General features: G+C 44.1%; 1 protein-coding gene across 3 annotated transcripts; it reads right to left on the bottom strand.

Moving 5' to 3' along the window:
* Positions 1 to 752: 752 nt before the first annotated feature.
* Positions 753 to 228,757, bottom strand: LOC143775860 (protein kinase C theta type-like). Of its 3 annotated transcripts, XM_077264488.1 has the most exons (19): positions 228,694 to 228,753; positions 228,529 to 228,575; positions 130,524 to 130,652; positions 123,234 to 123,433; positions 95,479 to 95,539; positions 76,909 to 77,071; positions 75,268 to 75,299; positions 75,089 to 75,174; positions 62,791 to 62,920; positions 61,682 to 61,791; positions 57,951 to 58,056; positions 57,604 to 57,764; positions 55,972 to 56,145; positions 44,265 to 44,356; positions 41,876 to 41,938; positions 38,517 to 38,655; positions 33,587 to 33,775; positions 4,645 to 4,773; positions 753 to 1,621 (listed from the first exon to the last, which is right to left on the bottom strand). In XM_077264488.1, the coding sequence occupies exons 3-19, from the start codon at positions 130,642 to 130,644 to the stop codon at positions 1,466 to 1,468; spliced, it is 2,112 nt and encodes a 703-aa protein (XP_077120603.1). In that variant the 5' UTR covers positions 130,645 to 130,652; positions 228,529 to 228,575; positions 228,694 to 228,753; the 3' UTR covers positions 753 to 1,465. The 3 variants fall into 3 exon arrangements, with proteins under 3 accessions (XP_077120603.1, XP_077120604.1, XP_077120605.1); XM_077264489.1 differs by lacking the exon at positions 228,529 to 228,575 and having other exon boundaries at positions 803 to 1,621; positions 228,694 to 228,757; XM_077264490.1 differs by lacking the exons at positions 228,529 to 228,575; positions 228,694 to 228,753 and having other exon boundaries at positions 814 to 1,621; positions 130,524 to 130,685.
* Between the last annotated feature and the right edge of the window lie 59,601 nt (positions 228,758 to 288,358).

A 288,358-nucleotide genomic window follows, 5' to 3' on the forward strand; every position in this document is an offset into this window, starting at 1 on the left:
TAGTGTCTTTGTGTGCCTTTATTACCCACCTATGCTGCCGAAATACCTTTGTAAAGTCGCCGTTTTCTGCTGTCACTCACGCTGGTCTGGTCCTATGGGCGTGGTGACAGCACTGTTTCTCCCCCAGAATCCTGCTCATCATTACGTTGGTGGCGTAGTGATGTGCGCATGTCCAAAAGGCAAATCCACTGCCCAGGTGATGAAAAACAGCGCGATCTGCGCTATTCAGCCGTTTACCGGTGGGTGCGGCCATCTTTCCTGTGGCCGCGCATGCGCAGATGGAGCGCTCTGCTGCCCGGGGCTTCAGGAAAATGGCCGCCGCGATCTCCATCTGCGCACGCGCGGAATCCCGCGGCCATTTTCCTGAAGCCCCGGGCAGCAGAGCGCTCCATCTGCGCACACGCAGCCACAGGAAAGATGGCCGCGCCCATCTCTCATTTTTCTCTGCGGTCCACATCCAGGGTGATTAGATGCCATGCATTCTAAACTTCTTGATTATGTTGTGCACTGTGGACAAAGGAACATCAAGGTATCTGGAGATGGACTTTGTAACCTTGAGATTGTTATATTTTTCAACAATTTTGGTTCTCAAGTCCTCAGACAGTTGTCTTCTCTTTCTGTTCTCCATGCTTAGTGTGACACATTATGCAAAGATTGAGTCTACTTCTCCACTTTTTATCTGGTTTCTGGTGTGATTTTCATAATGCCCACACCTGTTACTTACCACAGCCTTTTTTTTCTTGTTTTTTTTTGTGTTGGTAAGGAAAGGAAAATAAATAAACATGTGTATACCAAATCATTTGGAATTGCAATAAGGGTGCCAACACTTTGTATTGTATGCATCAATATCATCTACGAAAGGAAAATACATTTCAAATATTTCAATGTACATATTTGTCTGCTATTCTAAAATATTACACATTTTAAGACATTTGCTGCTACTTATATTGGCCATTATATGCTCAGGTATTAGAAATCATATATGTCAGCCGTAAACTAACATTATAGATTAAATACATTCCAACGTATTAGTAACTGTGAGGTTACGGTATATCAAGTCTATGTTATATACACACCTTCTTGCACAGACTTTTATAGTAGAATTCCAATAATTTACAAATATATTTACATTAAAAATGACATTTAGAAATAGCATATTGCTAACTATTTACATGCATCCCTTCAATGTTAAAATTCAAACTCTTAAATGTCCCCGGTCATCAGCATACAATAAATACAGCTTCTTTTCTGACTACTTAATAGTTGTCTACTAGCCTTTCACATATGTATTGGGATTTCTTATCAGAGGTTGATAATAACGTTATGTCATACACTGTCTTTCCACCAATGGTAAACTGATGATGAAAATAGAATGTAGGCATTGTCAGTTCATAATTTACAGGCCAGAAATGTTTCATGCAAATTAATATGAAATCTGTTTTTTTTGGCTAATAAAGACATCATCTTAGCAGACAATTGACTCCATTTTTGGATTCACAAATGAAAAGTTATTGAACATGTTCTGGTCCATGCTGTTAATCAGTGTCCTGTCTGTACTTGATATTCTGACTTTCTCGTTTAAAAATTCTTTGTCGAAGTTGCTGCAATCATTCGCTGATTTCTGGAGGGGGCAAGAAAACATTATGAGGAAATGATTTTATCATTTATCCTTTAAAGAGAATATGACATTAGAAAATTACCTGTTTAAATTAGGTTTTTCTAATAAATGCATATTTTTTTTTAAATTTTGGTAAACAATTCCTGAATCTTGCAATTTTCACACTTAGCCACTAGACCTAAATCTGCACTCATTTCTATTTCTTCCAGAAAAGCCACATACAGTGGGGCAAAAAAGTATTTAGTCAGTCAGCAATAGTGCAAGTTCCACCACTTAAAAAGATGAGAGGCGTTTGTAATTTACATCATAGGTAGACCTCAACTATGGGAGACAAACTGAGAAAAAAAAATCCAGAAAATCACATTGTCTGTTTTTTTATCATTTTATTTGTATATTCTGGTGGAAAATAAGTATTTGGTCAGAAACAAAAATTAATCTCAATACTTTGTAATACATCCTTTGTTGGCAATGACAGAGGTCAAACATTTTCTGTAAGTCTTCACAAGGTTGCCACACACTGTTGTTGGTATGTTGGCCCATTCCTCCATGCAGATCTCCTCTAGAGCAGTGATGTTTTTGGCTTTTTGCTTGGCAACACGGACTTTCAACTCCCTCCAAAGGTTTTCTATAGGGTTGAGATCTGGAGACTGGCTAGGCCACTCCAGGACCTTGAAATGCTTCTTACGAAGCCACTCCTTCGTTGCCCTGGCGGTGTGCTTTGGATCATTGTCATGTTGAAAGACCCAGCCACGTTTCATCTTCAATGCCCTTGCTGATGGAAGGAGGTTTGCACTCAAAATCTCACGATACATGGCCCCATTCATTCTTTCATGTACCCGGATCAGTCGTCCTGGCCCCTTTGCAGAGAAACAGCCCCAAAGCATGATGTTTCCACCACCATGCTTTATAGTAGGTATGGTGTTTGATGGATGCAACTCAGTATTCTTTTTCCTCCAAACACGACAAGTTGTGTTTCTACCAAACAGTTCCAGTTTGGTTTCATCAGACCATAGGACATTCTCCCAAAACTCCTCTGGATCATCCAAATGCTCTCTAGCAAACTTCAGACGGGCCCGGACATGTACTGGCTTAAGCAGTGGGACACGTCTGGCACTGCAGGATCTGAGTCCATGGTGGCGTAGTGTGTTACTTATGGTAGGCCTTGTTACATTGGTCCCAGCTCTCTGCAGTTCATTCACTAGGTCCCCCCGCGTGGTTCTGGGATTTTTGCTCACCCTTCTTGTGATCATTCTGACCCCACGGGGTGGGATTTTGCGTGGAGCCCCAGATCGAGGGAGATTATCAGTGGTCTTGAATGTCTTCCATTTTCTAATTATTGCTCCCACTGTTGATTTCTTCACTCCAAGCTGGTTGGTTATTGCAGATTCAGTCTTCCCAGCCTGGTGCAGGGCTACAATTTTGTTTCTGGTGTCCTTTGACAGCTCTTTGGTCTTCACCATAGTGGAGTTTGGAGTCAGACTGTTTGAGGGTGTGCACAGGTGTCTTTTTATACTGATAACAAGTTTAAACAGGTGCCATTACTACAGGTAATGAGTGGAGGAAAGAGGAGACTCTTAAAGAAGAAGTTACAGGTCTGTGAGAGCCAGAAATCTTGATTGTTTGTTTCTGACCAAATACATATTTTCCACCAGAATATGCAAATAAAATGATAAAAAAACAGACAATGTGATTTTCTGTATTTTTTTTTCTCAGTTTGTCTCCCATAGTTGAGGTCTACCTATGATGTAAATTACAGACGCCTCTCATCTTTTTAAGTGGTGGAACTTGCACTATTGCTGACTGACTAAATACTTTTTTGCCCCAGTGTATATATTAGCAGTAACAGACTGACTAATACCCTACCTGGTTTTATTGAAGAATGTAATGTGCCTATTCTGATTAAGGCACAGTTCATTGTTGTCATGACTTGGTTTAGGGAATCGATCCAGTAACCTTGTCCGTGGTCGGTTATTTTGTCTACCGAGCTATTACCCTTTTCTTCCATGTCCTTGTGCTGATGGTTCCTATTGGCTTTATTTTTACTTTTTAAGTTTGCTCCTCTTCATCAAATTTTGGGTCGGGCTATATATATTTTCCCTTCACTACATTTCCTTGCTGGCTATACTTCTAAATGCATTAGTGCTAAGGAGTTCCAGCTCTTCAGCGAAGGGATTTTTCCTGATAGGCAAACACCATTTGTATTTCTGCTGTGCATTTGCTTGTCTGCCTTCCCAACTCCTTTCCTTTCACCTCAGTTAGGTTGGTGGTAGATTATTCTTGTTTCATCTATTTTTCTTCCTAGTCCTCCTTATTTCCCCTTTGTGCATGTGCCATAAGTTTCCTTACCCTGGGTCCTCATATCCCTCTGCACACTTTTCCTCTCCTGATTAGCTGTGCACAGCAGCCTCCTTTCTGGTTCCTTAGAATTCACAAGAAACCCCTCGACGGCCTTTCAGGGACCCAGGTCTGAGGTGGTGATTTCAGTTGTGCAGCTATGGATTTTCTAATCTGTACAGGGACCAGTAGGGTGTGAGTGCAGCTTCCCTGTGTTGTAAGCTTTATTATTCTCATTTCCAGTGTATGAGTGAGTTACATGTTTATCAATTATACTGGGAGGAGGGGGATGGCATTGTAAATGTTGGATTTTTGTGTTATCTGCTGTCTTAAGAAGTGTTTCATTCCATTGTCTGTGATGATAATAAGACTTCTGAAAAGCCTTCTGTAAAGGACACGAAGTGTGTGTCTAAAATTAGGCTTATTGACCAGTCTGAAAATCGCAAAAGCTCATTTTATTATATGGATTGTTATGCAGAAAATTAATGAAAAAAAAAATGATTTAAAAAATAGGTAATTTTCTGATGCCACATTCCATCTAATTATTCATTCTAAATAAAAATTACTAAAGATGAAGAAGAAAATAGTGACCGATCACTATACATTTTAGTGATCATTAGCGCTACGATTATTGACCTCATCTAGTGAGGTACAGGATCAATACACTATGGTAAAAGTAGTCTCTTCATTACCACTTTAGGTTTAAATGGAGGCTCAATTTCCCTCTTTTCCAGTCTTTCCCAGTCTATCAGTTGGAAGAAGCAGTGCTGACGAATGTTGCCTTTGATTCCAAGTCTTCTTTCTGGTTCTCTGACAAAGAGCTGAAGATTGGAAATAAGATCAATATATGTATGGCAAGAGTATTCACAGGTAATACTGGAAAACTTTACTCCATATGCTGCTAGTTCTAAAAAAACCCAAATAGCACTACTTACCCTCACTGGGTCCAACACCAGCTTTCTGCCACTGCTCCAGTCTGTATTGTTTGGCTGCAGTGGTGACATCATCTTGACAACACTGCAGCCAATCACTAAGTTTAGTGACAGCATATGACAAAGTTTTCTAAAAAACTACAACCTCTTTAAGATAGTGGCTTTTAAATGAACAAATCTACCTTATTTATGATATTATTTTCCCTAGTGAAACAATTTAAGGACACACATGCGCACACATACATTACACACATGCGTGCACAGGCACACACATAAACACACATACACTGCAGTTGCGTCCTCCTCCTCCCTGTGAATTGACTGTTTTAACTCAGACAACTGTTTTGGTGACTGAAGATGTTTATGATCATTGGCAAAACTACTGGAAATAGGAAAAAGTGGGTTGCATGCTGCGGAATGTGAAGAAGCACTTTTTCCTAATGTAATAATGTCCAAAGTTTCATGTATTTATATCTAATACTCACAGAACTTTAATTTAAGTCTTAAAAGAGGCTTCGCTAATATGCATGAGCTAATAAATATTTTAGTAAGTGCCAGGTAGCAGATCACCGTAGTATTATATTCTGTTTTATAGTTTGTCAGGAGGAAACATTTATGTCTCACCTCAAAAGTGTATTTTGCATTTCTGAACAGCAAGCTGGAGGAAAAGGCTTCTAAGATGTCACAGACATACTTGAGTCAAACATTCGTTGCCTAAACCCTATTATTTTCTATCCCTCTTAGTATAGTAAATGAATAGTGGCTTTTAATTAGCTGCCTGGGGCTGCTTGGAATATATTCACTGTCAATTAATTATAAACCTGTCAGGACTAATATGCATTTCAGTGGTTTCAAAGGCAATATGTTCTGCTAAATTAATGCATTTTCCAATTCTCATCTTTCTTTTAACTAAATGAACTGTCCCATGTAGCAGAAAGAGGGTCTGTTTCATATCTTGAAGGCACTTTTGTAGTAATCTTGGTAGCACATAAGCAGATATTATCCCTCTGTAGGATTGTAAAGCAATAGTCACTGTAAAATCTGGTCACAACTGTATTTTCCAGAGAGTCAAATGCACCTCACATAGTATGGTTGAAAAAGACATACTGTATGTCCATTAAGTTCAAACAAGGGTGGCAAATGATAAAATAATCGTATTATGGTTCATCCCTAATGCATGATCCAGTCTGCCCTAAAGATAAAGTTTTTCCCTCCTGGTCTTGATTGTTGATCAACTGGTTCAACATTCATAAAAATGATTTTTATCATTTACAAAAGTATTAATTTTATTTTCTTCCAAGAAAGCATATGAGCCTTTCCATACGTAGATCCTGGTGTGACCAGCTCCTGAAGTAGGTTATCCCACAGATTAACCCGTTACTTGCCAAATTTAAATTTTTACAAGTACGGATTTTTCAGAAAAGGGCGTCCCAATATTCAATTAAAAATGACAATGACATGATTTCCTATTTTGAAAACATTCATTTTACAAACACAACACAAAAAATTGGACCTAATTATAAAAATTATAAAATCTTAGTTGCTAGAAGCTAAAGATTAGGCGTCCCAAAAAAAGGACATTGGTAGATAATGGGTTAATAGTTTTCATGGTAAAGAAGCTTTGTCATCTATGGATGAACCCATGTCTTTTGAGTGGACCCCAGGAAAAGTTGAGTAGACCCCAGGAAAAGTTGTATCAGTTGACCCAGAGTGCAAATAGTATAATTTCCCAGCACGGATGCATGGGATAGGGCCTGTGACCTGGTTTTGACCTGCATTTCTAGCTGAAACATTGATCAGTAACAGGTGGATGAGTGACAGGCATAGGCCTTGTGTTCTGAGAGGTCTACCAAATTCAAGCAACACACATGAACGAGACCCAACTTGGAGTTCAAACATTTCCAAAAATTAGGGGCAGACCTGAGGAAAAGTGTCATTAATTGACCCACAGTAGAAATTTTAGAATGGCACAGAAGCAGTCAGCCATGGTCCATGCAAGGGGTATCGGGGTCTGGGCCAGCATTTAGAGCTTTAAATTGAAGTTTCAATTAAGTTGAGTTGGGTGAGGGAGTGGTGTAAGCCTGCAACAGCTTAATCTGCTTTTTTGCTCAGTCACACTGAGGTGCCACAAATATCAGCTTGGTAGACCACAAATGTTATAAAAATTAAAGGATAGTAACACAAGTAGTTGACTGATTAATTCACCCACAGTAGAAATTTTAGAATGGCACAGCAGCAGTCAGCCATAGGGCATGCATGCATTCATTTAATTAATGCATGCATTAATTTAAGTTTAAATTAGATGAGGTGGGTGAGGGACTAGTGTCAGCCTGCTTTGCTGGAAGTCCTGATTCCTCATGCAAAAGCTCAATCTGGATTTCTGCTCAGTCACAGTCAGGTGCCACAAACATCAGTTTTGTAGACTACTATTGTTAGAAAAATTTAAGGATAGTAACACAGGTAGTTGACTGATGATAATTCACCCACAGTAGATATTTTAGAATGGCACAGCAGCAGTTAGTCACGGACCATGCATGAGCTTTGAATTCAAGTTTCAATTAAGACGAGGTGGGTGAGGGAGCGATGTAAGCCTATTATGCTGGTAGCCCTGATACCTCATGCAACAGCTCAAATGGATTTTTGCTCAGCCACACTCAGGTGACACAAATATGACCTTGGTAGGCCACTACCTTAGTAGACCACAGATAGTTGACTGATCAATTCCCCCACAGTAGAAATTTTAGAATGGTACAGCAGCAGTCAGCCATGGACCATGCAAGAGGTATCAGGGTCTGGGCCAGCATTAATCATTTTAATTTAAATTTAAATTAAGACGAGGTGGGTGAGGGAGCGGTGTAAGACTGCTTTGCTGGGAGCCCTGATACCTCATGCAACAGCTCAAACTGCTTTTTTGCTCAGCCACACACAGGTGGAACAAATATTAGCTTCATAGATAACAAATGTTATACAAATTTAAGGTTACTAATACTGGTAGTTGACTAAAAGTAAGTGTAGGCCTGCTGCTCTGGGGGCCCTACTCCTATAGGCAAAACACATGAAGGAGACCCAACTTGGATTGCAAACATTTAAAAATAAGTATTGCCACACACCACTAAAGTGGCATCACTTTCCCCATAGTAGAAATAGTATAATGGGCCTCTGACACCCCTTCCACTACAGTCAACCCACCAGATGGAGATCCAACTTGAAGTCTCTGCATTTCAAAAAATTATTGCCACACACCACTAAAGTGGTATAATGGGCCTCTGACACCCCTTCCACTAAGGCAGCTCACCAGATGGAGATCCAAATTGTTTGTAATATCAGCAGCAGTGACAACAGCAGGCACAGAAGCCACAACAAAGGTGTCACAGACTGCGATAACGCAAGAGCAATGCAGCACACTAAAAACTACACCATCACCTAGTCTGCCCAGTCTGGTATTAGCATGTAAAAGTCATTGGAGATCCATAACTTGTTCATCTTGACGAAAGTTAAGCTGTCTAAACTTTCAAGGGACTGCTGGATGTGCTTATCCGTCATGACACCACTAGCAGCGCTGAAGACACGTTTTGAGAGAACGCTGGCTGTGGTCATGGCAAAACCTCCAAGATGTGACAGGCAAGCTCCCACCACACTCTTATTTTTGAAGACCAAAATGCTAAATGGTCCACCCCTCTGGTTGCTACTGATATTGAGCTAAGAGATACTCCTGCATAATCCTCTCCAGCCGTTCACAATGTATCAGACTTGAACTCTGTTCTGCTGGTGCATGGGCTAGTCTAAAAAAAGTGTGAAATGACTCATAGGAATTACTTATGCCACTTACACTGCTGCTGCTAATGTTTTTGCATTGCCATCTCAATGTTCCCGGGGTTGGAAGTGTACAACTGCGAAGCACACCGTGTGCCTCACTGTTCTCTTGGTGAAAACCACTCTTAAGATTGTCTACAAGCATGTTTTGATACTCCAGCATGTGCGTTTCCCTTTTCATCTGGCAAAATTTACTCTTGTACCGTGGATCTAACACAGTGGCAACCCAGTAGCTAGCACTATTTCTATTCCTAACAGTATGGGCATCATGTTGCAGCAAGAAGGTGCTTATGTGTCTGGTGCTTCCATGAAGTCCAAGTTCATGGTGTGTTGCTGGCGGGGTAATACTCAAGCCTGCTTCCTCCGTCCCCTCCCGCCAACCACTGACAATGGAGAGGGGATCATAATCCTCTTCATCTACTGACTGTTGCGTGCCTATCACCTCTTCGTCCTCGTCCTCCTCTATTTGCTCCTCGGCTCCTGCACCTTCAGTAACAGTTCGTCTGGTACCATGAGCCCCTCTCGATCACTGTAATCCTTCCTCTCAAAGCAACCCGCCTATGTGACAACAGGCTGGATATTTGAAATATTGCTATCCCTTCCACATGCTTGTCTGCTTCCACCTCTTCCTCTGGGACCACCACCTCCTCCCGGAAACTATTCAAAGTGTGCTACAGTATGTAGATGACCAGAATAGTGAATCTGATGATGGCATCATCAGTGCTAACCATCTTAGTAGCCATTTTGAAACTGTGCAGAAGGATGCAGAGGTCTGTTATCTCTGCCCATTATGCAAGCATGATTTGCACCATGTCTGTACCAGGCTATGAAAAAGGACATACTGCACCAAGACTCAATGCTGCTTACACAGTCACTGCAACATGTGCAGAGTGGAATTCCACCATGTCAGCACATTGCAAATCAAACAGTTAACTGGTAGCCCAAAAGACCTCTGTAGGTCAATGACCCGTGGGGTGTGAAAGGCAGAAGTGAGCTCACAGCGATTGTGCTATCTGCAGCAGCGCATCCAGATCTGGATAGTGGTGAAGAAATTAGTGTACCAGCAGATTGAAGATGTGAGCCATGTAAGGTAAATTTGTGAGGTTGCACCGGCATAGGGCTGCCACCAGGTTCAGTGGAGACAGCCATTGCTCAAACTCAGCCTGGATAGCTGTCCACAACTCTTGAGACTTCGATCTCCAAAGCATATTAATGTAAACGCTGCCTGACTGCGGTAAGCCCTCGCTGCGACGTATGGAGGTGAGATTCTCTCTGCACAGATGGAATGGGTGTCTCATTAAGGCAGGGGTTGAGGGCACAGGTGGAAGCCCTACAGGAAGTAGAGGAGGCATAAGCAGTGGAGGAAGTGTTAGATACAGAGGTTTGCTCCACCAGCTTTGGTGATTCCGAGACTTGTGGAGCAGCACCTTGCCCACCTGCCCCCACAGCCACCAGAGTCACCCAGTGTCCTGTCAGTTAAATTTAATGCCACTGCCCATGTTTGCTCATCCAGGTGCTAGTGGTGAAATGCACCCTGGCAGACATAAAGTTTTTCAGGGAACAGGTGATGTTGCCTGCAACATGCTGGTGCAGTGCAGGTTTGGCTTTCTTAGAGAAGTAATGGCAACTGCGACAGAGAATGCAATAGCCATCAGCTTTTGGAAACCATCTGTACCCACCAGGTGGAAAGGCGGCATTTCTGTGGCCACCAGATTGGAGATGGTGGAGTTCAAGCTCTTAGCTTTGGCATGTGTAGGAGGAAACATTCTTTTACGTTACTGCAACTGCGGGACTGAAGGCTGGCTGCTGTACTGAGAGAGAGTTGAGTAGGGTGAACAAGACAAACTGCTGGACTGTAAATGAGGTGCAGGCTGAGATTTTATAGTGGATTGAGAAAGATGTGGTGTGCTCAGTGAAACAAAAACATCTGGCATCTCCACTTCTGCAACAGCTGACGGGCTTTCACTCACCTTGACTGTAGGGTAAACAAGTGGAAGTTCTGTGGACGGAGATCTATGAGAGAACACTTGCAATTGTGATGGAGGGGGAAGAAGCTGCTGATGTGATTAATAGGACGGCCGATGGTAGGCGAGGCCCGCTAGTCCACATTGTAGCGCAGTGTGATTCCCAAGGCATGTTGATCACGCATGTGCCGATTCATGCATGTAGTAGTCAAACTATTGTAATTTTTGCCTCTACTGAGTCATTCTTTGCAGAGAAGACAGATAACGTGAGTTGGGTCATCCTTTGCGGTCTCAAAAAAGGCCCAGGTTAGGCAACTCTTGCTGCCCCTGCGAACTGCATTTTCGTGACAGGTGCTGGCCACAGCCACAGTTGTGGCCATGGATGCAGTGCTTATCATGGTTGCATAACTCCATTTCTGTGTGGAAAGCTGCAATGTAACCTCCTCCATGACTTTTTCTGGTGACCTACTTAGCATCAGGATCACATCCACCCCCGGGGGTTGGCGTCGGGTGATGAGGGTCTGGATTCTGTTCGGACCCTACTTTATCTTTCCCTGGATCCAACAGGAAAATATTTGGGGCTTTGGTTCAAATGCTTCTCTCCTCTGGATTCTGTGAATCTTTGGAGCAAACCTCTGATGCCAATAGAATGTGTGAACAGCTCTGCAGACTCGCCCATCTGTGGTTCGTTTAGCCCAAACGATATGAATTAGGAAATGGGGTTTGGTGCCTGCACCCCAATATTAGACCAAATGATTTTGATTAGTAAATGTGACCTCTTGCCTGCACTCCAATATTAGCCCAAATGATTTTGATTAGGAAATGGGGCCTCCTGTCTTCACCCCAATATTAGCCCTAACGATTTTGATTAGGAAATGGGGCCTGGTGCCTGCATGACAATTTTAGCTCAAATGATTTTGGTTAGCAAATGTGACCTCCTGAGTCCTCACAGCAGCACAGTATTAGTGTCAGGACTCTGAACATTTTTTATTACCTTTTGTGCATTACTGCCCTTTTCCAAGATGGCATCTTTGGTCTCATGTGCACTGTGTCTTCCTGCTATAAAACTCCACCCCAGCCTTCAGTCTGTGCTAGAGTATTCTGCCTTGCATCCAGCTCCTGACCTCTGGTTACTGCCTGGCTATATACCTGCTCCTGTGAACCTGTGGGGTTATCCTGCTACTCTGCTCTGAGTTCCTGCTGCATACACCAGTTCCAGTAATCCTCCTTCATCTGCTGTTCGCATTTACTTCCATCTGCATTTGCTGGACATGTAAGCTGTTGCTGCTCTGCAAGAACCTGAGACTATTACCCAGGCCTCCCTGGTTAAGCTAAGATATTATTTGAACTGCCTTATAAGCATATCTGTGTTTTGGACTAAGCAAGGACTTATTCGTGTCAAGTATCCTCAAGAATAATTGTGCTTCATAGACTTTCTGCGGGATTGCATTTTCCTCTGAAGTTTCCTATAGACTGCTAAGCTGCATTTAATATTTACTCCAAGTGTTGTGGACTTGAGTTTCTATCTGCACCTGTTTGAATCACCATGTGATAATATAGACGTTACCACTTATAAAACTGTGTCCTGTAGTTGTCTTGTTCCACGCAAAGAGTCTCCTGAGTAATCCCCTATAATTATTACAGGATACTTTAGCCTAAAAATAAAAAGGAGACTGCTGGAACAATGACTGCAGAAAGCAGACTAGAGCAGGTGTTTTCCATAATTAGATCACTGCAGAAAGATGTGGGAGGTCTGCAAAAGAAGTTTGGAAGCTTTGAACACAATCAACAAGTGTTTGGGCAGACTTTGCAGGACTTAAGCACCTGCATGGCAGCCCAGGAAAACAAACTTGCTGGCATAGAGTCCCAGTATGGATGGGCTTTTCAGGACATAAGCACGCAAATAGCTTCACAAGCGACTTTTCCCTCTGGGCAACCGCCACCAGCTAGCCCACCTAAGTTGCCCCCATTCAGATTTAATGGTGATCGTGACAAATTTCATGGCTTTGTGAATCAATGTATGCTATATTTTGATGTGCATGCTGACCGTTTTCCTAATGATAGATCTAAAGTATTGTGTGTAATAATGCTGCTGACCACACGAGCACTCGCCTGGGCGAATCCGATTATTGAGTCTCGTGACCCACGGTTAAATAACTTGGATGATTTCTTGGCCGCTATGGCATTAATGTTTGATGATCCTAATCGCTGTGCAACCGCTGAATCTGCTTTATTATCTTTACGCCAGGCAAAACGTTCTGTTATTGAGTATGCTACTGAATTCAGGAGATTAGCGGTAGATACCAATTGGGACAGTTATGCACAATTGCCTATTTTTAAAAGGGGTCTGTCTAGTATTGTAAAAGATGAAATAGCTCACTCTGACTCACCACAAGAGCTAGAGACATTTATACAGCATTGTGTGCGCATTGACATTCGCCTTACTGAGCGTAGGCAGGAGAAGTTTGCTGCATATAACCGTATTTCTAACTTTTCCCTTCCTTCCAAAGAGCCTGCAGGTAAAACATCTCGGGAGGTGGAGGAGGTGCCCATGCAAATTGATTCCGTTCAGAGGCACGAGATCAATGAGCGCCGGGACCATCGCTTTCATGAAAGTCTATGTTTCTACTGCGGCCAGTCTGACCACTTCTTGATCAATTGTCCTAAGTGTCCTAGACGGCCAAACAAGGTGCTAGCAGCAGTAGGGGAGTATGACAACTGTGATGATGAATCTGACATCTCTGAATGTAGCCTGCCTTTAAATGCTGTATTCCATTCACTTTCTATGACTTCACCCCCCAAGGAGCTTAAGGAAAAGAACTCTCACTGTTTTCTCCCTATTAAGATCCTGTGTTCAGGACAGTGAATTTCCAGTGCAGCTATGATTGACTCTGGTGCAGGTGGCAATTTCATGGATATCGCATCTGCCAAGGAACATGGTATTGAAATTCAGCAAAGAGCCTCTCCAATTACCATGCAAACAGTGGATGGGTCACCTTTAATCTCTGGGCCTGTGGATCAGGAGACCGTACCACTTGAAATTTTGTTGGAGCCTAATCATCAGGAGCAACTTTCTTTCTTGCTAATTTCTTCTCCTCATTTTCCTATGATTTTAGGCATTCCTTGGTTGCATTCTCAGAACCCAATTATCAACTGGGAGACCAAGGAGATTATCTTTCCATCAAGGAGCAACTCAGCGTTAACAGAAGCTGTCCCTGTGTCCACGGCTACGGAACCACATGTACAGGTATTTTCTTTACCTCAAGCATATAAAGAGTTCTCTGACATCTGTGACAAGAAGAATGCAGATCAGCTTCCTCCACACAGGCATTATGACTGTCCCATTGAGTTGCTTCCTGGGGCAGCTATTCCTTTTGGTAACGTATAGCCTTTGGCGGCACCTGAGCTTCAAGCCTTAAAGGAGTATATTGATGAAAATATGGCCAAAGGCTTCATACATCCTTCTTCCTCACCAGCAGGGGCACCTATCTTTTTTGTAAAGAAGAAGGATGGGACCCTGAGACCCTGTGTTGACTATCGGGAACTCAATAAGGTAACCGTACGAAACCGATACCCTTTGCCTCTGATTTCCGAATTACTGGAAAGAGTCCGCCATGCTAAGGTGTTCTCTAAACTGGATCTTCGTGGGGCTTATAATTTGGTGCGTATTCGTCCAGGGGATGAGTGGAAGACAGCATTCAAATGCCGGTATGGACACTTTGAATCTCTTGTGATGCCATTTGGGCTTTGTAACGCCCCTGCAACGTTTCAACACCTTGCTAATGACATTTTCAGAGATTTGTTGGACCAGTTTGTAGTGATCTATTTGGATGTTATAATAATCTTTTCTGACTCTCTACAGGAACATGAAGAACATGTCAAAACTGTTTTAAGACGTCTGCAAGAGAACCATCTGTATATTAAGCCAGAGAAATGCGCGTTCCATCGTTATGAGATACAGTTCTTAGGTTATATCATCTCTCCCCAAGGGCTAAACATGGAATCTGGTAAGATTCAGGCTATCCTTGACTGGCCGGTACCCAAGAACGTTAAGGAGGTCCAACGTTTTATTGGTTTTGCAAATTTCTACAGACGCTTCATTCAAAATTTTTCTGATATTGTCCGTCCCATTACTTCCTTGACAAAGAAGGAAAAGCCCTTTAAGTGGTCATCACAGGCTCAAGAAGCTTTTGATCGGCTGAAGATCTGTTTCACATCAGCACCGCTGTTGATACACTCAGATCCAACACTTTCTTTCATTGTGGAGGTGGACGCTTCTGATAATGCTTTGGGGGCTATTCTCTCCCAAAGAACTGGAGAGAAGGGTCTGCTACATCCTTGTGCTTTCTTTTCCCATAGTCTAACCTCAGCAGAGAAGAATTATGACGTGGGAGACAATGAATTGCTGGCTATTATTGCGGCTTTCAAAGAATGGAGGCATCATCTGCAAGGAGCTGCACAACAGATCATAGTTCTAACTGACCATCGCAATTTAGAGTTCCTTAGATCCGCTAGATGTATTTCTCCTCATCAGGCTCGTTGGAACTTATTTTTAAATCAATTTAACTTTGTTATCTCGTACTGTCCAGGTTCTCGTAATGGGAAGGCTGATGCTTTATCCCGAATCCATGCTGCGGATTCCGTACCTGGAGCCCAGTCCAAGAACATTCTATCTGATGCCAATTTTATCGGAGTTATCCACGATCAGGACTTGTGGAAGGAGTGCAGGGAGGCCTATGACGGTGATGTATTTCTGGCCAACCCACCTGTGGATATTAATCTTGTCTTTAAGGGTGGCATGTCATTCAGAGATCGACGTATCTATGTCCCTGAGGTCATCCGTCTGTAGATCCTCAAGTTGGTACATGACTCCAAGTTGGCTGGTCACAGGGGGGTACAGAAGACACAAGAGTTCCTGAGCCGATTCTTCTGGTGGCCAACTTGCCTGAAGGATACCAAGGACTATGTTCTCTCTTGCGAGGTATGTGCTCATTACAAGACTCCTCATGTGGCACCTACGGGTCTTCTACAACCATTACCTGTTCTGTCCCGCCCTTGGGGGTCTATATCAATGGACTTTATTGTGGAGCTGCCTACACCGGGGGCATGAATACAATCATGGTGGTAGTTGATCGCCTGACTAAAGCTGCTCATTTTGTTCTGTCCACCGGCCTCCCCTCAGCTAAAGATACAGTGAACTTGGTTATACAGAATGTCTTTCGGTTGCATGGGGTTCTGGATGAGATCATCTCTGACCGTGGAGTGCAGTTCACTTCAAGATTCTGGAAGGGGTTTTGCTCTGCACTCAATATTAATGTCTGTCTCTCTTCGGCTTACCATCCCCAGACAAATGGTCAGACTGAGCGTAACAACCAGATGCTGGAACAATATATAGTTACATAGTTACATAGTTACATAGTTATTAAGGTTGAAGGAAGACTGTAAGTCCATCTAGTTCAACCCATAGCCTAACCTAACATGCCCTAACATGTTGATCCAGGGGAAGGCAAAAAAACCCCATGTGGCAAAGAGTAACTCCACCATGAGGAAAAAAATTCCTTCCCGACTCCACATACGGCAATCAGACTAGTTCCCTGGATCAACGCCTTATCAAGGAATCTAGTGTATATACCCTGTAACATTATACTTTTCCAGAAAGGTATCCAGTCCCCTCTTAAATTTAATTAATGAATCACTCATTACAACATCATACGGCAGAGAGTTCCATAGTCTCACTGCTCTTACAGTAAAGAATCCACGTCTGTTATTATGCTTAAACCTTCTTTCCTCCAGACGTAGAGGATGCCCCCTTGTCCTTGTCTCAGGTCTATGATTAAAAAGATCATCAGAAAGGTCTTTGTACTGTCCCCTCATATATTTATACATTAACATAAGATCACCCCTTAGTCTTCGTTTTTCCAAACTAAATAGCCCCAAGTGTAATAACCTATCTTGGTATTGCAGACCCCTCAGTCCTCTAATAACCTTGGTCGCTCTTCTCTGCACCCGCTCCAGTTCAGCTATGTCTTTCTTATACACCGGAGACCAGAACTGTGCACAGTATTCTAAGTGTGGTCGAACTAGTGACTTGTATAGAGGTAAAATTATGTTCTCCTCATGAGCATCTATGCCTCTTTTAATACATCCCATTATTTTATTTGCCTTTGTAGCAGCTGCCTGACACTGGCCACTGAATATGAGTTTGTCATCCACCCATACACCCAGGTCTTTTTCATTGACGGTTTTGCCCAGAGTTTTAGAATTAAGCACATAGTTATACATCTTATTACTTCTACCCAAGTGCATGACCTTACATTTATCCCCATTAAAGCTCATTTGCCATTTATCAGCCCAAGCTTCTAGTTTACATAAATCATCCTGTAATATAAAATTGTCCTCCCCTGTATTGATTACCCTGCAGAGTTTAGTGTCATCTGCAAATATTGAAATTTTACTCTGAATGCCCCCTACAAGGTCATTAATAAATATGTTAAAAAGAAGAGGGCCCAATACTGACCCCTGTGGTACCCCACTGCTAACCGTGACCCAGTCCGAGTGTGCTCCATTAATAACCACCCTTTGTTTCCTATCCCTGAGCCAGCTCTCAACCCACTTACACATATTTTCCCCTATCCCCATTACTCTCATTTTATGTAACAACCTTTTGTGTGGCACCGTATCAAAAGCTTTGGAAAAGTCCATATATACTACGTCCACTGGGTTCCCTTGGTCCAGTCCGGAACTTACCTCTTCATAGAAGCTGATCAAATTAGTCTGACATGAACGGTCCCTAGTAAACCCGTGCTGATACTGGGTCATGAGGTTATTCCTCTTCAGATACTCCAGCATAGCATCCCTTAGAATGCCCTCCAGGATTTTACCCACAGTAGAGGTTAAACTTACTGGCCTATAATTACCGAGTTCAGTTTTTTCTCCTTTTTTGAATATTGGCACCACATTTGCTATACGCCAGTCCTGTGGTACAGACCCATGCTATGTCAGCCATCTCCAGGATGATTGGCTGGAGTTGCTGCCGTTAGCCGAATTTTCATATAACAATTCTCAGAGCGCCTCCACTAAATTTACACCTTTCTTTGCCAATCTGGGTTATCATTTGTGTATCTTACCTAGGTCTCCAATTAATTCTCCGGTTTCGGCAGTGGAGGAAAGGCTGACTGCGATGAGGCAAAATCTGGAGGTTCTGAAGGAATCCCTGATCACAGCTCAAGAACGTTATAAGAGATCGGCTGATAGATTCCGTAAACCTGCACCCATGTTCAAGGTAAGAGATTCCGTGTGGTTAGCAACTAAGAATCTGAAGTTAAACGTTCCTTCACAAAAACTTGGACAGAAATTCATTGGCCCTTTTAAGGTCAACGGTATTGTGAGGTCTGTGGCCTGCCGGCTGCAGCTGCCTAGGACTATGAAGAAGAGAGCTATGGGTCAAAAAGACCCAGAAAAACGACCCAAAGAAATCCAAATTGTAATATAAATATAAAAATATAAACTTTATTATTACACAATTATTATTGTAGAAACATCACAACTGGGAAACAGGTAAGGCAAAGTACCGCAGGGTGTGCACAGACACCACTAAAGAAGCATACAAAGGACGCACGGAGCCGGGATCAAAACATATACCCATAAATATAAATAGTGGGCTAAAAAGCCCATACTGTTGTGCTAAAAAGTACTAACCCAAACATTCACATTATCAGACCAAAGGCCCGAGTACCAATAATATAGTGAATGTATGCACATTACCTCAAATGGGACAGCCGGGTAGAATGGATCTAGGGTCCGTGCACCCTCCCCGACGCACGTTTCGGTGATTAAACCTTCCTCAGGGGGAATATGAAGGGAGATAAAATGTGCCGATTTATATCTACCTAAAACAGGAAGTGACCGGGCCGCAACCGGAAGTGAATAACGGTTGCTAGGGAAACCTATAAGCGTATCTCACTGTCTAACCAGATATACAAAAGAGCGGCAATATCCCAGTGTACAAGACATCCACAAATGCGCCGCACATCACCACACGCCGAGTCGGCACAGGGCCCTGTGACTCCCGGCGGTGAGCGTGTAGCGGCGCAGACTCAGTGTAATCGCACAACAAGGAAAAAAGCCGCGCATGCTGTCATGATCTCCATGGCCAGAGAACTAGCATAAGCCTCAATAGGAACAAGCTCTTGGAAGATGTAACTATACTGACCATGAACTAAACCTACCGCATCATCTAGAAGTAGCCAGGTAGCATGTCCTACTTTTTATCCCTATATGCCCAGCGCCGGCCGGAGAACTAAATAATGCTAGCAGAGGGAAATATAAGACCTGACTCACCTCTAGAGAAATGCCCAAAAAGGAGACAGAGGCCCCCCACATATATTGGCGGTGATATGAGATGAAACAACAAACGCAGCAGGAAAATAGTTTTAGCAAATTTGAGGTCCGCTTTCTAGATAGCAGAAGACAGAAAGCATACTTTCATGGTCAGTAGAAAACCCTAACAAAACACATCCAGAAATTACTTTAGGACTCTGGCATTAACTCATAATACCAGAGTGGCAATTCCTGATCAACAAGAGCTTTCCAGACACAGTAACGAAACTGCAGCTGTGAACTGGAACCAAAATACAAAAACAAAACATGGACGAATGTCCAACTTATCTAGTAGATGTCTGGGAGCAGGAACAAGCACAGAGAGGCTTCTGATAACATTGTTGACCGGCAAGCATCTAACAGAGAAGCCAGGTTATATAGCGACACCCAGATCTAATCAGAACAGGTGAACAGGGAAGATGATGTCACAAGTTCAATTCCACCAGTAGCCACCGGGGGAGCCCAGAATCCAAATTCACAACAGTACCCCCCCCTCAAGGAGGGGGCACCGAACCCTCACCAGAACCACCAGGGCGATCAGGATGGGCCCTATGAAAGGCACGAACCAGATCAGAGGCATGAACATCAGATGCAGTGACCCAAGAATTGTCCTCCTGGCCGTATCCCTTCCACTTGACCAGATACTGGAGTCTCCGTCTGGAAACACGGGAGTCTAGGATTTTTTCCACAACGTACTCCAACTCACCCTCAACCAACACCGGAGCAGGAGGCTCAACGGAAGGCACAATCGGTGCCTCATACCTGCGCAATAACGACCGATGAAAAACGTTATGAATAGAAAAGGATGCAGGGAGGTCCAAACGGAAGGAAACAGGGTTAAGAATCTCCAATATTTTATACGGACCGATGAACCGAGGCTTAAACTTAGGAGATGAGACCCTCATAGGGACAAAACGAGAAGACAACCACACCAAATCTCCAACACAAAGCCGAGGACCAACACGACGGTGACGGTTGGCAAAAAGCTGAGTCTTCTCCTGGGACAACTTTAAATTGTCCATCACCTGCCCCCAGATATGATGCAATCTCTCCACCACCGCATCCACTCCAGGACAATCCGAGGATTCCATCTGACCGGAGGAAAATCGAGGGTGGAACCCCGAATTACAGAAAAACGGGGACACCAAAGTGGCAGAGCTGGCCCGATTATTGAGGGCGAACTCCGCCAATGGCAAAAAAGCAACCCAATCATCCTGGTCAGCAGACACAAAACACCTCAGATATGTCTCCAGGGTCTGACTAGTCCGCTCGGTCTGGCCATTAGTCTGAGGGTGAAAAGCAGACGAAAAAGACAAATCTATGCCCATCCTAGCACAGAATGCCCGCCAAAATCTAGACACAAATTGGGTTCCTCTGTCAGAAACGATATTCTCAGGAATACCATGCAAACAAACAACATTTTGAAAAAACAGGGGCACCAACTCGGAAGAAGAAGGCAATTTGGGCAGGGGAACCAAATGGACCATCTTAGAAAAACGGTCACACACCACCCAGATGACAGACATCTTCTGAGAAACAGGCAGATCTGAAATAAAATCCATCGAGATGTGTGTCCAAGGCCTCTTAGGAATAGGCAAGGGCAACAATAATCCACTAGCCCGAGAACAACAAGGCTTGGCCCGAGCACAAACGTCACAAGACTGCACAAAGCCTCGCACATCTCGTGACAGGGAAGGCCACCAGAAGGATCTTGCCACCAAATCCCTGGTACCAAAAATTCCAGGATGACCTGCCAATGCAGAAGAATGTACCTCAGAGATGACTCTACTGGTCCAATCATCAGGAACAAACAACCTATCAGGCGGACAACGATCCGGTCTATCCGCCTGAAACTCCTGCAAGGCCCGCCGCAGGTCTGGAGAAACGGCTGACAAGATAACTCCCTCCTTAAGAATACCTGTGGGGTCAGAGTTGCCGGGTGAATCAGGCTCAAAACTCCTAGAAAGGGCATCCGCCTTAACATTCTTAGAACCCGGTAGGTACGATACCACAAAATTAAACCGAGAGAAAAATAATGACCAGCGCGCCTGTCTAGGATTCAGGCGCCTGGCGGTCTCAAGATAGATCAAATTTTTGTGGTCAGTCAATACCACCACCTGATGTCTGGCCCCCTCGAGCCAATGGCGCCACTCCTCAAACGCCCACCTCATGGCCAAAAGCTCCCGATTCCCAACATCATAATTCCGCTCAGCGGGCGAAAATTTACGGGAAAAGAAGGCACAAGGCCTCATCACGGCGCAGTCAGAACTTTTCTGCGACAACACTGCCCCAGCCCCGATCTCAGAAGCGTCGACCTCAACCTGAAAAGGAAGAGTCACATCAGGCTGACGCAACACAGGGGCAGAAGAAAAACGGCGCTTAAGCTCCTGAAAGGCCTCCACAGCATCAGGGGACCAATTAGCAACATCAGCACCCTGTCTAGTCAAATCGGTCAATGGCTTAACGACATCCGAAAAACCAGAAATAAATCGACGATAAAAGTTGGCAAAGCCCAAAAATTTCTGAAGACTTTTAAGAGAAGAGGGCTGCGTCCAATCACAAATAGCTTGAACCTTGACAGGATCCATCTCAATGGAAGAGGGAGAAAAAATATATCCCAAAAAGGAAATTCTCTGAACCCCAAAAACGCACTTAGAACCCTTGACACACAGAGAATTAGACCGCAAAACCTGAAAAACCCTCTTAACTTGCCGGACATGAGAGTCCCAATCATCCGAAAAAATCAGAATATCATCCAGATACACTATCATAAATTTATCCAAAAAATCGCGGAAAATATCATGCATAAAGGACTGGAAGACTGAAGGGGCATTAGAAAGACCAAAAGGCATCACCAAATACTCAAAGTGGCCCTCGGGCGTATTAAATGCGGTTTTCCACTCATCCCCCTGCCTGATCCGCACCAAATTATACGCCCCACGGAGATCAATCTTAGAGAACCACTTGGCCCCCTTTATGCGAGCAAACAAATCAGTAGCAACGGCAATGGGTATTGATATTTAACCGTGATTTTATTCAAAAGCCGATAATCAATACATGGTCTCAAAGAGCCGTCTTTTTTTGACACAAAGAAAAAACCGGCTCCTAAGGGAGATGACGATGGACGAATATGTCCCTTTTCCAAGGACTCCTTTATATATTCTCGCATAGCAGTATGTTCAGGCACAGACAGATTAAATAAACGACCCTTTGGGTATTTACTACCCGGAATTAAATCTATAGCACAATCGCACTCACGGTGCGGAGGTAGTGAACCCAGCTTGGGTTCTTCAAAGACGTCACGATAATCAGACAGGAACTCAGGGATTTCAGAGGGAATAGATGATGAAATGGACACCAAAGGTACGTCCCCATGAGTCCCCTTACATCCCCAGCTCAACACAGACATAGCTCTCCAGTCAAGGACTGGGTTGTGAGACTGCAGCCATGGCAATCCCAGCACCAAATCATCATGTAGATTATACAGCACCAGAAAACGAATAGTCTCCTGGTGATCCGGATTAATACACATAGTCACTTGTGTCCAGTATTGTGGTTTATTATTAGCCAATGGGGTGGAGTCAATCCCCTTCAGAGGAATAAGAGTCTCCAAAGGCTCTAAATCATACCCACAACGATTGGCAAAGGACCAATCCATAAGACTCAAAGCGGCGCCAGAGTCGATATAGGCGTCCGTAGTAATAGATGACAAAGAGCAAATCAGGGTCACAGACAAAATAAATTTAGACTGTAAAGTGCCAATGGGAACGGATTTATCAAGCTTTTTAGTACGCTTAAAGCATGCTGATATAACATGAGTAGAATCCCCACAATAGAAACACAACCCATTTTTCCGTCTAAAATTCTGCCGCTCGCTTCTGGACAGAATTCTATCACACTGCATGTTTTCTGGCGTCTTCTCAGTGGACACCGCCAGATGGTGCACTGGTTTGCGCTCCCGCAGACGCCTATCGATCTGAATGGCCATTGTCATGGACTCATTCAGACTTGCAGGCACAGGGAACCCCACCATAACATCCTTAATGGCATCAGAAAGACCCTCTCTGAAAGTAGCCGCCAAGGCACACTCATTCCACTGAGTAAGCACAGACCATTTACGGAATTTTTGGCAGTAAATTTCAGCTTCATCTTGCCCCTGCGATAGGGACATCAAAGTTTTTTCTGCCTGAAGTTCCAAATGAGGTTCCTCATACAGCAAGCCCAAGGCCAGAAAAAACGCATCCACATTGCGCAACGCAGGATCCCCTGGTGCCAATGCAAAAGCCCAATCTTGAGGGTCGCCGCGGAGCAAGGAAATCACAATCCCAACCTGCTGTGCAGGGTCTCCAGCAGAACGAGATTTCAGGGACAAAAATAACTTACAATTATTTCTAAAATTCTGAAAGCTAGATCTATTCCCTGAGAAGAATTCCGGCAAAGGAATTCTCGGCTCTGATACCGGAGCATGAACAACAAAATCTTGCAAACTTTGTACTTTCGTGGCGAGATTATTCAAACCTGCAGTTACACTCTGTAGATCCATTATAGACAGGTGAACATAGAGCCATTCAAAGATTAGAAGGAGAGAGAAAAAAAAAGAAAGACTGCAGCATAGACAGACTGGCAAGTGATCCAATTAAGAGCACACTAACTACTAGAGAAAAAAAAAAAAAAAAAAAAAAAAAATTTTCAGCAGACTTCTTATTTCTCTCCTTTCTCAGCCAAGGATTTTAACCCTTTAGTGGGCCGGTCAAACTGTCATGATCTCCATGGCCAGAGAACTAGCATAAGCCTCAATAGGAACAAGCTCTTGGAAGATGTAACTATACTGACCATGAACTAAACCTACCGCATCATCTAGAAGTAGCCAGGTAGCATGTCCTACTTTTTATCCCTATATGCCCAGCGCCGGCCGGAGAACTAAATAATGCTAGCAGAGGGAAATATAAGACCTGACTCACCTCTAGAGAAATGCCCAAAAAGGAGACAGAGGCCCCCCACATATATTGGCGGTGATATGAGATGAAACAACAAACGCAGCAGGAAAATAGTTTTAGCAAATTTGAGGTCCGCTTTCTAGATAGCAGAAGACAGAAAGCATACTTTCATGGTCAGTAGAAAACCCTAACAAAACACATCCAGAAATTACTTTAGGACTCTGGCATTAACTCATAATACCAGAGTGGCAATTCCTGATCAACAAGAGCTTTCCAGACACAGTAACGAAACTGCAGCTGTGAACTGGAACCAAAATACAAAAACAAAACATGGACGAATGTCCAACTTATCTAGTAGATGTCTGGGAGCAGGAACAAGCACAGAGAGGCTTCTGATAACATTGTTGACCGGCAAGCATCTAACAGAGAAGCCAGGTTATATAGCGACACCCAGATCTAATCAGAACAGGTGAACAGGGAAGATGATGTCACAAGTTCAATTCCACCAGTAGCCACCGGGGGAGCCCAGAATCCAAATTCACAACAGCATGCGCATAAGGCATGCTAAAAAGGGAGACACCATTTTGGAATAGGGAAAACCACAGTCACATTCTGGAACAACAAGGGTATAAGTAGGTGACATGGCAAGTATGACACGAACATAGATATATGCATGGGCAATATATGGCAAACTAGATATCAAAAAGAAACAGGCATCAGATCGAATAACACAAATAAGGCCATATACAGTAAACAATATATAAATACATAGATAGCGCAGAGAGCACAGGGAATCATGGCCACAACCTGATAACAATATTATATATTAGCTAAAAACAGCTTGTTATCCTATAATAGGTCAGGGTATTCAGCCCCTAGTGTCCTCCACTCCAGGTAGAAATTATTAATGTATAACGCCCATGCAGATTCCGTAAAAATGGCCATCAGCACATGGAAGATACGATTTGTCCAAGGCGTAAACTTGTCCATAAGTCCACATCAACGTACCACGACATCAATAGGAGAAGAACAGCACAACTAAAGCAACAATATGAATATACATACACACATTAATAACAGATAAATAAAGACAACAAAAAAATAAAAGAAATATAAAAACAACAAAACTAAACTAAAGCAGTGTCCTGCACCGACGTGCAGCAGAAGGGAATCACAGGAAAGACGAGAAATTAAAGTGCTCGTTAAGACCCCGTGGATGGACTGTACTAAGTGTCCAGATCCATCGAGATTCCAGTTGGGAGAGGCGCTGAGAGATATTACCCCCCCGAATACCCAAGTCGATGGAATCAATGCCCTTTACGCGTAGTCCCTTGCTATTGCACTTATGATGAATCTTGAAGTGTTTAGGTATTGTTTTCAGGAGGGATGTATCCTCCTGTTCGCTGGCCGCCTCAATGCCACGCACGTGCTCCCTGACCCGCACCTTCAGTTGGCGTGTTGTAAGGCCAACATAAATCAGGGAGCACGGACACGTGGCATAGTAGATGACATTCCTCGACTCGCAGGTTATTGATTTTTCAATTTGAAATCTATTATACCCAGACGAGTCGACAAATGAGTCACTACACTCGATGTTTCTACAGGCGACACAGCGTCCACAAGGCCTACAACCCCTCCTGATAGGGACATCATCGAGAAATGTTCGAGGGGGCATACTCTCATAGTGACTACGTACCAGCCGATCCCGCAGGTTTTTTGCACGACGAAAAGTGATAGCGGGCTTTTTAGGAATGATTTTAGCGATGGTGTTATCGGTCATCAAGATGGGCCAAGCTTTTGTAAGGGCAGCACGTACCGACTCGGATTGAGTGCTGAAGTTAGTGACGAACCTCATCACATTACCATCATTTGTGTCACAGCGGGTCCGATACAATAAGGAATCCCTAAGGAATTTTGCTATGCTTTTTCTTGTTATGTGTTTGATTATTTACTATATTTCTGCTGTGTTTTGCACAGGCTTTGTACATAACAAAATGGACTACAGAGCCAGAGAACGCGTTTGGCTCGGACAAAAGGAACAGGTTTTTGGGGAAGGTGCTGCCGGGGTGCAGCAGGCGGGTGATCGCGTGTGGGATGAGAAATGTGGCACTGTCCAGACCCTATTGATTAGGCGCACTAAATTATGGTGGAACCGTGCGTTCCTCGAAAAGTATGTGTCACGCTCCATGATCCCCAGAGGCCTAAGAGTGAGAGTCGCCCCTGCGTACCCAGTTGATGATGTGGCCTTTGTTGGCGAGTGGGAGGAGGCATGTAGCAGCTGTTCCAAAATTTTTATGCAACTACTTATCAAGCTAAATACTAAATCAATAGAGGATTTGGATAAATCCATTGATGCAGCACAGGTGGATCTTCGTTCTATGGGCACCGATGATAAAATCCATAGTTTTGAATTGAACCTGGAGAAAACCCTCGACCAAATATTGAAAAAAATCCATGAAAATCAAACTAATAAATTCAACTGGGATACCAAGGACTATCAACTTAAAACTGTGTATCGTTGGGTTAAAAAGGCACCACAACCCTACGTGAGGAGTCGATTTAGTTCATTTTCATCGGTTTCCTCGGCCGGTGACACCTCGGACACCTCTGCATCCTCTATGGTGACCCGGTCTGGCATGGGTTATAAGAGACCCCGTAAACATAATTTTCATCCTTATAGAAGCCAGGGCGGTCGTTCTCCAGACAAAGAACCGAATGGTAATAAGGTAATTAACCTTAGCGAGTATAAATTGACTCCTTCTGATCTGTCTTTACTTAATAGAGGCCTATCTTTTTCACCTGCAGCAGGCCTTGATACGTTTTCTATTATCAAGGATTTACATCTTTTTGCTCGGTCTCTACTTTTTAAAAGACATTTCTTTGATAATGATTTACACACTCTTTTTCCCACAGACGAAGAGCAAACAGCCCTGAGGATCCTGGAGGAGTTGTCGGATGAGCATAAGTCTGCATAAGTCCACTGAGGGAGGTAGGATACCCCCATCCATTAGACCTCGCTCCAGGAAATTCCCCCCCCTTTCCAGTTGTAACGCGATTGATCTGTTTGTGCAGGTAGTCACTAATGACTTTAAGAAAATTCCCCAGCACATCCGGGGGGATAATTTAACTAGGGAGGAGAGACAACGTCTACGCCATCTGCAGCAGCTTCCAGGAGTTGTGTTCAAACCGGCGGACAAGGGGGGTAACATTGTTATTTGGCCCACTACTATGTACGAACGTGAGGCCTTCCATCAGCTAAAAAATTTAGTTTGTTACAAGAAGCTTACGTTTAACCCCTTGTCCGCCTATTGTGCACAGCTTTCCACCATCCTGTCTGCTGCTGTCGATGGTGAAGTAATTACGAAAGAGCTGGCCGCAGCATTGGTGGTCAAAGAGCCCACTATTTCTACGTTTTATCTCCTCCCTAAAGTGCACAAAAACATCAGTGTTCCCCCTTGGCGCCCAATTGTGTCAGGACGGGGGAATTTCCTGGAGAATATTTATAATTGGATTGATTCCATTTTACAGCCACTGGTGGTGGGTCTGCCTTCCTTCCTCAAGGATACGACACAGCTGCTTCGTATGGTTGATGGGCTTTCTCTTGATCCAGACACCCTTTTAGCCACAGCTGATGTCGAATCCTTATACACGAACATTCGGCATCATGACGGATTACGGGCCGTTAAATTCTTTTTGGATACATCGGACTACTCCTCCAGGTTCAGGGCTCTCGTTTTAGAGTTGTTAGAGATTACTCTTACTCATAACTTCTTCACCTTTAAGGGGTCCCTCTACCTCCAGCTCCAGGGCACTGCTATGGGGCGGCTTTTGCCCCCTCATACGCCAACTTGTTCCTGGGGCTGTGGGAGAGGGACCTCTTCCTGTCAGATGAGCGGCCGTCGTCGGTGGACTGCATCCTGCTCTGGGCGCGGTACATCGACGACGTCTTTCTCATCTGGCAGGGTTCCTCTTCGTCTCTGGATTTATTTTTTGAGGGAGTTAACAATAATGATCTGAACATTCGCCTTACCGTTAATCAACATCGGGAGAAAATTGAATTCCTCGATGTGTCTTTGTGTAGAGAGTCCGATGGTAAAATCGGCACTAATATATATCGCAAGCCCACTTCCACCAACATGCTGCTACATGCCTCCTCCTCGCACCCTGGCCACATGGTCCGCGCTGTACCCGTGGGTCAATTTTTGAGCCTACGGCGTATTTGTTCCACACAAGCATTGTTCGAGGTGGAGGCGCAGAAATTGAGTCAACGGTTTTTGGAAAGAGGATATAGCCGTAGGGCCATAAAGAGGGCCTATCATAGGGCTAAGTGGTCAAATAGGGATTCCTTATTGTATCGGACCCGCTCTGACACAAATGATGGTAATGTGATGAGGTTCGTCACTAACTTCAGCACTCAATCCGAGTCGATACGTGCTGCCCTTACAAAAGCTTGGCCCATCTTGATGACCGATAACACCATCGCTAAAATCATTCCTAAAAAGCCCGCTATCACTTTTTGTCGTGCAAAAAACCTGCGGGATCGGCTGGTACGTAGTCACTATGAGAGTATGCCCCCTCGAACATTTCTCGATGACGTCCCTATCAGGAGGGGTTGTAGGCCTTGTGGACGCTGTGTCGCCTGTAGAAACATCGAGTGTAGTGACTCATTTGTCGACTCGTCTGGGCATAATAGATTTCAAATTGAAAAATCAATAACCTGCGAGTCGAGGAATGTCATCTACTATGCCACGTGTCCGTGCTCCCTGATTTATGTTGGCCTTACAACACGCCAACTGAAGGTGCGGGTCAGGGAGCACGTGCGTGGCATTGAGGCGGCCAGCGAACAGGAGGATACATCCCTCCTGAAAACAATACCTAAACACTTCAAGATTCATCATAAGTGCAATAGCAAGGGACTATGCGTAAAGGGCATTGATTCCATCGACTTGGGTATTCGGGGGGGGTAATATCTCTCAGCGCCTCTCCCAACTGGAATCTCGATGGATCTGGACACTTAGTACAGTCCATCCACGGGGTCTTAACGAGCACTTTAATTTCTCGTCTTTCCTGTGATTCCCTTCTGCTGCACGTCGGTGCAGGACACTGCTTTAGTTTAGTTTTGTTGTTTTTATATTTCTTTTAATTTTTTGTTGTCTTTATTTATCTGTTATTAATGTGTGTATGTATATTCATATTTTTGCTTTAGTTGTGCTGTTCTTCTCCTATTGATGTCGTGGTACGTTGATGTGGACTTATGGGCAAGTTTACGCCTTGGACAAATCGTATCTTCCATGTGCTGATGGCCATTTTTACGGAATCTGCATGGGCGTTATACATTAATAATTTCTACCTGGAGTGGAGGACACTAGGGGCTGAATACCCTGACCTATTATAGGATAACAAGCTGTTTTTAGCTAATATATAATATTGTTATCAGGTTGTGGCCATGATTCCCTGTGCTCTCTGCGCTATCTATGTATTTATTTATTGTTTACTGTATATGGCCTTATTTGTGTTATTCGATCTGATGCCTGTTTCTTTTTGATATCTAGTTTGCCATATATTGCCCATGCATATATCTATGTTCGTGTCATACTTGCCATGTCACCTACTTATACCCTTGTTGTTCCAGCATGTGACTGTGGTTTTCCCTATTCCAAAATGGTGTCTCCCTTTTTAGCATGCCTTATGCTCATGCGCGGCTTTTTTCCTTGTTGTGCGATTACACTGAGTCTGCGCCGCTACACGCTCACCGCCGGGAGTCACAGGGCCATGTGCCGACTCGGCGTGTGGTGATGTGCGGCGCATTTGTGGATGTCTTGTACACTGGGATATTGACGCTCTTTTGTATATCTGGTTAGACAGTGAGATACGCTTATAGGTTTCCCTAGCAACCGTTATTCACTTCCGGTTGCGGCCCGGTCACTTCCTGTTTTAGGTAGATATAAATCGGCACATTTTATCTCCCTTCATATTCCCCCTGAGGAAGGTTTAATCACCGAAACGTGCGTCGGGGAGGGCGCACGGACCCTGGATCCATTCTACCCGGCTGTCCCATTTGAGGTAATGTGCATACATTCACTATATTATTGGTACTCGGGCCTTTGGTCTGATAATGTGAATGTTTGGGTTAGTACTTTTTAGCACAACAGTATGGGCTTTTTAGCCCACTATTTATATTTATGGGTATATGTTTTGATCCCGGCTCCGTGCGTCCTTTGTATGCTTCTTTAGTGGTGTCTGTGCACACCCTGCGGTACTTTGCCTTACCTGTTTCCCAGTTGTGATGTTTCTACAATAATAATTGTGTAATAATAAAGTTTATATTTTTATATTTATATTACAATTTGTATTTCTTTGGGTCGTTTTTCTGGGTCTTTTTGACCCATAGCTCTCTTGTTCTATATGTCATAGCGACTAATCCTGATCTATTAGTCCTCTTTTCTTGCATTGTATCCTCAGCATAGGGCTTTTTTCAGATCACTGTATTTACAAGAATTATTTTTTTGCTATGCTTTTTCTTGTTATGTGTTTGATTATTTACTAGGACTATGAAGGTACACCCAGTTTTTCATGTATCTTTACTAAAGCCTGTATCTCCTAATACCTTCCAGGGACGTGTTGTGCCAGCTCCGCAGCCTGTGGTAATTGATGGGCAAGAACAATTTGTGGTGTTGGAAATTGTTGATTCCAGGATTTGCAGGAATCGGCTCCAATATCTGATAAGATGGCAGGGATATCCCCCTGAGGAAGACTCTTGAGAACCTGTGGAAAACATCAATGCCCAACAGAACATTTCTCGTTTTCATCAGAGATTCCCTGAGAAACCAGGTCCAGGATCATCCTGAGGCCGCTTCTAAGGAGGGAGTAATGTCAGGACTCTGAACATTTTTTATTATCTTTTGTGCATTACTGCCCTTTTCCAAGATGGCGTCTTTGGTCTCATGTGCACTGTGTCTTCCTGCTATAAAACTCCACCCCAGCCTTCAGTCTGTGCTAGAGTATTCTGCCTTGCATCCAGCTCCTGACCTCTGGTGACTCCCTGGCTATAAACCTGCTCCTGTGAACCTGTGGGGTTATCCTGCTACTCTGCTCTGAGTTCCTGCTGCATACACCAGTTCCAGTAATCCTCCTTCATCTGCTGCTTGTGTTTACTTCCATCTGCATTTGCTGGACATGTAAGCTGTTGCTGCTCTGCAAGAACCTGAGACTATTACCCAGACCTCCCTGGTTAAGCTAAGATATTATTTGAACTGCCTTTTAAGCATATCTATCTGTGTTTTGGACTAAGCAAGGACTTACTCGTGTCAAGTATCCTCCAGAATAATTGTGCTTCATAGACTTTCTGCGTGATTGCATTTTCCACTGAAGTTTCCTATAGACTGCTAAGCTGCATTTAATATTTACTCCAAGTGTTGTGGACTTGAGTTTCTCTCTGCACCTGTTTGAATCACCATGTGATAATATAGACTTTACCACTTATAAAACTGTGTCCTGTAGTTGTCTTGTTCCACGCAAAGAGTTTCCTGAGTTATCCCCTATAATTTTTACAATTAGCCCAAACAATTTTGAGTAGGAAATGTGGACTCCTGCATGCACAATACTAATAGCACATATTAGTTGGATGCTGAAAGATCAATTTCACACAGTAGATGATTCAATCTAACTATATGACAACTTGCAGCAGGAGGATTAGCCTCTGTGCTGTTGCACTGACAAAATGGTGCCAGCAAAACAACATGTCCACTTTTTGTATGGAGAGGGACATGTGACTCTGGCAGCCAATGACAGAAGCCCTTGTGTCTGGAAGTTGTGGATGCTTTCTGCACATTGACTGCCCGAATGTTCACATTAAGTTAACTTAAAAAAAAAAAGTTACAATCTGACGCTCCTCTGACCTATGCACGCCCCCCCTCATAAAACACATCCCCCCTTCATAATACAGAACCACTATCCTAGCCAAAGTCCTACCAAAAGCATTAATGGAAATTTACCGAACTGTGAACACATTTTGCCGACTTTCAGGAAAAATGCTCGGCAATCCGAACACGAACCTGAATGTGCTAGTGCATCTTTTCTATGAACCGGTGACCAGAACTGAACTGTATATTCAAATTGTGGTCACACTAGCACTTTGTAAAGTGGTAATAATAACTTAGCTTGTCCTTCTACCTACCAAACACAATGATGTCAAAAGGTCTAAGGAGCATACTAGGCAGCAAACATATCAGGGCTCTATTTCATGCAAAATAAGATATTTTCTGTATTATATGTCAATGCTTCCATGTCTGGTGCTAAAAAGTAAACAGTTTATTCTGTGTTTTTTATATAAAAGGATGCATTGATTATGTGCATTTCCTGATATTTGCTGTATGATGCAATAATATAAATCCCAGCAGAGCATGCCCATCCTTTGTGGATCTGTTGTCTTACAACAGAACTAATTTGCGCAGAAACCTTGCAAGATATTCACTTGAAATAAATTAAAATAAGGTCTAGTTTTATTGTGCAATGTCCTTCACCTGGTGAATACCTGGTGATCCAGTTGTTTTTCCTTTCTTTAGTTTGGGTATAAGGGGAAGTTTCTCCTTTTGGAGAGTGCCAAACCAGCGTAAGTAGACTTATAGGCCATGCAATGCTCCCTTGCAAATATCCTCTTCAGAGAGGAAAAGGGCTGGGACTCTAGTGCAACCAACTGGGGTAGCAATCCTAAAAGTAACGGGTCAATAATGACTTTTAGGATTGCTATCCATATAGGTTACACTAAAGTCCTACTTCTCTTTCTCTCTGAACAGGAAATTTGAATTGTTTTAGTTGTCAATGCTGGTAATCCACATTTTCATTGTACTACAGCTGTGATCCAACACACATTTCATATTCATGCTTAGTGATTAATGACCATCATTGACAAATCAGAAGATACTGACTATCATATAAAGGTCCTTGCCTATTCTGAAAGAGATGACCAAATTACTATAAATCTCCATGCAAGTGGTAACCAAAGCCTGAGAATTTAAAAAAAGAAGCATTTAGTTAACACATTTTCTAGTGCTTGAGTATACATGAAATAACAGTATTTTATGTCTTCTCAAAATGGTCTATAGAAGCCTGTGATGAAGGAAGAGTTGAAAAATCATAAGGGCAACTAATCAGAAATAAAATCTTTTCTTTAAGTAATCTTCTGAAACATTGATTTTATTGAAATGGCAGTAAGCAGCCAAGTAAGTGATATCGCTGGAATCAAGGTCTCTCATGCAGCTCTCACAGTAAATAGCAAAAACCTGCTAATAGATTTCCTTTAAATGCATAGTAAAAGAAGAGCTGGAGTTGACCGTGGATTACTTCTAAGAAGCCTGTGATCTGAGAAATCACAATTTGCCTTTGATTGGATGTTGATATTCTTCAAAATGTGCTATTTCATCATCAACATCAACATTTCAGAGATTTAAGAAAAGCTTATGAGTGAAACATAAATGAATTTTTTGAGCAAAAGTAATGATGAGGGGTAAAACATAAATTCCTATTCTCACAACAGAGTCTTAGTAGATAAAGGTACATAAAATCAGTTATGTGACAAAAATAGCTATACCATTCTGCACATTATCTTACCATAACCAGAATATCTTTTGCCTCTTTACTGATAAAACGGGGATACAATGGGTCATCCATTCTTATAGACTGGAATAACTGTTCTTCATCAATACCATGGAATGGAGATTGGCCAATTAACATTTCGTACACCAACACTCCAAATGACCACCAATCAACTGAGTAGCTGTATTTCTGTCCCAGCAAAATCTACAACACATGCCAGTAAAAAAGCTAATTATTATTCAGAGACAGCACAGCTTTATCATTGTCTTACTGACAATCTCTTTATAGGGCTCTGACACAATGTTATTAATGGTGGTAACTGCATAACAATCTGGCATTAGATACATGTGTAATTTATGCTACATCAAAGTCTACACACTTTATACCTATTACGAGCTAGCAGAACAAACTATGGCCAGAAAGATACAAATATCAATATGTAACTGTTGAGAACTTGTGCCAGTGCAAAGACGTAAAAGGATTGTCCAGGACTATGAAACTGATGGCATATTCCTGTGATAGATCATCAATACCAGTTCGAAGTGGGTCCCACATCCAACATTAACAATGATTAGTTGTCATCAGTTTCTGTGGTTGATGGAAGTACATAGGAGCATTCTTGAAAGTCTCTTCAGAGATTGCTGCATGTCTACAGCCTTTGGTACTTTGATATTGAGATGAAAATTCAAAATCAAATTCTTCTTGTCATATTATATTTTTTTTAACTATAATAAAAAAGTTAATGCACAGTGTACACTTTTATCATGAGAACTTATGGGTGATGTTTGCAACTATTTGGCATTGTGTTCCATTCTAGGCTTCAGATTCAGGTCATACTTTAGGAGGTTGCACCAAAATATACAAAGTCCAGAGGTAATGTGAATTGAGTGCGAACATTATCATTCACATATTTCCTGATTTTCTGAATCAACAAAATTCATATATTGGAAAATTAATGTAACAATAATATTACTGGGGTGGTCCAAAGGCAAATTAAAGTTCATTCTAAATCGCTATCTATTTAGTACTGTAATCTAAGCTATTTTCTAATATACAGTGAAGGGAATAATTATTTGATCCCTTGCTGATTTTGTAAGTTTGTCCACTGTCTTTAATGCAGGTAACGAGTTGATTAGGAGCATCTAACTGGTCTGTAGGAGCCAGAAATCTTAATGGTTGGTAGGGGATCAAATACTCATTTCTCACTGCAAAATGCAAATTCAATTTATATAATTTATACAGTGTGGTTTCTGGATTTTTACTTTTTAATATTCTATTTCGCAATGTTAAAATTAACCTACCCTTAAAATTATAGACTGTTCATGTCTTTGTCAGTGGGCAAACTTACAAAATCAGCAAGGGATCAAACTAAAAATTCCTTACTGCTCCCTAACTACTATCTAACTGCTATTCTATTTTTTCCCTACTTCCTGTGTGATTATTACGCTTTGTTTGAGAATCTCATTGCATCAAAGGAAGCATAATCAGATCAGGGCGCAGAGGCAGAGGTCACTGTCACAGCACTTGCCCCCTCTCTGAAACAAAGCATCATCAGTGATGCTTGTTTCATGGGCAGAGCTAATCCTTGCTGTGTCCCTCCCTGCGAGCTGTGTACTGTGCGATATGCACAGTGACATTGTCCGCTTTGTTATTGGCTCAGACCGGTAATAATCAGCCAGCAACAGAGCGGTGTCAGAATACCTGGCATGCAGGAGACCAGTGACGTAAACAGCAGGGACAACGCCAGTCTCCTGCATGCCTGGTATTCTGACACCACTCTGTTGCTAGTTGATTATTACTAACTAGATGGTGGCCCAATTCTAACGCATTGGGTATTCTAGAATATGCATGTATGTATGTACGCCGCGCTTAGCACAGCCACGTTTTATATAGCACAGCCACGTAGTATATAGCACAGCCACGTAGTATATAACACAGCCACGTAGTATATAACACAGAGAGCCACATAGTATATAGCACAGGCATGTAGTATATAGCACAGCCACGTAGTATATAGCACAGCCACGTAGTATATAGCAGCCACATAGTATATAGCAGCCACATAGTATATAGCACAGCCCACGTAACACAGACAGCCACGTAGTATATAGCACAGCCATGTAGTATATAGCAGCCATATAGTATATAGCAGCCACGTAGTATATAACACAGCCCACGTAGTATATAACACAGCCCATGCAGTATATAACACAGCCCACGTAGTATATAGCAGTGTGGGCACCTTATCCCTGTTAAAAAAAATTTTAAATAAAAAATAGTTATATACTCACCCTCCGACGTCCGTCGAAGCTGTCCCGATGCGCGCGATGCTGCCGCCAGCTTCCATTCCCAGTGATGCATTGCGAAATTACCCAGATGACTTAGCAGTCTCGCGACCGCTAAGTCATATGGGTAATTTCGCAATGCATCACTGGGAACGGAAGCTGGCGGCAGCATCGGGACAGCTTCGGTGGACAGCGGAAGGTGAGAATAGCACATTTTTATTTTTTTTTAATTATTTTTAACATTATATCTTTTTACTATTGATGCTGCAAAGGCAGATTTTACAAACTACACCACTTAATGAATTCATGTAAGGGTTCAGTGATCATATTGACATCACAGATATATCACAGAAACCGTGTAGAGAAAATAATTACAATTTTGCCACAAAATTTTGTTTTAGTGTAGATTTTACATCTTCACATGGGGAAATGAGTAAAAATGGCCCCCAAATTTGCCATCCCAAATGTGGCTGTATAGTACTGCTTAGCCATATATCGTGACTTGAGAGAGACGGAGCGCTATCTGATTCTTGGAGCACAGATTTTTCTACAATAGTTTGTGGACTCTATATACAGAGCCCCAGAGTGCCAGAAGAGCAGAATTCCCCCTCAAGTACCACATTTTGGAAGTTACACCCCTCTGGGAATGTATCTACAGGTGTAGTGATGATTCTGACTCCATTGGTGTTGAGCAGCCATGAATGTTGCAAAGTATAAATTGCAAATCTGCCATTGTAGTGCCTGTACATTGCAGTGACCAGCTTATGCTTCTGGAGACATGCACCTGTAAATTAGGCAGGTTCTCATCGCTACAGAAATGCCAAATATGTGGACGCTAAATGTGGTTTAGGCACACTCAGACTTAGAAGGGAGGAGGGCATTTTGGAACGCAAAATTTGATGGATTTCTTTTTTTTGGGGGGGGTGAGGAACTATAGTGCTTTTCCAGAGCCTTAGGGCTAGCAGTAACAAGGAAGCCCCCCATACTTCCATTGATAGATAACTGACCTGAGTGGGGACTTGATTTTTTTATGGATTGAGTTGAAGTTTTTATTGGAACATTTTATTTAACATTTTGGATCACATTTATCATGCGCACTATGCTGAGAACTTACATTAGGGATTCCATCTAAATCTTCGAATTACGTAATTAAGATGAGGGATCCACTCACTATAATGAGGCAGTAGAATTACTCTATACTCGGTCTGGCCTCTGTTCAATGGTGTCCTTGTTTTCAGAAGTGCACAAAACTGTAGTGGACCGTGCTTTTATGCACACTTTAAAAGATCGACACCTTGAATCACAGGCCAGATGGTGTCCATAGTGCCTCCATCTGTCTCATTACAGGGACGGTTCTGCCAGGGTTCCTTCTGAATCATGTATTTCAGATATTTACATGGAAATCCCAATGTAAGCGCTCAACGCAGAGCGCAGGTTAAATGTTAGCTGAGCCTTACTGCGATCTTTGGAGGAAGAATGAACAAATCAACAGCAGATCAAGAATTGGTTTTAATTAATTTTTCACACCATTTCATATAAGTGTTTAGAAGACTTTATTAGTTGGGTTGGTGCAATTACTGCAATAACAGGTTTATATATATATATATATATATATATATATATGTTTTTAATGTTTGGCTGCTATAATACACTAAAAGACGCTATTTGATTTGCAAAAATTTCTGCATCGCCATATTTTGAGAGCTATAATTTTTCAATATTTCTGCAGACAGATTAATGTGAGAGCTTCTCTTCTTTTTTTGTGGGAAGAGTTGAAGTTTTTATTGGTGCCATTTTTAAGAACATAAATTTTTTTTATCACTTTCTATTCCGACTTTTTGTTCGGCAGTTTGATAGTTTTTTCCAGGTTTATTTTTTTACGGTGTTACCTGAAGGGGTTAACTAGTGTGACAGTTTTAAAGATCAGGTCATTATGGACGCGACAATATCAAATGTGTATTTTTTTCATTGTTTTTTTACAGAAACATACGTATTTATGGGTATAATATTTTTTCATTTTTTAATTATTTTATAATTACTTTACAATATTTTTATACTATTTTAAAAACTTTTTAAAAACTTTTTTACTTAGTGCCTTTATTGGACTTTAACATTCATTGCTCTGGTCACTGGTATAATGCACTGCAATATACCAGTGTTGCAATGCATAATACATGTCAGTTTTACACTAACAGAAGCCTCTTAGACCATGCTCCTGGCATGGTTGAAGCAGGCCACCATCGTTGATAGACTTGGAGGTTGTAATTACGACTTTGAGTTGCCATGATGACCATCAGGTCCTCACAATGACGTCATGGGGGCCCCGGTCGGAAGGGAGTGGGAGCCCCTTCCCTTTCCTAGCCTCCTAAATGTTGTGATCGAAATTGATTGTGACATTTAGGGGGTTAAACAGCTGGGGACTGCTCCTGGCTGTGACAGCTGGAACTCGGCTACCACATAAGCCGAGCTCCTGGTGGCAATAGCACTGAAACAGCTCCTGTGCCACGCATGAACGCCATGACTTACATATATAAACATCGGACGGGGTGGCCCCTCTCTGACCATGACATATAGGTACATCAAATGTTGTGAAGGTGTTAAGGATTTACTTATCTCTAAACTTAAAGGAACATAAAAGGTAATAATAGAATTATACATGCCTCTGGAGCAATATAATCAGGTGTCCCACAGAATGTACTTGTTTTGGCATCTCCGAACATATTCTCCTTACACATTCCAAAGTCTGCTATCTTTATATGTCCTTCCATGTCCAAGAGTACATTATCTAACTTCAGGTCCCTGAAATATGACAAAGAAATGTGAAGCTAGATTATATTGTATAGAACAATCAATCAGTTATGCCATCAAAGGAAGGCATAATTCCTCATAGTATTTAATGCTAAATGGTGTTCCTTCATTAAGGACCCAATATTGGGTATAATCAATGACCATACCACATATCTCCAAGGGGTATAAATGATGGGACAGGCTCAAATTCAAACCTTCTGATCTTTCTTTCTCATTGACATGAGCCATCAAGAACTATAAAAAAGCGACTGATAGCAATAGCCATCCCCAAATCACCTCTATCAACACAAGTCTTATGGCCATTTTTAGTCTATGACCAACCTTTTAGGGTATGTGCACACACTGAATATTTTGGCAGGAAAATGCAGTGGCAAAAATGCACTATATACCATATTTTTTTCGGACCATAAGACGCACACCCCAATTTTTGGGGTGGAACATAGCAGAAAAAAGATTTTTATGAGATGGGGGTCCGTCTTATTGTCCGAATTTAAGGTATCTTACCTGAGGGCCGGTGTTGGTACAGCGGGGTCACAGGAGGCAAGGTCCCTTCCTCAGGATGAGGCTACAGAAATGTGTCCACGCTGCTGTCTGGTGTCCACGCTGCTGTCCGGTGTCCACGCTGCTGTCTGATGTCCATTTTCCTGAAGCTTCAGGAAGATGGCCACAGTGAAATCGCTGATGTATTCGCCATGGACACTGGGCTGCGGCATGAACAGTGGTGTGGACACTGGACAGCAGCGTGGACACGGGGCTGCGGCGTGGGCACATTTCTGCCTCCTGCATCCTGAGGAAGGGACCCTGCTCTGGTGCACTCTGCACCGCCCACCGCCGCAGCATTGCCACACCTCTGCCGCCACCGATTCTGCTGCCACAACCCCCACAGTAAGCCTGCGTTCACACCATAAGACGCAGCCCCCATTTTCCTCCCAAACAGATGTATTAAAACAAAAGGTAAACAAGTGTGTAAATAATGCTCCACTGTGTAACAGTATGGGAGTATGACAAAGGGACAAGTAAGGCTACGTTCACATTAGCGTTGTGCGGCGCAGCGTCGGGCGCAGCCGCGGCGGCGCATGCATCATGCGCCCCTATATTTAACATGGGGGCGCATGGACATGCCTTTTCTTGCGTTTTGTGACGCATGCGTCATTTTGGCGCAACTGTCAGGGCGCAGAGGACGCTGCATGATGCAGTTTTTTCTGCGCCAAAAATCATGCAAAAAATGAACGCATGCGTCACGAAACGCTGCGTTGTGCATGCGTTTTGTATGCGTTGTGCGTTGCATTGCCGACGCTGCGCCGCACAACGCAAATGTGAACGTAGCCTTAGCAAGTGCAAACAAATGAACAGACCAAGGTGCAAAATAAGATAAGAACCATATATAACCATAATATGTTTAATTACACCTGTAAATAATGCAGGAGAATAGTTACCAACCATATGAATGTGCCCCAGGGACACCCTGGGAGCATTTGATTCATATTGACACTGATTATTAATTATAGATTATAATTATCTACAGTATCTCTATTGCATTCACTGCTGTCTAAAAATTAATGCAAAAAAATGCTACAAAAAGAAGCACATATATAACAATCATTCTTAGGCCGGGGTCACACTAGCGATGAATACGGATGAGAGCTAAGTGATAAAACATCACATAGCACTCGGACCAGTATTCATCTATGGGGCAGCTCCCATCACTGTTTTTTTGCTCGGCCGTATTCTACGTGTGAGTGAAATCACAGCATGCTGCCATTGTCACCGACGCTAGGCCGAGTCTCGGCGCACTCGCACCCATATAAGCCTATGGGTGGGAGTGAGACAATGCACATCACTCGGATATCCTTGAAGATAAGTGTATTAACATAATGTATCTTTTTTTCAAAAATAAATTTTTATTAAAGAATTATTCAAATAACAAACATTGCAGTGATAAAAAATAACCAAACATTTAGCTGGGTGGAGTACAAGGGGAGGGGCTAATGTAAATGACGGGAAGGAGTAGAGGTAAAAAGGAGCCCAAGGGGAGGTTGTCGAATCTAAATTTAAAATAAAGAATTAGGACTAAACTGGAGAGTCAGGAGCATGTAAACAAAGTGAAGGTGTGGCGAAGAGAGTATGGTTGGCGTTTTCCACCTTTAAGATAATGTATCTTGATGTGTAATGTGCATTGTGACGTGTTATTAGTGATAGAGTTGTGTTCTGCCCAGCAACATAGAGTGTGTAGGTATGGATAGAGTTAAGAGTTGGGACTAGCCCAGCGAGGGAGGGGCTATGTAGCAAAATCAGACAGGACATAGTTTGCAGCTAGAGCAGACCTTTGGTCTGAGTACTCAGAAGAGCCGCATGAGTAGGGTGTCCCCAAAGTGAGTGGAGTCCGAGGCAATGGATAGCGTGATCCTGAGCAGAGAAAGGAAAAGCAATAGACGGACAGAGTGATTTGCCAGAGATGAGTCTTGGGACACGACGCCTAGCAATACGGCCCAGAGGTTATAAATCAGAAAGGAAATGAGCCAGGACGGGACAGAGAATGTGAAATGAAGACAGTGCCCTGGGCGGGACTTCCAAGGCATCAGCAAGCAGAGAAGCTATGTAATGTATGACAAACTATTTCCCTTAAGAGGGAAGAGGATGCCGGTTGAGAATAGGACTCTTACTAACTGGACCGTAATAATGTACTGGGTGTGGTGAAGACAGAGAAATGTGAGACAGGAACAAGTACACTTGAAGAGATAGAGAGGCTGAGTGTGAAGATGCTGCGTATTGTGAAAGAATCATTCATGAATTTATGCACCCGCTATCTATTGCACATACCCACCAAGTTACAGTTAAGTAACAGACTGCTTATTTTTGGGTGGCGGTCTCCTTCATTAATCTTTACAACATTGGTCCTGGCCAGCTGAATTCACCAGCATTATACGGCCTGCCAGAACAATAGGTTCCTAAGAGTTAAAGTCCATACACCCAGCTAGTACCCCCATTTTCATGTAAAGTCCGGAGCGCGGAAGACGAGTATCTCGCCCACGGCTACCACCCCGCACCACGTTACACAAACACATAATAGGAAAAACCATTTTTATTTGTATTTTGGACATGTACTGATGTTTCTTATGGATGGTCATATTTGCATGAAACAATATGTCTTCATATAATCTACAGATCAATGGCTTCCAAACAGTAGTGTAATAAGTAACACGGCTATTACCTGTATACTACTCCTTTTGAATGGAGGAACTGGAGACCACATACAATTTCAGCAGCATAGAAACTACAAAATAAAATGAGGAAATGTTAAGTTGAATAGAAGATACCACAGTAAAGTGATATATACCGAGCTATGGTTTACTTCTTTCTACATACAGGTGGCACTAAGCAGTTGGGCAAATATGACATGCCAATGGTCAAGCCACAAACCATACCACTGTACATATGTGGACCCAATATATTAAATGTTGTACCCATTTTCAGGTTTTTGACTAGGAGTCCGACCACTGCTGTTATGTAGCTTGCAAGCAATGTGCTGAAGCTGGCAGGAATAAGGAAGTAACTAATTCTGGCCAGTTTTATAACAGCGCTTACAAGTTTAATAGAGCTTGTAAGCACTTTACATGTTCTGATATCTAGCAGTGGTGAAAGGAAAAGTGATAATACCTCAAGAATAGAATAACATTTCTAGAGGCAATTCATTGCAAAATTGCATATATTTACAGGCACTATCAAAAATATAAATTTATGAAGATGGGAATAATCATTTCATATATTTGGTTCATATATGTAAATTTTTATTTAAAGTATAACTGTTGTTAAAGATTGTTTTTATTACAGAAATTGAAATAGCTGTCAATCCGTGGGGGTCTGGCTCCCGAGACCCTCAGAAATCACACAAAACCACACTCTGAAGAATAGAGCTGGGCACTTATATGTTGTTCAATTGATGGGAGTCTTGACACTCTGACCCCCATTAATCGGCTGCTATTTGAAGTGTCTGCAATATATGTATTTCTTTTTAGGATTCCATTAACTGGACTATGTCAAATTCGCTAAACTTCGTCAGACCTGCATGGGAATTTTGTTTTTAAGTAAAATGTTGAACTAGGGAAAGTGTCAGGGGGTGTTAGTTTAAATAACTCATTTTTGTGTGTTATTATTATTGTTCCCTGGTTTAGTAGGGGGTGGTGTCTGATAAACACCTCTCCATTACTAACACCAGGACTTATGTCAGCTGTGTTTTTGGACAATTCACAACTGACTTCGACCCCAATCCCCATTATTCCGATTGCCACCAGACCATCGGAAAGAGCAAATGAGAAGCGAGCGCCAAAATTGGAGCATTTCATGTGATGCTCCACTTCTGGGGAAGCTGAGAGCTGGTATTTTTAGGCTGGGAATGGCCCAGTTATCAGGGACCTTTCCAGTCTAATAATATCAACTCTCAGCTGTCTGTTTTACCTTTGCTGGTTACCAAAAATAGGGGGGACCCCGTGTAATTTTTTCATTTATTTATTAGGTTAAAAGATGTACAGTAAGCTATACATGCAAGGCATAAATTATTAATCTCACGGATATCTATCTACCTATCTATCTTCTTTCCACATCTTAACACATAAAAAATACTGTAATTTATATTCTTCATTCTATTCCAGTACGTGTCACACAGACGGCACAAGGATATCATCCATGTGATGTATGTATCTACACGGACCCATTGACTTGTATTGGCCCTTGTCTTCCGTGCTGCCAGAAAAAACAGACATGTCTATGTGTGGGTCACACGGACACATGCTCTGTGTGAAAATATGGACACGACATGTGCCCGTAGTTTATAATGGGTACATGTGAATACATACCTCCGGTATGTGTAAAAACGGATGCTACACAGACCAGAGACACGTATATATGAAGGAGGCCTAAAAGATTTACAGAAAGGGATAAATCAAATATTTGAGGGCCACCTCTTGATTCTGCTTTCCAGTAAGGGTATTTTCCCACATGGTGTAATTCCAGCGTTCTTGCTGCATTTTTCATATGGTGGATTTGGTGCACAAAACATGCAGCACTTTACAGTACTAGCAAAAAAAAAAGAGCTTTCTGAAATCTCAATCACTCGCTGCTTTCTTTTTTTTTTGCACATATTTGGTGCAGGGCAGTGTATTTGCCAAAACCCAGCATGTGAATAGCTGCAGCATTTTTCACCCATTCAAATGTATTGGTGAAAAATGCACCTAAAATTTTCTTAAAAAATGCAATAATAAACACCTAAAAAAAGCAACAAAAAATAAATTTTAATAAGTATGAAAAGCACATGTAATATACTCAGTTCTTTGCCTACACCTTTGTTATTCATACAGAAAAATACGACGTAAAAATGGCTGTGTAAATATACCCTATGTGCCACTTTTGGTCACCATTCTTAGAACAGAGGTCTTTGGACATGTGGGGATTTCAGGTTTGGGTACCCCACTGAAACAACATGTACGCGTTTCCTACGGATTATTCATATATATTAGTTACGCAGTTCTACATAATAGATTTGGTAAACAATAGTTTTAGAAACGTTGATAAAGAAATGTTAATAAAATATAAAGGAAACATACGTAGCTCTGGCAAGATCAAACTTATGGCAGCTTTGTATATGGAACATGAGGTCTCCTCCGTTGAGATATTCCATGACAAAAAATAGGTTCTCCTGTTCAAGAAACACTGATGTAAATAAATTGTGTGTATGAAGGGACAAAACAAAACCTCTACAATGTGATCTACATTCATAACAATTTTTCGTCCATTTACACAATAATCTATTCACCGCCTTGCACTGTGACCTCCTATGTCATTACTAGAACAGGCAGAAGTCCCAACATTATTAGTCACCTGGGTGCAGATATGACTGTGGTATAAATGTACTGACTGATGATGAGTCAGCTTCCTGGCGAAACCTACACCACAGCAAGGCAAAAAACCCTGAGACGAGGTTATTGCAAAGTATGGGTAAGATGATGAATAGAAGATACCAAAAAACTGAAAACTGCACATCCCGCAATCACCGAATATTCCTTAATACAGCTACAGCTGGTTAATTAACTAATTATAATTCACTACGTATCTGTCAAGAGGTAATATTCAGTTCATGGTAGCCAGACTGATAAACTGTATCATCTGTCTTCATCAAATCTGTCATGGCCAGTTCATTTTTACAAGAATCATCATAAAAAAAAACATGACTGAACATAAAAAGATAAATTTGCAGAAATACACCAAGCTCACAAATAAATCAAAAGCCTTGTTCACACTTTTAGGTTTTGGTGCTGTTTTTCGATGGTTTTTACAGGTGAAGCTGGGATTAAATAAAGAATAATAAATCATATGTCTTTTGTTCTAGGATCTAATTTTGGTTAACAAGCATCTAAAGTGCATTGTGTATTGTTCAACTGAATGAATTTTTACTTTCTTGGCCTTTTTTTTCAGAGAATATGAATAACACCAAAACTTTTTCTCCACTCATGGTTAGTGGTTGGGTGAAGCCATTTATTGTCAAACACATACCCCATTTCTTAATACTGTGTATTGCCCCCTTTAACATCAATGATAGCTTGAAGTCTTTTGTGTTAGTTGTGGATGAGGTTCTTTATTTTCTCAGATGGTAAAGCTGCCCACTCAGTCTGTTATGTCACCTGATCCAGTTCAGCAGTCGAATTCACTCCCCTACAAATCTCCCAGCACAATTCTTTCTTTTTTACTTTCACTTTCAGTTTGGTCCATCAGATGGTGGTGTTCCCTTACAGTTACTCAAGTCTCTCTTACCTATCTCGATTCAGACTTCTCTCACATCATTTGCCAATCATTAGAAGTTTTTACTATGAGGTGTTCTAGTTCTAGACTATATATAGAAAATTTTATTTTTCTACTCCCTACGATATTATCAGTGAAGATCTTGGGTTGTTCATTTGATCGAAATCTCTCTGATAATCATTAGTTGGGGATTTTGAAGTTGCTTTTATGAGTCTGTGATGATACAGATGATACGGAAATGGGAATAGTTGGTGAATAAATTAAAAGACTATGATCAAATTTGGTATAAAGAAAGGGGTAAAATTGGGAAAAAAATTTGACTCACGTGGCGGGGTGAATAGTTGAGAGAGGGAACTGAAGAGCCTTGCCCACCCTTCCATTATTATTACTACTACTGATCCAGGTTGGGGTGGGTGGGAAGATTGTAGAAGTTTAAATACAGATGTTATATGTGTGGTTTTTATACATTTGAATATGATGTGTTTCCAAAACTGAATAAATACAAAAAGAAAAGAAAAAAGGAAACCAAGCCCTGATCTAAAAAGCAATATATTAGTAAATGAATCAGTGTGACTAAATTGTATAATGGAGTATTGAATGACATGATGTATTTTTAAGTTCCGCAAACAAATTATATTGGATTTACACATAATTTTCTACTGAAAATAAAGTTTATTCTGTCGTCAGATGTTTTCATGGCTAAAAATATTATCTGAAGTTGTTTCAGAAATACATATTTCTAAAGTTTTAAGCATTGTCCTGCTAGGTATTCCAGCTGCTCTCATCACAAATACGCCTATGTGTGATGCTACATGGTAGACATGGTCCCACTCTTCAAAGTATAAAAGCCCTATTGACTGGCAGAATCTCACTTCTTGTGAAAGCCTTTCATGTGTCGAGTGACCATCAAGCTGGGAAAAAGGTCAGACATCCAGAAATCAATTCTGAGCCAGCACGATACTGGAATTAAAAGGTAGCAGAAAAATCTTTACACCGTCTGCACCTCGCTCTATTCTCTGCATTTTCCATTTGACTTTTAAACACCATCTTTGATTGAATTGTGTGGTATTGTAAAAGGACAGAGCAGTAATTGGCTGTTAAATGAAGCCCAAAGTGCACAGTGATTTATTCAGCCTTTGCTGCGGTGGTTTCTCTGGATTGAGAAATGAGTTTGTCTAAAGTGAAGAAAGACATCATTCTACTAAACGTGAGTTGTATAGAGCACATTGTGTTCTAAGGAGGCACTGATATCTTTAGTACTGTAACATCATTTATACTCAACATCATTTATCTGTGCCCTCAAGAGATGATATTATTTTATGGATTGTGCTATCATTTATGCTATGTGTTCAGGGGGAATTATTATCTTATGGCCAGGCTGAAGCACCTTTACCAATCAATAAAATCATACAATTAAAATGGTTGCAAGTACCAATTGATATCTGAACTAATAATGTATTGTACTCACCTAAGCTTAAAGTTCAGAAGCTATTTCCTATCCATAAGTTAGGGCAAAGGCTTCGTAAATTGCTGAAGAATTGAGCATTGGGACCACCACTGATCCATAGAATGTGAATGAAGTAGAGGTCAAGAATGCTTCTTCAGAGCCCCATTCTTGGCATCTGTGGAGGTTCCATTGGTCATAGAAGATATCCCCTTGGCAGTAATTTTATGGATAGATGATTATTTCCAAACTTGACACAAACTATACTTTAAAGGTGTTGTCCCACTTACAAAGTACATTTTAATTAAAAGATTTTGAAATAATAAGTGGGCAGCACGGTGGCTCAATGGTTAACCCTGCAGCCTTGCAGCGCTGGAGTCCTGGGTTCAAATCCCACCAAGGACAACATCTGCAAGGAGTTTCTATGTTCTCCCTGTGTTTGTGTGAGTTTCCTCTGGGTTCTCCGGTTTCCTCCCACATTCCAAAGACATACTGATAGGGAATTTAGATTGTGAGCCCCATTGGGGACAGTGCTGATAATGTGTGCAAACTGTAAAGCGCTGGGGAATATGTTAGCGCTATATAAAGATTATTATTATTATTTCACAATCGGATGTGTTAAAAAATGTTCATGTGCTGAGATAATCTGATAAATGTTTCCCTGCTATGTACTGTGTAATGGCTGTGTCTGACCATGCAGAGCTGCTCCAGTTCGTGGCCTACACATAGCACAAGCTTCTGGCCATGAGGGCATGGAGAAGAGTGAATAATCATTTTTCTTTAGCAGCGGGGACAGGCTTTAGCCGCAGCAGCCAGCTTCTGCCTCCTGTCACCTGCTGGTGCTCCGCTGGCACTGGGGGGCCCACCTGACTCACGGGCCCCATAGCAGCTGCATTATGTGCTGCTATTAGCGACATTTCACTGGCTGTGGGTCCCTGGAGCAGTGGGAGCCATAGGCAGCTGCTGGCCCTGTATGCCAGTAGGTGTCAGTGCATGAGCCCACTGGAGAATCCTCCGGTTCTCCAGTGGGCTAGTCTGACCCTGAACATGGGGCTCAATGGACACAGAGATCAGTAATAAATAAACTGATGCCCCTGTTACAGATACTTTATATTTCTGCATATGCCTAAACTGATAGCTGGGTACTTGTGAAAGAAAGTAGTAGTGCTTGGTACAAAAATGGGCACCTCTTTTCTTCTTATTTACTTACACAATCGACACAAGAGCTTTTTCAAGGGCACACACAGAATTGATGGAGCTAACAATATTTGTCACTTTAGAGGAAGGCATTAGGCACCACCTGTTTATGAATGCAGGTGAACTTACACTAGAGGAAGCCAGAGATCTTTATCAATCCACATAAACATGTACAGTCTGAGTGACAGCTAGTCATTTTTGTAGAGTTGTTAAAAGTGAAAACAAGTTGCAATCCTTTCCACTTATATACAATGGCAATTTTACAGTGTAATTCAGTATTTCACTACAACATTGGCCACAAAGCAAACTGAGATAACCTCTATAATTGCAGTTCTTCGATTAATGGTGATATATCAGTCTTTTGATCAACCCATAAACAATGTGTGCTAATTTGTTGAAAATTGCTATTACATAGTTACGTTCAATCCTCCACAGACCTAACTGCGTGATTTATGGACAGTAAGGCAAAAACTATCTGAGCAGCTACATTTCAAAAGAAAAATAAATCCTTACTAAAAGTAGTTCCCAATCAATTTAATATCAGTTTTCCCCTTTTTAGTTATAACTCTTAAGTCATTAGCTTCACTTTAACATCTGTTCATAAGAGGGGTGGTCTGAAATTTAAATGAATTTTCATCTTTAATCCCTATTTATTTGTTGCCATAATCTAAACTATACTTGAATGAAAAATTCCATATCTTTCCCTAATTACACTATCTGATTGCTTTTCTCTTTTTTTTCTAATTTCTTTTAATGACACTTTGTCATCAGTGATGCTCTTTCAGGGCCTGTGCTAGTCCCTTTGCGATGTGCACTGTGTGATAAGCACAATGACAATGTGTTCTGTCATAAATTAAATTTATGGGATCATAACTATCAACTAAAAAATGTGTATATGTATTCACCCCTTTTGGTATGAAGCCCCTAAAAATTTCTGGTGCAAGCAATTACCTTCATAAGTCACATGCTTAGTGAAAGTTAGTGCACCTGTGTGCTATCTAAGTGTCACATAGTCTGTCAGTATATACACAGCTTTTCTGAAAGGTCACAGAGGCTGCATCACTAGGCACCACTAACCAAACAACACCATGAAGACTAGGGTTGAGCGAAACGGGTCGTTCATTTTCATAAGTCGCCGACTTTTGGCAAAGTCGGCGTCTCATGAAACCCGATCCGATCCCAGTGTGGGTCGGCCACGTGGAACGCGAACTTGGCGCCAAAGTCGCGTTTCGAATGACGCCTTCCCCGCCATTTTTTTGAGCCAATTAATTGTGGGCAGCGTGATGACATAGGTTCCGGCTCCTGCGGCATCATAGTGCTATGTTACGTTTTCGGACGTAGTAATTTCCGGAGTCAAAAAATAACATATGCCTTGCACGGAGGAGGGAGAGAGAGAGAGAGAGAGAGAGAGAGAGAGAGAGAGAGAGAGAGAGAGAGAGAGAGAGAGAGAGAGAGAGAGAGAGAGAGAGAGAGAGAGAGAGAGAGAGAGAGAGAGAAAGAATAAAAAAAATAATTTCATTGACATACATTGGGTTTCGTGTTCCGGGTCCGGAACCTGACTTTACAGTAGAATCGGCCGATTCCATACGATCCGACATCCGAGAAGGTCGGGTTTCACAAAACCCACCTCGATCCTAAAAAAGCTAAGGTCGCTCAACCCTAATGAAGACATAGGAGATCTCCCAACAAATCAGGGACAAAGTTGTTGAAAAGTACAAGTTAGGTTGGATTATAAAAAAATATACCAATCTCTGATGATCCCCTGAAGCACCATCAAATCCATTATCATTAATTGGAAAGAACATGGTACCACAACAAACCTGACAAGTGAGGGCCACCCAAAAAAACTCTCAACCTGGGCAAAGAGGGCATTAATCAGAGAGGCAGCACAGAGACCAAAGGTAACGCTGAAGAAGCTGCAGAGTTCCCAAGCAAAGACTGGAGTATATATCCATATGACCACAATAAGCCATAAACTCCATAGAGGTGGCCTTTATAGAAGAGTTTTCAGAAAATCTTTACTTACACACAGATTTGTAAGGCTCGTTTTGAGTTTGCGAAAAGACATGTGGGAGAATCCTCAAATGTATAGAGAATGGTGCTGTGGTCAGATGAGCCCAAAACTGAACTTTTTGGCCACCAAGGTAATTGCCATGTCAGGCGGCAAACCAACACAGCTCCTTACCCCGAGAACACCATCCCCACAGTAAAACATGGTGGCAGTATCATGCTGTGTGTTTTCGGCAGCAGGACAGAAGAAATGGTCCAAGTCGAGGGGAAGATGAATGGTGCAAAATTCAGGGATATTCTTGAGCAAAACCTATTTCAGTATGTCAGTGATTTGAGCCTAGGGTAGAGGCTCACCTTCAGCAAGACAATGACCCAAAGCATACTACTAAAGCAACACTTGAGTAGTTTAAATATGTAAATGTTTTGGAGTGGCCTAGTCAAAGCCCAGACCTTAATGCAAATGAGAATCTGTGGTCAGACTTGAAGAATGCTTTTCACCAAAGGAAACCATTTAACTTGAGGGAGCTGGAACAGTTTTGCCTTGAGGAATGGGCAAAAATCCCAGTGTCAAGATGTGGAAAGCTCAAAGAGACTTATCCAAAGCAACTTACAGCTATAATTGTGGCAAAAAGAGGCTCTACTAAGTAGAGTGGGGTGAATAGTTATGCACTCTGAAGTTTTCAGTTATTTTGCCCTATTTGTTGTTTTCTTCACAGCAAAAAGAAAACCAAATGTTCACAATTATAAGCATGATCTTTACATGATCTGATAGAAACCTTTAAAGAAAAAAACCCAGTGAAATTCCGGACTGTGAGGTAGCAAAGCACAAAAAATGCCAAGGGGGTGAATACTTTTGCAAGCCAGTGTAGATCTTAACAGTTCATTTACATATAAGAATAACGTGTATTTTTCTTGAATAAAACATCAGATTGCAAATATCAAGGTATCATTTTATTCAGCTCCTTATAACCTGCATGCCCATATAGATGGCTTAGAAGGGTGTATCCTATGGACAGATTCCATTTAAAGTAGTTTTTACCAAGCAAGCACTGCTCTATAACTACAACTAAATATTTATAGTGTTTGATTATAACAATGACTTATTCTAGTGATGCATGTATGTTTCTATAGTCCATGGAGGATACAGTGGAGCACAGAAATATTGAGGAACATGAAATCTGACAATACTAGTGCAGCGCCCCAGAGTCCTGGTCGTTGCAGTACTGTGGCTCCGCCACTAAGGGGGAGCTAAGGGTACTATTCATTAGGCCACTCCTCACATACTGGTAAAACTGGGGGTCAGGCAGGAAGTGAGGAAGAATGCTGACTGGGTTGGAACCAGGCAATACCCTGTGGCAGAGGGTGTTGTAGGGGAAGATTCGGTAGGGTCCCTGTCAGGGGTGGGATCCTGACAGAGGCCTGGCAAACAGAGAGAAAGCTACGGGACCGTGCCTGCTCAGCATAGCGGCGGTGCCCTAAGAAAGGATCAGAAGCGAGATATATTGTGCTGAGTGAGAAACGAGATCAAAGCAAGAAGGAGAATACCAGTAGGCGTCGTGCTGTAAGATCGAGGCAACATCCTACTGAGGCGCAAAGCCGGCGGCCGGAACGCCGAGGAAGTATTTCTATACAAATAGCTTCAGGCAATACTTCAAACCAACGGCAGGACAGTCAGTCATAGGCGGGCTGTCTCACCTAAATCACCTAAGAAGACATAGGGGGCAACCTGTGGAGAGGGGCGACTCTAGGGTCCCGGAAGAGCTCCGAGCCTACCCGTCATACGGGTGCGTCCCAACCATAACACCGGGAGGGACGGAGGATTAGCAGAACATCATCTAATCGAGTTGTGAGGGAACACGAGAAACAGACACAACAGTTGTGGGGACTATCCCGTAAGCACAGCAGGGGAGGACCACAACACATAGCGCTAGCAGGAAGGCACAGATTTCCACCTGCAAAGAGAACTCTGGAGGTGCCATTGGACCGGCCGGACTTGCGCAGCCTGGTGAACCGTATTCCGGACTGAGGACCCAGAGATCTTCAGTAAAGAGGTAAAGAGACTGCAACCTGGTGTCCTCGTTATTTACTGCACCGCACCACCACCACCACTACCATCATCTACATCTATTACTGTACGCCCCTCAGCAGGGTCACGGACCGGGTCTAGCCACCGTGACAACCCCAGAGCAGAGACTCAGAGGCCCGGTACCGGGTACCCCTCGGCCCTGCGACAGTGGGGGCGCTACACTTGGCGTCACGAACAGGATCTACTTAAGCCTGAAGAATCAGGTCATGTGTGCCTTGGAATTGTGATTTATTGTGCTTGGACTGTGACTTATTGCAAAGACTGTGTGTTGCCGCTTGCCGCCAGAAGTTCCCGCCAAAACCGCCGCCATTACAGCGCTAAGGAGAGCGCAGGAGAAGAACAAGGGCGTGGAGTGGGCGTAGACAAGCTGAAGAGTGCGAAAGACAATGGCCGCCCAGTCTAAATATTTCTGCCCCTTGAGGACGTGTCCGTCAGCAGCCGAGATCCGCCTACTGATCCTCAATGGGGGGCGGAGACAACGAAAGCGAAACCGCCCACGAAGGAGAGAGCGGGAAAAGGACCAGGAAGAAGGAGTCAGCGATATGGAGGATGCCATGGCGAGCCACCCGGAGTCGGAGAGTGGGGTAGGAGCAGAGGGCTCCCCCAGCTACCCGGAGGGGCACCGCAACCAGGCCTCCACCGCTGATATTGACTTCCTGCAGGCCGGAGTGGATGAGATCGGCGACCAACTCCGGCAGACGCAGCTGAGCACTGAGGCCGGGTGGAAGAAGACCTTCATCGGGAGCCTCACCAGACGTCTGTCGGCAGCCTCGTCTGGTCCGGAGCAGGAAAGAAGTTCCAGCGCTCCAAAGCCAGAAAGCAAGGCCCTGCCAGAAAGCGAGATGCTGCAAATGGAGATGACAACGCCGCAGCGCAAGGCCCTGCAACCAGCGCTCCAGATCCCAGCGGAGACAGAGCAGATCGGCACCGGAGGGACCGCATCTGAAGCAGGTATGAAGAACAACCCTGCCCCGCCAGCAGAGGACCTGCTGATAGGCCCCGTCGCGGCACCCCCTCTCCCTGGGACCTATAGACTCCAGTGCCTTACACCCTGGGATCGGGCCCCGGGTATGGAGCACTTCTTAAAGGCCCCGATCTCACCGATCACCTTCCCGAGCGAGGTCTATGCGGAGCTACAGCCGCCAGAGCGAGAGTAAACCTCGATGCCATGGATATGTAAATAGTTAACTGCTTGTTTCCCTGCTTTTTGCTGCTTTAAACCCGATTAGGGTTACTCTTAAAGGGATCCCTTTGTTGACCCGGGATCCCTATTGCTTTTTGTTTGTTTTCTACTTTTGTCAAGTTATCAAAGAACTGCTGAATCATGAACAATGCATGATACAAACTCCTTGTATATAGTTTGCACCTTCTTAAAGGTGCTCCCTACTGGTTTTATATAAAAGACGGACTCTTTGCGAAGATATGGTTCTTGGAACCTGCACTGGAGTCCTTGCTGCGTACGGACTTGCAGCTTGAAAAGTTGCACTACCTCATAGAGACTTGGTCCCCTCTTAAAGGGGATGTTCGCATGTTGCAATTAAGAAAAGTATTGCCTTAAGACAGTTAGATGGTGATAATGTCTTAAAAGAGAAAGTAATGATGCTAATGTGAAGAAGTTATATGTAACCAACGAGTTAATTGTAAGAAATGTTTAATGATGTTGACAGAAGAATGAGGACAGGAAGTGAACCCGTAGGGGTTAGTAGTGAGTCCTCCTAGGAGCCATATAGAGATGGCTCGGTGATCCTAAACTGAACGAAAAATGATATGTTCTATACTGTGTATAGTAGTGGAAGGACAGTAGGCTCGGGCGGAAAGGAGCTGTCCTGTAATAGAAAGGAGAGGCAGTAGGTCTGGAGCGGTTAGGACAGGCGGTCCTGCAGAAATAAAGTAGGAGAATGTAGCACAGTTGCTTAAGCCTTATAATGTGTTATAAGAAGGTCTTTAGTGGATTCAGAGTGTACATCCTTAAAGGCAATGTTAAATTATTGTTCAAGAATTTTGCACTTAGTAAAATATCTGGTTGGGTAAGAAAAGTTATTTATAGTAAAGTTATTTAAAAGTATTTAACCATGTTTGTAACGTTCAAGTGTCCTCACCTCCCATAAAGGGAAGCTCTGTTCAAATATGCTTATTGTTATTGCACTCACAAAAATTGTATGTCTTTTTGCTGACATGTATTGTTGTTTTCTTCCCAGTCCCGGAGTACTGGATTTAACCGGGGGGGAGTGCAGCACCCCAGAGTCCTGGTCGTTGCAGTACTGTGGCTCCGCCACTAAGGGGGAGCTAAGGGTACTATTCATTAGGCCACTCCTCACATACTGGTAAAACTGGGGGTCAGGCAGGAAGTGAGGAAGAATGCTGACTGGGTTGGAACCAGGCAACACCCTATGGCAGAGGGTGTTGTAGGGGAAGATTCGGTAGGGTCCCTGTCAGGGATGGGATCCTGACAGAGGCCTGGCAAACAGAGAGAAAGCTACGGGACCGTGCCTGCTCAGCATAGCGGCGGTGCCCTAAGAAAGGATCAGAAGCGAGATATATTGTGCTGAGTGAGAAACGAGATCAAAGCAAGAAGGAGAATACCAGTAGGAGTCGTGCTGTAAGATCGAGGCGACATCCTACTGAGGCGCAAAGCCGGCGGCCGGAACGCCGAGGAAGTATTTCTATACAAATAGCTTCAAGCAATACTTCAAACCAATGGCAGGACAGTCAGTCATAGGCTGGCTGTCTCACCTAAATCACCTAAGAAGACATAGGGGGCAACCTGTGGAGAGGGGCGACTCTAGGGACCCGGAAGAGCTCTGAGCCTACCCGTCATACGGGTGCATCCCAACCATAACACCGGGAGGGACGGAGGATTAGCAGAACATCATCTAATCGAGTTGTGAGGGAACACAAGAAACAGACGCAACAGTTGTGGGGACTATCCCGTAAGCACAGCAGGGGAGGACCACAACACATAGCGCTAGCAGGAAGGCACAGATTTCCACCTGCAAAGAGAACTCTGGAGGTGCCATTGGACCGGCCGGACTTGCACAGCCTGGTGAACCGTATTCCGGACTGAGGACCCAGAGATCTTCAGTAAAGAGGTAAAGAGACTGCAACCTGGTGTCCTCGTTATTTACTGCACCGCACCACCACCACCACTACCATCATCTACATCTATTACTGTATGCCCCTCAGCAGGGTCACGGACCGGGTCTAGCCACCGTGACAACCCCAGAGCAGAGACTCAGAGGCCCGGTACCGGGTACCCCTCGGCCCTGCGACAGTGGGGGCGCTACACTTGTAACAAGCTAATCCAGCTGTGTATTCATGAAAGTGAGGATTTTAGTTTAGATATGGCAAATTTAGGAATTTCTGCCTAGTTTTTTTCCAGAACAGGCAAAAATGGTAAAAGCACATGTAAGATACATTGTGAACTACTTGGTGGGTAGAAATTCTGTCCCAAAAGGCTCCTAAAAATATAAATCTGGCAGTGCAGCTACATGACCATATGTAATTACATTTTTAAAAGAATCTTACCCTACACTTTAGTACATTACTATCTTCAATAAGCCTTCAGAATAAGAATACTGGTGAAGACCTTAGGAAAGTAATAGAAGGTGTTCCATAAAGATGGTAACTGACCATGGACACCTCAGATAGTAAATTCTATTTGTGCACCGCTCAACCAAAACATTACGTTAACTTCAATGTGTCTTTTACGAGGATGATGTGCACAGGTGACATTGACAAAGAAGAACCTTGTCATACTGGATTATTAAAGTGCTGGTACCTTTGTCTGAAATGTACAGTATAGGTGTGTCAGGAAAGGGTGTTCCCATGCAAGAGAAAGGACTCTTTTCTCTACCATTGTGCATTCAACATCATCATCCATGAGAACCACATCTTTCTTCAATACTTTCATTGCAAAGAACTGGTTGGTCTGCTTCAGTTCTGTGAGGAAAACCTAAAGAAATTGAAGATATACAGAAATAAGGGGATTCATTTCACTAACCCATTTCAAACCAAGCAAATTACATATAGACTAAACCTACAATAATGTGACTTGTGCGTGCTGTGCTAGTTTATGGAAAGGAGGCGATTGAAATCCTTGTGAATTCTTCTTTTTGGTAATGATTAAGATTCGTATTGGCTTGAATTTCTTCTTCTTTGTGTTCTTCTTATTTCTTAATACTGTTTTCCATGTGCTGTATCTGCTATGCCAAGAAGGTTGCCTGTGATCAATACTTTATCCACACTTCAAGGTATCTTACTCTTCCTTTCCCTGTATGAATACGGCCTATGATCCCTTGGACTGGCTGATACTTCTGTTGAACAAATATGCATTTTTTCCCTCAGATGTGTATCATGAAAGAACAAATATACCCAGAGCTTTTTAATGCAATGGAAAAGTCAAAAACAAAAAAAAATTTTTTATTGAAATTTATCTCGGTTTATTTTTGCCTGAAGTAATACAGAATACCGATATTGTGTTACTTTAAGAAATCCATTGAAGCTTTTAAAAGTGCATATTGCTTGTATTGCATCAGTCACTTTACTTTATTCTCTTAGTAGCCAATATAATTCTTACTGCAATATTAAAGAAGCACTTCCATGAAAGTTTTTCTCCTCTTAATATATTGCAATCATATTATATGGCACTATGTACTTACAATTGCTCATTTTGCCCATCTACCCAGTTAATTCTTCTCTTTTCCATTGGGTCTATAATATCATTAAAAACTGACTAGCTGAATCTTCCTAAGCTCTACGCAGAAACAGGAGGTCTCTTCTCCCTGCATGAGTCACCACTGTAACTACAATTCTACATCACTGCCATATCCCTGGCTGCCCTGCTCCACCCCCTCTTCAACTCCTGACCCAATGCTTCGCTCCTCCCCCTTGTCAATGACTTTGCAGTGATGTAGAACTAAAGTTTTAATGATGACTCAGGCAGGAAAAAGTGAGTTCCTGTTTCTACATAGAGCTTACAAGGATTCAGCTAGTCTGTTTTTAATCATTTGATATTATAGACGTATAACAGAAGAATTAACAGGGTAGAAAGGCAAAATGAGCAATTGTAAGGACACAGTGCTGTATAATATGATGACTGCAATATAGTAAGAGTATAAAATGTTCATGAGAATGCTTCTTTAATGTAATTTGCCATATCAATATTGATGTTCCAGAACAAGATTGTATTTAAAATGCCTAAAAACTTCAGAGACTGAAGAATACACCTGCTAACCAAATAATAGTATCAAACTTGATACTTTAAGAGCTGCGCCCCCTACCTTTTGCTGATGGGACTCAGACACCCACTAATCAAATTGATTACCTTTCCTAAGGATATGCCATCATTTGAAAAGTCACAACCCCGCCGCCCCATGAGCTTATAAAGGGTTAATGATCTATGAAGTGTTACCTTTCCAAAGCTTCCCTTTCCGAGCATTTTGTGCAATACAAAGTCATCAAATGTCACTTTAATGTGACTGCATGGCTCCTCTATCCTCAGTGCCGGCCCAACTGTGTTTTCTGCATATTTAGGCTTTTCTACTGGTGACTCCCAAGAAATGCCTTGAGACTCTGGTATATACAGATTTAAAGAGAAGAAAATGTAGAATGTAGGTCAATAATGAAAATAGAGCATATCAATAATAAGTATAAAATAGACATTGTATCAGTGCACATTTCATTCCAATACAAGCATAATGGAAGGAGTCAAATTGCTAATCGCACTGTATGTGGCTTGTGCATCACCATGCCTTGTACCTTTCTTCACAGACAACACCACAGCTTGATCCTGAAGCGCACTCCTGTCACCAACTTCTATAGGCCTCTCTCTGTAGATATGTTCAGATTCTCTCTGTCGCCTACCCTAAATTTGGAACAAAATTATAACAAAATATTCATAATTAGGTAACCGCTCTTTAAAGAGAAACTCTCACCAGGTCTTTGCCACCTAATTTGAGATTAAAAAAAGACAGAGACTCTGATTGTTGCGATGTGTCACTTACCAGGCTGCTTGCTGTAGTTTTAATAAAATCAATGTTTTATAAGCAGGAGATTATCAGTAGAGTAAATCTGCTTCCAATTAATCTTCCATATTCATGACCAATGTATAACTTCGCTCCCACCTCTGATTTGCAGCTTTCTGCCTATGCACAGTCTACACAAAAAGCTGACAATCAGGGTCTCTGCTCCTACAAGCTGCTCTCAGATGGGGTAGCAAAACGCTGGTGACAAATGGCAAATTCCTTTCATATGATTATAAAGGCAACACAGATTTGTAAAGAAGATCCCAAGAATGTTAAATTGATTGTCTCACAAACTAAAATTGGACAACCTATGTTATCTGGCCCACTACTACATAAGAAGACACCGGTATTAAATATGGCTCCAAATAAGAGGAAGTCGTGTTACAAAGCTTGAATTGGGAATGTTTCTGATGTAAACTCCTACCTGCATATAATCATGAATCGTGTTGTTAAAAAATAATTAAAGGGAACCTTATCAGGATTTTCCCATATAAAGTATGACCAGCAGCTATATGTCAGAATGCTGTATATATGTCCCATATGTTCTCTGGATAACACAAAAATTAGCTTTTACTATACTCACCTATATGGCGATCCGGTCCAATGGGTGTCGCTGGTCTTGATCCAGCATCTCTTCTCTTCTTGTAATCGCCATCCTACATCTCCATGTAGATGATGTGCCCTTTGTCATCCACACAGTGTCCTCCATCGCACTCCTGCATAGGCGCACTTCTCTGCCTGCCGAGGGCAAAGCAAAGTGCTGTAGTGCGCATGCGCCATTTGGTCTTTCCTCGCACATGTGCAGAACAGTACTTAGCTCTGCCCTTAGTAGGCAGAGAAGTGCGCCTGCGCAGGAGTGCGATGAAGGATACTGTGTGGATGACATAGGACGCATCATCTGCCTGAAGCAAGATGGAGGATGGCGATTACAAGAGAAGAGGCACTGAATCAAGATCAGCGACACACATCAGACCGGACCGCGCTATAGGTGAGTATAATAAAAGCTCATTTTTGTGTTATGTAGAGAACATTGGGGTCATACATACAGCATTGTAGAATGCTGTCACATAGGGCTTACAGGTCCTGGCCCTATTACAACACCTGGCAAAAATTATGGAATCACCAGCCTTGGAAGATGTTCATTCAGTTGTTAAATTTTGTAGAAAAAAAGCGGATCACAGACATGGCACAAAACTAAAGTCATTTCAATTGACAACTTTCTGGCTTTAAGAAACACTAAAAGAAATCAAGAACGAAAAATGTGGTAGTCAGTAATGGTTACTTTTTTAACCAAGCATAGGGAAAAATTATGGAATCATGAAAAACAAACAAACAAAAAAACACTCCAAAACATCACTAGTATTTTGTTGCACCACCTCTGGCTTTTATAACAGCTTGCAGTCTCTGAGGCATGGACTTAATGAGTGTCAAACAGTTCTCTTCATCAATCTGGCTCCAACTTTCTCTGATTGCTGTTGCCAGATCAGCTTTGCAGGTTGGAGCCTTGTCATGGACCATTTTCTTCAACTTCCACCAAAGATTTTCAGTTGGATTGAGATCCGGACTATTTGCAGGCCATGACATTGACCTTGTGTCTTATTTCAAGCAATGTTTTCACAGTTTTTGCTCCATGGTAGTATGCATTATCATCTTGAAAAATTATTTAATCATCCCCAAACATCCTTTCACTTGATGGGATAAGAAAAGTGTCCAAAATATCAACATAAACTTGTGCATTTATTGAAGATGTACTGACAGCCATCTCCCCAGTGCCTTTACCTGACATGCAGCCCCATATAATCAATGACTGTGGAAGTTTGCATGTTCTCTTCAGGCAGTCATCTTTATAAATCTCATTGGAACGGCACCAAACTAAAGTTCCAGCATCATCACCTTTGCGAATGCAGATTTGTGATTCATCACTGAATATGACTTTCATCCAGTCATCCACCGTCCACAATTGCTTTTCCTTAGCCCATTGTTTTTTTCTGTTTAGGTGGTAATGATGGCTTTCATTTAGCTTTTCTGTATGTAAATCCCATTTCCTTTAGGCGGTTTCTTACAGTTCGGTCACAGACATTGACTCCAGTTTCCACCCATTTGTTCCTCATTTGTTTTGTTGTGCATTTCCTGTTTTGGAGACATATTGTTTTAAGTTTCCGGTCTTGACACTTTGATGTCTTCCTTGGTCTACCAGTATGTTTGCCTTTAACAACCTTTCCTTGTTGTTTGTATTTGGTCCAGATTTTAGATACAGCTGACTGTGAACAACCAACATCTTTTGCAACACTGGGTGATGATTTACCCTCTTTTAAGAGTTTGATAATCCTCTCCTTTGTTTCAAGTGACATCTCTCGTGTTAGAGCCATGATTCATGTCAGTCCACTTGGTGCAACAGCTCTCCAAGGTGTGATCACTCCTTTTTAGATGCACACTAACGAGCAGATCTAATTTGATACAGGTGTTATTCTTGGGTATGAAAATTTACAGGGTGATTCCATAATTTTTTCCTCAGAATTGAGTGATTCCATAATTTTTCCCCTATGCTTGGTTAAAAAAAGTAACCATTACTGACTACCGCATTTTTTGTTCTTGATTTCTTTTAGTGTTTCTTAAAGCCAGAAAGTTGCCATTTGAAATTACTTTAGTTTTGTTCCATGTCTGTGATCTGCTTTTTTTCTACAAAATTAAACAACTGAATGAACATCCTCCAAGGCCGGTGATTCCATAATTTTTGCCAGGGGTTGTATATACGGGGAAACATGGTGACAGGTTCCCTTTAAATGCCTAAGAAATGTTCAATGTACTATAAAGATTCTCTTTCTTCAAAGCACCACCAATGAGATCGAATAGATATCCACAATGGGATACAAGTGGTGACTAGTTTCTTTCCATTTGCTGTTAGGATTTTCTTTGTTTCTTATTTCCAGAAATAAGGCAGGGCAGGTATCTAATCAGACATATCAAAAACTGTGAAAGTAATGAAATGTTTAATTTAGCCTGCATTATAAATGGAAGACATGATACCAGTGTGTACACTTCCTATGTAATTTGTGATAAATGTGATGACATCAGTTTCAGTTTTAGAAAGTGAGAAATAGCAATAAATGGGAATCTGAAGGTTTTCACGTTCAGCTCATACTTAGAAGCCATTTCCCAGGTTCTGTTTTTTATTGTGCCACTCTAAGTTGTCTATACTAAACTTTCCTTCTGGATGTTTCTCCTTTACTCTTCTAGAAAATGCTTTTTTGTGGAAAACGTCAGGATCTAGAATGCGCAGTAGTAAATTTGGTTCAGATCATATTTGGCTTTATGAACTTAGAAAGAAGGGAATGTAGTATGTAGGTCAGTAATAAAAATAGAGTATATAAATAATAAGTATAAATAGACACTGTATCAGTGCACATTTCATTTCACTACATGAGAATGTAAATGTTAATGCTTCCAGGCGTGATCACTAATTACCTGTTGTGTGCTCTCAATCATTGCCAGTGCTTCTGCCATCAGCTTCTGATTAACCCCACATAGGTTTGCTACTTTACTTTCACACTTGTGATGAACATTCATACCGCATTCTTTATAACAAAAAGGATAAAAAACAATGATTATAATTTCTTGAATAAATCACTAGTACTGAAAAAAAAATCTGTTGCCATATGGCAATTTTCATCAACTTACTAGCTGTCTTTGGCATATTTATTAAAGGGTCATTCCAAACAATGAAACTTTAGGCTATTTGATAACTTTCTGATCAGCCGAGATCCTATTGACTGGATCTTCATAAGCAAGAAAATATGCAATTAAAGCCCTTTCGGAATGGAGTTGTGTCTGAGTGTGCTCGCGTCTGGCAGTCTCATGGACAATGAATGGAGCAAAGTGACCAAAGTGCAGCACTCGGTTTCTCTGGCAGTTCCATAAACAATTAATAAAATGGTGGTACGCATGCTCCATTTTAGAGGGGCATTCTAGAATGCCATCCTTGGGATTGATGGGAGTCCCGGTGGGCTGACCTCCTTACTGTGTGTGGATGATATTTTTCAACGTTGGAAATAACAGAACCTAATAATGTGTTCTTAAAAATGAATTGGGAATGAGTTTCCATCAGACGTCTTTAACAATAACTTATCCCTTTGCGGGAACAAAGGAGCGTCCTACTAAAATTTACAGGTGGAGCCAAATAGCGTCTATGGGCATAATTCAGTACAGTACAACAGAAGTGAATGGGGGTTTACAAAACCATATTGTGGCTCTTTTTATTTTATGACTGTTGCATATACATTATATACTTAATTAAATTCCATGTATAGCACATAGTAAAAAGAAACTGCTTCCAATTTAGTAAGTTAAAGCTTTAAATACGCCTTCGTGGTAAATCTAGACAGTGTCTGATGATGGAAATAAGCAGTAGATACTATCTCATAGGGTAAGTAATTGTTTCTTGAATTGCCAATAAAATCTTCCGAATAGCTGAAACCACAGGTGGTGTTTCTCAGGCAGCGTAAAATAGCGTTGGTGCTATAGATAGAATCATTGCTCTTCTATACTGCTGTCAATAAGAAGACTCCTAGACTTACCTGCACACTTTAATCCTTGCTTTGCCAGGCCCCACAGAAGAGTCCCGCAGTGTTCACAGAAGGTTGGACTTTTATAATTGTATGATTTAAATCTGTGTGGCATGTCTATCTTAAATCTCTCCTTGTGGAGCTGTGAAAAGATAGGTCATTGGAATCTACTGAGCATTGGAATCTGACATTTTACAAAAAGACATGATACAAGTTCTGAGACTCAGATATAATATTCTGGGAGTGCAGCATTCATTACAGTCATTATTATCATTGTGATATGCAGGTAAAATGTGATATGTATTATATGCACGGAGAGGTGCTTGCGGGATATGTTCATTGATGTGACAGCAGTGCAATGGGTCACGTTCCAGGTATTATTAAAATATTTTTAACATACAGTGCCTTGAAAAAGTATTCATGCCCTGTGAACTTCTCAATATTTTTACTTTACACCCAAAAAATTAAATATACAGCTCTGGCAAAATTTAAGAGACCACTGCAAAATGTTCAGTTTGTCTGATTTTTCTCTTTATAGGTATATTTTTGAGTAAAATGTAAATTGTTCTTTTATTCTATAAACTTCTGACAACATGTCTCCGAATTTCCAAGCAATACATTTTGTATTTGTTTTCTGAAAAAGAGAAATGGTCAACATAAAAAAAAACAGTTCTTTCAGACCTCAAATAATGCAAAGAAAACAAGTTCATAATCATTTAGAAACAACAATACTAATGTTTTAACTCAGGAAGAGTTCAGAAATCAATATTTTGTGGAATAACCATGATTTTTAATCACAGCTTTCATGCATCTTGGCATGCATGAAGCGATGGCCTGGGGACCACCACAGTGCAGGAAGACTACTGTACACAAGATGAGGTGCAAACAACAAAGGGTAGATTTATTGGGAGGCAAGGAATGAAGTGGGTGAGCAAGATGCAAACAGGGGTATGCAATGGCAAGAGACACTATATAAGAGTTATAAACTTTATCTTGTCCGTAAAATAGCATGGTGCTCCAGCTATTACAGTCTCAAAATATGTCTCACAAGCAAATTTAAACAATAAACAAATAACGACGCTACTCTACATATAACCTCGCTGGCCTTTACTAAGCAGGCCACACGGCTCCCGTGTACTGACTATTGAAGCCTACACTAGGCCCTAAAAGGTGCACCAAACAGGAACAGAATCACGGTGATGTTGGGGACTCAGGTCCAGTCCCAGGGGGGCCCCCAGCAGTCCAATATGGCGGTGCTCACGGCCCTCTGTCAGCTCTGTGAAACGTGGTCTTCTCCTTGCTTCTGGGTCCTAGGGATGCTCCTGGAAACTGTAAGTCCCTTTCTCAGTATCTTCGTGGCTTCACAAACTAGCACAGAACAGCCACCTTTGCTGTACCCGGAAAAGTCTTGCAAATTTCACAAGTACACTCCGTCCCCAGGCTGTGGGACCTTTCTTGTAGAAAACAGCACACAGTTCTCTCTAGCAGCTTCAGCTCACACACACAGTTCAGGCTCAACTCCTCCCCTAATTTCCAGGGCAATTCATCTTCACAGCCTATAGCAGGGGGAAGCAGGACATTCCATCACACCAGACAAGGGGGTGCTGTCTCTTAAAGTGGCAGCGTGTTACTGTCCATAACAGCACCACCCTCTTACATGCATTCCACCAGTCTTTCACACTGCTTCTGGTGCAAAAATGTAAGCAGTTCTTCGTTGGTTGATGGCTTGTGACCATCCATCATCCTCTTGATTACATTCCAGAGGTTTTCAATGGGGTTCAGGTCTGGAGATTGGGCTGCCCATGACAGGGTTTTGATATGGTGCTCTCTTATTTTTGCCAGAGCTGTATTTTAAGTGATTTAACCCCTTTCTGACCTCGGATGGGATAGTACGTCCGAGGTAAGAACCCCAGCTTTGATGCGGGCTCCAGCGGTGAGCCCGCATCAAAGCCGGGACAAGTCAGCTGTTTTGTACAGCTGACATGTGCCTGAAATAGCGGCTGGTGGATCACGATTCCACCCGCTGCTATTAACTAGCTAAATGCCGCTGTCAAACGCTGACCGTGGCATTTAACTAGCGCTTCCGGCCATCGGGCCGGAAATGAGCGCATCGTTGACCCCGTCACGTGATCCGGGGTCAGCGATGTGTCAGCATGACAACCAGAGGTTTATTGAAGACCTCTATGGTTGTTGATGCTGGATTGCTGTGAGCGTCATTCTGTGGTCGGCGCTCATAGCAATGCAGTAAATCTACTACATAGGAGCGATCTGAGCATGGCTCATATGTAGCAGAGCCGATCAGCCTATGCTAGCTTCTAGCCTCCCATGGAGGCTATTGAAGCATGGCAAAAGAAAAAAAAAGTTTTAAAAAATATGAAAAAATAAAAAAATATAAAAGTTTAAATCACCCTCCTTTCGCCCCATTCAAAATAAAACAACAAAAAATCAACACATATTTGGTATCGCCGCGTTCAGAATCACCCAATCTATCAATAAAAAAATGATTAACCTGATCGCTAAACGGCGTAGTGAGAAAGAAATTTGAAATGCCAGAATTACGTTTTTTTGGTCACCGTGACACTGCATTACAATGCAATAACGGGCGATCAAAAGAACGTATCTGCACCAAAATGGTATCATTAGAAACATCAGCTCTGCACGCAAAAAATAAGCCCTCACCCGACAACAGATCACGAAAAATGGAGAAGCTACTGGTATCGGAAAATTGCGCATTTTTATTTTTTAGCAAAGTTTGGAATTTTTTTTACTGCGTAGATAAAAAAGAACCTAGAAATGTTTGGTGTCTATGAACTCTTAATGACCTGGAGATTTTTTTTTGCAATTTCACTGCACTTGGAATTTTTTTCCCGTTTTCTAGTACACGACATGCTAAAATCAATGATGTCATTCAAGAGTACAACTTGTCCCGCTAAAAATAAGCCCTCACATGGCTATATTGACAGAAAAATAAAAAAGGTATGGCTCAGGGAAGGAGGGGAGCGAAAAACGAACACGCAAAACCGAAAAAAGCTGGGATCAAGAAGGGATTAATAACACAAAGTAGCAAGTATTCAAAGGAAATGATACAATGATACATCGTTTTCTAAATATTTAAAAAATGTAAATCTGAATATTGTGACTTGCGTTTGTATTCAGCCCCCCCTAAGATTTATAGGATCACCCTTCACTGCAATTACTGCTGCAACCTTTTGGTGTACGTCTCTTCCAGCTTTGCACATCTAGAGGCTGAGATTGTTGTCCATTCTTCTTTACAAATTAGCCTTTGCTCAGTGAGATTGGATGGAGGCATCTGTGAACAGCAATTTTCAAGTTTTTCCACAGATTCTCAATGGGATTTAGGTCTGGACTGTGACTGTGCCAATCAAACACATGAGTATACTTTGATCTAAACCATTCCATTGTGGCTCTGGCAGTATGTTTAAGGTTCTTGTCCTGCTAGAAGATAAACCTATGACCCAGTCTCATCCTTTGAAGCCTCTAACAGGTTTTCCTCCAGGCTTGCCCTGTATTTACCTAACTACATCTTCTCATCAGCTCTGACGAGCTTCCCTGTCCCTGATGAAGAAAAGCATCCCCGCAGCATGGTGCTGCCATCACAATGTTTGATGCTGGAGATGGTGTTTTCAGGGTGATGTGCAGTGTTAGTGTTCCACCACACATAGCGTTTTGCATTTACCCCAAACCGTTCTACTTTGGTGTCATCTGACCAGAGCACCTTCTTCCATAGATTCCTCTTTGAAAACGGCAAAAGAACTTCTCATGGCTTAGTTTCAAAAATGCCTTGCCATTCTTCCATAAAGACCAGATTTTTGGAGTATACAACTATTCATTGTCCTGTGGTCAAATTCTCCAACCTGAGCTATGGATCTCTGCAAATCCACCAGCCTGACCATGAGCCTCTTGGCTGATTTTCCAACTAGTGCTCTCCTTTCTTGGGATGTCAGTTTAGGTGGATAACCATGTCTTGGTAGGTTTGCAGTTGTGCCATACTTGTTCCATTATTGGTTGATGAATTGAACAGTGCTCTGTGAAATGATCAGAGCTTGGGCTATTGTTGTATACTCTAACCAGGGCTGCCACTAGGAATTTCAGGGCCCCATACTGGCAAAATTTTCAGGGCCCCCTTAAGACTCCGCCCAGGCTCCACATCAGCCCCGCCTCCACCCCTCAAACTGTCCACAGTCCCACCGCTGTCTCTTGGCAAAACTCCACTTCTCACAAATCACACATTAACAGTTCCCATCACCAGATCAAACACATAGCCAGCAGCTTTTGTTGTGGCCAAAAGGTTTTTTTTAATCTGAGACGACAACAAGGTAGACTCTTTTGGCCGGGCCCTACTCTACTCTAACCTATTAAACATTTGTTAAAATATGCAATACAATTTAGATGTATTTTTATTTATTTTTCAATTTTTCAAATGACCAATAATACCACATACAAGGGACAAATACCACAACACCATGACCAGACACCATATTATCACCACATAGTGACCTATAATACTATCTACAAGGAACAAATACCGCCACACCATGTGCAGACCACATATTACCACCACAGTGACTGAACAATATCACATACAAGGGACAAATACCACCGCAGCATGTCCAGACCACATATTAACATCACATGGTGACCAACTACATACAAGGAACAAATACCAACACAACATGAACAGACCACATATTACCACCACACAGTGACCGAATAATAGCACATACAAGGAACAAATACCGCTACACCATGGCTGGACAACACATTACCACCACATTGTGACTGAATACTACAATACTGATCATTAATTTAAAAAAAATACTATCACCATAAGTGCCATTATACACAGGAGATCTGTACTTAGTATGCAGTGTGTATACAGGTAATACAGTGGTCACCGATGCCATTATACACAGGAGCTCTTTATATAGTGTCAGTGTACAGGTAATACAGGGATCACCAGTGACATTATACACAGGAGCTCTGTATATAGGGTACAGTGTACATGTAATACAGCGATCACTAGTGACATTATACACAGGAGCTCTGTATATAGTGTATAGTGTACAGATAATATAGTGATCACCAGTAACATTATACACAGGAGCTCTGTATACAGTATACAGTGTATGGTGTCAGTGTACAGGTAACATACTCACCAGTGACGTCTCTAGCTAAAGTCCTTCATCTTTGCGTTTCTTTTTAATCCAGCGCAGACCGCCATCGCTTCTTTCAGCCAGGACTCGTCTCTGCATAAAATAACACAGTTATCTAGAGCACCGCTTCCAGAGCACATTCCCCATTTTTTCCCTTTCTTCTACACTACACATCTGACTACAGAAGTTCACCCACCATTAATATATAATTGGTTATTATGCAGCCCACCATTCCAAATATAAATTATAATTCGCCACTATCTGTATATAGTCACTTTCCCCATGTAATATATAAATTAATTAGCACCTGTATTCTTTCTCCCAATTTATTACCAGTCACTTTATCCTCAACGACCCCCACTATGTACTTCCCGCTCTAACCCTTACCCCAATTCATTATAGTTACATGCCCCTTCTGCCTCAATTCATTGTCATGTCTTCTCTCTCTCCCACCCTCTATTCATTATCAATTGCTCTTCCCCCACCCTCAAAATTAATTATTTGCTCTCCCCACCTTCAATACACCATTTGCTCTTCCCACCCCCACCTTTAATTCAATTGCTGTCCACGTCCCTCACACTCACTTCATGTGCAGTCCCCATCACCCCACTTCATCATTTAGTCCCCTATCATCATTTAGTCCCCTATCCCCCCGTCACTTCATCTGCAGTCCCCCTTACATAATCATTTGCAGCCCCCTATCATTTCATCATGTGCAGAACCCCCTCAAACACACATCATCTGCAGTCCCTATCACTCCCACATCATTTCCCGTCCCCATCACCCCCACATCATCATTTGCAGTCCCCATCACCCCCACATCATCATTTGCAGTCCCCATCACCCCCACATCATTTGCAGTCCCCATCACCCCCACATCATCATTTGCAGTCCCTATCACCCCCACATCATCATTTGCAGTCCCCATCACCCCCACATCATCATTTGCAGTCCCCCCACATCATTTGCAGTCCCCATCACCCCCACATCATCATTTGCAGTCCCCATAACCCCCACATCATTTGCAGTCCCCATCACCCCCACATCATTTGTGGTCCCCATCACCCCCACATCATTTGCAGTCCCCATCACCCCCACATCATCATTTGCAGTCCCCATCACCTCCACATCATCATTTGCAGTCCCCATCACCCCTACATCATTTGCAGTCCCCATCACCCCCACATCATCATTTGCAGTCCCCATCACCCCTACATCATTTGCAGTCCCCATCACCCCCACATCATTTGCAGTCCCCATCACCCCCACATCATTTGCAGTCCCCATCACCCCCACATAATTTGCAGTCCCCATCACCCCCACATCATTTGCAGTCCCCATCACCCCCACATCATCATTTGCAGTCCCCATCACCCCTACATCATTTGCAGTCCCCATCACCCCCACATCATTTGCAGTCCCCATCACCCCCACATCATTTGTGGTCCCCATCACCCCCACATCATTTGCAGTCCCAATCACCCCCACATCATCATTTGCAGTCCCCATCACCCCCACATCATCATTTGCAGTCCCCATCACCCCCACATCATTTGCAGTCCCCATCACCCCCACATCATTTGCAGTCCCCATCACCCCCACATCATTTGCAGTCCCCATCACCCCCACATCATCATTTGCAGTCCCCATCACCCCCACATCATCATTTGCAGTCCTCCCACATTATTTGCAGTCCCCCCACATCATTTGCAGTCCCCATCACCCCCACATCATTTGCAGTCCCCATCACCCTCACATCATTTTCAGTCCCCCCACATCATTTGCAGTCCCCCCATATCATTTGCAGTCCCCCCACATCATTTGCAGTCCCATCACCCCATCATTTGCAGTTCCCATCACCCCCACATCATCATTTGCAGTCCCCTATCCCCCTTCACTTCATTTGCAGTCCCCCTTACTTCATCATTTGCAGCCCCCTATTATTTCATCATGTGCAGTACTCCCTAAAACATCATCATCTGCAGTTGCACTCCCCCCACCTAACCTATTTAAAAAAACAAAAATGTTTTTTATACTCACCTCAGTCGTTCCCAGGGCGTCTAGTGTTTCCAGCAGTGAAGCAGCAGCTAGAATGTATGGGCTGCTGAGAGAACCTGACAGGAGCCCCTACATTCTAGCACATTCACTACTGAGATTGCTAGAATGGATGGGCTGTAGTCAGGACCTGCCGGGAACCCATACATTCTAGCTACAGCCGAGCAGGAGCTGCACAGCCGACTAGGTGAGACGGCCGTGCACAGCTCCAAAACGGCTCCCGGGCCCCAGCGCCGACATGTGCGCCGCAGTGCACAATATTTTAGTGCACGATGGGGCCCGATCAGTAGAAGCACAACAGTGGGGCCCCGGATCTGCGGGCCCCTCTGTTTACTGCTGCTGACCGGGCCCCATACAGCAGTAACGGCTGTAATGCCCTGATGGCGGTCCTGACTCTAACCCTGCTTTACTCTTCTCCACAACTGTATCCCTGACCTGTCAAGTGTGGTCCTTGTTTTTCATGATGCTGTTTGATCCCTAATATTATCAAACAAACCTCTGAGGCTTTCACAGAACAGCTGTAGTGACACGGAGAATAAATTACACACTGACTAAATTGACTAATTATGTGACTTCTCCAGGCAATTTATTTAGTGGTATCAGACTACAGGGGACTGAATACAAATATTCGGCATAATTTTTAGATTAATATTTTTAAAATTAGAAATCCATGTATCATTTCATTTATAATTCCCAAATACATGCCACTTTGTGTTGGTATATCACATAAAATCACATTAAAATAGATTTAAGTTTGGGGTGTAAAGTGAAAAAATGTGGAAAAGTTCATGGGGTATGAACACTTTTTGAGGACACTGTATGTTATAGAAATGCTGGTGCTATAAAACTCATCATATACTTATCCAGTGGTTTTTTTTTACAAACACAAAAAATGTTATCAGCATTTTGGATCTAATTTTCATCAGTGTTTGGACAGTGTCAGTTTTTACCATCAGTGATTTTTACATATGACAAACATCTAAATTACAAAGCTTCTCCTATTCATTACAATGGTAATCACAGACAGCACACAACTTCCACACTGATGGCATTTGGGTGCGGTCCATCACAGATCCTAAGAATTTTATGGATGATTTTCATTAGTGACCCTGATAAAAATCGGACATACCCCCATTATTTTTTTGGGAGAAAGTAGTCTTTTTCCTGTCATGCCTCTTGTAAACATATGAATAAATTGACAGCTGAATTTTTCTATTTCCCCTGTCAATGGGTGTGTAAAAACTGATGGAGGCAGGCTGTGTACAGATTAATACTAATGATAACTGAAATGGTACTTGGCCCTATTTTTACCTATTTAATAAGACAGACATGTGACAGTATTTCACTAGAGTTTATCCCATTTTTGAATTGGAATGACCTGCTTGAGCCATGATATTATAGCGTGTTTGTGGAGGATGAATTAAATGGCATTGGTGAGCACTCTCCCTGATCTTAGAAACAATACTGCTATTTTATGACACCAAAACAAAAAATCAGAGATGCCAAACAAAAGTATAAGCAAAATGTACAGTTTTATTTAATTGAAATGGAAAAATTTACTGAATTGCAAAATACGACATATAATAGAAACCATGTGTACATCAGACAGACACTGCAGTGAGTGAACAGAGCTTAAGTCAAATAGCAAGATCAGAGATAATAAAGCACCTATATGGTAGATAGACGAATGTCTATATGAGCAAATAATCTAGGTCAATGCCTAATGCAAAACAGTCAGATTCTGAGACATTTATATCGGACTCTTTTTGCACCAGCCATTGATTTATTTGCACACTCACCTGATGTCAGTTTTTATACTCTGGTTTAGACTTTTATCTCAAGTCATGTGGCAAGGCTCGATAAAGAGTCAACATTAACTTCTAGAATTGCTACTTCCTATAGGTGGCACTAGAGTTGAAGTCCTCTTCCTCTCTGAAGAGACAATTTGCACATTTCCCAGAGGAGCATTGTGGCTTTAAGTCTCCTCATCTCAGCATGCTTAACATGTCACTTTCCGCAACAAGAAATGTTACCCCTTGGATACCATTTTAAATATTATACAGGCATTAACATACTTATCTGCCTTTACACCTTTGTGGCCATGGCTACATAACCACTTGTTTTTAAATGACATCTTCTTTGTGGCATCTTGAGGCATCTATTTCCAACTGTTTTGCATTAGGCATTGACCTATATTATATGCTCATATGGACATCAGTTTTTATATTATAAATGCACTTATATACAGACTATGTGATACACTGGGTCCCTGATTTTGATACAGGCTTGGAAGCAGAGCCTGCATCTTTGCTGGCAGATGATGGCTGTGATAAATCAACGACCATCTGCCTCTAACAGCTGTGGGTGGAGTGAAGCTCCACCTGTGGCTGTTAACCTGTTTAATGCCCGCTGTCTGTGACAGTGGCATTTACAACATGTCAACAGGGGGGAATGCTGTTCTATGCATTTATTGGCATTCTCATGACCTGACCATAGGGTGCCAATGGTTTGCCATAATGGCCACGGGTCTTCAGGAGACCCCTGTGCTTGTCATGATGGTAGTCCTGTGAAAGTCGGTCCTTGGCTTGCGTTAATAGGAAACTGTGAATTTTGCTATATACAGCATTACAGTGACATTGCTCTATATAGCACAAGTGATCAGATGCAGAGAATAAAGATCCTTTTCTTCCCACTGCATTTGGCTGCCTGCAGGCACCGGACAGCATAATAACACTGTTAATCTGCAGATTAATCCCATATCTGCAGGTTAACACAGCGTTATTCCTGGTGACAAGTTCCCTTTAAGGTACAGAGCCACTAAAGTATTGGATGGCTGTTCAGCCCTAAACATTTGCTAAAGGACCAACCCAGGGGTCATATGCCCCTATACCCTATTGATAAGATATATTACAAATTTTCTTACATTCGTTTATACTATTGACTTACGCAACATTTGGTGAACATACAGTGCCATTTTAACCATTCTCCTTCCCTAGGCCAGTGGGAATTCTGTTACTAACCCATTAACTGCCTGGGAACCCTACCAGTATGTCTTTGGAGTTTGAGGGATTTTGTGGGGAGGAAACTTAAGCAAACACAGGCAGAACATGCAAACTCCCTGCAGATGTCCTTGGTGGGATTTGAACCCAGGACTGCAGAACTGCAAAGCAATAGTGCTAACCACTGAGCCACCATGCTGCCCATATTGTTCTAGCTATTGACCAGTGCATGTCTAGTGGTCGGACTCCGGCCAATCAAATATTAGTTTTTTGGTAGTGACATGATACTTTCTCCTTTAGATTTTGTACCAACAATTTTACATTATTTTTATATTGTAAAGACGCCATTAATTTCTTGCTTTTTTTACTTTCTGCGCCTGTGGTAAAACATTTCTCTGGACCTGGACACAGTACGACAGATTTAAAAGTCTTAATACTAAAATGTCATTTTAAGGATGACAGAGAAAGAAAAATTTGGGAATTCAAACTAATGAAGATGTTCAATTCTTTGACACTAGGACTCAATTTAACACCTGGATTTATGAGTCACTACATGGATACAATTCACACCTCCACCAGACGGACTCCAGATAACTAAGAACATTATTCCCACTGCCTCTCCATTTGTAAGAAAATGCCTAACTTGATTTCCTTGGCTTATCTTTAGGGCTCATACTCACATGCGAGAAACTCGGATGAGTCTTTCAATTAATACCCGGCAGTGCACCCGGCACTCAGGAGCGGAGCGTGCGGCTGCATGTATTGCTATGCGGCCGCACGCTCCGATCTGAGTACCAGGTGCAGTGCCAGGTATTGACGTGCGAGACTCATCCGAGTTTCTCGCATGTGAGTATGAGCCCATAGAAGGCATCACACCTCCCACCCCCCTGAACAAATGTCCTACTGTAGTATTCCTTAAATGTTGTGCTTTTTTCTTATTAATCTATTTGTAATCCTGCCTGAAGAATTAGCCCCTGTGCTCTTAAAGCCTGCAAACATATCATTTTCTGGTTAGCCAAAAAATGTATCACTCCTAGAATACTTTTGTCATCATTGGGCAGAAAGGTATTCACATTGCTTTCTTTTAGAAATTTTTATAGCTTTATTTTATACAAGCATTCATGCATTTTTCTAATACACAAACCTATGGAATACTGATTAAAACAGCATATATATGATTTTGTTAAAAAAAACACCAGAACTGTAAAAAACACAAACTCAATGAGGAAGCCACAAGAATGCACTGCTATGTGTGAAACCACCTTTAGGCCAGCACTTGAAAAGAGTACGTTCATTCGAAAATAACCCAACATGACACGGACTGCACGTTTGTTGATTACTTACTAAAGTGAGTCACACATTTTCTGCCTACTTACTACTGACTGTTAATAGTGACAATGTCAGAAAAAGTGTGGCATCAAAGTCATATCACTTTACAAACCTCCATCCACAAAAGATTCAAAAGACACAGAGAAGTCCTCATCTTGAGACGGCGGACTACCAAGTGTGCCTTGCTTACATTTGTTATTCTGTATATGATAATTTTTGTTACATCAGCCCAAGCCTATGAAGTGAAGATGAAAGGTACAAAGTGCGTCTCAAGGGTATAGGGACTAGACTTCAAACACATTTCAAATGGAGGAAACTTGAAGGTTTCTGAAGTGTTCATGTGTGAATCAGGAGTGTTGTGCAAGCAGAAAGGTATTAAATGACTTATCAGCTACCAGTAACATAATTTATCATTTCTTTACTGGAGAAACCAACTTGAAATCTATATTTTCCTAGATGGCATATCTAAATACAAATGAGGGAGAAAAGTTATCGAAAGGGCATAAAAGGCAAAATAAACACAAATCAAATCCTGTCATTCAAAGCCGTCGATATCGGCAGGTTTGGCCAACCTTGTAAGTGGGCCATATAGAGAAAAACCTACAACTATATGAGGAGGCATTCTGATCTTTGCTGTGGAATCCCTCAATTCTATGTTTGTCCCACTGCCTAACATATCCCACTATAGTTCTTACCTGTGTAAAGTACGATATAGAGGAATTACACGGAACGAAATATCTATATCAAACATACCACTGTTTCGTTGCTGTTGATCGCAGATCCTGTGCACTTTGCTATAACTTTGTCAATACACTTCTTGTGAATAGCTGCATTGCATTCTAAATGCAAAATATGAAACATGGAAAAAATAAATATTGTGGACAATTATCAACAGGTTTCCAGAGCATTAAAGTAAGATCTAAAATGCTTACGTCTGCATTGGTATCCTTGTTTGTTGAGGCCCCTAAAAAAATGACAACGTAGAGAACTAATATCAATGATCGCTTTTTTACCGGTTAAGTTAAATAGAATGCAATTAATGATATATATTAATTAATGTATTTCCATTCAATCTTTCAAAGATTCATCATCTAAGCTATGACTCAGCTAACCCCTCTGGCCATTAGTATGATATAACAGCCTATGATACACAATATTACATAAAACATAACTGTTGTGTAAGGCAGAAGCCAACTAAATGTAAATGCCCTTAAAATAACAAGAGAAACGCTTCATACTCATCAAGTGTACAGATAAAAATTGAGTCATACAAAGTAAGAGCCATGCATTAGCCATTTTCCAAGAAACTCATACCTACTCCCCTGCATGCCCTGCCAAGCTCTGCTGTATCCCAGCAGGGCCCATATGTGACAGGCCATAGCTAAGGGCCTGGGATGGAGTTGCGTAGTTGCTCTTAAAGGGTTATTCCCATCTTCTTATACGGGAATATTTGGATAGTGCTTGCAACTAGACAATTTAGTTTTTAAAATTTTACCTTGTTAACAAGATACAAGTTCTTTTGTCTTTTATTGTCACTGCTCATTGCCAAAATAGACGCTAAGGCCAGAGAGGATAGCAGAAGCATATGTAGCTCCTAATTCTGGGTACCCGTCTCTGGACTCACTGCACCTTTAATGCACTACTAATGCTGCGGAGTCAAGGCACCATCATATATCAGCATTGATGTACCAATGGCATAGCAATACTGCTGGCCTCAATTATAACTCAAGGAGGAGCACTGGCCCATCCAATAACTGTTGGGACCCCAAGCAATCCTACCAACGAAGCTTTGGAATCCATGAAGCTTGCTTTATAAGGCCCTAAAGTGAATGGAGTGGAGGTACGGATGCTCGATCTTTGCTCCATGCATTGCCTATAGCACTGCCGCAGAAAGATAAACACAACAATTAGCTATTTGTGATAGTTCTATAGATGAGCATGTGCACCTCTGTTCAATTCATTATGGGACTCTGCAGAGCCTGATTACCAGGTTCCAGAACCCTGTTCTCAGGATTGCAGGGGTTTTCACCAAAACTAGACAAATACAGGAGTAAATGCAGTGCTAAGTCGGGTAAAAGTAGAAAAATACAACAGATCATATGCTGCATTCAGTGGGCTCAATTCATCAAGGGTCTTATACTGGCTTCAAACACCTTGAAATGTCACAACATTTTTCTGCATCTCGAGTTTATGCAAAAGTGAGGTGACTTTTGGCGTTTTTATGCACTGCAAAAATGAGAGTGGCTATGGTGAGACAGTATGGCAAAGCCCACCCATCAAATTCATCAACATTTACTCCACTTTTCAGGCGTAAATTTCGCTAGAAATGAACTTGTAGCATTTCTGGTGGAGGCGCATACCATGTGTAAGATGGGCCTAATTTAATAAGTGTTGTGCGCCTATTACTGAATTAGGCACACCAAATTCCAACACGCCAGTCTTGATGGATTGGACTTTATGTTTGCAAACTAGGATACAACAAAAAAGTTTGATACACATATACACACAAACCAAACTATAACTAAATGTCCTTTTAATGTTTTCAGGTATAAAGCACTAATCATTGCATTTACCATACGAATTCATGACAAACGGAGCAAAACGTTGGCTGTGGGAAGAAAGTAGCTATAAACTCATGGCACTTGATGTTATGAACCTTGGCCTGTTTAATGGCTCCACGACGCTGATGTAAGGCGAATTGTCTTTCTGAGTCTGGATCATAATGGCTTTTTGGATCTGTAAAAGGAAAACAATATGAAATAAAATTAAAAATAAAATCAAAGTATAAAAACAATTACTTTTCTTATATTAATTTGACATTTTTGTAGGGGTAATGCGGTATATTGCTGCCACAATTCAGCCCTTTCATGAACGTTTTTATTTTTGGGGGGTCTCCACCCAATTCTTTTTTTAAACAATTAGGGTTATCATCTAATTAGGTATAATCGGCGCTGATGCGATGTGGTGCTAGGTGGTTACTGAGACAAACATATAGTGTTAAACTTCCTTTTTTGTCACCTTCCAGACTTGTAAGGCATTCTGCTGTTTTTCTAAGGGGGAGAGGGGTTTGATTTTTTGCAGTGGTGAGGGCAGACAGAATGAGCTGCAGATGAGGCAGTGAAAAAAAAGAAAGCTCAGCAGTGATTGGTGGAACGGCAGTCAGCAGGGGCTGTGGTACGATGTTCTGCCAATCAGTAGACAAATACATTGTGCATAGGGTAGTCTGAAGGCAGTGCTGAGGAGGAGGAAAATCTGCACCTATAGCTATCCACTGCTGCTCCATCAGATTGCCTAGATTCAGCACAGCGTAAGTACTGCTTGCTGTGCTCCTGTTGTGTGAAGGGAAGGGCAGGAGGCTCAAGACTCTCAACATCATTTCTCTCGTGGGAGAGGGCAGTGTTTCACACAAGGACTGAAGCCCTGGTGTAGATGTCCTGCTCCTTCCATCATATTCATGAAATAATCTCCCCTCCCTGTGTTCTTCAGATAGGACGGTGATCTGGTTTCTGTAGTCTGGCATGGTGTGATCCCTGACCTATGCCTGGACCTCATGGAGCAGAAGGGGGTAGTTTAGAGATGTGCAGGTTTATGACACTGTCCTGTCACTCTGCCCTGTCACTCGGCCCTGCACTTCTTCCCTGTCATTCTGCCCTGACACTCTGCTCTGGTTGCTGCTCCCTGTCAAATTGCCCTTCTTGCTGCTCTGGTCACTATTCTCTGACACTCTTCAATGACAAAGAAAAAAATATGTATTGATAGTCAGGTTTTAGTAGACAAGGAGCTCACCAAAAACTAATACCTTTAAAATGTACGGTACCTTTTATTTTAACCAATTAAAACAAACACAGCAAACAAATGCTAGTAACTGCCGGAAAAATGTGATCCCAAACATTATGTAAAATGTTCCCACTATAAGCTTCAACTCAATCCACAAAAAAAGCAAGTCCCCACTCAGGTCTGTCATCTGTTAATGGAAATATATAGGGGGCTTCCACATTACTGGTAGCACAAAGGCTCTGGAGAAGCAAAATGGCTCCATAACCATCCAAAAGAAATTCAGCAAATTATGTGCACCCAAATCCAAATGCCCTATCCCTTCTGAGACCCACAGTGTACCTAAACCACATATTTCATCCATGTTTGGCATTTCTGAAATGATGAGAACCCACCTAACTTACAGATGCAAGTCTCCAAAAGTACAGGCTGGGCATAACGTACTGGTGACTGCAACGTACTGGTCACTACAGCGTGCTGGTCACTACAATGGCAGTTTGCAATTTTCACTCAGCAACATTCATTGCTGCTTGTTCCTGGAAAATACCCATGGAATCAATATCGTCACTACACCTGTAGATAAATTCCCCAAGGAGTATAGTTTGCAAAATGGGGTCATTTGAGGGGAATTTTGCTCTTCTAGCAATTAGGGGTTCTGCATATGGAGTCCGCAAACTGTTCTAGGAACATCTGCCCTCCAGGAGGAAAATAGCGCTTTGTTCCTCCCGAGCCTCTCCACGTGGCTAAGTAGTACTGTACAGCCGCATATGGGGTATTGCAATATTCATAAAAAATTGTGGGACAAATTTTAGTGCCATTTTTACCCACTTCTTGTGTGAAAATGGAAAATCTGGGGCTAAAACAAAATTTTGGTGGTAAAAATGTTGTTATTTTTTTCTTCACTGCCCAATGGTATAAAATTCTGTGACACACCCGTGGTGTCAATATAATCACTGCACCCCTAGATGAATTCATTGAGAGGTGTAGTTTGTAAAATGGGATTACATATGGGGGGGTTCTGCTGTTCTGGCACCTCCTTGGCTCTCCCAGTTGGTCATGGCACTTGCAAACCACATCTGACCCTACTTGCCTTCTGAGCTTTGCCTGAAAAATATTTCCTGATTACATGTAGGGTATTGGTGCACTCAGGAGAAGATGGACCTCAGTTTGTTGTTAAAAAGTTTTCTATTAGCCCTTAGAAAAATTAAAAACATGTGGCTAAAACAACATTTTAGTGGTAAAAATGTAATTTATTCTTTCACCGCTCAGTGGTATAAAATTCTGTGAGGCTCATGTGGTGTCAATATGATTTTGTAGATTGTGAGCCCTCGCGGGCAGGGTCCTCTCTCCTCCTGTTCCAGTTGTGACTTGTATTGTTCAAGATTATTGTACTTGTTTTTATTATGTATACCCCTCCTCACATGTAAAGCGCCATGGAATAAATGGCGCTATAATAATAAATAATAATAATAATAATATGATCACTGCACCACTAGACAACTTCATTGGGGAGTGTAGTTTGTAAAATGAGTTCACATATAGGGGGATTCTGTTGTTCTGGTACCTCAGGGGCTCTGCCAATGTGACATGGCTGTTGTGAACTCTGTTTCCGGGCTCCCTCCTGTGGTCGTGAGTGGTACTGTGTGAGTTCTCTCTTTGGGCTCCCCCTGGTGGCTCTTTTTGTTATTTTGCAGGTTTCTGGCAGGATCAGCTGTCTCGTCATCTGCTAGTTAGGTTTCCTATTTAATCCACCTGGTCCTTCATTCCTTGCCTGTTGTCGTTGTATTCAGTGCTATTCTGATTGCTCCTGTCTACATCCGTTATCAGTCTCTCCAAGAGAAGCTAAGTTTGGTTTGCTTATTTTTGCTCATCTGTGTTCAAGATGTTTCCTAGTATATGATGAGTTTTGTCCAGCTTGCTAATATGTGATTTCCCTGCTTGCTGGTGCTCTGGGGTGCTGAGTTGCTTCCCCCACATCGTTAGTTGGTGTGGGGGTTCTCGCATTCTCTGCATGGATATTTTTGCATAGGGTTTTTTACTGACCGCACAGATCCCTTGCTATTTTCTGCTATCTAGCGTTAGCGGGCCTCATTTGCTTATCCTGTTTCATCTCTGTGTTTGTCTTTTCTTCTTAACTCACCGTTATTATTTGTGGGGGGCTTCTATATCTCTGGGGTTATTTCTCTGAGGCAAGTGAGGTATTTACTTTCTCTTTAGGGGTAGTCAGTTTCTCAGGCCGTGAAGAGACGTCTAGGATTTCAGGAAACGTTCCACGGCTGCCTATAGTGTGTGCGGTTAGGATCAGGTTTGCGGTTAGTCCAGTTACCACATCCCCAGAGCTCCTCCTATTATCTTCTACTTAGCTGGTTGATTTGCGATCCTAAGCCACTAGGATCATAACAGTACAACAGGCCAAAAAGTGTTTAATGCATCGCAGAAGTGGGATAAGAGAAGTCCTGAGTACAATTTTTTTTTTCCTCTCCCTTTGCTGCAGTCTGTCCTGCTTCTCTCCTCCCCTTAATCTCTGGGTGGCTTTGAGTTCTGCTGCAGACATGGATATTCAGAGTCTGACTTCTAGTGTGGATCATCTTGCTGCAAGGGTGCAAAGCATTCAGGATTTTGTTGTTCACAGTCCTATGTCTGAGCCAAAAGTACCTATTCCTGAGGTTTTTTTCTGGAGATAGATCTAGGTTTCTGAATTTTAAGAATAATTGTAAATTATTTCTTTCTTTGAGACCTCGTTCCTCTGGTGATTACGCTCAGCAAGTTAGAATTGTTATCTCTCTGTTACGTGGCGACCCTCAAGATTGGGCCTTCTCCCTGGCGCCAGGTGATCCTGCATTGCTGAATGTGGATGCTTTTTTTCTGGCGCTTGGATTGCTTTATGAGGAACCTAATCTGGAGAACCAGGCAGAAAAGGCCTTGCTGGCTCTCTCTCAGGGTCAGGATGAAGCTGAGGTGTATTGTCAAAAATTTCGGAAATGGTCGGTGCTTACTCAATGGAATGAGTGTGCCCTGGCTGCAAATTTCAGAGAAGGTCTTTCTGAAGCCATTAAGAATGTTATGGTGGGGTTCCCCACGCCTGCGAGTCTGAATGAGTCAATGGCTTTGGCCATTCAGATTGATCGGCGTTTACGGGAGCGCAAACCTGCACACCATCTGGCGGTGTTTTCTGAACAGAAACCTGAGTCTATGCAATGTGATAGGATTCTGACCAGAATTGAACGGCAAAATCATAGACGTCAGAGTGGGTTGTGCTGTTACTGTGGTGATTCAGCTCATGTTATCTCAGCATGCTCTAAGCGCACAAAAAACTTTGCTAGATCTGTCACCATTGGTACTGTACAGCCTAAATTCATTTTGTCTGTTACTTTGATTTGCTCTCTGACATCCTACTCAGTTATGGCTTTTGTAGATTCAGGTGCCGCCCTGAATCTGATGGATTTGTCATTTGCCAAGCGCTGTGGTTTTATCCTTGAGCCATTACAGTTCCCTATTCCATTGAAGGGAATTGATGCTACACCATTGGCCAAGAATAAACCTCAATACTGGACTCAAGTGACCATGTGTATGACTCCTTCACATCAGAAGGTGATTCGCTTTCTTGTGTTATATAATTTGCATGACGTTGTCGTGTTGGGTCTGCCATGGTTGCAGGCTCATAATCCAGTCCTGGATTGGAAAGCTATGTCTGTGTTGAGTTGGGGTTGCCAGGGAATTCATGGCGATGCTCCCTTGGTATCAATTGCTTCCTCTACTCCTTCTGAAGTCCCAGAGTTTTTGTCGGACTACCAGGATGTATTTGATGAGCCCAAATCCAGTGCCCTACCTCCTCATAGGGATTGTGATTGTGCTATAAATTTGATTCCTGGTAGTAAGTTCCCTAAGGGACGACTGTTTAATTTGTCTGTACCAGAGCATGCCGCTATGCGGAGCTATGTAAAGGAGTCTTTGGAGAAGGGACATATTCGCCCCTCCTCGTCCCCTCTTGGTGCGGGATTCTTTTTTGTGGCCAAGAAGGATGGTTCGTTGAGACCCTGTATAGATTATCACCTTCTAAATAAAATCACGGTCAAATTCCAGTATCCCTTGCCATTGTTGTCTGATCTGTTTGCTCGGATTAGGGGGTCTAGTTGGTTCACCAAGATAGATCTTCGCGGTGCGTATAATCTTGTGCGTATAAAACAGGGCGATGAATGGAAAACAGCATTTAATACGCCCGAAGGCCATTTTGAGTACTTGGTGATGCCTTTTGGACTTTCTAATGCCCCTTCTGTGTTTCAGTCCTTCATGCACGATATCTTCCGAGAATATCTGGATAAATTTATGATTGTGTATCTGGATGATATTTTGGTCTTTTCAGATGATTGGGAATCCCATGTGAAGCAGGTCAGGATGGTATTTCAGGTCCTGCGTGCCAATGCCTTGTTTGTGAAGGGTTCCAAATGTCTCTTCGGAGTCCAGAAAGTTTCCTTTTTGGGCTTTATTTTTTCTCCTTCTTCTATTGAGATGGACCCAGTCAAGGTCCAGGCTATTCATGATTGGACTCAACCTACATCGGTTAAGAGTCTTCAGAAGTTCTTGGGTTTTGCTAATTTTTACCGTCGCTTCATTGCTAATTTTTCTGGTGTGGTTAAACCTTTGACGGATTTGACCAAGAAGGGTTCTGATGTGACTAACTGGTCTCCTGCGGCCGTTGAGGCCTTTCAGGAGCTGAAGTGCCGGTTTTCTTCGGCTCCAGTTTTATGTCAGCCAGATGTCTCTCTTCCCTTCCAGGTCGAGGTTGATGCTTCTGAAATTGGAGCAGGGGCTGTTTTGTCACAGAGAAGCTCTGATTGCTCTGTGATGAAGCCATGTGCCTTCTTTTCAAGAAAATTTTTGCCGGCTGAACGAAATTATGATGTTGGTAATCGGGAGTTGTTGGCAATGAAGTGGGCATTTGAGGAGTGGCGACACTGGCTAGAGGCAGCTAAGCATCGTGTGGTGGTCTTGACTGATCATAAAAATTTGATTTATCTTGAGTCGGCCAAGCGGTTGAATCCTAGACAGGCTCGTTGGTCGTTGTTTTTCTCACGTTTCGATTTCGTGGTCTCGTACCTTCCTGGTTCGAAGAACGTGAAGGCTGATGCTCTTTCTAGGAGTTTTGTGCCTGACCCCCCCGGAGTTTCTGAGCCGGTTGGTATCCTCAAAGAGGGGGTAATTTTGTCTGCCATTTCCCCAGATTTGCGACGGGTGTTACAGGAATTTCAGGCGGATAGACCTGACCGTTGTCCATCAGAGAGACTGTTTGTCCCAGATAGATGGACCAGCAGAGTTATTTCCGAGGTCCATTCTTCAGTGTTGGCGGGTCATCCTGGGATTTTTGGTACCAGAGATTTGGTGGCTAGATCCTTCTGGTGGCCTTCCTTGTCGCGGGATGTGCGTTCCTTTGTGCAGTCCTGTGGGATTTGTGCTCGGGCTAAGCCTTGCTGTTCTCGTGCCAGTGGTTTGCTTTTGCCTTTGCCGGTTCCTAAGAGGCCTTGGACGCATATTTCCATGGATTTTATTTCGGATCTTCCGATCTCTCAGAGAATGTCTGTCATCTGGGTGGTTTGTGATCGTCTTTCTAAAATGGTCCATTTGGTGCCCTTGCCTAAGTTGCCTTCTTCCTCCGATTTGGTTCCGTTATTTTTTCAGAATGTGGTTCGTCTGCACGGCATCCCTGAAAACATTGTGTCTGACAGAGGATCCCAGTTTGTGTCCAGATTTTGGCGGTCCTTTTGTGCTAAGATGGGCATTGATTTGTCTTTTTCGTCGGCCTTCCATCCTCAGACGAATGGCCAAACCGAGCGAACTAACCAGACCTTGGAAACTTATTTGAGATGTTTTGTTTCTGCTGACCAGGATGATTGGGTGACTTTTTTGCCATTGGCCGAGTTTGCCCTTAATAATCGGGCTAGTTCGGCTACTTTGGTTTCGCCTTTTTTTTGTAATTCTGGTTTTCATCCTCGTTTTTCCTCGGGTCAGGTTGAGTCTTCTGACTGTCCTGGGGTGGATTCTGTGGTGGATAGGTTGCAGCAGATTTGGAACCATGTGGTGGACAATTTGATGTTGTCACAAGAGAAGGCTCAGCGCTTTGCTAACCGTCGTCGCTGTGTGGGTCCCCAACTTCGTGTGGGGGATTTGGTGTGGTTGTCTTCTCGTTATGTTCCTATGAAGGTTTCTTCTCCTAAGTTTAAACCTCGTTTTATCGGTCCTTATAAAATTTTGGAAATCCTCAACCCTGTGTCATTTCGTTTGGACCTCCCGGCATCGTTTACCATCCATAATGTGTTCCATAGGTCTTTCTTGCGGAGGTATGTGGTGCCTGTGGTTCCTTCTGTTGAGCCTCCTGCTCCGGTGCTGGTTGAGGGAGAATTGGAATACGTGGTGGAGAAGATCTTGGATTCTCGTATTTCAAGACGGAGGCTTCAGTATTTGGTTAAGTGGAAGGGCTATGGTCAGGAGGATAATTCCTGGGTTGTCGCCTCTGATGTTCATGCGGCCGATTTGGTTCGTGCCTTCCATGTGGCTCACCCTGATCACCCTGGGGGTTCTGGTGAGGGTTCGGTGACCCCTCCTCAAGGGGGGGGTACTGTTGTGAACTCTGTTTCCGGGCTCCCTCCTGTGGTCGTGAGTGGTACTGTGTGAGTTCTCTCTTTGGGCTCCCCCTGGTGGCTCTTTTTGTTATTTTGCAGGTTTCTGGCAGGATCAGCTGTCTCGTCATCTGCTAGTTAGGTTTCCTATTTAATCCACCTGGTCCTTCATTCCTTGCCTGTTGTCGTTGTATTCAGTGCTATTCTGATTGCTCCTGTCTACATCCGTTATCAGTCTCTCCAAGAGAAGCTAAGTTTGGTTTGCTTATTTTTGCTCATCTGTGTTCAAGATGTTTCCTAGTATATGATGAGTTTTGTCCAGCTTGCTAATATGTGATTTCCCTGCTTGCTGGTGCTCTGGGGTGCTGAGTTGCTTCCCCCACATCGTTAGTTGGTGTGGGGGTTCTCGCATTCTCTGCGTGGATATTTTTGCATAGGGTTTTTTACTGACCGCACAGATCCCTTGCTATTTTCTGCTATCTAGCGTTAGCGGGCCTCATTTGCTTATCCTGTTTCATCTCTGTGTTTGTCTTTTCCTCTTAACTCACCGTTATTATTTGTGGGGGGCTTCTATATCTCTGGGGTTATTTCTCTGAGGCAAGTGAGGTATTTACTTTCTCTTTAGGGGTAGTCAGTTTCTCAGGCCGTGAAGAGACGTCTAGGATTTCAGGAAACGTTCCACGGCTGCCTATAGTGTGTGCGGTTAGGATCAGGTTTGCGGTTAGTCCAGTTACCACATCCCCAGAGCTCCTCCTATTATCTTCTACTTAGCTGGTTGATTTGCGATCCTAAGCCACTAGGATCATAACACATGGCCCCCTCAAACTATTCCAGCAAAATCTAAACTCCAATATGGTGCCTCTTCCCTTCTGAGCTTTGCAGTGTGCCTCAAATGTAGTATTCCCCCACATATGGGGCATCGGTGTACTCAGAAGAAATTGAACAACAAATTGTATGGTGCAATTTCTCCTGTTACCCTTATGAAAATGCCAAATTTGGGGCTAAAATAACATTTTTGAGGGGCAAATGTGATTTTATCATTTTCACGGCTCAATGATATACACTTCTGTGAAGCACCTAGGTGTTCAAGGTGCTGACCACACATTTAAATACATTCCTTGAGGGGTCTTGTTTCCAAAATGCAGTTACTTATGGGGGTTTCCACTGTTTAGGCACATCAGGGACTCTTCAAATGCGACATGATGTCCGCTAATGATTCCAGAAAATGATACATTTAAATGAAGTTCCTTCCCTTCCGAGCCCTGCTGTGTGTCCAAACAGTAGTTTTCTCCCTCATATGGGGTATCGGCATAGTCAGGAGAAATTGCACAACAAATTGTGAGGTGCAATTTTTCCTGTTACCCTAATTAAAATGCTAAATTTGGGCTAAAGTAACATTTTTGTGAGGCATATGCGATTTTTTTTATTTTTACAGCTTAACGTTATAAACTTTTGTGAAGCACCTTAGGGTTCAATGTGCTCACCAAACATCTAGATCAGTTTTCTGATGGGTCTATGTTATGATTTTCCCAATGGCAGGGAAATCAAAATAACAACGGACTAGCTCTCGGGTGATGGGAACTAAAGTGACCGTGACCTGAACCTGACACGACACTGGAAGTAGCCGGGGAGTGTTTCCTACGATGCCCTAGACACCACGCGCCAGCCGGAGATCTAACTACCCCTATCAGAGGAATATACAGGCCTGCCTTACCTCCAGAGATGAACCCCAAAAGGAGATAGCAGCCCCCCACAGATATTGACGGTGAGTCAAGAGGAAAAGACATACGTAGGATGAACAGCAGATTTAGCACAGTGAGGTCCGCTTACTAGATAGCAGAAGTACAGGAAAGAGTCACTTCACGGTCAACTTCAAAACACTACTCAAAAACACCATCCTGAAATTACTTTAAAACTCCAGTGACAACTCATGCCACTGGAGTGGCAATTTCAGTCCACGAGAGCTTCCAGCTACAGAGAGTCACATTGCAAATAGCTGGACAAAAATAGCATAAACTAGAAACAAAATTCAACTTAGCTGAACAGGATCTTGAGGCAGGAGAATGCAACAGAATGCTACTGATACATTGTTGGCCGGCATCAGACCAGCAGCCAAGCAGCCTTAAATAGGAAACTCCCCTAATGGGTGTCAACAGGTGATCAAGGATAGAAGAAGGCAAATAAGTGGCACTACCATAAAACACCACCGAGGGAGCCCACAAACAGAATTCACAACAGTACCCCCCCCTTAAGGAGGGGGCACCGAACCCTCACCAGAACCACCAGGGCGATCTGGATGAGCACTATGAAATGCACGAACCAAATCAGGAGCATGAACATCAGATGCTGTCACCCAAGAATTATCCTCCTGACCATAGCCTTTCCACTTAACCAGATACTGAAGTTTCCGTCTGGAAACACGGGAGTCCAAGATCTTTTCCACCACATACTCCAACTCACCCTCAACCAGCACAGGAGCAGGAGGATCAGCAGACGGAACAACCGGCACCTCATACCTCCGCAACAATGACCGATGAAAAACATTATGAATAGTAAAAGATGCTGGGAGGTCCAAACGAAAGGACACAGGATTGAGAACCTCCAGAATCCTATAAGGGCCGATAAACCGAGGCTTAAACTTAGGAGACGAGACCTTCATAGGAACAAATCGAGAAGACAACCAAACCAGGTCCCCAACACAAAGACGAGGACCGACACGCCGATGACGATTAGTGAACTGTTGAGTCTTCTCCTGGGACAACTTCAGATTGTCCACAACCTGTCCCCAAATCTGATGCATTCTATCAACCACAGCATCTACTCCAGGACAATCCGAAGACTCCAATTGACCGGACGAAAAGCGAGGGTGAAACCCTGAATTACAAAAAAATGGAGAAACCAAAGTGGCAGAACTGGCCCGATTGTTAAGGGCAAACTCTGCCAATGGCAAAAAATCAAGCCAATCGTCCTGATCAGCGGACACAAAACACCTCAAGTAAGTCTCCAAGGTCTGATTAGTACGCTCAGTCTGGCCATTAGTCTGAGGATGGAATGCAGACGAAAAAGACAAGTCGATGCCCATCCTGGCACAGAACGCCCGCCAAAATCTAGACACAAACTGAGTACCCCTGTCAGACACTATATTCTCAGGAATACCATGCAAACGCACAACATTCTGAAAAAAATAGAGGGACCAGCTCAGAGGAGGAGGGCAATTTGGGCAAAGGTACCAAGTGAACCATCTTGGAAAAACGGTCACACACCACCCAGATGACGGACATCCTACGAGAAACAGGAAGGTCAGAAATAAAGTCCATAGAGATGTGCGTCCAAGGCCTCTTAGGAATAGGCAAGGGCAACAACAACCCGCTGGCCCGGGAACAGCAGGGCTTAGCCCGAGCACAAACATCACAAGACTGCACAAAAATACGTACATCTCGAGACAAGGAAGGCCACCAGAAGGACCTAGACACCAGATCCCTGGTGCCAAAAATTCCAGGATGACCTGCCAACGCGGAAGAGTGAACCTCCGAAATAACTCTACTGGTCCAGTCATCAGGGACAAACAGTCTACCAGGCGGACAGCGATCAGGCCTATCCACCTGAAACTCCTGCAAAGAGCGCCGCAGGTCTGGGGAGACAGCTGACAATATCACCCCATCCTTCAGGATGCCAGTAGGTTCGGAATCACCAGGCGAGTCAGGCTCAAAACTCCTAGAGAGGGCATCCGCCCTCACATTCTTAGACCCAGGCAGATATGAAACCACAAAGTTAAATCGAGAGAAAAACAACGACCAGCGCGCCTGTCTAGGATTCAGACGCCTGGCTGACTCAAGATAAATTAGATTTTTGTGGTCAGTCAAGACCACCACCTGGTGTCTAGCACCCTCAAGCCAATGACGCCACTCCTCAAATGCCCACTTCATGGCCAAGAGCTCCCGATTTCCAACATCATAATTTCGCTCAGCGGGCGAAAACTTTCGAGAGAAAAACGCACATGGTCTCATCACTGAGCAGTCAGGACCTTTCTGCGACAAAACTGCACCTGCTCCGATCTCGGAAGCATCTACTTCAACCTGGAACGGGAGCGAAACATCAGGCTGGCGCAACACAGGAGCAGAAGAAAAGCGGCGCTTAAGCTCCCGAAAGGCCTCCACAGCCGCAGAGGACCAATTAGCAACATCAGCACCCTTCTTGGTCAAATCAGTCAAAGGTTTAGCAATGGCAGAAAAACCCGCTATGAATCGGCGATAGAAATTAGCAAATCCCAAGAATTTCTGAAGACTCTTTAGAGAAGTAGGTTGTACCCAATCACAAATAGCCTGAACCTTAACAGGGTCCATCTCCATAGATGAAGGGGAAAAAATATATCCCAAAAAGGAAATTCTCTGAACCCCAAAAATACACTTTGAGCCCTTCACAAATAGAGAATTAGCTCGTAAAACCTGAAAAACTCTCCTGACCTGTTGAACATGAGATTCCCAGTCCTCCGAAAAAATCAAAATATCATCCAAATACACAATCATAAATTTATCCAGATATTCACGGAAAATATCGTGCATAAAGGACTGAAAAACGGAAGGGGCATTCGCGAGACCGAAAGGCATTACCAAATACTCAAAATGGCCTTCAGGCGTATTAAATGCGGTCTTCCACTCATCCCCCTGCTTAATCCGCACCAAATTATACGCACCACGTAGATCGATCTTAGTGAACCACTTCGCCCCCTTTATGCGAGCAAAAAGATCAGTCAGTAAAGGTAACGGGTACTGGTATTTAACTGTAATCTTATTCAGAAGTCGATAGTCGATACAAGGTCTCAATGAACCATCCTTTTTACCCACAAAGAAAAACCCTGCCCCCAGTGGAGACAAAGAGGGGCGAATATGACCCTTTTCCAAAGATTCTCTGATATACTCCCGCATAGCAGTATGTTCAGGTACAGACAAATTAAACAAGCGACCCTTAGGAAATTTACTACCGGGAATCAACTCAATAGCGCAGTCACACTCTCTGTAAGGGGGGAGAGAATCAGTTTTAGGCTCCTGAAAGACATCATAAAAATCTGACAGAAATGCTGGGATCTCAGAGGGAGTAGATGAAGAAATGGGAACCAAAGGTGCATCCCCATGAATCCCCTGACATCCCCAGCTCAGCACAGACATTGATCTCCAGTCCAAGACTGGATTATGAATTTGTAACCATGGTAATCCAAGTACTAATACGTCATGTAGATTATATAACACAAGGAAACGAATAATCTCCTGATGGTCTGGGGAAAGATGCATAGTCACTTGTGTCCAATATTGTGGTTTATTGCTAGCCAAAGGTGTAGAATCAATACCCTTTAAGGGAATAGAAACCTCCAGAGGCTCTAAATCAAACCCACAACGCTTGGCAAAGGACCAATCCATGAGACTCAGAGCGGCGCCAGAATCCACATAAGCATCCACAGTAACAGATGATAAAGTACAAATCAATGTCACGGACAAAAGAAATTTAGACTGCAAGGTACCCATAGAAAAAGATTTATCAACCTTTTTATCAACCTTCTTTATGCGTTTAGAGCATGCTGATATAACATGAGCTGGATCTCCACAATAGAAGCACAACCCATTTTTGCGCCTGTAATTCTGTCGTTCGCCTCTAGACAATACACTATCGCATTGCATATGCTCTGGTGCCTTTTCAGAGGTCACCGCCAAATGATGCACAGGTTTTTGCTCAGAAGATACCGCCATATGGTGCACAGGTTTTTGCTCAGAAGATACCGCCATATGGTGCACAGGTTTTTGCTCAAAAGATACCGCCATATGGTGCACAGATTTTTGCTCAGAAGATACCGCCATATGGTGCACAGATTTGCGCTCCCGTAAACGCCGATCAATCTGGATAGCCAATTTCATGGCATCATTCAGACCTGTAGGCACAGGGAACCCCACCATGACATCCTTCACGGCATCAGAGAGACCTTCTCTGAAATTAGCTGCTAGAGCGCACTCATTCCATTTAGTAAGCACAGACCATTTACGAAATTTTTGGCAGTATATCTCAGCTTCATCTTGCCCTTGGGAAAGAGCTATCAAGGCTTTCTCAGCCAAAATCTCTAAATTAGGTTCTTCATAAAGCAACCCCAAAGCCAGAAAAAACGCATCTACATTTAATAACGCAGGATCCCCTGGCGACAATGCAAATGCCCAACTTTGTGGGTCACCCCGCAATAGAGAAATAACAATTTTAACCTGTTGCGCAGGATCACCAGCAGAGTGAGATTTCAGAGACAAAAACAATTTACAATTCTCTCTGAAATTCAAAAAACGGGATCTGTCTCCGGTAAAAAATTCAGGCATAGGGATCTTAGGTTCAGACATTGGAGCACGTATAACAAAATCTTGTAAGTTCTGGACCTTTGTAGCCAGGTTATTCAGACCTGCAACCAAACTCTGTGGATCCATGATTCAAACAGGTGTAACCAAAGCCATTCAGAGATTAAGAGGAGAGGAAAAAAAAAAAAAAGGCTGAAGACTGCAGTTTAAGCAAGGAGTACAAATAAGCACTAAGGTGCACTTTCCAAACACAGAAGGAAAAAAAACCTTTTCATATCCTTTCCTGCTTTAGTGCATAGTTTTAACACATGTGGGCCGGCCAAACTGTTATGATTTTCCCAATGGCAGGGAAATCAAAATAACAACGGACTAGCTCTCGGGTGATGGGAACTAAAGTGACCGTGACCTGAACCTGACACGACACTGGAAGTAGCCGGGGAGTGTTTCCTACGATGCCCTAGACACCACGCGCCAGCCGGAGATCTAACTACCCCTATCAGAGGAATATACAGGCCTGCCTTACCTCCAGAGATGAACCCCAAAAGGAGATAGCAGCCCCCCACAGATATTGACGGTGAGTCAAGAGGAAAAGACATACGTAGGATGAACAGCAGATTTAGCACAGTGAGGTCCGCTTACTAGATAGCAGAAGTACAGGAAAGAGTCACTTCACGGTCAACTTCAAAACACTACTCAAAAACACCATCCTGAAATTACTTTAAAACTCCAGTGACAACTCATGCCACTGGAGTGGCAATTTCAGTCCACGAGAGCTTCCAGCTACAGAGAGTCACATTGCAAATAGCTGGACAAAAATAGCATAAACTAGAAACAAAATTCAACTTAGCTGAACAGGATCTTGAGGCAGGAGAATGCAACAGAATGCTACTGATACATTGTTGGCCGGCATCAGACCAGCAGCCAAGCAGCCTTAAATAGGAAACTCCCCTAATGGGTGTCAACAGGTGATCAAGGATAGAAGAAGGCAAATAAGTGGCACTACCATAAAACACCACCGGGGGAGCCCACAAACAGAATTCACAACAGGTCTAGTTTCCAAAATGGTGTCATTTGTGGGGGATTTTCACTGTTTAGGCACATCAGAGGCTGTCCAAACACAACATGGCATCCACCAATTGTTCCGTGAAATTTTATATTTAAAAAGTGAAATGGTGCACCGTCCCTTCCGAGTCCTGCCGTGCACCCAAACAGTGGTTTTCCCTCTCATATGGGGTATCGGCATGCTCAGGAGAAATTACTCAACAAATTTTTGGGGTCTATTTTTTCCTGTTGCCCTTGTGAAAATAAAAAACTTTGGATCTGAATAAATTTTTTGGTGAAAAAAAGTTAAATGTTCATTTTTTTTTCTACATTTCAAAAATTCCTGTGAAGGACCTGAAGGGTTAATAAACTTCTTGAATGTGGTTTTGAGCACCTTGGGGGTGCAGTTTTCAGAATGGTGTCACTTTTGGGTATCTTTTATCATATAGACCCCTCAAAGTGACTTCAAATGTGATGTAGTCCCTAAAAAAATGATTTTGTAATTCTTCTTGTAAAAATTAGAAATCGCTGGTCAACTTTTAGGGTATGTGCACACGTTGCGGATTTCTTGCAGAAATTTCCTGAAGAAAACCGGAAATTTTCTGCAAGAAATCCGCATTTTTTTTTTTGCGTTTTTTTTCGCGTTTTTTTAGCATTCTGCAAGCGTAATTAGCTTGCAGAATGCTAAAGTTTTCCAAGCGATCTGTAGCATCGCTTGGAAAACTGACTGACAAGTTGGTCACACTTGTCAAACATACTGTTTGACAAGTGTGACCAACTTTTTACTATAGATGCAGCTTATGCAGCATCTATAGTAAAAGAGAGAATGTTTAAAAAAAATAAAAAAAATAAAAAAATGCTTATACTCACCCAGACATCTCATCAGCGGCGTCCGTTCGTCTTCCTATAGCTGGTGTGTGCGCGCAGGACCTTCCGTGACGTCACGGTCACGTGAGCGGTCACATGACCGCTCACGACCAATCACAGGACAGTGACGTCATCGGCGAGGTCCTTCGCCGCACATCAGCTACAGGAACCGAACGGCAGCGTGCAGTGGAGGCGGGAAGACATCGAGGGTGAGTATAGGACTATTTTTTATTTTAATTCTTTTTTTTTTACCAATTATATGGTGCCCAGTCCGTGGAGGAGAGTCTCCTCTCCTCCACCCTGGGTACCAACCGCACATAATCTGCTTACTTCCCGCATGGTGTGCACAGCCCCGTGCGGGAAGTAAGCAGATCAATGGACCCCTAGGTGTGCGGAATCCCCTGCAATTCCGCATTTTAATGAACATGTTGCTTTTTTTTCCGCGATGCGATTTTTTCGCGGAAAAAAAGGCTACATTTGCACAAAAAATGCGGAATACACTTAAAATAATAGGAGGCATATGTAAGCGTTTTTTTCACGTTTTTATCACGTTTTTATAGCGAAAAAACGCGAAAAAAACGCGAAAAATACTGAACGTGTGCACATGGCCTTAACCCTTATAACTTCCAATGCTAACAAAAAAAAGTTGGTTCCAAAATTGTGCTGATGAAAAGAAGGCATGTTGAAAATGTTTCTTATTAACTATTTTGTGTGACATATCTCTGTAAATTAAGGGCATGAAAATTCAAAGTAGGAAAATTTGAGAAATTTTCTAAATTTCCATTTTTTTCACAAATAATCCAAGTCATATCAAAGAAATTTTACCACTATCATGAAGTAAGATATGCCGCAAAAAAAACATTCTCAGAATCTCCGGGATCCATTGAAGTGTTCTAGAGTTATAATCACATAAAGTCAGTGGTCAGAATTGTAAAAATTGGCCTGGTCGTTAACGCGCAAAGTCCTTCTGGTGTAAAGAGGTTAAAAAAAGTTATTTTTTAATGCACCTGAGGAAGGAGTTGGATAAACTCTGAAACTCGTAATACAATAAAAAAATTCTTCATCTACCTGACTTTGGCCATCCATCATCCACTGGCAGTGCCTGGAATATCCCACAAGTTTTTTCTGATTCTCCAACATTCCTTCCTGCTCCAGCAGTTCATGTCTAGGAACCAGCGGTTGGAGCTGCAGCTCTCTCTAGTAGACTCATGCCCTCTCCGTTATTGTGCCTGCTATGCACAATTTCCCCAGATGAGCAGTGCACTATCTGGTATTGAAACAAGATTCACAGATTTGCACTAGGGGCGCTTTCCCTATTTTTGGATTACAGTCACTCTGCCCTGACACTCTTGCCTGACACTTTGCTCTGGTCACTCTGCCCTGATCACTTTGCCTAGTCATCTGCTCTGGTCATTTTTCCCTGACACTCTGCCCTGATACTCTGCTCTGGTCACCTAAGTTTGGTCTTGAGGTACGATGATGCAGATTGAAAGATAAAGTTGAAAATAGAGGCACATACACTCACAAACCTATGCTGCAGCTTTCTAGTAAGTGTTTATCTCTTCTCAGTGCTGGATTCATCATTCTTAGATTCACTGCTCATTACTGCTATAAAATGTTCTTGGTTTTTCTGCTACACAGAAACAGATCATCATTCCCACATTACTGTTTGTGCTTTGTATGGGAGACATCAAAACACCAAGTTTCCACCCAGTAGCTCACAGACAACTAAAAGTTAAAGACAGAGCATAAAGAGGGAAAGATTTCTGAAATATTCTAGATTCAAGCCATTAATTTGCCAAAAATAGTGTTATTGCTAATGTATGCCCACAATATTTTGGTTTGAGACTTTAGCAAAGAATTTACTATTACTTCATCACTAGAGTTTAGCGAATTTAATCGGGTCCCTGCTTATTCGGCAAGCTATAGCTGATCAACTGTCCGACGCCGCAGCTGCATGTGTCGTGGCTGTGTCACTGTCACAGCACACTCATGGAGAGCCTGTGTGTAAATTGTGTCCTTACTATTACAAGGCCAGATCTCAATTTTTTTAACTGATTTTTGTCATTGGATTAGCAGAACATTGTATATACCTATAGCTATGTGCACACACAGATTTTTTGAGCCGGTCAAAAACAATGAGTTTTCTAGTGGGAACTACTTGGAAAAATTTTCCTTTTTGAGGAGTTTTTGGAGGAGTTTTTCGTTTCTTGAAGTGTTTTTTTTGCAGCCTTTTAATTGGATAGATTTGAGCATGTTCTATGCCGAGCCGTTTCAAAGAAATGACATGTACTTTCATTTTCTCCAGCATGCATTTTACAAAATATGATGTGTAAAAAAAAAAGCAGCTTAAAATACTGAACATTTCACCAGCAAAGTGGTTTTGCAATAGAAATGGATAGTAAGAGTCTTTCAAGATTTTTATAGCATTTTTTACAAGCTGTGAAACAGAACTAGACTAGATTTAGTGAGAATACATGGTTATAAAAAAAAATTGGTTTTAAGAAGAAATTGTACTTGCCTGATTGCTCCAGGAAATACCTTGCATTCATTATCATTCTACCTTGGGGTTTAAGTTCTATCTGCACATAAGAAAAAATTTGTTTTTAGCACCGAGAAATGAAGTCGTTTCTAATGCTATCACATGATAACTTTTTAATGGAATTGCAAACTGAATAAAATACACTAAAAATAAAGAAATTTAAGAACAAATTAGAGCAAATAATAATATAATAAAGTGCATATTTACTGATTCCGTATCTTAGACTCCCGATTGCAAGCCACTGAATAGCCATTATGGGAGTATATAATGTTCTGGAAGTGCCAGTAGCATGCTGCTGTGAAGGAGGAGGAAGGCCTTTTAAAGAATATTACTAAGGGCTGTCCCACACGTCCAGATAATTCCGGTACCGGAATAAATCGGTACCGGAGTTATCCGTGTCCGTGTGCCTGGGAACTCACGGAGGCCATACGTGCGGCACACGTGTGCCGCCTGTATGGCGAGTGGGTACCACACGGAGCGTGTGGTACCCACTCTGCATGGTGCTGAAGCTGCGATTCATATCTTCCCTGCAGCAGCGTTTGCTGCAGAGAAAATATGAAGAATAGTGTTTAAAATAAAGATCCATGTGTCCGCCGCCCCCCCACCCCCTGTGCGCCCCCCCGCTGGTCAGAAAATACTTACCCGCTCCCTCGCTGCTTCCTGGTCTGGCTGCGGCTTCTCCTGCATGCGGTCACGTGGGGCCGATCATTTACAGTCATGAATATGTGGCTCCACCTCCCATAGGGGCGGAGCCAACTATTCATGATTGTAAATGATCGGCCCCACGTGACCGCATACAGTAGGAGGCGCGGCCAGACCAGGAAGGAGCGAGGGAGCGGGTAAGTATTTTCTGACCAGCAGGGGTCGCACAGGGGGTGGGGGGGCGGCGGACACCTAAATCTTTATTTTTAACACTATTCTTCATATTTTCTCTACAGCAAACGCTGCTGCAGGGAAGATATGAATACCGGCTTCAGCACCATGTGGGGGGGACAGCGCTTACTGTAGCGCTGTCTCCTGAACGCACACGGACCCCAGACGGAGAATGTCCGTGTGAGGTCCGTGTTTTACGCGGACCCATTGACTCTATTGGGTCCGTGTAAAACGTGCGCTCCCACGAACACTGACATGTCTCCGTGTTTGGCACACGGAGACACGGTCCGCAAAAAATCAATGACATCTGAACAGATGCATTGATTTTTATGGGTCTACGTGTGTCAGTGTCTCCAGTACGTGAGGAAACTGTCACCTCACGTACCGGAATCACTGACGTGTGAAACCGGCCTAAATGGAAGAGTAATTTCAAATTATCCCTTTGTTTATAATCTGATGATGATTAATAAACTTAATGTCTTTTTTCAACCAGCAAAATGATTATAATAATAAAATAATTTGATTAAGGATATGCGGCACAATTACTAAGTAGTGCTCAGTTAAACAAAAGCTAACATTCCTGTAATACCTGAGAGGTGTTTGCATGTCTATATACAGCTCTGGCAAAAATTAAGAGACCACTGCAAAATTTTCAGATTGTCTGATTTTTCTCTTTATAGCTATATTTTTGAGTAAAATGTAAATTGCTCTTTTATTTTATAGACTACTGACAACATGTCTCCAAAGTTCCAAGCAATAAATTTTGTATTTATTTTCTGAAAATGAGAAATGGTCAAAAAAACAAAAAAATGCATTGCTTGCAGACCTCAAATAATGCAAAAAAAACAAGATCATAATCATTTAGAAACAACAATACTAATGTTTTAAATCAGGAAGAGTTCAGAAATCAATATTTTGTGGAATAACCAGGATTTTTAATCACGGTTTTCACGCTTCTTGGCATGCTTTCCACCAGTCTTTCACACTGCTTTTTGGTGACCTTATGCCACTCCTTGTACAAAAATTTAAGCAATTCTTCTTTGTTTGATGGCTTGTGACTATTCATCTGCCTCTTGATTACATTCCAGGGGTTTTCAATGGGGATCAGGTCTAGAGATTGGGCTGCCCATGACAGGGATTTGATGTGGTGGTGTCACGGGGAGACTAGGTGAGCGAGAGCTAATAACCCGGGCCCCTGCAATTTCCCTCAGACTAGGGAAATCCTGACTGACCCTCTACCTGGAGTTTACACTGATGGTGTGCATGTCCAGGCCTCGACCCTCGCCCTGTCTCCTGTTTCAACCCAAGGCTGAAAACCTCCGCGCACCACCCAGTGAAGATGTAATTCACCAATACCCACAGTTAGCACAGACAAGGATAAAGGAAAATATACACCACGCCGCAGACACTCAGGAATACACTATAAATGTGCAGGGCAAAATAAACACAAATAAAGGAAGGAGTAAATAAGACAAAGGAAAATACACCACCAGCAACGACTCTCCAGCAACCAGCTCTCCACTCCAGACCGAGATAACAACGCACAAGACAGAAGCTATAATCGGCGACGCCCAATGATAAGGAGAGCTATTTAAAGGCAATGGGCATGGCCCAGCTTCCAATCCGAGGATCAGGTAAATTAACCCCGGAACAGCTAGATAAAATCTAGCCGACGCCAATGAGCAAATAGTGGTCAAAAGCGGAATTACCGCTGACTGTCGAACGACCTGGACTGAACAGCGTCCGACATGACAGGTGGTCCTTCATCCACTCCTTGATTGACCTAGCTGTGTGGCATGGCGCATTGTCCTTCTGGAAAAACCAGTCCTCAAAGTTGGGGAACATTGCATGAGCAAAGCTAGTAAAGCTAGACAAAAGCCTTTCATCAATGAGAAGCAAAGGAGAGCCAGACTGACGTTTGCCAAAGACCATAAGGATTTGACCATAAAGGACTGGAGTAAGGTAATCTTCCCTGATGAGTCTAATTTTCACCTTTACCCAACACCTGGTCATCTAATGGTCAGACGGAGACCTGGAGAGGTGTTATGACCCCAATGGCAGAGGGTCTCAGGAATAAATACCAAGTCTGCAAACACAAAAAACCAGCTCATAGGGCAGTGGTAACTGGGCTGACCATATATCTAATCCTAGCACCACAAATAGCAGTAGCCGGGGAACGTGCCTACGTTGGTTCTAGACGTCTCGCGCCAGCCTGAGAACTAACTAACCCTAGAAGGGAAAAGAAAGACCTTTCTTGCCTCCAGAGAAAAGACCCCAAAAGTTGGATACAAGCCCCCAACAAATAATAACGGTGAGGTAAGAGGAAAAGACAAACATAAGAATGAGCTAGGTATTTAGCAAAGAGAGGCCCACTAGCTAATAGCAGAATATAGTAAGATGACTTATATGGACAGCAAAAACCCTATTAAAATATCCACGCTGGATATTCAAGAACCCCCGAACCGACTAACGGCCGGGGGGAGAACACCAGCCCCCTAGAGCTTCCAGCAAGGTCAGAACTCACATTTAGTACAAGCTGGACAAAAATAGAAGCAAAGCAAATAACCCAAAAAACAAAGAAGCAAGACTTAGCTTAATTTTGCAAGAACCAAGACCAGCAGACAGGAGCAACAGAAGGATCTGATTACAACGATGCCAGGCACTGGACTAAGGATCCAGGAAGTTTATATAGCGACACCCCTGGACTAACGACCCAGGTGAGTGCCAAACTGAAGAAAGACAATCCCAGAGTCATATCACTAGTGACCACAAGAGGGAGCCAAAAAGTCTAATTCACAACAGTACCCCCCCCTTAAGGAGGGGTCACCGAACCCTCACCAAGACCACCAGGACGATCAGGATGAGCAGCGTGAAAGGCACGAACTAAATCGGCCACATGCACATCAGAGGCAACCACCCAGGAATTATCCTCCTGACCATAGCCCTTCCACTTGACCAGATACTGAAGCCTCCGCCTGGAGAGATGAGAATCCAAGATCTTCTCCACCACGTACTCCAACTCGCCCTCAACCAACACCGGAGCAGGAGGCTCAACAGAAGGAACCACAGGTACAACGTACCGCCGCAACAAAGACCTATGGAACACGTTGTGAATGGCAAACGACACCGGAAGATCCAAGCGAAAGGACACAGGATTAAGGATTTCCAATATCTTGTAAGGACCGATGAAGCGAGGCTTAAATTTAGGAGAGGAGACCTTCATAGGAACAAATCGAGAAGACAGCCATACCAAATCCCCAACACGAAGTCGGGGACCCACACCGCGGCGGCGGTTGGCAAAATGCTGAGCCTTCTCTTGTGACAACTTTAAGTTGTCCACCACATGATTCCAGATCTGCTGCAACCTATCCACCACAGAATCTACCCCAGGACAGTCAGAAGGCTCCACATGTCCCGAGGAAAAACGAGGATGGAAACCAGAGTTGCAGAAAAATGGCGAAACCAATGTAGCGGAACTAGCCCGATTATTAAGGGCAAACTCAGCCAACGGCAAGAAGGTCACCCAATCATCCTGATCCGCAGAAACAAAACACCTCAAATAAGCCTCCAGAGTCTGATTAGTTCGCTCCGTTTGTCCATTAGTCTGAGGATGAAAGGCAGACGAAAACGACAACTCAATGCCCATCCTAGCACAAAAGGATCGCCAGAACCTGGAAACAAACTGGGATCCTCTGTCAGACACAATATTCTCAGGAATGCCGTGTAAACGAACCACATTCTGAAAGAACACAGGAACCAGATCGGAAGAGGAAGGCAGCTTAGGCAAAGGCACCAAATGGACCATCTTAGAAAAGCGATCACATACCACCCAGATGACAGACATGCCCTGAGACACCGGGAGATCTGAAATGAAATCCATGGAAATGTGTGTCCAAGGCCTCTTCGGGACAGGCAAGGGCAAGAGCAACCCGCTGGCACGAGAACAGCAAGGCTTAGCTCGAGCACAAGTCCCACAGGACTGCACAAACGACCGCACATCCCGTGACAAGGAAGGCCACCAAAAGGACCTAGCCACCAGATCTCTGGTGCCAAAAATTCCCAGATGCCCTGCCAACACCGAGGAATGAACCTCGGAAATGACTCTGCTGGTCCACTTATCAGGAACAAACAGTCTGTCAGGTGGACAAGAGTCAGGTCTACCAGCCTGAAATCTCTGCAACACACGTCGCAAATCCGGAGAAATGGCTGACAAGATAACTCCCTCTCTAAGAATACCAACCGGCTCTGCGACTCCCGGAGAGTCAGGCACAAAGCTCCTTGAAAGAGCATCAGCCTTCACATTCTTTGAACCTGGTAAATACGAGACCACAAAGTCAAAACGGGAGAAAAACAACGACCAGCGGGCCTGTCTAGGATTCAGGCGCTTAGCAGACTCGAGATACATCAAATTTTTGTGATCAGTCAAGACCACCACACGATGCTTAGCACCCTCGAGCCAATGACGCCACTCCTCAAATGCCCACTTCATGGCCAACAACTCCCGATTGCCAACATCATAATTCCGCTCAGCAGGCGAAAACTTCCTCGAGAAAAAGGCACAAGGTCTCATCACAGAGCAACCAGGGCCTCTCTGCGACAAAACGGCCCCTGCCCCAATCTCAGAAGCATCCACTTCAACCTGAAAGGGAAGTGAGACATCAGGCTGGCACAAAACAGGCGCCGAAGTAAACCGGCGCTTCAACTCCTGGAAAGCCTCCACGGCTGCAGGAGCCCAGTTAGCAACATCAGAACCTTTCTTGGTCATATCCGTCAAAGGTTTAACAATGCTAGAAAAATTAGCAATAAAACGACGGTAGAAGTTAGCAAAACCCAAGAACTTCTGAAGACTCTTAACTGACGTGGGTTGAGTCCAATCATGAATAGCTCGGACCTTGACTGGGTCCATCTCCACCGCAGAAGGGGAAAAAATAAACCCCAAAAAGGGAACCTTCTGTACTCCAAAGAGACACTTTGAGCCCTTAACAAATAAAGCATTCTCACGCAAAACCTGAAACACCATCCTGACCTGCTCTACATGCGAGTCCCAGTCATCAGAAAAAAACAGAATATCATCCAGATAAATGATCATAAATTTATCCAGATACTTCAGGAAAATATCATGCATAAAGGACTGAAACACTGAAGGAGCATTAGAGAGCCCAAAAGGCATCATCAAGTACTCAAAATGACCTTCAGGCGTATTAAATGCGGTTTTCCATTCATCTCCTCGCTTAATGCGCACAAGGTTGTACGCACCACGAAGATCTATCTTGGTGAACCACTTGGCACCTTCAATTCGGGCAAACAAGTCTGACAACAGAGGCAAAGGATACTGAAATTTAACAGTGATTTTATTCAAAAGCCGATAGTCAATACAAGGTCTCAAAGATCCGTCCTTCTTGGCCACAAAAAAGAATCCCGCACCAAGAGGGGAAGAGGAAGGACGGATATGCCCCTTCTCCAGAGATTCCTTGATATACGAACGCATTGCGGTATGCTCAAGTACAGACAGATTAAATAGTCTTCCCTTAGGAAATTTGCTACCTGGAATCAAATCTATGGCACAGTCACAGTCCCTATGAGGAGGCAGAGCACTGGACCTGGACTCGCTGAACACATCCTGATAATCAGACAAATACTCAGGAACTTCCGAAGGAGTAGAGGAAGCAATAGACACCGGCGGGGAATCACCATGAATACCCTGACAGCCCCAACTTGACACAGACATTGCCTTCCAATCCAAGACTGGATTATGAGTCTGTAACCATGGCAAACCCAAAACGACCAAATCATGCATTTTATGCAGAACAAGAAAACGAATCACCTCCCGATGTTCAGGAGTCATGCACATGGTTACCTGTGTCCAAAACTGCGGTTTATTTTCCGCCAATGGCGTAGCATCAATACCCCTCAGAGGGATAGGATTAACCAACGGCTCAAGAACAAAACCACAGCGCTTGGCAAATGACAGATCCATAAGACTCAGGGCAGCACCTGAATCCACAAACGCCATAACAGGGTAAGAGGACAATGAGCAAATTAAAGTCACAGACAAAATAAATTTAGGTTGCAAATTACCAATGGCGACAGGACTAACAACCCTTGTTAGGCGTTTAGAGCATGCTGATATAACATGTGTAGAATCTCCACAGTAAAAACACAACCCATTCTGACGTCTATGATTTTTCTGCTCATTTCTGGTCTGAATTCTATCACATTGCATCAAATCAGGTGCTTGTTTAGACAACACTACCAGAGGATTAGCGGTTTTGCGCTCCCGCAAACGCCGGTCAATTTGAATAGCCAGCGCCATGGAATCATTCAGACTTGTAGGAATGGAGAATCCCACCATCACATTCTTAATGGCTTCAGAAAGGCCATTTCTGAAATTTGCGGCCAGAGCACACTCATTCCACTGAGTAAGCACGGACCATTTCCGAAATTTTTGGCAATACACTTCAGCTTCATCCTGGCCCTGAGAAATAGCCAGCAAGGCTTTTTCTGCCTGAACCTCAAGATTGGGTTCCTTGTAAAGCAATCCGAGCGCCAGAAAAAACGCATCAATATTTGCCAATGCTGGATCTCCTGGCGCTAGCGAGAAAGCCCAATCCTGAGGGTCGCCCCGTAAAAAAGAGATAACAATTTTAACTTGCTGAGCTGAGTCTCCAGATGAACGGGGTCTCATAGATAGAAACAATTTACAATTATCCCTGAAATTCCTAAACTTAAATCAGTCTCCAGAAAACAGTTCAGGAATAGGTATTTTAGGTTCAGACATAGAACTACTGGTAACAAAATCTTGTATGCTTTGCACACGAGCAGCAAGCTGGTCCACACTTGTAATCAAGGTCTGGACATTCATGTCTGCAGCAAGCTCAAGTCACTCAGAGGTAAAGGGGAGGAAGAGAGGAAAAAAAAAAAAACTCAGAATTTCCTTTCTTATTATCCCACTTCTGCAATGCATTAAACATTCAATGTCGGCCTGGCATACTGTTATGACCCCAATGGTAGAGGGTCTCAGGAATAAATACCAAGTCTGCAAACACAAAAAACCAGCTCATAGGGCAGTGGTAACTGGGCTGACCATATATCTAATCCTAGCACCACAAATAGCAGTAGCCGGGGAACGTGCCTACGTTGGTTCTAGACGTCTCGCGCCAGCCTGAGAACTAACTAACCCTAGAAGGGAAAAGAAAGACCTTTCTTGCCTCCAGAGAAAAGACCCCAAAAGTTGGATACAAGCCCCCAACAAATAATAACGGTGAGGTAAGAGGAAAAGACAAACATAAGAATGAGCTAGGTATTTAGCAAAGAGAGGCCCACTAGCTAATAGCAGAATATAGTAAGATGACTTATATGGACAGCAAAAACCCTATTAAAATATCCACGCTGGATATTCAAGAACCCCCGAACCGACTAACGGCCGGGGGGAGAACACCAGCCCCCTAGAGCTTCCAGCAAGGTCAGAACTCACATTTAGTACAAGCTGGACAAAAATAGAAGCAAAGCAAATAACCCAAAAAACAAAGAAGCAAGACTTAGCTTAATTTTGCAAGAACCAAGACCAGCAGACAGGAGCAACAGAAGGATCTGATTACAACGATGCCAGGCACTGGACTAAGGATCCAGGAAGTTTATATAGCGACACCCCTGGACTAACGACCCAGGTGAGTGTCAAACTGAAGAAAGACAATCCCAGAGTCATATCACTAGTGACCACAAGAGGGAGCCAAAAAGTCTAATTCACAACAGAGAGGCATACAAGCCACAGTGTCTTGCACTCACTGTGAAATTTGGTAGAGGATTGGTAATGATCTGGGGATGCTACAGCTAGGCTGGAATTGGGCAGGTTAATCTTTGCGAAGGATGCATGAATCAAGCCGCATACCAGGTTATCCTGGAAAAACAATTGATTCCTTCTGATCAGGCAATGTTCCCCAACTCTGAGGACTGGTTTTTCCAGCAGGACAATGGGCCATGCCACACAGCTAGGTCAATCAAGGTGTGGATGAAGGACCACCACATCAAATCCCTGTCATGGCCAGCCTAATCTCCATACCTGAGCCCCATTGAAAACCTCTGGAATGTAATGAAGAGGAAGATGGATAGTCACAAGCCATCAAACAAAGAAGAACTGCTTACATTTTTGTACCAGGAGTGGCATAAGGTCACCCAAAAGCAGTGTGAAAGACTGGTGGAAAGCATGTCAAGACGCATGAAAGCTGTGATTAAAAATCATGGTTATTCCACAAAATATTGATTTCTGAACTCTTCCTGAGTTAAAACATTAGTATTTTTGTTTCTAAATGATTATGAACTTGGTTTTTTTTGCATTATTTGAGGTCTGCAAGCAATGCATTTTTTTGTTATTTTGACCATTTCTCATTTTCAGAAAATAAATACAAAATTTATTGCTTGGAACTTTGGAGACATGTTGTCAGTAGTTTATAAAATAAACGGAAAAAGGATCCATAGGCTGAATATGAATAAAATTCAATTTTTATTTCATTCCATTAAAAGGGAAAGGTGATGTCCAGACAGGTTGAAAAGAATCCAACATTCTAATGCATTTCTGCCTGTAGCCCTTAGTCATAGAATGTAGCAATATTAGACAGCAGAAGTATTCCTTTTTTTTCTTAATTATGACCACTTTGCATAATGTTAATTATACTCACTATGATGACTCCCACAGCCCCTCACTCATATGATATTTCAAAAAACAAAAACAAAATCAGCATTCTTCAGGCTTCCGCAAGGGAGGGAAATCCAGTTACATAGTTACATAGTTATTAAGGTTGAAGGAAGACTTTAAGTCCATCTAGTTCAACCCATAGCCTAACATGCCCTAACATGTTGATCTAGTTGTGGATAAAGATTTTTTATTTGGTGTTTTGAGGCCAATCCGTCCCCTTCATCAAAAATATATTGTTAGGGCTAGTGGAACACACCGAGGAAAATAGTTTTTATTGTTATTGGTGCGTTCGCAGCCCGGGGTCCACCGTGCAGGAGAACCTGCTGCTAGACAAATTGCAGCACTATATGGCGGTATTGGCTAGCTCGGTTAACTCACAGAGCAGCCGTGAAAGCAAAGCTCTGCGCCCTGTTTACTTCACAGGAACACAGGCTAACTAACCAAGAGAGAGCAGTCAGTGGTCATGCATGCACACAAAACTCCTCGCCGGAGGTGCCAGCATTCTAGGGGCTTATTTCAGCCAGGTCCCTGAATGCACTCAGACACACAAACTCCTCACCGGAGGTGCCAGCATTCTAGGGGCTTATTTCAGCCGGGTCCCTGAACACAATCACACATGACCACACTGGCACAAAGCACATAATTTAGAAAGACACTAGCGCATGGCCGTGCGGCCATGCAAGCCTTTTATTGCTGCAGCCCGAACAGGACCTTCCAAGAAGGACCAATGAGAAGCTGCCGCAAAGCCTGAGCACCTTCAGGACCTTGCTGCAGTATCCAAGCAGGTGACCCTCGATCTCCAATGAGAGATCTTACCCTGGGCATGCTCAGAAGGAGAAAAGCAAGACTTAGTCCCAAAAGCATCTGCTCGCCGCTGCCCAGCACTGACTACAATAGCAGAAGCTGGAAGACCAGCAGTAATCCTCCTCACAGAGTCAGATTGAGCGAGACGCTGAGACCAACGTCTCTGCTGAGCAGCCTCCACTGCGGCAGGAGAAGAATGGGAGACCGCAGCGGAGATGGCTCGAGATTCCCCCTGTGCAGAGGCGGGAACTCAAACCCTAACATATATATCTGTCATTTTTTTTTTCATTTTAAAAATCACATAAAGGAAAATGGGTTGATGCAAAAGTTTGGGCACCCTTCAAGATTTGTGTGCTTAGACAACTTTAACCAAGGTTTCAGACCTTAATTAGCCTGTTAGGGTTATGGCTTGTTCACTATCTCTGTTAGGAAAAGCCAGATGATGTGAATTTCCCAGCTTCATAAAAACCAAGACTCCTCTAATCTTGTGCCAAAAACGGCAGCCATGGGTTCTTCCAAGTTGTTGCCTAGCACTCTGAAAATGAAAATGGTGGAGGCCCACAAAGCAGGAGAAGGCTATAAGAAAATAGCAAAGCGTTTTCAAGTTGCCTTTCCTCAGTTCAAAATGTAATTAAGAAATGGCATGCAGTATATATGCCCCGAATTAAGCATGCAAGAGTAGAATAAAATCTTTGATTATACCGTTACTCACCTGTGCAGTGGTTGCTAGCATGGATTCGATGCCACCTCTCTTCATACAATACCATCCTCCTTCTCTGCTCTGTGTGAATGCTGTAGGATACGTCATCCACAAGAAGCAGTGCAGGAGGATGGTGATCTCAAGAAGAGAGGAGGTGCCGCACCCAGAACAGCGACGCCTATCGAACCGGACCACCCCATATGTGAGTATAATAAAAGCTCTCTTTCTTGTCTTGTAGGTTGCTTTGGGGCATATATAAATTATACAGCATATCAGATTGCTGTATATGAGGGCCTAAAGGTACTGGCCTTACCTCTTATGGGAAAAACCTGGTGTCAGATTTCCTTTAAAAGTTTTAAGGCTAAAAAATAGGATGGACAACGTATGAGTAAATAAGAGTAAATTAGAGGAGTGCTCAATGCTCACAATGCACAATGTAAAAAAATATATACTGCAAACAGAACAAGAAGAGAATTACACTGTAATGCAAATGGCATATCCAATACTCATCTCAGCAAAAAAATCTGCAATATCGAAGGATCTTTATTCAATCCAAATATATAAAGACAAGGTATTAAAAACATTTATTAAAACACAAATAGTTGTGAATAACACACAATGGTGACTGATTAAGGCCAAGATCAGCAAGATCACACAACCATATATTTGGTCCATATGCCGTCTGTGAAAAAATGGACACTACACATACGGCACTCAGAGCAATGTCATTAAATGGGTAAGAGCAGATGAGCGATTTAAAAACAAAACAAAAAAACTGCATGAAAAAAATCAATATATGCACTAGTTTCTTCTATTTGTCCAATGAGACTCTAATTCTATAGGAGCACAAAAAAATTGGCCTCTATACAAAGCAACCATATAGGATCTTATTTTTATAGATAAGTTGCCATTATTACCACTAGAAACTGTATTTGGTCTTGTAAATTTTTAATAACTGCTGATGTATACATATAGATTGCATTTGGATGACAAATGACAAAAGCAGTGTCCAAGTATTTTGTGAACTGGATGATTTTTGTATACGCTTTGTGAAGTTAGCCTAAAATGAAGTCAGATACACACCACCTGGAGTAACTAATTATGTAGGTGCCACATCCTCAAGAAGACAATTTTAACAGACAAAACATAACATAATGTGCTGCACATTAATGCAATGTAATACAAATAAATATAGCCAATGTTATTTCTTGGTGCTAAAGTAAAATAAATCTAAATAGGACTAAGTAATGCAACAAACACTTAAACATAAGCATAATGGTATAAATTGAAAAAGTGGAAAGGACAAAGTGAAGAGAGAGTTATATTTCTGTGATGCTGAGTTATTTCTCATGAACAAGAAGTGAGTTGGGATAGTCAAGGAGCCCGAGGTCAAAAACCAGGAGGGTACATCATCAACAGAGGGAAGAGACAAAGGCATAGTCAGGTAACGGTCCTGGGTCAAAATATTATTAAGATTATCTTTCTTCATTTTCTACAAATCTTAATAAGGTTCTCAATGAAGCTAATAGAGAAGGTACTATTATCAAAGAACTATTAACATCTTTACAAATCAAAGAACCAACTGTCCCCTCTTTTTACCTTTTACCCAAAGTACACAAAAACCTAAATAATCCACCTGGCAGTCAAATAATTTCCAGGAACAACAACTTTCTGGAGAACACTGGAAAATACATTGATTTCCAACTAAAACCCATTGTTGAATGTATTCCATCCTTCATTTTGGACACAGGAGATCTCTTGAAAAAGATTGATGGGCTCCACACTGATGAACACAATACTAGTAGCATGTGATGTTGAATCTCTCTATACTAACATCAACACATCAAACGTAGATTGGATTCAGGCAACAAAAAATTTGTCCTCAAGATGACTAACAAATCCTCCCCTATGATTGACTTTCTTACCCGTATTTTGGAGTTCACCTTGACTCATAACTTTTTCACATTTAAGGGGTTCTTCTACCTACAGCTCCAGGGAATGGCTATGGGTGCACCATTCACACCATCCTACGCAATCTTGTTCCTGGGGCTGCGGGAGAGGGACCTCTTTCTATCTGATCAATGCCAATATGTCCATCATGTCATACTATGGGTAAGATACATGGATGACATAATTTTGATCTGGCAAGGTACTTCGGAGTCACTAAACCAATTCATGTCATATCTCAATAACAGTAACCTAAATATACATTTGACATCACCAGGAAAAATTCAATATAGAATTCCTTGACGTTACAATCAAAAGGGAAAATGACAACATCATACAAACAAACATATTTAGGAACCCTACATCAGTTAATGCGTTATTACACGCAAGCATCTCCTTCTCACCCTCCACCATTAATCGACTCAATACCAGAGAGTCAATTCTTTTGTCTGCAACGTCTGTGCTCTTCAGATCTGGACTTTGAGACACAAGGAAAAGACTTAAAACTAAGATTTATAGACCGTACAGTCATCATTGTATCAAATGGGCCTATAATAAAGCCAGATATACCACCATAAATGAGTTATTATACTCCTCTCACAAACTAGCTCCATCCAATCAAGTACATTTCATTACGGATTATCATGTCCAGGCTAACAAAATGCGAAATTGTCTCAAAAAGGCATGGCCAATACTTCTGGCTGACCATACCCTAGCCCAATACTTCACAATAGACCCAAGTATTACATTCCATTGCTCAAAAAACGTACAGTATATATTGGTCAACAGTCACTATCATACTAAATCCAACACCTTCCTAGACCAGACTGAACGATGCAAGGGCTGATCTTCATGTGGTCGATGTACAGTATAACTTACCCCAACATCGACCGCATAAAAGAATTTCATGATTCCACAGGCTGCAAAAAATGCCACATTAACCACCACATTACATGTGAGACAAAAGCAGCCATATATTATGCAGTATGTCCTTGCTCAAAAATATATGTTGTCTTCACAACCCGCCAACATAAAGTTGGAGTTCGGGAACTGATCAACGGCATTATCGCTGCCCAAGAAGAAGACAATATTTCTACTCTTAAAACAGTACCAAGACATTTTAAACTTTTTCATAATTGTGATCCTTCTTTGTTGAGAGTTAGAGGCATCAATAAAATAACTCCTTCAATATGGGGCAGCAATATCAGCCAAAAATTAGCCAAACAAGAGACAAAATGGATTTGGGTTCTTAATACCATTCACCCTAATGGACTTCAACTATTTATTATTTATCATTTAAAGTTTTTAATTTTTTAATTTTACTTTATTACTAGTTGGCCCGTGCAAAATTTTCGCACATTGGTTGTCGGGGGCGCAGGCAATTTCAGGAAAATCAAGCTGGTCAAATGTTAAAGTATTTAATGAAATGATGAACACAAAGAGGTAAATACCTCTTATATGTAGATTGGTAATATATGTAGATTGGTAATACAATAAATTGGTTTGATAAGTAGAGGCTAAAAAAATGTCTTGAGGTTGTGGTGCCACCTGCAATTTATTGCTTTTTTGGCAGGTTTCTGAAATTGAATGTTTAAACTGTATTTATTGATCAAATAGTGAATGTGTGGTTTGATTGTGTCTTTTCTTGCTGAAGGGGGCAAGTTTACCTTTTAAATTGTGTATTATTTGTGTGTGTGGGGCAAAGTAATCACCGAAAAAGCAGTGCATGTTTACAAATGTGTTTGCATATGTGACTCACCTGCAGTGAATTGTGCAATCCTCAAATTTGCCTGAAATAGGCTGGGCAAGCTGTTGTGAATTTGGATTCTGGGCTCCCCCGGTGGCTACTGGTGGAATTGAACTGGTGTCTTCATCTTCTCTGTTCACCTGTTCCCATCAAGATGTGGGAGTCGCTATATAACCTTGCTGCTCTGTTAGTTGCTTGCCGGTCAACAATGTTATCAGAAGCCTCTCTGTGCTTGTTCCTGCTCCTAGACAACTACTAGATAAGTTGGACTCTTGTCCATGTTTGTTTTTGCATTTTTGTTCCAGTTCACAGCTGTAGTTTCGTTACTGTGTCTGGAAAGCTCTTGTGAACAGGAATTGCCACTCTGGTGTTATGAGTTAATGCCAGAGTTTTAAAGTAATTTCTGGATGGTGTTTTTGATAGGGTTTTCAGCTGACCATGAAAGTGTCCTTTCTGTCTTCTGCTATGTAGTAAGTGGACCTCAAATTTGCTAAACCTATTTTCATACTACGTTTGTTATTTCATCTCAACTCACCGCCAATACATGTGGGGGGCCTCTGTCTCCTTTCGGGGTATTTCTCTAGAGGTGAGCTAGGACTAATATTTTCCTCTGCTAGCTTTATTTAGTCCTCCGGCTGGTGCTGGGCATCTAGAATCAACGTAGGCATGCTACCCGGCCACTGCTAGTTGTGCGTTAGGTTTAGTTCATGGTCAGCTCAGTTCCCATCTTCCAAGAGCTAGTTCCTATATATGCTTATGCTATGTTCTCTTGCCATTGAGATCATGACAGTTTGACCGGCCATCAAAGTGTTAATTGTTTGGGCTGAAGCAGGAGAAAAAGAAGTGTTGAAGGGAAATTTTTTTTTTTTTTTTTTCCCCCCTCAGAGTTTTGCTGCCTAGCCCTTAATTGCTGTCTAGCTGCTTCTTACCTCCTCTTAACCCTTGAATGGCTCTGTGTCCACCTGTTTGTAATGGATCTTCAGAGTGTAACTGCAGGTTTGAATAATCTCGCCACGAAGGTGCAGAATTTGCAGGATTTTGTTTGTCATGCACCTGTATCTGAGCCGAGAATTCCTTTGCCGGAATTTTTCTCGGGGAACAGATCCGGGTTTCAGAATTTTCGAAATAATTGTAAATTATTTTTGTCCCTGAAATCTCGCTCTGCCGGAGACCCTGCACAGCAGGTCAGGATTGTGATTTCCTTGCTCCGGGGCGACCCTCAGGACTGGGCTTTTTCATTGACACCAGGGGATCCTGCGTTGCTCAATGTGGATGCGTTTTTTCTGGCCTTGGGGTTGCTTTATGACGAACCTCATTTGGAGCTTCAGGCAGAAAAAACTTTGATGTCCCTATCTCAGGGGCAAGATGAAGCGGAAATTTACTGCCAAGGATTCCGTAAATGGTCTGTGCTTACTCAGTGGAATGAGTGCGCCCTGGCGGCGACTTTCAGAGAGGGTCTCTCTGATGCCATTAAGGATGTTATGGTGGGGTTCCCTGTGCCTGCGGGTCTGAATGAGTCCATGACAATGGCTATTCAGATCGATAGGCGTTTGCGGGAGCGCAAACCAGTGCACCATCTGGCGGTGTCCACTGAGAAGTCGCCAGAGAGTATGCAGTGTGATAGAATTCTGTCCCGAAGCGAGCGGCAGAATTTTAGACGGAAAAATGGGTTGTGTTTCTATTGTGGTGATTCTACTCATGTTATATCAGCATGCTCTAAGCGCACTAAAAAGCTTGGTAAATCTGTTTCCATTTGCACCTTACCGTCTAAATTTATTCTATCTGTGACCCTGATTTGCTCTTTGTCATCTATTACCACGGACGCCTATGTCGACTCTGGCGCCGCTTTGAGTCTTATGGATTGGTCCTTTGCCAAACGCTGTGGGTATGATTTAGAGCCTTTGGAGACTCCTATTCCTCTGAAGGGGATTGACTCCACCCCATTGACTAATAATAAACCACAATACTGGACACAAGTAACTATGCGTATTAATCCGGATCACCAGGAGATTATTCGCTTTCTGGTGCTGTATAATCTACATGATGATTTGGTGCTAGGATTGCCTTGGCTGCAATCTCACAACCCAGTCCTCGACTGGAGAGCTATGTCTGTGTTGAGCTGGGGATGTAAGGGGGCTCATGGGGATGTACCTGTGGTTTCCATTTCATCATCCATTCCCTCTGAAATTCCTGAGTTCCTGTCTGACTATCGTGACGTCTTTGAAGAATCCAAGCTTGGTTCGTTACCTCCGCACCGAGAGTGCGATTGTGCCATAGATTTAATCCCGGGTAGTAAATACCCAAAGGGTCGTTTATTTAATCTGTCTGTGCCTGAACATGCTGCTATGCGAGAATATATAAAGGAGTCCTTGGAAAAGGGACATATTCGTCCATCGTCATCTCCCTTAGGAGCCGGTTTTTTCTTTGTGTCAAAAAAAGACGGCTCTTTGAGACCATGTATTGATTATCGGCTTTTGAATAAAATCACTGTTAAATATCAATACCCATTGCCGTTGCTGACTGATTTGTTTGCTCGCATAAAGGGGGCCAAGTGGTTCTCTAAGATTGACCTTCGTGGGGCGTATAATTTGGTGCGAATCAGGCAGGGGGATGAGTGGAAAACCGCATTTAATACGCCCGAGGGCCACTTTGAGTATTTAGTGATGCCTTTTGGTCTTTCAAATGCTCCGTCAGTTTTCCAGTCCTTTATGCATGATATTTTTCGCGATTATTTGGATAAATTTATGATTGTGTATCTGGATGATATTCTGATTTTTTCGGATGACTGGGACTCTCATGTCCAGCAAGTCAGGAGGGTTTTTCAGGTTTTGCGGTCTAATTCTTTGTGTGTGAAGGGTTCTAAGTGTGTTTTTGGGGTACAGAGTATTTCCTTTTTGGGATATATTTTTTCCCCCTCTTCCATTGAAATGGATCCTGTCAAGGTTCAAGCTATTTGTGATTGGACGCAGCCCTCTTCTCTTAAGAGTCTTCAGAAATTTTTGGGCTTTGCTAACTTTTATCGTCGATTTATTGCCGGTTTTTCGGATATTGCTAAGCCATTGACCGATTTGACTAAGAAGGGTGCTGATGTTGCTGATTGGTCCCCTGATGCTGTGGAGGCCTTTCGGGAGCTTAAGTGCCGTTTTTCCTCTGCCCCTGTGTTGCGTCAGCCTGATGTTGCTCTACCTTTTCAGGTTGAGGTCGACGCTTCTGAGATCGGAGCTGGGGCAGTGTTGTCGCAGAAAAGTTCTGACTGCTCCGTGATGAGGCCTTGTGCCTTCTTTTCCCGTAAATTTTCGCCCGCTGAGCGGAATTATGATGTTGGGAATCGGGAGCTTTTGGCCATGAAGTGGGCTTTTGAGGAGTGGCGCCATTGGCTTGAGGGGGCCAGACATCAGGTGGTGGTATTGACTGACCACAAAAATTTGATTTATCTTGAGACCGCCAGGCGCCTGAATCCTAGACAGGCGCGCTGGTCATTATTTTTCTCTCGGTTTAATTTTGTGGTGTCATACCTACCGGGTTCTAAGAATGTTAAGGCGGATGCCCTTTCTAGGAGTTTTGAGCCTGACTCGCCTGGTAACTCTGAGCCCACAGGTATCCTTAAGGATGGAGTGGTATTGTCAGCCGTTTCTCCAGACCTGCGGCGGGCCTTGCAGGAGTTTCAGGCGGATAGACCTGATCGTTGCCCACCTGATAAACTGTTTGTTCCTGATGATTGGACCAGTAGAGTCATCTCTGAGGTTCATTCTTCTGCGTTGGCAGGTCATCCTGGCATTTTTGGTACCAGGGATTTGGTGGCAAGGTCCTTCTGGTGGCCTTCCCTGTCACGAGATGTGCGAGGCTTTGTGCAGTCTTGTGACGTTTGTGCTCGGGCCAAGCCTTGTTGTTCTCGGGCTAGTGGATTATTGTTGCCCTTGCCTATTCCTAAGAGGCCTTGGACGCACATCTCGATGGATTTTATTTCAGATCTGCCTGTTTCTCAGAAGATGTCTGTCATCTGGGTGGTGTGTGACCGTTTTTCTAAGATGGTCCATTTGGTTCCTCTGTCCAAGTTACCTTCTTCTTCCGAGTTGGTTCCTCTGTTTTTTCAAAATGTTGTTCGTTTGCATGGTATTCCTGAGAATATCGTTTCTGACAGAGGGACCCAATTCGTGTCTAGATTTTGGCGGGCATTCTGTGCTAGGATGGGCATAGATTTATCTTTTTCGTCCGCTTTCCATCCTCAGACGAATGGCCAGACCGAGCGGATTAATCAGACCCTGGAGACATATCTGAGGTGTTTTGTGTCTGCTGACCAGGATGATTGGGTTGCTTTTTTGCCATTGGCGGAGTTCGCTCTCAATAATCGGGCCAGCTCTGCCACTTTGGTGTCCCCGTTTTTCTGTAATTCGGGGTTTCATCCTTGATTTTCCTCTGGTCAGGTGGAATCTTCGGATTGTCCTGGAGTGGATGCGGTGGTGGAGAGATTGCATCAGATCTGGGGGCAGGTGGTGGACAATTTGAGGTTGTCCCAGGAGAAGACTCAGCTTTTTGCCAACCGCCACCGTCGTGTTGGTCCTCGGCTTTCTGTTGGGGATTTGGTGTGGTTGTCTTCTCGTTTTGTCCCTATGAGGGTCTCTTCTCCTAAGTTTAAGCCTCGGTTTATCGGCCCGTATAAGATATTGGAGATTCTTAACCCTGTTTCCTTCCGTTTGGACCTCCCTGCATCCTTTTCTATTCATAACGTTTTTCATCGGTCATTATTGCGCAGGTATGAGGTACCGGTTGTGCCTTCCGTTGAGCCTCCTGCTCCGGTGTTGGTTGAGGGTGAGTTGGAGTACGTTGTGGAGAAAATCTTAGACTCTCGTGTTTCCAGACGGAGACTCCAGTATCTGGTCAAGTGGAAGGGATACGGCCAGGAGGATAATTCTTGGGTGAATGCATCTGATGTTCATGCCTCCGATCTGGTTCGTGCCTTTCATAGGGCCCATCCTGATCGCCCTGGTGGTTCTGGTGAGGGTTCGGTGCCCCCTCCTTGAGGGGGGGGTACTGTTGTGAATTTGGATTCTGGGCTCCCCCGGTGGCTACTGGTGGAATTGAACTGGTGTCTTCATCTTCTCTGTTCACCTGTTCCCATCAAGATGTGGGAGTCGCTATATAACCTTGCTGCTCTGTTAGTTGCTTGCCGGTCAACAATGTTATCAGAAGCCTCTCTGTGCTTGTTCCTGCTCCTAGACAACTACTAGATAAGTTGGACTCTTGTCCATGTTTGTTTTTGCATTTTTGTTCCAGTTCACAGCTGTAGTTTCGTTACTGTGTCTGGAAAGCTCTTGTGAACAGGAATTGCCACTCTGGTGTTATGAGTTAATGCCAGAGTTTTAAAGTAATTTCTGGATGGTGTTTTTGATAGGGTTTTCAGCTGACCATGAAAGTGTCCTTTCTGTCTTCTGCTATGTAGTAAGTGGACCTCAAATTTGCTAAACCTATTTTCATACTACGTTTGTTATTTCATCTCAACTCACCGCCAATACATGTGGGGGGCCTCTGTCTCCTTTCGGGGTATTTCTCTAGAGGTGAGCTAGGACTAATATTTTCCTCTGCTAGCTTTATTTAGTCCTCCGGCTGGTGCTGGGCATCTAGAATCAACGTAGGCATGCTACCCGGCCACTGCTAGTTGTGCGTTAGGTTTAGTTCATGGTCAGCTCAGTTCCCATCTTCCAAGAGCTAGTTCCTATATATGCTTATGCTATGTTCTCTTGCCATTGAGATCATGACAGCAAGCACTTCGGCAAGCTGGAAAGACCCCAAGGCAAATACCACCTGCCGGTAATTTGACATTTGAAATGGTTTATCATTTGTGTGTGTCGGTGGAGTATAAACGGAGCAACTTGAAGTTCTGGTGCCACCTGCAGGTTTTTGTTTTTTTCTGCAGGTTTCTGAAAATGAATGTTTAAACTGTATTTATTGATCAAATCGTGAATGTGAGGTTTGTTTGTGTCTTTTCCTGCTAAAGGGGGCAAGTTTACCTTTCAAATGGTGTATTATTTGTGTGTGTGGGGCGAAGTAATCACCGAAAAAGCAGTGCATGTTTGCAAATGTGTTTGAATATGTGACTCACCATTTGTGTGTGTGGGGTGAAGTAATTACTGAAAAGACAGTGCATGTTTACAAATGTGTTTGCATACAGTACAGACCAAAAGTTTGGACACACCTTCTCATCTAAAGATTTTTCTGTATTTTATTGACTACGAAAATTGTAAATTCACACTGAAGGCATCAAAACTATGAATTAACACGTGTGGAATTATATGCTTAACAAAAAAGTGTGAAACAACTGAAAATATGTCTTATATTCTAGGTTCTTCAAAGTAGCCACCTTTTGCTTTGATGACTGCTTTGCACACTCTTGGCATTCTCTTGATGAGCTTCAAGAGGTAGTCACCAGAAATAGTCTTCTAACAATCTTGAAGGAGTTCCCAGAGATGCTTAGCACTTGTTGGCCCTTTTGCCTTCACACTGCGGTCCAGCTCACCCCAAACCATCTCGATTGAGTTCAGGTCTGGTGACTGTGGAGGCCAGGTCACCTGGCGTAGCACCCATCACTCTCCTTCTTGGTCAAATAGCCCTTACACAGCCTGGAGGTGTGTTTGGGGTCATTGTCCTGTTGAAAAATAAATGATGGTCCAACTAAAGGCAAACCGGATGCCGCTGCAAGATGCTGTGTAAGCCATGCTGGTTCAGTATGCCTTCAATTTTGAAGAGATTCCCAACAGTGTCACCAGCAAAGCACCACCACACCATCACACCTCCTCCTCCATGCTTCACGGTGGGTACCAGGCATGTAGAGTCCATCCGTTCACCTTTTCTGCGTCGCACAAAAACACGGTGGTTGGAACCAAAGATCTCAAATTTGGACTTATCAGACCAAAGCACAGATTTCCACTGGTCAAAAGTCCATTCCTTGTGTTCTTAAGCCCAAACAAGTCTCTTCTGCTTGTTGCCTGTCCTTAGCAGTTGTTTCTTAGCAGCTATTTTACTATGAAGGCCTGCTGCACAAAATCTCCTCTTAACAGTTGTTGTAGAGATGTGTCTGCTGCTAGAACTCTGTGTGGCATTGACCTGGTCTCTAATCTGAGCCGCTGTTAACCTGCGATTTCTGAGGCTGGTGACTCAGATAAACTTATCCTCAGAAGCAGAGGTGACTCTTGGCCTTCCTTTCCTGGGGTGGTCCTCATGTGAGCCAGTTTCTTTGGAGCGCTTGATGGATTTTGCAACTGCACTTGGGGTCACTTTCAAAGCTTTCCCAATTTTTTGGAATGACTGACCTTCATTTCTTAAAGTAATGATGGCCACTTGTTTTTCTTAATTAGCTGCTTTTTTCTTGCCATAATACAAATTCTAACAGTCTATTCAGTAGGACTATCAGCTGTGTATCCACCAGACTTCTGCTCAACATAACTGATGGTCTCAACCCCATTTATAAGGCAAGAAATCCCACTTATTAAATCTGACAGGGCACACCTGTGAAGTGAAAACCATTTCCAGTGACTACTTCTTGAAGCTCATCAAGAGAATGCCAAGAGTGTGCAAGCAGTTGTGGAGAAACAGGGTCAGTGGGTGCTCTCGTCCGCTGGCCCTGCCGTCTTTAGCAAGACGGCATGTACTAGAGCTCATACCACTATCTCCCGGTGGGCAATACACTACACAGACAACACAGGGTTAAGGTAAAACAGTGTGGCAGTACTTTATTGAACCACAACACGCAATAGCAAACAGAACAATCTCAGCAATTACCCCAAGATGGTGCACATTACAGGGCCTCACCCTTCCGCTGACTAGCCGAGATAATGGTAGATGTTATATCAGAGCTCCCAGGGTCGCTATTCAACCTGTGATATACACACAGAGAAGAGATATCGACAAGCGTAGGAAGATGACAGAATAGTCTATAGAGTCCGTACAAGGTCAAAAGCCAGTTGACATGATGTCAGAGCTCCCAGGGTCGCTATTCCACCTGTGGTACACACACAGAGAAGAGGTAATGACAAGCACAGGGAGATGACCAAAAACTGTCCATAGAGTCCATACAAGGTCCAAAGCCAGTTGACACGAGAGTCACCACCTGGCTTATCCGACCATCTCCATGGAACCAGGCGACGAGCGGGTCCAAAACCTGGCTTTCTCCAAACATATCCATGGTTCAGAGATGGTCACTGGTTCAGATCTGTGTCCTTCCAACCGAAGCCGAAAACCCCTAGGTTGGTTCCTATAGAATCATAGATCAGTGTCCCTCGTGATGGTGCCATGATGAATTGGCTGCAGTCTATTCTCTTGTCTGTTGGGTCTTTTGCAGAATGTCCGGCTGGTAGCTCTGTGTTACTTCAGTCTCCCATGATGTGATCTCTGAGTCTTTTTATACCCAAGGCATGTAAGCTATTTTTAGAATTACCCAGGGTCCTTCAGTCCAACATCAAGATAAGGTAAACAATGGTGATGGGATCAAGTATCACTATTAGCGTATCGGCACACATCAATAAACAAAGCTTAACACACCCTATGTACAGTCACTATTACAGACTTACACAGTATGTTAGATAGTATATCAGTTGGCAAGTCTGTTTTTTTGACCAACCAGACATAAACACTTAAATTCACAAGCCAATATACAGATAAAAAGCCAGTTCTTTTGGTTTGCAAAACATGGCTGTCTGGGAAATTAAGATACAATCTGGTTTCTTCACATTGCTCCCCCATCTTAATTAACCAGACCTGATAGGCTTCCGATCATCCAGTATCCTTAGAGCATATTCCATATGCTCCTTATGAAAATAAACTCTATATGTAATTGAAGAGTAACAACTGGTATCCATTGGGTCCACGCATGGCTTCCTCCACATTCCGTAGCTCCTGCATTAAATTCTATTCAATCCGTTGAAGCTGGAACATCTCCTGTAGTTTCCGTTTCTTGTTGAGGTCATATAGCCACTCTGGTCTGCTTCCCAAGGCCAATTTGGTGGGGTTGGATATAGTGGCATCCGAAACCTGCTCTGCATGCCTCATCAATGGTCTGCTGGGTCTGTCTGTGTACCTCCCTTGTTATGGAGCCCTGGATGGTGTGTGAGAACACCAGTCCCCTGCAGCTCACCTGGTTCCGCCGGGCTGAATAGTGTCCCACTGCTGCCACCAATTGTGGAGAAACGGGGTCAGTGGGTGCTCTCATCCGCTGGCCCGGCTGTCTTTAGCAAGACTGCATGGACCAGGGCTCATACCACTGAACACCCACTCTATCTCCCGGTGGGCAATAGACTACACAGACAACACAGGGTTCAGGTAAAACAGTGGTGCAGTACTTTATTAAACCACAACACGCAATTGCAAACAGAACAATCTCAGCAATTACCCCAAGATGGTGCACATTACAGGCCCTCACCCTTTCGCTGACTCGCCGAGATAATGGTAGATGTTATATCAGAGCTCCCAGGGTTCTACCTGTGATATACACACAGAGAAGAGATATCGACAAGTGTAGGAAGATGATAGAACAGTCCATAGAGTCCGTACAAGGTCAAAAGCCAGTTGACATGATGTCAGAGCTCCCAGGGTTGCTATTCCACCTGTGATACACACACAGAGAAGAGGTAATGACAAGCGTAGGGAGATGACCAAGAACTGTCCATTAAGTCCATACAAGGTTCAAAGCCAGTTGACACGAGAGTCACCACCTGGCTTATCTGACCATCTCCATGGAAACAGGCGACCAGCGGGTCCAAAACCTGGCTTTCTCTAAACATATCCATGGTTCAGAGATGGTCACTGGATCAGATCTGTGTCCTTCCAACCGGAGCCGAAAACCCCTAGGTTGTTTCCTATAGAATCATAGATCAGTGTCCCTCGTGATGGTGCCATGATGAATTGGCTGCAGTCCTTTCTCTTGTCTGTTGGGTGGTTTGCAGAATGTCCGGCTGGTAGCTCTGTGCTACTTCAGTCTCCCATGATGTAATCTCTGAGTCTTTTTATACCCAAGGCATGTAAGCTATTTTTAGAATTACCCAGGGTCCTTCAGTCCAACATCAAGATAAGGTAAACAATGGGGATGGGATCAAGTATCACTATTAGCGTATCAGCACACATCAATAAACAAAGCTTAACACACTCTATGTACAGTCACTATTACAGACTTACACAGTATGTTAGATAGTATATCAGATGGCAAGTCTGTCTTCTTGACCCACCAGACATAAACACTTAAATTCACAAGCCAATATACAGATAAAAAGCCAGTTCTTTTGCTTTGCAAAACATAGTTGTCTGGGAAATTAAGATACAATCTGGTTTCTTCACAGCAGTCATCAAAGCAAAGGGTGGCTACTTTGAACAACCTAGAATATAAGACATATTTTCAGTTGTTTCACACTTTTTTGTTAAGTATATAATTCCACATGTGTTAATTCATAGTTTTTATGCCTTCAGTCTGAATTTACAATTTTCATAGTCATGAAAATACAGAAAAATCTTTAAATGAGAAGGTGTTTCAAAACTTTTGGTCTGTACTGTATGTGACTCACCTGCAGTGAAGTGTGCAACCCTCAAATGTGCCTGAAATAGGCTGGGCAAGAACTTCGGCAAGCTGGAAAGACCCCAAGGCAAATGCCACCTGCAGGTAATTTGACCTTTGAAATGGTGTATCATTTGTGTGCGTCAGTGGAGTATAAACAGAGCAACTTGAGGTTCTGGTGCCACTTGCAGGTTATTGTTTTTTTCTGCAGGTTTCTGAAAATGAATGTTTAAACTGTATTTATTGATCAAATAGTGAATGTCTGGTTTGTTTGTGTATTTTCTTGCTGAAGGGGGAAAGTTTTCATTTCAAATGGTGTATTATTTGTGTGTGTGGAGCGAAGTAATCACCGAAAAAGCAGTGCATGTTTGCAAATATGTTTCATATGTGACTAACCTGCAGTGAAGTGTGCAATCCTCAAATTTGCCAGAAATAGCTGGGCAAGCACTTCGGCAAGCTGGAAAGACCCCAAGACAAATGCCACCTGCAGTTTATTTGACCTTTGAAATGGTGTATCATTTGTGTGTCGGTGGAGTATAAATGGATCAAGTGTGCAATTGAATAGGCAGTGCATGTTTACAAATGTGTATGCATGTTTACAAATGTGTATGCATAACTGACTAACCTGCAGTGAAGTTTGCAATCCTCCAATGTGCCTGAAATCGGCTGGGCAAGGAGATTGGCAAGCTGGAAGCCCCCAAGGCAAATGCTAGGATTTGTTTGTGATATCTGTAAGCAGCTTTGTGGTAGTGTGCTTTGGGGTAGTGTAGTGCCACCTGCAGGTCATTTTTCCTTACTGCAGGTTTATAAAAATTAATGTTTAAACTGCATTTTGTGATCACATCGTGGATGTTTGGTTTGTTTGGCTATTTTCTTGCCGAAAGGGGCAAGTTTACTTTTCAAATGGTGTATCATTTGTGTGTGTGGGTGCAGTATGAACGGAGATACAAGGTCATCACCGAAAAAGAGTGTTTAGAAATAATATATAAGGATTTGTTCTCACATTTTCATTTCCACTATATATTTTTCCTTGCTACAAATCACATATTATTTAATTGTTATATTCCCTAAAAATCCCCCCTTTTGTACTTACTATTATATTATATTATATTATATATCTATATATGTGTACATATATATATATATATATATATATATATATATATATATAAAATTCGCCTATATATATTTTTTTTCATTCCTTCCCCCCACACTTGTGACATTAATTATTGATGCACATCATTGAATAAAATGTGTGATTATTATCTAATTATGCTTGTTGTTATTATTTGTTCCAGTCTCTTCATATGTCATCCTTTCATATTTATATATTTGTGTATACATAACTTTTCTTTTATTTTATATCTCACATTAATTCATCTCACTATGAATATACACTTAACTTTACTCAACATTGGCATATCTGATGTAATGCAGGTTTCTCTGTTTTATGCCCTGATATAAGTCCCATTATGTTCACACCTTACCTATTTTCACCCCACACATTTAGTTTGATCATTCACCCCATTATGTATTATCATACTTACCTCATCTTCCTATATAATTTTTTTTTTTTAACTTATGTCACACATATTTCATCACACTATATATATCTTTTTGTCATATCACTACATATTCTCCTATTCACATCACAGCGATCTTTCTCTATATCTCCCCCGCATTACACTCATTTGCAGGACCTGCACGTTATCACTAGTGTTGAGCGATACCGTCCGATACTTGAAAGTATCGGTACCGGAAAGTATCGGCCGATACCGGCAAAGTATCGGATCTGATCCGATACCGATACCCGATACCAATACAAGTCAATGGGACTCAAGTATTGGAAGGTATCCCTGATGGTTCCCAGGGTCTGAAGGAGAGGAAACTCTCCTTCAGGCCCTGGGATCCATATTAATGTGTAAAATAAAGAATTAAAATAAAAAATATTGATATACTCACCTCTCCGACGCAGCCTGCACCTTACCGAGGGAACTGGCAGCCTTCTTTGCTTAAAATGCGCGCGTTTAGTGCCTTCCGTGACATCACGGCTTCTGATTGGTCGCGTGCCGCCCATGTGACCGCGACGCGACCAATCACAAGCCGTGACGTAATTCTCAGGTCCTAAATGCCTAATTCTAGGCATGTTTGCAAAGGATAGCTCAACTAAGCACCCTAAAATAAAAAACCCTACATATTTACGTTCTGATCTGGCATCGTTCCTCCAATCTTGACACTGTGTCTCTCAGTATCTGCTGACTGGCTGTAGTAGCCACTTGACCTCCAGTGGACACATCGTCAACATCAGAGGAACGACGCTGGTTTGAAAGGAGGGCATTCAGCTTTTATTACTGTAAGATGCACAGTCAAGACAACCGTAGAGGTTGTCCAGTAGTGGAGAACACCTTTAATAAGAAATTGTAATGAGTCTTACCCATATCTCCATCTTGCCATTATTTTTTTTGCATCGTTCAGCTAAAGAAAACAGTTCAATCGTGGTCTCTGATACCTCCCCTGCCGTCCTTCCTTCCACAATTATATGCATAACTCTTCCTTTGTTAATGTGAGCATCAAATGTGCTCTCCCAAGGTGGAAACATAGTTGGCTTCTTCTGTACAAAAATCTTCCCATTTTCTGCAGAGAAAAGAAATGTTAATGTAGCAGCATCTGCAATTACAAAGAATATATAATACTGGAAAGAGTGACAAGATAAGAATCAAGGTTAGAATAGTACATTATGCCTGGCCAAAATGCAAATTAAGGAGCGACAATGTCAGTTTACCATACACAACAAAACCACTTACCTTTTACCAATAACTGCAATATCAATGCATAAAGAAATTGTGTTGCAAAGAGATTGTTGTGTGCTGTTTCATTATATGCTGCTAGATGTGTGTGAAAAAGAAATGTGAAAAGTCGAGGCCCAGAAACATATTGGTCAGTGACGGAAATGGCCCCATGATATCTCTCTGAAACTGAAAGACATGCATTCCTCCTTTTAAATCTAAAACTGGGGCAGCACAAAAATGACAGTCCAAGTCACATAGCTTGTCTGTGAAGGAAAAATGTTTTAAGAAGGCCAGTTCTATAAAGAAACAGAAATTCTTACTCACAAAACTGACTAGTATGTGTACATACAGTATACAACAAAAAAACTATAGAGAGAAGAAGCACACATAGGGTCTTATCCGACAATTTCTGAATCTTTTATTCAGAAAACTGCTCACCTGGTGCCCCTTTGATAGGGCATATAAACGTCAGCTGCCGCAGATCCACGGGTCAAAAGATTGACCATATCAGGAACCATTTTTGTGAATATTGTCCACGCTGCTGAACAAATGGAAATCCGGACGTATTGATGAAAAGGAATGTTAGTTTTATTCAACGCGTTTCGAGGTCTATATATGTGACTTCTTCCTCAGGAAATACCACATACATATTAAAAAACAGTGATGGTTGCTGTATAAGTAGGTTCAAAATTCAAAATCCGGCACCAAAGGAACCACCTGACAAACAATGTCCTTTTATTAAGTACTTGTACCCTATTAGGAGTATTTTCCGGAATATGCTCAATAGGACTAATTTTTAATTTATTAAAGTTCTTGTTATGCACAATGGTACAATGTCTCGATAAACCATACAGGAAAGAAATATATCTTGGTACCATGTTAGCCAGTAGATAGAAAAATATTTAGAATTGAGAGTCCTCAGTGGTTGATACCTTTTAATGGCTAACTGAAAAGATGGTAACAAATTGCAAGCTTTCGAGACTACATACGTCTCTTCATCAGGCAAAGACTAAAACAAATTCTGAACTAAGGAACTTGCCCATCAGACCATGTGGGGTCATCACAACAGAGACCCTAATCACAGGACAATAAAACAATCCTTATCTAAGAATTGGCCCAATATTTATGGACATAACTGTTTATCACCCATGGTAATTCTGCTTCATGTCACCTGGCTTATCCATGGTTTTTTTCCCCTTTTTTTTCTATACTATGTTGTGCATAAATATGTGATTCTTCAGAATTTGTTTTAGTCTTTGCCTGATGAAGAGACGTATGTAGTCTCGAAAGCTTGCAATTTGTTACCATCTTTTCAGTTAGCCATTAAAAGGTATCAACCACTGAGGACTCTCAATTCTAAATATTTTTCGATAAACCATGTAAGAGGAAACCTTTTTTGATGTTATGCCTGTGAGAATTCAATCTCAGCTGGAGTGGCTGAGTAGTTCTCCTGACATATTGCTTGCCACATTGACACTCTATCATATAAATAACGAATTCAGTATTACAGTTTAAATGTTGATTGATTGTAAATTTTTCTTTAATAGAAAATGACATTATACTATCGGATTCATGATTAATATTGTGGCAACATAGATCAGACAAGGTGACTTGTTTTCTCATTTTGATTCTCATGGTGGTGGTCTACCTATGATGTCAATTACAGGCCTCTCTCATCTTTTTAAGGGGGAGAGCTTGCACAATTGGTGGCTGACTAAATACTTTTTCCCCCCACTGTATTATGTGCCAACGCCAAACAGCTGACAGATCGGGAGCACTGTGCCGAAGACTGAGGTAACTTGTTGGCAGCGATATACGGAATAAAGTGATAATAAATAGAGTAAAGTGCTGCGGAATATGTTGGCGCTGTGGACATAAAATTATTATTATTATACAGGGCATCAGTTCCCACCAGGAGCGCGCGCGCATTGTGCAGGCTCAGGCATCACCCTTAGAAAGCTGTATTCAATATCTGTGGAACTGAATACGGATTTGCTTCAGAAACAGCTTAGGATGACATCTTCTAGAAGGGTTTTTTTCGGATTTCATTTATAAGGTACAGTACAGACCAAAAGTTTGGACACACCTTCTCATTTAAAGATTTTTCTGGATTTTCATGACTATGAAAATTGTAAATTCACACTGAAGGCATCAGAACTATGAATTAACACATGTGGAATTATATACTTAACAAAAAAGAGTGAACCAACTGAAAATAGGTCTTATATTCTAGGTTCTTTAAAGTAGTCACCTTTTGCTTTGATGACTGCTTTGCACACTCTTGGCATTCTCTTGATGAGCTTCAAGGTGTAGTCACCAGGAATGGTCTTCCAACAATCTTGAAGGAGTTCCCAGAGATGCTTAGCACTTGTTGGCCCTTTTGCCTTCACTCTGCGGTCCAGCTCACCCCAAACCATCTCGATTGGGTTCAGGTCTGGTGACTGTGGAGGCCAGGTCATCTGGCGTAGCACCCCATCACTCTCCTTATTGGTCAAAGAGCCCTTACACAGCCTGGAGGTGTGTTTGGGGTCATTGTCCTGTTTAAAAATAAATGATGGTCCAACTAAACGCAAACTGGATGAAATAGCATGCCGCTGCAAGATGCTGTGGTAGCCATGCTGGTTCAGCATGCCTTCAATTTTGAATAAATCCCCAACAGTGTCACCAGCAAAGCATCCCCACACCATCACACCACCTCCTCCATGCTTCACGGTGGGAACCAGGCATGTAGAGTCCATCCGTTCACCTTTTCTGCGTTGCACAAAGACATGGTGGTTGGAACCAAAGATCTCGAATTTGGACTTATCAGACCAAAGCACAGATTTCCACTGATCTAATGTCCATTCCTTGTGTTCTTTATCCAAACAAGTCTCTTCTGCTTGTTGCCTGTCCTTAGTAGTGGTTTCCTAGCAGCTATTTTACCATGAAGGCCTGCTGCACAAAGTCTCCTCTGAACAGTTGTTGTAGAGATGTGTCTGCTGCTAGAACTCTGTGTGGCATTGACCTGGTCTCTAATCTGAGCTGTGAAGTGAAAACCATTTCCGGTGACTACCTCTTGAAGCTCATCAAGAGAATGCCAAGAGTGTGCAAAGCAGTCATCAAAGCAAAAGGTGGCTACTTTGAAGAACCTAGAATATAAGACATATTTTCAGTTGTTTCACATTTTTTTGTTAAGTATATAATTCCACATGTGTTAATTCATAGTTTTGATGCCTTCAGTGTGAATTTACAATTTTCATAGTTATGAAAATACAGAAAAATCTTTAAATGAGAAGGTGTGTCCAAACTTTTGGTCTGTACTGTATATTTGAATAATTATCCAAACCGCTTGCTCTACATTATTATTGAATAAAAATTAAAATCAGAGAGGCGCTTTAAGCAAGTTCAAGCAATTTTTTTCTTCTATTCTTCATAAGTAGATATTTGTTAAGTGGATGGGGCTTTTCATTGGTATTTATTGTCTTATGTAATAAAAATGCTGAAGATATCTCGAATAACACCCAGGAGTATAATAGTATAAAGTAGGGGTGTCCATCCTGCGGCCTGCAGACCATGTACTGTACGACCAGGATGGCTATGAATGCAGCCCAACACAAAACTGTGAGGTTACTTAAAATGCTACATGTGACTACATTTTGCAATTTGTGTGAATGAAGCAGAATGCAGCTTGCAGTGTGTGTCATCTTCCAAGTGCAGAGAGTAGCACTGACATCATCAGTCTTTACATATGGTCATAGTGACTTTGCGAGGCAGCGATTCTCAATAATATTTTAACCTTCCATTGCAACACATTATTAGTGCTACTCTCAGTCCACAGGCTTGAATTGAATCCTGGTGAGAGGAGTTAGGAGATCCGACAGGAACTTATAGACCTGGAGTGAACACAGACAGAAGAGGACCCCTGTGCAAGGATAGTATATGGGCCCACTTGCCTTACTGTCTAATAGCTCATCAGAATTTACAATTCCACCTGCTATGGAGGTGGAGGTGGGCCCCCTTACCTCTCGAGCCCCTGTACAGGTTGCACTAATGGTATGTCCTCCCCTGTCCTTGATGGCAGTGAGAAGAGATGTGGAGCAAACGATTAATTGTTGCATTCTGTTAGTCCATACAATGGGGCAAGGAATCAGGGGAAGAAACAGGAGGAGAGCAATATGGAGGAAGTGGAGTATGAAGCATCAAGAAAGAAAAATAACTGAAAATGAAAGAAAGAATTCAAGAAGGTGAAAGCGCAGTGGAAGTAAGCTGAAATAGGCAGGAGTCAGAAAAGAGGCTCCATAATTTGTAACCTACCTGGATGTTGGGAGCATGAAAAAGGCAAAACCACCTTTTCAGGTGATGCCACAAATAGATAACAGGCCCCCTCATCCCTTGTCAGTGACCTAACTCCTTGGCAGGATAGCCACATTCCACGCTAAGTGTCAGACTGACTTACTGGAGGTGGGCACAGGCGAGCCTGTGTTGGGAGTGAGGGGGGCTATTTAGTTTCCAATGGCCCTCAACCGCTTGCGAGACCCTACACAGCATCAGATGTAGTGCAATGGTTAATTGCTAGGCCGCCTATCTTAAAAAAGCAGAAACTGCACTGATAATGCCAGTTCTACTTAATCAGTGCAGGACAGAAGGACCTTTATTGACATCATGGTCACATGACAAAAGTCTTTGTGCGGCCCCTGACAACCCCTCTTCTTCCAATGTGGCCCACAGATGGCAAAAGATTAAACAACCCTGGTTTCTAGAAAAGCAATTAGATGTGTGAGTCAATTTGATAAAAATTGAATTTGAGTTGCAATTTATGAAATTTGCAGGTCCCAGCGAATTTGAACAAACTATGATTCAATTTGTGCAAATTGCCATAACACTGCAAGCTGACTTTTCACACATTGTACAAGATTACTTCAGTCGCAAAAGGCTGTTATGACCTCAGGCGTGAGCACACAGGCATCACCAAAATGGCTTGCAGCTATCAGATCACATGGTATAGCATAGCCTGTATAAAAGCCGAGGCAGAGAATGCAGAAGTCATTTCAGGGTGTTTTAGGACCGTGAGAAAATGTCAGAGCTCAAAGTTTAGCAATAGGATTAGTAATGGATATGTGTCTTATAGACGCCTCTCCATTACTAAGCCGTGGGCTTGATGTCACCTTACAATACAAAGGAGACATCAACCCTGCAGACATGAACCCTACTTGCCACCACTACACGGCAAGTGGGAAGAGTCGGGCAAAGCACTGTAGCCCTGCTATGTGTAGCACAAGCAATCACAAGATAGCAGTTTCAAGTCTCCTAGGGAAACTATTGAAGCATTTGAAAAGTAGAAAAAAATGTTTTTAAAAATATAAAAAAAATAAAAGTTCAAATCACTCCCCAGTTGACCCATTTAAAATCATACAATAAAAAAAATACACATGATTGGTATTGCTGCTTTTACAAACACCCGAGCTATCAAAATATTAAAATAATTAATCCAATTGGTAAACAGCATAGCGAGAAAAAAAATCAATATGCCAAAATTAAGTTTTTTTGGTCAATAATATGCAATAACAGATGATCAAACCATTGAATCTACCCCAAAATGGTATCAATAAAACCGTCAGCTCAACGTAGAAAAAATAGGCCCTCGTCCAGCCCAAGATCCCGGAAAATGGAGATGCTATGGGTGTTTAACTGTATGCAAAATGTAAAAATTATTTTTATGCATGAACCATAGTTACATGACAGGTTCAACTGAAGATAATAAAAAACAATGAATAAATAGCTAACCATTTAATAAACTACAATAACTAGATGGGTCAACAGGATCTACAAATTTCCATTTGAACCAAACATACCAGCACATGAAAGCTTCAGATATTGAAAGGACAAAAAGAAGTTAATGGGAATTTGTCACCAGGTTTTTTCTACCTAATATAAGAGCAGCAATATGTAGAGACAGAGAACCTGATTCCAGCGGTGTGTCACCTAATAGGCTGCTTACTGTAGTCTTGTTAAAATCACTGTTTCCTCAGCAGGAGATTATCACTAGAAAACTAGTAAACCTGCTACCACGTAGTTCTCCATATTCATGAGCTATGCATATCCCCACATTGACTGATTTCTTACTGCCTATACATAGTATACAGATTTCTGTCAGTCAGTGTTGTGCTTGGGCTTATACATAGCTGTACTTTCAGAGAATTAGTAGATCTGCATCAAGTAAATAGTGATTTCACCAAAACTATAACACCTAATATGTGACACATTGCTGGAATCAGGGTCTCTGCCCCTACATAATGCAGTTCTTAGATGAGGTAGCAAAAACCTAGGGACAAAATCTGTTTAAATGGGTTCTCCGGTGAAAACCATCCATCCATATTAAACCAAATATACCTGCACATGAAAGCTTCAGATGTGGGATAGGTATTAACTAATTGATCTGTGGGGGTCCAACCTTTATGACCTACACTGGTACTTTTATTCACCTTAAAATGGGCATAGTTGACTGCCACACCATTCATTCCCTATGGGTCTGCCGAGTTATGTGCTTGCCTTTTTGTGGCACCCTGATAAAGAATAAATGGAGCGATGGCCATTACATTCTAAAGGATAAATGTTTCCCATTCTTCTGATCCCATTGGCTGATTAATAACTGATCACATATCTCATGGGTAGGTGATCACTTGTTTTCACTGAAGAACTACTTTAATGTCAGTTTGAATTAATTAAAGAACATTGATCACAATTTACAAATCTGATTTGGTATCTAGCAATAGTTAACCATAAAATAAATGTCTAATAAATTATTCAATTTTTATTATAATTCTTCTTCTTATTATGCAGATGCAACATATTTTGTAAATGTTCTTCAAGGACTTATTACACAAGTTAATGAGTCTGTTAAGACCTTCTGGCCTGTTTAGCAGAATAAGTATAAGAACACATAGGCAGACACATACCTGTCTCCACAGCTTCTTTCACTATTACAGCACAATAGGGTCTCTGCGTGGCATCCCCATTCGGTGGTGTGTATGGCCCAACTTCAAAATTGGACAGACTTATTCGTAGAAACGGAGACATGGCTTTTCCTGCATAACAGTGAGACACGAAAGTTGTTTAGAATGTCATGTCCTTTCCTTCAGCTGCTTATCTGTCAGGAAGAACCCAAAATGAGCATTTGTAGTAAATGTATGATCTGTAGAGCAGGAAGCGATACCGTGGTCTATGTGTTGGCAAATGTGTCATCTGCACTAACTTCAGCTCTGTCTTTCCAGATTTGTCTGGCAACTCACAAATGTCAGCAGCACCTGCTGTTATCAATTTCCAACACTACAAGACACGAATATAACTACAGTGAGTGTAAGGCATGGGTTACAGAAACATGGCAAGCGCTAGCAGGAAAGTCAGGAGTCTATGTCAATGTGTCACTAACCGTGACTGACTCACTATTGTAATATAATGAAACAAATCTATTGTCTGAAAATTAGCTATTGTTTAAACCTAGCTTCTGTGTCAAGCAAACAGCAGTTTTTAAATGTTTGGTTTTATGGTTTTATGTTGTTATACTATATATATATATGTATATGTATATATATATATATATATACTGTATGTATATATATATATATACTGTATATACAGTATATATACATATACAGGTGCTTCTCACATAATTTGAATATCATCAAACAGTTAATCTATTTCAGTTCTTCAATACAAAAAAAGAGACTCATATATTATATAGAATCATTACAAACAGAGTGATCTATTTCGAGTGTTTATTTCTGTTAATGTTGATGATTATGGCTTACAAACTGATGGAAATCCAAAAGTCATTATCTCAGTAAATTAGAATGATTAACAAAAAACACCTGCAAAGGCTTCCTAAGCGTCCAAAAAGGTCCCTTAGGCCGGGGTCACACTAGACCGTAATACGGACGAGTGCTATGCGATAAAAAATCGCATAGCACTCGGCCCAATGTTAATCTATGGTTCAGCTCCCATCATCCGATATTTTCTCCACCGTATTCAGGATCCGAGTGAAATCGCAGCATGCTGCGATTGTCAGCGTATCTCGGCCGAGACTCGCCAATGCAAGTCTAAGGGTGCGAGAAAAAAATCGGATTACACACGGACCATGCGTGTGCATTGCGAGAAATACGCAGCGGTGTTAGTGAAAAGCCGGTAATTCAATTGCCGGCTTTTCATTTCTCCTGCCTAAACCCAACATGATATGAGACATGGTTTACATACAGTAAACCATCTCATATCCCCCTTTTTTTTGCATATTCCACACTACTAATGTTAGTAGTGTGTATGTGCAAAATTTCAGCGCTGTAGCCATTAAATTTAAGGGTTAAATCGCGGAAAAAATTGGCGTGGGCTCCCGCGCAATTTTCTCCGCCAGAGTGGTAAAGCCAGTGACTGACCACCAGGGGGCGCATCACCGCGACTGAAGGTAACTATAGGTCATTGACCTATATTTCCTTCATTCGCCGGGGCTTACAGACACGAGCACAGCTGCATTAGCAGGGCTCCTGCCTGTAAAATATTTTAACCCCTTCAGATGGATTACCTCGTGGGATGTGACAGTTCATCAGAGAGGGTATGTATATTGTGGGTTTATTATTTTGCCAAGCGAGGGTCTTCCAGATGGATTGAGAGAGCAATAAAATACTAAAACAACCTGTGTGTTTATTTCATTAAAATACTTTTTAATCATGTGTGTGTGTGTTTTTTAACCCTTTCAGACAATTGGATTAATAATGGAGAGGTGACATAATTGACGCCTCTCCATTATTAATCTGGCTTAATGTCACCTTACAATAGCAAGGTGGCATTAACCCTTCATTACCCCATATCCCACCACTACACGGGAGTGGGAAGGGAGTGGCCAAGTGCCAGAATAGGCACATCTTCCAGATGTGCCTTTTCTGGGGTGGCTGGGGGCAGATGTTTGTAGCCAGGGGGGGCCAATAACCATGGACCCTCTCTAGGCTATTAATATCTGCCGTCAGTCACTGGCTTTACCGCTCTGGTGGAGAAAATTGCGCGGGAGCCCACGCCAGTTTTTTCGGCCATTTAACCCTTTATTTTACACGCTACAGCGCCCAAATTTTGCACATACACACTACTAACATTAGTAGTGTGGAATATGCAAAAAAAAAGGGGATATGAGATGGTTTACTGTATGTAAACCATGTCTCATATCATGTCGGGTTTGGGAAGGAGAAATGAAAAGCCGGCAATTGAATTACCGGCTGTTCACAGATATCGCGCCGAATTAAATATAAATACAGAATATATATATATGTGTCTCAATGACATATATATATATATATATATATATATATATATATATACTGTATATATGTTTTAATGAACATTTGAGCACATAAATCCATTAGATGTCGGTTTTGCAAGCCTGCGAGAAAATCTCGGCATACGGATGCCATACGGATGTCACACGGATGTCAAAAGGATCATTTGATGCGAGGAAATCGCATCCTCGCACTGCACACGGATCACTGTTTGGGAAACATTTGTGCGATTCTTGTCCGTGAAAAACGGACCGTTTTTTTATACATTGTGTGTGTCCCCGGCCTTAGTCTGTTTCAGTAGGCTCCACAATCATGGGGAAGACTGCTCACTTGACATATGTCCCGAAGGCAGTCATTAACACACTCCACAAGGAGGGTAAGCCACAAAAGGTCATTGCTAGAGAAGCTGGCTGTTCACAGAGTGCTGTATCGAAGCATATTAATGGAGAGTTGAGTGGAAGGAAAAAGTGTGGTAGAAAAAGGTGCACAAGCAACTGGGATAACCGCAGCATTGAAAGGATTGTTGTGAAGAGGCCATTCAAAAAAATTTGGGGGAGATTCACAAGAAGTGGACTGCTGGAGTCATTGCTTCAAGAGCCACCACACACAGATGTGTCTAGGACATGTGTATTTTTATATGGTGTTTGTAAACTTCTGGTTTCAACTGTAGATATATATAGCGAAATCAGATGTAGATCTGTATATATATATATATATATATATATATATATATATATATATATATACATATACATACAGAGGGTAAAATAGGTATTAAATATATCTAGAGCAAGAAAGAGAGAGTGAGAGAGATCACACATCGGTCCCAAGGTGTATGGCTGAATTTACAATACTCTCAGGAATGGGGATGCAAATGGTATGATCTCATTATAATTATAGGACAGGATTAGAATGAAATGTAACACCTCCTATAAAGCTGACAGCAGACAACACAGCTATTCCTATCCTTCCCTGCACAGCAGTCATTTCTATTGGTGTTCGAATCCATGGATATTCCAGTCCAGCGGGTTCGGCAAACATCTTAAAAAGTTTGGTTTGGGTATCAGAACTCCATTCAGATGTATGGGGGGCCTGGCATCCTTTGCTTGCCATGCTGTTTTCTGTATATCAGCATGGCAAATACGGTCTCTGATCTGCAGTAAGAACATTAAGAACAGAGCTGTGGTTCCCACGCTGTCAGATGAGAGTACTACTCTCAACAGCGTACACATGCAGTAGCTGATAACAGTGAGAATAGGTGCTGCTGATGGGAGTATTCATCAGTCGGTGCCTATGCTATGAATAAATAAATAAATCAATAAAAAAAGACATGGGGCGTCTTCTATTTTTAATAACCAGTGCATGCATAACCGACAGCTGTGGGCTGCAACCCTCAGCTGTCTGCTTTATCATGGCTGTTATCAAGAATAGCGTGGTCCCACAGTGTTTTTTTTTATTTTTGACAACCATTGCTGGAGACACCAGCCATGCTTTATGTAACGTTCTGAGTGCAGAATTACTCCCCCAACCCACAACTGAACTGTGGCTGAATAATGCAGCAAAATTCAATGACATTTGTAATTTTCCAAACTGTGTGCGGGCTGTGGACGGCAAACACATTTGGATTCTGAAACCTGCTGGAAGTGGATCCGAGTATTTTAATTACAAAAAATACTTTTCTATTGTTCTCATGGTGATTGCAGATGCTGAGTGTCGATTTGTTGCTGTTGACATTGGCTCATTTGGACAAGGAAATGACTCACAGACTTTCAAAAACTCTGACATGGTCCAACGTTTGTATGGTAATAATTTCAATTTTCCCCCACCACAACCTCTTCCGAACACTGAATAACCGCCAATGTTGTTTGTTTTGGTTGGGGATGAGGCGTTTCAAATGTGTGCCAACCTCATAAAACCATAATCGAGTCCGGACTTGAATTACACTAAAAGGATTTTCAACTACAGACTGACAAGGGCATGAAGAACTATGGAGTGTGCCTTTGGTTTGCTGGCTTCTAAATGGCGCATTTTGGGAACACCAATAAATCTAAAAACTGAGGCAATTGATGATGTGGTCAAAGCGTGTATTGTTATGCACAATTACATCCTGGCAAAAGAGCGACTACAATTTGAACTTGACGAACCTGTTGATACCACTTTGCAGGATTACCATGATCACCCTCTGAGGACTACAGTGGAAGTTGCCCAGATGAGGGATAAGTTTGCTGATTACTTTGTTTTGGATGTTGGACGTCTTGCATGGCAAGACGATATGGATTAATACACTTTAGGTAAATGTATATGTTTGCTGACTTTACTACTGATAAAACACCTCCAGTTAAACACCCGTTACAACTTAACTCAACAATACAATACACACATGTGTGTGTTTTCACATAAAGAGACAAAGAAAATACAGGCATTGTGCAAACAAAATAAAAATTGTATTTAACAACAACCATAACCATCTGTTTATTTTGCATTAAACAACAATTAGTTTTATGTTCTGGGTCTGTATGAAGGTGAAACATCGTGGACCTTGGGTGTGTGGAGCTGTGATGATTGGGTAACATTCAATGATGAAGAGGTTACAGGGGAAGGGCAATAAATTGAAGGATTGGCTCCTGTATGGGACTGGACACATTTGGAGTAGACAACACATTAGGAGTTGAACTGTGGGAAGGGATAGACAAATTGGAAGGGACAGAACGTAGGGAAGGTAGTGACATATTAGACAACAGAGACACATTGGGAGGTGAGGGTGGAGATGGTAGGACCATTTTTGGGCGACATTTCATTATTTTTTGGTGCGGTGCCGAGTCACTAGTGGGAGTCTTTCTGTATTTCTTTGTTGGATGAGTGGGAGTTTTGGCCTCTGTATCAGTGTGCTGGCATGGTGCTGCACTCTGGAGCATGGTGGATGCTGCTTGCTGCAGGGGTGCTGCACTCTGGAGCATGGTGGATGCTGCTTGTTGCAGGTGTGCTGCACTCTGGAGCATTGTGGATGCTGGTTGCTGCAGGGGTGCTGCACTCTGGAATGTGGTGTAGCTGTGAACTGGGGGAACAGGCCAGTGATGCTGTGCTTGTTGATGCTGGTAAAATCCGGCCTGCAGCTGATAGCTTCTGGACTGCTGCTGTAATGCCTGGCTGTAAGCAGCCTGGCAAGCCTGCATGACGGTCAGCTGGAGTTCAGACATAAAGTTTTCCGACACTCCCCACTCTGTTGCTGAAAAAAAAATGTCTCGCCGGTCTCTTATGGTCGGCTTCCAGGCGGTCAAGGCGTCTGTGGACATCTTGGAAAAGTGTGTTCACCGGAGTGAACCCACTGTCCAGTCTATCTCCAATTACCTTCATCCCATCCTGGAAGACCGAGCTTAAGTGAATAAAATTGGGCATGACTGACCTCTCTCAGGCCCTCTATCGCGATGAGAAGTCCCAGCAAAAACAGTGGCAGAGGGCTGGAAGAGGGGAAAACCTGATGGACCGGCTGCCTGTTCCCCAGCCTGTGAAGCCTGCCTGGTTGCTACATCGCTGGTGGATGATTGGGACTGTTCGCTGGCTGGTCGATGATGGGCCGCTTCAACCGAGGAAGATCCAGGTTCTATAGTGCTGCTACCGGTTCTGTATAAGGAAATGAAAGAAAAACATTACCAAATTTTTTTTATGGTTTATATAGGACAACAGAAAAGGTACTCACGTTTGCTGAGCAACAGCAGGCCTCAGAAAAGAAAGCATATGGTTGTATTTATATTTGGAGAGCTTTGGAGCAGCACCACTTCTAACCCGAATCTCCTGTCTGATATCCTTATTAAAGCGATCCTTCATTGAACACCAATGAACTTTTACTCTATTCACTGTGAAGGGGAAAGAAAAAAAACATAGTTGTAAAAATAGACAACATTTACAGCAAAACAGAGACCACATTGCAATACTTACAAAAATCCTTTTTGACTTGTGGCCTTGCATGGTCCCAATCATCCAACAGCGATCTGGCCTCTTATTCCCAGAGTCGTCGAATCAATACTGAGTCGGAATGATTACAATCACGGGGGTCCCTGTTATGGACCTGGTGGTTAGGAGCACCCGGAATGACCTGATGAGTAAACTCAAAATTGGGACTAGCTCTGTGAAGTGGGAACTCTGCTGACCGCAAACCCTACTCCTATCACACACACTAGAAATAGCCGTGGAGCGTACCTAACTCTCCCTAGATGCCTCTTCACAGCCTAAGAGCTAACTACACCTAAAGATAGAAATAGAAGCCTTTCCTTGCCTCAGAGAAATTCCCCAAAGGTAAAGGCAGACCCCCACATATATTGACTGTGAGTTAAGAGGAAAGTCACAAACACAGGAATGAAACAGGTTTTAGCAAAGGAGGCCAGATACCACTAAATAGTCAGAGGATAGAAAAGGGAACTATGCGGTCAGCACAAAAGACTACAAAAAACCACGCAGAGTAAGCAAAAAGACTCCCCACACTGACTCACGGTGTGGAGGTGCCACTCTGCACCCCCAGAGCTACCAGCTAGCAAGGGAATATCATGATAGCAAGCTGGACTAGAAATTAGAAGTACTAAGAAATATATTCAGGAAGCAGTAACAACAAATGAACTAGCAAAGACTTAGCTTCTGCTGGAGTAGACAGGTCCTCAGAGAAGTCCAAGAGAGATCTGAACCAATACTGAAACATTGACAGCTGGCATGAAGTAACGATCTGAGTGGAGTTAAATAGGGAAGCAAGCATAGCAATAAACGAGAGCAGCTGATAAAGCCAACCTCAGTGACCAGCAGTTCCGCTCGAAGCCACCAGAGGGAGTCCAAGAGCAGAACCAACCAAAGTACCATTCATGACCACAGGAGGGAGTCCGAGAACGGAGTTCACAACATGTCCCACAACGCTACACGCTCTTGAACCAATGGAATGAGTAGGTCATTGTCAATGACATGTTGACCTTCCTCACGTTGTCGAACCTATAGATTGAATAAAATAAGAAGACAGCAGCACCTCACAGTCTGCAAGGAAAAAAAGGAAAACATAAGACACAAACTGACGAAGAGTGTGAAACTGGGCAGAGTGTGAGACTGGGCAGAGCAACATAGTAATTGAAAAGTACACACACTCATACTTACACAGGGCCACATGCATGGGCACTGCTATCATGAGGCAAGTTGAGTACTTTGCCTCAGGCGGAGGAGCATCCCTAAAGACAGGGGGCGGCAGAACAGCAGTCAGAACATGTGGGGCTGACTCTCCCTGTAATCCTTGCTGACACTGTCACAACAACCTAACGTGCCCGGCAGGTGACTGTTACAACTTACCTGGGCTGAGGTGCAGAGGCGGTGCCCAGTCTTCCGACATGCTGGGACACACACATTGCTGGGACTAGTCACAAAGAGCAGTAACCAGCAGTAAGTAACTGTAAACAATTCCCGACAGCCCCTTGTCAGATGTAATAAGATCTCAATTTGTCAGATATCCCAAACTGAGAATATCAAATGCGGGTAAGGTTACTATTTCAGAAGAAGCTGCAATGAGTTTGTTGAGTGTAGTAGAGTTGAGGGCAATAAAAGTGACAGAGGGTGTCAGATATAGCAGAATGGTATCAAGTAAAAAAAGGTTGTTAAATCTGCAAGAGCAGAGGATGTGAAATGTAAGATATGAGGATTGTAGGCTGCAGAGCTGAAGGTTTAAAATGCAGCATAGCTGAGGCTGTCACCTGCAATGACGCCATAGTGCAGATCAAATCTTTACTGTTTTTTAAGGTGGCCAAATACCAGTGGTGCAACTATAGTCTGATGGGCCCCAGTGCAAGATTGGGACAGAGCCCACCCCCATCCTGAATTATATGTATATATGTCCCTCATCCTGATGTATATGTCCCTCATCCTGACCCCATCCTGGTATATATATCCCCATCCTGATATATGTCCACCGTCCTGCCAATGTTCTTTAATGTATAGAAAAAATAAACCATTATACCAACAAAGGGAGTACATAGATGTCATGGGGCTCCATAGAAGATGCATAATGCACTCCCCATAGTCCTCCCTATAGCATAATGCACCCCACAGTCCTCCTTACAGTATAATGCACTTCCCATAGTCCTCCATACAGTATATTGCACCCTCATAGGCCTCCATATAGTATAATTCATCATAATAGTCCTCCATACAGTATAATGCATAGCCCATAGACCTCCATATAGTATAATGCACCCACATAGTCCTCCATATAGTATAATGAACCCCATAGACCTCCATACAGTATAATGCACTCCCCATAGTCCTCCATATGGTATAATGCAGTGATTGTTGAACTATTTTCATTGTTAAGGCCCAGCTGTTGATTTCTGAAGCTGAAACCATACAGTCAGTAGTATTCTTAAAATCCTTTATTTTCTACTACTTAAACAGAAATTTAACAAGTGTAAAGATCGATGTTTCAAATACATACACTTTAAATAGGAATATATTTTACATGTGCGTCAGGTTAGGCGAGTAAAGAGTAAACCAGATTTATTTGTACTGATTTTACTATGTGGGGGGGCGCCGTTTTGCAGTTCGTCTCAGGCAGCAGAGAGGCTAGGTTCACCCCTGGCCACAGGAGAAATCCACGACAGGTAATTCTGGACAGGAATGAGCAATCCAGGCAAGGAGTCCAGTACAGGAACAGGTCACAGTCTTGAAGGAACAGAAAGCAAAACATAAGTACAGAGTACAGAATGCAGTGAGAGACAGACAGACATTTTCAAAGCTTCTATACTTACATCCAGAGTCTTATGCTCGCATCCAGAGTCTTGAGAGTAATGGACTTCCTGTCTCCAGACCCCCTTTTATACAGCTGGGATTTTGCAGGTGGTGAAATAATTTCCTGGACATGATTAGTGTGAAGTACGGATGCGTATCGAACGCATGTGTACGCATGTCCTTGCATACCAATGAGTTCCCATAGACAGTAATGCATTGTTTTGATGCACTCATCCACACGCTTATGTCTGCGCTAAATTGACGCCTCAAAAAATGCAACATGTTGCGTTCGCCGCACACCACAAAACAACGCATGCGTACGCATCCGCATGCAAACACATGCTAACGCGTGTCCCTGTGTACACCATGTTAAAGATAGGTACACAAGACGCATGCTGATCGGTATGCAGGTTTACGCTGCACACACATATGCAAAAGTGAACCCGGCCTAAAGGTACCGTCACACTAAGCGACGCTGCAGCGATACAGACAACGATGCCGATCGCTGCAGCGTCGCTGTTTGGTCGCTGGAGAGCTGTCACACAGACCGCTCTCCAGCGACCAATGATGCCGAGGTCCCTGGGTAACCAGGGTAAACATCGCGTTGCTAAGCGCAGGGCCGCGCTTAGTAACCCGATGTTTACCCTGGTTACCAGTGTAAAATGTAAAAAAACAAACACTACATACTCACCTTCGCGTCCCCCGGCGTCCGCTTCCTGCACTGACTGTAAGTGCCGGCCCTAACAGCAGAGCGGTGACGTCACCGCTGTGCTGTGCTTTCACTTTACGGTCGCCGCTCAGTCAGTGCAGGAAGCGGACGGCGAGGGACGCGAAGGTGAGTATGTACTGTTTGTTTTTTTACATTTTACACTGGTAACCAGGGTAAACATCGGGTTACTAAGCGCGGCCCTGCGCTTAGTAACCCGATATTTACCCTGGTTACCATTGTAAAACATCGCTGGTATCGTTGCTTTTGCTGTCAAACACAACGATACACGGCGATCTGACGACCAAATAAAGTTCTGAACTTTAATCAACGACCAGCGATATCACAGCAGGATCCTGATTGCTGCTGCGTGTCAAACACAACGATATCCCTATCCAGGACGCTGCAACGTCACAGATCGCTAGCGATATCGTTTAGTGTGACGGTACCTTTAGAGGGGATCCGGTGGAACACAAACTGAAGGAACTGGAAGAACTCTCAGCCATCCAATCTCAAACCGCCACAGGTGGGACTGCAGACTACACACAGCGGCTTTTGCCACAGTACTCCCACAGGCAGGGTTGCAGAGTGCAAATGGGTAATAGAGAATCAGGGTTGTATTCAAGAAAGGTAGTCTGATAAATGTGTACCACATTCAAGGAAAGCAGCAGTCACGCAAATTAACCACTTCTCAACAGTCAGCAGTTGATGTAGCGAGACAAAATAGCCATCCATGACAATTTAGAGGCTCTGTAATTGGAATGTGTAATTAAATCCTTTAATGAGTATTAGGCCCGGCCACAAAGGTAGATTAAAATTATTTTTTATGCACACTACTCATATAGACACGGCTGCTGAGTACACAAAGGCTTTTGGGCACAGTGCCCCAACGGAAGCTGATACAAAAATTTCACCCACAGAGCATGTTTTCACATTTCCTCTACAGAAGTTGATAACATATTGCATCCATGGAGCATTTTTCCACATTTTCCCTACAGAAGCTGAAAACAAATTTCACCCACAGGGCCTGTTTCCACATTTCCTCTACGGAAGCTGACAAATTTCCCCCACATAGCATGTTTTCACATTTTCCCTAGAGAAACTGATTATAAATTTCACCCACAGAGCATGTTTTCACATTTTCCCCAGAGAGCTGATTAAAAATTTCACACCCAGACAAAAGGGCATCGTCCCCCCACAGGCAGGGTTGCAGAGTACAGGCAACTCGGTGGTTGTTTACAGCATGTATTGGCTCATGTGTCCCAGGCTGCCCCTGGACAACGACAAGCTGTCCTCAGTGGAAGGTGTATCGTCTAGGTGCTCTGCATAATCCGGCCACACTCCAGTGATGCCAGTTAGCTGATCTGAGTGCCACCCTGCTCTGAATACGGTTGTTCCTCTTCCTCCTCATCATCATGCTCCCAAACTGTCCCCTGGCTATACAGTTAGGTACACTGCTGCTGTTGAGACAGTAACCCACCCTGCGAGCCATGTGTGAACGACAGGCCTGATAGCGGTGTGAATTGGCCCTGATCCTCTTCCTCCGGTGCCACCACCTCATCCGTCATGGCCTGAATTGTTTTTTCCAGCAGGCATATAAGTGGTATAGTAATTCTGATGATGATGCGATTAGCGCTGGCCATATTGATGGAATGTTCAAAGCAGTACAAGACGGCACACATGTCCCGCATGAAGGCCCACTCATTGGTGGTGAATTTGTGTTTTCTGCATAGCGACTCGTGTGTGTGTTGTGCAACTAAAACTCCACTATTGCATCCTGCTGCTTGTACTGTCTCTCCAGCATATGCAAGGTGAAGTTCCACCTTGTTGTTACGTCGCATATCAGCCGGTGAGCGGGAAGGCAGAAGTGATACTGCAGCGCAGACAGGTGAGCAGCAGCAAGGTGAGAATGCCGAAAGTAAGCACACACTGACTGCACTTTCAGCAGCAGATCCGACATGTGTGGGTAGTTTTTCAGGATGCTCTGCTGCACCAAGATCACCACATGCACCAGGCAAGAGATGTGCGTCAAGCTGGCTAGGCCCAGAGCTGCTTCAATATTTCGCCCGTTATCACAGACCTCCAGGCCGGGCTTGAGGTTCAGTGGCACCAACCACTCATCTGTCTGCTGTTTGATCCCAGTCCACAGCTCTTGCGCATTGCATTTGTCCCCCAAACAAGAACAGCCTGCTGTCAATTCCTCCTGGCTGAGCTGTTGTTGGAGGTGCAGGTCTTATTGTGACAACATGAGGAGGAGGTGGAGGAAGCGTAGTAGGAGGAGGATGCAACCTGAACAGATAAACGTAAAGCAATCCTCGGTGGTGGTAGGACATGGGTTACAACACCTTCTGCCTCTGTCCCAACTGCTGCTACATTTACCCAGTAGGCAGTTAAGGAGAAGTAATGTCACTGGCTGTGCTTACTCCTTTGAGCTGGCTTTAGTGTTCTCATTTCCTCGGCGCTTTGGGCAGTAGCAGTCGATGTACTAGCTAGGGGCTGCCTGCTGTGCTTTTGCACTCTGTTCCCTCTTTTGCTGTGTTGCTGGGGCAGCATTATCACCTCCTCTTCCTCCGAACTGAGCATGTCACTAGGATGGCTTCGCTCCATGTAGAGTCTAGGACCTCATCATCCCCTGCATCATCCTCCATCCACTCCTCAACCCTGCTCTCCTTGCCAGCCTGCACACAGCAGAAAGATGCAGCAGTTGGCAACTGTGTTTTATCATCCTCTGAGATGTGCAGCGATGGTCCACGGACCAGGTGCTCTAGCGCTCCCACGTACTCATCTTCCAACATAACAAGTGGTTGGGCATCAGTGCACTCATGATGCAGAATGTCCTGTCGCCTGCGTGCACCAGAGGAAGGTGTTGTATTTGGTCACAGAGCAGGTATAGAACGACCATGTCCTCTCCCTGCATCAGCTACACTACCATCACCATCAGCAGCTATGACAACACCAAAACGGGCATGTCCACGTCATCTATTTGATGCTCTCTTCATTTTTAAAAGTGTTTTTTCTAAACAGGAAAGTAGATTTATTAATTTATAACACTATTAGAAACACACAGCAGTCCTGAAAAATTATTATATTATTATTATACATTATTATTATTATTATATAAATGGCAACAAGATGGGTTATGCCTATTATTTACTTCCCAGACTATAATAAAACACACACCGCTTTAGGAAAATGATTTCTTTTGATGCCAATTATTTCTTTGCAACACTACTAAAAAACACAGTGGCCCTGAAAAATATTTCTTTAGCCTACAAATAGCAACGAGCTGGCTGATGTCTATTAATTATTTGCAACACTACTGGAAAACACACAGCAGTCTTCTTCAAAAATTATTTCTTTGGTCTATAAATAGCAACAAGATGGCTGATGCCAATTATTTATTTCCCACACTACTATAAAACACACACCGGTTTAGGAAAGTTTTTGTTATTTGCCCTAGAAATGACAACGAAATGGCTGATGCCAATTATTTATTTGCCACACTACTAGAAGATACAGCAGTACAGAAAAAATATCTTTTTTGGGCCTATAAATGGTAACGAGATGGCTGATGACAATTATTTATTTGACTCACTACTAGAAAAGACAGCAGTACAGAAAAAAATATTTATTCAGCTTAAAAATGGCAGTAATGGCTGATGCCATTATTTATTCACAATACTACTAGAAAACACACAGTGGTCCTGTAAAATTATTTATTTTCCCTAGGAATGGCAGTGAGATGGCTGATGCCAATTGTTTATTTCCCAGACTACTAAAAACATGCACCGTTTTAGGAAAAAAATGTATTTGGCCTAAAAAGGCAACGAGATAGCTGATATCAATTATTTATTCATCATGCCACTAGAAAAGACAGAAGTATAGAAAAAAATTGTCTTTGGCCTACAAATGACAGCAAGATGGCAAATGAAAATTATTTATTTCTCAGACTACTAATAAACACACACCAGTTTAAGAAAATTATATCTTTTGCCTAGAAATGGCAATTAGACATCTCATGACAATTATTTATTTCCAAGACTGCTAAAATGCACACACCGGTTTAGGGAAATTATTTCTTTGGCCTAGAAATGACAATGAGATGGCTATTTATTTGCAACACTACTAGAAAACACAGCAGTCCTCAAATGTTATTTATTTGGTCTAGAAATGACAAAGAGACAGCTATTGCCAATTATTTATTGCCCAGACTACAAAAATACATACAATGGTTTATTTTCTTTTCCACACCACTAGAAAGGACAGGGGTGCTGAAAAAATATTTCTTTGGCCTATAAATGGCAACGAGACCGCGAATGACAATTGTTTATTTGTTACACTACTAGATAAGATAACAGTATTGAAAATTTTTTTTATTTGGCATATAAATAGCAATGAGATGGCTGATGCCAATTATTTATTTCCAAGACTACTAAAAAGCACACATCAGTTCAGGAAAATTATTTATTTGGCTTAGAAATGGCAACAAGACGGCTGGTGCCAATTATTTATTTCCCAGACTACTAAAGATCACACAGCGGTCCTGAAAACCTATTTCATTAGCCTATATAAATTGCAATGAGATAGCTGATGGCAATTATTTATTTTCAAGACTACTAAAAAATCATAACAGTCCTAAAAATTACTTCTTTGGCCTTTAAATGGCAACATGATAGCTAATGACAATTATTTGATTCCCAGACTACTAAAAAACACGCAGCAGTCCTGAAAAAAATATTTTTTGGCTTACAAACGACAACAAGATAGCAAATGCCAATTATTTATTTCCCAGACTACTAGAAAACACACAGCAACTTAAAGGCACAGTACTCCCCCTGGTTGGATTGAGCAGAGTACACAAGGCAGCTTAAAGGCACAGTATTTCCTCAAGTGGAGGGTGCAGAGTTCACACAGCGGTTTTTTTGCAGAGTACTCCCACAGGCGGGGGGCAGACTGCAAACAGCGGTATAAAGTTACTGTACTTCCTAAGGCGGAGGGTGCAGAGTACACACAACAGCTTAAATGAGCAGTACTTCCACAGGTGAGGGTTGTTATGATCCGGTGGTAGGATCACCAAACTGACCTTATGGGTAAACCTGAATAATAGGACAAGCTCCGGGGATGTGGGAACTATACCGACCGCAATCCTGATCCTATCCACACACACTAAAGGCAGCCGTGGAGCGTTACCTAAAAACCTAGACGCCTCTTCGCAGCCTGAGAAACTGGCTACCCCTAGAGAGAAAGCAAAGCCTCACTTGCCTTAGAGAAATAACCCCAAAGTTTAGGCAGCCCCCCACAAATAATAACGGTGAGTTAAGGGGAAAATACAAACGTAGGTATGAAAAACAGGTTTAAGCAAATGAGGCCCGCTAACACTAAATAGACAGAAGATAGCAGGGATCTGTGCGGTCGGTACAAAAACTATCAAAAACCATCCACGCAGAAAGTACAAGAACCCCCACACCGACTCACGATGTGAGAGGCGCACTCTGCTCCCCAGAGCTTCCAGCAAGCGAAAAATCACATATAAGCAAGCTGGGCTGAACACATCATATACTGAGAAACATTTTCAAGGAAACAATGAGCAAAAAGAACTAGCAAGACTTAGCTTCTCAGAAATAGACAGGTCACCAGGAAAATCCAGGAGAGGTCAGAACCAGTACTGAATACAACGACAGCAGGCAACAAGTAAAGGTCCAGGTGGAGTTAAATAGGAACCAGAATAGCAGGAAATGAGGCAGCTGAGCCCAGCTCCAGACCCGCAGTATCGCTAAGAGCCACCAGAGGGAGCCCAGATGGAATTCACAACAGTACCCCCCCTTGAGGAGGGGTCACCGAACCCTCACCAGAGCCCCCAGGCCGATCAGGACGAGCCGAATGAAAGGCACGAGCCAAATCGGCCGCATGGACATCAGAGGTGACAACCCAGGAATTATCCTCCTGACCATAGCCCTTCCATTTAACTAAGTACTGAAGCTTCCGACTCGAAACACGAGAATCCAAGATCTTCTCCACCACATACTCTAATTCTCCCTCGACCAAGACCGGAGCAGGAGGGTCAACAGAAGGAACCACAGGCACCACATATCTCCGCAACAATGACCTATGGAATACATTGTGAATGGCAAATGATGCTGGGAGGTCCAAACGAAAAGACACAGGGTTGAGGATTTCCAAAATCTTATAAGGACCGATGAAACGAGGCTTGAACTTAGGAGAGGAAACCTTCATCGGAACATAACGAGAAGACAACCATACCAAATCCCCCACACGAAGTCGGGAACCCACACAGCGACGGCGGTTAGCAAAGCGCTGAGCCTTCTCTTGTGACAACGTCAAATTGTCCACCACGTAGTTCCAAATCTGCTGCAACCTATCCACCACAGAATCCACCCCAGGACAGTCAGAAGGCTCAACCTGACCTGAGGAAAAACGAGGATGAAAACCAGAATTGCAATAAAAAGGCGAAACCAAAGTAGCAGAACTAGCCCAATTATTGAGGGCGAACTCAGCCAATGGCAAAAAAGTCACCCAATCATCCTGATCCGCAGAAACAAAACATCTCACATAAGTCTCCAAGTCTGATTAGTTCGTTCGGTTTGGCCATTCGTCTGAGGATGGAAAGCCGATGAAAAAGATAATTCAATGCCCATCTTAGCACAAAAGGACCGCCAAAATCTGGACACAAACTGGGATCCTCTGTCAGACACAATATTCTCAGGAATACCATGCAAACGAACCACATTCTGAAAAAACAGTGGAACCAAATTGGAGGAGGAAGGCAGCTTAGGCAAGGGCACCAAATGGACCATTTTAGAAAAACGATCACAAACCACCCAGATAACAGACATCTTCTGAGAGACTGGAAGATCCGAAATAAAATCCATGGAAATATGCGTCCAGGGCCTCTTCGGGACAGGCAAAGGCAAAAGCAATCCACTGGCACGAGAACAGCAAGGCTTGGCCCGAGCACAAATCCCACAGGACTGCACAAAGGAACGCACATCCCGCGACAAGGAAGGCTACCAAAAGGACCTAGCCACCAAATCCCTGGTACCAAAAATCCCAGGATGACCCGCCAACACCGAAGAATGAACCTCGGAAATGACTCTACTGGTCCATCTATCCGGGACAAACAGTCTCTCCGGTGGACAACGGTCGGGTCTATTGGCCTGAAATTCCTGCAGTACTCATCGCAAATCAGGAGAGATGGCAGACAAAATCACCCCCTCTCTGAGGACACCAGCCAGTTCAGAAACTCCCGGAGAGTCAGGCACAAAGCTCCTCGAAAGAGCATCAGCCTTAACGTTCTACGAACCCGGAAGGTATGAAACCACGAAATCGAAACGGGAGAAAAACAGCGACCACCGAGCCTGTCTAGGATTTAGCCGTTTAGCAGACTCGAGATAAGTCAAATTCTTGTGATCCATCAAGACCACCACACAATGTTTGGCTCCCTCGAGCCAATGTCACCACTCCTCAAATGCCCACTTCATTGCCAACAACTCCCGATTACCAACATCATAATTCCGCTCGGCAGGCGAAAACTTTCTTGAAAAGAAAGCACATGGCCTCATTACAGAGCCATCAGAGCTTCTCTGAGACAAGACAGCCCCAGCTCCAATCTCAGAAGCATCAACCTCGACCTGGAAGGGCAGAGAGACATCCGGCTGACGCAAGACAGGAGCCGAAGAGAACCGATGTTTGAGCTCCTGAAAGGCCTCCACGGCCGCAGGAGACCAATTCGTCACATCAGAACCCTTCTTGGTCAAATCCGTCAAAGGCTTAACCACACTGGAAAAATTAGTGATGAAGCGACGGTAAAAATTAGCAAAACCCAAGAACTTCTGAAGACTCTTTACCGATGTAGGTTGAGTCCAATCATAAATAGCCTGGACCTTGACTGGATCCATCTCAATGGTAGAAGGAGAAAAAATAAAGCCCAAAAAGGAAACCTTCTGGACTCCGAAGAGACATTTAGAGCCCTTCACAAACAAAGCATTGGCTCGCAGGACCTGAAATACCATCCTGACCTGCTTCACATGAGATTCCCAATCATCAGAAAAGACCAAAATATCGTCCAGGTACACAATCATAAATCTATCCAGATATTCTCGGAAGATATCGTGCATGAAGGACTGGAACACAGAAGGGGCATTAGAAAGCCCAAAAGGCATCACCAAGTACTCAAAATGGCCTTCAGGCGTATTGAATGCTGTTTTCCATTCATCGCCCTGCTTTATACGCACAAGATTATACGCTCCACGAAGATCTATCTTGGTGAACCAACTGGCCCCCCTAATCCGAGCAAACAGATCGGACAACAGTGGCAAAGGATACTGAAATTTGACCGTGATGTTATTTAGAAGGCGATAATCTATACAGGGTCTTAGAGAACCATCCTTCTTGGCCACAAAAAAGAACCCCGCACCCAAAGGGGACGAGGACGGGCGAATATGCCCCTTCTCCAAAGACTCCTTGATATAACTCCGCATAGCGGCATGTTCTGGTACAGACAAATTAAAAAGTCGTCCCTTAGGGAACTTACTACCAGGAATCAAATTTATGGCGCAATCACAATCCCTATGAGGAGGTAGGGCACTGGACTTGGGCTCATCAAATACATCCTGGTAGTCCCACAAAAATTCAGGGACTTCAGAAGGAGTAGAAGAAGCAATAGACACCAAAGGAGCATCGCCATGAATCCCCTGGCAACCCCAACTTGACACAGACATTGCTTTCCAATCCAAGACTGGATTATGAGCCTGCAGCCATGGCAGACCTAACACGACAACCTTCATGCAAATTATGTAACACAAGAAAGCGAATCACCTCCTGATGTGCAGGAGTCATGCACATGGTCACTTGAGCCCAGTACTGAGGTTTATTCTTGGCCAATGGCGTGGCATCAATTCCCTTTAGTGGAATAGGGAATTGCAAGGGCTCCAAGATAAAACCACAGCGCCTGGCAAAAGACAAATCCATCAAATTCAGGGCAGCACCTGAATCCACAAAAGCCATAACTGAGTAGGATGACAGTGAGCAAATCAAAGTAACAGACAAAATGAATTTAGGCTGTACAGTACCAATGGTGACAGACTTAGCGAAGTTTTTTATGCGCTTAGAACAATCTGAGATAACATGAGCAGAATCACCACAGTAAAAGCACAACCCATTCTGACGTCTGTGATTTTGCCATTCAATTCTGGTCAGAATCCTGTCACATTGCATAGACTCAGGCTTCTGCTCAGAAAACACCGCCAGATGGTGCACTGGTTTGCGCTCCCGTAAGCGCCGATCAATCTGAATGGCCAAAGACATTGACTCATTCAGACCCGCAGGCGTGGGGAACCCCACCATAACATCCTTAATAGCTTCAGAAAGACCCTTTCTGAAAATCGCTATATACTGAGAAACATTTTCAAGGAAACAATGAGCAAAAAGAACTAGCAAGACTAAGCTTCTCAGAAATAGACAGGTCACCAGGAAAATCCAGGAGAGGTCAGAACCAGTACTGAATACAACGACAGCAGGCAACAAGTAAAGGTCCAGGTGGAGTTAAATAGGAACCAGAATAGCAGGAAATGAGGCAGCTGAGCCCAGCTCCAGGCCCGCAGTATCGCTAAGAGCCACCAGAGGGAGCCCAGATGGAATTCACAACAGGGGGTGCAGAGTACACACAGCATCTTAATGGAACAATGCTCCCACAAGTGGGGTGGTGCAGAGTATACACAGCAGCTTAAAGGCACAGTATTTCTACAGGTGGGGGTGCAGACTGCATACAGTGGCTTAAAGGCACAGTACTCCCTTGGATATTGCAGAGTACACACAGCAGAGTGTGCAGTTCGAATTTGTCTCCCATTCCTATCCCTACACTAATGACAGCATAATGGTGACGGCACTCATGATCAGTCCTTTATTTAGACTGGGTCACATGCTGCACCGGCCAATCACTATCATGCCAACATGGCATGGCTGTGATGGCTTTGGATGTACCCACAGTCTAAAAGATGGTGGATTGGCTGTGCTGCAGCCTTTCAACAAACTTTGTTAGACTGGCAAACCCAAACAGGAAATCATCAGTGTTCGGGATTTGGTAACAGACCCCTAACTTTACCATTCGGGTTCACTCTTCCCTCTAAGTAAGTAATCATTTACCTACAGTTTCAATCAAAATAATTTAATCTCCAATGTAAACTACAGTACAGACCAAAAGTTTGGACACACCTTCTCATTTAAAGATTTTTCTGTATTTTCATGACTATGAAAATTGTACATTCACACTGAAGGCATCAAAACTATGAATTAACACATGTGGAATTATATACTTAACAAAAAAGTGTGAAATAACTGAAATTATGTCTTATATTCTAGGTTCTTCAAAGTAGCCACCTTTTGCTTTGATGACTGCTTTGCACACTCTTGGCATTCTCTTGATGAGCTTCAAGAGGTAGTCACCGGGAATGGTCTTCCAACAATCTTGAAGGAGTTCCCAGAGATGCTTAGCACTTGTTGGCCCTTTTGCCTTCACTCTGCGGTCCAGCTCACCCCAAACCATCTCAATTGGGTTCAGGTCTGGTGACTGTGGATGACATAGCACCCTATCACTCTCCTTCTTGGTCAAATAGCCCTTACACAGCCTGGAGATGTGTTTAGGGTCATTGTCCTGTTGAAAAATAAATGACTGTCCAACTAAACGCAAACCGGATGGAATAGCATGCGGCTGCAAGATGCTGTAGTAGCCATGCTGGTTCAGTATGCCTTCAATTTTGAATAAATCCCCAATAGTGTCACCACCTAAGCACCCCCACACCATCACACCTCCTCCTCCATGCTTCACGGTGGGAACCAGGCATGTAGAGTCCATCCATTCACCTTATCTGTGTTGCACAAAGACACAGTGGTTGGAACCAAAGATCTCAAATTTGGACTCATCAGACCAAAGCACAGATTTCTACTGGTCCAATGTCTATTCCTTGTGTTCTTTAGCCCAAACAAGTCTCTTCTGCTTGTTGCCTGTCCTTAGTAGTGGTTTCCTAGCAGCTATTTTACCATGAAGGCCTCCTGCACAAAGTCTCCTCTTAACAGTTGTTGTAGAGATGTGTCTGCTGCTAGAACTCTGTGTGGCATTGACCTGGTCTCTAATCCAAGCTGCTGTTAACCGGCCATTTCTGTGGCTGGTTACTCGGATAAACTTATCTTCAGAAGCAGAGGTGATTCTTGGTCTTCCTTTCCTGGGGCGGTCCTCATGTGAGCCAGTTTCTTTGTAGAGCTTGATGGATTTTGCCACTGCACTTGGGGACACTTTCAAAGTTTGCCCAATTTTTCGGACTGACTGACCTTCATTTCTTAAAGTAATGATGGCCACTCGTTTTTCTTTACTTAGCTGCTTTTTTCTTGCCATAATACAAATTCTAACAGTCTATTCAGTAGGACTATCAACTGTGTATCCACCAGACTTCTGCACAACACAACTGATGGTCCCAACCCCATTTATAAGGCAAGAAATCCCACTTATTAAACCTGACAGGCACACCTGTGAAGTGAAAACCATTCCAGGTGACTACCTCTTGAAGCTCATCAAGAGAATGCCAAGAGTGTGCAAATCAGTCATCAAAGCAAAAGGTGGCTATATATATATGTTTATTTGGAAAACGTACAAACATTCTGCTGGTTGCCACCTGAGGCTGACACTTTTGAAAATCTTTGTTTAGTTTTGAAAAAGGTGATTTCAGCACGCAAGCCCAAGAATATTAGTGAGCAAGGAGCCACTATCTATGAAAAGTAGGCCAAAGGTGCATTTACACTACATGATTATCGTGATTGAAGGGCCTAACAATGCTGGTTTCCCAATAATCATGCAGTGTAAACGGGGTGGATCACCTTACAAACAAGAAAATAGCTCATTCATTAGGTGATATGATCTTTTGGCTGACTTAAAATATCATCATTCTCAGCAGCCAGGATAAGTGCAGCCAAGAACAATGGCAGCCTATGCACACTGAATAATCTATAAATGTGGGCTGACTGTCTAATGAACAACAATCAGCAAATATGTAATGAATGGCAGTCTTTTATGTTGTTACATTAGTTGTGTTATTGTTTATAAATTGCTCATACTTCGTTAGTTTATTGGAAATAGCAAAACATTTGTAAATTTTACTAATAAATCTAATTTGAAATAAGAGTTAAATAATTTAGCAAGAAAGAGAGGTTCAAAATGTCGATCCAGCCAAGTAAAAGGTGCTCTAGATTTGTTTCAAATTTTAATTAGCTGAATTTTCTAGCATATTTTATTCATAAGAGCTTTATCCATTACATGATTTTAGTGTTACACTCAAGTCCCGGTTAATCAAGTTTTACAAACTTTTTTAAAACAGCTGACCATGGTTTAAAATTAAAAAAACAAATACAACTCATCTATTCTTTCCCCTGATAACCAAGCGTTGACCCCCCCCAGCAGTGCTCCTGGTCTTTGTACAGCATATGACTGCTGCAGCCAAGTCAACATAGTAACCGTAGCACCTCCGCTTGTAATGGAGCCATAATTCTGGCAATGCAGCAGATGACATCTGATGCCAGCAATATGGCACAAGACCACTCCAACATTGGCAGTTGTTGTTAAAAATAATTGTAAACATTGGACGAGCCCTTTAACTTTATTCCTGGCACAGAAAAGGGCTTCCCTTCTCGCCCTGTGTTGGCATGTGACCAGTGATATGTGTGAGTGGGCCGTGCTGTCTGTCATATTTCAATAACTAAGCCTGCTCTGTCCTCTGTCTCTGCTTTAGCAGTGAGGGAGAAGGAGGTTGGTTTAGCTCTTGAAGGCTGGAGTCACACTTAACGTATAAAAAAATCGGTCCGATTTCGATGGCTTAGAATTGCACAAATGTTCTCCTTATGGTGATCAGTGTGTAATCCATTTGCAATGCGATGATGCAATTTCCTCACATCTAGGTATCCATATGACATCCGTATGGTATCCGTATGCAATGCGATTTTAACATGAGCTTTTACATATCGCAGTTCTCTGTATGTAAAAGCTCATGTGAAAATCGCACTGTAATACACAACTGTACACATAGTTTTAAAACCAAATATTCTTCAAAACATATGGGTGGGCCATGTATATGGATACAGCTAAATAAAATGGGAATGGTTGGTGATATCAACTTCCTGTTTGTGGCACATTAGTATATGGGAGGGGTAAACTTTTCAAGATGTGTAGTGGCCATGGCCATTTGAAGTCGGCCATTTTCCATCCAACTTTATTTTTTCCAATGGGAAGTGGGTCATGTGACACATCTAACGTATTGAGAATTTCGCAATAAAAACAATGGTGTGCTTGGTTTTTACATAACTTTATTCTTTCATGAGTTATTTACAAGTTTCTCTTTGTTTACAGCCAGTGACATGTCGCAGAGGTTAACACCTGAGGAGCGGATAGAAATTGTGTTAATGTCTGGTGAACGCAGTATCCAGGTCATTGCAGCAGATTTCAATGCAAGACACCCTATGCAAGAAAACTGTCACCATTCCCATTTGATTTAGCTGTATCCATATAAATGGCCCACCCAAAAAAGTTTGCCTCATCAGTGAACATAATGCTCTGTGTAAACTAAGGGTCCTGTTCCAATTTTTGTTTTGCCCATTCTGCAAACTCAGCACGCCGATCTGGGTCATCCTTGTTGAGATGCTGCAGCAGCTGGATTTTGTAAGGGTGCCATTTGTGAGTAGCTGTCATGGTTGTGGACAGGGTTCCTTCCCTGTCTTCTCAGGGTTAATATTGTATTTCCTCCTTTTGGTTTGGGGGAGGGCTATATTTACCGGCCTTCGTCTGGGGATCCTTGTCAGTGATAAATCTGTTCTGGCTGTGTGTCTGACCTCCTGGTGTGCTTGCATACTGTGTAGTCCATTTGCCTTCTCGTGTCTGATCCGGTCCGTGTTCTCATTCTGTGCATTGCTTTGTGATTCCATGCTTACTGTCTGTTTCTGGCTCTGACCTTCAGCTTGATGCTCTTACTAATCTCCTGTCTGCCCCGTTTGTACTGCACCGCTATCTCCGGCTACCTAACCATTTGCTGCATCCTGATCACTCTCAGTGTCTCATTCTTTAGTACTTCATCGACCTCCTGGCTTGACTTCGGCACGTTCAGACTACTCTCCGGTTTGGCCAGTCACTGCCACTACTCAGCGTTTGGCTCCCTCCGGCCCCTCCTCCGGTGGTCAGGTGTTTTAGGTCCTGCGCTCTGGTAAGCTCACCGCAGCGCTCCCCTCTCACCCCCCCTGTCCTTCTGTATCTCGTGCACAGACACCTGCTGTAAGTCTGCAGCAGGGTTCTTGATATAGCTAATATCTGCCGAAGGGATGTTCGACTGATGCCAGATCGGTGCACTGAATTAGCAGAATGGGCAAAGCAAAAATTGGAACAGGACCCTCAGTTTACACAGAACATTATGTTGAGTGATGAGGCAAACTTTTTTGGGTGGGCTATTTATATGGATACACATAAATCAAATGAGAATAGTCACAGTTTTCTTGTGTAGGGTGTCTTGCATTGAAATCTGCTGCAATGCCTGGGTACTGCATTCACCATACATCAACACAATTTCTATCCGCTCCTCAAGTGTTAACCTCTGCAACATGTTAATGGCTGTAAACAAAGAGAAACTTGTAAATAACTCAGGAAAAAATAAAGTTATGTTAAAACCAAGCACACCATTGTTTTTCTTGTGAAATTCTTTATAAGCTTGATGTGTCACATGACCCTCTTCCCATTGGAAAAAATAAAGTTGGATTGAAAATGTCCGACTTCAAAATGACCGCCATGGTCACCACACATCTTGAAAAGTTTCTCCCCTCCCATATACTAATGTGCCACAAACAGGAAGTTGATATCACCAACCATTCCCATTTTATTTAGGTGTATCCATATAAATGGCCCACCCTGTATAATGTGAAGCCACGATTGTTAGGCACTAGATTTATTCAAAAGCTGTTGCTGATCTCGAATAAGGGATAGTTGGAAGGCTTGTTAAAAACTAAAACTTCTTCGTTTTCAAAACAACAAACCTGTTGCTATTTTCAAGGTATCATTTTTGGAACATGGATTCTCAAGAAACAAATGCCTCTTCTGTGTACATTTCCTTTGTATAAAACATTGGCATCTGCTCCCAAATGGTATTATTTTGCATTTAATTAATTTGACTAATTTATATAGCACCATTAAAGCTACAGTGCTTTGCAGATATCAGCATTGCTGTCCCGATTAGGGCTCACAGCCTAAATTTCCTATTAAATATGTCTTTGAAGGGTGGGAGAAAACCATAGTGCCCATGCAAACATGGGGAAAACACACAAACTTTTTGTAGATGTTGTCCTTGGTGGGATTTGAACCCAGTACCCCAGCGCTGCAAAGCCATAGTGCTAACCACTGAGTCACTGCATAAAAACTTTGTTAGTGTGTTATTAATGTGGCTGTTAGTTACCATTAGTTATCATCAATTTACCAATAGACATATATGTTGAGGTCACTTTGATATGGATAAGTCTGAGTTTGTGATAAAGAGTTTGAAAGGAGTTCAATACAGTCCTTGGGTGCCTCAGAGAGTTATATATGTGTTTTCAGGACAATTGGAGGCTTTGCAGTTCTTTCCAGTACTTCTGTTTCACAAATTGATTCACCATTAGAAATGGGCAAACCGAAAGTTCGGGGTTTGTACTAGACAGTTAGTGTCTGGTGCTAATCGCTAAACACGGACTTCTTCCAGAAGTCCGTTGAAATGTTTGGAAGTCGAGAGAATATTTTCCATATCAAAAGTTCGGGCTTTGGTTCAAATTCGGGCATAGTTCTGGCACCTCAACCAAATTTTGCAATAATGTACAAGTTGGGTACCAGAACCCGAACTTCCACGGGTCCGCTCATCCCTTTTCACCATGAATTGAATTTTGTGCAAAAAATTCAATGAAGCTTTTCGAATTTGAAAAAATGTCCTCATCTCAAGTTGTGACACATTTATAAACTGTATTTTGAGCCTTAGGCTCAGGTAATTTGGTAGTTTGATGCTACTATTTTATCAAATCCTTCTTTTTAGAGCAGTTGTATTAGAAAGTCTTGGTTATATTATATATAAAAAAACGTCACCAAGTTAATTGTGGTAAAAACAATTCATTTGAAAATGAGTTTATTGTAGATAGTAAGGTATGAAAACAATGCACCAGTGCATAGGTTTTTCAAGAGTAGTTCGTTACCATTTAGTTCCTGTGGCTTGTCATATCTACTGTGGTTAGCTCATTTCCTGGTACTCAGTAGAAAATATCTCCAGGTGAATATATCTGAGTACACATGCCCAGACATACGCTGACTACATTAGGATCCTGTTACTTTACTCTGTTTTCTGTTTTCCTCTATAGTCTATACAAATTCTTTCTATTCGAGACATTTTCCTATAAAAGACTGTTGTCATGGGATTTCCAAAATTGAAAGTTCCTATAGGGTGAATTGAATATAGCCTAAAGAAAACATTAAATGAAGAATATAACCTTTATATGTACCTAAGTGGTTTTTACATGCGTTTTGGTAAATGTAACACCAAACTGTGAAGCTGACTCATTCATACTACTGTGCATTGCAAAAAAAATAAAATACTAGCTATTGTTACTAAACTAGATGTAGTAGAGTATACTTTAGTATATGACAGCAAGTCTATAAAAACTAGATTTGTAAAATGGAACTGATAGACTACTGTGGGCCCATTGGCATCTAGATGTGCCTCTGATTTTTATGAGGCTCAAAGATGTTTTTTTCTCATTAATACATATGAAATCCAGGAGAGAAATAGCTGTGTAGTGTGTTCTACTGCTTTCCATAATGAAAGCCTTTTAAGAACGATTTTTAGAGATTAATATGCTGGTAAAATTACCAAGTGGCAGAACACACTGTGTCTACTGGTTAGTAATATGGGTCTATAGGAACTCTGCATGTAGCCGTACATAAAAAGTAAATACGGTATGTGATAACAGCTGTTCCTCCACTGTATGTTAGCACGTTGATATAGCTGCAGAGATCAATGGTTAAAAAAAATCTATTCACCCCAAAGCAAAGCATGCCAATATAGTTAAGCTGTGAGGAAGTGCAGGTAGACCTGATCCCCCTGCACTACCACGCTTTGTTGGTGATACAGTGGCAGAGGTGCGGCACGTTCTCTGTATGTGTCGGCGCTTTGACACCAGTGGATTGGTCTGCCTGAGTCTCTCCTGGGGACGCATCAGGATTCTAGATTAGGTGAGTATATGATGTTTTTTTTATTTTTATTAAAACTTGTGATGTGACTGTCGGGATGTGATGCCCCAGGGTCCTGGTTGTAACAGTGGCATTGCTTTCCTCATGGGGAGAGTGATGTCACGCTTGGAAGCAATAGAGAATTCCTTTTGACAGGTAATTAGCACATACAACAACATTCTGACTTCAGGCCAGAAGGGGGAGCTCTACACCCAAAATCAGGGGAGCTGCTCTCTCTTTGGTCGGGAGGAGGAGTTAGTTGCTAGGCAGTTGGGAAGATTTACAGTAGACAGTTGGTGCCAGACAGCAGTCTGAGGCAGAAGGACGGGTGAGGGGCCGTACAGCCTAAAGGTACCGTTACACTAAATGACTTACCAACGATCACGACCAGCGATACGACCTGGCCGTGATCGTTGGTAAGTCGTTGTGTGGTCGCTGGGGAGCTGTCACACAGACAGCTCTCTCCAGCTACCAACGATCAGGGGAACGACTTCGGCATCATTGAAACTGTCTTCAGCACCCGGGTAACCAGGGTAAACATCGGGTTACTAAGTGCAGGGCCGTGCTTAGTAACCCGATATTTACCCTGGTTACCATTGTAAAAGTTTAAAAAAAACAAAAACACTACATACTCACATTCCGATGTCTGTCACGTCCCCCGCCGTCAGCTTCCCGCACTGACTGTGTCAGCGCCGGCCATAAAGCAGAGCACAGCGGTGACGTCACCGCTGTGCTCTTCTTTACGGCCGGCACTGACAGTCAGTGCGGGAAGCTGACGGCGGGGGACGTGACAGACATCGGAATGTGAGTATGTAGTGTTTTTTTTAACTTTTACAATGGTAACCAGGGTAAATATCGGGTTACTAAGCGCGGCCCTGTGCTTAGTAACCCGATGTTTACCCTGGTTACAAGTGAACACATCGCTGGATCGGCGTCACACACGCCAATCTAGCGATGACAGCGGGTGATCAGCGACCAAATAAAGGTCCTGATCATTCCCTACGACCAAGGATCTCCCAGCAGGGGCCTGATCGTTGGTCGCTGTCACACATAACGAGATCGTTAGCAGGATCGTTGCTACATCACAAAAAAGCGTGACGTTGCAACGATATCGTTAACGAAATCGTTATGTGTGAAGGTACCTTTAAAGTGCTGTAGCTGCTAGATAGCAAGATACAGAAGGAAGAACAGCCTTTAGCCCGAGAGCGAAGCATAGGAGAGTCACAACAAGGGAGAATAGCTGTGACTGGACTACATCCCTGATTGAGAGCAGACACCGAGGCTTTTGTGGGACTCTAAGACACATAGCAGAAACTGGCAGGACAGCTGGATTATACATCACCTGTTCACCCTAACACCCAGGAGACACAGTGACATAGAGCCCAGGTCATGATAGAGACCCTGTAAAAAGGCTCGAGTCACCTGCCATACGGGTTTGTGTCCCATTTCAACAAAGGACAGAGATAACTGAGAGGACCTTGCTACAAAGTCATAGGCAGTAAGGGACTATAACAACACAGCGCAAGAAGGAAGGCTTTTAACTCCACCTGATAAAGCTGGACTCTGAACTCGCTTCCAAGCTGGCCAGACGCTGCCTGTACCTGTGATCTGGTGCCCTGGACTGTGGCTGCCTGCTACCATCAGTAAACCAGGTAAAAAGACTGCACAACTGTGTCCTTCGATCTTTTTACTGCACCACTCACCATCCTCCATCTGTTCACCGGGAGCCCTGGGGACCTACTTCACCTCTGGAAAGTTATACAATCCGGCTGCCATAACATCACCCCAGAGGACCCCTTTAAGCAGCGTCGGTCCCCACTGACCGAATACCATAGGTGGCATCACGAACTTTCCTAATTTCAAAAACCCCTTTAAAGACCGTCCCTTTAACATGGGCGCCCAGGGCCACGGACCGGGTCGCCGCTGCCGTGACACGTCCCTTTAAGTAATGGATCCAGTACTCCGAGTACCCCACTGTCCTGACGGGCGACTTAGGGACATCATAAACAATGGGGGACCCTGAAATAGTGTGTGGGGAGGACCCTCATAAAGTGTGGGGGCCATAATATAGTGTGGGAATCAATGAGGGGGCTATTATACAGGCTAATGCAGGCCAATTATACAATTTGGGAGCTAATGTAGGACCATTATATAGTTTGTGGGCTAGTGCAGAGGCCATTATATAGTTTAAGGGCCAATGCGAGGGTATTATACTGTAGACATTGTACTGTCTATAGGGGAGGTGTGGGTCCATCATACTGTGAACAGGGAAGCTGGGGGAGCATTATATTGTGTATAGGGGAGCTGTAAATCCATCATACTGTATATAAGGGAGCTGTGGGCCCATTATACTGCGTATAGAAATCCTGTACATTTGGTGTCTCAGGGGACGCTACTAAATGTTAAGTGGGCACTTAAGAAGCATTATTGTTATAGAGGCTCTTGGAGTACTGTGACCGTGGAACGTGCACATGGAGCATTATCACTTTTGAGGGGCAAAATGTGGACACCATTTTAAAAGGTGTTTGCACAGGGCATTAATATTTTCTAGGGGGCAATGTTGATTTGACCATCTAGAGGACACAATATTACTATGTGGGGCAATAAGAGGAGCATGGTTATTGTGCCAAACATCAGGTACAGTAATAGGGACACATACAGCAGCAGCGGCTAAGCATTGGGTTGAATAGTTTGTGCAGGTTGGGAATAGATAGAGATGGTGCAAGAAATGTGAGAAGTCAAAGGTGTCTTTGTTGTAATCTCTGCAGACAAGTTGTGGCTGGAAGAAGTCGTTATGTCGATCTGAGCCAAGTGGAAAAAGCGGAAAATTTAATGACTTCTTCACAAGGGACATCAGTTGTAAATCACCATCTATAACTGTGCTGTAATTTTTTGTGTGTTCTACAGGACTGGTATCTACCACTATATGGTTATTATATGGGGGTAATATAAGTCTTGATCTTAGTACAGAGATTTATTTTCAGTAGGACTCAGGTCATCTGTTGAGGTTCTCATATACCCATTATTAGGGTAGGTTTAATGAGGGTTTCCAGTTAGGGGCCCACTTAGATGTTTCACTCCCCCCGAGGTGAACCTCTAGATATGCCTCTGATTAACCCCACATATTCCCTACAGCTACAGTGCCTACGAGGACCACCAATCTATAACACCTTCCATCCAAAAGTCATCTGATAACAAAGGTCAACTGCAGCCTGCCATGGTGATGTGCTTCCAGTATTAGCATCACCACATTGAGATGCAGTTGGTCTCTACTATCAGAGTTAATATAGATGCACAGACACTTTATTTTATTTGATCATATGTATTTTCAGATAGTTGGCTGACTGCACCAAATTGTAGGGTTTGGATGACTTTTCTCACTGTTCCTTCCATGTCTTTATGAGGTGTATGAATAGCTTTTCTGGCTGACTTCTGGATGAATTCAAAACCCAAAACGTCTCTTTGGCTCATATGGCATTTGACATGCAGCAATGGAATCTGTACTATGGCGGTATTAGAATGTCTCCATAATATTAGGCATATAATATCTCAGTAGTATGGTGACATATTGAAGAACTTTTATGCTTTTATTTGGAGCGCCAATTATTCCAAGGAACATAGAACATCATTTTTCCTCTGCAGATTATGCTGTAAATTTGCAATGAATTTACCGTAACTCTTTTTAATGGAAAATCTTAAATCCATGCAAATTTCGTAAGATAGTAAGATTTGAAAAATTACAACAAGCTCTGAAAGCCACACTACATTTTTCTTCAAGATGTCAATGAGGTTTTTTTTAAAACCTATTCCCATGTATTGTACTATAATTTATCATGTACTATTGCTATGTGTAACAAAAGCTTGCACTTAGAAGTTGCAGAAATATAAGAATAAGTGCAGATATTACTCTTTCCACTTCTCTGCTCTTATTTAATCAGTAAACCATAGATTAAAGGAATTAATAGAGTGATGAATTTTGTTTGTTGCCTTTTTTTCTGGAAACAGCCTTAAACAATACATTATGTTTTGTTGAAATGTAACAAAGACACAAACATGAAAGGTAAGTCAGACAGAAAATGTTGTTTCTGTTCATCTATGACTACACACTCACTCAATCGGTTCAAACAGTATCAATAACCTTTACAAATCTAGATACAGCAGCATCTATCTGTTAAGGCCCCCACACATGCAATGGATTATAGTCATCCTAGCTATACAATTATGGTGGGATCAATTGAAGATGAAATGTATGGTAGCCTCTTAATTTGACCTCAATCTGTTGAGGGAGAAAAGGATCCCACAATTGGAATTTCAATTGTCTATCCTTTTGTTCAGCAGGGAGATAAGTCACTGCGGGTGGGCCAGTGTTCTTGTGGAAAGGGGAATTGAGACTAATCTATTTATCTACAGTTGATGCGCAGTGATAAAATCCTTTGTATGATATTCAAAGCTTCCACTTTGTAATGCTTTTCATCACTATTTGCTATAAATTAATGAGTCATCTAAGATATTGCTCACTGTATGATATATTATCAATATGCATTGAAATATGTAAATGAAATAAAGTCAAGGCCAAAAGTTTTAATTGTTCACGAAAATTAAATATTTCTCCCAGAAAATTATTACAATTATACATGTTTTGCTATACATATGTTCATTTCATTTTTGTGTATTGGAACAACACAAAAAAATAGAAAAAAACACAAATTCATCATAATTTTACACAAAACCCCCAAAATCAAACTTGTGGACACCCTCAACTTAATATTTGGACGCATACACTTGGAATAAATAATTGCAATCATTTGCTTCCTATAACCATCAGCAAGCTTCTTACACCTCTCAACTGGAATTTTTTACCACCATCTACCCTCCATCTACTAACCTCCCTAAACCTGACGTTTCCCTCTCCGTGGGTGACACCATAATAACACCCCGGCAGCAGGCGCGCTGTCTGGGTGTTATGTTTGACTCCGATCTCTCCTTCACCTCCCACATACAATGTCTTGCCCGCTCAAGCCGCTTACACCTAAAGAACATCTCTAGAATCCGCCCTTTTCTCACTATGGAAACAACAAAAACCCTCACTGTCGCCCTGATCCACTCCCGCCTGGACTACTGCAACGCTCTATTAATTGGCCTCCCCCTTACTCGACTTCCCCTCTCCAGTCTATCCTTAATGCAGCAGCCAGGGTTGTCTATCTAGCTAATCATTACTCGGACGCGTCCGCTCTTCGCCAGTCGTTACACTGGCTGCCCATTCATTACAGGATACAATTCAAAGTACTTGTTCTTACCCACAAAGCTCTTCACAGTGCAGCACCCACTTACATCTCCTCCCTCATTTCTGTTTATCGGTCTAACCGACCTCTGCGCTCTGCAAATGACTTTCGACTAACCTCTGCACATATCCATACCTCCTACTCCCGACTCCAAGGCTTCTCCCGTGCTGCGCCAATCCTCTGGAATGCTCTACCCCAAGATATTAGGACCATTCACAATTTGCATAGTTTTAGGCGCTCCCTCAAAACACATTTGTTCAGAGCGGACTATCACTTTCACTAATCAAAGTCATTTTATGTTTGTGTGTAGCCCATTCACTATCTCCATCTATCTCCTACTCACTGAAGATGGCTGGACCATCATTGTAAATACACACCTGTAGTTTGTATCTCCCCACCTCATTGTAGATTGTAAGCTCTCACGAGCAGGGTCGTCTTATTGTGCTTTAATTATTGTATTGTTAACGTTGTTACTTATGACTGTTGTGTTTGAAACTGTTAAGCTATAAAGCGCTGGGGAATATGTTGGTGCTATATAAGTAAAGATTATTATTTATTATTATTATTTTACCACTCTTCTTTTACAAACTGCTCCAGGCCTCTCATATTTAAAGGGTACCTGGTCCCAACAGCAATTTTAAGATCTCTGCACAGGTATTCAATGGGATTTAGACTCATTGCTGGCCGCTTCAGTACTCTCCAGCCCTTTGTTTCCATTCTGTTCAGGGTGCTTCTTGAAGAATGTTTAGATCACTGTCCTGCTGGAAGGCCCATCTAGGACGCAAACCCAGCTTTCTGACACAGGGCACTACATAGTGACCCAAAATTTGTTGATAATCTACAGATTTCATGATGCCTTGCACAAAGTCACCTAGTGCCAAAGGCAGCAAAACAACCCCAAAACACCTTTAAACCTCTGCCATATTTGACTGTAGGTATAAAGTTATTTTCTTTGTAGGTGTCATTCTGTTTTTGTTAAACAGTAGAATGATGACACCAATGCACCCTGAGCCTGAAGGACAGGATACATTTCTTTGGAACTTGATTGGCGCTGATTATCCACCGTCCAGACTATCCGGTGTTGCAATCTTTCATCAATTTGGCTCTGACATCCACGTCCAGGGAGATTAGCTACAGTCCCATGGGTTGTAAATTTCTTGGTTGTGTTGTGCACCATGGAAAAAGAAACATCAAGATCTCTGTAGATGGACTGATAACCTTGATATTGTTAATATTTTTCAATAATTTTGATTCTCAAGTCCTCACAGTTTTTTCTTCTCTTTTTGTTCTCCATGTTTAGTCTGGCACACACGGACACACATTGCAAATATTGAGTCAACTTACTTTTCTTTTTATATGGTTTCAGATGTGATTTTCAAATTGCCCACATCTGTTACTTGCCACAGGTGAGTTTGAATGAGCATCACATGCTTTTACCCACAATTTTGGATAGGTGCCAACAATTTTGCACCAATCGTTATTCCGATGCCTCTACCTTATTCCAGTCATTACCCATCTACTCCACAATTCAGTACAAACTTATTACCCTCACCCACAAAGCGCTCCACGAATCAGCACCACCCTACATCTCCTCCCTCGTCTCAGCCTACCACCCTATTCATGTCCTCCATTCTGCTAATGACCTGAGGTTAACATCCTCAGTAATCAGAACCTCCCACTCCCGTCTCCAAGACTTTTCATGTGCTGCGCCAATTCTTTGGAATGCACTACTCAGGTTAATGCGATTAATCTCCAATCTCCATAGTTTTAAGCGTGCCCTAAAATGCATTTGTTCAGACTGGCCTACCGCCTCAATGCATTAACCTAACTATCACTGTGTTGCCCATTCGAAATTAACCAGGTTCCTCCCATACTGTTCTCACATGCTTTATGCATTTAATTAGCCCTCTGTGTCTGTACTGTTACATACTTAGGCCAATAACTGGTTCATGCAGCTTTACATGAGCACCCGAATATTACACTATGGCTGGGATGATCAACGAAAGCAATTGTTACCATCCACTTTACGTGTCTCCTCTTTTTCCTCATAGATTGTAAGCTTGCGAGCAGGGCCCTCATTTCTCTTGGTATCTGTTTTGATCTATGTGTTTATTGTTATGCTGTACTATCTATTGTCTGTATAAGTCCCCTCTAAAATGTAAAGTGCAGTGGAATATGTTGGCGCTATAGAAATAAAATTATTATTATTTTGTCCAGCTCTCTTTTGAGGTTTTGTGCAAAATGATTTACAATTTGTTTTCTCTGTTTTGTGTGTTATTCCAATACACAAAAAGGGAATAAACATCTATAGCAAAACATGTGTAATTGCAATAATCTGAAAAATATTTCCTTTTCTGGAACAATTTCAAGGGTGCCAACACTTTCGGCAATGACTGTTTAAGCGGGTTGCCATGAACATGTTATGTATAATGTTTATTTATACTCCTAAATGGTGTATTGTTTCCAGATATTGGGGAGAACGTAGTTTCCTAATTTTCCCACTAGATGAGGATAGAGAGACTTAGCTTTTAGATGGTTAATGTGGGAGATGCTAGTGAGAGTTAGGTTTCAGAACAGCTGAGAATTTGAATCAGTTGGGCGGGAGCGCCCTGTCAGGGCAGTCAGCTCTGCAGAAGTCCAAGGTCCAGTCAGGCAGCATCAGGGCCAGGAACTATGCAGTAGTGGCAGAGCACACTGTGGAAGGATAAATCAATCCTGGGTGCGGCTAATGTGACCAGAGCAGTGAGTTCACCCCGGACCCTTACCTCGGAAATAAGGTCCTCGATATAGTCCCGTGTCCCTGAGGCCCAGTTTGCCTCCGCTATCGTGATGTCCCTGGGAGCTTCCTATGTTCACCAGATGAGAGAGGGCCCTTTCCCTATGCCTGACCAGGCCGCCTGGGTTGAGGGGGTCATCAGGCATATAAAACAACAGGAACAGGAGGTCTGGGCGGAGTTGCGCCAACATGGGGAAGGCACTATGGCAGACCATCGCAGCACTGGACAGCTTGTATATACCAACATGGATCGCGGCTATTATGCTGTGGTCGTAATGTTGCAGGATGAAGAGAACTTGGGGCGGGTTCATCTAAATCCTGGTGCCCGGAATACTGCTCAGCCAAGCACTACATCTGGATCACCCTGGATAGCTGCGACATCTGTGGCCGCAGAGTCGCTGCCCCGGGCATGATACTCAGGATATGATGAACCGGCACAGGACGGATGTCATTAAATGACTACTGCTGACTGACTGCTGACTACTGCACGACTCGTTAAAGGGTTGATTGTGACTTGTAGGATCGCTACTTCCAACAGGTGGCACTATAGAGTTAAGTCCTCTTTTTCTCAGAAGAGGCAATTTGCATATTTAATTTCCCAGAGGAGCAATGCACGGCGAATAAGCCTCCTTACCTTGACAAGCCAGCTGGTATGTCACTCTCCATAAGGAGAAACGTTACCCCTTAGACCCCAGTCCAGAGCCTCTCACCTAGCCAAATCAGTTCTCATGCTTCGCACTGACGAGGGCCAACAGCCCGGAACACCGTGTCTGCGAATTGAGATACTGATTTGGCTTTTATCCTAAGTCATATTGCACGACTCGTTAAAGGGTTGATTGTGACTTGTAGAATCGCTACTTCCAACGGGTGGCACTATAGAGTTAAGTCCTCTTTTTCTCAGAAGAGGCAATTTGCATACTGCTAATAAGGGACTGTCCGCGTCCCTGTTAATGTGGTGCTCGTTGCTCGCTGATGATAAGGGACTGTTCCGTGTCCCTGGCCAAAAATTGAATGGGACTGTTCCGTGTCCCAATAGGGCCGAGAGGGCCTCAAAGGAAGGGGGGTAGCGTGCCTGGATCGGGTTACAGAGGAACTGTTTTTCTTTGGTTTTTGGTGTTGCGCTTGTTGCACCCTTTCTGCTGGATAGCAGAATTTCATCTGTTTAAAAGCAGGGTCCATGGATTAGTGGACCGGACACTGCTGCAGCAACAGATTGGACACTATTACGAGGCAGTGCGCACGTGGCATTCAGATTATTGCCATAATTAAAGAGAGGGGGACGCCTCCCTTCAAGAACTGTTGACCTATTGAAAGAGACCTACTCCTGTATAAAAATGTTAAAATCTACCTTTAAGAGACTGAACTGTTAAAATGTAGTAAATGGTGTCATCGGAAGGACTGTCTCCTGACACATGTTAAAGTGTAACCAGGAGGACTGTGAGCCAGGAACTTGTGATTTTATTAATGTACTTTACTGAAGGAGCAAATGGGCATTCCTTGATGGCGGTAGGTGGCGGAGATCGATTCTCCCTGCTCTGCGCAGAAGGTAACTGTATTGGCGCACTGCATGCTCAGATACAGTTACAGTAGTGTAGATCCGGGTGGGCCCCCTCTAAGCACCGGGCCCGGGGCGATGGCCCCCTCTGCCCCCCCCCGGTAGCTACGCTACTGGCATGCACATTGAAAGGATATGTATTGTCAATGGTGTGACAATCACGTGCAATTGAGTCCAATGGGGAAGAAATCAGATATAGTACAAAAGTTAGAGCTGAAAGCTGTTAGATCCCTGCCATGCCATATACTGTGGAAGCTACAACACTATTACTATGTAAGGCACTCAGACGACATCTATTACTGTGTGGGGACCAAAGGAGGCACTATTACTATGGTGAGCACAAAATAAAAAAAATATTAGTGAGTTTGTGTAGAAAAAGCAAAGAGCCAAATATGTGCGTTAAATTCAGGACGAGTCATGAGGAAGTCTTTATGTGGTCAGGGCTGAATGGAGAAGAAAAAGGGAGAAAGCCTAAATTACTCCAATCAGAGAAGATGTCACCTGTAGATCACTGGGATTATCGTTATTGTAGTGTTTTCATCTATACAGTATTCAGAACCCCTGAGTAGGACTGATACCACTGTATGGTCACTGTATAGTAGTAATATTGGTATTAGCATACCATAATGTATGTGATCATGATGTGGCGGTATTGTTTGCACCATGTAGAGTATATTTTGTTCATTGTAAAGTGTTGTTATTGAAAGAATAGACTATTAAGGATTTTTCCACACATATTACAAAGTAGAAAAAGTCCTTACAAAAAGTAATAGTAAAATAGATTTATGAAAATCAAAGGAAATGAATTAGGCAACTCCTAGGACAATTCTTCACCATTTCTCAGGCTAGGTTGCTGTACTTTACAGAACTATGCTACTGTGAACATAGCCTAATTTTTTGTTATTTCAATGTATTTTTTTTACCATAATTAAAGGGAACCTGCAGCAGGATTGTGCACAGTAACCTACACACAGTGTCAAGTCGGCGCCGTTTTACTGATTACAATGATACCTTGGGTGATGAAATCTGTCTTATAGTTGTTGTTTAATTTTTATTTTCAGTTTTGAGCTAATGATATGCTCGTGCTACAGGGTGGCCTGTCGGGGGGGAGGGCGTCATGTGGTGCTTTGCTTATGTATTCATGTATATGGCTTCTGACAAGTCACGGATTCCTCACTGACCTGCCCCCTAGTTTACATAATGAATATTATATATATATTTCTTTTAAAAAAAATCCCCTTCTGCAGGCAGGCATTGGCAGTGGCACCTGCGCTGCAGTCTTATCGCTTATCTAATGTGCATGTAACTAATTTATGTGATGGTATCCTTAATTCCTAAAAAAAAATCAGTGTAAAAATGGCACCAGCCGAGCCTGTGCAGTAGCAGCTATTGGCAATCGATATGTTGGAGGAGAAAACAAAAATTTCCTCCTCCAAGATGGTGCTGCTGGTGCCTGCGCAGCAGTATCTTTCAGAGATCGCTGATAGCGCCATCTTGGAGGAGGACATTTTTATTTTCTCTAGCAAGATGGTGCCGCTGGCACCTGCGCAGTGGCAACTATCCGATCGCAAATAGCTGCTACTGCACAGGTGCAGCAGGTGCCATTTTCAAACTAATTTTTTTTTTTTTTAAGGAAATTAATGATAACAACACAGAAATTAATTATATACACATTTTATATTATTATTATTATTATTTATTTATATAGCACCATTGATTCCATGGTGCTGTACATGAGAATGGGTTACATACAAGTTACAGATATCACTTACAGTAAACTAACAATGACAGACTGATACAGAGGGGCGAGGACCCTGCCATTGCGGGCTTACATTCTACAGGATGGTGGGGAAGGAGACAATAGGTTGAGGGTTGCAGCAGCTCCGGTGTTAGTGAGGCGGTAGCTCCAGTAGTGGTGAGGAGGCAGCGGGGTCAGTGCAGGCTGTAGGCTTTCCTGAAGAGATGGGTTTTCAGGTTCCGTCTGAAGGATCTGAATGTGGTTGATAGTCGGACGTGTTGGGGCAGAGAATTCCAAATGATGGGGGATATTCGGGAGAAGTCTTGGAGGCGATTGGATGAGGAGCGAATAAGTGTGGAGGAGAGAAGGAGGTCTTGGGAGGACCGGAGATTACATGAGGGAAGATATCGGGAGATTAGTTCAGAGATATATGGAGGAGACAGGTTATGGATGGCTTTGTAGGTCAGTATTAGCCATTTGAACTGGATACGCTGAGGGAATGGGAGCCAGTGAAGAGATTTGCAGAGGGGGGGAGCAGAGGAGTAGCGAGGAGAGAGATGAATTAGTCGGGCAGCAGAGTTAAGGATGGACTGGAGAGGTGCAATGGTGTTAACAGGGAGGCCGCAGAAAAGGATGTTGCAGTAGTCAAGGCGGGAGATGATGAGGGCATGCACAAGCATTTTAGTAGATTGACGGTAGAGGAAAGGACGGATTCTGGAGATGTTTTCGAGCTGGAGGCTACAGGAGTTGGAAAGAGCTTGGATGTGCGGTTTGAAGGACAGGGCAGAGTCGAAGGTTACTCCGAGGCAGTGGACTTCCGGTACGGGGGAAAGCATGATGTCATTGATTGCGATAGATAGGTCAGGTAAGGAAGATCTATGGGATGGAGGAAAGATAATGAGTTCAGATTTGTCCACATTGAGTTTGAGGAAGCGAGAGGAGAAGAAGGAGGATATGGCTGATAGGCACTCTGGGATTCTGGACAGCAGAGCGGTGACGTCTGGGCCAGAGATGTAGATCTGAGTGTCATCAGCATAGAGGTGGTACGGGAATCCATGGGACTTTATGAGTTGTCCCAAGCCAAGCGATAATGCTGCAGCACAGGCGCCACCGCCAGTGCCTGCCTGCAGAAGGGGACTTTTTTTAAAAGATATATAGAATATTCATGATGTAAACTAGGGGGCAGGTCACTGGGGGATCATTGACCTGTCAGAAGCTATACTGGGGAACACCTAATCAGAGCACCACATGAAGACCCCCAACAGGCCGCCCCAGAGCTTGACCATCATTAACTCAAAACTGAAAATAAAGATTAAACAACCATAAGATGGATTTCATCACCCAAGGTATAATTTTTTTTTTCAACAATAAATTTTTATTGAAAGTTTACAATTTACATATGATGCAGTATTAAAGGTATCATTACAAAGCTGTAAATACAATATGTGTACAAATGCATGTAAACAAGTATCACGCAATCCTATGATCTAACAACAGCAGGGGATAGGGGGAGGAGTATGAAGAAAAAAAAGGGGGGGGGGGAAAGGGGGAAAAAAGGGTGGGGGGGAAGGGGGGCCCGAGGGTGAAATCGCATTGTTTACGATTATAAGTCATTCTTAATCGGATGGTTCAGGGTTAAGGTACCGTCACACTCAGCGACGCTGCAGCGATATAGACAACGAGCCGATCGCTGCAGCGTCGCTGTTTAGGTCGCTGGGGAGCTGTCACACAGACAGCTCTCTCCAGCGACCAACGATCAGGAGAACAACTTCGGCATAGTTGAAACTGTCTTCAACGATGCCGAAGTCCCCCTGCAGCACCCAGGTAACCAGGGTAAACATCGGGTTACTAAGTGCAGGGCCGCGCTTAGTAACCCGATATTTACCCTGGTTACCATTGTAAAAGTAAAAAAAAAAACACTAAATACTCACCTTCTGATGTCTGTCACGTCCCCCGCCGGCGGCTTCCCTGCACTGAATGTGTGTAACCCGATATTTACCCTGGTTACAAGTGAACACATCGCTGGATCGGTGTCACACACACCGATCCAGCGATGACAGCGGGTGATCAGCGACGAAATAAAGTTCTGGACTTCTAGCTCCGACCAGCGATATCACAGCGGGATCCAGATCGCTGCTGCGTGTCAAACACAACGAGATCGCTGTCCAGGACGCTGCAACGTCACAGATCGTCGTCGTTCTCGCTGCAAAGTCGCTTAGTGTGAAGGTACCTTTAGTTAGATAAAGTGTAGTTACGGCAAAAGGAGTGTGATTAGTATATTCCGCCCAGGGGAGCCATACTTTCTCGAATTTACCGACTTTGTCCATAAGAATAGCTAACAGTTTTTCATTGATCATATACCAGGAGAGGCGTGATTTAACTGCGGAGAAGTCTATGGTTGGTTTTCTCCAAGCCAAAGCTATAGTTTGCTTGGTTGCTAGAAATATGAATGATATAAGAGCCTGGGTGTGTTTGGGAATGTTGGAGATGCATTTGTTGAGTAGGGCTTCCCAAGGGTTTTTTCTGAGGTTTATATTTGTGACAGAGAAAACTAAATGGTAAATTCTAATCCATAGTCTCCTAACAGCTGGGCATAGCCACCAGATATGGAACATGTCTCCAGTAGAGTTACATCCTCTGAAACAATTTGGGGAGTAGTTGGCCACTGCCTTAGACACTCTAGCTGGGGTCAGGTACCAACGGGTCAACACTTTATAGTTGGTTTCCAGCATGAGGGTATTTAGTATTCCTCCTGTCGAGGAGGACCAGATTTGGGACCACTCTGAGTCAGTCAGGGTAGACCCAATATCGGACTCCCAGCGAAGAGTGTATTTTAGACAATTCCTATGTGAGGGGGAGTTGATTTGTGAATAGAGGTGGGAGATAGTACCTGATGCATGGGGGCTTTGACGACATCTTTGTTCAAATGAGGTAAAGGAGTATGGAGGGGTAGAATTTTTCAATAAAGAGCTGACAAAGTTCTTTAATTGCAAATATCGAAATATCTCTCTGGGGGGGGGGGGGGGGACTGTATTTTTCTCTAAGGGCTGGGAATGGGATAATCCCGTCCACATTAAAGAGATGGTGAACTCTAGTTATAAAATAGCAAAAAGAAAAGTCCAGCTCACCATAGTCGTTGTCCCAAGAAACTCGGAGCACGGAAACGCTGTGTCAAGGCGTGAAGAAGCCGAAAATGAAGAAAGGATTCCAGCTCAACGAGACGGTGAAAAAGTAAAAACTGGGTACTTTATTCACTTCATATCGGAAGCAGAGGATAAAACATCAGCACAATGTAATAAATACACTATCTGGCAGTTTTTACTTTTTCACCGTCTCGTTGAGCTGGAATCCTTTCTTCATTTTCAACTCTAGTTATCCCCGCTTCAACCCACTTATGGAAGTATCTAAGGGATCCCATACCTGGGGGGAATAGAATGTTGCCCGAAATTGGAGCGAGGGGCAAAAAGGGTGAGATTAGTTGCGAAGAGTATTTATGCGAGTCTCAGATTGCAAGAGAGTGTTTTATAATAGGGTTCGAAATACGTTTACGTTGGGTTTGAAGAATCCATAATATTGTATCTAGGGTATCGGGTTGCAGCTCGGAGGCCTCTAAAGATAGCCATAATGGGGGTTCAGTGAAGGCATGGTATAGGGTCAGTTGGCCCAATTGGGCTGCGCGGTAGTATTTAGAAAGGTTGGGAACTCCCAAACCTCCTTTTAGGCGGTGACGTTAGAGAGTGGCTTCATTTACTCTGGGGAGACCTCCCCTCCAAACAAAAGCATCTATTGATCTTTGAGCCATTTTAAGGAAGTGCGAAGGGATAGGGATTGGCAGGACACGGAATAGATAAAGTAGTTTGGGGAGAATATACATCTTTAGGGCACGCACTCGGCCTAGCCAGTGTAGAGGGAGTCTAGGTTAGCCGTCATCTTCACTCCTAAATAATCCAAGTGTTTAGTAACCCACTGGAAAGGAAAGTCTTTTTGGAGATGTATTATAGTTGATTGCGGGAGGGATACATTCATAGCATAAGATTTGGCAGTGTTTATTTGCAGACCGGATATGGATTCAAAGTCTTGTAAGGTTTGGAGAAGGGCTGTCAGGGATGTCTGAGGAGACGATAGAAGGAGTAGGATGTCGTCTGCAAACATGAATAGTTTGTGTGGGACTGATGCCACTTCTACACCCTGTATATTGGAGTTGAGACGCATCTGGATAGCTAATGGTTCAAGCGCCAGGAGAAATAATAGGGGTGAGAGAGGAGAACCCTGTCGGGTACCTCTGCTGATTGGAAAAAGCGTAGAAGAGAAGCCACTATAGCGTACGTAGGCGAAAGGGGAACTATAAAGAGCGTGGATCCAGGAGAGAAAGTGGTTGGGGAACTTCCATCTCTGCAGCACCACAAACAGGTAGGGCCACGACACAGAGTCGAAGGCTTTTTTGATGTCTAACGACAGTAGCATGCTAGATATATTGCGGTGCTCGCAGAGATGTATTAAGTGGGAGACCCTCCGTATGTTGTCTGAGGCTTGTCGACGCGGGACAAAGCCTACTTGGTCTTTGTGAATTAGAGCACCCAAGCCTAAGTTCAATCTTTGAGACAGGATTCTAGCCAGTATTTTAACCCCTTTCTGACATTGGACGTACTATCCCGTCGAGGTGGGGTGGGCCCGTATGACCACCATCGGGATAGTACGTTCAGCGCGATCGGCCGCACTCACGAGGGGAGCGCGGCCGATCGCGGCCGGGTGTCAGCTGACTATCGCAGCTGACATCCGGCACTATGTGCCAGGAGCGGTCACGGACCGCCCCCGGCACATTAACCCCGGCACACCGAGATTAAACATGATCGCGGTGTGCCGGCGGTACAGGGATGCATCGCGCAGGGAGGGGGCTTCCCTGAGACCCCCGGAGCAACACGATGTGATCGCGTTGCTCCGAGGGTCTCTTACCTCCTCTCCCTGCAGTCCCCGGATCCAAAATGGCCGCGGCATCCAGGTCCTGCAGGGAGGGAGGTGGCTTACCGAGTGCCTGCTCAGAGCAAGCGCTTGGTAAGCCTGCAGCACTGTAAGTCAGATCGCCGATCTGACAGAGTGCTGTGCAAACTGTCAGATCAGCGATCTGTGATGTCCCCCCCTGGGACAAAGTAAAAATGTAAAAAAAAAAATTTCCACATGTGTAAAAAAAAAATAAAAAATTCCTAAATAAAGAAAAAAAAATATTCCCATAAATACATTTCTTTATCTAAATAATAATAAAAAAACAATAAAAGTACACATATTTAGTTTTGCCGCGTCCGTAACGACCCAACCTATAAAACTGTTCCACTAGTTAACCCCTTCAGTGAACACCGTAGGAAAAAAAAAAACCGAGGCAAAAAACGACGCTTTATTATCATACCGCCGAACAAAAAGTGGAATAACACGTGATCAAAAAGACAGATATAAATAACCATGATACAGCTGAAACGTCATCTTGTCCCTCAAAAAACGAGCTGCCATACAGCATCATCAAAGAAAAAATAAAAAAGTTATAGTCCTCAGAATAAAGCGATGCCAAAATAGTTATTTATTCTATAAAATAGTTTTTATCGTATAAAAGCGCCAAAACATAAAAAAATGATATAGATGAGGTATCGCTGTAATCGTACTGACCCGGAGAATAAAACTGCTTTATCAATTTTACCAAACGTGGAACGGTATAAACGCCTCCCCCAAAAGAAATTCATGAATAGCTGTTTTTTTGTCATTCTGCCTCACAAAAATCGGAATAAAAAGCGATCAAAAACTGTCACATGTCCGAAAATGCTACCAATAAAAACGTCAACTTGTCCTGCAAAAAACAAGACCTTACATGACTCTGTGGACTAAAATATGGAAAAATTATAGGTCTCAAAACTTTTTTTGTGCTATAAAAAGCGTCTTTTAGTGTGTGACGGCTGCCAATCATAAAAATCTGCTATAAAAAGTGCTATAAAAGTAAATCAAACCCCCCTTCATCACCCCCTTAGATAGGGAAAAATAATAAAATTAAAAAAATGTATTTATTTCCATTTTCCCCTTAGGGTTAGGGCTAGGGTTAGGGTTAGGGCTAGGGTTAAGGTTAGGGCTAGGGTTAGGGCTAGGGTTAGGGCTAGGGTTAGGGTTAGGGCTAGGGTTAGGGTTAGGGCTAGGGTTAAGGCTAGGGTTAGGGCTAGGGTTAGGGTTGGGGCTAGGGTTGGAGCTAAAGTTAGGGATAGGGTTGGGGCCAATCTCTCACAGTGTAAAAATATACTTGGGGTAAATTAAACTAGACTCACAGAAAAAATCCCCCAAGAAAAAGAAAAATATCCTTAAAATTATCCTTTATTAATATTAGGGTTGGGGCTAAAGTTAGGGTTAGGGTTGGGGCTAAAGTTAGGGTTAGGGTTACATTTACGGTTGGGATTAGGGTTGGGATTAGAGTTAGGGGTGTGTCAGGGTTAGGGTTACCATTGGGATTAGGGTTAGGGGTGTGTTTCGATTAGGGTTTCAGTTAGAATTAGGGAGTTTCCACTGTTTAGGCACATCAGGGGCTCTCCAAATGCTACATGGCATCCCATCTTAATTCCAGTCAATTTTGCATTGAAAAGTCAAATGGCGCTCCTTCCCTTCCGAGCTCTGCCATGCGCCCAAACAGTGGTTTACCCCCACATATGGGGAATCGGCGTACTCAGGACAAATTGCACAACAACTTTTGGGGTCCAATTTCTTCTCTTACCCTTGGGAAAATAAAAAATTGGGGGCGAAAAGATAATTTTTGTGAAAAAATATGATTTTTATTTTTACGGCTCTGCATTATAAACTTCTGTGAAGCACTTGGTGGGTCAAAGTGCTCACCACACATCTAGATAAGTTCCTTAGGCGGTCTACTTTCCAAAATGGTGTCACTTGTGGGGGGTTTCAATGTTTAGGCACATCAGTGGCTCTCCAAATGCAACATGGCTTTCCATCTCAATTCCAGTCAATTTTGCATTGAAAAGTCAAATGGCGCTCTGTTGTGTATCTGCTTTTTGGGCTCCCCTGGTGGTTGCTGGTGGTACTGGTGACTTGTTTGCACTTTGCTTCTTCTGTTCACCTGCTTCCATCAGTGTTTGGGAGTTTCCTATTTAGCCTTGCTCTCCAGTCATTTCCTTGCCGGTCATCATTGTAACCAGAGCCTTCGGTTGCATGTTCCTGCTACTAGTCTGCTGATCAGCTAAGTGGACTTTGTCCTTTTGTTTTGTACCTTTTGTCCAGTTTGCAGTTTTTTGTAATTCGCTGTAGCTGGAAGCTCTTGCGGGCTGAAATTGCCACTCCTGTGTCATGAGTTGACACAGGAGTCTTAAAGTAATTTCAGGATGGTTTTTGAAAGGGTTTTCAGTTGACCGTGAAGTCCTCTTTTGTATCCTTCTGCTATCTAGTAAGTGGACCTCTCTTTGCTAAATCTACTTTCATACTGTGTATGTCTTTTCCTCTTAATTCACCGTTATTACATGTGGGGGGCTGCTATCATCTTTTGGGGTATTTCCCTAGAGGTAAGCCAGGTCTGTTTCTTCCTCTACCAGGCGTAGTTAGTCCTCCGGCTGGCGCGTGGCATATAGGAAGCCGTAGGTATGCTCCCTGGCTACTGTTAGTTGTGTGGTAGATTTAGCTCACGGTCAACTCGAGTTTCCATCACCCGAGAGCTCGTTCGTTACTTATGTGTTTTTTACGTTCCCTTGCCATTGGGAACCATGACAGCGCTCCTTCCCTTCCGAGCTCTGCCATGCGCCCAAACAGTGGTTTACCCCCACATATGGGGTATCAGCGTACTCAGCACAAATTGTACAACAACTTTTGGGGTCCATTTTCTCCTGTTACCCTTGGTAAAATAAAACAAATTGGAGCTGAAATAAATTTTGTGTAAAAAAAAGTTAAATGTTAGTTTTTATTTAAACATTCCAAAAATTCCTGTGAAACACCTGAAGGGTTAATAAACTTCTTGAATGTGGTTTTGAGCACCTTGAGGGGTATAGTTTTTAGAATGGTGTCACACTTGGTTATTTTCTATCATATAGACCCCTCAAAATGACTTCAAATGAGATGTGGTCCCTAAAAAAAATGGTGTTGTAAAAATGAGAAATTGCTGGTCAACTTTTAACCCTTATAACTAAATTGTGCTGATGTAAAGTAGACATGTGGGAAATGTTACCTATTAAGTATTTTGTGTGACATATCTCTGTGATTTAAGGGCATAAAAATTCAAAGTTGGAAAATTGTGAAATTTTCAAAATTTTCGCCAAATTTCCATGTCACGAGAAAACAATGTCAGAATCGCCAAGATCCGTTGAAGCGTTCCAGAGTTATAACCTCATAAAGGGACAGTGGTCAGAATTGTAAAAATTGGCCTGGTCATTAATGTGCAAACCACCCTTGGGGGTAAAGGGGTTAAGGTCTATGTTAACTAGAGATATTGGTCTATAATTGGACCAAAATAAGTGATCTGAGTTGGGTTTAGGTATCATGGATATTGCAGCCATTAATCCAAGGTATCATTTTAATCAGTATAACGGGGCTGACCTGACAGTGTCTGTAGGTTACTGAGCACAATCCTGCTGACAGGTTCCCTTTAAGCCATCTAAATTTTGCAAGGTCAATGTGTTTTATAAAGAACTTTACTGAGCTTGATTCTACTTATACTACACAATATTTTAGGTAAGATATGTGGTTTAACACATACAATGAGCAGTTTGTAAGAAAACAAAACTAAAACAAAAAAGAAAGTGTGACATATATTTTGCAGACAATACTGCAGTAAATCGTTATGCGTTTCAAACTGACTGATTCTTAAAGGGAACCTGTCACCCCCAAAATCGAGGGTGAGCTAAGCCCACCAGCATCAGGGGCTTATCTACAGCATTCTGTAGTGCTGTAGATAGGCCCCCGATGTATCCTAAAAGATAAAAAAAAGAGGTTAGATTATACTCACCTGGGAGTCGTGGTCCGGTCCGGGGCCTCCCATCTTCATCGGATGACGTCCTCTTCTGGTCTTCACGCTGCGGCTCCGGCGCAGGCGTACTTTGTCTGCCCTGTTGAGGGCAGAGCAAAGTACTGCAGTGCGCAGGCGCCAGGTCTCTCTGACCTGCGCACTGCAGTACTTTGCTCTGTCCTCAACAGGACAGACAAAGTACGCCTGCGCTGGAGCCGCAGCGTGAAGACCAGAAGAGGACGTCATCTGATGAAGATGGGAGGCCCCGGACTGGACCACGATGCCCATCGGACCAGACCGGGACCAGGACCGCCCCTGGGTGAGTATAATCTAACCTCTTTTTCTCATCTTTCAGGATACATCGGGGGCTTATCTACAGCATTACAGAATGCTGTAGATAAGCCCCTGATGCTGGTGGGCTTAGCTCACTGTCGATTTTGGGGGTGACAGGTTTCCTTTAATCATAGTTCTTAATCTGAACTATGATTAAGAACCAGTCGGTTTGAAATGCGTAAGGCCATGAGTTTCCCGGGTTACTTGCGCCTGTTTTCTAAATCAATGGTTTTATACCATGATTTTAACCATATTATACATTAAAGATTTTTGTTTTTAAATAATTTTTCACCGATGGATCTGTTGCTGGATACCTTTCCTTCTTTGATACTGCTTGTTTGCTGCTAACATGAACTTTTTTCCATGCATGGCCATTGGATTCTACTGCAGTGAGCTGGATTTTTTATACAAAGTTTTGTGTTTTTGCAGTAAATCCTGCTGAATTCATATGCCACTAAACAATATTGTTATAATATACCCTGTTGTTAAAATCTTCTTTGCATACATCATATAAGGAATATTCTTTACAATTCATTCTATGTTATTATTTATCTCCCAATTCCAGAGTATGGAGCTGATTGTTTAAAACAGACAACAGCTTAACAGCTCCACATAATAAAGGGTCCATATAGGTTGTATAGTTTAATAAAAAATAAACTTTTCAGCCATCAGTATGTCACAGTTGCCATGTAAGTCAGTACCTATAAGTGCCTTGAAAAAGTATTCATACACTTTGAACTTTTCCACATTTTTTTATGTTACACCCATAAACCTTAATGTATTTGTGATTTTATGTTATATACCAAAATAAAAGTTGCAAGTATTTGCGAAGTGTAAAGGAAGTGATACATGGTTTTCTAAATATTTAAAAAATATAATTCTGAAAAGTGTGACGTGCATTTAAATTTAACCCCCTTGAGTCAATACTTTGTAGGTCCACCTTTCGCTGCCATTACTACTACAAGTCCTTTGTGGTATGTCTCGCAAAGCCGTGCACAAGTAGAGGCTAAAACATTTCCTCATTCTTCTTTGCAAACTGGCTCTAGCTCATTGAGATTGGATCTCAATGGGATTTAGGTCTGGGCTGTGACTGTGCCATTCACATGAATACAGTGGCGTAGGAAGGGGGGTGCGGGGGGTGCGGGGGGGGCGGGCCGCCCCGGGCGGCACAATGCGGGGGGGCGGCACAATGCGGCGGTGAGTCAGTGGCGTATCTAGGGGGGCGCAGCCGGCAGGGGGGCGCAGTCGGGCCGCCTAAAGCGGCGGTCCGCAGTGTCTCCCCCGGCGGCTGCATTCTGTCACCCCCCGCGCTGGGAGTCAGCTGTTCTCTGTGCCGACTGTCAAGCTGACAGCCGGCACAGAGAAGCTGCGGCGCGCCGGCTCCCAGTCTTCAATTGTACTCGTATCTGAGATGCGAGTACAATTGAAGCTCTGACTGCCGGGTCAGAGCGATGCCAGCAGCGTGATCAGGTCATGTGATCACGCTGCTGACGTCACTCACCTGCGCGGCAGAGCAGGAGCTGCAGATCGACCAGGAGACACAGAGCGGTGGTAAGTGCTCCAGTGGAGCTGAAGACACCGAAGGTGCAGGGGGGGATTTACTGTGAGTGGGGATGGGGGAAAATATTGTGGGGGGGATTTAATGTGAGTGGGGATGGGGGGCATATATTGTGGGGGGGATTTACTGTGAGTGGGGATGGGGGCATATATTGTGGGGGGGGATTTACTGTGAGTGGGGATGGGGGGCATATATTGTGGGGGGGGATTTACTGTGAGTGGGGATGGGGGCATATATTGTGGGGGGGATTTACTGTGAGTGGGGATGGGGGCATATATTGTGGGGGGGGATTTACTGTGAGTGGGGATGGGGGGCATATATTGTGGGGGGGGATTTACTGTGAGTGGGGATGGGGGGCATATATTGTGGGGGGGGATTTAATGTGAGTGGAGATGGGGTATTTATTGTGTGTGGAGATGGGGGATTGAATGTGTGTGGGGGGAGATTTGTCATGGGGATGGGGGGATTTAATGTGTGGGGGAGATCTGAGGACACCAAATGAAGAGCAAAGGGGGAGATGGGGGGCATATATGAGGAAACAGTATGGGGGATGGGTGCAGACAGCTTGGGGTCAAACGGGGGAATGTATGCGGACACAGTATGAGTAGCGATGTGAAAAACGTATGTGGACAGAGTACGGGGAGTGAGGGTGTTGGGATGTGTGCATGCGTAGCATGGGGGACAGTGTAAGGGCACAGCCAGGAGGGGATATGATACAAAGGAGGGGGAGTGTGATGAGAGGGTACAGTATAAATACTGGGCCCTATAGGGGGGACACAGTGTGAGAGGACAGTGTGAAGAGGGGTCCGGTATAGAAAGGGGAGGTCAGTGTGAAGAGCGTGTACCATAAGAGGGACAGTGTGGGGGTCATATTTTATGCAGACAATATAGTGAGGGGAAATTTTTTATTCAGGAGCATTATAATGACACTTGTATCTTTAAGGGCATCATGTGGAGATTTTCTGCAAAAGAACGGAGAAGATGGAAGTCTGCAGAGACGGCTGTGGATGAGAAAACTCATCATGGGGTCTGGACAAGATGAAGAAATGAAGGAGAACAACTCCAGAGGCGACGTCATCTATAAGGTACCTGGATGTAAATGTTATTTGTGATACTGACTAACTCTCATGTTTTTATTTATGTTAGGAGCATTAAAGGGGATGTCCAGGTTTGTAATGAGTCTGCAGTCAATCTTTGTGACTGCAGACTTCTGACTTCTCACAGTGCGCCCTGCACACTGTCAGGATTCTCTCGTGCTGGCGATTTACATACGTGCTGACTAGACATGTGTGGCCTCACTCTATGAAAATGAACTGAGCGAGGCCAGGCACGTCTAGTCAGAATGTGGTCAGAAGTATACAAATCGCATGCTTGTGCTGACATGACTGTCCACCGGCCAGGGAGAATCCTAAAAGTGTGCAGTGCATGCGTTGTGAGAATTCAGAAGCTGCGATGTCAGGATTCAGCTCTGCAGGTTCCGGTCGTCGACACATGGACACGTCACTCATATGCGATTTTCATACTCATGGTCCTGTAACAACGAGCTTCTCTTCTGCTTCTCTCAGTTTTTCACTGAACATTGGGAGCTTAAGGGAGAGGAGCTCGTCGGTACATGACTAAGTGTGAAAATCGCATACGTTCTGGGGGGGGGGGGGGGGGCGCCAAACTCGGGAACAGCCCCGGGCGGCAAAAGCTCTAGCTACGCCCCTGCATGAATATGCTTTGATCCAAATAATTTTAGTGTAGCCCTGGCGGTATGTATAGGGTTGTGGTCCTGCTGGAAGGTGAACCTATGTCCTAGTCTCAAATCTTTTGCAGCCTTTATCAGAGACACTCCATAAGGAGGGTAAGCCACAAAAGTTCATTTTTGCCAAATATATGTGTATAGGTACATATTGGGAATGTAGTATTTTGTCACCACTGTGTTCATTATTTGAAATGTGTATATTTCCCACATGCCTAGCTGATTTGTCTACATATGTACTATTTATTTGACATGTTGCTTAAAAATTACACATTACATCATAGAGATAAACAATGTTTGCACTGTATATGTTAATAGGTACATATTAATATTTGCAATTTCTTCTATTGTATTCACTATTTTTAAATTTTCAATGTACACTCGCCCTTTTCGTATGTGCTGCCTGGCAACCAGTGTACTGGTATTTGTCATCTCATATGTTTTATACTTTTATATATATGTATCGCTAATAAAAATTAAGTGTTTTAGCTAAAAAAAAACCTTCTTTCTTCTTATAATTCACATATTTTAAAATGGTTGATGACCTATTTTTCTAATTAAATACATACCCGTTGGATTTATTATCTTTTATAATTGTAGTCTTTAGTATGTAGTTAGTTAAAGAGAATCTGTTGTCAGGTTTTTGCTGAGGACAGCATGGCATAGGGGTTGAAACACAGAATTCAAGATGAGTCACATGTCAAGGTGTCTGCTGTTGTCACTGAAGGTTTTATCACCTATTGGTTATCATTGCTGAGACTATGTGGCGCATGAGCACTCATCTGACTAGGCCCCTCTTGTGATAAGTACCTTACTGTCTCTAGTTATGTACATGGAGCGCCCCCACACCGCCGCAGGGCCTAGGGGTACCCGGAGCCGGGCCTCTAGGTCTCAGTCCTGGGGTTGTCACGGTGGCTAGACCCGGTCCGTGGCCCTGTCTGTCAGTGGGGGACGTCCGGTGAAATAAGAGGTGTTGTAACGGTGCAGTTGTGGGGTGCAGGTCGCGAAAAATAACAAGGACACCAGGTTGCAGTCTCTTTACCTCTTTACTGAAGATCTCTGAGTCCTCAATCCAGAATACGGCTCACCAGGCTGCGCAAGTCCGGCCGGTCCAATGGCACTTCCAGAGTTCTCTTCACAGGAGGAAATCTGTGCCTTCCCCCTAGCGCTATGTGTTGTAGTCCTTCCCTGCTGTGCTTACGGAAAGTACCCCACAACTGTTGTGTCTGTTTCTGATGTTCCCTCACAACTCGATTAGATGATGTTCTGCTAATCCTCCGTCCCTCCCTGAGGTTCGGGTAGGAATGGCACCCGTTTGACGGGTAGGCCTGGAGTTCTTCCGGGACCCTAGAGACGCCCCTCTCCCACAATTGCCTCCCAAGACTTCATAGGTGATTTGAGTTAGACAGCCCGCCTGAGACTGACTGTCCTGCCGCTGTTTGGAGTATTGCTTGAAGCTGAATGTTATTCTACTCCCTCGGCGTTCCGGCCACCGGTAGTGCGCCTCAGTAGGATGTTGCTTTGATCTTACAGCACGACTCCTACTGGTATTTCTCCTTTGCGTGATCCCGTTTCTCACTCAGCACAATCTATCTCTCTTCTAATCCTTTCTTGGGTACCGCCGCTACCCGGAGCAGGCACGGTCCCGTTACGTTCGTTCTTGTTGCCAAGCCTCTGTCAGGATCCCACCCCTGACAGAGACCCTACTGTATCTTCCCCTACAACACCCTCTGCCACAAGGTGTTGCCTGGTTCCAACCCAGTCAGCTTTCTGATCTAACTTCCTGCCTGACCCCCAGTTTACCCACTATGGTGGGGAGTGGCCTAATGAATAGCACCCTTAGCTCCCCCCGGAGGCCCGGCTGTGAAATGTATTGGTGTCTGTGATACCTGATCCGATGAACTCCTTCAGTGCCATCGGACGCACCATAGCTCCCCATAGTGGCGGAGCCACAGTACTGCAACGACCAGGACTCTGGGGCGCTGCACTCCCCCCTGGTTAAACACAGTACTCCGGGACTGGGAAGAAAACAACAATACAAGTTTAGCAAAAAGACATACAATTTTTGTTGAGTGCAAATAACAATACGCATACTTGAACAAGCTTCCCTTTATGGGAGGTGAGGACACTTGAACGTTACAAAACATGGTTAAACATTAAACATTATAAATTACAGGCTATAAATAACTCCTGTTACCCAACCGGGTATTCTACTAAGTGCAAAAATTGCTGAACAATACTTTAACATTGTCTTTAAGGACATACACTCTGTATCCACTAAAGACCTTCCTATAATCACATTATAAGGTAATTTTAACTTTTTCATTCTCCTTCTTTAAATCTGCAGGACCGCCTGTCCTATCGGCACCAGACCTACTGCCTCTCCTTTCCGTTACAGGACCGCCCCGTTCAACCAGGGCCTACTGCCTTTTCAACTTCTATACACAGTACAGATCATAACATTACTTTCAGTTTTAGAAGCACTGAGCCATCTACGTATGGCTCTTAGGAGGACTCTCTACCTAACCCCTACGGGTTCACTTTCTGTCCTCTGTAACACATTATTAACTCTTTCTTTACAATAACCAACTTACTATGGAGGACTCAGGGTTTACCTTCTATCCCCACTTTCTATCAACATTATCAATCATTCCTTTTCTTCCGAGAAACATCATCATCATTTCTTCACAATTAACTGGTTGGATACATATAACTTTCTCATGTACACATTATCATTACTTTCTTTCATCAAACATTATTGCTACCCGTCTTAAAGCAATATCACCGTTTAAGTGCAACAATTGAACATCCCCTTTAAGAAGGGACCAAGTCTCTATGAGGTAGCATTTCTTCTCAAGCTACCAGTCCTTACTCAGCAAAGGTTCCAGTGTGGTATCTTCACAAAGAGTCCTTCTTTAAGTAAAACCAGTAGGAAGCGCCTTTAATAAGGTGCGAACTATTTACAAGGAAAAGTTTGTATCATGCACGGTCCATGATTACTGCAGTTCTTAAAACTTGTGCAAAAACTTAGAAAAAATAAACAAAACAACAAGGATCCCGGGTCAACAAAGGGATCCATAAGGAGTTAACCCTGGACAGGTTTAGCAGCAACAGTAAACAAACAGTTAAAAGGAAGAACTATTTACATTATCATGGTTTCGAGGTTTATTCTTACTCAGGTGGTCTTAGCCCCTGGCCCCCGACTACTGTGGCACGGATTCCAGCGGCAGGCCCCGCAGGGACCACCAGATCACCCGTTGTCTGAATTTGAAGACTGACCCTGCTGGCAAGTTCGGGAGCCGCTACAAAGCGTACAGTGGTGACAGTAACGAGATCGGGCAAACCTGGATCAACCATGGTCGGGGCCACAGGTGACACTCCTTCAGGCTCACATCGCTGAACATTCCGGGCACGCCACCCCTGTTCGTTCCAGTGACAGGTGTACGTCACCTGATCCCCCTCTCGCAATGGTTCGCCATCCCGATCACAGCAGGGAGTTTCCACGTCATAGCTGGCAACGAAGACGTCAGTCGATAGGCCCGGTTCCTGTATTGAGCCCCATCCTTTCTTTGGGTGGAAGGCCGACACCCTTCCTCGCTTTACCACGTCTTTCCTGCCATGCACAGACTTCTTGCGTTGCGTCTCCCGTTGTTCAACTTCATTTCGCTGTTTCCAGTGCTGGAGCACGCATTGATTGTACTGGTCCCAGGTAAGTATCGCGATGGTGAGACCATCCACCGGAACCCCATCTTGCTCAACCCAGGGGGTGTCCCACCGAAACATCACTCCATCCGGGCCCATCTCTATGGGCTCCCCCCACCTGGTTGGTAGTGGCGGCAACAACTTCCCGATCGCGCTGGGGCCGAGGACCACCCGCTCGATGGTGAACGAAGGATTACTGCTGCGGGGAGGATCGGTCGCGGGAGCGGGATCGAGCGTTGGGGCAGGGGTATCTGTCGTACCTGCGCCTGATGTGGTTCCACCGGTGTCGATCCGGTCCGCTGACAAGAACGCTGGAGTCGGCTGCTGCTCGGACTGCGGCTCCTCCAATACGGTCCCCGGACGCGGCTCCGCTCGCTGTGGTTCTTCCTCCGCTGACTCCGAGGTCGGGATTGGTGGACTCGGCTCCGCTATCGGTTCCAGGGACTTCGGCTCCTCCGGCTGCAGGGATCACGGGTCCGCCTCCGATAAGCGAGGGCAACCCGGGACTGCTCCTTCCCCGTTCCGGCACTCGCTGTTCTTCATCATGATCTGCTGATCGGTGGCAATGCATGCATCGGACTCCGCCATTTCTCCAGGGCCGAGCTTCTCCATCTCCTGCTTCCCGCCGTTGCAAATCAGGGGGTCGTCCTCTGCTTGAGGGCAGGTCCTCACCTTGCAGCCAGAAGCGCAGGGGGCGGTAGCCATTTCTCGCGCCACTCTGGTGGTCTCCTCCCATGGCACGCCCTCCTTCTTCTCCGGCGTAGCAATGGCGGCGGCTTTTGGCGGGAACTTCTCTCAGCAAAGAGCAACACACAGTCTTTGCAATAAAGTACAGTCCAAGTGCGGCGCGCCCCCACACCGCCGCAGGGCCGAGGGGTACCCGGAGCCGGGCCTCTAGTTCTCAGTCTCGGGGTTGTCACGGTGGCTAGACCCGGTCCGTGGCCCTGTCCGTCAGTGGGGGACGTCCGGTGAAATAGGTGGTAGTAATGGTAGCGATGTAGTGGTGCAGTTGTGGGGTGTAAGTCGCGGTAAAGAACGAGGACACCAGGTTGCAGTCTCTTTACCTCTTTACTGGAGATCTCTGAGTCCTCAGTCCAGAACACGGTTCACCAGGCTGCGCAAGTCCGGCCGGTCCGATGGCACCTCCAGAGTTCTCCTCTCAGGTGGAAATCTGTGCCTTCCTTCTAGCGCTATGTGTTGTAGTCCTTCCCTGCTGTGCTCACGGAAAGTGACCCCACAACGGTTGTGTCTGTTTCTTAAGTTCCCTCACAACTCGATTTGATGTTCCTCTGTAATCCACCCCTTCCCTGTATTCAGGTTGGAATGGCACCCGTTTGTCAGGTAGGCCTGGAGTTCTTCCGGGACCCTAGAGTCGCCCCTCTCCCGCAATTGCCCCCCAAGACTTCATAGGTGATATGTGGTAGACAGCCCGCCTGAGACCGACTGTCCTGCCGCTGTTTGGAGTATGGCTTGAAGCTGTATTCTAATCCACTCCCTCGGCGTTCCGGCCACCGGTATTGCGCCTCAGCAAGGTGCTGCCTCTTTCAGCACAACCCCTGCTGGTATTCTCCTTCTGCTTGATCTCGTTTCTCACTCAGCACAATCTGTCTCGCTTCTAGTCCTTTCCTGAGTCCCGCCGCTTCCAGGAGCCTGCGCGGACCCGTTACGTTCTTTCAATGCCAAGCCTCTGCCAGGATCCCACCCCTGGCAGAGACCCTACAGTCTCTCCCTTCACAACACCCCCTGCCACAGGGTGTTGCTCCGTTCAATCCCGTCAGCGTTCTCTCTAACTTCCTGCCTGACCCCCAGTTTTACCCACTATGGTGGGGAGTGGCCTAATGAATAGCACCCTTAGCTCCCCCCGGAGGCCCTGCTGTGAAACATATTGGTGTCTGTGATACCTGATTGGAGGAACTCCTTCGGTGCCATCGAACGTACCATGGCTCCCCTTAGCGGCGAAGCCACAGCACTGCAACGACCAGGACTCTGGGGCGCTGCACTCCCCCCTGGTTAAACACAGTACTCCGGGACTGGGAAGAAAAACAACAATACAGATTAGCAAAAAGACATACAATTTTGTTGAGTGCAAAACGATAAGTATACTTGAACAGGCTTCCCTTTATGGGAGGTGAGGACACTTTTAACGTTACAAACATAGTCAATTTTATAAATTACAGGCTATGCATAACTCCTGTTACCCAACCGGGTATTCTACTTAGTGCAAATTCTGGAACAATAAATTAACATTGCCTTTAAGAAACATACACTCTTAGTTTACCAAAGGCCTTCCTATAATCACATTACAGGGTAAGGTAACTTCACATTCTCCTACTTTGAACCTGCAGGACCGCCTGTCCCTATGGCACCAGACCTACTGCCTCTCCTTTCTTTTACAGGACCGCCCCGTTCAGCCAGGGCCTACTGCCTTTCTCTACTATACATAGTATAGACATAACATTCCTTTCATTTAAAGAACTCTGAGCCAGCTCTACTCGGCTCCTTTAAGGACTCACTCTCTAACCCCTACGGGTTCGCTTTCTGTCCTTAGCAACAAAGTAACTTTCTATGGGGACGCAGGGTTTACCTTCTATCCTCACCTTCATCATTACTTCTTTTACTTTCAGCTATGCAGATCTCTATCTCTACCCCTACGGGCTCTCTGCATCTTTTCTTTCTGCAAGACATTATTCAGGTTTCACATTTCAAACAAATTGAACACATTTAACTTTTCATGGAAAACAGTTACATTCTTTTCAAGCATCATTATAGCTTTACTGTTCTGCAACAGTATCTCTCTCAAGTTCAATTCTTCACATCCCCTTTAAGAGGGGACCAAGTCTCTCTGAGGTAGCTCGTTCTCTCAGTCTACCAGTCCATGCAAAGGTTCCGGTATGGTATCTTCGCAAAGTGTCTTTAACTAGAACCGGTAGGAAAGGTATCTTCACAAAGTGTCTTTGGCTCAAACCAATAGGGCAAATATCTTCGCAAAGTGTCTTTGGCTAAAACCAGTAGGGAGCACCTTTAAGAAGGTGCAAACTATTTACAAAGGAAGTTCGAATCATGCACAGTCCATGATTTCACAGTTTGTGTAACTTTTGTGCAAAAACTTCAAGGAAAAACAACAATAGTGACCCCGGGTCAACAAAGGGGTCACCTTTTAAAGTTTACCCTGGACAGGTTTTAGCAGCAACAGGAACAGTTAAAACAATAAAGTAGCAACTATTTACATTTTCATCAACATTGAAAGCAATATCTTACTGAGGTTCAGCGGAAGGTGATCTCTTTTCTGGCCTCACCAGACCAACAGATCGGCCCGGTGAGCCAGGACGCCGTTCTGGTCCCAGTAAGGATAGAATTCCCCGCCGAGAGGTCCTCCTTGCCGGCAGATGCACCCGTCCCTCTGGTGCGCGGCGAGGCTGGACTTCTTGCGGTTCCGCGGGGCCGGGTCCCGCTGCCTTTCCTCCGGGACTATCCTCTTCTGGTGTCCCAGCAGCAGCCTGGAGGGCGACACATCGTTGGACCCCCCGGGCAAACCAGCCCGTCTCACTGGTGTTCCTTCTCCACCTCGTATAGGTGACAGCGTCCCCCGGCTCCAGATTACAATTGAACCGCCTGCCAGAAGGTTCCACCTCTTCTCGGTCCACCCGGACCTGGATCGGCTCCCCAATCTCCTGTATGACCCCTCTCCCTTGCTGGGGATGGAAGGCCACCACAACACCCCAGTGCGAGGGCGGGATCTCGGGGACACCAACCAAGTCCACTTGTTCTGCAGGCTGGGGCCGGCTCCGCCACTCCGCCATAAGGTGCCGTAAGTGCTCCGCATCCGGCATGATCTTCAGACCCGGTGCAGGTGGGGTGCTTTCAGCCGGGCCCGGGTAAGGGGCAATGGGAGACAGCTTGATCTCGGTGGGTTGGCCTACCCGGGTGAGCGCGCGGGCATCGGCCCTCAGTCGGCGGGCCAGCTGGCGGGCCTCAGCCGCAGCCACACGTCCCTCCGATAACGGCGCCGGAGGTCGGCCCATCGGGGGCTCGGTAAGGGTCAGACCTCGCAGCAACGGCGTTTCGGGGCCTATCTCAGATGCTACGGCCTCAGACTGGGCCGATTCAGCTCCGCATGGTGCTTCTGGTGCCGCCATTTCTTGCTCTTTTCCCGCGTCTTCTTCCCGCGGTCTCTTCCGTGGGCGGCCCCGTCCCCATGGTCTCCACCCTCCGACCAAGATCAGGAGGCGTACCTCAGCTGTTGACGGGCACGTCCTCAGGACACAAAAATACTTAGACTGGGCGGCCATTATTCTTCGCGCTCTCCAGCTCGTCTACGCCCACTCCACGCCCCTCTTCTCTTCCTGCGCTCTCCTCAGCGCTGCGATGGCGGCGGATTTTGGCGGCAACTGGCGCAGCACAGTCTTTGTAATAAAGTACAGTCCAAGCACAGTAAATCACAGTCTCTAGGCACACATGACCTGATTCTTCAGGCTTAAGTAGATCCTGTTCGTGACGCCAAGATCTGCGGCGCGCCCCCACACCGCCGCAGGGCCGAGGGGTACCCGGAGCCGGGCCTCTAGTTCTCAGTCTCGGGGTTGTCACGGTGGCTAGACCCAGTCCGTGGCCCTGTCCGTCAGTGGGGGACGTCCGGTGAAATAGGTGGTAGTAATGGTAGCGATGTAGCGGTGCAGTTGTGGGGTGTAAGTCGCGGTAAAGAACGAGGACACCAGGTTGCAGTCTCTTTACCTCTTTACTGGAGATCTCTGAGTCCTCAGTCCAGAACACGGTTCACCAGGCTGCGCAAGTCCGGCCGGTCCGATGGCACCTCCAGAGTTCTCCTCTCAGGTGGAAATCTGTGCCTTCCTTCTAGCGCTATGTGTTGTAGTCCTTCCCTGCTGTGCTCACGGAAAGTGACCCCACAACGGTTGTGTCTGTTTCTTAAGTTCCCTCACAACTCGATTTGATGTTCCTCTGTAATCCACCCCTTCCCTGTATTCAGGTTGGAATGGCACCCGTTTGTCAGGTAGGCCTGGAGTTCTTCCGGGACCCTAGAGTCGCCCCTCTCCCGCAATTGCCCCCCAAGACTTCATAGGTGATATGTGGTAGACAGCCCGCCTGAGACCGACTGTCCTGCCGCTGTTTGGAGTATGGCTTGAAGCTGTATTCTAATCCACTCCCTCGGCGTTCCGGCCACCGGTATTGCGCCTCAGCAAGGTGCTGCCTCTTTCAGCACAACCCCTGCTGGTATTCTCCTTCTGCTTGATCTCGTTTCTCACTCAGCACAATCTGTCTCGCTTCTAGTCCTTTCCTGAGTCCCGCCGCTTCCAGGAGCCTGCGCGGACCCGTTACGTTCTTTCAATGCCAAGCCTCTGCCAGGATCCCACCCCTGGCAGAGACCCTACAGTCTCTCCCTTCACAACACCCCCTGCCACAGGGTGTTGCTCCGTTCAATCCCGTCAGCGTTCTCTCTAACTTCCTGCCTGACCCCCAGTTTTACCCACTATGGTGGGGAGTGGCCTAATGAATAGCACCCTTAGCTCCCCCCGGAGGCCCTGCTGTGAAACATATTGGTGTCTGTGATACCTGATTGGAGGAACTCCTTCGGTGCCATCGAACGTACCATGGCTCCCCTTAGCGGCGAAGCCACAGCACTGCAACGACCAGGACTCTGGGGCGCTGCACAAGCACAATAAATCACAGTTCCAAGGCACACATGACCTGATTCTTCAGGCTTAAGTAGATCCTGTTCGTGACGCCAAGTTTGGAGCGCCCCCACACCGCCGCAGGGCCTAGGGGTACCCGGAGCCGGGCCTCTAGGTCTCAGTCCTGGGGTTGTCACGGTGGCTAGACCCGGTCCGTGGCCCTGTCTGTCAGTGGGGGACGTCCGGTGAAATAAGAGGTGTTGTAATGGTGCAGTTGTGGGGTGCAGGTCGCGAAAAATAACAAGGACACCAGGTTGCAGTCTCTTTACCTCTTTACTGAAGATCTCTGAGTCCTCAATCCAGAATACGGCTCACCAGGCTGCGCAAGTCCGGCCGGTCCAATGGCACTTCCAGAGTTCTCTTCACAGGAGGAAATCTGTGCCTTCCCCCTAGCGCTATGTGTTGTAGTCCTTCCCTGCTGTGCTTACGGAAAGTACCCCACAACTGTTGTGTCTGTTTCTGATGTTCCCTCACAACTCGATTAGATGATGTTCTGCTAATCCTCCGTCCCTCCCTGAGGTTCGGGTAGGAACGGCACCCGTTTGACGGGTAGGCCTGGAGTTCTTCCGGGACCCTAGAGACGCCCCTCTCCCACAATTGCCTCCCAAGACTTCATAGGTGATTTGAGTTAGACAGCCCGCCTGAGACTGACTGTCCTGCCGCTGTTTGGAGTATTGCTTGAAGCTGAATGTTATTCTACTCCCTCGGCGTTCCGGCCACCGGTAGTGCGCCTCAGTAGGATGTTGCTTCGATCTTACAGCATGACTCCTACTGGTATTTCTCCTTTGCGTGATCCCGTTTCTCACTCAGCACAATCTATCTCTCTTCTAATCCTTTCTTGGGTACCGCCGCTACCCGGAGCAGGCACGGTCCCGTTACGTTCGTTCTCGTTGCCAAGCCTCTGTCAGGATCCCACCCCTGACAGAGACCCTACTGTATCTTCCCCTACAACACCCTCTGCCACAAGGTGTTGCCTGGTTCCAACCCAGTCAGCTTTCTGATCTAACTTCCTGCCTGACCCCCAGTTTACCCACTATGGTGGGGAGTGGCCTAATGAATAGCACCCTTAGCTCCCCCCGGAGACCCGGCTGTGAAATGTATTGGTGTCTGTGATACCTGATCAGATGAACTCCTTCAGTGCCATCGGACGCACCATAGCTCCCCATAGTGGCGGAGCCACAGTACTGCAACGACCAGGACTCTGGGGCGCTGCATACACAGAAAGCCTGGTGTGGGCAGGGTTAGCTTTCTCAGCTCTGCCACATTGCAAAATCTAAAAACTCTGATTATGTCAGAACCACTGCACTCAGTAAACTAAGTGATACATTATTTGATTCAGGGTCTCTTTGACTACATCATGCTGCTCTCAGATGAGGCAGCAAAAACCTGCTGACAGATTCCCTTTAAGGCTGATACTAACATCTGAGAATGTGGTATCATTCACTGATTGATGTGAGTTGCCATAATTTTGGAAGGGCAAAGTATGCTAGAGCTGACCATAATGCCAAATCGGCAGACAATTCAATATATTACATTTCTGACATTAAGTACATACTGGGTTTTAATAAAATGTGCACTGATTATCCCAAACTGTTACTGGATGATATGTGGAAGTGTACAATCTGATAGTTTTAAGTTGCCTTTCACACATTCTTTGCTATAGCCAGTCATTGGAGCATGAAAATCCAATCACTAATGATTTGCAATATTTACTGTGTAGAATTTGGGAAGTCTGGATATAAATTTCCCTTGTATTATATTGAACCTGTATACAGCGTGACTTATCAGATTAAATATCTTTCTGGCTTTCTTTTATTGTTGTAAACTTCCATTGTGTAAATGTGTTTAATAATTAACAGAATAATGATTTAGTATAGTGAAAACACAACAATAATGCTACATAATCTCGCTTCACATGTGAATAACAAAATAAGCCTTACGGCTCATACTCATCTGTGAGAAAAACAAACGAGTGCAATCCCGTAAAAAAATCGGATTGCTCTGTGACCAAAGTTTAACCCCTTACTGACATTGGACGTATTAGTACGACAATGTCAGTATTCCCCGCTTTGATGTGGGCTCTGGCGGCATGCCACATATTTCCGGGGCATGTCAGCTGTTTTGAACAGCTGACGTGCCCGCAGTAGCCGTGGGTGGAATCGCAATCCACCCGTGGCTATTAACTAGTTAAATGCCGCTGTCAAACTCTGACAGCGGCATTTAAAACGCGCTTCTGGCCATCGGGCAGGAAATACGTGCACCGGTGACCCCGAGGTCGTCGGTGCGTCATCATGACAACCCGAAGTCTCCTTGAGACCTCTACGGTTGTCAGTGCCGGATTGCTATGAGCGCCACCCTGTGGCCGGTGATCATAGCAACTCAGCAAGTTAGCTACATAGAGGCGATCTGAACATCGCCTCTATATACAGTAGCTGAGCCGATCAAGTTGTGCCAGCTTCTAGTTTCCTATGGAGACTATTGAAGCATGGCAAAAGTAAAAAAAAGGTTTCTAAAAATATTAAAAAAATATAAATGGTATAATTAAAAACGCCAGCTTGTCACGCAAAAAATAAGCCCTCACCCAACCCGAGATCGCGAAAAATGGAAACACTATGGGTATCGGAAAATTGCGCAATTTTTGTTTTTTTAGCAAAGTTTGGAAATTTTTTCACCACTTAGGTAAAAAAGAACCTAGACATGTTTGGTGCCTATGAACTCGAAATGACCTGGAGAATCATAATGGCAGGTCAGTTTTAGCATAGATTTTTACACACCCATGTCCTTGAAAACCCGACATTTTATCTGCTGCGCACAGTAAAATCACAACATGACCTGAAAAAATAGAATACATAAAAATAGATATAAATACATAGAATAGATAGATACGGTATAAAGATGTCAGTGACATATATAATTGAAAAAAGGGGGTAGAAAGGACACACTGGCGCTCCTAGATATAGACAACATACAAATGTGGCTGCTGATGATACGGCAGGCTCTGTGTGTTGTTCTGTCTAGATTGTGTGCAAAAGTTATAAAATATGTAATCACCGTGCTACAACCTAAAGGTAGTACTGGTAGTGTACACCTATTGAAGTTAGTCTGGGAAAAGCGGCGCTCAGAGCAAGTGAATCAAGCAGAAGGCAATATATTCTGACAGCACTTACTTCTGCTATCAGCTTGCAGAGTGTCACACAATAGTCCAAGGCTGGGGCTTGCTCCTGTGCAGAGAGACTGGAGTATAGGGAGCGTCCTCCCGTAGTTGCGGCTCTCACAGGTGCACAGAGATAGAGGCTGGCAGCGGGCTCTGACTGGAAGCACCGCCAAGGCAGTGACAAGGTTGGCGGGGCATGGTAAGGGGCAACGACACGAGAATAGAACGATGGGTGCGTGGTGGGGCCAAACGACCAACGCGTTTCGAAGGACATGGTCCTTCTTCACCAGGGTTATGATCCCTTCACCTAACCGGTCCTTATATACCCGCACAAATCTCATTCACAGCTCTGTGCTAGCAATGATGCAATATAGCCAGATTGGATAGTGTGTGGATCCTCTATACATAGAGTGCTGAGCATAATAGAGAACATGCAAAGTACAAGAGCAAACTAAGAAAATTGGAAGTTCTAGGCTACTAGGTCTACGTAATTGTCCTGCATAAATGTTTTTTTTTCTAAACAATGTCTTCCTTTTAATGCTTTCACTTAGAAATACAAAAAGGCTATTTAATTAAAGGTATTGTCCAACAGAAAACTAATTTTTTAGGCATATTCTCCTTCCAGCGACCTTGCAGATGCAGCGCAAGCAGCTCCAAAGATATGTGCCTCTTCAGTAAGTGGTCAACACTCTCTGCTTGGATTTTTACAGCACTGCTGCAGTCTGTGATTGGCTGCAGCAGTCAGATGACAAAAAGAGCATATCATTGGATGTTTCTACTCAAACAATATAATGCCTAGCCACAAATATTTATTAACTGTCCAATATTAATGTCCAACAAACCTTGCCACCTCCTATTTGTTTTCATAGTGAGATTTTAAAAAGAAAAAACAACATATATCGTGGGCATTTAATGAAAAAAAAACTACACTGCTGCAGGCAAAGGATTGTTTCAGGTTGCCTCACTAAAGACAAAGATTGCATGTCTGGTTGGTGGAGGTTTGTCACTGTACCTGTACTTACAGCGGCTTGCAAAAGTATTAACCGCCCTTTGGCATTTTTCGTGTTTTGCTACCTCACAATCTGGAATTTCACTGTTTTGAGGGTTTGCATCAGTTCATATAAAGAACATGCCTGCAACGGTGAACATTTGCTTTTCTTTCTATTGTGAAGCAAACCACAAATAGGTCAAAATAACAACAACTTCAATGTGCATAACTATTCATCCCCCTAAAGTCAGTACCTTATAGAGCCTCCTTTTGCAGCAATTACAGCTGCAAGTTGCTTTGGATAAGTCTCTGTGAGCTTTTCGCATCCAACTCTGCAGCTCCTTCAGTGTTTCTGTGCTGCCTCTTTGATTAATTCCCTCCTTGCCTGGTTTGAGAGTTTTGGTGAGCGTCCCTTACTTGGCAGGTTTGTTGTGGTACCATGTTCTTTCCAATTAATAACAATGGATTTGATCATCACAGATTGGGATATTTTTTTATAACCCAACGTTGACTGGTACGTCTCAACAACTTTGTCCCTGGCTTGTTTGGATATTTCTTTGGTCTTTATGGTGGTTTTGAAATTGTTAGGTGCTTCATAGCGAAAGGGGTGAATACATATGCACATGCCAATTTTCAGTTATTTGATACCATAAATGAAATGTATGCCTATATCTTTCTCAATTCATCAACTCAGACTATTCAGAGCTGATGCATCACTCACAAATCAGATTACAGAAATATTTAACCCCTTCACCCCAAAGCCTGTTTTCACCTAAGTGACACGGCCAATTTTTACAATTCTGACCACTGTCACTTTATGAGGTCATAACTCTGAAACGCTTCAACGGATCCTGGTGATTCTGAGATTCTTTTCTCGTGACATATTGTACTTTATGATAGTGGTAAAACTTCTTCGATATGACTTGCATTTATTTGTGAAAAAAACAGAAATTTGTCGAAAATTATGAAAATTTAGCAATTTTCAAATTTTTCGTTTTTATGCCCTTAAATTAGAGAGTTATATCACATAATATAGTTAATAAACAACATTTCCGACATGTCTGCTTTACATCAGCACAATTTTGGAAACATAATTTTTTTTTGTTAGGGAGTTATAAGGGTTAAAAGTTGACCAGCGATTTCTCATTTTTGCAACAAAATTTGCAAAACCATTTTTTTTACGGACCACCTCACACTTGAAGTGACTTTGAGGGGTCTATATGACAGAAAATGTCCAAAAGTGACACCATTCTAAAAACTGCACCCCTCAAGGTACTCTAAACCACATTCAAAAAGTTTATTAACCCTTCAGGTGCTTCACAGGAATTTTTGGAATGTTTAAAAAAAATTGAACATTTAACTTTTTTTTCACAAAATTTTTACTTCAGATCCAATTTGTTTTATTTTACCAAGGGTAACAGGAGAAATTGGACCAAAAAAGTTGTTGTACAATTTGTCCTGAGTACGCCGATACCCCACATGTTGGGGTAAACCATTGATTGGGCACATGGCAGAGCTCGGAAGGGAAGGAGCGCCATTTGACTTTTCAATGCAAAATTGGCTGGAATTGAGATCGGAACCCATGTCGTGTTTGGAGAGCCCCTGACGTGCCTAAACAGTGGAAACCCCCAGAAGTGACACCATTTTGGAAAGTAGACCCTCTAAGGAACTAATCTAGATGTGTGGTGAGCACTTTGAACCTCCAAGTGCTTCACAGAAGTTTATAATGTAGAGCCGTAAAAAAAAATTAATATTAATTTTCACAAAAAATGATATTTTTGCCCCAAATTTTTTATTTTCCCAAGGGTAGCAGGATAAATTGGACCCCAAAAGTTGTTGTGCAATTTGTCCTGAGTACGCTGATACTTCATATATGGGGATAAACCACTGTTTGGGCGCATGGCAGAGCTCGGAAGGGAAGGAGCGCCATTTGACTTTTCAATGCAAAATTGGCTGGAATTGAGATCGGAACCCATGTCGTGTTTGGAGAGCCCCTGACGTGCCTAAACAGTGGAAACCCCCAGAAGTGACACCATTTTGGAAAGTAGACCCTCTAAGGAACTAATCTAGATGTGTGGTGAGCACTTTGAACCTCCAAGTGCTTCACAGAAGTTTATAATGTAGAGCCGTAAAAAAAAATTAATATTAATTTTCACAAAAAATGATATTTTTGCCCCAATTTTTTTATTTTCCCAAGGGTAGCAGGATAAATTGGACCCCAAAAGTTGTTGTGCAATTTGTCCTGAGTACGCTGATACTTCATATATGGGGATAAACCACTGTTTGGGCGCATGGCAGAGCTCGGAAGGGAAGGAGCGCCATTTGACTTTTCAATGTAAAATTGGCTGGAATTGAGATCGGAACCCATGTCGTGTTTGGAGAGCCCCTGACGTGCCTAAACAGTGGAAACCCCCACAAGTGACACCATTTTGGAAAGAAGACCCCCTAAGGAACTTATTTAGATGTGTGGTGAGCACTTTTAACCCCCAGTTGTTTCACTAAAGTTTAGAATGTAGCGCTGTGAAAATCAAAAAATCATTTTTTCTTTCCACAAAATGATGTTTTAGCCCGCAATTTTTTTCCCCCCAAGGGTAACAGGAGAAATTGGACCACAAAAGTTATTGTCCAATTTGTCCTGAGTACGCTGATACCCCATACATTGGGGGGAACCACTGTTTGGGCGCACGGCAGAGCTCGGAAGGGAAGGAGCGCCGTTTGAAATGCAGACTTAGATGGATTGGTCTGCAGGTGTCATGTTGCATTTGCAGAGCCCCTGATGTACATAAACAGTAGAAACCCCCCACAAGTGACCCCATATTGGAAACTAGACCCCCCACGGAACTTATCTAGATGTGTTGTGAGAACTTTGAACCAACAAGTGTTTCACTACAGTTTAACACGCAGAGCCGTGAAAATAAAAAATATTTTTTTTTCCACAAAAATTATATTTTAGCCCCCACATTTTTATTTTCCCAAGGGTAACAGGAGAAATTGGACAACAAAAGTTGTTGTGCAATTTGTCCTGAGTACGCTGATACCCCATATATGGGGGGGAACCACTGTTTGGGCGCATGGCAGAGCTCGGAAGGGAAGGAGCGCCGTTTGAAATGCAGACTTAGATGGATTGGTCTGCAGGTGTCATGTTGCATTTGCAGAGCCCCTGATGTACCTAAACAGTAGAAACCCCCCACAAGTGACCCCATATTGGAAACTAGACCCCCCACGGAACTTATCTAGATGTGTTGTGAGAACTTTGAACCAACAAGTGTTTCACTACAGTTTATCACGCAGAGCCATGAAAATAAAAAAATTTTTTTTTTTGCCACGAAAATTATATTTTAGCCCCCACATTTTTATTTTCCCAAGGGTAACAGGAGAAATTGGACAACAAAAGTTGTTGTCCAATTTGTCCTGAGTACGCTGATACTTCATATATGGGGATAAACCACTGTTTGGGCGCACGGCAGAGCTCGGAAGGGAAGGAGCGCCGTTTGAAATGCAGACTTAGATGGATTGGTCTGCAGGTGTCATGTTGCATTTGCAGAGCCCCTGATGTACCTAAACAGTAGAAACCCCCCACAAGTGACCCCATATTGGAAACTAGACCCCCCACGGAACTTATCTAGATGTGTTGTGAGAACTTTGAACCCCCAAGTGCTTCACTACAGTTTATAACGCAGAGCCGCGAAAATAAAAAATATATTTTTTTCCACGAAAATTATATTTTAGCCCCCATGTTTTTATTTTCCCAAGGATAATGCTGGTTTCACACTTGCGTTTTTTTTAAAAACGCATGTGTGAAAAAACGCATGTAATCGCGGTAAAACGCATGCGTTTTTTTAGACGCATGCGTTTTTATAGAAAAACACAAGAAAACAAGAAAAAACCAAAAAACCCTAACCCTACCCCTAACCCTACCCCTACCCCTAACCTGAAATACGTGGCACTGAAATACGTGGCACTGAAATACGTTTATATACGTATATACGTATATACGTATATAAGTGCCACGATATTTCAGTGGCCACGTATATAAGTGCCACGTATATAAGTGCCACGTATATAAGTGCCACGTATATAAGTGCCACGTATTTCATGTACATGCCACGATATTTAAGTGCCACGTATTTAAGTGCCACGTATTTAAGTGCCACGTATTTAAGTGCCACGTATTTAAGTGCCACGTATTTAAGTGCCACGTATTTAAGTGCCACGTATTTAAGTGTCACGTATTTAAGTGCCACGTATTTAAGTGCCACGTATTTCACGTAAATGCCACGATATTTCAGTGCCACGTATTTCACTGAAATACCGTGGCACTTAAATACGTGGCACTGAAATATCGTGGCACTGAAATATCGTGGCACTGAAATATCGTGGCACTGAAATACGTGGCACTGAAATACGTGGCACTGAAATACGTGGCACTGAAATACGTGGCACTGAAATACGTGGCACTATGACTGTCAGAAAATGTTCATTAAACGGTTAGGGATGAGTTTAGGGGTAGGGTTAGGGTTAGGGTTTGGATCCCTTTATCACCTTGATGGTGGTGGGTGACTTTTCAGTGTGTTCTGTTTTTTTTCTATAAAAACGCATGCGTTTTTAACGCAAACAAACGCATTGAGATCGGACGCCATGTCGCGTTTGGAGAGCCCCTGATGTGCCTAAACAGTGAAAACTCCCCAATTCTAACTGACACCCTAACCCCAACCCTAACCCTAGTCCTAACCCTAGCGCTACTTTCACACTAGCGTTTTTTTGCATACGTCGCAATGCGTCGTTTTGGCGAAAAAACGCATCCTGCAAAGTCATCTGCAGGATGCGTTTTTTCCCCATAGACTAACATTAGCGACGTATTGACACACGTCGCAAGCGTCGTGCGACGGTTGCGTCGTGTTGTGGCGGACAGCCGGCAGCAACAAACGTTACATGTAACTTTTTTTGTGCCGACGGTCCACCATTTCCGACCACGCATGCGCGGCTGGAACTCCGCCCCCACCTCCCCGCACCTCACAATGGGGCAGCGGATGCGTGGAAAAACAGCATCCGCTGCCCCCGTTGTGCGGCGCTTGCACAGTATGCGTCGGTATGTCGGGCCGACGCAGCGCGACGGCCCCGTACCGACGCTAGTGTGAAAGTAGCCTAACGGGAAAATGGAAATAAATATATTTTTTAAAATTTTATTATTTTTCCTAACTAAGGGGGTGATGAAGGGGGATTTGATTTACTTATATAGCGTTTTTTGGGCGGATTTTTATGGTTGGCAGCCGTCACACACTAAAAGACGCTTTTTATTGCAAACAATAGTTTTTGCATCACCACATTTTGAGAGCTATAATTTTTCCATATTTTGGTCCACAGAGTCATGTGAGATCTTGTTTTTTGCGGGACGAGTTGACGTTTTTGCTGGTACCATTTTCGGGTACATGACATTTTTTGATCGCTTTTTATTCCGATTTTTGGGAGGCGGAATGAACAAAAACCAGCAATTCCTGAAATTCTTTTAGGGGGTGCGTTTATACCGTTCCGCGTTTGGTAAAAAGGATAAAGCAGTTTTATTCTTCGGGTCAGTACGATTACAGCGATAACTCATTTATATAATTTTTTTATGTTTTGGCGCTTTTACACAATAAAAACTATTTTATATAAAAAATAATTGTTTTTGCATCGCTTTATTCTGAGAGCTATAACTTTTTTATTTTTCTGCTGATGATGCTGTATGGCGGCTTTTTTTTTGCGGGACAAGATGACGTTTTCAGCGGTACCATGGTTATTTATATCTGTCTTTTTGATCGCGTGTTATTCCACTTTTTGTTTGGCGGTATGAGAATAAAGCGTTGTTTTTTGCCTCGTTTTTTTTTTTTTTTTTTTACGGTGTTCACTGAAGGGGTTAACTAGTGATATAGTTTTATAGGTGGGGTTGTTACGGACGCGGCGATACTAAATATGTGTACTTTTATTGTGTGGTGTTTTTTTTATTTAGATAAAGAAATGTATTTATGGGAATATATTTATTTTTTTTTTCTTTATTTAGGTATTTTTTTTTTTTTTTTTTTTTACACATTTGGAAAAATTTTTTTTTTACTTTTTTACTTTGTCCCAGGAGGGGACATCACAGATCGGTGATCAGACCGTGTGCATAGCACTCGGTCTGATCACCGATGTGACAGGCACGTAACAGAGGCTTGCCGGCGCCTGCTATGAGGATTCTCAGCAGACGCCGGCAAGCAGGGTCATCTTATGACCCGGAAGGAGTCCCGCGGCCATCTTGGATCCGGGGACTCCTTCCAGGTCACCGGAGCAGCGCGATCTCATCGCGCTGCTCCGGTGGGAGAGCGCAGGGAGCCCCCGTCCCTGCGCGATCCCCCTCTATGCCGCTGTCACTATTGACAGCGGCATCAGAGGGGTTAAATGCCCGCGATCGGCGACAGCGCCGATCGTGGGCATTGCTGCGGGGTGTCAGCTGTCATATACAGCTGACACCCGCACCCGATCACCGCGGCGCTCAGCGTGAGACCGCGGTGATCGATGCGCCGTACTAGTACTGCGGCTGGCACTAATGCAGTGCCGGCAGCGCCGTACTAGTACGGCGCATGTCACGAAGGGGTTAAACACAGGTTGTTATGTAACAAAACAGGTAAAAACCTATGAGGTGAATACTTTCACAAGCCACTGTGGCTTTTATTTGGACCTATGGTGGCATATTGACCAGATTTGTTCATCACTGCTCTTAGTAAAAAGTGAGGATCACAGTTATTGGACCCCACTGATTGGTCATTACTAAACACCATCTATGTCTTTATCATGTGTCATTAAGGATCTCTAAGACATGTATAATGCATAAGTTTTACTTTTAGGGTACCTTCACAGAGTTTTTCATGAAAAGTCTGTGTTTTCAGTAGCTTTTTTGTCTGGGAGAGGGGAGAGATTTTCAGATGTTTCATTCAGCAAACAGTGCTGTGGCCAGACATTTGCTGGTAGCCAGAATTAAATATTAAATTAAATAATTTACCTGTGTTTTTTTAAATCTTTTCTATAAATTTTTTGGCTTGGTATGGCATTATTTCAGCAGTTTGTGCTGTATTTCTCCTATAAAGCTTCATTTTTTTTAGCTTTCTATCTATTATTGTTCTAAACAGTTGTTTGATATACACTTTTATATTTGTGCTGTATTGTTATTGAGTGTAACAAGTAAAAAAAAACTGATGTTCTTTCGCAAACTATAAACTTTAAATTAGACGTATGCTAGAAAATATTATGTATATTATCACTTATATCCAGCAACAAAGATCAGCTGTCTTGATCCATATATTTCTTCTGCCAGATAAAAAGTGACGATAATCTAAAGTTTATATCTAAATTTGGAAACAAGAAAAGAAATTGAAAGTACCGTAAGACTTTTCCAGCCACAAGTTTCCAGAGAATAATGAATAATTATTAAAAGATAATACAGAAAAACAAAAGATTGACAGCAGAAATTGGCAACAATGTCTAACCTTACGCTATTTCCATTTTTCTCTAAGGACAGATGTATGTTTATATCAGGCATGTTTAAAAGAAATCTGTCTCTGTGTTTACTTCTCACAATCTGGGATTGGCATAAAATGAGGGATGAAACCCTGATTTAAGCTGTGTCATTAATTGGGCTTCTTGCTGTAGTTTTTGAAAATCACTCCTTTATCTGATGCAGCTCTGCTGGTCTTCTCACTGATGAGCTCTATCTAGTCCCACCTGTGTTGTTGATTGACAACTTTCTGTTTACACTGTGCATTGGAGGAAAGCAGCCTATTAGTGATGAGCGAACGTGCTCGGATAAGGCGTTATCCAAGCATGCTTGTGTGCTGAGTGTCTTCGGCGTGCTTGAAAAATATTTTGGCATCCCCGCAGCTGCATGTCTCATTGCCGTTAGACAGCTGCAACTCATGCAGGGATTGCCTGTTTGTTAGACAGTCCCTGCATGTGTTGCAGTTGTCTAACAGCTGAAAGATATGCAGAAGTGGGGACTCTAACATATTTTTCAAGCGCGCTGAAGACACTGGGTTAGCACATAAGCATGCTCGGCTAAGGCCTTATTTGAGCATGTTTGCTCATCATTATTGCCTATTAGGAATGAGGGAACGCGCTCGGTGATACTCGGTTATCACTCGAATATCATGGTGCTTGGATGTGCTCGTGACTTGGTGAGTAATGGGCGGTGCTCAATGTAAAACTCGAATCCATGCCCTGCAACTTTGGTGCCTGTTACGCTGCCAATAAGCATGCGAGGATTGCCTGTGAGTCACTGTAATGCTGTAACCATCTTGATTGGCTGGCCATCAGACATCATCATGTATTATAAAAGGACAGGCGCCGCCCAGCGGGAAACACTGATGACATTGCACAAGTCTATGACTCTTTGTATTGGAGGGAGAGAGTGCTTGTCTAGACCTGTGAGCATAGTATAACGAATCAGAGTCCTGTAGTGTTGATACTGGTGCTGAAGCTGACCTATCATACTAACAGCCCTTCTAAGGGCGAACAGCTTGCAGCACATACAATCATCATTTAGCCTAGGGAGAGAGAGAGTCACAGGAGAAGGAGGAGTGACAGTATCCAGTCTGTAGATAAGGATCAGGCCTGTGGAGTCCATTGGCAAATATATAGCTGCGGTTTTTTGCGGGGGCTGAAAAAATGTAATTTATTTTGATCCATCAAGTATTACGTGCTTTGAGGTCTTTTTTTGTGTTATATAACACACCCAAAAATCATTGAAACATTTTACTGGGCTACATTTCTCAGCCATACACTATTCCATAGTGTATAGTTTATTTCTGTGATCTGTAAAACTGCTAAAAAGCTTTTAGAAACGTTGTAGGCTTCCATTTCTAAGACATACAGTGTTATGTGGTGTGCCTACATTTCAGTAATCTCTAATACTGCTAAAAAGCTTATAAAAATGTTGTAGGTTTCTATTTCTCAGATATACAGTGTTAGGCTACGTTCACATTTGCGTTGTTGGGCGTTGCGTCGGCGACGCAATGCACAACGCATGCAAAACGCATGCAAAACGCATTGTTTTGTGACGCATGCGTCCATTTTTGGCATGATTTTTGGCGCAAAAAAACTGCATCATGCAGCGTCCTCTGCGCCCCAAAAATGACGCATGCGTCACAAAACGCAAGACAACGCATGTCCATGCGCCCCTATGCTAAATATAGGGGCGCATGACGTCGCCGAACCTGCGCCCGACGCAACGCAAATATGAACGTAGCCTTACTTGGTCTGTGATCTCTAAAAGTGAACAAAAACTTTTAAACATTTTGTAGGCTTCCATTTCTCAGCCATAGTGTTATGTGGCCTGTGAACATTTCTGTGATCTCCAAGAGTGAACAAAAGCATTGAAACATTTTTGTGGATTGATTTTGATTGTCATCCATACACTTTTGAGTTCATTCTGTTACATTACGGTGAAGTAAATTCACAAAATCCGCTTTGATTGCTGCAGGTGGTTTCAAGAGACCTTGCAATTACAAAATGCGTAAGGCATGCATTATGGGACCGAAGTGCTGATGATGGTGCATGCAGATGCCGAGAATGTGAGGAAGGTGTGACTACACCTACTGCTGGAGCACAAGAAACACACCCATCCACGACACATAGGTTCTTGTCCCAGGAGGCACAGTATACCACTTCTGAAACCAGATCAATGAGAACAGGTGGTCGGTTGGGTAGCAAATAATGCTTCCAGCAGACTTGTCAGTACCACAGTCTTCCACAAAGTCTAGATCACTTAATCCTCACCCTGATGCTCCTTCCTTCCACCATGTTGAGTCCCAAGAGACTAGTGATCCCACACTAGAACAATGCAAAGAGCTCTTTACAACATAATTTCTTAATTGTGGTCTCTCAACCTGCATATTCCAAGAGGGACAGGAGGGAGCATTTGGCAGCACTGAAACAACAGGAAGAAGCAGAGGGATGACCAGAGGGAATAGATGGGTAACTGTACCGCAGAGCACTGATGCTCCTGAATTTCTCTGTCAAATAGTTAGGTGTTCCCCAGCTTGGACTTTTTTAAAGAGAGTTCGGAGACAAACAAAATGGCCATTTGCAACCTGTGCATTTCAAAGATCAGCAGAGGTCTGACCACTGAGAATCTAACCACCACCAGCATGATCAGGCATATGTCATCTAAGCACCCAACTCAGTGGGCAGAACGCCTGGGTCCACGATCGGTGCCATCGGGTGACACCACTGCTTCTTCCCCTGTGCTAGGTGCTTCTCAATTCCGTGTGAAAAACACTTGTGCACATGCCTCCTGCCCTGAGCCTACTCTTGTACATTCTGACTTATCATCATCTGGCACTTTCATATAATTGTCCCAGCCCAGCATTCAGCTGTCCCTACCCCAGGCCTTGGAATGAAAAAAAGAATTTCCAGCCACCTATCCACAAGCCCAAATGCTAAACGGGCACATTTCCAGGCTGCTTGCCATAGACATGTTGCCATTTAGGCTGGCTTTCCCATTGACTCCCATTATACTTGTTACTCAAAATGAGCATGAAAGTAATAGGAATTGCTTGGTTCGAGCAACGAGTACCTGAACATTTTAGTGCTCGCTCATCCCTACTGCCTATCAATAGTGGGAAGCAGATATAGGCAGAGTTTATGAATATTATGGATTACATAGCAGAAGCTCATCATTGACAGAACTAGCAGAGCTGCAGCAGAAGAAACAGTGCATTATCACAACATCAGCAGAAAGCGCAGTAAGTGACACAGTGCTAATTGAGTCCTCTGTCCCACTCCCTAATCCATGTTGCTCAAATATGGGGCTGCAAAATCCTGATGTCAGATTCACTTTAAATGCATTTAATGTGGATTTTACAACCATAGGCTTCAATGCAACTTACATGCAACTTGGCTGTTCTAGTATGTACAGTAAAAGTGAAGCTTCAAAATAGTCACACAAGAATAACTTGCAGGCAAGTTGCACAGATGTTTTTGGTGGCACAGGTACTGCTGATGTTGTACATCACATGTCTAGCCTAATTACTAGTTTGTGCAGCACCCCTCTGGAGAACATTTCCCCAATCATTTTGAAATGTCCACACATAAATGCAGTAAAGCGGAGTTATACTTAGCAGCAAATTTTACACAACTGTAGGTTTCATTTTCTGTATAGGTTGCATTTTCTTCCTTTACACTTTTTGCAGCATTTTCTTTTAGCTATAGTAAAAATCCCATGAATTTTACATTTTCACAAGTGATTTTTATGTGGTAATGAAGAAAAATGCATGAAACAGGTAACAATTGTGTTTAGAAAAAAAAACACAAAATTGTAAAACTGGACCAAAACATTTGAAAAAAGTGCAAAAAGAACACAAACTATAGGGTGTTTCATATTTCCCTATTGAACAAAGGCAAATACCAGGAAAAATGTCTACAAAAGAATTTCTGTTTTGAATGCTTAGTGTGCGAACACCTTTGCAGCTATAATTGTCAGAAATTCTTTTCTGGGAGACTCTAGAGCACCTTTGTTAAACTCTGGCCTGTGGGCGAATCTGGCCAAAAGGGTGAGTATATTTGGCCTGGGACGTACTTTCAACTGCATCAGCATGCCGATACAGTGGAAAGCAATGATGGAGGAGGGAGCGTCAGCTGACGCTCCCTATTCCATCATTCCCCATCTGCATCTGACATCTCAGTGTAGCAGGCGCGATGACGTCATTACAACGCGTCTACTGTACTGAGGTGTACAGAGGATCTGAAGACATCATGAAGAGACTAGAGCAGAAGGGGAATGGGCAGAGGTAAGTATTCTTCTTTTTAATGTGGGGTATATTATACTGTATGGAGCACTATGTGGTACCCATTATACTGAATGGAGAGCTCTGTGAGGCGCATTATACTGTGTGGAGCACTATTTGTGGCCCTTTATACTGTATGAAGCACTATGCGAAGCCATTATACTGTATGGATCGATATGTGAGACCATTATACTGTGTGAAGCACTGTATGGGGTCCATTATGCTGCATGAAACACTATATGGGGCCATTTTACTGTATGGAGCAATACATGGAGCTATTATACTGTATGGAGCACTATGTGGGGTCATTATACTGTGTGGAGCACTATGTGGGGCCATTATGCTGTAGGGAGTAGTTTGTGGGGCCATTATACTGTTTGGAGCCCTTTTGTAGCCATTATACAGCAAGGAGAACAATGTGGGGCCATTATACTGTACAAAGTACTTTCTGTGACCATTCTACTGTATAGAGCATAAAGTAGAGCCTTTATATGGCATGCATCACTTTTTGTGGTCATTATACTTTATGGAGCACTATGTGATATCATTACACTATATGGAGCACTATATGGGGCTCATTATACTGCATGGAGCACTATATGGGGCCCATTATACTGTATGGAGCCCTTTTTATGGCCATTATACTGTATATAGCACTTTTTGTGGCCATTATACTGTATGGAGCACTATGTAAGGCCATTATATTGTACAGTGCACTTTTTTGAGGCCATTATACTGTATGGAGCACTATGTGGGGGCATTAAACTGTATGGAGCATGATGTTGGGACATTATACTGTATGGAAGGCAATACAGGGCCCCGTTACACTGTATGGAGGACTATTTGTGGCCATTATATAGTTTGGAGGGCTGTGTGGGGGATTACAGTAGGAAAAATATACTATAACTAGCTGTACTACCCGGCTTCGCCCGGGTTAATAACTGCTGTTAGCAAAATAGAATGTGTTAATAAAAATAGAAATGTAATTATTAAAAGGCAAGAACTAAGCTAGTAGAAGCATTTCACCACATATATTAGCTTTGTTATACTGAGAATGTCCTTTGTTGCCTATATTAACCAATCAGAGCTCAGATTAATTAACTGTAGCAAACTAGAAGCTGAGCTGTGATTGGTTGCTATTGGCAGCCTGATAAATCCCCAGCCAACAGGAAGCCCTCCCCCTGGCAGTATATATTAGCTCACACATACACATAATAGACAGGTCATGTGACAGACAGCTGCCGTATTTCCTATATGGTACATTTGTTGCTCTTGTAGTTTGCTTATTAATCAGATTTTTATTTTTGAAGGATAATACCAGACTTGTTTGTGTTTTAGGGCGAGTTTCATGTGTCAAGTTGTGTGTGTTGAGTGGCATGTGGCGACATGCATGTAGCGACTTTTGTGAGATGAGTTTTGTGTTGCGCATGTGTAGCAACTTTTTGTGTGTCGAGTTGCAAGTGACAGGTTAGTGTAGCAAGTTGTGTGCAGCAAGTTTTGCGCATGGCGAGTTTTGCGCGTGGCGAGTTTTATGTGTGGTGGGTTTTGAGCATGTGCAAGTTTTGTGTGAGGCAACTTTTGCATGTGTTGCAACTTTTGTGCATGTGGCAATTTTTCTGAGTGTGCAAGTTTTGCATGTGGCGAGTTTTCCATGAGGTGAGTTTTGCACGTGTGGTGTGTTTTGCGTGAGCCTAGTTTTGCATGTGGTGAGTTTGGCATGTGGCGAATTTTGCGCGCGGCGAGTTTTGAGTGGCGACTTTTGTGTTTCGACTTTTATGTGGCGAGGTTGGTGTATGTGTGGTGAAATGTGTGCTGAGGGTGGTATATGTGTTCAAGCACGTGGTAGTGTGTGTCGCATTTTGTGTGTGTGTTCATATCCCCGTGTGTGGTGAGTATCCCATGTCGGTGCCCCAACAGTGCGGTTTATACTCTTTGGCTCCATCGCTTTCATTCTTAAAGCCCCCCTTGTTCACATCTGGCAGCTTCCAACACTTTTCCTTTCACTTTTCCCCATTATATAGATAGGGGCAAAATTGTTTGGTGAATTGGAATGCGCAGGGTTAAAATTTTGCCTCACAACATAGCCTATGATGTTCTCGGGGTCCGGATGTGTGACTGTGCAAAATTTTGTGGCTGTAGCTGCGACGGTGCAGATGCCAATCCCGATCATACACACATACATACACACACACACATTCAGCTTTATATATTAGATTGGGTCACTATTCTTTGTCAGGTGGGATTGAAGGTGGGGGTACAGTAATGTCATCATACCGTGTGTGTGGAGTATACTGTGGAGACATTCACTTTGGGGTATCATACTGTACTTTTGTTGACATCATCTACTATATAATTGTCTAAGGGTTACTTCCGTCTTTCTGTCTGTCCTTCTATCTGTCTGTCTGTCTGTCACGGAAATCCCAAGTCGCTGATTGTCACGGAAAAACGGCCACAACCAATCAGCGACGGGCACAGTCCGGCGGCAAAATGGCCGCTCCCTACTCTCCTGCCGTCAGTGCCCGCTCCATACTCCCCCCCAGTCAGCGCTCACACAGGGTTAATGGCAGCGTTAATGGACCGCGTTATGCTGCGGTGTAATGCACTCCGTTAAAGCTGCTATTAACCCTGTGTGACCAACTTTTTACTATTGATGCTGCCTATGCGGCATCTATAGTAAAAAGATCTAATGTTAAAAATAATACAAAAAAAAAATAAATCATTATATACTCACCTTCTGTGGGCCCCCGGATCCAGCCGAGGCCTTTCCCGCTCCTCGCGACACTCCGGTGACCGGTCCATGCATTGCGGTCTCGCGACATGATGACGTAGCGGTCTCGCGTCATCATCTCGCGAGACCACAATGCATTCTTGGGACCGGAGCATAGCGAGAAGCATCGGTAAACGCCTCGGCTGGATCTGGGGGGCCGACGGAGGGTGAGTATATAACTATTTTTTATTTTAATAATTTTTTAACAGGGATATGGTGCCCACATTACTATATACTACTTGGGCTGTGCTATATACTACATCGCTGTTCTATATACTATATGGGCTGTGCTCTATACTATGTGGTATATATTATGTGGCTGTGCAATATACTATGTGGCTGTGCAATATATTACGTGGCTGTGCAATATATTACGTGGCTGGGCAATATACTACGTGTCTGTGCTATATACTACATGTAACATAGTAACATAGTTAGTAAGGCTGAAAAAAGACATTTGTCCATCCAGCTCAGCCTATATTCCATCATAATAAATCCCCAGATCTACGTCCTTCTACAGAACCTAATAATTGTATGATACAATATTGTTCTGCTCCAGGAAGACATCCAGGCCTCTCTTGAACCCCTCGACTGAGTTCGCCATCACCACCTCCTCAGGCAAGCAATTCCAGATTCTCACTGCCCTAACAGTAAAGAATCCTCTTCTATGTTGGTGGAAAAACCTTCTCTCCTCCAGCCACAAAGAATGCCCCCTTGTGCCCGTCACCTTCCTTGGTATAAACAGATCCTCAGCGAGATATTTGTATTGTCCCCTTATATACTTATACATGGTTATTAGATCGCCCCTCAGTAGTGTTGAGCGATACTTTCTGATATCGGAAAGTATCGGTATCGGAAAGTATCGGCCGATACCGTCAAAATATCGGATCTAATCCGATACCGATACCCGATCCCAATGCAAGTCAATGGGACGAAAATATCGGAATTAAAATAAACCCTTTATAAACTTGTAGGTTCATTCTACATGAAGGAAAACAACTAAGAATAATGTAGGATGTATTGGGGGACGTGGCGGAGACATTAAAGGCACAGAGGTTTAGCCCAATGTAATAGAATAGCAGGATTTTGTTTTTTTTTATGACGTTCGGCGGTAGAAAGATTTTGACTATGTTATTTTTTTTTAAATTTTGTCAGATATTGATGTTTCACTACTTCCACGCCCTTCACCTTCTTTTTTACTTCTCCCACACTTTCTTCCTCATTATCCTCATCATCAGCTTCTTTGACATCAACTTCTTCACCTTATTCATCTTCTTCTTCATCTTCTACCTATTATTTTTTTTGGTTACATTGTTCATATTCTTTTTATTTTACTATTATCTTCATCATATTCTACTTCTTCATCATATTCTTATTTGTGACAGGCATTCCCGTAGTTGTTATCTATAAAAGTTTGAAGATTACACCTTCCGTTCTGCCTGTCACAAAAGAGTTACATTTGTCCGCGTTCAGTTTGGCCTGCAGCATCAGGCTTTATCCAGGGGCACCACGAGGAGGAACGGACTCACCCCCATACACTGCTTAGTCTTCTTCTGCTTATAATTTAGATAATATTTTTTGCTCTGATATTTAGTGTTATGCTTAATGTTCTTCTGCTCTTTGTTCTGCAGCCTCTTGTTCTTCTGCTTCTCGGTCTTCCAGGTCGTCGTCGTCTCCAGGGTCGTGGTCTCCGGGGTCGTCGTCATCGGGGTGGTCTTCAGGGTCGTCGTCTCCGGGGTCGTCGTCATCGGGGTGGTCTTCAGGGTCATCGTCTCCAGGGTCGTCGTCATCACGGTGGTTGTCGTCTCTGGTGTCGTCGTCATCTTAGGGGTGGTCTTCCGGGTCATCGTGTTTAGTCTCTTGAACTTGGAAATGTAGCAGAAGGTACAAGAAGGCTGAGAAAATGCCGAGAACCAGCTGATGGAACTGGAACTCGGATGGCTACCCGAAGGTCTAAGAGCCAATGGAACTACCGAGGACCAGCTGACGTTACTGGAACCCGGTTACTAAGCAGGAGGTACCCGTGCCTGAAAGCACTACCAAGGACCACCTGACGTTGGTGGAACTCGGATACCCAGAGGGAGGCACCTAAGCCAAAGGCTCTGCCCGGAACCAGCTGACGGTACTGGAACCAGGATGGGGAGCAGAAGGTACAAGAGCAAAAGACACTGCCGAGAACCAGCTGACGGTGCTGGAACCCGGATGGGTAGCCAAAGGTCCAAGAGCCAATGGAACTACCGAGGACCAGCTGACGTTACTGGAACCCGGTTACTAAGCAGGAGGTACCCGTGCCTGAAAGCACTACCAAGGACCACCTGACGTTGGTGGAACTCGGATACCCAGAGGGAGGCACCTAAGCCAAAGGCTCTGCCCAGAACCAGCTGACGGTACTGGAACCAGGATGGGGAGCAGAAGGTACAAGAGCAAGTGTCTGCGTGGCTTTTGCAGGACACGATGCCGGCTGCACAGCAGGGGAACAGCTGGCGGTGCTGAACTCCACTGACACATTGGCTGGTGTTTTTCTCTGTGCAGCTAGCAGTACCGGGCCCCAACTGGCGGTGTTAGAGCCCGGGGTCAGCAGGAGGAGGAGATGGAGCAGAGTGTAGGCCGAAGCCTGCACTGGCGGCAGCTTTGGGTCTGTTGTGCCTGCGTGGCAGTTGCAGGACACGTTGCCGGCTGCACAGCAGGGGAACAGCTGGCGGTGCTGAACCCCACTGACACATTGGCTGGTGTTTGGCTCTGTGCAGCTAGCAGTACCGGGCCCCAACTGGCGGTGTTGGAGCCCGGGCTCTGCAGGGGGAGCAGAGTGTAGGCCGAAGCCTACTTGAACCAATTTCAAAGGTAACCTTTAACCCCCCCTCAGGGGTTACAAAGTAGAAGAGCCACAGCTTATGCAGCAGTAGTGCTGCACAAGTCAAAGGTTGCTCTTTTAATTTTGCTCCTTGCACACGCTGAATGAAACACGTATAACATTTAGCCCTTTATACAGTCAAACTGTGTTGGAGGCGCGAGTTCCCTTTGTAATGAGACGCAGCACAGATGTCAAGAATCCCACCTTGGTGCTGGGTGCAGCCTCCTGAGCGTTGTTATTTGCTGTACAGGAGTCTGCGCTGTCGTGTTATCCCCTGGCCTAGCGCTGTTAGCGCTGCCCATCTTCTGACCTCATTTAATGTCGGCCGGTGCGGTTCGCGATGACCATGAATCCCAGCCCCGCAGTGTCTTAACATTGTTAAAACACTGCGGGGCTGGGATTTATGGCCTGGCGCAGCACATATGTTCGCCTCTCGCACTCGGGTCCTTACACCCGCTTCAGACTGTGCGGCGTCAGCTGATCCCTTATCGCATGCCGCGGCCATGAAGCCGCACAGTCTGAAGAAGGCGGAAGGAGATGAGGGACAGGCGAAGTGATGCACCGCTCATGCCCATCAATCACACCCTCGCAGTCCCAAGAAATAAGACACCGAGGGGCGTTGTGTGGGTCAGGGCGGCCGCAGAGGCGCAGGCAGCCAAACAATGATGCCAGAAGACGGGCAGCGCTACCAAGGGGGTTGCAGCGTGTCATTACAAAGGAAAGTCACACCACAGGGACGGTTAAATGGTCACACAGAGGACACATTTTAGACGTGTTTTCAGTTCCACATGTGCGAGGAGAATACGTTTATGAGCCACCTTGCACACATGCAGCATTACCGCTGTACAAGGTGGCCTTAAAAACGTACAAACGCCTGGGGGAGGGGGGACAGGTTCCCTTCAATTTCAGTTCTTGTGTCCGCGTGGCTTTTGCAGGACACGATGCCGGCTGCACAGCAGGGGAACAGCTGGCGGTGCTGAACCCCACTGACACATTGGCTGGTGTTTTTCTCTGTGCAGCTAGCAGTACCGGGCCCCAACTGGCGGTGTTAGAGCCCGGGGTCAGCAGGAGGAGGAGATGGAGCAGAGTGTAGGCCGAAGCCTGCACTGGCGGCAGCTTTGGGTCTGTTGTGCCTGCGTGGCAGTTGCAGGACACGTTGCCGGCTGCACAGCAGGGGAACAGCTGGCGGTGCTGAACCCCACTGACACATTGGCTGGTGTTTGGCTCTGTGCAGCTAGCAGTACCGGGCCCCAACTGGCGGTGTTGGAGCCCGGGCTCTGCAGGGGGAGCAGAGTGTAGGCCGAAGCCTACTTGAACCAATTTCAAAGGTAACCTTTAACCCCCCCTCAGGGGTTACAAAGTAGAAGAGCCACAGCTTATGCAGCAGTAGTGCTGCACAAGTCAAAGGTTGCTCTTTTAATTTTGCTCCTTGCACACGCTGAAAGGAACACGTATAACATTTAGGCCCTTACACAGTCAAACTGATTTTGAGGCGTGAGTTCCCTTCGTAAAGAGACGCAGTACAGCTGGCAAAAATGCCACCTTGGTGCTTGGCGCGGCCTCCTGAGCATCGTTATTTGTTGCACAGGAGTCTGCGCTGTCGTGTTATCCCTTAGCCTTGCGCTGTTAGCGCTGCCCATCCTCTGACATCATGTAATGTCGGCCGTTGCGGTTTGCGATGACCATGAATCCCAGCCCCGCAGTGTCTTAACATTGTTAAAACACTGCGGGGCTGGGATTCATGGCCTGGCGCAGCACATATGTTCGCCTCTCGCTTGGGTTCTTACACCCGCTTCAGACTATGCGGCGTCAGCTGATCCCTTATCGCATGCCACGGCCATGAAGCCACACAGTCCGAAGAAGGCGGAAGGAGATGAGGGACAGGCGAAGAAATGCACCGTTCATGCCCATCAATCACACCCTCGCAGTCCAAATAAATAAGACACCGAGGGGCGTTGTGTGGGGCAAGGCGGCCGCAGAGGCGCAGGCAGCCAAACAATGATGCCAGAAGACGGGCAGCGCTACCAAGGAGCTTGTTGCGTGTCAATACAAAGGAAAATCACACCTGAGGGACGTTTTAATGGTCGCAGAGGACTCATTTTAGATGTGTTCAGTTCAACATGGGCAAGGAGAATAAGTTTCTGAGCCACCTTGAACACATGCAGCATTACTGTCGTACAAGGTGGCTGTAAAACGTAGAAACACCTGGGGGAGGGGGGACAGGTTTCCTTCAATTCCAGTTCTTGTGTCTGCGTGGCTGTTGCAGGACACGTTGCTGGCTGCACAGCAGGGGAACAGCTGGCGGTGCTGAACCCCACTGACACATTGGCTGGTGTTTTTCTCTGTGCAGCTAGCACATCTGGGCCCCAACTGGCGGTGTTAGAGCCCAGGGTCAGCAGGAGGAGGAGAGGGAGCAGAGTGTAGGCCAAAGCCTGCACTGGAGCAAGTTGAAAGGGAAACTTTAACCCCCCCCCCAGGCGTTTGTAGCTGAAAGAGCCATTGTGTACAGCACTAATGCTGGAAAAGGTAAACTTAGCTCTTTTAATTATGGTCCTTGCACATGCTGAACCTAACACTTATGAAAAGTGTCCCCTCCTACCGTGATACCGTATGGTTGGTGGAACTTTCCTTTGTGATGTGACGCAGCACAGCCGTCATTCTTACCCCCTTGGAGCCGTGCGCCGCCTCCTCAGCGTTGTTTGAATCAGTCCCGGAGCCTGCGCTGTTAGGTTAGCCCTTGGCCATGCACACATTTTGCGCTGCCCGTCTTCTGACATCATTTGGTGTCAGGCTGGCTGCGCCTGTGCGGCCGCGCTGGCCGAGATCCCGCCTCGTACTGTCTTCTGATTTAATCCCACTGGGGGCCTGAGATCCGTGGCCATGCGCAGTGCATATCCTCGCCTCTCACTCCCCTCCCTACGGCTTCTTCAGACTGTGCGGTGTCACGGCCGTGGCATGCTATTAGGGACCAGCTGACACCGCACAGTTTGAAGAAGCCGTAGGGAGATGAGTGAGAGGTGGAGGTTCAGATATGCACTGCGCATGTCCATGGATCTCAGGCCCCCAGTGGGATGAAATCAGAAGACAGTACGAGGCGGGATCTCGGCCAGCGCGGCCGCACAGGCGCAGCCAGCCTGACACCAAATGATGTCAGAAGGCGGGCAGCGCAAAATGTGTGCTTGGCCAAGGGCTAACCTAACAGCGCAGGCTCCGGGACTGATTCAAACAACGCTGAGGAGGCGGCGCACGGCTCCAAGGGGGTAAGAATGACGGCTGTGCTGCATCACATCACATAGGAAAGTTCCACCAACCGTACGGTATCACGGTAGGAGGGGACACTTTTCATAAGTGTTAGGATCAGCATGTGCAAGGAGCACCACGAAAAGAGGCACTTTTTCCCTTTGCATCATTACTGCTGCACAAGGTGGCTCCTTCAGTAACAAACGCCTGGGGGGGGGGGGACAGGTTCCCTTAAATTTAACTTGTTGTGCCTGCGTGGCGGTCGCAGTACACGTTGCCGGCTGCACAGCAGGGGAACAGCTGGCGGTGCTGAACCCCACTAACACATTGGCGAGGTGTTTGGCTCTGTGCGGACAGCACTTCTGGACGGCAACTAGCGGTGTTGGAGCCCAGGGACAGGTGGAGGAGGAGGAGGTGGAGGAGGTAGGAGGGATTGCCACACACACAGCAGGGGAACAGCTGACGTTACTGAACCCCAATAACAGAGGAGGGACTGTTGGGACTGTGCGTACAGCACTACCAGGCAACAACTAGCGGTGTTGGAGCCCAGGGACAGGTGGAGGAGGTGGAGGAGGTAGGAGGAGGTAGGAGGGATTGCCACACACACAGCAGGGGAACAGCTGACGTTACTGAACCCCAATAACAGAGGAGGGACTGTCGGGACTGCGCGTACAGCACTACCAGGCAACAACTAGCGGTGTTGGAGCCCAGGGACAGGTGGAGGAGGAGGAGGTGGAGGAGGTAGGAGGGATTGCCACACACACAGCAGGGGAACAGCTGACGTTACTGAACCCCAATAACAGAGGAGGGACTGTCGGGACTGCGCGTACAGCACTACCAGGCAACAACTAGCGGTGTTGGAGCCCAGGGACAGGTGGAGGAGGAGGTGGAGGAGATAGGAGGGATTGCCACACACACAGCAGGGGAACAGCTGACGTTACTGAACCCCAATAACAGAGGAGGGACTGTTGGGACTGTGCGTACAGCACTACCAGGCAACAACTAGCGGTGTTGGAGCCCAGGGACAGGTGGAGGAGGAGGAGGTGGAGGAGGTAGGAGGGATTGCCACACACACAGCAGGGGAACAGCTGACATTACTGAACCCCAATAACAGAGGAGGGACTGTTGACTGTGCGTACAGCACTACCAGGCAACAACTAGCGGTGTTGGAGCCCAGGGACAGGTGGAGGAGGAGGTGGAGGAGATAGGAGGGATTGCCACACACACAGCAGGGGAACAGCTGACGTTACTGAACCCCAATAACAGAGGAGGGACTGTTGGGACTGTGCGTACAGCACTACCAGGCAACAACTAGCGGTGTTGGAGCCCAGGGACAGGTGGAGGAGGTGGAGGAGGTAGGAGGAGGTAGGAGGGATTGCCACACACACAGCAGGGGAACAGCTGACGTTACTGAACCCCAATAACAGAGGAGGGACTGTCGGGACTGCGCGTACAGCACTACCAGGCAACAACTAGCGGTGTTGGAGCCCAGGGACAGGTGGAGGAGGAGGTGGAGGAGATAGGAGGGATTGCCACACACACAGCAGGGGAACAGCTGACGTTACTGAACCCCAATAACAGAGGAGGGACTGTTGGGACTGTGCGTACAGCACTACCAGGCAACAACTAGCGGTGTTGGAGCCCAGGGACAGGTGGAGGAGGAGGAGGTGGAGGAGGTAGGAGGGATTGCCACACACACAGCAGGGGAACAGCTGACATTACTGAACCCCAATAACAGAGGAGGGACTGTTGACTGTGCGTACAGCACTACCAGGCAACAACTAGCGGTGTTGGAGCCCAGGGACAGGTGGAGGAGGAGGTGGAGGAGATAGGAGGGATTGCCACACACACAGCAGGGGAACAGCTGACGTTACTGAACCCCAATAACAGAGGAGGGACTGTTGGGACTGTGCGTACAGCACTACCAGGCAACAACTAGCGGTGTTGGAGCCCAGGGACAGGTGGAGGAGGTGGAGGAGGTAGGAGGAGGTAGGAGGGATTGCCACACACACAGCAGGGGAACAGCTGACGTTACTGAACCCCAATAACAGAGGAGGGACTGTCGGGACTGCGCGTACAGCACTACCAGGCAACAACTAGCGGTGTTGGAGCCCAGGGACAGGTGGAGGAGGAGATGGAGGAGATAGGAGGGATTGCCACACACACAGCAGGGGAACAGCTGACGTTACTGAACCCCAATAACAGAGGAGGGACTGTTGGGACTGTGCGTACAGCACTACCAGGCAACAACTAGCGGTGTTGGAGCCCAGGGACAGGTGGAGGAGGTGGAGGAGGTAGGAGGAGGTAGGAGGGATTGCCACACACACAGCAGGGGAACAGCTGACGTTACTGAACCCCAATAACAGAGGAGGGACTGTCGGGACTGCGCGTACAGCACTACCAGGCAACAACTAGCGGTGTTGGAGCCCAGGGACAGGTGGAGGAGGAGGATGTGGAGGAGGTAGGAGGGATTGCCACACACACAGCAGGGGAACAGCTGACGTTACTGAACCCCAATAACAGAGGAGGGACTGTCGGGACTGCACGTACAGCACTACCAGGCAACAACTAGCGGTGTTGGAGCCCAGGGACAGGTGGAGGAGGAGGAGGTGGAGGAGGTAGGAGGGATTGCCACACACACAGCAGGGGAACAGCTGACGTTACTGAACCCCAATAACAGAGGAGAGACTGTCGGGACTGCGCGTACAGCACTACCAGGCAACAACTAGCGGTGTTGGAGCCCAGGGACAGGTGGAGGAGGAGGAGGTGGAGGAGGTAGGAGGGATTGCCACACACACAGCAGGGGAACAGCTGACGTTACTGAACCCCAATAACAGAGGAGGGACTGTCGGGACTGCGCGTACAGCACTACCAGGCAACAACTAGCGGTGTTGGAGCCCAGGGACAGGTGGAGGAGGAGGTGGAGGAGGTAGGAGGGATTGCCACACACACAGCAGGGGAACAGCTGACGTTACTGAACCCCAATAACAGAGGAGGGACTGTTGGGACTGTGCGGACAGCACTTCTGGACAGCAACTAGCGGTGTTGGAGCCCAGGGACAGGTGGAAAAGCAGAGGAACACAATGTAGGCCGAAGCCTGAGAAAGTCGAAAGGGAACCTTTAACCTCCCCCAAGGCGTTTGTAGCTGAAAGAGCCAGCTTGTGCAGCACAAAAGATGCAAAAGGAAAAGGTGGCTCTTTTCATCATGCTCCTTGCAAACACAGAACTAAACACTTATAAAATGTGTCCCCTGAAACCGTGAAACCGTCCCGGAGGTGGGACTTTCCTTCGTAATATGACGCAGCACAGCCGTCATTCCTCCCCCCCGGGCGCCGCGCCCCGGCTCCTCAGCGTAGTTTGATTCCGTCCCGGAGCCTGCGCTGTTATGTTATCCCTTGGCCAGGCACACTTAGCGCTGCCCATCTTCTGACATCATTTGGTGTCAGGCTGGCTGCGCCTGTGCGGCCGCGCTGGCCGAGAGCCCGCCTCGCAGTGTCTTCTGATTTTATCCCACTGGGGGCCTGGGATCCATGGCCATGCGCAGTGCATATCCTCGCCTCTCACTCCCCTCCCTACGGCTTCTTAAGACTGTGCGGTGTCACGGCCGTGGCATGCTATTAGGGACCAGCTGACACCGAACAGTCTGAAGAAGCCATAGGGAGATGAGTGAGAGGTGGAGGTTCAGATATGCACTGCGCATGTCCATGGATCCCAGGCCCCCAGTGGGATTAAATCAGAAGACACTGCGAGGCGGGCTCTCGGCCAGCGCGGCCGCACAGGCGCAGCCATCCTGACACCAAATGATGCCAGAAGACGGGCAGCGCTAAGTGTGCCTGGCCACGGGATAACATAACAGCGCAGGCTCCGGGACGGAATCAAACAACGCTGAGGAGCCGGGGCGCGGCGCCGGGGGGGGGGGGAGGAATGACGGCTGTGCTGCGTCATATTACGAAGGAAAGTCCCACCTCCGGGACGGTTTTACGGTATCAGTGGACACATTTTATAAGTGTTAAGTTCTGCGTGTGCAAGGAGCTAAACCAAAATAGCTACCTTTTCCTTGTGCAGCATTACTGCTGCACAAGGAGGCTCTTTCAGTAACAAACACCTTGGGGGGGGGGACAGATTCCCTTACATTTCAGTTGTTGTGTCAGCGTGGCGGTCGCATGACACATTGCTGGCTACACAGCTGGGGATCAGCTGACGTTACTGAAACCCAATAACACTGGGTCGTATGTTTTGACTGTGCAGACGGCACTTCTGAGCCTCAACTGGCGGTGTTGGAGCCCAGGAATTTAAGTTCAGGTGGTAGAAAGATGAACACAACAGGAGACCTGGATACTGTAGACAGTCACCTAATTATTTAATCAGGAAGAGGAGTGGCAAATTCCTGCGAGATCCAGGCCTTGTTCATTTTCAGGAAAGTAAGCCGGTCAACGTTATCGGAGGATAGTCGCATGCGACGGTCAGTTAGTACACCACCTGCAGCACTAAAGACACGTTCCGATAATACACTGGCCGCAGGGCAAGACAGCACCTCCAATGCATACTGGCTTAGCTCTGGCCATGTATCCAGCTTTGAGACCCAAAACTTGAAAGGGGAAGAGCTGTCTGGGAGTACAGCAAGAGGGCAAGACATGTAGTCTGTCACCATCTGACGGAACCGTTGCCTCCTGCTGACTGGAGCCGTCTGTGATGGTGTAGACTTTTGTGGCGGGCACAGAAAACTGTGCCACAGTTGGGCCATACTGGTCTTGCCTTGGGCAGAGGCACTGCTTCTGCTCCCTCTTTGTGCAGAGCCTCCACCACTGCCTGGACGCACTGAGCTGCTTTGGAATGCACTAGCAGCACTTCTCTCACTTGGAATGGAGAAGATGATGGAATTCACCAGTGTGTCTTGGTACTCCCGCATTTTTCGCTCCCGGTTCAACGGTGTGATGAGGCTTTCTACGTTGTCCCGGTAGCGAGGATCGAGGAGGGTGAACACCCAATATTCAGACATGTTGAGAATGTGGGCGATGCGGCGGTCGTTTCTCAGGCACTGCAGCATGTAATCCACCATGTGCTGCAGACTGCCAACTGCCCAAGAAACGCTGTCCCCTGCTGGAGGCGTGATCTCTGCCCGCTCGTCATCACCCCACCCTCACTGTACACACTGACTACTGGACAATTGTGTAACTCCCTCCTCTGGACGGATGTCTTCCTCCTCCATTGACTCCTCCTCATCCTCCTCACAAACTGTCCCCTGCCTACGCGTTTGTGAGGAACCACGTGGCGCTGACTGTCCAGAAGATGATGGAAATGCTGAATCCTCATCCTCCACCTCTTCCACAACATCATCCCTTAGCGCTTGCAGTGATTTTTCAAGCAGGCAGATAAGGGGGACAGTCATGCTGACTAGTGCATCATCTGCACTCGCCATCCGCGTGGAATAATCGAAGGGACGCAAAACCTGGCAGACGTCCTTCATAGTGGCCCACTCTGTGGTTGTGAAGTCTGTACGGCGCTGACTGCGACTTTTTTGCGCCTGAAGCAGCTGGTACTCCATTACAGCTTGCTGCTGCTCACACAACCGCTCCAACATATGTAACGTGGAATTCCACCTGGTAGGTAGGTCACATATGATGCGATGTTCCGGCAGGCGGTGTCGGCGCTGCAGAGCCGCAATGCGCGCTTTTGCCGTGCTGGAACGCCGCAAGTGAGCACACTCTAGGCGGACCTTGTGCAGCAGTGCATCAAGATCCGGATAGTCCCTCAGAAAACTCTGCACGACCAAATTGAGCACATGTGCCAGACATGGGATGTGAGTGAGGTTGCCGAGGCCCAGAGCTGCCACCAGATTTCGGCCATTATCACACACTACTATGCCTGGCTGGAGATTCGCTGGCACAAACCACACATCGCTCTCCTGCTTGATGGCATTCCAGAGCTCCTGCGCTGTGTGGCTTCGATTCCCCAAAGAAATTAATTTCAAGACGGCCTGTTGACGTTTGGCCACGGCTGTGCTCATGTCGGTCGTAACAGGTACACGTTCATCACGAGTTCATGTGGAGGTGGACTGTGACGGCTCCTGCAGCGATGATTCTGAGGAACTGGTGTAGGAGGAGGAGTCAATGCGTACAGAATGGATTCCTGCAATCCTTGGAGTGGGCAGGACACGTCCTGCGCCACTCGCACGGTCTGTACCCGGCTCAACGACATTAACCCAATGGGCAGTGAGGGAAAGGTATCGCCCCTGTCCATGGTGACTGGTCCACGCATCGGTGGTGAGGTGGACCTTGCTACTGACGGCGTTCAGTAGCACGTGTTTTATGTGTCCCTCCACATGCTTGTGCAGGGCAGGGATGGCTTGCCTGCTGAAGTAAAAGCGGCTGGGCACATTGTACTGGGGGACTGCCAATGACATCAAGTCACGGAAGCTGTCAGTCTCCACCAGCCTGAATGACAGCATTTCCAGTGACAGAAGTTTGGCAATGCCTGCAGTCAGAGCCTGTGCTCGTGGGTGGTTTGACGAGAAAGGCCGCCTTTTCTCCCATGCCTGTACTACCGATGGCTGTAGACTGGGCTGGGAGTGTGTGGATGACTGGGAAAGTGGTGCTGCGGGTGGAATTACAGCGGGTCTCTGGACAACAGGGCCAGAGGTTCTTCCACGGCGATCCTGGGAGGAAGCCGAACCAGCTGCGTGTGAGCTGGAGGAAGAGGCAACACGAGCTGAAGAGGTGGTAGCTGCCGCTGTTGGTTGGCCTAGCTCTTCAGTGTGTTTTTCTAACTCCGCCGGGTGCCTGGTGCGCACATGTTTCCACATGTTGGAGGTATTGAGGCTGCTGACATTTCAACCTCTTTTGACTTTCTGATGACACACCTTGCATTTGACATAGCAAATGTCAGCTGCAACTGTGTCAAAAAAGGACCAGGCACTGCAAGTCTTGGGAGCGCCCTTTTTGGCTTTTGGAAGAGACATGCTCCTAACGGCTGCCAAAGCGGAGGCTGCAGGATCCGCAGTCTTCCCCCTCCCTCTCCCTCTTTGGGCCGTACGGGGAATCTCTTCCTCAGAACTGCTCCCACCACCTTCCTGTCCCTCACGCCAAGATGGGTCAAGGACCTCATCATCTACACTACCCTCTGCCCCCAACTGCTCCTCCTGGGTAGTCTCAGCAGCAGAGCACGCACCAGTAAGTGGCACCTGAGTGTCATCATCAGCTGATGCGGCCTGCGATGTGGTGACCAGAGCCACTGGCCCACCCGCCTCTTCAGAGGAAGAGAGAAAAAGCTGTTGGGCATCACTGCACCCTGCCTCTTCTTCCATTTCTCCAATGCTGCTTGGCTGGCCCCCTGTTTCCAAGCCAAGAGATTCAGAGAACAGAAGTAGAGACGGCTCCTGTCCTGGGCTCTCTGTCTGCCTGGGCAATTTGGCAGGTGGTGAAGAGACAGATGGCTGCTCTCCAGTGCTCTGTGTCTGAGAGGATGTGGCACTAATTGAAGTTGATGCATTAGCTGCCATCCATCCGACAACGGCTTCAATTTGTTCTTCACGCAGCAGCGGTGTACGGCGCTCTGACACAAAGCTGCGCATGAATGACTGTTGCCTGGTGAAAGTGGGTGCTGATGAGTCACCGGTGCCCGCAGCAGGCACAGAATCCCCACGTCCCCTCCCTGCTCCGCGCCCACGCCCACGCCCACGTGCCTTACTCACTGCCTTCTTCATCTTGGTTGACTGATAAAGATAAGCAGAAAAGTACTAACGGCTTTGTGTGCTTATTCCTGAGCAACTCCTCCTAACAGGTATAAGAAACACTAATTTTCTAAAGTGTGGACTAGACTTTAATATGAGCTAATGTGGCCTACACAAATGTAAAGTGGTGTAACTGGTGTGTTTGGTGAACTTTATTATTTATTTATTTTTTTGGGGCTGAACTGACAACGGATAGAGCTGCAGTCACACGGAGACCGTGCAGACAGACGTAAACGGCGCTGCAAGGCCCAAAAACCCTCCTCTACGTTATCCTATGTAGTGTTTTTCCACAAATTAGCTGGAGACGGGTGGAAAGACACTAATAGGAATTTTTTGAAAAAATGTGCAGCAGCCTGCACTACTTAAAACAAAATGAAAATTGATTTGGCGGTATGACGCAGTGAACAACCCTGAGCTGGAGACAACCAGGCTATGGCTGCTCACAGACTACAGGGCGAGCTGCAGTCACACGGAGACCGTGCAGACAGCCGTAAACGGCGCTGCAAGGCCCAAAAACCCTCCTCTACGTTATCCTATGTAGTGTTTTTCCACAAATTAGCTGGAGACGGGTGGAAAGACACTAATAGGAATTTTTTGGAAAAATGTGCAGCAGCCTGCACTACTTAAAACAAAATGAAAATTGATTTGGCGGTATGACGCAGTGAACAACCCTGAGCTGGAGACAACCAGGCTATGGCTGCTCACAGACTACAGGGCGAGCTGCAATCACACGGAGACCGTGCAGACAGCCGTAAACGGCGCTGCAAGGCCCAAAAACCCTCCTCTACGTTATCCTATGTAGTGTTTTTCCACAAATTAGCTGGAGACGGGTGGAAAGACACTAATAGGATTTTTTTGAATAAATTAGCAGCAGACTACACTACTTGAAAAAAAAAAAAAAAAGAACAGTATGAGGCAATGAACCACCCTCCCTGAACTGAATACAACCAGCTATGGATGGCCTATGTGGCTGCACTCAGACTAGAGAGTGGGCTGCACTCACACACACACACACACAGACCTTGCAGATCGCTGTGAAAACAGCGCTACAAGGCAAAAGCAAGGTGAATAGTAGGTGAACACAGCGGTTGCTAAATTAGCCTTTGGAAAGCACAAAGAAGCAAATCGCTATCTCTAAACTGTCCCTCAGTCAGCAAACAGCGTCCTGTCACTAACTGAATTCACAGCAGAGTGATCGCAAAATGGCGCCAGCGACTTTTAAACTGCATCATGACATCATTTCAGCAGCCAATCACAGCCTTGCCAGTAGTTTCATGCCCTCCATGCTAAACAGGATGTGCCCACACTTGGAATCATTCTCATTGGCTGAATTTCTGCATTTTGAATCTTGGAACTTCCGATTCCGGTATCCGATACGCGGCAAGTATCGGAATCCCGGTATCGGAATTCCGATACCGCAAGTATCGGCCGATACCCGATACTTGCGGTATCGGAATGCTCAACACTACCCCTCAGTCGTCTTTTTTCTAGACTAAATAATGCTAATTTCGCGAATCTATCTGGGTATTGTAGTTCTCCCATCCCCTTTATTAATTTTGTTGCCCTCCTTTGTACTCTCTCTAGTTCCATTATATCCTTCCTGCGCACCGGTGCCCAAAACTGGACACAGTACTCCATGTGCGGTCTAACTAGGGATTTGTACAGAGGCAGTATAATGCTCTCATCATGTGTATCCAGACCTCTTTTAATGCACCCCATGGTCCTCTTTGCCTTGGCAGCTGCTGCCTGGCACTGGCTGCTCCAGGTAAGTTTATCATTAACTAGGATCCCCAAGTCCTTCTCCCTGTCAGATTTACCCAGTGGTTTCCCGTTCAGTGTGTAATGGTGATATTGATTCCTTCTTCCCATGTGTATAACCTTACATTTATCATTGTTAAACCTCATCTGCCACCTTTCAGCCCAAGTTTCCAACTTATCCAGATCCATCTGTAGCAGAATACTATCTTCTCTTGTATTAACTGCTTTACATAGTTTTGTATCATCTGCAAATATCAATATTTTACTGTGCAAACCTTCTACCAGATCATTAATGAATATGTTGAAGAGAACAGATCCCAATACCGACCCCTGCGGTACCCCACTGGTCACAGCGACCCAGTTAGAGACTATACCATTTATAACCACCCTCTGCTTTCTATCACTAAGCCAGTTACTAACCCATTTACACACATTTTCCCCCAGACCAAGCATTCTCATTTTGTGTACCAACCTCTTGTGCGGCACGGTATCAAACGCTTTGGAAAAATCGAGATATATCACGTCCAATGACTCACCGTGGTCCAGCCTATAGCTTACCTCTTCATAAAAACTTATTAGATTGGTTTGACAGGAGCGATTTCTCATAAACCCATGCTGATATAGAGTTAAACAGTTATTCTCATTGAGATAATCCAGAATAACATCCTTCAGAAACCCTTCAAATATTTTACCAACAGTACAGGTTAGATTTACTGGCCTATAATTTCCAGGTTCACTTTTAGAGCCCTTTTTGAATATTGGCACCACATTTGCTATGCGCCAGTCCTGCGGAACAGACCCCGTCGCTATAGAGTCCCTAAAAATAAGAAATAATGGTTTATCTATTACATTACTTAGTTCTCTTAGCACTCGTGGGTGTATGCCATCCGGACCCGGAGATTTATCTATTTTAATCTTATTTAGCCGGTTTCGCACCTCTTCTTGGGTTAGATTGGTGACCCTTAATATAGGGTTTTCATTGTTTCTTGGGATTTCACCTAGCATTTCATTTTCCACCGTGAATACCGTGGAGAAGAAGGTGTTTAATATGTTAACCTTTTCCTCGTCATCTACAACCATTCTTTCCTCACTATTTTTTAAGGGGCCTACATTTTCAGTTTTTATTCTTTTACTATTGACATAGTTGAAGAACAGTTTGGGATTAGTTTTACTCTCCTTAGCAATGTGCTTCTCTGTTTCCTTTTTGGCAGCTTTAATTAGTTTTTTAGATAAAGTATTTTTCTCCCTATATTTTTTTAGAGCTTCAATGGTGCCATCCTGCTTTAGTAGTGCAAATGCTTTCTTTTTACTGTTAATTGCCTGTCTTACTTCTTTGTTTAGCCACATTGGGTTTTTCCTATTTCTAGTCCTTTTATTCCCACAAGGTATAAACCGCTTACAGTGCCTATTTAGGATGTTCTTAAACATTTTCCATTTATTATCTGTATTCTTATTTCTGAGGATATTGTCCCATTCTACCAGATTAAGGGCATCTCTAAGCTGGTGAAACTTTGCCTTCCTAAAGTTCAGTGTTTTTGTGTGTGCTATATACTACGTGGCTGGGCAATATACTACGTGGCTGGGCAATATACTACGTGTCTGTGCTATATACTACGTGTCTGTGCTATACGCTACGTGACTGGGAAATATACTACGTGCCTGGGCAATATACTACATGGCTGGGCAATATACTACGTGTCTGTGCTATATACTACGTGGCTGGGCAATATACTACGTGTCTGTGCAATATACTACGTGGCTGGGCAACATACTATGTGGCTGGGCAATATACTACGTGTCTGTGCATTATACTACGTGGCTGGGCAATATACTACGTGGCTGGGCAATATACTACATGGGCTGTGCTATATACTACGTGGCTGGACAATATACTACGTGGCTGTGCTATATACTACGTGGCTGTGTTATATACTACATGGGCTGTGCTATATACTACGTGGGCTGTGTTATACGCTACTTGGCTGTGCTATGTTTCTCTGCTGTATCTGCGCATTATGAATCATGGTATGTGTTAAAGAGGGGGGCCCACTGAGACTTCTTTCGCCTGGGGCCCCCAAAAACCTGGAGCCGGCCCTGGCTTCACTGATTGGTCACGCCCGGCCGCGAACAATCAGCGACAGGAGCAGTCCGGCTGAATCCTGTGCATAAATTGCATTATTCTGAAAACTTCATAAATAAACTACATACATATTCTAGAATACCCGATGTGTTAGAATCGGGCCACCATCTAGTATTTTATAATCTGTATTATTCAAGGCTTTTTTTATCCTTTGTTATTACATATTTAAATTAGGCCATTGGGCCATATGCTTTTTACTGCTGTTATATAACATTATATTATTTCAAAATTTTACTCCAAGATCCATTAATTAAAATTTACTTTGTTCATGGGACAACCTCTTTAAGTTTATTTCCATATGAAAAAGTGAATCGATATGTTTGATAAGGAAAAATAACCTCAATTGTAGACTTAAAAAAAAAAAAATCAAGTTGACCTGTGACTTTTAATTTTGTCCCTCTGTGTATTTTAGTTTGATATCCCTGCTCTAGAGTGTGAAAAATCTGCAGGTAAAACGCAATGCATTTTACCTGCGGATTACCTTCGGATTTACCGCGGATTTACCGCGGTTTTTGTCCATTTTTTCACAGCGTTTTAACACCTGCGGATTCCAATTATGGAGCAGGTGTAAAACGCTGCGGAATCCGCACAAAGAATTGACATGCTGCGGTAAATAAACCGCAGCATTGCCACGTGGTATTTTCTGCAGCATGTGCACTGCGGATTTTGTTTTCCATAGGTTTACATGGTACTGTAAACCACATGGAAAACTGCTGTGAATCCGCAGCATCAAATCCGCTGGGGATCCACAGCCAAATCCGCAACGTGTGCACATGGCCTAATAGTACTCAAAAGTTACAGATTAGTGGTAATTTAACATTACTACCTACATACAGTATGTATGCTCGATGTTAAAATGACAGAGGGTATCTACATAGAAATATGCTCAGTTTATATGATCCAATATCGATTTTCAAAACCATACCATTCACACACCTGTCAGAAGTGACTGTGACTTTACCGTATGTGCTCTCATTATATTTGTAATCATATGACCTAGTCAGATACATTAGAGTTTCTAATCAATGAGACTTTGTAACCAGGGAAATGTTATATCTCTTCCTCTAGAACAGCTATAAGTACCATATAAATGATATACAATTTAAGTGCATAACACAATAAGAGTACTTTGCTGTTAATATACTTACAGTAACCCTTATAGATAGATAAGTTGTTTGTGATTGTCAGAAAACAGCTACAACAAAAGCAGGAAAGTGATCAGAACCATTATTGAATAACTAAACTGCGTAGCTAAAGTATAAGAAAACGGTAAAGCCAATTATTAAAGAACAAAGGAAAAAAGTGTACAATACCTTGACACAGCTGCGGCAGGCAAGAGATGTAGCCTGTGCCCTGTATGACTTGGCATCACTGCACAAAACAGCTCTACTGATCTCAGCTTCTCCATCCCACATCCACTTCTAGACACTCCTCTAACTTGCTTAACTAGTTCAGTAGCAGTCACTCTTCAAGTGGGTATTGTCAAGGTCATGTCAACCTTGTGAAGATGTAGATTCTCAATCACAAATATCAGATCTTACATGTAAATCTACATATGCAATTCTTGTTGTACAATTCTTATATAAAATAATAAATATTTGTTGTATACTAGATGAATGGTCATCTATGCTTACATTTGTGCTAAAGGTTATTGTTTCCTTATAAAATGATGGCATAGTGATTGTGTTTGTATATGGGGAACCTTTTTTCTGCCAGGGGCCATTTGAATATTTAGACCAATATACGAGGCCATACAAAATTATCAGCTTGAAATTTATTCTGTTATATTTGGTCCAACATTTAATTAACTCACCCCTAATGTGACAGCTGTAACTACTTTTTTGTGCGGCTGTGATATTAGGTGGTATGGATGATGTTGCTACCCACAACTGCTTTTCTAGATTTGTGTCTGTCGAGCACAGTCGACTCTTTGTGATGAATTTTGAAAAGAACTTGCAGTAGTAAATTCTGAACACAGATTTATATTACACCACAGGTATCCTCAATGTGAGAAATTCACCACTGCTTCGAAACTCCTTGAGCAGCATGTCCATGCTCAACTTTCCTCCCTCCTCTCATCTATCTCTCTCCTTGACAACCTCCAATCTGGTTTCCGCCCCCACCACTCCACTGAAACTGCCCTGACCAAAATTACTAATGACTTTCTCGCAGCCATCCTCCTCCTTCTCGACCTGTCCTCTACCTTCGACACAGTCAACCACTGCCTACTGCTACAGATTCTTTCTTCCCTTGGCATCAAAGACATTGCCCTGTCCTGGATTGCCTCATACCTTTCCGACCGCACATTTAGTGTCTCCAACTCCCACACTACCTCTTCATCCCACCCTCTCTCTGTTGGTGTCCCTCAAGGTTCTGTCCTGGGGCCCCTACTTTTTTTCCATCTATACCCTTGGCCTAGGACAACTCATAAAGTCCTATGGCTTCCAGTACCACATGTATGCGGACGACACTCTGGCCCATATGTCACCTCCCTGCTGTCCAGAATCCCGGAGTGTCTATCAGTCATATCCTCCTTCTTCACCTCTCGCTTCCTAAAACTCAATGTAGACAAAACCGAGCTCATCATCTTTCCTCCATCTTGCGTATCTCCTCTACCAGATCAATCTATTATTGTAAATGGCATCAAGCTCTCTCCCACACCTGTAATCTGCTGCTTCAGAGTAACTTTTGACTCTGCCCTGTCCTTCAAGAGGCACATCCAAACTCTTGCCACCTCCTGTCGCCTCCAACTCAAAAAAATTGCCAGAATCTGTCCCTTCCTCAGCTCACAATCTACTAAAACTCTTGTGCACGCCCTCATCATCTCCCACCTCGACTACTGCAACACCCTCCTCTGTGGCCTCCCCGCTAACTCTCTTGCACCACTCCAGTCTGTCCTCAACTCTGCTGCCCGGCTAATCCACCTCACTACTCCCCTGCTTCTCCCCTCTGCAAATCCCTCCACTGGCTCCCAATTGCCCAACGAATCCAGTTCAAACTACTAACACTGATCTACAAAGCCATCAACAATCTGAACAAATCTCCAAATATCTTCCCTCACGCAATCTTCGATCCTCCCAAGACCTCCTACTCTCCACCACACTTATTCTTTCCTCACGCAACTGCCTCCAAGATTTCTCCCGAATATCCCCCATCCTCTGGAATTCCACGCCTCAACATGTCCGATTATTCACCACCCTCGGATCCTTCAGACAGAACCTGAAAACCCATCTCTTCAGGAAAGCCTACAGCCTGCAATAACCATTCTCCTGCCTCACCACCAGCAGAGCTGCTGCTCCCCTACCTTCTGTCTGTTCCCCATTATCCCATAGAATGTAAGTCTGCAAGGACAGGGTCCTCTCCCCTCTGTACTAGTCTGTCATTGTAAATTCATTAACTGTAAATGATATCTATAACTCTGTATGTAACCCCTTTCCAATGTACAGCATCATGGAATTAATGGTGCCATATAAATAAATAATAATAATAATGTAACATTTATATAATTTATGCAGTGGGAGGTCTGCGTTATATACTGTACATCACACAGGAGATACAGAGACTGCTCTATATACATGACATAGGAGACACAGATTATTATATATATGGAGCGCCCCCAGATGCAGGGCAATGGGGTACTCGGTACCGGGTCCCTCTGTCTCATTTCTGGGGATGTCATGGTGGCCCGACCTGGTCCGTGGCCCTGCTAAGGGGCGTCCAATTAAAGGTGTAGGTGAAAGTTTGTCAAGTGTTCGTGACGCCACTTGTGGTGTTCGGTCAGGGTGACCGACGCTGCTAGGGGTCCACTGGGGTGATGGAATGGCAGCTAGATGGTATACCTTCCCACAGGTGTCCCCAGGGCTTCCCTTGATGAGTAGATGGTAATGGTGTAGGTCGCAGTAAATAACGAGGACACAGGGTGCAGTCTCTTTACCTTTTACTGTAGACTTCAGCATCCACAATCCAGAGCACTGCTAACAGGGCTAGCTGAGACCGGCCGGTCCGAAGGCACATCCAGAGTTCCCTTTGCAGGTGGAAATCAGTAGCCTTCCTACTTGCGCCTGTGTGTTGTAGTACCTCCCTGCTGAGCACCACAGGATAGTCCTCACAACTCTTGTGTCTGTTTCTGACGTTCTCTCTCTCCGTCCCCCAGATGATATGGCTAGGACGCACCCGTATGACGGGGTAGGCCTGGAGTTATTTTATAGGGACCCTAGAGACGCCCCTCTCCCACAATTGCCTCCGTTGTCTGCATAGGTGAAAAGGTGAGACAGCCAACCTAAAGTCAACTGCCCTGCCGTAGTTCAGAGTAATGCGTAGAGCCAATACTCCCTTGGCGTTCCGGCCACCAGCTACGCGCCTCAGAAGGATGTTGCCACGATCTTAGGGCACGACTCCTCCCGGTATTATCTCCTAGTGCTGTGATCTCGTTTCTCACTTCTACACAATATACTCCGCTTCTTGTCCTTTCTTAGGATGCCGCCGCAAGGTAGTGCAGGAACGGCTCCGTAACGATCTGTCTCTTGCTAGGCCACTGTCATGATCCCACCCCTGACAGGGACCTCCCTGGATCTTCCCAGCAACTCTCTCTCTCTAGATGTTGCCTGGGTAAAACCCAGTCAGCTTCTCCCTAACTTCCTATTTAACCCCCAGTTTTACCAGAGTGTGAGGAGTGGCCTAGTAAATAGAACCTTTTGCTCCCCCTGGTGGCCGGAGTGTGAAGTGTAGTGTGTGACTGTGATACCTGGTCAGGTGAACTCTTTTAGTACAATCAGACGTACCATCACTCCCCTTAGTGGCAGAGCGACAATACTGCAGGACCAGGACTCTGGGGCGCTGCATATACATCACATAAGAGTTACTGTTGCTGCAGCATATACAGTGGGGAAAAAAGTAGTAAGTTCTCCCACTTAAAAAGATGAGAGAGGCCTGTAATTGACATCATAGATAGACCACAACTATGAGAGTCAAAATGAGAAAACAAATCCAGAAAATCACCTTGTCTGATTTGGCAAGGTTTGTTTTGCAAATTATGGTGGAAAATAAGTATTTGGTAATTAACAAAAGTTCATCTCAATATTTTGTTATATATACTTTGTTGGCAATGGCAGATGTCAAACATTTACTGTAAGTCTTCACAAGGTTGGCACACACTGTTGGTGGTATGTTGGCCCATTCCTCCATGCTGATCTCCTCTAGAGCAGTGATGTTTTGGGCCTGTCACTGGGCAACAAGGACTTTCAACTTCCTCCAAAGTCAATTCATCTAGTATATGGGACTGAAGCATTTACATCACATAGGATACACTGGGGCATATACATAACAGGAAACGCTGGATGCACATACATCACATGACATGCTGGGGGTACATACAGTACATCACAGGTGATGCTGGGGGCTCTTACATCATAGCAGATGCTGTTGGGCACATACATCACAGGTGATGCTGGGGGAACATATGTGGCACCCCAGGAGTTCAGGTACCACAGTGGTATTGCCTTCCTCTCGGGGAGGGTGATGCCATGCCTGGAAAAGAGGAGGATCCATTTGACAGGTAATCTGTACATTCAACACGTTCTGACTTCAGGTTGGAATGGGGAGCTCTAGACCTGGTTTCAGGGGAACTTCCCTATATACATTCTGGTTTGGAGGAGGTGTAGGTTAGTCTGTAGAGACAGTGAAAGAGGAAGGAGGACAGGAGAATTGAAGAGCTGGAAGGGAGCTGTGACTGAGCACCTTTCCAAGCTGAAGCGCAGGAACAAAGCACCGGGAGCCCGAGGCTGTGAGGGACTGTATGCCCAACAGCAGAAACCAGAGGGCAGGGTATTGAAAGCAACTTGCCCACATCTACACCCTGAGGTACAGCGACATGCAGAGCTCTGAGTCGCTGTGGAAAGAGACCCCTATAAAATGGCTTGCATCGCCTACCATGCAGGAACGGTCTCAGGACAGAGAGTGAGAGAGGACCTTGCAAGAGGCCATAGGCAGCAAGGGACTATTATGCAGTGCATAGTGAAAGGCTCCCAATCTGACCTGACAAGGGGAGTTCAACTCGTTTTCAGGCTGCCTGGACTCCACCATCACCTGTTGCTGGTACCCTGGACTGTGGCCGTAAACTAAAAGTAAGCCAGGTAAAGAGACTGCAACCTTGTGACCTCTGTTTATTTCTGGCACCACACCATCCTTGCCAAATACATTGGGGGCCCTGGGGACCCAGCTTAACCTGTGGGAAGCCATACCATCCTTGCTGCAGTGCCACCACTCCCCAGGAGACCCCTTTTAGCAGCATCGGTCACCCCTGACCGAACACCACAGGTGGTATCACGAATATCCTTGTTTCAATAACCCCTTTAAAGACATTTCCTTTAATTTGGACTCCCAGGACCATGGACTGGGTCGCTGCCACTGTGACTTCCCCTTTAACCCCTTCATGACCCAGCCTATTTTGACCTTAAAGGTAAGGTACCGCGTTTGTAGATCATTAATAAATCACTGTAATGTAGCATAACATGCTGCTATAACCAAGTTTTAAATGCATGTGAAACAGATTTCGTGTGTTATATGTGTTTAAAGAAGGAACTGGGGGCTGACATCTTGGTTTCGCAGCAGTAGCAGGGCACTAACAGTGTCATTTTACAGCACCCCATGGACATAGGAGATAATAGACCGGCGCTGACCCTATCTATAACATTGGAGAGGCGTTAGCAGTGAGCTGGGCACGCCTCTGTGGGCTGCACAACTCACTGCTGTAGGTGTGACTAGCAGCCATTTTATTATAGCCCAGTGCTCTCTGCCCAGCTCCACTTACTCTCTATCACAGGAGCTCCATTCACTCCATTAAGCTGCATTCCCAGCCTGCAGAGAGAGGTGACACCTGACACCTGTCTCTGCCATACAATGTATCTCCTCCCTCCACAATGCCTGGCCATTCACTGCAGACCTGGAGCTCCTTCTTATTACTGAGGGATGAGTCACAGACAGCTCTGCACAGACAATGCTGCTCCATACACACCACATAAACTAACTGTGCTTCTGATGCAGTAACTGCTGGTGATAGCAGATCACAGGGCAGTCACACACAAAATGGCTCTGCCCTGTGATGCTGCTCTTCATTCTGCCCCAGGGATACTAGACCACCCAAAAGGGGAGGGAAATGGTGATGTCAGCAGGTACTGCCCCAATTTTCCAGCTAACAGTAAAGCTGGTAAGTCTTACTATAGCTGCTTGAGGTCTAAAACGGAAAATGCTCCCCTTAGTGGTCAATATATATATTTGTAAGAAAATATATAATATTTTTCATATAGAAATGTTTGCAAACAGTGCAAACATTGCATTAATACATTTTATTTACTATTTTAAGCTTAATTTCACAAAAAAACAAACTACAAGAAAACTGGTGGCACCTTCCCTTTAATGACCTGGCCGTTTTTTGCAATTCTGACCAGTGTCCCTTTATGAGGTAAAAACTCAGGAACGCTTCAACGGATCCTTGCGGTTCTGAGAGTGTTTTTTTGTGATATATTGGGCTTCATGATAGTGGTAAATTTAGGTCAATATGTTTTGCGTTTATTTGTGAAAAAAATGGAAATTTGGCTAAAAGTTTGAAAATTTCGCCATTTTCAAATTTTGAATTTTTATTCTGGTAAACGAGAGAGTTATGTGACACAAAATAGTTAATAAATAACATTACCCACATGTCTACTTTACATCAGCACAATTTTGGAAACAAATTTTTTTTTGCTAGGAAGTTATAAGGGTTAAAATTTGACCAGCGATTTCTCATTTTTCCAACGAAATTTACAAAACCATTTTTTTTAGGGACCACCTCACATTTGAAGTCAGTTTGAGGGGTCTATATGGCTGAAAATATCCAAAAGTGACACCATTCTAAAAACTGCACCCCTCAAGGTACTCAAAACCACATCCAAGAAGTTTATTAACCCTTCAGGTGCTTCACAGCAGCAGAAGCAACATGGAAGGAAAAAATTTACATTTAACTTTTTAGTCACAAAAATTATCTTTTAGCAACAATTTTTTTATTTTCTCAAGTGTAAAAAGAGAAACTGAACCCCAAAAGTTATTGTACAATTTGTCCTGAGTACGCTGATACCCTATATGTGGAGGGGAACCACTGTTTGGGCGCACAACAGGGCTCGGAAGGGAAGGAGCGCTATTTGAATATTTCAATGAAAAATTGGTTCAAATCTTTAGCGGACACCATGTTGCATTTGGAGAGCCCCTGTGTGCCTAAACATTGGAGCTCCCCCACAAGTGACCCCATTTTGGAAACTAGACACCCCACGGAACTTATCTAGATGCATAGTGAGCACTTTGAACCCCCAGGTGCTTCACAAATTGATCCGTAAATTTGAAAAAGTACTTTTTTTTCAAAAATTTATTTTAGCCTCAATTTGTTCATTTCCACATGGGCAACAGGATAAAATGGATCCTAAAATTTATTGGACAATTTCTCTTGAGTACACTGATACCTCACATGTGGGGGTAAACCACTGTTTGGGCACACGGCAGGGCTCAGAAGGGAAGGAGCACCATTTGACTTTTTGAATGAAAAATTAGCTCCAATCGTTAGTGGATACCATGTCGCGTTTGGAGAGCCCCTGTGTGCCTAAACATTGGAGCTCCCCCACATGTGACCTCATTTTGGAAACTAGACCTCCCATTGAACTAATCTAGATGTGCGGTGACCACTTTAAACCCCCAAGTGATTCACAGAAGTTTATAACGCAGAGCCGTGAAAATAAAAAATAATTTTTTCCTATCGCCACAACAGCACCCCACGAGAGAGAGGGGATCCGCCCACCATCCGGACAGGAACCTACAGGTTAAAAAGGGGCGGTCCCCCTCGCCCTCCAGTGTGGGTTCCTGTCCGGACGGCAGGAGCCTGCAGGTTTTCCTTACCCGGGTCCACGAGGCCTCTGTGCGACATCCGATGAGAGCGGCAGAATCGGGGGCCCGGAAGCAGCGTCGGGGGTGTACCGCTTGCGGACCCCCCTCATCTGGCCAGGAGAAGTGATGCGCTTCCAGGGATGAGGCATGCCGCCCTGGATCGCAGGTGGACGCGCGACGCTGCCGGCGCTGGTTACCCGGAAGTGCTTCATCTACTTCCGGGGGATACTGGAGGAGGAGCGCGGCAGATTCAAAAGACAGCGCCGCTGCAGGGTGAGTATGTGCGGCATCATGTCCTCAGCTGGGGACGCCGAGCACTTGCAGCGGACAGAGCAGCAGGGCAAAAGCAGCAGTCCGTCAGGCAGCAGTGATGTGGTACGCGGGCAGCAGGAGTCTGGCAACCCGACGTCACATGGCACCTCACCTCCTCAGAGATCGGTACACCATCTTCATCAGCTGTGGTGAGTGTTATATGCCAGACCACTTGCTGATTATGCTGTTTTTGTGCTATGTTTTGTTATAGGGAAAAAAGGTGGCAAAATCAAAGCATAAACAGAGTGCTTTATGCACACAACCACTGCCAGACATTTATTCCAAGAGATTATTTCAGGCTTGTATCTGCCGTACCTTAGAAGAAGAAGCCCCTCTATGTACGTCAAATTTGAGGGAGGTCATTAGAGACGAGATAAGATGTTCTCTTAAATCAGGACGGCATGAGAAGATCAGCATGGAAGTGAGGTCTGATTCGGGCCCTTCCCTACAGGAAGGCGAGTGTTCAGAAGGTTCTTCACCATCCTCCTCGGATGAGGAAGGGAGACCTTGTTTTTCTATGGACAATATGGATACTCTGGTCAAAGCAGTCCGTGCGACTATGGGAATCACAGAAAATAAGGAAGCAAAATCTGCCCAGGAAATTATGTTTGCGGGGCTGTGCCAGAGGAATCGTAAAACTTTTCCAGTGGTGGACACAATTAAAGATTTGGTCAGACGCGAGTGGGATAAGCAGGAGAAGGGGTTCTTACCATCTGCGGCGAAAAGGAGATACCCCTTTGATGATGACCTCTTATCTCAATAGATAAAATTTCCCAAAGTAGACGCGGCAGTAGCTTCTACCTCAAGATCAGCCTTGCTACCTCTGGAAGATGTGGGACTCCTTAAGGATCCATCAGACAGGAAAGCGGATATGTTCCTGAAAAAAGTGTGGGAATCATCTTCAGGGGCCTTTAAACCAGCAATAGCTGGTACTTGTACGGCAAGATCAGTTATGGTCTGGGTGAGCCAGCTAGAGGAACAACTTAAAACAAAGGTTCCTAGAGATAAGCTGTTGGATTCCTTATCACAAATCAGAGAGGGAGTAGCTTACTTAGCGGATGCTTCGATAGACTCCTTGAAATTAGCGGCAAGATCGGCTGGTCTTTCAAATGCGGCCCGACGGGCTCTGTGGCTTAAGACCTGGAAGGGGGATGCTCAGGCTAGAGCCAAATTGTGCACCATTCCATGTAGGGGTGAGTACCTATTCGGCCCGGAGCTGGATGACATCCTTGCGAAGGCAGAGGATAGGAAGAAGGGATTTCCTAAAGCGTTTAATCCCACCTTTAGGAATGCCTTCAAGAGACGAGTACCATTCAGAAGATTCCAATCAGACCAGCAGGGATATAATCATGAGTGGGAGCCAGCGGAACAGAAGAAGAAAGGTGGATACTATGGAAACCCCTCTTCTTCTTCAAGACGTAGGCGCCAGTATAGATAGATCGAGTCTACCAGTGGGAGGTAGATTAAAATTTTTCCTCAAAAACTGAACAAAAATAACTTCTAGTGCCTGGATATTGGGAGTAGTGGCGTCAGGTTTAAAATTGGAATTCTTAGAAATTCCTCCAGATCATTTTGTTCTAACTTCACTTGATTCTCCGGCTCAACAGCAAGCCTTAGAATTGGAGATTCAACAATTACTTAAGAAGCTATTATTATTATTGAAGAGGTTCCAAAACACCAGGAGAAGACAGGATTTTATTATCTGCTATTTTTGATTGCTAAACCAGATGGGTCTTTTAGGACTATCATAAATTTGCGTAAATTAAATAAATTTCTTCAATATCGTGCTTTTAAGATGGAATCCATTAAGTCAACAACTAAACTTTTATTTCCCAGGTGCTATATGTCGGTACTGGATCTAAAAGATGCGTACTACCATCTGCCTGTTCACAAAGATCACCAACAGTTCCTCAGGATGGCAGTACGGGTAAACCATCAGGTTAGGCACTTTCAGTTTCTGGCAATGCCCTTCGGCCTATCCATGGCGCCTAGAATATTCACAAAAATTATTTCAGAAGTAATGGCCCACGTCAGGGAAAGAGATACCCTTGTGGTACCCTATTTAGACGATTTTTTGATAGTTGGAAATTCGGTTGATCAATGTAAGACCCATGTAAAAGCCATTATATCGTCCTTACAGGAACATGGTTGGATGATCAACATAGAAAAATCAAGACTAGAACCTGCCAGGTGTCAGATTTTTCTAGGTATTCTTCTAAGTTCAGAAGATCAGTCATCTTTTCTACCGGAAGACAAGAAGCAGAAGATCATTCGCAAGATCATGGCTGTGAGGAAACATCCAACTTTAAGATTAAGAGACGCAATGTCCCTACTAGGGTCATTGACGGCGTGTATACCAGCGGTGAGATGGGCTCAGGCTCATACTCGTATGCTACAATCCGAAATCCTTCAGGCAGAGAAAAAACTACTGGGTTCTCTAAATGGAAAACTCAGATTGTCGCCAGCCACTCTTCACGACTTAAAATGGTGGCTCAGCCTATTTCATCTATCAAGAGGAGTGCTATGGAGCATTACACCAGACAGGGTAGTCACAACCGACGCAAGTCCATTTGGTTGGGGAGCACACATGGGAGAGATTATGACCCAGGGGAGGTGGTCAGATCAAGAATCCCAGAGCTCCTAAAATTCAAAGGAACTCTCAGCTGTCAATCATGCTCTCCAACACTTGCTACCATGCCTGGAGGGTTCGCATGTACAAGTACAAACAGACAATATGACTGTAGTAGCCTACCTCAATCATCAGGGAGGGACAAGATCACAAACCCTAATGTCTACTACAGCACAGATACTATCTTTGGCAGAGAGTCACTTCCAGTCCCTGTCAGCAATTCACTTAAAGGGGGAGCTCAATATAAAGGCAGACTATCTCAGTCGCCATTCCCTTCGGCAAGGGGAATGGTCTCTAAGCAGACAAATATTCAAACAGATAGTCAGACTCTGGGGGTTACCAGTCATAGATCTGTTTGCCACAAAAGAGAACAAAAAAGGCAAAGAGTTTGCATCTCTTCACATAGCAGACCAGCCATGCGTAGTGGATTCCCTTCAGGTTCGATGGGACTTCCCACTAGCATATGCATTTCCCCCAATGTGCTTGATTCCGATAGTTCTCAGGAAGATCAGGGAAGAGAGGGCGAGAGTAATTCTAATCGCCCCCTTTTGGCCCAGGAGGCCTTGGTTCTCTCTCCTCAGGGCAATGTCAGTGACCGATCCTTGGGTGTTGCCAGTGGTCTCGGAGCTTCTTTCTCAAAGTCCATTTCATCATCCCAACTTGGAGACTCTTCATTTGACGGCATGGAACTTGAGAGGGAGCTTCTGAAGGAAAGAGGTTTTTCAGAGGCTTTAATATCTACATTATTGAAAAGCAGAAAAGAGGTCACTACAAAAATTTACTCTAGAGTTTGGAAGAAATTCCTTACATTTTATCAGCAACCACTGGCAGACAAGGTTCCAATTCCGGCCATTTTGGAATTCCTACAGAAAGGCTGGGAATTGGGCTTGACGGCTAATACGTTGAGAGTCCACGTTTCAGCTTTGGGGGCCTTATACAACAGTGATGTAGCCGGAAATAGATGGGTCGCTAGGTTTATTAGAGAATGTCAGCGTTGTAACCGTGTTCATATTGCAAGGTTGCCCCCTTGGGATCTGAACTTAGTGCTTGAGGCGTTAACTGCACCTCCCTTTGAGCCATTAGACTCTATTTCAATTAAAAATATGACCTTAAAGACAGCTCTACTGTTAGCATTAACATCTGCTAGGAGGGTCAGTGATATCCAAGCATTATCGGTTGATCCTCCCTATTTAAGAATTCTCCAGGACAAGATTGTCTTAAAACCAGATCCTGCGTACTTACCAAAGGTAGTGTCTAGGTTTCATAGAAGTCAGGAGATTTACCTACGATCCTTTTATGAAGATCCAGTTTCAGAACAGGAGAGAAAAGATCATACCCTAGATGTTAAAAGGGCGGTATTAGAATATTTAAATAGGACACAAAGCTGGAGACATAGTAGGGCTTTATTTGTCTCTTTCCAGAATCGGAGGAAAGGTTCAAGTGTCACGAAGAGGTCTATCGCTAGATGGATCAGGGATGCGATATGTCTCGCTTACTCTGCCAAAGGGGAGACACTACCAGAGGGCATAAAAGCGCACTCCACTCGGGCTATGGCATCATCTTAGGTGGAGAAGGCAGATGTTCCCATTGAGATGATATGTAAGGCGGCAACCTGGTCTTCACCTTCCACCTTTTATAAGCACTATCGCCTTGATCTATCTGCTAGTTCCAGTGTACAATTTGGCCGTTCTGTACTTAGTGCTGTGGTCCCTCCCAGTTAAATAGTCTTTGAAAGTCTCTTGTGGGGTGCTGTCGTGGCGATAGGAAAACCGGTCTTTACTTACCGGTAATAGGATTTTACCACGACAGCACCCGTACATTCCCCCCTTGTATATAATACTTATTCTTGCACTCTTTGGAAGGTGTGCCTTTACAGATCACTCTATAGAGGTGATGGTAGTTAGTATTGTTTAAAAGATTATTATCATGTACTGATTCATTGGCGGTATCCCTTATACTCTGGAACACAAACTGGAGGGCGAGGGGGACCGCCCCTTTTTAACCTGTAGGTTCCTGTCCGGATGGTGGGCAGATCCCCTCTTTCTCGTGGGGTGCTGTCGTGGACTCTGTAAAATCCTATTACCGTTAAGTAAAGACCGGTTTCTTTCCTCAAAAATTGTTTTTTAGCCCGCAATTTTTTATTTTCACAAGAGTAACAGGAGAAATTGGACCTGAAAAGTTGTTGTCCAGTTTGTCCTGAGTACGCTGATATCCCATATGTGGGGGGAACCACTGTTTGGGCACACGTCGGGGCCCAGAAGGGAAGTAGTGACGTTTTGGAATGTAGACTTTGATGGAATGGTCTGCGGGCATCATGTTACATTTGCAGAGCCCCGATGTGCCTAAACAGTAGAAACCCCCCACAAGTGACCCCATTTTGGAAACTAGACCCCCAAGGAACTTACCTAGATATGTGGTGAGCACTTTGAACCCCCAAGTGCTTCACAGAAGTTTACAACGCAGAGCCGTGAAAATAAAAAATCATTTTTCATTCCTCAAAAATGATGTTTTAGCAAGCAATTTTTTATTTTCACAAGGGTAACAGGAGAAATTGGACCCCAATAGTTGTTGCCCAGTTTGTCCTGAGTACACTGATACCCCATATGTGGGGGTAAACCACTGTTTGGGCACACGTCGGGGCTCGGAAGGGAAGTAGTGACGTTTTGAAATGCAGACTTTGATGGAATGGTCTGTGGGCGTCACGTTGCGTTTGCAGAGCCCCTGATGTGCCTAAACAGTAGAAAATCCCCACAAGTGACCCCATTTTGGAAACTAGACCTCCCAAGGAACATATCTAGATGTGTGGTGAGCACTTTGAACCCCCAAGTGCTTCACAGAAGTTTACAACGCAGAACCGTGAAAATAAAAAATAATTTTTCATTCCTCAAAAATTATGTTTTAGCAAGCAATTTTTTATTTTCACAAGGGTAACAGGAGACATTGGACCGCAATAATTGTTGCCCAGTTTGTCCTGAGTATGTTGGTACCCCATATGTGGGGGTAAACCACTGTTTGGGTGCACTTCGGGGCTCGGAAGGGAGGGAGCACCATTTGACTTTTTGAACGCAAGATTGGCTGGAATCAATGGTGGCGCCTTGTTGCGTTTGGAGACCCCTGATGTGCCTAAACAGTGGAAACCCCTCAATTCTAAGTCCAACTCTAACTCCAACACACCCCAAACCCTAATCCCAACTCTAGATATAACCCTAATCACAACCCTAACCCCACACACCCCTAACCACAACACACCCCTAACTCTAATCCCAACCCTAACTCTAATCCTAACCCTAATCCCAACCCTAACCACAACCCTAACCCCAACACACCCCTACCCCTAACCACAAGCCTAATCTTAACCCTATTTCCAACCCTAGCCCTAATTCCAACCCTAACTCTAATTCCAACCCTAACCCTAAGGCTATGTGCCCACATTGCAGATTCATGTGAGATTTTTCCGCACCATTTTTGAAAAATCCGCAGGTAAAAGGCACTGGGTTTTACCTGCGGATTTACCGCGGATTTCCAGTGTTTTTTGTGCGGATTTCACCTGCGGATTCCTATTGAGGAACAGGTGTAAAACGGAATCCGCACAAAGAATTGACATGCTGCGGAAAATACAATACAGCGTTTCCGCGTGGTATTTTCCGCACCATGGGCCAGCAGATTTGGTTTTCCATAGGTTTACATGGCACTGTAAACCTGATGGAAAACTGCTACGATTCCGCAGCGGCCAATCCGCTGCGGATCCGCTGGTAAATCCGCACCATGTGCACATAGCCTAATTTTAACCCTAACGTTAGTTCTAGCCGTAATTCCAACCCTAGCCCTAATCCTAGCCCTAACGCTAGCCCTAACCCTAACCCTAGCCCTAACCCTAACCCTAGCCCTAACCATAGCCCTAACCCTAACCCTAGTGGGGGAAGAAAAAAAAATATTTTCTTTATTTTATTATTGTCCCTACCTATGGGGGTGATAAAGGGGGGGTTATTTACTATTTTTTTTTTATTTTGATCACTGTGATAGGTTTTATCACAGTGATCAAAATGTACCTGGAACGAATCTGCTGGCCGCCAGATTCAGCGAGCGCAGTGCACATGTGCCCTCCATTTTGGAAGATGGTGGTGCCCACGAAGAAGACGGACGGACACTGGGAGGCTCGGTAAGTATGAGGGGGAAGATCAGAGCACGGGGGGATCGGAGCACGGGGGTGGATCGGCGCATGGGGGGAGCGGACAGGAGGACGGGGGAGCGCACAGGCGGATGGAGGGGAGTGGACCACAGTACAGGCAGAAAGGAGGACTGGGGAGGAGATCGGTGGTGGCGGGTGGCAGATCAGGGTTTCCAGCCATGGCCGATGATATTTCAGCATCGGCCATGGCTGGATTGTAATATTTCACCACTTTTCATAGGTGAAATATTACAAATTGCTCTGATTGGCTGTTTCACTTTCAACAGCCAATCAGAGCGATCGTAGCCACGGGGGGGTGAAGCCACCCCCCTGGGCTGAAGTACCACTCCCCTGTCCCTGCAGATCAGGTGAAATTGGAGTTAACCCTTTCACCCGATCTGCAGGGGCGCGATCCCTCCATGACGCCACATAGGCGTCACAGGTCGGATTGGCACCGACTTTCATGACGCCTACGTGGCGTCACAAGTCGGGAAGGGGTTAATGACCACTGGACCCGGTACCGAGTACCCCTAGGCCCTGGCGGGTGCTTCACATACATCAGAGGAAATGCTGGGGGAACATACAGAACAGGAGACATTGGGATCACATACATTAGAGGAGATGATGGAGGCTCACACATCTCAAGAGATACTGGGGGCACATACATCCCAAGAGGGGCTAGTTACACATATACAACAACAGGGACAGGGGACATATACATCACAGGAGGGGCTGGAGACCTAAACCTCACAGGAGGGACTGGAGCTGCCACTGCTGTTGATGACAGTGCAACTGGAGTGCAGAGCACACTGAGTTCGCATGAGTTTGCAATCCTTTTTTTCATGTTCCGCAGTGAATGTTGCATGTGCGTGCTCGTAGTGTCAGGTGCAATTAAATGGGCAGCATTTTGCCAGGCACCGACCCAAGACTGCAATCTCCAGCCCAAACACTGTGGTTCCTGTAAATCCACCTGGGGGTAGGAGCAAAGGACATCACAGGGTCCCCACCCCTGGTATATGTCTTTACTTTATAGTAAAGTAGATTAAAGTAGAGCTCACTACAAATCTATCTATCGATCTGTCAATCTATCTATTTATCTGCATACAGTCATGGCTGAAAGTGTTGCCACCCTTGAAAGTGTTCCAGAAAATTATTGCAATTACACATGTTTTGTTATATACATGTTTATTTCCTTTGTGTGTATTGGAACAACACAAAAAAAACAGAAAACTAAGCAAATTAGAAATAATTTCACAGAAACCGCCCAAAATTAGCAGGACAAAATTGTTGGCACCTTTCCAAAATTGTGGGTAAACATCTTTGCTTCAATCATGTAATGTTTCTTCAAGCTCACCTGTGGCAAGTAACAGGTGTGGGCAATATGAAAATCATACCTTAAACTATATAAAAAGGGGAGAAGTTGACTCAATCTTTGCATTGTGTGTCTCTGTGTGCCACATTAAGCATAGAGAACAGATAAATGAGAACATAACTGACTGAGGACTTGAGAACCAAAATTATTGAAAAATATCAATAATCTCAAGGTTACAAGTCCACCTCCAGAGATCTTGATGTTCCTTTGTCCACAGTGAGCAACATTATCAAGAAGTTTACAACCCATGGCATTGTAGCTAATCTCCCTGGACATGGGCAGCAGGGAAAAATTGATGAAAGGTTGCAATACCGGATAGTTCGGATGGTGGATAAGCAGAACTAATTAAGTTCCAAAGAAATTCAAGCTGTCCTGTAGGTACAGGGTGCATCAGTGTCAGGGCAAACTATCAGTTGATATTTGAATGAAATAAAACACTATGGCAGGAGACCAAGGTAGACCCCACTGCTGACACAAACATAAAAAAGTTAGACTGCAGTTTGCCAAAATGTACGTAAGTCAAAATCCTTCTGGGAAAGAATCTTGTTGACAGATGAGACCAAGATAGAGATTTTTGGCCAAGCACATCATTCTACTGTTTACCAAAAACAGAATACGGACTACAAAGAAAAGAACACAGTACCTACAGTCAAATATGGTGGAGGTTTCAATATGGTTTGACATTGTTTTGCTGCCTCTGGCACTTGGTTCCTTGACTGTATGCAAGGCATCATGAAATCTGAAGATTATGAAAGGATTTTAGGTCTCAATTTTGTGCCTTATATCACAAAGCTGGGTTTGTATCCTAGGTCATAGGTCTTACAGCAGGACACTGACCCCAAACATACTTTAAGAAGCACCTAGAAATGGATGGAATCAAAACACTGTAGAGATCTAAAGTGGCCAGTAATGAGTCAGAATCTAAATCCCATTGAACACCTTTGGAGAGATCTTAAAATTGCAGCTGGGAAAAGGTACCCTTCAAATATGAGAGATGTAGAGCAGTTTGCAAAAAAGAGTGGTTCAAAATTCCAGTTGAGAGGTGTAAGAAGTTTGCTGATGGTTATAGGAAGTGATTGATATTAAATTGAGGGTGCCAATAATTTTGTCTTGTCCATTTTTGGGGGTTCTGTGTGAAGCTATGTCCAATTTGCTATTTTTTTCTCTGTTTTTTTTTTGTGTTGTTCCAATACATACAAAGGATATAAACATTTGTATAGCGAAATATGTATTTGCAATAATTTTCTGGAAGAATTACTTAATTTTCTGGAAGAATTTCAACAGTGCCAACACTTTTGGCCACGGCTGTATATATAAAAATGTTAACAAGGAAAAACAGCATCACACTCCTATTATTGTGAGTGCAATATTTCTTCAAGTAATGACCGAAAAGCCTTCAAATAGTGAAAATAGAATAGATAAAGCACATCCTAGAGACCACTTCACAACATTCAAAAGTTAGTTAAGTCTTCTGCTTATGATACATAGTAACATAGTAACATTAAGGTTGAAGGAAGACTTTAAGTCCATCTAGTTCAACCCATAGCCTAACCTAACATGCCCTAACATGTTGATCCAGAGGAAGGCAAAACAACCCCATGTGGCAAAGAGTAAGCTCCACACTGGGGAAAAAAATTCCTTCCCGACTCCACATACGGCAATCAGACTAGTTCCCTGGATCAACACCCTAACAAGGAATCTAGTATATATACCCTGTAACATTATACTCTTCAAGAAAGGCATCCAGTCCCCTCTTAAATTTAAGTAATGAATCACTCATTACAACATTATATGGCAGAGAGTTCCATAGTCTCACTGCTCTTACAGTAAAGAATCCACGTCTGTTATTATGCTTAAACCTTCTTTCCTCCAGACATAGAGGATGCCCCCTTGTCCCTGTCTCAGGTCTATGATTAAAAAGATCATCAGAAAGGTCTTTGTACTATCCCCTCATATATTTATACATTAACATAAGATCACCCCTTAGCCTTCGTTTTTCCAAACTAAATAGCCCCAAGTGTAATAACCTATCTTGGTATTGCAGACCCCCCAGTTCTCTAATAACCTTGGTCGCTCTTCTCTGCACCCGCTCTAGTTCAGCTATGTCTTTCTTATACACCGGAGACCTGAACTGTACACAGTATTCTAAGTGTGGTCGAACTAGTGACTTGTATAGAGGTAAAATTATGTTCTTCTCATGAGCATCTATGCCTCTTTTAACGTATCCCATTATTTTATTTGCCTTTGTAGCAGCTGCCTGACACTGGCCACTAAATGTGAGTTTGTCATCCACCCATACTCCCAGGTCTTTTTCATTGACGGTTTTGCCCAGAGTTTTAGAATTAAGCACATACATCTTATTACTTCTACCTAAGTGCATGACCTTATATTTATCCCCATTAAAGCTCTTTTGCCATTTATCAGCCCAAGCTTCTAGTTTACATAAATCATCCTGTAATATAAAATTGTCCTCCTCTGTAATGATTACCCTGCAGAGTTTAGTGTCATCTGCAAATATTGGAATTCCACTCTGTATGCCCCCTACAAGATCATTAATAAATATGTTAAAAAGAAGAGGGCCCAATACTGACCCCTGTGGTACCCCACTGCTAACCGCGACCCAGTGCGAGTGTGCTCCATTAATAACCACCTTTTGTTTCCTATCCCTGAGCCAGCTCTTAACCCACTTACACATATTTTCCCCTATCCCCATTATTCTCATTTTATGTATCAACCTTTTGTGTGGCACTGTATCAAAAGCTTTTGAAAAGTCCATATACACTACGTCCACTGGGTTCCCTTGGTCCAGTCTAGAGCTTACCTCTTCATAGAAATTGATCAAATTAGTCTGACAGGAACGGTCCCTAGTAAACCAAAGTTGGTATTGGGTCATGAGGTTATTCCTCTTCAGATAAATGATAAATCTATGCTGGACTAGATTTCATTTGATCAACATGGAATGGAAGAACGGATCTCTTTGACTGAATTGGTATACATCCAGTAAGAATTTATTTTTCTTAGTGAAAACAAAAGGAATCAAAAACAAATGTTGAGAGGGTGAAATAGAAATCCCTATTAAATCATTGGACCCAATTCATTAAAGGGAACCTGTCACCTCCAAAATCGCGAGTGAGTTAAGCCCACCAGCATCAGGGGCTTATCTACAGCGTTCTGTAATGCTGTAGATAAGCCCCCGATGTATCCTAAAAGATGAGAAAAATACGTTAGATTATACTCACCCAGGGGCGTTCCCGCTGCTCGTCCGGGTCCGGAGCTTCCCATCTTCATCAGATGACGTCCTCTTCTGGTCTTCAAGCTGCGGCTCCTGTGCAGGCATACTTTGTCTGCCCTGTTGAGGGCAGAGCAAAGTACTGCAGTACTTTGCTCTGCCCTCAACAGGGCAGACAAAGTACGCCTGCGCAGGAGCCGCAGCGTGAAGACCAGAAGAGGGTGTCATCTGAAGAAGATGGGAGGAGCTGGACCCGGACCAGCAGCTGGACCGCCCCTGGGTGAGTATAATCTAATGTCTTTTTCTCATCTTTTAGGATACATCGGGGGTTTATCTACAGCATTACAGAATGCTGTAGATACACAACTGATGTCGGTGGGCTTACCTCACCCACGATTTTGGGAGTGACAGATTCCTTTTAAGACTGATATTGTGTACGTCAGTCTCAACGATGGGCATGCAGAGTAAGTTGGGCCTAATTTTTTAAAAGGGCATGTCACTTATTGAATTAGGTGCATGTTATCAGTGGTATGTACCTCCATGCCCCTTGCCAGAAATGTTACCCCAGAAACTGGAGTACATTTCTGGTTTTGCAACTTTTCAAAATAATTAATGCCAGAAGTCTGGCAAAACTAATTTGATATATTTGGGCCATTGTTTTCAAAACTATTATAAAAATTACAGAAAAGCAAAAACATAAAAAATAAGGCCTGTGTGAATAAAGCTTTAACCCCTTAATGACCGCCTATACGCCTTTTAACGGTGGCAGTTAAGGGTACTTTTTCCTCAGCACCGCTTTTTATTGGCGCTGAGAAATAAGGGTATAGCGCCCCCCAGCACCGGAAAATCTCCAGGAGTACATGATTCGGGTTGTTTTTTTCCCATCCTCAGAGTTGAAATTTGCCATTTATTTCTCTCTCCTCTAATATGATCTAGCACATCACAGTGATCAAAATAAAAAAATAGTACATCAAACCCCCATTTTTCACCCCCTTAGTTAGCTAAAAATAATAAAATAAAATGTATTTTTCCCATTTTTCCATTAGGATTAGGGTTGGTGCTAGAGTTAGGTTTAGGGTTGGGGTTAGAGCTAGGGTTAGGGTTGGGGTTAGAGCTAGGGTTAGGGTCGGGCTAGGGTTAGAGCTAGGGTTAGGGTTGGGCTAGGGTTAGGGTTGGGGTTTTAGCTAGGGTGGCTAGTGCCAAGTTTGTTTGAGACTGTGGCCTCAGTCAGACATTACACACATCAGTTTTTATTTTCATATTTTCCTGGTAATGTACTAATGCTTTTTTTATTATCTTAAACTTAATAGATACAATGCCAATCATGTGTTAAATTATAATCACCAGTGATGTTTTAAAATTACTATACTTTTCACATCAGTTTCATCTTCCTTAAGAGATATTTAATAAAGTGTAATGTCCAATAAACACAACGTTTATAAAGTTCTTTTGCTTTGCTGAAATGAATACAGTATACAGTAGGTAGGAAACACTGACTGTGTGATATCAAAAATGGAAAATTTGACATTGTGTTCTGTTTTTGTCCACCCACATTTTACAGCTAAGGTTAATTATTCTAGTTAATGCCTTAACATTCCTGGAAGGCTGGAAGACTGTTCTTCTCTGCTGGTACTAAGCAGGTAGACAAGCATCGGAAGCTGTATCTCAAGTTGTTATTGTAACAAGCCCAGATGATTTTTAGAGAAATTACACATTTGAAACAGAACGAACTGTGTATGATTTACTGGCATCATACAGTCATGTTAAAAGAATAGACACTGCATTTTTTTAATTTTTGAACTTATATTTGATCATCATTGACAAATATGAAGGTAATTGAACAATAAAAATAGCAATACAATGTAAAATCATTAGTATAGTTAAACTAAAAATATACAAAATACAATTTTATTCGGACGAAGAAGTAAATAAAAACCTTATATTCACAATAAGAGTATCTTCGGGGTACTAATAAATGGTTTTGGCTAAACGGTGGTAACCATATACTTTTTACAACTAATTACCATATTTTTGTTGTGTCTAAAACAGGTGAAGTAAATTGGTTTATGAATTCCTCAGGCAAATATTTGGTTTACTCCTTGTTTTCTTAAATGTATGGCATCACCATGCCTATATCCAAAGAGGTCCCTAACGGGCATGTTCACATGTTGTGCTTTTGCTGTGTTTTTGATAATAGACCTACAATTTTATTATATCACTTATTGCGTTGTTTTCCTGATAGCACAGAAACACTTCCAATCCATCTACTGTTTCATAGAAGCTACTGCATCTGGTTTTTCATGCTCTGTAATTATTGTGTCTCATACAACCAGGTGAGCGGTTCTAACTTTAATTAACGTGGATAAGACCCTATTGCGCTTTTGCATTTACTTATAATGTAATTAAACGAGTCAGTGCTCATCTGCAAGTTTTTTTTCAGCTTTAATCAGATTGAGAAAAAAATCGCAGCATACTGCGTTCGTCTGTGAAAATCGGATCGAAGTCGCCAATGCAACACAATGGGTGTGAGACAAATATCGCACAGTGCACAAACCAGGAGTGCGCCTTCAGAATTTTATGCACACATCTCAAAAGGAAACCAGACATTTCATCAACCAAGTGCAGTAAATTCACAGCCTGAACAGATAGAGAGATAGAATAGATAGATAGATAGATAGATAGATAGATAGATAGATAGATAGATAGATAGATTAGATAGAGGTAATGTTGCAATTTAATGTCACAAGCCTCCTACATATAATAAACTAACACCCTTTATTTCCTTTCATGTGGCACTAAAGGGTGTTTAGCCATATTTCACCTGTTAAATAAGTAAATAATTAAAAAATATGACATGGTTTACCCCTATTTTTCATAACCAGCTAAGGGAAAGCAGACAGCGTTGGGCTTATATTATCAGATTGGACATGGCCATATAACCATTGATCTTCACAACCTATTAATATCAGCCCATAGCTGTCTGAATTGCCTTTGCTGGTTATCAAAAATTGGGTGGACCCCCCAAAAAAGACATAGGCTGGTAAGGTACATGGTTATGCAGCGCCCCCACTGCCGCAGGGCCGAGGGGTACCCGGTACCGGGCCTCTGAGTCTCTGTTCTGGGGTTGTCACGGTGGCTAGACCCGGTCCGTGACCCTACTGAGGGGCGCCCAATAATAGGTGTGCGTGATGGTGATGATGTTGTGGTGGTGCGGTGCAGGTTGCAGTAAATAACGAGGACACCAGGTTGCAGTCTCTTTACCTCTTTACTGAAGGCTTCAGGATCCTCAATCCGGAATACGGTTAACCGGGCTGCGCAAGTCTGGCCGGTCCGATGGCACATCCAGAGCTCCCTTTGCAGGTGGAAATCTGTGCCTACCTTCTAGCGCTTGTGTGTTGTGGTCCTCCCCTGCTGTGCTTAAAGGATAGTCCCCACAACTGTTGTGTCTGTTTCTCGTGTTCCCTCACAACTCGATTCTGATGTTCTTCCACATCCCCCAGATCTTATGGTTAGGATGCACCTGTATGACGGGGAGGCTCGGAGCTCTTCCGGGACTCTAGCGTCGCCCCACTCCTGTTGTTACCCCCCCTGTGTCTTCCTAGGTCAATTGGGTGAGACAGCCCGCCTATAACTGACTGTCCTGCCGTAGGTTTGAAGTTTGGCCTGGAGCTCTATACTTCCTCGGCGTTCCGGCCACCGGTTACGCGCCTCAGTAGGATGTTGCCTCGTCTTACAGCACGACTCCTACTGATATTCTCCTTGTTGCGTTGATCTCGTTTCTCACTCAGCACAATAAACCTCGCTTCTTGTCCTTTCTTGGGGCACCGCCGCTATATCGTGCAGGCGCGGTCCCGTAACGTTCTCTCTGGTTGCTAGGCCTCTGTCAGGATCCCACCCCTGACAGGGACCCCTCTGAATCTTCCCCTACAACACCCTCTGCCACAAGGTGTTGCCTGGTTCCAACCCAGTCAGCTTTCTGTCTAACTTTCTGCCTAACCCCCAGTTTTACCAGATTGTGAGGAGTGGCCTAATACATAGAACCCTTAGCTCCCCCTGGAGGCCAGACTGTGAAGTGTATTGGTGACTGTGATACCTGGTCAGAAGAACTCCTTCAGTGCCATCAGACGTACCATAGCCCCCCTTAGCGGCGGAGCATCAGTACTTCAACGACCAGGACTCTGGGGCACTGCAGTTACATGGCCCTTCCCAGCCTAAGAATACCAGCCTACAGTTGCCCCAGAATTGGCGCATCCATTAGATGTGCCAATTTTGGATCTGTGTCTTGGCTCTTCCGATTGCTTTGGTGCACTGACAATCGTGGTAATGGTTTTATGGGGTTGATGTCAGCAGCTGTTGGGGGGTCTGTCAGACACTCCCATTACAAACCCCGTAGTCAAAAGAAATAAACACACACATGGAACAGTGATTTTTGTAAAAAAAAAATCACTCCCTGACAATTTCCCTCTTTTACCCATTTATATATAAAAAAAAAATCCACAACAAATTAAAAAATGGACACGTCTTCTTTGTCCAGTGTATGGAACCCCATTCAGAGAACAAGGCTTCATAGACTGGAGCAACAGCCTCTGCCCGTTATCACACTGCACTCCGCTGTGCTGTGATGAGCAGTGATGTCAGTAAGGTTACCACAGTTCACAGCCACTGGGTCACACAGAAGTCAGCGCGAGAGCCACAATGATGAGCAGTGACATTACAGCCCATTACTTTAGCTCTCATGCTGTGAATTGTAACAACCGGCGGCTGTGAACTACGGTATCTTACTGACGTCGACCGCTCATCATATCCGCCGTCATAGCCCGTCATACCACTGGCATTTGAAAGCATGCAGACCCACTTTCTGTAAAGAGAATGTGAAATATGTTTGTACACTTGTGAGTTATGGCTGATTAGGATATATATTACATTTAGAGAATACAATCTGCTGCAAACTGCACTCTGTCATTTACAGACATGTAGAATATGAGGTTTTCTCCTTAAAAATTAAATTAAACGGTGGTGTATTAGGGTTCACCAGTGAAGTGTATTCACTAAGCCATAGGTCAAGCTGAGCACTGAGCAACATGTCCCAAGGCCATTTATGCAGCAGAGCTGTGCTAGCCAAAGAGCATGTGGTTCAATGAGGATCAGTAGAGCTGTGAGATACGGCAGAGACAAGTGTGCAGATAGCACCTAGGATCAGTAGAGATGAGCAGGCAGTCAGGTATCTTGATGCTGCATAAGCGAATGTGCAGGCAACACCTTGTATCGGCAGAGATACAGTTCCGTGAAAAAGTGTTTGCCCCCTTTCTGTTTTCCTATTCTTTTGAATGTTTGTCACACTTAAATGTTTCAGATCACCAACAAATTTAAATATTAGACAAAGACAACACAAGCAAGCACAAAATGAAATTTTTAAATTAATGTCTTTATTAATAAGGGAAACCTCTAGCCCCCCCCCCCCTTTAAACATAAATTAATTGTGGTTTATCACATCTTTGAGAAGCTGAGTTCAAATTCCCTAGCAACACACAATCCTGATTACTGCCACACCTGTTCTCAAGAGCTTCTGAAGCTTGCATGAGGTATCAGGGCTGGCTTCAAGCAAAAAAGGCTTACACCGCTCCCTTAACCTCCAGGTCTTAATTTAAACTTCTATTCAGAGCTCTAAATGCTGGTCCAGAACCTGATACCTCATGCATGGCCCATGGCTGATTGCTTCTGTGCCATTATGAAATGTTCTACTGTGGGTAAATTGATCAGTCAACTATCTGTGTTACTTTCCTTCCATTTTTATACCAATAGTACTCTATGAAACTGATATTTGTACCATCTGAATGTGGCTTGGAAAACAAAGAGCTGTTGCATGAGGTATGGGGGCTCTTAGCAAAGAAGGCTTACACTGCTCCCTTAACCACCGGGTCTTCAATTCAAAGCTGTAAATGCTGGTCCAGACCCTGATACCTCATGCATGGCCCATGGCTGACTGCTGCTGTGCCATTAGCAAATTTCTACTGTGGGTCAATTGATGCCAATTTTCATGGTGTCTGCCATAATTTTAGCTGTTTTGGAAGCTTTTTGTCACCCCTTAAGGTGTTGTGTATACATTTGGTTTTATCTCCCATTGAATTTAATGGGGCTTGGGTACATTCGTCGAACCGTTCAGCAATCATGTTCATTGAACATTGGGACATTCAGCGAACCGAACCAAACCTTGAAAGGTTCACTCATCTCTAGTCACCTTCAGCTGTTAAATAGATTTTTTTTTAGTTCAATATCACCGCTATGTACTAAAAACTCACGTAATACTCTATGGATGAATAACTGAATCCAGAAAAAAATGTCAGCACCTTTTTAGAGTGTTATATAACACCGAAATGTACTACAAAGCACTTAATAGTATATGGATTATTAACTGAGTAAAAAAAATGTTTTAATGCTTTTTGTAGTGTTTTATGCCACCGAACTGTAACAAAGAACATGTATTATATGGATGAGTAATTGAATACAGACATTTTTTTCAATGCTCTTTTGGAGTGTTATATAACACCGAACTGTACTAAACAGCACATAATAGTATATGGATTATTAACTGAGTACAGAAAAAATGTTTAAATGCTTTTTTTGAGTGTTATATGCCACCAAAATGTACCACAAATCATGTAATAGAGGGAAGCAACAAAGGCATGGAGGCATGAAGAATAAAATATGTACTTTATTAACAAGAAAATTTAAACAATAAAAACAGTAAAACGTTTCTTGTAGGACATACATTGCAGTCCGCTCACCAACCTGGTAGCTCTTCTATGAACACCCAGATACTCGAGTGATATCCAAGTATCACCGAGTACGTTCGCTCATCCCTATTAAAGATGACACATTCCCTTTATATTTTAGGAAACAAAAATATATACATATATACATATATATATATATATATATACATACACACACAGTATATATAGTCATTTTTTACATTCTAAAAATTACAAACGGATAAAATGGGCTAACGCAAAAGTTTGGACACACTTTTGCTTGGCTTGTCCACTATCATCGTTAGGAATGGTCAATTGATGGAAATTTTCCAACTTTTTAAAAACCTAGCCTCTTTTAACCTTGTGCCAAGAAACATCAGACATATGCTCTTCTAAGCAGCTGCCTAGCACTCTGAAAAAGAAAATGGTGGAGGCCCACAAAGCAGGAGAAGGCTATAAGAAGATAGCAAAGCGTTTTCAAGTTGCCCTTTCCTCAGTTTGAAATGTAATTAAAAATGGAAGCTAACAGTAAGGCTATGTGCACACGTTCAGGTTTTTTCGCGTTTTTTCACGATAAAAATGCTATAAAAACTCATTAAAAAGGCATACATTATGCATTCTATCATTTAGAATGCATTCTGCATGTTTTGTGCACATGGTGCGTTTTTTTCCGTGAAAAAAACGCATCGCCGTAAAAAAAGCAGCATGTTCATTAATTTTGCAGATTTTCCTCATTTTTCCCGCGATTCTATGCATTTGGAAAAAAACGCACAAAAAACGCACAAAAAACGCGTCAACAACGTGGTAAAAAGACGGTAAAATTGTGGTAAAATCGCGGTAAAAATGCATGCGGATTTCTGGCAGAAATGTCCGGTTTTTGTCAGGAAAATTTCTGCCAGAAATCCTGACGTGTGCACATAGCCTAACAGTGGAGGTCAAGATAAGGTCTGGAAAGCAAAAGAAGAGAGGTGCTCGTAGGATTGCTAGAGATGCAAATCTGAAACCTGCTTAACTGCAAAAGGCTTTTAAAAAGCCCAGGTGTGAATGTAACCTTAGGAAAAGAGAGTGGTTGAGAGAACAAAATATTTTTAAAATAATTTAATTTTATTAATAATATACCGTATATACTTGAGTATATACGGGGACATATATACTTGAGTGGAACGGGGACAGGTAACTATTGCATGGCTCACCCTCCCCCATCATATTCACCCTCCTAGCACGGTCTCTGCACTTCCCTGCTTCTCCGTTGTCCAGGGGCAGCAGCTCCTTCCAGTGCTGAGTGGTCACATTGTATGGCTCATTAAAGTAATGAATATGCGCTCCACGTCTATGGGAGTGGAGTCTCGTGCATAATCATTACTTTAATGAGAGGTACCATGTGACCGCTGAACACAGGAAGAGCTGCCGGCGCCAGAGACAATCTGAGAAGTAGGGAAGTGCAGAGACCACTCTAGGAGGGGGTGAGTATGATGTGACAGCCGCTGACTCCTGCCGCTCCCCCTCCCCCGCCGACCCCCTGGGACAATTACATGAGTATAAGCCGAGAGGGGCACTTTCAGCCTTAAAAAATGGGCTGAAAATCTCAGCTTATACTCGAGTATATACAGTAGTAAAATACATGATTAAAATTCAAGAAAAGTGCAAGAGAAAAAGGATGAGGGACATAGGACTCAAAAATTAATAATTGCTACATGGTACAGACAAATTTGTGTCCAAAATTACAATAGGCTTAATGAAAAAGCTAATTTCTGAGACTAAAGGCCAATGACAGAATACATTTCAGGAAATCCAATAGTAACCGTATTTTAAAATGCTATGTACTAAACAATAAATACACAACTAATCAATCAAGATAATCTTGAACCAATAATTATTTTCATGTAATAGTTTATCTATATTGGAACTCCACATTAAGGTAAAATTTGGTACTGTCTCTTTAAATATAGTCAATCGCAATGGTTGAGACACATCATTGTGTTGTGCATCAGTTCTTGCCACAATGGCATAATTTTTTGAACACATATGTATCATAGCCTTTGCAAATAAAAATCCATACAAGGGTTATGTGTATCTCTTCATAAGTATATAAGTATAGAGTTTAAAGCAAAGGGGTGTCAATAGAGCTATTCCGGTGATATACAAATAGAACCGCATATATTATGATATCAACTTAGTCTTTAAACAAGGGGCATGAAGCTCCTTTACCTGGATCCTAGTAGCATGCAGGAATTGTAGGAGAGTCCAGTCCCTCTGCCCTGACATGCACGTTTTGCTCTGCTTCTTTGGGGGAGCACTTTTCTTGAATTTTAATCATGTATTTTACTATATTATTAATAAAATGAAATTATTTTAAAATTATTTTGTTCTCTCAGCCACTCCCTTTTCCTAAGGTTACATTCACACCTGGGATTTTGTAAGAGAACATCTAAACAAGCCTGATGCATTTTGGAAACAAGTCCTGTGGGCTGATGAAGTTAAAATAGAATTCTTTGGCCACAATGATCCAAGGTATTTGTAGAGAAAAAAGGGCACAGAATTTCAGGAAAGGAACATCTCACCAACCATTAAGCATGGGGGAGGATCAATCATGCTTTGGGGTTATGTTGTAACCGATGCCACAGGAACATTTCTTAGGTAGAGGGCAGAATGTATTCAATGAAATTTCAACAAATTCTTCATGCAAACATAATACCATCTGTAAAAAAAAGTTGAAGTTGAAAAGAGGTTGGCTTCTACAATTACATCATGATCCTATACACACGTCAAAATCCACAATGGACTACCTCAAAAGGTGCAAACAGAAGGTTTTACAATGGCCTCACAGTCCCCTGATATGAACATTATTGAAAATCTATTGCTAGACCTCCAAATATCAGTGCATGCAACGCACAACCCAGGAATCTCACAGAACTGGAAGAATTTTCCAAGGAAGAATGGATTTAAATCTCTCAAACAAGAATTGAAAAACTCTTGGCTGGTTCCAAAAAGCATTTACAAGTTATGATACTTGCAAAAGGGGGTGCAAATAGGTACTAACTATGCAAGGGTGCCCAAACCTTTGCATTGGACCATTTTCCTTTTTGTTATTTTTAAAATGTAAAAACTGACAATATATGTATTTTTTTGTCTAAAATACAAAGGAAATGTGTGATCTTTAGCTTTAGACCTTTTAGAGATTATTTCATCTTCAACTTGCTTAAGTGTGTTCACAATAATAGTAATTTTCACCAGAGGTGCCCAAACTTTTATATGCCATTGTAAAAAGGCATCGTTCCACTTCCGTCAGCAATCTCTAACATACAGTTCCATAAAAAAATACATCATCTTCACAGCCCCTCTAAATATAGCCTATTCTGCAGAATGCCATCCTTTTCAGTCCCTCTATATACAACCCCAACCTGCAGTAAATTACCCCTCTATATATAATTCCATCCTTCAGTAAATAACTCTTCTTAATCTTTCAGTATACAATTCAAAAGAATATGACTCCTATCAGCTCCAACATGCTGTTCATTACTACTCACAGCTCTTCTATTTGTAGTACCATCCTGCAGCATATCGCTGCTTTCAGCCACTTTATATACAACTTCATTATTCAGAACATCACGCCATTTAACTCCTCTATATACATCCTCATCCTGGAGGACATCACTTCCCTCAAACCCTGTATATACAGTCCCATCCTGAAAAACATTGCTCCTCACAACCATTGCATATACAGCTCCATGATTTAGACTTTCACCTCTCTCTGGCCCTCTATATTTAGCCCCATCCTTTATAATATCAGTCATCTGAAGCCATTTACAGTCCCAACCTGCAGAACATCACTCCTCTTAGCCCTTTACATATGCAGCCTTTTCCTGCAGGGTATCACTTTTCTCAATCCCGTTTTACTATACCTCCTGCAGAATATCACTCATCTCAGCCCCTATACACATAGCACCCTCCTGTAGTACTTCAGTCCTTTATGCCTCATCTATATACAGCCCTATCCTGAAGAAAATGACCTTTCTCAGCCTCATCTACAGTATATGCAGCCCCATCGTGCAGTACATCCCTCCACTTAGTATCCTTTATATACAGTCCCATGTTACATAACTCCCCTCTTTTCAGTCTCTCCTATACACAGCTTGATCTTTCAGAACATCACTGTTCTCAGTCTCCTCTATACACAGCCGTATCCTGCAGAACATCACTTTCTCATCTACAGTAGATACAGCCCCATCCTGCTGTACATCACTCCTCTTATCTATATGCAGCCCCATCCTGCTGTACATCACTCCTCTTATCTATATTCAGCACCATCCTGCTGGACATAACTACTCCCAGTCTCTTCTATATGCAGACATACTTTATATTGTATCACTCCTCTTGGCCACTTGTATACACAAGCACTGCGGCTGCTTCTTGGCATGAGCATTACACTGTGGTAGGGGGGCTTACACCCCTTCCCTTGACGTTATCACTCACAGGCGCAACACCATTCTAGACATGGCCATGAGGATCGGAGAAGGATCTTTGGCTGCTGCAACTCAGATGATTACTTCTGCAGCAATCTGTGTTGGGCCGCTGTAGCAGCAATCTTTTTGTCAACCAATCTGTCTCCTCAAGGCCCCCTTTTCACACCCCCTGTCTTTGTCTGGGGTACATGCCCAACATATACACGCTAGTTACACACATGCCTTTACTGATGTAGATAAGCTCTATGCAAAATTAATACCAACATGTAGCATAGTTACTTTGTACGTAATGTCATTACCACTAGGATGATATTTTCCAGTTCCATGCACTTTTCATATTATTTCCATATTGTCTCTTGCCTTTCATTTTGGCTATTTTGTTACCATGGTATCTTTATTGGACTCCAAGTATGATCCCGTCCATGAACCTGGATTAATGCTTGCATCCAAGCATGTTGTCTGATGAAGACCTTGACTTTTTGTATCTTGATACTTAGCTGCTCACAATGCAAGCCAGTCATTGGAAGTTAGGGATGGTAATCTTTTTGTCTCTGCAAATGTCTTTGCTAGGTCCATGTGAAGGTAGAAGATCTTGTTCAATTCTTTTGCTTTGCTCAGCACTGACAATCTCTAGGGACACAAAAGATCCAGTACACGTAATAGACTGAAGTTGTTAGTTGTGTTGATTTTAACAATCCAACTAAGAATACCAGTGATTATCTTACAACATAGTTAAGCTTCAAACAGAAGTATAAACTAAATAAGATCAACATCTACAGACAATCATTTGTGAACATGTTCCTAATCTTCATACAATTTACAATGACAAATACTTTTTTTAGCGATTTCCTTTATTCTATTTCATTTTTCAGATGAAATTCAAGTCTTACAATCTCTCTATAATATAAAATGTATAGTTTCTGCAGAATATAATTATAATCCAGAAACTGTAAGTATCTGAAAATCCAAAATAGAAATGAGTTAACTGGAAGATTAAACATTTATGAAATAAAAGAACATCTTAATTATTTTGCTAAAATAAATTGCCTAGGTCTGTCTAGAATGTTTCATCCAACTTTCAGATCTGTCTCTTTAAAATTGATTGATTATCCTTTGGTACATTCATTCAATGTCTTTTTCCAAAAAGGTCCCTGTGTGTTGACTGTAAATTGGATTTCTAAATTTGCTGACAAATCACTGTCATTTGAGTTCTCCTTGAGTTAAAAAATTGTCTTAAGAAGATGGACATCACAGAGAGCAGCGGCAGCGATCTCTCTGTGCGACTCCACTTATTTGAGCAATAAAAGTGATCAGAACTAACTATACATTACATAGTGTTAGCACCCATTATGGAATGCACATTTGCTCTGCAGTCGACAAAAACTGTTACTAGGTGGTGCTAAAAAAGGCAATATTTGCTTCCATTTAAAAAGAACTTGTGATGGTTGATTTGTAAATGAAATAAAAAAAGAGAAATTGATGCGTTTCTTTTAGGCTACTTTCACACTAGCGTCGTACGACACACGTCGCAATGTGACATGGCGACGTACCGGTGCCTACTGAGAAAGCGCCGCACAACGGGGGCAGCGAATGCAGTTTTTCAACACATCCGCTGCCCCATTGTGAGCTCCAGGGAGGAGAGGGCAGAGTTCCAGCCACGCATGCGCGGTCGGAAATGCTGGACACAATGCACCAAAAAACGTTGCATGCAACGTTTTTTTGTGCTGACGGTCCGACGCAACCATCGCACGATGGTTGCGACGTGTGGCAATGCGTCGCTAATGTTAATCTATGGAGAAAAAACGCATCCTGCAAGCAACTTTGCAGGATGCGTTTTTTCTCCAAAACGACGCATTGCGACGTGCGTCGTACGACGATAGTGTGAAAGTAGCCTTACTTATTATTACACAAGTTTTATAGTAAAGTGCAGCTGACGGATCATTAACATTGAGATTATTCCAAGTGATTGCCACAAAAATGCTTGATATGTAATGCATTTTACATTTCATTATAGTCTTTAAACCATTCATGCCTGGCCAATATTCTATTTTTGCACTCTACTTTTTTCCTATTCTTTTTCCAAGAGTCATACCTTTTTTGTGTGTGTGTGTCAACATAGGAGAATTAAAGAAGTTGTCCACTACTATAACTTTTTTTTTATTTTTTATAAATCTTGCTATTATGTGCCACTGAAAACATCTACTGTGTTTATTTTAGCAATATTACCTTTTATCATGCTGTAGCAGCACATCTTTAGTGCTGGATCCAGCTCTCATGGGGTTAATCGACAACTTCCTTTCTCCTGACTTACTGTGCTCTAATACTACAAGTTCCATGATGCATTGCACTCGCCTGTAACTCTGCACCTGGCACTAGGGTTGAGCGACTTTCATTTTTTTAAGATCGAGTCGGGTTTTGCGAAACCCGACTTTGTCCAAAGTCGAGTCGAGTGCAGTCGGCCGATTATCGCTAAAAGTCGGGGATCGACCGAAACACGAAACCCAATGCAAGTCAATGGGGAAGCATAGTCGGCAGTGAGTGGAGGCCAGGAAAACACCTACACTGCCCATTTTAATGCCAAAAACATCCATTCTTGTTTCTGAAGCTTGTCAATCTTAATTAACTTTATAATAATAGTTGGGCATTGGAAATTGGGGGTCATTTGGCAAAAGTTGTGGGGGGGTAGGGCTGGTTCAAGGTTTTAGTGGGCCCAGGAAACGTGGACTACGTCACGGCGGTGGAGCAGTGAGAGGTAAGTATGTCAAGTTTGCAAGTGCTGTGATCCTAAGCAAGCAGGGGGGGGCCCACTCGTTGGCATTGGCACTGGCACAGGGCCCCTCAAAGTACAGCGGTGTGTTTGCACAGCGGGGGCGCCTCCCACCAGCAGCGACACTTTTGCGTACTCTGAGGGGCCCTGTGCCAGTGATGTCGCCAACGAGTATGCCCCCCCACCTGATGAAGGAACCTGCACTTTCATCTGCACCTTCCTCTTTGTCCCTGTGTAAGGTGGTATAACATGTGGGAAGGGGAACCTTACTTTCAGCAGGGTCAGATTCTGGCTGTGTAGAGTGCAAGGGGAATGTAGTGGTCTAGGTCAATGTACCAGCAGACTCATCTAGCAGTGGCTGGGCAATGGGCAGGATGAGGAGTACTAAACACAGATATAGGGCCAAAGAATAAAGTAGGCTAAATGCAGTTCAAAATTGGTAACAGGACTAAACAGGCGGCATTGCTTTGTTCAGTGGAGTAGCAAACCCAGGAGCAGCAGACACTGTTTTAAGGGCCCAACCACACTAGTAGGCCAAATGCAGTTTAATATCTGCTACTATAGGCCAAAAGCCTAAAGACTGAAGCTCAGCTTTATACAGTGGAGGACAACACCATGGAGCGGCAGACACCGTTAGTAGGCCGTAACCACCAATTTTTTGTTAAAAAAGCACTTAATGAGAGCCAGAAGGTTGAAGCTCAGCTTTATACAGTTGAGGACAACACCAGGGAGCGGCAGACACCGTTAGTAGGCCGTAACCAAAGTTGAAGGCCAAATGCAGTTTAATATCTGATACTATAGGCCGAAAGCCTAAAGACTGAAGCTCAGCTTTATACAGTGGAGGACAACACCAGGGAGTGGCAGACACCGTTAGTAGGCCGTAACCACCAATTTTTGTTAAAAAAGCACTTAATGAGAGCCAGAAGGTTGAAGCTCAGATTTATTCAGTTGAGGACAACACCAGGGAGCGGCAAACAGAGGTATTAGGCCCCAACCACCAATTTTATTTAAAAAAGCACTTAATGAGAGCCAGAAGGTTGAAGCTCAGATTTATTCAGTTGAGGAAAACACCAGGGAGCGGCAAACATAGTTATTAGGCCCCAACCACCAATTTTTTTAAAAAAAGCACTTAATGAGAGCCAGAAGGTTGAAGCTCAGATTTATTCAGTTGAGGACAACACCAGGGAGCGGCAAACAGAGGTATTAGGCCCCAACCACCAATTTTTTTTTAAAAAAGCACTTAATGAGAGCCAGAAGGTTGAAGCTCAGATTTATTCAGTTGAGGACAACACCAGGGAGCGGCAAACAGAGGTATTAGGCCCCAACCACCAATTTTTTAAAAAAAAGCACTTAAGGAGAGCCAGAAGGTTGAAGCTCAGATTTATTCAGTTGAGGACAACACCAGAAAGCGGCAAACATAGTTATTATGCCCCAACCACCAATTTTTTTTAAAAAAGCACTTCATGAGAGCCAGAAGGTTGAAGCTCAGATTTAGACAGTGGAGGAAAATTTGAATTAGGGACTGCAGACAGACTTAGTAGGCTGTCCCCTGTGGACCATGCATCCACGACATTAACCCATTGCGCCGTAATGGACACGTAACCTTCCGTGGCCATGCCTACAGGTCCATGCGTCTGTTGTCAGGTGCACCTTTGTACTCACAGATTGCCAGAGTGCATGGACAATGGAGGTGGTGCTGGTGGAGGGCTGGGATGGCTTTTCTTGCAAAAGAAGTGTCGACTGGGTAGCTTGTAGCGTGGCACAGCGTAGACCATCATGGCTTTTTTAATATTACATAAAATAAAGAAATAGGCTCTTTGCACTTTAAAATAGGTTCCAGGGGTACATGGGCAGCATTGGTGTGGTCAGCGGAGGAGGAGGATTGCAAGGAGGGACCACAGACAGGCGTACTAGGCCTAAAATAACTAAAAATAGTCTCAAGGCAGTTTTAAATCGGTTACCTGGATACACAGGCAGCATTGTGGTCAGCGGAGGAGGAGGATTGCAAGGAGGGACCGCAGACAGGCGTACTAGGCCTAAAATAACTAAAAATAGGCTCAAGGCAGTTTTAAATCGGTTACATGGATACACAGGCAGCATTGTGGTCAGCGGAGGAGGAGGATTGCAAGGAGGGACCGCAGACAGGCATACTAGGCCTAAAATAACTAAAAATAGGCTCAAGGCAGTTTTAAATCGGTTACATGGATACACAGGCAGCATTGTGGTCAGCGGAGGAGGAGGATTGCAAGGAGGGACCGCAGACAGGCGTACTAGGCCTAAAATAACTAAAAATAGGCTCAAGGCAGTTTTAAATCGGTTACCTGGATACACAGGCAGCATTGTGATCAGCGGAGCAGGAGGATTGCAAGGAGGGACCGCAGACAGGCGTACTAGGCCTAAAATAACTAAAAATAGGCTCAAGGCAGTTTTAAATCGGTTACCTGGATACACAGGCAGCATTGTGGTCAGCGGAGGAGGAGGATTGCAAGGAGGGATCGCAGACAGGCGTACTAGGCCTAAAATAACTAAAAATAGGCTCAAGGCAGTTTTAAATCAGTTACATGGATACACAGGCAGCATTGTGGTCAGCGGAGGAGGAGGATTGCAAGGAGGGACTGCAGACAGGCGTACTAGGCCTAAAATAACTAAAAATAGGCTCAAGGCAGTTTTAAATCGGTTACATGGATACACAGGCAGCATTGTGGTCAGCGGAGGAGGAGGATTGCAAGGAGGGACCGCAGACAGGCGTACTAGGCCTAAAATAACTAAAAATAGGCTCAAGGCAGTTTTAAATCGGTTACCTGGATACACAGGCAGCATTGTGGTCAGCGGAGGAGGAGGATTGCAAGAGGGACCGCAGACAGCCGTACTAGGCCAAAAATAACTAAAAATAGTCTCAAGGCAGTTTTAAATCGGTTACATGGATACACAGGCAGCATTGTGGTCAGCGGAGGAGGAGGATTGCAAGGAGGGACTGCAGACAGGCTTACTAGGCCTAAAATAACTAAAAATAGGCTCAAGGCAGTTTTAAATCGGTTACCTGGATACACAGGCAGCATTGTGATCAGCGGAGGAGGAGGATTGCAAGGAGGGACCGCAGACAGGCTTACTAGGCCTAAAATAACTAAAAATAGGCTCAAAGCAGTTTTAAATCGGTTACCTGGATACACAGGCAGCATTGTGGTCAGCGGAGGAGGAGGATTGCAAGGAGGGACCGCAGACAGGTGTACTAGGCCTAAAATAACTAAAAATAGGCTCAAGGCAGTTTTAAATCGGTTACCTGGATACACAGGCAGCATTGTGGTCAGCGGAGGAGGAGGATTGCAAGGAGGGACCGCAGACAGGCGTACTAGGCCTAAAATAACTAAAAATAGGCTCAAGGCAGTTTTAAATCGGTTACCTGGATACACAGGCAGCATTGTGGTCAGCGGAAGAGGAGGATTGCAAGGAGGGACCGCAGACAGGCGTACTAGGCCTAAAATAACTAAAAATAGTCTCAAGGCAGTTTTAAATCGGTTACATGGATACACAGGCAGCATTGTGGTTAGCGGAGGAGGAGGATTGCAAGGAGGGACCGCAGACAGGCGTACTAGGCCTAAAATAACTAAAAATAGGCTCAAGGCAGTTTTAAATCGGTTACCTGGATACACAGGCAGCATTGTGATCAGCGGAGGAGGAGGATTGCAAGGAGGGACCTCAGACAGGCTTACTAGGCCTAAAATAACTAAAAATAGGCTCAAGGCAGTTTTAAATCGGTTACCTGGATACACAGGCAGCATTGTGGTCAGCGGAGGAGGAGGATTGCAAGAGGGACCGCAGACAGGCGTACTAGGCCTAAAATAACTAAAAATAGTCTCAAGGCAGTTTTAAATCGGTTACATGGATACATAGGCAGCATTGTGGTCAGCGGAGGAGGAGGATTGCAAGGAGGGACCGCAGACAGGCGTACTAGGCCTAAAATAACTAAAAATAGGCTCAAGGCAGTTTTAAATCGGTTACCTGGATACACAGGCAGCATTGTGGTCAGCGGAGGAGGAGGATTGCAAGGAGGGACCGCAGACAGGCGTACTAGGCCTAAAATAACTAAAAATAGTCTCAAGGCAGTTTTAAATCGGTTACATGGATACACAGGCAGCATTGTGGTCAGCGGAGGAGGAGGATTGCAAGGAGGGACCGCAGACAGGCTTACTAGGCCTAAAATAACTAAAAATAGGCTCAAGGCAGTTTTAAATCGGTTACCTGGATACACAGGCAGCATTGTGGTCAGCGGAGGAGGAGGATTGCAAGGAGGGACGGCAGACAGGCGTACTTGGCCTAAATTAACTAAAAATAGGCTCAAGGCAGTTTTAAATCGGTTACTTGGATACACAGGCAGCATTGTGGTCAGCGGAGGAGGAGGATTGCAATGAGGGACCGCAGACAGGCGTACTAGGCCTAAAATAACTAAAAATAGGCTCAAGGCAGTTTTAAATTGGTTACCTGGATACACAGGCAGCATTGTGATCAGCGGAGTAGGAGGATTGCAAGGAGGGACCGCAGACAGGCTTACTAGGCCTAAAATAACTAAAAATAGGCTCAAGGCAGTTTTAAATCGGTTACCTGGATACACAGGCAGCATTGTGGTCAGCGGAGTAGGAGGATTGCAAGGAGGGACCGCAGACAGGCGTACTAGGCCTAAAATAACTAAAAATAGGCTCAAGGCAGTTTTAAATCGGTTACCTGGATACACAGGCAGCATTGTGATCAGCGGAGTAGGAGGATTGCAAGGAGGGACCGCAGACAGGCTTACTAGGCCTAAAATAACTAAAAATAGGCTCAAGGCAGTTTTAAATCGGTTACCTGGATACACAGGCAGCATTGTGGTCAGCGGAGGAGGAGGATTGCAAGGAGGGACCGCAGACAGGTGTACTAGGCCTAAAATAACTAAAAATAGGCTCAAGGCAGTTTTAAATCAGTTACCTGGATACACAGGCAGCATTGTGGTCAGCGGAGGAGGAGGAATGCAAGGAGGGACCGCAGACAGGCGTACTAGGCCTAAAATAACTAAAAATAGGCTCAAGGCAGTTTTAAATCGGTTACCTGGATACACAGGCAGAATTGTGGTCAGCGGAGGAGGAGGATTGCAAGGAGGGACCGCAGATAGGCGTACTAGGCCTAAAATAACTAAAAATAGGCTCAAGGCAGTTTTAAATCGGTTACCTGGATACACAGGCAGCATTGTGGTCAGCGGAGGAGGAGGATTGCAAGGAGGGACCGCAGATAGGCGTACTAGGCCTAAAATAACTAAAAATAGGCTCAAGGCAGTTTTAAATCGGTTACCTGGATACACAGGCAGCATTGTGATCAGCGGAGGAGGAGGATTGCAAGGAGGGACCGCAGACAGGCGTACTAGGCCTAAAATAACTAAAAATAGGCTCAAGGCAGTTTTAAATCGGTTACCTGGATACACAGGCAGCATTGTGGTCAGCGGAGGAGGAGGATTGCAAGAGGGACCGCAGACAGGCGTACTAGGCCTAAAATAACTAAAAATAGTCTCAAGGCAGTTTTAAATCGGTTACATGGATACACAGGCAGCATTGTGGTCAGCGGAGGAGGAGGATTGCAAGGAGGGACCGCAGACAGGCGTACTAGGCCTAAAATAACTAAAAATAGGCTCAAGGCAGTTTTAAATCGGTTACCTGGATACACAGGCAGCATTGTGGTCAGCGGAGGAGGAGGATTGCAAGGAGGGACCGCAGACAGGCTTACTAGGCCTAAAATAACTAAAAATAGGCTCAAGGCAGTTTTAAATCGGTTACCTGGATACACAGGCAGCATTGTGGTCAGCGGAGGAGGAGGATTGCAAGGAGGGACCGCAGACAGGCTTACTAGGCCTAAAATAACTAAAAATAGGCTCAAGGCAGTTTTAAATCGGTTACCTGGATACACAGGCAGCATTGTGGTCAGCGGAGGAGGAGGATTGCAAGGAGGGACGGCAGACAGGCGTACTAGGCCTAAATTAACTAAAAATAGGCTCAAGGCAGTTTTAAATCGGTTACCTGGATACACAGGCAGCATTGTGGTCAGCGGAGGAGGAGGATTGCAAGGAGGGACCGCAGACAGGCGTACTAGGCTTAAAATAACTAAAAATAGGCTCAAGGCAGTTTTAAATCGGTTACCTGGATACACAGGCAGCATTGTGATCAGCGGAGTAGGAGGATTGCAAGGAGGGACCGCAGACAGGCTTACTAGGCCTAAAATAACTAAAAATAGGCTCAAGGCAGTTTTAAATCGGTTACCTGGATACACAGGCAGCATTGTGGTCAGCGGAGTAGGAGGATTGCAAGGAGGGACCGCAGACAGGCGTACTAGGCCTAAAATAACTAAAAATAGGCTCAAGGCAGTTTTAAATCGGTTACCTGGATACACAGGCAGCATTGTGATCAGCGGAGTAGGAGGATTGCAAGGAGGGACCGCAGACAGGCGTACTAGGCCTAAAATAACTAAAAATAGGCTCAAGGCAGTTTTAAATTGGTTACATGGATACACAGGCAGCATTGTGGTCAGCGGAGGAGGAGGATTGCAAGGAGGGTCCGCAGACAGGCGTACTAGGCCTAAAATAACTAAAAATAGGCTCAAGGCAGTTTTAAATCGGTTACCTGGATACACAGGCAGCATTGTGGTCAGCGGAGGAGGAGGATTGCAAGGAGGGACCGCAGACAGGCATATTAGGCCTAAAATAACTAAAAATAGGCTCAAGGCAGTTTTAAATCGGTTACATGGATACACAGGCAGCATTGTGGTCAGCGGAGGAGGAGGATTGCAAGGAGTGTCTCACACAGTTAGTACTCACAAAAAATAAATAGATGTTAATGTCTCGCCAAAAAACAAAAAAAAAAAAAGTGTGGCATACTTAGGTAAAGGGGTGGGCTCATCTGCTGAGTTTCTGACATAGTAATTTGGCAGTAAGTATTTACTGGTGTCAATATAGGACACTGACCCAGACTACTTTAACTAGCATCATAGATGTCAACAAATTGGTATTGTCAGTGCCAGGCATTGAATGATGTCAGCGCATAGACTAAACATTGGTGGAGCTGTGAGAGATAATTTTGCACGTGGTAGAGCACAGTTTGAGCTGGGGGGGGTGAACTCTCTTGTGGCCGGCGGTAACGTCCCAGGGCCCCTCATGTTACAACGGTGTGTCTGACGTTGGGTGTGCGCCACCACCGCCAGAGACACTTTATTGTACTTTGAGGGACCCAGTGGCAGTGCCGTCGACCAAAAGCGGGCACACCCACCTCTTCAGACAAACGGCTCTCTAACGGGTGCTTGCGCCAAGTGGCGAGACCACGGCCCTGTGGGGGGAGTTTTCCCATTGAGGGAGGTGTAAACATGTCGTATGCTGGACAAACAGCTGCTGCAAATTAAGAGATTGGAACACTCAGTAAGACCAGTCCACAAGCAAGACCTTTTTATAGGAAAGCTAGGTGTCAGCCGGGAAAGGTGGGGCAAAATAATTTGAAATCCAGGAGTGGTTCATTTTAATGAAGGTTAGATCATCCACATTTTGGGTAGCCAGACGAGTCCTTTTTTCGGTTAATATTGAACCAGCAGCACTGAATACTCTTTCTGATAGCACACTAGCTGCTGGGCAAGCAAGCTCCTGCAATGCATATTCTGCCAAATCAGGCCAGGTGTCTAATTTGGATGCCCAGTAATCAAATGGGAATGACGGTTGAGGGAGAACATCGATAAGGGATGAAAAATAGTTAGTAACCATACTGGACAAATGTTGTCTCATGTCACTTTGAATAGATGCTGCAGTACCTGTCCTGTCTGCGGTCATTGCGAAATCGCTCCACAACCTGGTCAGAAAACCCCTCTGTCCAACGCCACTTCTGATTTGTGCACCTCTAACACCTCTGCCCTGTAGCCCCCTGCAGCTCGTGTGAGAACCATCACCGGCGCTGTGTGCTGGGAATGCCTGAATCAAACGGTCTACAAGAGTAGCTTGTTTGGTTGCTAATATTTGTTCGAGGTTCTCATGTGGCATAATATTTTGCAATTTGCCTTTATAGCGAGGGTCAAGGATGCAGGCCAACCAGTAATCGTCATCACTCATCATTTTAATAATGCGTGGGTCCCTTTTGAGGATACGTAAGGCATAATCCGCCATGTGGGCCAAAGTTCCAGTTGTCAAATCTGCGGTTGTGCTGGTTTGAGGGGCAGTTACAGGCAAATCTACGTCACTTGTCTCCCTTAAAAAAACAGAACCCGGCCTTGCAACGCCACTAATTTCGGTTGGCCCAGGAGAAGCTTCCTCATTAAAAAAGTACTCATCCCCATCATCCTCCTCGTCCTCCTCCTCTTCGCCCGCTACCGCGTCCTCTACACGGCCCTGACCAGACAATGGCTGACTGTCATCAAGGCTTTCCTCTTCCTCGGCTGCAGACGCCTGCTCCTTTATGTGCGTCAAACTTTGCATCAGCAGACGCATTAGGGGGATGCTCATGCTTATTATGGCGTTGTCTGCACTAACCAGCCATGTGCATTCCTCAAAACACTGAAGGACTTGACACAGGTCTTGTAGCTTCGACCACTGCACACCTGACAACTCCATGTCTGCCATCCAACTGCCTGCCCGTGTATGTGTATCCTCCCACAAAAACATAACAGCACGCCTCTGTTCGCACAGTCTCTGAAGCATGTGCAGTGTGGAGTTCCACCTTGTGGCAACGTCGATGATTAGGCGATGCTGAGGAAGGTTCAAAGACCGCTGATAGTTCTGCATACGGCTGGAGTGTACGGGCGAACGGCGGATATGCGAGCAAAGTCTGCGCACTTTGAGGAGCAGGTCGGGTAACCCCGGATAACTTTTCAGGAAGCACTGCACTACCAGGTTTAAGGTGTGAGCCAGGCAAGGAATGTGTTTCAGTTGGGAAAGGGCTATGGCAGCCATGAAATTCCTTCCGTTATCACTCACTACCTTGCCTGCCTCAAGATGTACAGTGCCCAGCCATGACTGAGTTTCTTTCTGCAAGAACTCGGACAGAACTTCCGCGGTGTGTCTGTTGTCGCCCAAACACTTCATTGCCAATACAGCCTGCTGACGCTTGCCACTAGCTGTCCCATAATGGCACACCTGGTGTGCAACAGTGGCAGCTGCGGATGGAGTGGATGTGCGACTGCGGTCTGTGGACGAGCTCTCGCTTCTGCAGGAGGACGAGGAAGAGGAGGAGGGGGGGCGAACGCCTACAGCCAACTCTTTCCTTGACCGTGGGCTAGGCAGAACTGTCCCAATATTGCTGTCCCCTGTGGACCCTGCATCCACCACATTCACCCAGTGTGCCGTGATGGACACGTAACGTCCCTGGCCATGCCTACTGGTCCATGCATCTGTTGTCAGGTGCACCTTTGTAGTCACAGACTGCCTGAGTGCATGGACGATGCGATCTTTAACATGCTGTTGGAGGGCTGGGATGGCTTTTCTAGAAAAGAAGTGTCGACTGGGTAGCTCATAGCGTGGTACAGCGTAGTCCATCAGCGCTTTGAAAGCTTCGCTTTCAACTAACCGGTAGGGCATCATCTCTAATGAGATTAGTCTAGCAATGTGGGCGTTCAAACCCTGTGTACGCGGATGCGAGGATGAGTACTTCCTTTTCCTAGTGAGAGTCTCATGAAGGGTGAGCTGGACTGGAGAGCTGCATACGGTGGAACTAGCGGGGGTGCCGGTGGACATGGGTGACTGAGAGAGGGTTGGAGATGGTATTCTTGCCGGTGCCCTACATGCAGTGTTTCCTACTACTAACCTGGTGATTCCCTGACTGCTTTGGCCTGGCGACGAAAACTGCACAGATACTGCAGGTGGTGCGGGAAATGGTGGGCTTACAGGGAGGGAAGGGATGTAGCGTTGCTGACTAGCTTCATTGGCCAAGGGTGCTGCAACCTTTAGGGACGTTTGGTAGTTAGTCCAGGCTTGCAAATGCATGGTGGATAAATGTCTATGCATGCAACTTGTATTTAGACTTTTAAAATTCTGACCTCTGCTTAAGGTAGTTGAACATTTTTGACAGATGACTAGTGTTGAGCATTCCGATACCGCAAGTATCGGGTATCGGCCGATATTTGCTGTATCGAATTCCGATACCGAGATCCGATACTTTTGTGGTATCGGGTATCGGTACCAAAACAACATTAATGTGTAAAATAAAGAATTAAAATAAAAAATATTGCTATACTCACCTCTCCGACGCAGCCTGGACCTCACCGAGGGAACCGGCAGCGTTGTTTGCTTAAAATGCGCGCTTTTCCTTCCTTCCGTGACGTCACGGCTTCTGATTGGTCGCGTGCTGCCCATGTGGCCGCGACGCGACCAATCACAGCAAGCAGTGACATAATTTTCAGGTCCTTCTAGGCATTCAGTATTTTAAAATTACGTTCCGGCTTTGTGATTGGTCGCGTCGCGGTCACATGGGCGACGCGACCAATCACAAGCCGTGACGTCACGGGAGGCAGGAGACGCGCGCATTTTAAAATGCGCGCGTGTCCAGCCTCCCGTGACGTCACGGCTTCTGATTGGTCGCGTCGCCCATGTGACCGCGACGCGACCAATCACAAAGCCGGAACGTAATTTTAAAATACTGAATGCCTAGAAGGACCTGAAAATTACGTCACGGCTTGCTGTGATTGGTCGCGTCGCGGCCACATGGGCGGCACGCGACCAATCAGAAGCCGTGACGTCACGGGAGGCAGGAGACGCGCGCATTTTAAAATGCGCGCGTGTCCAGCCTCCCGTGACGTCACGGCTTCTGATTGGTCGCGTCGCCCATGTGACCGCGACGCGACCAATCACAAAGCCGGAACGTAATTTTAAAATACTGAATGCCTAGAAGGACCTGAAAATTACGTCACGGCTTGCTGTGATTGGTCGCGTCGCGGCCACATGGGCGGCACGCGACCAATCAGAAGCCGTGACGTCACGGAAGGAAGGAAAAGCGCGCATTTTAAGCAAACAACGCTGCCGGTTCCCTCGGTGAGGTCCAGGCTGCGTCGGAGAGGTGAGTATAGCAATATTTTTTATTTTAATTCTTTATTTTACACATTAATATGGTTCCCAGGGCCTGAAGGAGAGTTTCCTCTCCTTCAGACCCTGGGAACCATCAGGGATACCGTCCGATACTTGAGTCCCATTGACTTGTATTGGTATCGGGTATCGGTATCGGATTAGATCCGATACTTTGCCGGTATCGGCCGATACTTTCCGATACCGATACTTTCAAGTATCGGACGGTATCGCTCAACACTACAGATGACTTTGCGCTGATCATTTGGATGTGGTTTAAAAAAATGCCAGACTGCACTCTTTCTACTATCGGATACCTTTTCAGGCATTGCAGACTGAGCTTCTTTAACCGGATGGCCACGCTGTCCTCCAACTGGTTTTGGTTTTGCCAAGCGTTTTTGGCCAGATACGGGCCTGGCAGATGGAACCTGTTGTGATGTTGATGCCTGCTGTGGCTCCTCCTCCTCCGCTTCAGAACTACTGCCGCCTGCACCCTGTTCCCCCAATGGCTGCCAATCGGGGTCAACAACTGGGTCATCTATGACCTCCACTTCTATGTCGTGTGCAACTTCGTCTGTGTCACCGTGTAAGCCGGTGGTATAGCGTTCGTGACGGGGCACCATAGTCTCCGCTGGTTTTGATTCTGTCTCAGTACACTGCGACGGCAATGTTCTGGTCTGAGTCAAAGGAACAGCATAGTAATCTGGCTGTGGCTGTGCATCTGTGCACTCCATGTTCGATTCAACTTCTAATGGGCATGGCCTGTTAACTGTTTCACTGTCTAACCCAGGAACGGTATGTGTAAAGAGCTCCATGGAGTAACCTGTTGTGTCGACTGACGCATCCTTCACTGTTGTTCTGGGTGAAGGACACAAGGAAGCGACTTGTTCCTGACCAGGAGCATCCACTGACGATGCACTGCTCTGACATTTGGCACTTTCCGAGGAGGAGGCGAAAGAGCTAGAGACAGAGTCAGCAATGAAAGCCAATACTTGTTCCTCCTGCTCCGGCTTCAAAAGTGGTTTTCCTACTCCCAGAAAAGAGAGCGTTCGAGGCCTTGTGTAGCCAGACGACGAACCTGGCTCAACAACTCGAGACTTAGGTGCTGTACTGCTTTTACCATGACCACCTGATGCTCCACCACCACTACCATCATTACCAGCTGACAATGACCGCCCACGGCCACGACCTCTTCCACTAGACTTCCTCATTGTTTGCAAAACGTAACCAAAGTAACGGTATTTGTTACTGTAAAACAACTTATAAGGTGAACTCAAACTTCTGTAGGATTTATATTGTATACCTTTATAGGTGCCTGACACTGAAAGGAAAATCAGGCCCAATGTTACACACTAGGTATTCTGTGCCCCAATAATTTGAGACAGATGGCACACACAGGATCGGCACTCAAGCAGAAATGCCAATCTTAATCTCCCACTATTTTTTTTTTTACAGGGAGAATTTACCAAAAAAAAAAAAAAATAGCCCAGTATTACACACTGGTTTTCGGTGGCACACAAGGAGAGACAGATGCCACACACAGCACTGGCACAGAGGCAGACTTGCCAATCTTTATCTCCCACTATTAATTATTTTTTTTACAGGGAGAATTTAACAAAAAAAAAATGGCCCAATATTACACTCTGATTTTCAGTGGCACACAAGGAGAGACAGATGCCACACACAGCACTGGCACAGAGGCAGACTTGCCAATCTTTATCTCCCACTATTAATTATTTTTTTTACAGGGAGAATTTACCAAAAAAAAAAAAATGGCCCAGTATTACACACTGGTTTTCGGTGGCACACAAGGAGAGACAGATGCCACACACAGCGCTGGCACAGAGGCAGACTTGCCAATCTTTTTCTCCCACTATTAATGATTTTTTTACAGGGAGAATTTAACAAAAAAAAAAAATGGCCCAAAATTACACACTGGTTTTCGGTGGCACACAAGAAGAGACAGATGCCACACACAGCACTGGCACAGAGGCAGACTTGCCAATCTTTATCTCCCACTATTAATTATTTTTTTTACAGGGAGAATTTAACAAAAAAAAAAAAAAAGGCCCAATATTACACACTGGTTTTCGGTGGCACTCAAGGAGAGACAGATGCCACACACAGGACTGGCACAGAGGCAGACTTGCCAATCTTTATCTCCCACTATTAATTTTTTTTTACAGGGAGAATTTACCCCCCAAAAAAATGGCCCAGTATTACACACTGGTTTTCGGTGGCACACAAGGAGAGACAGATGCCACACACAGCACTGGCACAGAGGCAGACTTGCCAATCTTTATCTCCCACTATTTTTTTTTTTTTTTCAGGGAGAATTAAAAAACAAAACAAAAAAAAACCCAATATTACACACTAGGTTTTCTGTGGCACACAATGAGAGACAGATGCCACACACAGCACTGGCACAGAGGCAGACTTGCCAATCTTTATCTCCTTGCAGTAATCTCAGAAAAGTATGGCAGGCAGCTATAAAAAGGACTGCTGCACACAAAAGTGTGAACAAACAAACAAGATAGCTGTGCAGAAAGGAAGGAACAACAGGATTTGTGCTTTGAAAAAAGCAGTTGGTTTGCACAGCGGCGTACACACACAGCAACGCAGCTATCAGGGAGCCTTCTAGGGCAGCCCAATGAGCTACAGCGCTGAGGAAAAAAAAAGTAGCTTCCACTGTCCTGCAAACAAAAGATGGTGTTGGACAGTGGAAATCGCTACAGCACAAGCGGTTTGGGGGTGAATGTACCCTGCCTAACGCTCTCCCTGCTTCTGACGAAGCGGCAGCAACCTCTCCCTACGCTCAGATCAGCAGCAGTAAGATGGCGGTCGGCAGGAACGCCCCTTTATAGCCCCTGTGACGCCGCAGAAAGCAAGCCAATCACTGCAATGCCCTTCTCTAAGATGGTGGGGTGTTATGGTTCTCAATGGCAAGAGAACATAGCCCAGCAAACATAAGTACTAGCTCTTGGAAGGATGGAAACTAAACTGACCATGAACTAAACCTGCCGCACAACTAACAGTAGCCGGGTAGCGTTGCCTACGTTTTTTATCCCTAGACGCCCAGCGCCGGCCGGAGGACTAACTAATCCTGGCAGAGGAAAATATAGTCCTGGCTCACCTCTAGAGAAATTTCCCCGATAGGCAGACAGAGGCCCCCACATATATTGGCGGTGATTTTAGATGAAATGACAAACGTAGTATGAAAATAGGTTTAGCAAAATTGAGGTCCGCTTACTAGATAGCAGGAAGACAGAAAGGGCACTTTCATGGTCAGCTGAAAACCCTATCAAAATACCATCCTGAAATTACTTTAAGACTCTAGTATTAACTCATAACATCAGAGTGGCAATTTCAGATCACAAGAGCTTTCCAGACACAGAAACGAAACTACAGCTGTGAACTGGAACAAAATGCAAAAACAAACGAGGACTAAAGTCCAACTTAGCTGGGAGTTGTCTAGCAGCAGGAACATGCACAGAAAGGCTTCTGATTACAATGTTGACCGGCATGGAAATGACAGAGGAGCAAGGTTAAATAGCGACTCCCACATCCTGATGGAAACAGGTGAACAGAGGGGATGATGCACACCAGTTCAATTCCACCAGTGGCCACCGGGGGAGCCCAAAATCCAATTTCACAACAGTACCCCCCCCTCAAGGAGGGGGCACCGAACCCTCACCAGAACCACCAGGGCGATCAGGATGAGCCCTATGAAAGGCACGGACCAGATCGGAGGCATGAACATCAGAGGCAGTCACCCAAGAATTATCCTCCTGACCGTATCCCTTCCATTTGACCAGATACTGGAGTTTCCGTCTGGAAACACGGGAGTCCAAGATTTTTTCCACAACGTATTCCAACTCGCCCTCAACCAACACCGGAGCAGGAGGCTCAACGGAAGGCACAACCGGTACCTCATACCTGCGCAACAATGACCGATGAAAAACATTATGAATAGAAAAAGATGCAGGGAGGTCCAAACGGAAGGACACAGGGTTAAGAATCTCCAATATCTTGTACGGGCCGATGAACCGAGGCTTAAACTTAGGAGAAGAAACCCTCATAGGGACAAAACGAGAAGACAACCACACCAAGTCCCCAACACAAAGCCGAGGACCAACCCGACGCCGGCGGTTGGCAAAAAGCTGAGTCTTCTCCTGGGACAACTTCAAATTGTCCACTACCTGCCCCCAAATCTGATGCAACCTCTCCACCACAGCATCCACTCCAGGACAATCCGAAGATTCCACCTGACCAGAAGAAAATCGAGGATGAAACCCCGAATTACAGAAAAAAGGAGACACCAAGGTGGCAGAGCTGGCCCGATTATTGAGGGCAAACTCCGCTAAAGGCAAAAAAGCAACCCAATCATCCTGATCTGCAGACACAAAACACCTCAAATATGTCTCCAAGGTCTGATTCGTCCGCTCAGTCTGGCCATTAGTCTGAGGATGGAAAGCAGACGAGAAAGACAAATCTATGCCCATCCTAGCACAGAATGCTCGCCAAAATCTAGACACGAATTGGGTTCCTCTGTCAGAAACGATATTCTCCGGAATACCATGCAAACGGACCACATTTTGAAAAAACAGAGGAACCAACTCGGAAGAAGAAGGCAACTTAGGCAGGGGAACCAAATGGACCATCTTAGAGAAACGGTCACACACCACCCAGATGACAGACATCTTCTGAGAAACAGGAAGATCCGAAATAAAATCCATAGAGATGTGCGTCCAGGGCCTCTTCGGGATAGGCAAGGGCAACAACAATCCACTAGCCCGAGAACAACAAGGCTTGGCCCGAGCACAAACGTCACAAGACTGCACAAAGCCTCGCACATCTCGAGACAGGGAAGGCCACCAGAAGGACCTTGCCACCAAATCCCTGGTACCAAAGATTCCAGGATGACCTGTCAACGCAGAAGAATGAACCTCAGAAATGACTTTACTGGTCCAATCATCAGGAACAAACAGTCTACCAGGTGGGCAACGATCAGGTCTATCCGCCTGAAACTCCTGCAAGGCCCGCCGCAGGTCTGGAGAAACGGCAGACAATATCACTCCATCCTTAAGGATACCTGTAGGTTCAGAGTTACCAGGGGAGTCAGGCTCAAAACTCCTAGAAAGGGCATCCGCCTTAACATTCTTAGAACCCGGCAGGTAGGACACCACAAAATTAAACCGAGAGAAAAACAACGACCAGCGCGCCTGTCTAGGATTCAGGCGTCTGGCGGACTCAAGATAAATTAGATTTTTGTGGTCAGTCAATACCACCACCTGATGTCTAGCCCCCTCAAGCCAATGACGCCACTCCTCAAAAGCCCACTTCATGGCCAAAAGCTCCCGATTCCCAACATCATAATTCCGCTCGGCGGGCGAAAATTTACGCGAGAAAAAGGCACAAGGTCTCATCACGGAACAATCGGAACTTCTCTGCGACAAAACTGCCCCAGCTCCGATTTCAGAAGCGTCGACCTCAACCTGAAAAGGAAGAGCAACATCAGGCTGACGCAACACAGGGGCGGAAGAAAAGCGGCGCTTAAGCTCCCGAAAGGCCTCCACAGCAGCAGGGGACCAATCAGCAACATCAGCACCCTTCTTAGTCAAATCAGTCAATGGTTTAACAACATCAGAAAAACCAGCAATAAATCGACGATAAAAGTTAGCAAAGCCCAAAAATTTCTGAAGACTCTTAAGAGAAGAGGGTTGCGTCCAATCACAAATAGCCTGAACCTTGACAGGATCCATCTCGATGGAAGAGGGGGAAAAAATATATCCCAAAAAGGAAATCTTTTGTACCCCAAAAACGCACTTAGAACCCTTCACACACAAGGAATTAGACCGCAAAACCTGAAAAACCCTCCTGACCTGCTGGACATGAGAGTCCCAGTCATCCGAAAAAATCAAAATATCATCCAGATACACAATCATAAATTTATCCAAATAATCACGGAAAATGTCATGCATAAAGGACTGAAAGACTGAAGGGGCATTTGAAAGACCAAAAGGCATCACCAAATACTCAAAGTGGCCCTCGGGCGTATTAAATGCGGTCTTCCACTCATCCCCCTGCTTAATTCGCACCAAATTATACGCCCCACGGAGATCTATCTTAGAGAACCACTTGGCCCCCTTTATGCGAGCAAACAAATCAGTCAGCAGTGGCAACGGATATTGATATTTAACCGTGATTTTATTCAAAAGCCGATAATCAATACACGGTCTTAAAGAGCCATCTTTCTTAGCCACAAAGAAAAAACCGGCTCCTAAGGGAGATGACGAAGGACGAATATGTCCCTTTTCCAAGGACTCCTTTATATATTCTCGCATAGCAGCATGTTCAGGCACAGACAGATTAAATAAACGACCCTTATGGTATTTACTACCCGGAATCAAATCTATGGCACAATCGCACTCCCGGTGCGGAGGTAATGAACCAAGCTTAGGTTCTTCAAAAACGTCACGATATTCAGTCAAGAATTCAGGAATCTCAGAGGGAATAGATGATGAAATGGAAACCACAGGTACGTCCCCATGCGTCCCCTTACATCCCCAGCTTAACACAGACATAGCTTTCCAGTCAAGGACTGGGTTATGAGATTGCAGCCATGGCAATCCAAGCACCAACACATCATGTAGGTTATACAGCACAAGAAAGCGAATAATCTCCTGATGATCCAGATTAATCCGCATAGTTACTTGTGTCCAGTATTGTGGTTTATTACTAGCCAATGGGGTGGAGTCAATCCCCTTCAGGGGTATAGGAGTTTCAAGAGGCTCCAAATCATACCCACAGCGTTTGGCAAAGGACCAATCCATAAGACTCAAAGCGGCGCCAGAGTCGACATAGGCATCCGCGGTAATAGATGATAAAGAACAAATCAGGGTCACAGATAGAATAAACTTAGACTGTAAAGTGCCAATTGAAACAGACTTATCAAGCTTCTTAGTACGCTTAGAGCATGCTGATATAACATGAGTTGAATCACCGCAATAGAAGCACAACCCATTTTTTCGTCTTAAATTCTGCCGTTCACTTCTGGACAGAATTCTATCACATTGCATATTCTCTGGCGTCTTCTCAGTAGACACCGCCAAATGGTGCACAGGTTTGCGCTCCCGCAGACGCCTATCGATCTGGATAGCCATTGTCATGGACTCATTCAGACCCGCAGGCACAGGGAACCCCACCATAACATCCTTAATGGCATCAGAGAGACCCTCTCTGAAATTCGCCGCCAGGGCGCACTCATTCCACTGAGTAAGCACAGCCCATTTACGGAATTTCTGGCAGTATATTTCAGCTTCGTCTTGCCCCTGAGATAGGGACATCAAGGCCTTTTCCGCCTGAAGCTCTAACTGAGGTTCCTCATAAAGCAACCCCAAGGCCAGAAAAAACGCATCCACATTGAGCAACGCAGGATCCCCTGGAGCCAATGCAAAAGCCCAATCCTGAGGGTCGCCCCGGAGCAAGGAAATCACAATCCTGACCTGCTGAGCAGGATCTCCAGCAGAGCGAGATTTCAGGGACAAAAACAACTTGCAATTATTTTTGAAATTTTGAAAGCAAGATCTATTCCCCGAGAAAAATTCAGGCAAAGGAATTCTAGGTTCAGATATAGGAACATGAACAACAAAATCTTGTAAATTTTGAACTTTCGTGGTGAGATTATTCAAACCTGCAGCTAAACTCTGAATATCCATTTTAAACAGGTGAACACAGAGCCATTCCAGGATTAGAAGGAGAGAGAGAGAGAGAAAGGCTGCAAAATAGGCAGACTTGCAAGAGATTCAATTACAAGCACACTCAGAACTGAAGGGAAGGGAAAAAAAAAAAAAAATCTTCAGCAGACTTCTCTTTTCTCTCCTTTCTCTGTCAATTAATTTAACCCTTTTTGGGCCGGTCAAACTATTATGGTTCTCAATGGCAAGAGAACATAGCCCAGCAAACATAAGTACTAGCTCTTGGAAGGATGGAAACTAAACTGACCATGAACTAAACCTGCCGCACAACTAACAGTAGCCGGGTAGCGTTGCCTACGTTTTTTATCCCTAGACGCCCAGCGCCGGCCGGAGGACTAACTAATCCTGGCAGAGGAAAATATAGTCCTGGCTCACCTCTAGAGAAATTTCCCCGATAGGCAGACAGAGGCCCCCACATATATTGGCGGTGATTTTAGATGAAATGACAAACGTAGTATGAAAATAGGTTTAGCAAAATTGAGGTCCGCTTACTAGATAGCAGGAAGACAGAAAGGGCACTTTCATGGTCAGCTGAAAACCCTATCAAAATACCATCCTGAAATTACTTTAAGACTCTAGTATTAACTCATAACATCAGAGTGGCAATTTCAGATCACAAGAGCTTTCCAGACACAGAAACGAAACTACAGCTGTGAACTGGAACAAAATGCAATAACAAACGAGGACTAAAGTCCAACTTAGCTGGGAGTTGTCTAGCAGCAGGAACATGCACAGAAAGGCTTCTGATTACAATGTTGACCGGCATGGAAATGACAGAGGAGCAAGGTTAAATAGCGACTCCCACATCCTGATGGAAACAGGTGAACAGAGGGGATGATGCACACCAGTTCAATTCCACCAGTGGCCACCGGGGGAGCCCAAAATCCAATTTCACAACAGTGGGGACTGAGATCTATGTCATCACGCTGCCCACACTCTGCGTCCACCTTCATTGGCTGAGAAATGGCGCTTTTAGCGTCATTGAAACGCGACTTTGGCGCGAAAGTCGCGTACCGCATGGCCGACCCCACACAAGGATCGGGTCGGGTTTCATGAGACGCCGACTTTGCCAAAAGTCGGCGACTTATGAAAATGAACGATCCGTTTCGCTCAACCCTACCTGGCACACCCACTCCAAAACACACCCCAACCCCTCCCTCCTCTTCCCCCTCTATCTTCAAAAAGATTTGTGATGTCATTTCTGTCCAACCTCCTCTTTTACATTTGTCCAACCCACACTCCATTACACAGATAGATGGATAGATAGATAGATAACAAATAGATAGATAGATGAATACATACAGATATCTATATATCTATGTCTATTTCCATAGCTATGTCCACCATATCCATGTTTCTAAACCCCTTCACCCCTGGAGCTTTTTTCGTTTATCGCTCCCCTTCTTTCCAGAGCCATAATTTTTCTGTCAATACGGGCATGTGAGGGCTTATTTTTTGCGGGACAAGTTCTACTTTTGAACAACACCGTTGGTTTTACCATGTCGTGTAACAGAAAATGTGAAAAAAATTCAAAGTGCAATGAAATTGCAAAAAAAGTGCAAATCCAACATGTGTTTTTTGCTTGGCTTTTTTGCTAGGTTCACTAAATGCTAAGGCTGTGTGCACACGTTGTGGATTTGATTCCAGATCCGCAGTGTTTTTTGCCGCACAGAATTGCATCAAATCCGCACTGTAGTGCACAACCAATGTAAGTCTATGGGAGCCGCAGACTTGTTGTGCACATGCTGTGGAAAAAGCCACACCGAAAAGCAGCTTTTTTTTCTCGCAGCATGTCACTTCTTTTGTGCGGAACTGCAGCGTTTCTGCACCCATAGACTTTCATTGAGTTGGGCACATCCACAGCAAAACGCTGCAGTTTCGGGAGGAGGGAAGTGTGTGGGTGGAATGTGGGCGGTGACTGTGTGCATGTATGTGTGTGCTGGGTCTGCGGGCTGTTCGGATGTGTGCGGGACTGTTCGTGTGTGTGCGGGGCTGTTCGGGTGTGTGCGGGGCTGTTCGGGTGTGTGCGGGACTGTTCGTGTGTGTGCGGGGCTGTTCAGGTGTGTGCGGGGCTGTCCAGGTGTGTGCGGGACTGTTCGGATGTGTGCGGGACTGTTCGGGTGTGTGCGGGACTGTTCGTGTGTGTGCGGGGCTGTTCGTGTGTGTGCGGGGCTGTTCGTGTGTGTGGGGCTGTGTTATGATTTTCCCAATGGCAGGGAAATCAAAATAACAACGGACTAGCTCTCGGGTGATGGGAACTAAAGTGACCGTGACCTGAACCTGACACAACACTGGAAGTAGCCGGGGAGTGTTTCCTACGATGCCCTAGACACCACGCGCCAGCCGGAGATCTAACTACCCCTATCAGAGGAATATACAGGCCTGCCTTACCTCCAGAGATGAACCCCAAAAGGAGATAGCAGGCCCCCACAAATATTGACGGTGAGTCAAGAGGAAAAGACATACGTAGGATGAACAGCAGATTTAGCACAGTGAGGTCCGCTTACTAGATAACAGAAGTGCAGGAAAGAGTTACTTCACGGTCAACTTCAAAACACTACTCAAAAACACCATCCTGAAATTACTTTAAAACTCCAGTGACAACTCATGCCACTGGAGTGGCAATTTCAGTCCACGAGAGCTTCCAGCTACAGAGAGTCACATTGCAGATAGCTGGACAAAAAATAGCATTAACTAGGAACAAAATTCAACTTAGCTGAACTGGAACTTGAGGCAGGAGAATGCAACAGAATGCTACTGATACATTGTTGGCCGGCATCAGACCAGCAGCCAAGCAGGCTTAAATAGGAAACTCCCCTAATGGGTGTCAACAGGTGATCAAGGATAGAAGAAGGCAAATAAGTGGCAATACCATAAAACACCACCGGGGGAGCCCACAAACAGAATTCACAACAGTACCCCCCCCTTAAGGAGGGGGCACCGAACCCTCACCAGAACCACCAGGGCGATCTGGATGAGCACTATGGAATGCACGAACCAAATCAGGAGCATGAACATCAGATGCTGTCACCCAAGAATTATCCTCCTGGCCATAGCCTTTCCACTTAACCAGATACTGAAGTTTCCGTCTGGAAACACGGGAGTCCAAGATCTTTTCCACCACATACTCCAACTCACCCTCAACCAGCACAGGAGCAGGAGGATCAGCAGACGGAACAACCGGCACCTCATACCTCCGCAATAATGACCGATGAAAAACATTATGAATAGTAAAAGATGCTGGGAGGTCCAAACGAAAGGACACAGGATTGAGAACCTCCAGAATCCTATAAGGGCCGATAAACCGAGGCTTAAACTTAGGAGACGAGACCTTCATAGGAACAAATCGAGAAGACAACCAAACCAGGTCCCCAACACAAAGACGAGGACCGACACGCCGATGACGATTAGTGAACTGTTGAGTCTTCTCCTGGGACAACTTCAGATTGTCCACAACCTGTCCCCAAATCTGATGCATTCTATCAACCACAGCATCTACTCCAGGACAATCCGAAGACTCCAATTGACCGGACGAAAAGCGAGGGTGAAACCCTGAATTACAAAAAAATGGAGAAACCAAAGTGGCAGAACTGGCCCTATTGTTAAGGGCAAACTCTGCCAATGGCAAAAAATCAAGCCAATCGTCCTGATCAGCGGACACAAAACACCTCAAGTAAGTCTCCAAGGTCTGATTAGTACGCTCAGTCTGGCCATTAGTCTGAGGATGGAATGCAGACGAAAACGACAAGTCGATGCCCATCCTGGCACAGAACGCCCGCCAAAATCTAGACACAAACTGAGTACCCCTGTCAGACACTATATTCTCAGGAATACCATGCAAACGCACAACATTCTGAAAAAATAGAGGGACCAGCTCAGAGGAGGAGGGCAATTTGGGCAAAGGTACCAAGTGAACCATCTTGGAAAAACGGTCACACACCACCCAGATGACGGACATCCTACGAGAAACAGGAAGGTCAGAAATAAAGTCCATAGAGATGTGCGTCCAAGGCCTCTTAGGAATAGGCAAGGGCAACAACAACCCGCTGGCCCGGGAACAGCAGGGCTTAGCCCGAGCACAAACATCACAAGACTGCACAAAAATACGTACATCTCGAGACAAGGAAGGCCACCAGAAGGACCTAGACACCAGATCCCTGGTGCCAAAAATTCCAGGATGACCTGCCAACGCGGAAGAGTGAACCTCCGAAATAACTCTACTGGTCCAGTCATCAGGGACAAACAGTCTACCAGGCGGACAGCGATCAGGCCTATCCACCTGAAACTCCTGCAAAGAGCGCCGCAGGTCTGGGGAGACAGCTGACAATATCACCCCATCCTTCAGGATGCCAGTAGGTTCGGAATCACCAGGCGAGTCAGGCTCAAAACTCCTAGAGAGGGCATCCGCCCTCACATTCTTAGACCCAGGCAGATATGAGACCACAAAGTTAAATCGAGAGAAAAACAACGACCAGCGCGCCTGTCTAGGATTCAGACGCCTGGCTGACTCAAGATAAATTAGATTTTTGTGGTCAGTCAAGACCACCACCTGGTGTCTAGCACCCTCAAGCCAATGACGCCACTCCTCAAATGCCCACTTCATGGCCAAGAGCTCCCGATTTCCAACATCATAATTTCGCTCAGCGGGCGAAAACTTTCGAGAGAAAAACGCACATGGTCTCATCACTGAGCAGTCAGGACCTTTCTGCGACAAAACTGCACCTGCTCCGATCTCGGAAGCATCTACTTCAACCTGGAACGGGAGCGAAACATCAGGCTGGCGCAACACAGGAGCAGAAGAAAAGCGGCGCTTAAGCTCCCGAAAGGCCTCCACAGCCGCAGAGGACCAATTAGCAACATCAGCACCCTTCTTGGTCAAATCAGTCAAAGGTTTAGCAATGGCAGAAAAACCCGCTATGAATCGGCGATAGAAATTAGCAAATCCCAAGAATTTCTGAAGACTCTTTAGAGAAGTAGGTTGTATCCAATCACAAATAGCCTGAACCTTAACAGGGTCCATCTCCATAGATGAAGGGGAAAAAATATATCCCAGAAAGGAAATTCTCTGAACCCCAAAAATACACTTTGAGCCCTTCACAAATAGAGAATTAGCTCGTAAAACCTGAAAAACTCTCCTGACCTGTTGAACATGAGATTCCCAGTCCTCCGAAAAAATCAAAATATCATCCAAATACACAATCATAAATTTATCCAGATATTCACGGAAAATATCGTGCATAAAGGACTGAAAAACGGAAGGGGCATTCGCGAGACCGAAAGGCATTACCAAATACTCAAAATGGCCTTCAGGCGTATTAAATGCGGTCTTCCACTCATCCCCCTGCTTAATCCGCACCAAATTATACGCACCACGTAGATCGATCTTAGTGAACCACTTCGCCCCCTTTATGTGAACAAAAAGATCAGTCAGTAAAGGTAACGGGTACTGATATTTAACAGTAATCTTATTCAGAAGTCGATAGTCGATACAAGGTCTCAATGAACCATCCTTTTTACCCACAAAAAAAACCCCTGCCCCCAATGGAGACAAAGAGGGGCGAATATGACCCTTTTCCAAAGATTCTCTGATATACTCCCGCATAGCAGTATGTTCAGGTACAGACAAATTAAACAAGCGACCCTTAGGAAATTTACTACCGGGAATCAACTCAATAGCGCAGTCACACTCTCTGTGAGGGGGGAGAGAATCAGTTTTAGGCTCCTGAAAGACATCATAAAAATCTGACAGAAATGCTGGGATCTCAGAGGGAGTAGATGAAGAAATGGGAGCCAAAGGTTCATCCCCATGAATCCCCTGACATCCCCAGCTCAGCACAGACATTGATCTCCAGTCCAAGACTGGATTATGAATTTGTAACCATGGTAATCCAAGTACTAATACGTCATGTAGATTATATAACACAAGGAAACGAATAATCTCCTGATGGTCTGGGGAAAGATGCATAGTCACTTGTGTCCAATATTGTGGTTTATTGCTAGCCAAAGGTGTAGAATCAATACCCTTTAAAGGAATAGAAACCTCCAGAGGCTCTAAATCAAACCCACAACGCTTGGCAAAGGACCAATCCATGAGACTCAGAGCGGCGCCAGAATCCACATAAGCATCCACAGTAACAGATGATAAAGTACAAATCAATGTCACGGACAAAAGAAATTTAGACTGCAAGGTACCCATAGAAAAAGATTTATCAACCTTTTTATCAACCTTCTTTATGCGTTTAGAGCATGCTGATATAACATGAGCTGGATCTCCACAATAGAAGCACAACCCATTTTTGCGCCTGTAATTCTGTCGTTCGCCTCTAGACAATACACTATCGCATTGCATATGCTCTGGTGCCTTTTCAGAGGTCACCGCCAAATGATGCACAGGTCTTTGCTCAGAAGATACCGCCATATGGTGCACAGGTTTTTGCTCAAAAGATACCGCCATATGGTGCACAGATTTTTGCTCAGAAGATACCGCCATATGGTGCACAGATTTGCGCTCCCGTAAACGCCGATCAATCTGGATAGCCAATTTCATGGCATCATTCAGACCTGTAGGCACAGGGAACCCCACCATGACATCCTTCACGGCATCAGAGAGACCTTCTCTGAAATTAGCTGCTAGAGCGCACTCATTCCATTTAGTAAGCACCGACCATTTACGAAATTTCTGGCAGTATATCTCAGCTTCATCTTGCCCTTGGGAAAGAGCTATCAAGGCTTTCTCAGCCAAAATCTCTAAATTAGGTTCTTCATAAAGCAACCCCAAAGCCAGAAAAAACGCATCTACATTTAATAACGCAGGATCCCCTGGCGACAATGCAAATGCCCAACTTTGTGGGTCACCCCGCAATAGAGAAATAACAATTTTAACCTGTTGCGCAGGATCACCAGCAGAGTGAGATTTCAGAGACAAAAACAATTTACAATTCTCTCTGAAATTCAAAAAACGGGATCTGTCTCCGGTAAAAAATTCAGGCATAGGGATCTTAGGTTCAGACATTGGAGCACGAACAACAAAATCTTGTAAGTTCTGGACCTTTGAAGCCAGGTTATTCAGACCTGCAACCAAACTCTGTGGATCCATGATTCAAACAGGTGTAACCAAAGCCATTCAGAGATTAAGAGGAGAGGAGAAAAAAAAAAAAAAAGGCTGAAGACTGCAGTTTAAGCAAGGAGTACAAATAAGCACTAAGGTGCACTTTCCAAACACAGAAGGAAAAAAAAAACCTTTTCATATCCTTTCCTGCTTTAGTGCATAGTTTTAACACATGTGGGCCGGCCAAACTGTTATGATTTTCCCAATGGCAGGGAAATCAAAATAACAACGGACTAGCTCTCGGGTGATGGGAACTAAAGTGACCGTGACCTGAACCTGACACAACACTGGAAGTAGCCGGGGAGTGTTTCCTACGATGCCCTAGACACCACGCGCCAGCCGGAGATCTAACTACCCCTATCAGAGGAATATACAGGCCTGCCTTACCTCCAGAGATGAACCCCAAAAGGAGATAGCAGGCCCCCACAAATATTGACGGTGAGTCAAGAGGAAAAGACATACGTAGGATG

This window comes from Ranitomeya variabilis, chromosome 5, assembly GCF_051348905.1.
Source record: "Ranitomeya variabilis isolate aRanVar5 chromosome 5, aRanVar5.hap1, whole genome shotgun sequence".
Taxonomy (NCBI): domain Eukaryota; kingdom Metazoa; phylum Chordata; class Amphibia; order Anura; family Dendrobatidae; genus Ranitomeya; species Ranitomeya variabilis.

Bases quoted from the DNA above. Each gene is read 5' to 3' on its own strand.
- LOC143775860 (XM_077264488.1), bottom strand. From the start codon at position 130,644: ATGTCTCCGTTTCTACGAATAAGTCTGTCCAATTTTGAAGTTGGGCCA. The intron at 95,540-123,233 runs GTAAGACTCATT...TCTTATGTGCAG, and splicing joins ATGGCAAGATGGAGATATGG to ATAGAACTTAAACCCCAAGG. The intron at 57,765-57,950 runs GTACAAGGCATG...TGTATATACCAG, and splicing joins GGTGTTGTCTGTGAAGAAAG to AGTCTCAAGGCATTTCTTGG.